The 234,049-nt window shown below is 34.8% G+C and overlaps 10 protein-coding genes and 2 long non-coding RNA genes across 17 annotated transcripts; 3 read left to right on the top strand and 9 right to left on the bottom strand.

Annotated features, from left to right (window-relative positions):
- The first annotated feature begins 6,643 nt into the window (after nucleotides 1-6,643).
- LOC140750312 (uncharacterized) lies at nucleotides 6,644-7,627 on the top strand. The gene has a single exon (XM_073083765.1). The coding sequence runs from the start codon at nucleotides 6,644-6,646 to the stop codon at nucleotides 7,625-7,627; it is 984 nt and encodes a 327-aa protein (XP_072939866.1).
- A 3,537-nt stretch (nucleotides 7,628-11,164) lies between these two features.
- On the bottom strand, nucleotides 11,165-13,255 carry LOC140750464 (centrosomal protein 20). The gene is made up of 2 exons (XM_073083999.1): nucleotides 13,003-13,255; nucleotides 11,165-11,652 (listed from the first exon to the last, which is right to left on the bottom strand). Exons 1-2 carry the CDS (start codon nucleotides 13,096-13,098, stop codon nucleotides 11,317-11,319), a joined length of 432 nt encoding a protein of 143 aa, XP_072940100.1. The 5' UTR covers nucleotides 13,099-13,255; the 3' UTR covers nucleotides 11,165-11,316.
- A 35,880-nt stretch (nucleotides 13,256-49,135) lies between these two features.
- Nucleotides 49,136-50,288, bottom strand: LOC140750332 (uncharacterized). Its single transcript, XR_012103194.1, has 2 exons — nucleotides 50,084-50,288; nucleotides 49,136-49,817 (listed from the first exon to the last, which is right to left on the bottom strand). It is a non-coding gene; the product is annotated as an uncharacterized LOC140750332 (long non-coding RNA).
- Nucleotides 50,289-50,629: 341 nt separating this feature from the next.
- On the bottom strand, nucleotides 50,630-61,473 carry LOC140750131 (uncharacterized). Its single transcript, XM_073083515.1, has 17 exons — nucleotides 61,334-61,473; nucleotides 60,970-61,103; nucleotides 60,387-60,505; nucleotides 59,986-60,143; nucleotides 59,462-59,645; nucleotides 58,960-59,066; nucleotides 58,303-58,518; nucleotides 57,790-57,990; nucleotides 57,274-57,460; nucleotides 55,149-55,291; nucleotides 54,550-54,669; nucleotides 53,992-54,196; nucleotides 53,834-53,914; nucleotides 53,321-53,529; nucleotides 52,729-52,824; nucleotides 51,919-52,062; nucleotides 50,630-51,327 (listed from the first exon to the last, which is right to left on the bottom strand). Exons 1-17 carry the CDS (start codon nucleotides 61,406-61,408, stop codon nucleotides 51,133-51,135), a joined length of 2,574 nt encoding a protein of 857 aa, XP_072939616.1. The 5' UTR covers nucleotides 61,409-61,473; the 3' UTR covers nucleotides 50,630-51,132.
- fh (frataxin) lies at nucleotides 61,435-62,768 on the bottom strand. The gene is made up of 2 exons (XM_073083517.1): nucleotides 62,124-62,768; nucleotides 61,435-61,727 (listed from the first exon to the last, which is right to left on the bottom strand). The coding sequence occupies exons 1-2, from the start codon at nucleotides 62,412-62,414 to the stop codon at nucleotides 61,479-61,481; spliced, it is 540 nt and encodes a 179-aa protein (XP_072939618.1). The 5' UTR covers nucleotides 62,415-62,768; the 3' UTR covers nucleotides 61,435-61,478.
- Nucleotides 62,769-62,802: 34 nt separating this feature from the next.
- On the bottom strand, nucleotides 62,803-65,833 carry LOC140750132 (carbonic anhydrase 1). Its single transcript, XM_073083516.1, has 6 exons — nucleotides 65,711-65,833; nucleotides 65,410-65,625; nucleotides 65,155-65,315; nucleotides 64,953-65,039; nucleotides 64,349-64,576; nucleotides 62,803-63,308 (listed from the first exon to the last, which is right to left on the bottom strand). The coding sequence occupies exons 1-6, from the start codon at nucleotides 65,736-65,738 to the stop codon at nucleotides 63,024-63,026; spliced, it is 1,005 nt and encodes a 334-aa protein (XP_072939617.1). The 5' UTR covers nucleotides 65,739-65,833; the 3' UTR covers nucleotides 62,803-63,023.
- Nucleotides 65,834-66,090: 257 nt separating this feature from the next.
- Nucleotides 66,091-68,081, top strand: LOC140750398 (uncharacterized). Its single transcript, XM_073083891.1, has 2 exons — nucleotides 66,091-66,691; nucleotides 66,773-68,081. The coding sequence occupies exons 1-2, from the start codon at nucleotides 66,189-66,191 to the stop codon at nucleotides 68,031-68,033; spliced, it is 1,764 nt and encodes a 587-aa protein (XP_072939992.1). The 5' UTR covers nucleotides 66,091-66,188; the 3' UTR covers nucleotides 68,034-68,081.
- Nucleotides 68,082-68,264: 183 nt separating this feature from the next.
- CAH3 (Carbonic anhydrase 3) lies at nucleotides 68,265-77,824 on the bottom strand. 2 transcript variants are annotated; one of them, XM_073083623.1, is made up of 7 exons: nucleotides 77,696-77,824; nucleotides 75,176-75,325; nucleotides 73,914-74,052; nucleotides 73,334-73,530; nucleotides 72,136-72,275; nucleotides 68,676-68,799; nucleotides 68,265-68,628 (listed from the first exon to the last, which is right to left on the bottom strand). In XM_073083623.1, coding segments are annotated over exons 1-7 (825 nt in total). In that variant the 5' UTR covers nucleotides 77,769-77,824; the 3' UTR covers nucleotides 68,265-68,626. The 2 variants fall into 2 exon arrangements, with proteins under 2 accessions (XP_072939724.1, XP_072939723.1); XM_073083622.1 differs by having other exon boundaries at nucleotides 68,268-68,799; nucleotides 77,696-77,823.
- Nucleotides 77,825-84,851: 7,027 nt separating this feature from the next.
- LOC140750149 (uncharacterized) lies at nucleotides 84,852-86,893 on the bottom strand. Its single transcript, XR_012103172.1, has 2 exons — nucleotides 86,274-86,893; nucleotides 84,852-85,740 (listed from the first exon to the last, which is right to left on the bottom strand). It is a non-coding gene; the product is annotated as an uncharacterized LOC140750149 (long non-coding RNA).
- A 3,317-nt stretch (nucleotides 86,894-90,210) lies between these two features.
- Nucleotides 90,211-111,402, bottom strand: LOC140750448 (carbonic anhydrase 3). 2 transcript variants are annotated; one of them, XM_073083974.1, is made up of 9 exons: nucleotides 111,188-111,402; nucleotides 108,794-108,903; nucleotides 106,522-106,596; nucleotides 104,310-104,367; nucleotides 103,374-103,403; nucleotides 97,762-97,929; nucleotides 94,693-94,940; nucleotides 91,117-91,326; nucleotides 90,211-90,337 (listed from the first exon to the last, which is right to left on the bottom strand). In XM_073083974.1, the coding sequence occupies exons 1-9, from the start codon at nucleotides 111,255-111,257 to the stop codon at nucleotides 90,227-90,229; spliced, it is 1,080 nt and encodes a 359-aa protein (XP_072940075.1). In that variant the 5' UTR covers nucleotides 111,258-111,402; the 3' UTR covers nucleotides 90,211-90,226. The 2 variants fall into 2 exon arrangements, with proteins under 2 accessions (XP_072940075.1, XP_072940076.1); XM_073083975.1 differs by lacking the exon at nucleotides 103,374-103,403.
- A 4,443-nt stretch (nucleotides 111,403-115,845) lies between these two features.
- Nucleotides 115,846-117,865, top strand: LOC140750228 (uncharacterized). The gene has a single exon (XM_073083651.1). It carries the CDS (start codon nucleotides 115,865-115,867, stop codon nucleotides 117,821-117,823), a length of 1,959 nt encoding a protein of 652 aa, XP_072939752.1. The 5' UTR covers nucleotides 115,846-115,864; the 3' UTR covers nucleotides 117,824-117,865.
- Nucleotides 117,866-117,935: 70 nt separating this feature from the next.
- Nucleotides 117,936-214,193, bottom strand: Cad96Ca (tyrosine kinase receptor Cad96Ca). 4 transcript variants are annotated; one of them, XM_073083652.1, is made up of 11 exons: nucleotides 214,023-214,193; nucleotides 170,996-171,219; nucleotides 151,215-151,441; nucleotides 150,545-151,027; nucleotides 150,235-150,342; nucleotides 140,968-141,106; nucleotides 139,581-139,732; nucleotides 135,092-135,274; nucleotides 128,600-128,739; nucleotides 119,983-120,124; nucleotides 117,936-119,542 (listed from the first exon to the last, which is right to left on the bottom strand). In XM_073083652.1, the coding sequence occupies exons 2-11, from the start codon at nucleotides 171,039-171,041 to the stop codon at nucleotides 119,318-119,320; spliced, it is 1,845 nt and encodes a 614-aa protein (XP_072939753.1). In that variant the 5' UTR covers nucleotides 171,042-171,219; nucleotides 214,023-214,193; the 3' UTR covers nucleotides 117,936-119,317. The 4 variants fall into 4 exon arrangements, with proteins under 4 accessions (XP_072939753.1, XP_072939755.1, XP_072939756.1 ...); XM_073083654.1 differs by lacking the exon at nucleotides 214,023-214,193 and adding an exon at nucleotides 185,694-185,950; XM_073083655.1 differs by lacking the exon at nucleotides 214,023-214,193 and adding an exon at nucleotides 185,698-185,950.
- Between the last annotated feature and the right edge of the window lie 19,856 nt (nucleotides 214,194-234,049).

Genomic DNA, 234,049 nt, shown 5'->3' with positions numbered 1-234,049 from the left:
TTCAGGATTAACACATCAATTTCATAAACAATAACAGATAATAGAAATTATTCCGCATATTTATTATCGGTCCGGCATCCCTTAAAAATCGCTCATCTGAAACAATCCCGTTATTCCTTTACATTTGCGTTTGCACATTCGCTATTAACTACGTCTTTTGTACGTTTTCTAATAAAGTGTTCGCTCGAATTTCGAGTTTCGCCCAATTACAAAGTTCGTGTCGCTCGATAATTTACTTAATTGATCGAGCTTTTGGCACAAAGTTCTTTGCCTGTTTCTTTGGCTTGTGTTGTTGTAATGTTGGCTAATGACTAATGGCTAATACGTATTTACTGTTAATGCGTAGATGCTTGATGAGTGCTGAATAATTGATTATAAAAGTCTTGTGGTATATTTTACTTCGTTAAGTAGAATACATCAGCTAACCAAGTCTGTTACATAATTACTGTAAAAATCAATTGAATTATTCTTGCAAACTGGACATGGACAAGATTTTACAGGCAAGATAGAAAGTAGAGTAACTTTTAAAAGCTAGTAATAAGTATACGATTACATCACACAAAGTCTATTTTAGACAGAAATAGGTGTTATGAATGTTATGATGGTATATATAGCTTTCTTCTTTATCTCTACTTCTCAAATACTGCTGTATTTGAGAAGTAGAGAACAATTCCTATATAAAGCAGGAATAGGTATGTTATGTAAAATAGATGTTCAGAAATAAGTTAAGCAAGACCTACCTAAGTAATATTATAAGTATTAGGTAGACATAGTTAATGAACATTAATGACAGAAATCTTGTGGAAAAGGAATAACTAATACACGTAATAACTTTCTTATTTAGTGACGTCAACGTTCTCTAAACACGGAGAGATTCTACTAGCTCTTAATCCTTGATCCCTGATTTGTCTGTAAATCTACGTCTAGCAGGTTCAATGCAACATTAATCGATGCTACGTTTAACTTACGACGGAGATGTCGATAGCAACAAATGTAAGCAAGATCGGTCATGTCTGTGTGCGATTTGTCCGGCGAAATTTGGAAGTGCCTTTATTGTGTACCGTTCGGTGTCTGCATTAAGCTTTTATTTTTCCTTGGATGATACAATATGTCTATCTTGCGTACCTTTAGAATATGCTAGTGATAAGTAAGTAGTTTTGAAAAATATCATGATAACCACATCGTAAATCAGCAAAAAATGACACAAAAACAGAGAATGACACATAAATACGCCACCGCCAGATAATTTTCTGCCTAATAGCAGCAGTGTTTAGTGTTGCTGTGTTCTGATTTGAACGATGTGGTAAGAGAGATATACTTATCCGAGGCGATTCCTTAGTCCTTAATGGTAGCAACGCATCTGTGGCCGACCTCAGGTAGAATTCTTACCTTACTTCCCATTATGGACTCATTTGCTACCTCAGTATCATTATAAAATAATATCAACTAAAATCATTTTTTTGTGAGAACAATCCTACCTAGTCGTGACGTCGTGACGTCGGTAGTCGTGATGTGTAAATGCACGAGAGCGCTAATGCCCACAACATTAGTTACAGACTGCATCTAATGTCTTGGAGTACACTTGGACATGGAACTTGACCATTTGATAGAACACCTCGTGTTTGGCAAATTTCCATTACACTGCTTTGTTTAGTCAAGTTGTTCATAGAATATAATAGGTAACATTTAAGGATTACAAAAATTAGGAATGTGAAAACCTAGCCACATTTACAATATTTTTATATGTCTCAAGTGACAAACGAACATGCATTCCACCTTATCGTAAATGGTCACCAATGCCCATGAACATCTGTAACCAACTCCATATAGGCAGACGTTTTAACTGTACCCTTAGTATGAGTTTTTATGTTTGCACGAAAACGATCAAATATTTTAGGGACATTTTATCACGAAGACGTGGGAACATTTTTTTACGCAACTATTTCAATTCTCAAAACTGGTTTCATTTTCTTGGTAGGAGTGAGTAATCTTTACTAATCTATGGCTTGAAATAGGTATGTGAGAGTATCTTTCCTGTGGAAATATACTGGTTATATCAAATTTAGTAGCTTAACTGAACTCAAAGACTAAAACTCTAAGATCCAAGGAATTATAATCCAAAAACCATATAAACTTAAACGATATTAATAAACCTTGAATTTCCAAATGAAAGATTAGGGATTGTAAAATAAAATTGCAGGACGTAAAATGTTTACGATAAAATATCTTATTAAGCTTTACTGCTTGAGTTCAGACGATAACCTTTGAAGATAATAGTTAATAGTTCTCTATGTACAACAAAAATAATAAATTTTGAGGTATTTAAACTGAGCGTGGATGATGAATGTATAAGGAACAGTGAAAATCGTCGTGAAGTCACACGCAATAACAATTCATAATAATCTAGAACCTTTTTTAGAACTTTCAGAGCTCATTACATTTTTTTGTCTTTATAGCTCGTAATAATTCATTGAGAAATCAAACCTGCGACTCGAACCCCGAACATCCGAGTTGAGGTCGATATTCATACAACTAGACTATCACACCTTTGCACTTAAGTCTGCACATACTGCACCATATCTTATATATAAAGTTCTCGTGTCACAATGTTAGTTCCCGTACTCCTCCGAAACGGCTTTACCGATTTTCACCTAATTTTATATGCTAACTAGCTGACCCGAAAAATGTTAAGGGTGAACAACCCTTATCATTTAGGGGGATGAAAAATAGATGTTGGCCGATTCTCATAGATACCGGATAAGCACAAAAAATTTCATCAAAATCGGTCAAGCCGTTTCGGAGGAGTATGGCAACGAAAACTGTGACACGAGAATTTTATATATTAGATTCAGTAGGTCTGAGAATCGGCTACTATCTATTTTTAATACCGCTAAGTGATAAGGGTTGTTCACCCTTAACCTTTTTATTTATATGGTAACACAACATTTGCCGTTATTAATAATCAGAAATATATTAAGTGAAGACAGAGAAAGTCTCAATCAATACCAAAGTATATAAGAAAAGCTTAAGATTACTAAGCTCTAGCTTTTATTCTTCGCAAAACATGTGGAGACCGTCTATATTGAAATTACTCAAGTGCAGCGCTGTACTTAAAAGCTTTTGCCAATTTGTCTGATACTTTGAAGTAGAAAGTTATTTTTAATTGTACAAAATTAAAATTTTCTTCTACAAAATATCCATCAAAGTTTATTTTGAAACTAAATGTACCTCTACTTGTTTGAGCGTATTTGTAAATTATAAGTTTTTTTTTATATAATATAGGAGTAAGAGATGAGCATGCAGTCCATGCATGGTCATCTGAAATCAACCCCAGATAAGATTAGATTCCTACTTGAGTTAGGCCACAGATTTGGCGCTACCCCTAAGTTGGAATGCATAAAAAGTATGTCTTCCTTAACTCACCCTTCAAACCAGAACAAAGCAGCGCTTAACGCTGCTATTTTTAGACAAAAATAGGTGTGTTGGTCGTACAGTCGGAATCGAACCACAAAGGGTTCTACCACTTCCAAGGATCCTGAGCTTTTCTTAAACGATCTACTAACAAATTACCTATATTTCATTATTTCAAAAATTACTATGTAACTCAGAACTAAACCGCGGAGTTTACGCCTTACCTTAATTCATACTAGACTATCAGCGTTTTCGTATCAGTAAACGTTGAATAAATTAAACAGGCTTCGAAAGGCTATTCCAAAAAAATGGAAAGCAAATTCATGACATTCGAACCCTCAATTGACATCCCTAGGTTTGGGCATACCCAGTGAATCATCAAAAGGGCAAAAAAGACAAAATTCAAAGCCATTTCAAACGCAATTTATTACAGCACGGGCGTTTGTTATCGAACAATTTGATTGTGAAATATTGTCTGTTATGTTACTTGTATACCTGCAATTTGGTACCTCCGTCACGCCACCGCTTGCAACGCTTATTGCAAATAGGGTTGACAATGACGAAATAAGTTGTGGAATATTTATCACATAATTTCAGAAGTGAATGGGTCATAAAACGGCCATGACAATGTATAAACAATTCAAGTGTTTATGTATTGCATTTTAAGAGATAGAGTTATGTGATAGGCAGACAGATGGTCAGTTTTACAAAGTGGGTAATACTCGTACTATGGCCATTATAACAACAAATTTAAAAAAGATGCCATCGAATTAAAATCTCTTGCTTTTTTTGACATCGGCTAAAAATAAGAATGTAAAAAGTAAATAGTTTCTTTACCTATTGAAACATATTAAGTAGTGACTTCTTATGTAGACGTTTCTTAAAAAAAGGGTATGTGGTGGTACAAAACGAGTGAAACCAACTCTCACTTTGCCAATTTTAGTTACACATTAAAACAAAATTGATTATGAAAAAGTTTATGTTCAAATTCTAACAAAGATAGAATAAAAACATTTATTCTAGCTTTGTCAACCATAGCGCCGTACAAAATTGTCCTTCGATTTAGTCCCCATTACCGGAATTGAATCCGCACCCCGCACCTCCGTTGTTTATATTATTATGATAATTTCATAAGGGTTCGTTTTAAGGCCCTAATTCCGGGTATTTAGTCTGTAATCAACCCTTGAAACTAAGCTTTTGAAGTGTGTTTGTTATTATATGAATGGTCATTTTGTAATTTTTATTTTCATGTATAAGTTATATGTTTTATTTGTAGATGTGTGTTTAGGTTTGTTCATTTCGTTATTTAATGATATATAAAGAGTGACGAGTTGAAATTTTCACAGCTTGGTGCTTATATTGTTGTAAATCTACAGCTGTTACATATTGCAATGTATGTAACAACGAATCTGTCAAACGTGATTTATTAATATTTTATTTGTCTAATGATTTGTAAACTAAAAGTGTACATTTGACAATTTATTCACTTTAGATATGATCAAATATCTAGAGTAATCAGATCAGATTCTATCTTAGATAGGTAAAAATCGGATAGATTGATTACTAATGACGGATGTTACTCAACAGCTAACTATATCTATAACCGATGCTATGAAATAATAAATATACCGCAGAATTTTAGAATGAATAACTGTAGCCCACAGTAAAAGTTTTATGCCTTACTAACTGGGTCCAATCTAACACTCGCGCGTCGCCATAGAATGAAACGAAGTTAAAATAACCATCTGGTCCCCAGCGCAACAGAGTTAAAACTTTTCAGATTTAGTACAATAATTTGCTTGGAGCTCAAGTTAAAATGTTAGGAAATCCCCGTGAGGAAAAGCTTAACTGCGTCTCAAGAAGTTAATTTATTGAATACGAAATAGCTTGCGTTTAAATGGTGTTAGACATATGGATGGATAGGTAAAAATGTATTTAACAACATTTCAAGTGGTTCACCTTTGTGGTTCCGGGGTCACCATTTCTATACCTCTTTCTGTCTAATAACAGCAATGTTAAAAATCAAAATAAAAACTTTCAACTTAGTACTCAACGGTAGCGACGCATCTGTAGCCGACTTTTGGTAGAATCTTGTCTTGTCTTGTCTTCATTACTTGTTTTCATGGTCGACAGTTATCATTGACCATCAAATAGACCGATGGTAAGTAAAATTCTTGGTAAAAAAACAGTACTTAGTAATGAAACTGTACTGAGTAGACGATACTGATAATAATTTCCAAAACAACATGTTCCATAAATACATGAAGAATCGTATTATTTCCCGTAATCCTGATCACCACATATCACAAGATACGAGTAAGACAAGTATTAACGAAACAAAACAACACAGCTCCCAGTATACACCCATTGCTTTCTTAGGAACGTTGTAAAAATAAGAGGATTGCATTTAAAAAGAAAATACGGCGGGACAGCCACAAACAATAACTTGAAACTGTAAACCGTTCTTGTTTTTCCTCGCCTTGTCAGCTAAAACTTCTTAGGTAAGGCAACTTTGCTGTACAAGTTTTTCTCTTAATGAATTATTCCTTTGACACAAAATGTTTTAGTTTCGTGTACGGTTCTTGGGTTTTCGGTTTACATTCGGGAACTTCAATGTTTCTTTACCGTTATTTTTAATGGACAGTTGACTGTATTCGATATTCTGCTCATTCATTTAGATGTGCGATGAAGTTGATTATTAATAGGTCTGCGATTATCACTCGTGTGTTACTTTGCTTATGCTAAACCATACTTATCTTTTTGTGTTAAAGTATGTAAAGAATAATGTAAACTTCCTCCCGGACCTCGGTTACGAGTAGACGTCTTGTGAACTATTGTCAAATTTGTTTAAAAATCTAATTTAAAATTTGCAAAATTTAATTCGAGTCAAAAAAATAGGACCTCATAAATTGTGAGGAGTTACGCTAATACCGTCCAGTGCTCACGTCAACGCAAGTAACAAGCTCCGCCAGCAACCTGTTGCGCGCACTCCAAGAGCGAATCACTGCACCAGATATCTGCGTACGCGCCGCCCTGCACGAGCAGCAACCAACAGGAGCACGGATCTGCACATCACTTCGTGACCAACCGGTTAGTGCGTAGCGTCTCACGTTTATAAGCGCCTGGTACTCTTATAGACTAAACGCCATATTCATAGACAATAGTAGTGCGTAGTGCTAACGTTTGACCAGTGTGGTGTGTGACCAGTATCTATATTATTAATATATAAGACATGCCTCTTCGACGCACGCCTCCCGCTTCACCGCAAGTACGCATAACACAAGAGCCAATGAGCGTGCTATCAGCCCCGAACTTTGCGCTATCGCAAACACTTCACCACTGCGCTTCTGAACCGGACTTGAATAAGCCCGGAACAGCAGCGGAGTTAGATTGTGGAGCCCTTAATGTTACCCAACGTGCCAAACGTAAGCGATCTGTCTGCACTGATACCCAACTTAATGATTTTATGTTGGAAATGAAGTCTATGTTTGAGGAATTTAAAGCTCATCAGCGTTCTCAGGATGCAAAAATGGAAAAAATTTCGGCGTCAATTGATGAGATTAAGACTCAAAATGTAGCTATGCAAAATACTGCCGACTTCCTTGCAAACAAATTTGAGTGCATACAGTCACAAATAGAAAAGTTGGAATCTGATAGATGCAAAGACTTACAACATATTCGGGAACTCGAAGAAAAACTGGAGAGCCTGGAACGCCACAAACGTGCTTCTTGTATCGAAATTAAAAATATCCCTTGCGTTGCCGGTGAAACAAAGGAGGTCCTTCTCAAGCACGTATCATCTATAGCACAAGCCTTAAATACCCAAGTTGACCAAAACAACATAAGAGATGTGTTCCGAATAACCAAAAAAGATTCGGAAGATAAAACCATTATCGTAGACTTCACAAGCGTGCTTATTAAAGAAGTTATCATACGCAAATACAAGGACTACAATAAGATTAATAAAACGAGCAAATTTAGCACTGAAACTCTACGCATCAAAGGCACACGCAAACCAGTTTTTATTTCTGAAAACTTAACACCGAAAATGAAGAGACTTCTCTACCTAAGCAAGGAATATGCAAAAACAAATGCCTATGACCACTGTTGGGTTTCACATGGGAAAATTTTTCTACGAAAAAAGGAAGGCTCTAAAGCTATCCCTATTAGGAGTGATCAGGACCTAGTAAATTTAAAATCTACTTGTAATTTGTGACTATCTATAAATGGTTCCATAATTATGTTAAGCCACATTTTCCTAATTTTATGTAATGCTTATTTTATTTCATTTCACTTCACATTTACTCACCATTCAGTAACACAGTGTAATAACTCACTCACATACTCACCAATACACAATCAGTTCAACTTTCAGACTCTGTATCGTTTACATTTATCATGTTACAATAATTCATTTGTCGTTTTGCATTATCCATCTGTAAAATTGCACTTGACTCTCGTTATCTACTCAATTCAAAATGAATAGTACAGTTGAAATAAACAAGGATATTGAAGGAATATCCGTCTCACAATCATTTGTCTGTACGCCTGAAAATTGTTTGGATTACATTTCAAAACTAAATGACTCGTTCTCAATAATACATCTCAACATAAGAAGCATTGGCTGTAACTTTAGTGAGCTACAAGTATTACTAAAATCAATTAATATAATATTCGATGTTCTTGTTCTAACAGAATGCTGGCTCAGTAAATGTCATTGCTTGCCCACTCTCCCTGGCTACATTTCCTACAAAAGTGATTTTAGTAACCAAAATGATGGTGTTGTGGCTTACGTAAGGGCTGACTTAGCATGTACTGTAGTTAAACCGATTTTCAATGATGCTAACTGCCTTGTCCTGAAGTTCAGGAATGAACTAGCTATACTGGCTACCTATCGCTCGCCCTCTATTAGGAATGTGTCAGATTTTCTAGCATCTTTAGATAACACACTTAAATCCCTCACAAATTTTAAAACTGTTGCGTTAATCGGAGATATAAATATTAATATAATACCGATGAATGGGGACCCGAACGCAGATACTTACCTGAACCTCGCTGCTGTACATGCCATGCTACCTGCTCATACCTTCCCTACTAGAAATAACAACTGTCTTGATCATGTTCTCTTAAAAACGAAGTCCCCTGCTGTAACACTTGTAATTGACTCCTCTATCACAGATCATGCCCCGGTCATTTTAAGCTGCAACGGTATAATCAAAAAGAGTAAAGCTGCCAGCACTAAAACTCTTACTGACGAAGTTGCATGTGTTGATGAGTTGGAAAAAATGAACTTTGCATTTATATTAGCTATGACTGATGCTGAAATAGCAGCCTATGCATTAGTTAACACCATCATGAATATTATGAAAACTCACTCACGTACTGTACATATCCCGAGTAAACAGCGAATAATTAAACCCTGGATGACACCGGGTCTTTTGCGATGCATTAGAAATCGTGATAGATTGCACAAACTTTACAAAAGTGATCCTAATAATGAATTGTCTAAAATAACCTATAAACGATACAGAAACCACTGTCGACATTTATTAAAAACTGTTAAACAAGCCTACGAACGAGTAGAATTTCAAAAGGCTAAGAATAACCCTAAGGCTACGTGGAAGCTGATTAAAAACCTTACCAATATCAACAGCAAGTCAACCTCTGCTCAAGCACTTCTGCAGGTAAATAATGAACCAGAGATAGCTGTAAACAAAGTCAATGATTATTTCAGTAGTATTGGTAGAGAGCTAGCCTCGAAATTCCAGACCTCTCACGAGAGCGATTGTCTCCCAACCCATTCAAGTAATTCGGTAGTTAATTCTATGGGTTTAATTGAAACTGACAATGATGAAGTAGAGCGTTACATCCTAGGACTTAAAAACTGCGCCGTTGGTTGGGACAACATCCCGGCGTCTTTATTAAAAGCAAGCCGCCAACAACTAGTCCCGGTTATAACTCATGTTTTTAACCTTTGTTTTTCCACCGGAATTTTTCCCGCTGTGTTTAAAGAGGCTCTTGTACATCCAATCTACAAGAGTGGAGACAGAGACAGCGTCAATAACTACAGACCAATTTCCGTTTTGACAACACTATCCAAGTTATTAGAGAAAATCCTAAACAGCAGACTGATAAAATACCTTGATACTTTTGCTATACTTTCTAAAAATCAATTCGGCTTTCGTCGTGGAAAATCTACAGAGGATGCTGTCTTAAAATTAATAGACACAATTGTGTCTAATCACAACTGTAAGCTCAAGACTATTGGTATCTTCTTAGACCTCTCTAAGGCATTTGACACTGTCTCTGTCCCTATTCTGGTAAATAAGCTACAGCACATTGGAATACGAGGCCTTGTTCTCAAAATTCTCAAGAGTTACCTGAGCGACCGTAAACAGAGAGTAAAAATTCATCCATATACTAGTCAACAAATATCAATCACCTCCGGTTTGCCTCAAGGCAGTGTGGTCGGACCGACCTTATTTTTAATTTATGTCAACGAGTTGTGCAACCTTGCATTAAATCAATGTACGATTTTCTCATACGCTGACGACACAGCTCTTCTCATACAAGCTTCCGATTGGCAAGAAGCAAGCTATTATGCTGAGACAGCGATGAGAACTGTAATAAAATGGCTAGACAGAAACCTTTTAACTCTCAATCTTGATAAGACGCAGTTCACCACCTTCGCTATCAATGCTTCATTCTTGCCAAACCAATCCTTTTGTGTTCGTGCCCATCGATGCTTATCCAATGACAGCTCCTGTTCCTGTACCACCATAGCCCGAGCTGGCACTGTTAAATATCTTGGAGTGCAAATTGATAGTTTGCTTACTTGGAAGGATCAGATAGAGGCAACTGTTGCTAGAGTAAGAAAGTTGATATTTATTTTTAAAAACCTGAGAGCTATTGTCGATCAGCAAACTCTAAAAACAGTTTATTTTTCTTTAGTACAATCTATTCTGTCATATTGTTTAACGGCCTGGGGTGGATCTGGGAAGGCTAAATTTCTCCGACTAGAGAGAGCTCAAAGGGCTGTGCTCAAGGTAATGTTCGCCAAACCCATTCTATTCCCTACCTCTGAAATATATAAAATTGCCAAAGTCCTAACAGTAAGACAACTGTTTATTCGTCAATTGATACTACGAAAACACCGGAGTTTACCTTTTGTGGGTACCACCTCTACCACTCGTCGTTCACGTCCGCGTCCGATCTGCGAATTTAAAAGATGTCGGACAGCACTCGCAAGACGTCATTATGAATACCTTGCATCTGTTGTTTATAATAAAATAAATAAAATCATTAATATTTATCCGCTCTCACATTGGGAATGCAAAAATTCTATTATAAAATATTTACAAAACCTGTCTTATGATGAGTCTGAGAGACTTATTTCTGGTTGACACACACACACACACACACACACACACACACACACATACACGCACACACACATACACACCCACACAAACACATGTTAATAATGTAACTATCTTAATAATTTTTGTAAAGTATTATTTTACTCTGATATAAATAATATATATATGTAATAGAATATTTACCTAAATTATAATTATCCGTATTGTATAGATTTTGGAACAAACTACCTTCGTGTTCAGAGGGGGCGTAATCGGCTGCGACACAGTTCTTACTATTGCAGTTGTTTACGAATGTACAAATTGTGAAATTTTTTACTGTTTCAATAAAATCTTTAAATCTTTTAAATCTTTAAACCTTAAAAAAAAGACTACAAGATATTGAATATATGTATAATCAAAATGTTTATCATTTCTAACAGGTAAAAACACACAACAATAAGAAATTTAATCACACTATCATGGAAATAAAGCTCTTCAAATAATAGTTACTTAAAACACGATCAAAAATTACTTTTAAGCTATAGGATTACACTTCCTTCTTAATCTTGCTTATCTTGCGCTTAATGCGTTCAGTGTAAGCTGATATGATGTTCGAGAGAAGAGGCAGCGCGGATGACTTCTCATCATCTCTGACGCCTACATCAGCACACAGATCTGCGCGTGATCGTTTAGAACCAGGCATAGCGGCTTCTGAAGACATCACGGACGCAGTGTAAAGATATCCATTCCATTCGAGGTATTCTCGAACCAGCTCGTTGATGAGAAGGACCTCTTCCGACGGTGCGGGGGCGCCTGAGTTCTTGTAACCGGGGTTCAGAGAAACTTGCCTGTCTTGGAGTACTTGGGTGACTTTTGCTCGCATCTTCAACAAAAAGACACTATAAAAGCTTCGGTCGAAGAATAAGGTTATGATAAGATAGATACACTTACGTGAGGGATTTTAATTTATTTTAAAGTATCTACACATTCATCAAGCACCATTCAAGACTATTTACAAAAACTAGTCAATTTGAGTTATTTTAAGGGTAGCAGGCGTCTGAGGCAGATCTAAGGTAGGACTCCAACACTATTTAGATGTACATACTTTAAAAGGGGACAGTAACAATTTCATAAAAAAGATGAAACTCGTTTAAAAATACACAAGAAAATTTAGATTTAGGTTAAAGCAATGTTATTACAGAAATGATAAGCACTTTGCATATAATATGCTTCGCAGCCATTAAGAAAGCCTCATGGCAAGTAGGATAAGATAGCAAAGTGCATACATCCAAAGAACTAAACCCATCGGGGTCTTTTTGCTTTTATCTAGTGCATTTGTTACTGTTCTTTAAATGTAGCAGCTCGAGTTGGTCGATTAAAAGCTGGAAAATTTTAGAAGTTCGTTGAACGTTAGCGGCGTTTCGGCTTAAGTACCGATGTTCTAGTACTTTGCGCAGATTGGACGCGGATTAGAGCGATTAATTAATGCAAACTACGCTGTTCCAACGTGACATAAGAGGATTGGATAAAAAGCTGGTCCCACGCTTTGAATGTTTCAGGTTAGGAGGTAATCCTCGCTTAACGAATTTGTCGTTTACCGGATTATAATTTTGTATGATAAGGATCGACGGGGCTGGATTGCGTTTTTGATGTCGGTGATCTATTTCTTTCTACAGAGTTTGAGAATTTAACATATTGGTCCATAGGAGTATCACAGATGTAATTAACGTACTTATGAGAAAAACCTGTACTTTTTGCAATGAGTTAGCGAAAGACCTAAAAATGCCCCGATGCAATTGCCGTGGGTGATCTTCCCTACATCTTTTCTCAAAAAATACGCGTACTCGTAAATTCGAAGAACACAGTCAATTCCTGGTCACATTGATGTACAAAATAAAAAATAGTAGGATATATGTAAGTATGTGAAAAACGGGGAGCAGGAAAAAGACAGAGATTCTAAAAATAATATACTCGTATTTTAGCATTGTTTTAGGAAGTTAGAGGATCGTGACAATCAAAATCGAGAAAAAAATATTACATTGAACAAAATCCATTACATTTTTATCCTCTTTCATATCACTGAAATTAGACAGACATAATTATCTACATAACAGCTGACCATTTATAGTTATTCTCAACTGTTCGACGGATAAAGTCTAAAGAATACACCACGAAACAGAGCAAAACCAATTTTTTTTTGAATACGACACAAAATTGATTCATCTCGGCCTACCTCAGCTTGAAATTTATTCAAATGACCGTTCTTCTTCAAAAGATTTTTTATGGCGTCTAAAAGCTCCTTTTCCGATATCACTTTGTTTTCGTTCATCTTGCAAGAAATTTAATTATTTCCAAAAGAGATACTGAATATAATAAAAGAGGTAACAGATGAAAGGACCTCTTAAATGGGATGTTCTTTCCCAATTTGCCTTTTTCCCGACGAAACGCGATACGGCTCTCATTCAATCATTTACGTCAAAATTGAGTTACTGTCATGTGATATTTTTAATGAATACTTTTTTGACAAATGTTAATCGACAAGTTCGGTTCAATAGGTCTTAAAGAACTTCAATTATTTTATTACTTCAAGAAACGATATAGATTTATTCATAGATATATTATCCTATCTATTGAAATTATGCTACTTAGATTTTAATGTAATAGAGAGAGGTAATGTAAGCCAACATTAGGTCAGCCTGACAGTTTTACGGTTCAACGACTGACAGTCTGTTGAAGTAGTAATGAAGCTTGCAGCTCATCTTATAGTACGTGGTCGGCAATCACAGATGGGTAGCCACTCCTGAAGACTAAAATTGTCGCCACGTATGTATAAAGTTAGCCGGAATCCACCAACCATACTCCGAATCGCAAAAATTGATTCATGCTAGAAGTAGGTGTAATAGAAGGTGTAGCAGGCGAAATATACCCCTGGTTCAACATCTTTCCAAATGTAGTATGCTAAAATCTTTTTTTATATATCTGTCATCTTCGCTTAATCTCAATTAGATATTTTTTTATAATATAAGAGTTACAGACGAGCATGCAGTCCACCTGAGGTCGCCCACAAATGCGCCTCTACCCCTGAGGAGTAAGCTGGAATGCCTCGGATAAGTATGTCTCCCGTACCACTCCCTTCAAACTAGAACGCATCATCACGATGCTATTATTAGGACGAAATGGGTGTGACGGTGGTTCCGCCGGAGTCGAACCACAGCGGGTTGTAATATAATTCAATAGAATAGTTCGTACAACAAATAAATCATCAATACCACAACTATAACAACATGGTACAAGTACTTAATTTGACATGCTTCACAATGCCATATTTTGTCTGCCATAACACACCACTCAAACCAGAGCCACTAATGTGCACAAAGGCATTATTCAAAATATCATAAGCATTTCATTAAAACCGGACAAGCTTATTTTAATACAATTGAAACAATGTCAATCGTATCTCTTTTTAAGATTGATTTGTAAATATTTAATTAATTTAATATAAATTTTCCGGCCAACGAGAGACCGTATCATCACAATTGTGGTGGAAATATAATTATTTATCCATTATTATCCAATTAATTATTTCGTGATAGGGTTGTGAATCAGAAGTTTGGGGAGGGCGGCATGATTGTGGTTGTTTTATTAATCGTGTTCAACTGAGATTATCCTGTTTGCTGGCGAATGATATTATTTAAGCGTGAATTACTATTAAAATATCATAACTGTTATATTCGTGAGCTTTTCGTTAAACAGCACTACTTGTGCGGTTTAACATACTATATTTAATTTGATTTTTTTACCACCAAAAATACTTTATCCTTGTTAGAAATATCATTTACCCTAGGAGTAATAAGGGATCGTAAAACCAGTATGGTTCGATCGGGAAGATACCTACCACACCTATTACTAGCGTAAATTAATACCTTTTATTAGAAGGTTGCAGATGCTGACTGTTTATATATTAATTAATTTAAAACATGACACATATGAAAGATTACCTCATAGAAGAAGCTATCATACCTCAGAGGATTTTGATGTATTAAGTCTGTTACATTACATTTCAAACCGCTTTATTTTAGATATTATTCCTTTTCATATTCAAAACACTGTAATATTTATATTAAAGATATATTAAATACGCAATCATTATCAAAACAATTTCCTTACAACTTAAAACCTTCACAAAAAGCTCTGTTCCAAGTACACCTTTACAACCCTCAGAACAATGTAACACAACAGGCTGTAATACAATAATTCTCAATGTATGTTCCGTAACAGCCTTAAACAAGCCACGTGTGTTTTCTTAAGACGCAACCACGTATTTCACTCGGCTGACAGATTACAGACGGTTGAATAATTACTGCGAATGTATTTACGAGAATTTCCTCGTATGCGTGTATCAACGTAGGCAGATTAAACTTGCAGTCGGTATGAGATATTTTTAATTTTTATTCTCGTTGGAATGGAATCAAGTGAAACGAAATGAGACGAAATGAAACGTAACGTACGATGTAAAGTAAGAAAAAAGTATCACTTGTCTTATACTTTTTGTATATTTAACAGGAAACTGTTAAATCCTAATATGGGTTTAAACCCTATATCTAAGCCAACACCACAAACATTACAGTCAAGTATATAATGAAAGCAAAACGATGAAACCAATAACAAACCTTTGTCCAACAGTAGTTTTTATAGCTAGTTCCAAACTAGGGGACATCTAATTTATTTAGTGTATTGTGTGTTTCAGCGCCCTATAGAAATGTTCTGACGTCGGTAATATACACAATCACTAAGTGTTCAACCAAGCATAATGACAATAATAAAACCAATAGCAAACCTTCGTCCAACAGTGGTCTGAATAGCTATAATAGAATAACGGAAGTAAATGAGATGCATAGCTTTGTCCGACTTCTCCAAGTGGTTTTCTGGCTACAAACTGGGGAACCTTTAATTTATTTAATGTACCACGTGCCCAGCGCCCTATCCAAATTCGTCCGAATGTACTATACCGATCGTTACACATTCACATACATTACAACTAAGCATAAAACAACTGCAAACCAACAGCAAATCTTTGTCCAACATTGGACTTAATAAGTCCAAACTATCAATTTATTTAATATATGATTTGTCTCAGCGCCCTATCCAAATGTAATATACCGAACGTCACACATTCACAAACATTACAACCAAGCATAGCACTACTACACCTTTCTTTCTACTAAACCTTTGTCCAACATTGGACTTAATAGCTCCAAGTTAGTTAACCTTTAATTTATTTAATCTACCACGTCTCTCAGCACCCTATCCAAATGTTCGGCCAACTGTAATATACCGATCGTTACACATTCACAGGTACAGAACACGGTCGGGAATGGAAGTCGTTTGTCATGCCTCTTGTTCGATACCTAACTGAAAATTAACCGGGTTTCCAAAGGAGTGAAAAGATGAATAACGCTTTATATAAACGCTTTCTACACTTAACTCCTTACACTAAAATAATAATAATGATCTATAGACGCATGCGACATTCGACACACGAGACGAAAGTCTATAATTATAAAAACTTAGACGCAGACTAAATAGAATATCTAAATTCATGATTATAAAAATCTAAATGTATAATGTCTGCCTCGCCGGGAATCGAAATCATAACCCTCTACCATTCAAGTCGTTATAGTGAGCACTTCACCACAATAACGACATGAAACTTTCATTAAAATATTCAAATTTGGCTCTATTTTGTATGAATTAATTTTTGATGTGAAACATCTATAGCCGCACGTAAAACCGATTTCTGGCGTGGCGACGCATGCCGTGGCGATATATATACAGTCTATATGCAGTAGTGTGTACGGTGTGGCGTTTTGTGAAGTCACTGATTAAACGAATTAAGTCGTCACGATTTGAAATAAATTCGTAAATTTTTGTATTTAATAATACAAAAATTTAATACAAAAATTTAATAATTAAAATAAATGTTTATTCAATAAATAGTCATCGTTATCTGGAAAAAAATCGTAATATCTTATTTTATCATTATGACATATTTAGTTCCTATCACAATATGTTCTTTTCTGCATATTACTTTTACAAAATAATGTCGATGTTTCACATCTGCCAGGCGTCCCGTGACGGCTCACATTTTTTTTTAATTGACTGACTTTCTACCTAATTCAGCGTCAGGTGTTAGGACTAAACCAATAATAATTAAAGATTATAACTTATGATTAAGCGTTTCATCATAAAATCCAACAAGATTTATAATCGTTACTATTGTTAAGTTTTATTGAAGTAATGTTATACAAAACTCATTAGTTAATATCACAGCATGGTTTTAACGTGATTACAAGGTATATAATGGCTGTATCTAATAGACGCTTCCCTGCACATTAGCTGTAGATTGGAGCTGAAGATGCACTGAAATTTAATTTATTTCCCATTAGCAGCTCACCTGCGTACTCGTTAGATTATGAGGTTAGCAATAACTTAGAACTAGGATAGCCTAGTGGCTTGATGTTTGATCTCCTATCTAGGTCATTAATTCATAAGGATAAATTCCTTTCCTTCTGAACCGACCAAAATCGTCATTGCAGGGAAAGCTTTTTTCAAGTCACTAAATTGTTGGTTAATTAATTTTTAATTCGTAATAGGATAGCCTTATGGTTTGACATCCGATCTCCTACCCTTGTGGTTCGGGATTTGTCACCTGACAGTTCTATAAAAATATGGAATTTTCAGGTATGTAGTTTTCCTAAGAATGTTTTTTTTCGTCATTAAATGAGCTGATATTTAATTTCAAATAACTTAGAAGAATCAGAAGTGCATATCTTAGATTCGGAGCTGGAACCCCTCCAAGGTTCAGAATTATTGGAGATGGTAGAACCGCCATACCTATTTCTGTCGGACAACAGCAGTGCTAAGCGCTGCTTTGTTCGTGTTTCAATGGTGTGGTAAGGGTGATATACTTTTTCCGAGGTGATCCGCTTAGTCTTCAGGGATAGAGGGCCATCCTTGGTAAGTGTCTGGTAGGAATCTAATCTTATCTAGGATTGATTAGAGATGTTCATTGGCGGCAGTAGCCACTTATCATTAACTGCACTGCATGTTAATCTACTACTTCTATATTACATAAATAATCTAGTCTCTTTGCTTTACACCCCACCATTCATCATCTATTATCTAACAAAAAATAGAAAAAATGATGCCTAAAAATTGCCTATTCGTTCATCTATAGTAATCCCCAAAAATTGCCTATTCTCCTATAGTTAAGCGGAACCCGTAAGTCACGCTAGAGGTAAACATCTGTTCAAACGAGCCGATAGGAGCGGGATGAAGAATAACGATGACTGGAGCACTTTGCGCATGAAAATATTTTTCACTTAAGCTATTTTCGAGCTGAACTGTTTCAGTTTCAGTTTAGAAGTTTCCCGCAAGTGAGTAATAGCTAAATAGCTGGGATATTGCTGACGAATATCGTAAGAGCATGATCGGTAAGGATTAACCATAAATTTTGTTAAAAATACTAAGTATATATGTATATATGTGTGTATATATTCATATTTTAGATAAACTACTTAACGCAGTTCGATATATGAGAGTATATGTCTTTTGACTCGTCTAAATTGTGGGAGTGACACAGGCTATATATTTAAGCAGTCAGGTTATTTGTTTTTATAATAATTCTACAGTTAAATACATTGAAGTAGTGAACCCGATGGTAACTAGCCTGCCACCTATATCTGTACCCAACTCCATATAGAACAGGGGTTTTGTAAACACCGTGGACACAAACTAATGAAATATATATTCTACAATAAAGTTTACGATTTGGTCCCAAATGAACCGTAACCATTATTTTGCGCAGAATCAAATTTAAACGGAATGTCAGATCTATTACTTGAATGTTGCCATCAAAACGACTCTGCAATTCTCCAAAAGCTGATAACTTTCTAACCATAGATTTGAAACAGATGGATACGTCTTTTGAAACTTTCAATTACTTAAGGTTGGATATTAGTTATTTGTATCTGTTCTTATTAACTCTGAAGAGTCAATTTACTATTAATTCAAATTACTGAGCTTAAGCTCAGTCTAGAAACGAATATTTCAAAAATACCTGTTAAGAATATATCTTACGTATATGTGTTGAGAAAACATCGAAGTTGCCAGAACAATACGAGAACTTTCTTTCGATTGAAGTTAGTACCTACCAAGTATACCAAGCATTTGGAATCTGATAAAGACGAGTTTCAGAAAGCTTTTATTAATGTTCTTCAATGTGCGTGAAATGATATCGCGTCATTCCTGAAACACAATGATGTACTAGAATCACTGGACTTATAACATTTTATGTACATCATCCAAAAACGATACCATAACATTATTTTCATCAAAGACAAATCTAGCAATTTATATCCATGTCTTCGTCTATCTCGGGACTTATAATCGTATTGACATTGATGTGTGTGGCAGACAATTCAAGAGGGATTCCGGCTCTCGAAGAAAATTGAATCGGCCAATCGGCCGGGCCGTTCTAAAGTCGCTTGACGAACCCACCTGAGTGTTGATTGACACACTGCTCGCGGAAATGGTCAGTAAGTTACATAAGTGTTTTGTAAAACTATTTTGTGTCCAAATAACATGTATGGATAATTTGATAACTGTGAACAGTCGACGGATGGCAGCAACATATTCCACCAGGCCACTCAAATACGATATGGTTCGGTTAGTGGCTAAGATTCCGTATTTTGCCAAAAAAACACTAATTATTTGTTTTTCTAGTTAACTAATTGATTAAAAAAGATTATATATTGTATCTTAATCCTCTATTAAAACATGGCTGGGTCACACTTGCAAAGTGATTTATAGTTATGATTCTATTACTGACGCAAAAAAAAATAAAAAATAAAAAAATTCAAAATTACTGACCAAACTCAGAACCCGTATGTCCCACAACTTAGCGCAATGAACATCGGTTGTCGCGCGATTTCTTCAATGGAAAGCTCCAAGATTGAACGCGGCGGAGTCGCCAGCGCCATTGTGGCGATGATCGGATGGGCTATTACAAAAATTGGTTCGGTAGAGATTTAGTCTCTTGACTTCACTTATAAAGACGACGATACGAATAGAACGCGATTGAGCGATCAACGTGCGATTGCACGATATCTATCGTGATTTTTTCATGGACTTTTCTGGAAGATTTTCATATAAATCACAAGTAACGGCCTACGTTGTGAATTTATAAGTTGTCTGACACGCAGCGATTTTTGTGTTCGATCCCAGCCCAGGCGAATATCAAATAGATGAATGATCATTTTCAGGATCTAGATAAAAACTCACATACGAAAATATCAGTCCTGCTACAGTCCGCTAGAGGCGCTGATTGAGATTGTATGGGCAAAACCTAAACAAAAACAGTCATTTTTGTAAAAACGTACAAACTCATACCTACTAAGGATACTAAATACATAGTAGACGAGATAGTGTGGGGAGTATGTGTAGTAAGGCTATTAAATGCAAGTTAAAAAGCAATGTAATCAGGTATCATTACCGGATAAGTTGTTAGATTTAAATAAAGAAATACCTTGATTTTATAGCTTCTGATAACCCTAATAAATACGGCTTAAAATGCATTCCATCCCAGAACGAAAGCGTTGGTTTGCTGCTAGTTTCTTCAGTAAAATAACCAATAACTCACCCAGAATTACTTACAAGCAAATCTACGACTCCTCGGTACAAACTGAGAAAGTTCCAAATCGTGGCGCCTAACGGATTTTATGTAGAGAGGATATTGTAACTCGGTCAGCCGGAACTTAGTGCCGATATCGAAATATGCCGGAAAATGGCTCGCTTCACGCCTTCAGAACGTGAATATTGAACCAATAATATTGTTAAACGTTTTTACTTTGTCTAACAGCTTCGTATGTTTTACTAGTTTTATGTCATTTATGTTACTGTATGTTTACGGTACTATTAAAATAATAATCAGATTGGCATATAAAATGAAACGAAGCGAAACGAAACGAAACGAAAAGTTATGGCAGGAAACCAAATCAAACGAAGTTAATAAATTATAAAAACTGAAAAGTAATATAAAAAATGTTTGCTGGAATGTACAAAATATATAAAAATAAAGAAATCTTAAATGTCAATCAACAAAATAATTTCCATAATTTTCTAAAAAAGGCTAAACGTTTTAGGCTTTCTTAATATCCTAATTAACAACATCATTTAAAACGCACTCCGTAAAAATCGGTAAATCAATATATACAGGGTGAATTTTTCAAACTGACCTTCAGGCCCAAATCTGAAACTAAAAGGATTAGCGAAAAATGCTTAAAGGAGTTACGAGGCCGATTTTGATAAAAACTAAAACTGCATATTTAAGGGTCTACTTAGCACTTCCACCATTTTACAGAACCCACAGTAGAATTATCTGTATCATAAATATCATGTGATATTTTTAATTAAGAAATTACAAATATCAACAAACACACATATAGTTTAAAAGCATCGCAGGAATTCAAGACAGTAATAACAGCAGTGTTGAACGCTGCTGTGTTCTGGTTTGAAGGGCGAGCGTGTACTATCAGGTGTACTAAGAATGCTGGTTTAAATTTCTCTTCCATAAAATTAAACACGAAATTAATTTGCTATCCAGGAGGTCTAAGTTATAATTACACTTAGACATTAAATTTCCAAAAATATAGATACTTCATCATTCTTTACTAATTACAATACGCCCTCATTCGAACTGTTCCGACAAAGTTGACTATGAATTGTTACTTTTTAATCGAACCAATTCCGTAAGAGACCGGACTGGATCGTAAAATTGCAATTTGCAACGGTTTCGAAAAAAGGTCTTTAACATAAATCGCTATCGTTCTATTCGCCACACTATCAAGGAATCTTCGGCCATTCCCTTTGGAAAGCTTCCAAGTCGTTCTACCACGTTTTTAAGCTCGACTTTACCCCAATGAAATATAAATCGTAACTAACGTTGGCACCTTATAGCTTCTTTATTAGGAACGGCGATTCGATAGAATTTAGTCGGTGAACAGTAACGTCTTGTCTTTTATCTAAAAACATGAAAACAAAGATATTTCTAGCTTCAGGAGTAATTTTTTGATCTTAATGTTAAATTGAGCGGATTAATAAAATAATTTATTTTATTCCTACAAAATACCTTAATAGAATAATTCTAGTTAAAGCGTACGACGCTATAATTTCAATCAAACTGCCAAATTAACGCCACAGATTCTTTTTATTTATTAAAATTAATTTCTATCATCAATCCATTATTGTCCCTGCTCACTGTCACTGCTGAGCACGGATCTTCCCTCAGTGTGAAGAACTCAATGGCGTGCAGGTTTTCCCACAATGTTTTCCTCCACAGTTATAACAAGTGATAAGCTACTAGGCTATCACAGTTTAGTTCAATGTACTCGACTACAATTTTCATTTACGCAAACTGTTATATAAAACAAAAAGCAAACTGAACAGAAATCTAAATCCACCATTTACACGTCTGTCTGAAGAATTCGAACCTGGGTACCTCTGCACGTTACACCGATATGGTGGCAGATCATCAAAAGTCTAGTCTATGAAAATTTTAAATGATAATGACTACCAACATGGCATTTCTCACACAAAATAAAAATTACTTGTGTTTTATTGGTGCTTTGTGTCGATAGGGTTTCATTTCCGATTCAATCCGATGTTACTGGGTAAACTGCCTAATGCTACATATAAAGTAACAGTTAGGGTAATACCGTGAAACTGTTTTACCGATAATAGAAAATTATAAAAAAAGTTATTTCTTTGATGGACATTTAAAAAAAGTATATTTTCGTTTTAATTTTAAACACCACAATTAAATATTTTTAAAATTCAGTAATATTGCAAAGTTTATCAAAATATTTTATTTATTTACTAACAAATTGACAGACAACCTTGTGATTTTTAAAGCATTGTTTAACTAAGTCTCATTGATACTAGCTAAGTGATATTCAGTGAGACTAATTAATGTATGAAATATTTATTTTTTACGAACGCTATCGATTGCAGTACAAATTTACACGGATGACTCCAATAGAAGTTATAAAGTAGCCATCAGACCAAATTGTCCTAAGTTGATAATCATACGTATGTTATCGGAGGAATTAAATGAGCAAAAACATCCAACAGGACTAGCCCGTTTCTTCCTCCACGTATTTCACTGAAGTGAAATCCTGGAGTATTAGGAAGAGATAGAGAAATGTAAATAAAAAGACTTACGACTACAATACTGTCTTAAAAATCGCAATCAGCACGAAAGCGGTAATTCATGTCACATGTGACCACACCCTTAGGTCCGTGCGTGCCGTCGTCGCGTGCACACACCCTATACTTAATGCAGTTATTTAAAAAGCACGCTTGTCCGCAAAGTTCATTGCATTTCATGTAATTATTGTTGACGTTGTGTCCTTAATACGATGTCCTTATGGATATTTACTTTGCAGTACGCAATGGGGGAAGATAACAATGTGGATAAAAATCAAGACAAGCATATAATTAATACCTATACAAATCAAGGTAGTAAAATTTCGGGATCAGTATCGGGATAGTATTGCTGTATTCCGTTTTGAAGAGAGGTATTTGTGGTAAGTGTAATGTGTGACAGGTTGACCTCAGATAGATACCTCATCCTATTTGGGATTGGCTACAAATGTCTATAGGCTGCAGTAGCCACTTACATATCATCTTGTGGACTGCACGGTCGCTTGCTACTTCTAAACTATCCAAAATATATTTATGAATAGTTCAAAATTCTTTAAAACTACGTGACGAATTTTCTGTATGTCTTGTTTATGTGAAGTATATAATAAAATTATGTCCTTTTTGATTTACATAATATAACTCAAAGGGGATATAAAATTAAATTTAATCTCTTCAAAAAGGATACATAAAGAACAAACGAGCCTACTTTATCGAGTAGACTCATTTATTAAAAAGGCTCTTCCGACAAGAGCCTCTTAAAGGGTCCTGAATATCTGAAAGCTCATTTCAAAGGCCTTTGTGACACACTGCAATATTAATTGAGTATGCCATAGTGCAGGCTATGGAAATTCCTCATACTAACTAGTTTACGAGGTAAGTTCATTCCGCTCAACAATCGAAAATTTTAGCTTCGTGGCAAGTTTTCGTAGCGTAGTGAACGCTTTTAACTGAAGGTGTTTTGATATTTTACTAGATGTCCATATCTATCGTCAGTACAGTCGCACTGGGTACGACGGTGGGTTTTTTCTCAGGGTGATAGAATTTAAAGTCATAATCCACCGCGCTGGCCAAATACGAAGACGTTAGATTTAATTGTTAGCTTAACTATGTAAATTATCTACATATATATATATATATATATACATATATATTTTATTATAATGTAAGAGTAGCAGACTACCTAATGGTAAGTGGTTACTGCCTTCCATGGACATCTGTAATCAACCCCAGATAGGATTAAATATTCCTACCTAAGGTCAGCCACAGATGCGCCGCTACCCCTGAGGACTAAACTGGAACGCCTCCGAAAAGTATAAGTACAAGATTTGCAGCTAAGATATCGGTCTCTCTTACTTGAACAATAAAGACGAATCTAATAACACCTCATAGGATTTAGTCCGTCAAGTCATTTGCGCTACAGACTATACCTTTTTTTTGTCTACAAGGGGGAAATCTTCAAAAGGTACCCGACGACGTACTTCCCGGGGTTACTTGCTGGACGGTTTGAACTCCCACACTTGCCGCCCACAACCCCGGAAGCCCCCTTTTAGTCGCCTCTTGCGACAGGCAAGGGATACCGTAGCCCTATTCTAGCCCCGAGACTACAAGAACATGCAGAGCATACCTAGAATACATATGCTCTGAAAACATTACCTTCCGCAGTCAGTTAAAATACCACAGGCGATGATTTTTTGTTCCGGATTTTTTATATAAAATGTCCGGCTCATTCAACTAAATCGCTATCGATTTAAATGGTTCGTGTCAACCGATATTTACGGATGACGATTTATAAATAAAAACACCCCGCTGACCCATTTAGTTACAGTTTACTAAAAAACTGACTTTCAAATAAAACTGACGGATGTTTAGATTTAACAAACACCTAGTTTTATTTACACAGTATTTTTTAATACATTTTAATATTAATTTAAATGTTTATATAATAACTAGCTGACCCGGCAAACGTTGTGTTGTTAAAAAAATGTTACGGGTGAACAACCCTTATCAATTAAGGGTATGAAAAATAGATAGTAGCCGATTCTCACACCTACTGAATATGCATATAAAATTTGGTGAAAATCGGTAAAGCCATTTCGGAGGAGTACGGTAACTAACATTGTGACACGAGAATTTTATTTATAAGATATAGCCATATTAAATCTTTTAGTCAGTGACATTTCAAATTCTGTGTAGCTTCTACTTTGCATTATCAAAGATTACGTAAATCTAAGGGTTCAATATTCCAAAAAATACAAACAGTATAATATAACATTGGATACATAATAGTAAAATGCAGCAAGTAAAAGTAAACGTAATTTAAAATATACCATTAAATATCCGTAAAGTTTATTGAAATAGAGCTTTTAAGAATATATTTAGAGCGTATCGATCTCGCTTGTGACTTTTTTATGCCATTTTTTTTCACACGACCACCAGAGGCGCCTTAAATAAATACTCTATGCATAGTTACTTAACATATTATAAATACGGGTGAACTCTTTACTAAGTATTAGTAGGTCGATTTCGCCCTAAACTTCTATTCTCACAAAGCACTAAAACAAAAGAGGAATGACCAAAAATCTCAACCAATTGCCACCTTATTAACACAACACTAAATCAATGGCCCAATTAGTGAACCTATTACTTTGTTTGTCATCGAGTAACGTGACCGAAAAGTATCGTATTAGCAAAATGGCGCAATTCGAATCCATCAAAATTCCTGCTACGTACAAACTTGTTTCATTATTAACGAGTGTGCGATAGGATATATATTTTTTATATACCAGACGTGCTACCTGATGGAAAGTAGTTAACGTCGCCTGGACATTTGCAACACCAGAGGAGTCGCCAATGCATCGCCGGCTTTGAAGGAGAGCTCTTTTTGCACCTTTTTTGAAGAGCCCCATGTCATAGCGCTCCGGGAATACCTCGGGAGGAAGCTCATTCCACATCTTACACGTCCGTGGCAAGAACGTCCGTGCAAACCGAACCGTGGTATGAAGGGTACCTACCTATTTCTGCCTAATAACAACATTAAGCGTTGCTGTAATCTGGTTTAATGGGTGGGGTCCTTAGTAGCAACGCATTTGTGGCCGGCCTCATATAGGAACCTAATGTTAACTGGGGTTAATCACAAATGTCCACGACCGGCTTTAATTTTATAAATAAAGTTCTCAATTAATATTGATATGAATCAATCAAAAATAAATAAATAAACCGAAAGTTGTAACGAATATTGGCATCGCTAAAAATAGTTATTCATGCATTTTTAAGGAAAATTAAGGCCGCATAGTTTTATTAGAATTTCTTATTACTAATTTCTGTAATTTAAGTAAAACAAACATCTAATACCAATTACCATACAACCCTTTCCTTTCCTTTTCAAGTTGCACTGGTATTTATTGATTGTCTGTTCATTCTTGATAATTCTGATCATAACTATATAATGACTCATAGCCATAGATAAGTATAGATATCCCACCGCCTTGTAATTGAAGGAAGTCATTAAATTGCTTAAACGGCTGACAATTGTGTCAGAACAAGGCTATCATGGTGTAATTTACGCGGAACAATGCCGACATGCGAAGTTATGTGGTGCAAAAACACGAAATCGAAGAAGAATTACGGAGAAATATCGTGTCATTCGTAAATGATCTAAATTTTTTTTTTTAATATTTTTCAAACACGAAAATAGATGACAGCGACAATTTCAATTGTCAAAACTGGTTACATTTTCTTGTTAGGAATGAGTAATCTTTACTAATCTATGCTTATAGCTATGAATCTGAAGCTCGTCATTCGTCGTCAATAGTACAAGTCTCACACACTCGGTCAAGCAAATGGTTGCCGTCGTCGGCATGTGAGGGTAATTAATTGTATTTCCAGGCCACGTGTGCGGGGTCGCCAATTTTCTTATTTATCGGCTCCAATTCCCGTCCATTAGTCGTAAAGGCTTTTACAGTTGACGATGAGGACAAATGGGGAGATTTAAATAGAATAGCCGTGGAATGGCGCCAGGAACATTCAGGGCAAATAACAGGTAGCACTTTAGACGGTCCGACTTGTTTATTTGTTCTACTAGAACCGAACGAACGAAAGGCGATTAACAATTAGCTAACTGAAGGTAATAAAAGAATTCACGATTCTTTAATTAGACCGTCTAAGTGATTGGTAATGGGTTGGCGATCAACTAATTTAGAAAAAATAAACTGCCTTAGTTAAGTTACTTAATTCAAATTATAAAAACCTATTTTTATTAAGATTTTAAATATGCAAATAAAAGTAAATAGGCATCTTTAATACAAATACACTACACTCTAGACCGCGTTTTACTTAATCACATGAAATTGTAGTCAAAAGAGTATCAATAAAATTTTGAGTTGAAGTGAGATTTTAACAACAGATGCACTGTATACGTCCCTATTTTATACACAGCTAAATAATTATATATTCTCAATAGTTACTCGATATATGCTATTAGTGATACAAGTCCTGTATGTTCACATTAGGTTTAGACCCTGACGAGGATCTCAAAAGCAATATTAATAAACGTCGAAACAGCTATATATAAAAATACAATTTTGTTTATTCTTGTGGTGAAAAAACTCTCACTTCAAAGTAAGTTTATTCCCATGAAACAACGTAGATTAGTGTCGCCAACGGACTTCGACGGAGTTTAGTAATCAAGTATTTTAATAGTTTTTTTATTTATCTAAATTATTTAAGAAATAACCATGTGATACAGTTGGTGGTAAGTAACTACTAGACCATAGACATTTCTAATTCACAAGTCGTTAAAGTCTTATTTCTCTATCTTCAAAATTAACCGGTGGTTAGTCATTCCAAAAAGTATCGTAATTAGACATTTAGACAATTGATATTTAGACTTTTAAGGAACTAAGAAATAATTTCTGAACATCTTTGAAATCTACCACAAGCACCACGACACATACCACCATAAACCAAAGCCTTATATAGTATTTAACCTAAAAACAACACAACATAACCCAACAGCAAAACGCCACCGTTAAATGACGAAATCAAAAGCTCTTTATGCATCCATCAGCCCCCTGATTGATAAATTGGTTCGGATTCAAATTTGTCACAAAACGAGGGTGGCTGTTGCCACGGCCAATTCATGCGAAATAATTTGTTTACGTACCATAGGGGTGACGTTTTGAAAATCAGTACTTAGCGGTATATATTTATACGTGATGGAGCAGGTTACTGAAAATCAGGTCACTTTATTTTATAATATATCGAAGGTGGTAGAACCCCTTGTGCTTCGACTTCGGCGGCCCCACCGCTACACCTATTTCTGCCTTATAACAGCAGTGTTAAGCGCTGCTGTTTTCTGGCTTAAAGGGTGTGGTAAGGGAGATATACTTTTCCGAGGCGTTCCAGCTTAGTCCTCAGGGGTACCACCACATCTCTGGCCACACATAGGTTACAGTAAACTTTTCCCAGCGTTACTTAATTAGGCGAATTGCAATTCACTAATACTCCCACTCATACTAATAGAACTCTAATAAACCCACAGAGCGGTTCCAGCACAAACGTAAGCTCAACTTAATAATTTAAATTAAGTTGGCAAAAAACATTAAAAGATCTTATCAGAAGCAGCAATTTGCGGACGGAACTTTTCAGTTACTATATTTTCGGTTGCTTACAAAATACCGGCTTCAGTGCCAACTTCAAGTGGGGAACCAACAATTTTATCTTTAACTACTTTGTATCGTAATATTTTGTTCAATAATTATGAGAAAATTTTTAACTTACTCTTTTCATTGCTACATACCTTGATCGAATTCACCGAAAAAACTGGATCAGAATAGGACTATATCCCAAGCTGCCTCAAATATCCCACTCTTTGAATAATTTTGAGGAGACGTTGATTCAGCATAGTGACAGACTGCAAAAAAGAAGAAAAAGATATAACATACTAGAAACGCAATGAATCTAAGTCTTACTCGTATGTACCACAGCAGAAGATGAGTACACAAATATAAACTCAGGATAAAATCTAAATTCATGATTCATATCACCCATCGCCGTTCTTCATGTCTGTGCAATATCTTGGTTACCAAACATCGTCAATTTTTGCCTACATAGACATTATCAATTTTTTATCTTTGCTACACAAATAACTGGTAAAACTCACGAGCCGTTTAGACATCTAGATAGATACTATAGAACTCTCTTTAAAGGAACGTGTATTTTTCTAGTTTGCTAATGATTCATTCAATCTGTAGTGAAGTGTTGACTGTTGATGGTGATTAAGTAGGAATTAATTACTGGCAGCACACGCGCGGCTCGACATCACAGATTGCTTAATTTATCGCTGTGGTACTTGTGGTAATACGAATTTGCGGTTGGTTTAAAATCTGGATTAGGCTAGAATTATACAACTATCGGTTATGGCATGACCTCGATACCCACGAAGTTATAAATTAGGCAAGATTACCTGAAGTTCATCTGATCCAAGCATGTCTTTTCAACTATAAAAATCTATGTGAGTTCGTATAGGGAGTTATTTAGTCTCTATGCACTTCACAAGACACACGCGGAAGCACAGCTGGTTCACGTGGAAAACAGGAGCGAGAGGACACGTACAGAACGGCTGTACGTTCTCACCGAGTGCAAGACGACGACTCGCGACATTAAAGAAAATTCTAGTCAATCTTTTACATATACCCACATATAAGTTGACAAATATTGAACACTGAACAGGATTATTTGGTTTTAAATGTCTTTACCAGATATTTCAATCCCATACTAACAGGATATTGCATATCATATTTCTGTAACATTTGTTTTTAATTATTTTTAATATTAGCTATTATTACGTATGAGGTAACAGAGACACGCGTCTTTCAAAGTTGGTTAATTTATTTTCCAATATGTCAGTTAATTAGTATTTAGATACCCGCATAGTATGCGATACCTACGTAAGTAAACAAACATGCATATACGTAGTTGCATTAGTCGTCAATAGCCATCATTAATTAGTACAGACGAGTATTATATTCTTGAAAACCACATTGCATTATAATATAAATTATAATACAAAATAATTATATTTATGAACACGCTTATACGATTTGTTCGTACAATGTTCGATAAGAAATATGATCAATATGGGGATCGTCGAACAACTACCAAGTCTAACAATAAAATCACATTCCATACAACTGCTCCAAGACATTTTATGGGTAAGGATTATGATAGTTGGCAAGCGGGCCCAAAAGTAGCACTTCGGAAAATGACAAAGATGTTCCTATCAGTTACGGTTGAAAGTCGATTATTGCCCGAGGACTTGCCAAGAAACGAATCCAAGCTTGTTTCTCAAATCTTCCAGATATATTATATTAACCCTTACATCCGGTTTGAACTATCTTCGGTATAGACCCAGATACGATAAAACGTGGCACTCTACCAAAGCGCTATTGTTAATACATATTTTCAAGAATTTATTTTATTCAAAAATTATTCTTAAATAAAATACATAAATTCAATTTTAATAGGACTTCCAATAAGCTAAGTAATAGTCAAAACTACGTACATGTGCCGCTCACCCGGCACTCAAACAACCAATTGGATGAAAAATTACATAAACATTAATGGGTACCTTAATAACAGTTCTACACTCATAGTCCTACAACTAAATTCCCTTTGTTTTTTCCGCTATTGACACAACTTTTTTCTGCTACAAATGAATACACGAACTAACCTAATCTAAAACCTATTACATATTTTCTCAACACATCATAAACACAAACCTACTACATATTTCAAACAAAATATTAGCTGTACCTGTACCAAACTTTACTATCCGATTTTAAAGATTTATAAAGTATACAAAAATAACGTAACATGTAAGAAAAATATAGGTAGTGGTTCGCTTCGGTCAAGATAAATATTTTTTCACGTGAAAGTTACGTTAGACAAACATTTGTGTGGGAGACAAACATCGTTCGGGTTTTGTGTTCGCCAACCGTATAGAGAAATTGCATTTTTTCCTGCTTGTTGGTCCGTAAACAAGTATTGAATAACCTAAAAATATTGCAAGCATAGTGATTCTCATTCCACATTTTAAAAATTAAAACAGTACTTTGCAGCTTACCTCAAAATAGTAAGTATTCTGCGACCTATTTATCGAAACAGAATCAGGAGCTACATAGGTAATGAGAACAGGAACAGTATGTTTACACTTTTGTCAGAGACATATTTATCTGCGGCATTACAACTTAGTTCTCAAGGGTAGGAACGGATCTGATCTCGACCTCAGGTAGGCTGCATACCATTTTCATCATCACGCCATCATCGCCATTATCAAGGTCATGTTAATATAAAAGAATATAATATTATAAAAGAATAATAGTAAAAACTATAAAAGAAACTCGAGATCTGCCCTATTGAGTATCTACATGTAAAAACGGTAACACATGTGATATTAACTAAATTACGTTCAGTATGATGAATCAAAGTGCATATACGAGAGGTTTTAATATTAACGCCATATTAGGCATGATTCTGATACACCATACTATTAACCGTTGTCGTTCATATATCGTATCATGCCAATTAATAAATGCAGCCAACCGTTATCAGATGAGCCACGAATCGATCAACGTACGAAAACTAATTACTAAATGCAAAATTAGAACATGTCCCAATTTTGAAACTATTTTTTTCTTCTTTGTTCATGTTTTAATACTTACTAAGATGATAAAAAAGTATACAAAAAATGACCGTCAAAACGAATGAATTTATAATCATTAGCAACTGAAACTAACAACTCAACTTCGATAATAACTTGCGCTTCTGATATAGATATAAAATAACGTACTTCCATATCAATATCATTCTTAAGGAATCAATATATACGAATATCTTATTGATTATTACAGCTTTTGTATCAATTAGTTTTTCTCAAAGAGATTTGAATAACTTGTTAGCTAAATGCAATATTTCAGTTTCCAGTTAACGCGTACTACGTTTTAAGCCACATAAATTATTTTAGTAGTACTTCCATATAAACTAGTTAGCAATTATCTAAAATAGAATGTTCCAATACATGGCTTCATCCATAATTGATAATTAACTTGATAGACTTGTTTCTAAGAAACTTTTACATATTGAAATAAGTACATATTAATCAAAAGTGTATATCATAGATATTATTAGAGGTTTTTGTATATCATAGATATAAATATCAAAGTTATCGGTTACGTAACCGTTATCAAATAACTGAAAACGCCCATGTCTACGTATTAATTATGTCGCAGCGGTAACCAACGCAGTTTCATTAGCAACGTTAACGCTGTTTGGGCCGCGTTTTGCGGTGCGCTCAGATTTATGTTAAATTATTTCTGTCATTATTAGATGATGTTCGAAGCATCCCCTTCATAGGGAAATATATTTAAAGCGTATTAGTGTTCACTTACATGTACGGAAGAAACATAAAGCGTGTCAGACTGTTGTGTGGGACAAAAGAGTATGTTTCTATACAATTTGTGTATCTACCGAAACAGCCAAACATAGGCATACACAGGCCGTGCCTCTCAAAGTATTGTGTAAAAAAGATAATTCTGTCTGCCACGGCCAGTGTCTGGCACGTTTAGTTTCTGCAGGTATAAACCGGCCCACTCAAAAGTAATGTATTGATATTTATTTTTATTTCATTTTCGTCTATAAAATTTAATAAACAAATAATACTACTGAAAAATAATAATATGTGGTCAGAGTAAACATTTCGTGATTATTTTCGGTCTCGGTCATTCGGTATCTACCTCACACAACTCTTTCCACCAATCCATATAAAAAAAGCGTAATGAATTATGTTCCACTCCTGTCCTACTCATCAAGAAGATTTCCGGCCAACCATAGGACTTAAACATCTGCTACCACGCTCCATTTTCACTGTCTACTTTACATAAGTCTTAAATTGGCGTAATTCTATATCAGTATTAATACAAAAATGTTTTTCTTCTTACTTGAGCTCCGGGGAATTTTCTCGAAGTCGCGTCTGTAACTGCATGATTAAATTCAAAACAAGCTTTGAGACAGCAGTTCTCTGGGGAGGGCATGCTATCTATTCTGTTCAAAATACCTCACGGCAAAGATTGTTTTCTTAGTCCAACAAAAAATACAATATCTGACTCATAAATTTAGTTCAGTGTTCAGATAAAAATTGATAGATTTCATTTCGCTGAAATCTTGCCTTACATTGGAATAAAGTTTTTTCGATATTCAATAGCAGTTTTATCAATAAATATAAATTATATTTTAAGTCTTCGTCTGCGATATAAAATTACTACCAAATTCAAAGCTTTGCACTGTACAAAAACAGAAAACCAAAGAGTATTAAAACCTTTATCTGTTTTTACAGGATATTTTTGCAAAGGCTCAACCATTTTTACGCGGCTTTTACGTTACGTTTTACGGTTCTAGGTTTTACAGAAAATCGTGGTTTGATCATAACTACCACTATCATATTGCTACTATATGCAAAATTAAGTAAGTACTACGGTGTGTTCTATAGCCGTTCTTATATGTATAACAAAGTTCGTTCAATAACCAAGTATAGCGGTATATTTGGGCAGATCCACGTAGCAAAATTGTTGAAAGTTACGAAGAAGATCCAAACATGGGCCAAGAATCAAAAGTTCTAATCCAACGACGGGAGAATGAATGAGCATTGGGGAGCCTCCGACACACAATTGGGGGCAAAAGTAAAAATATTTTATTCAACAACAAGCCAGCAATTGGTACTCTGAATGAAATTTTGCGAAAACACGCTTTAATAAGGGACTTGTCTGCCTGACAGTGAGTAACGAGCGGTGTTGGGATACAATGGACGAGCGATCGGTAGCTGTAGCTGTACTATAGCAAGTTATAGTCTATCCGTTTCAGTTCTCTTTCTTATAGATTGGAAACTTACTAACATGTTTACTAACTTGCTCGACCAAAATTATAAATAGATAAAAGTATTTTTTTCTTTGCTGACGGTAACACCATGTTTAAAAGATACTTTACAATTTGTATTAGCCTCATTTAAAAGTTTTTTGTCAAGACAGAAAACAATGTAATCTGGGTTACCCAAACTTTCGCGTCCTGTACTTAGATGGGCGTTCGTAGATCAAAAACGCGTATTTCCATAGTCTGGTCATGTGCTAAAAACTCTGAGTCGTCAGAGATCTTATGGCCATACGAAATAGCCGCTAGTCCGTTTTTTCCTTCAACATATGTTGAAAAAGCATCGTATAGAATTAGCTTCACATATAAAATGTGTCGCAGCCCACAACATTATTATTTTCAATGCTTAACTTCGCAAAAATCGTTTACCTTTCAGCAGTAGAACTCATAAGCTAAACAGGAAGCAGTAAAGATGGGCATCCCAAGAAAAGTCAAAATTAAGCATATAAAATAGACATTACAAAACTAACGGTACTAAAGAGAAAAGTGGGTGTACAAATAAAATCCGTTTGAAACATTAATCTTGCTAAAATTTTAGGCCGAGGTCAGCTTGAATTGTTTTAAAGTGCTTTTTATTGTAGTCTAATTTGGCTGCGGCTTCATTAGGCAGAAAAATCTCTATATTTCTTTTTATTTCGGAGCGGCCAACCACAATTCCATATTCATTCCAGGGACCTTGACCTAAGGCCGAGCTGAATTCACCCGCAAGTAAAATTTGAATGTTAATAGGCACTTTTGTATTTGTGCACCTAATTAATTAAACATGTAAAGTAAACTAGTCCTCTCCTTCGGGCGCAGTCGGATAATTATAACGAAGTATTGAACATCCCGTGGCGCCCATAACTCTGACGTAAGAATATTTTTTCAAGTTTAACAATATCACAAAAAATTGGCTTGTTAATTTACTTGCTTCAAAAAATATCAAATTAGGATGTTTAGTAATTTACAAAATAAATCATTGAGGGGAGTCAATGGTTTATTTTGCAAATTATTTCTTCAGGGATGACCAACATTGAATGATATCTTTTTACAAACGAATTTTTTTACCTTATAATCCATCGCGATGATTACAAATTAATTCAAGATACGAAGAATCACCTTATTATATAAACATGACTCTATCAGTTACACAATGAGAAGCGGACGCACAAATGATTATATTATACATACAAAGCTGGCTAATCATATTACTCGTAGCTGAGGTAAGAAAAACTTAATCTGACTGAGTTTGCCACAAATAATACCGAAGGTTTCTGTTCGCTATATTAGATTTACAGATATAACGTTGCCCACCTGTCTCGGCTTATTTAATTAAGGGATGTTTCCCCAACGGTCGGCGGGGGGCGGCAAAATCTCTCTCGGATATTGCTCTTGAAATATCACATCGCTTATTGTAAGCAGTTTTTGTTTAGTTGGAATTTATATTTAATACTATGCTAGTGTTTGCATTCATTAAAATTCAAAAGGGATTTGGTTAAGTTTTAAACATACGGTGTAAATTATTAGAACGAATGAAATTACAACAGTACGTATTTTATTAATACTGTACTGTGTATTTTATTAATACGCGTAAAATTAAATTAATAAGTACAGTATTAATAATACTTATCCAAGGTTCCACGTTCCAACTTAGTCCTTAGAAAAACATCGGTGGCCGACCTCAGGTAGGCCTCTCATCTTATATGAGGTTGATTAATGACATCAATGAGCGGTAACACTTACCATTATGGACTGCATAATTTGCCACTTCTGTAATATTGTATAATAGTAGTGATAGCCTAGTGGTTTAGAAATTCCACTTCTCGATCAAGGGGCCCGAGGTTCAAATCCCAGGCACCGAATTTTCGTGTGTTTCTGAAGTTATGTGCGTATTAGAAATTAATTATCAATTGCTTTATCGGTAAAGGAAAATATGGTGAGGAAATCTGCACACCTAAGAGATTTATAAAATAAAAAAATCTCAATATATGTGAAGTCTACCATTACGCACTTAGCCATTCTCATTCTCAAAGGAGACCCATGCCCAGCATTGGGACAGAAATGGGTCGATGATGATGATAATATTATCAAAAACGAGTACCTACATACAATACTTAACATAAAATGACAATCTTAGCGGACCATTACGACAATATCAATCTTTTCTCTCACACAAAGAAGTAGCTTTAGGGTTTCGATCAGCAAATTGTTGGAGCTTTGAAATCCATGAGTCCCGTTCAATACGCAGGAGCCGCCGGCAATCAATCACACGCAAGACGGATAAATTTCACATAACCAGACAATGGATTTGGGATAAATTTCACATAATACTAAGCTCTAAGGTACAATACTTTTGAGACATTATGTCTCTTTTAAGCGTAGTATGATGCGTAAATCCTATGCCACTTAATGTTGTTTAACTGAAAGTTGGTTGCAACCTTTATTTATTACTGCTGGGCATGTGCCTTCAACTAGGAAGGCCTGATGCCTTCACCATATTGTTCCAGTGACGGTTTTTCCAGACTGGTCGGTAAAGTGTATGTCCAATGAATGATATAAGTTTCAAGCTTCTTCTTGTTCTTTAAAGAACAGAACTGTTTAGCCACCAGCGGTCACCCATCTAATTAGCGGCCACGCTCTACATTGCTTAACTTTGTAGATTGGTTAAAATCTACACAAACACTACGCGATTGTTAGTACCTAATAATTCAAGCGTTAAGTATCTCTGTGCAAAGTATATAATGTCATCATTTATAATTCAGAATATTTTACTACACATACCCACATCTAATAATAATATATAGGTAATAGAACGATTATCCTTCATAAGTAATTAATCACTGATTAATATGTCGTTCATCCACAGGGGAATTATTGAAGAGCCTCTCAATGTCTAATAAGCTAATCTTGGATCTTAACCGAATTAGCTTTGAGACTCGCAGATTGCTATTCAATTTAGCATCCATAAGCTACCGATTAATCATATACAAACTATTGTTTTGTGTTGTTTGTAAGATGGATTTAGCCGACAGTGCAAGAGGCCAGTGAAGCCTATGGACACTTCGTAATTAATACACACTAAATATTTCAAATCTATCTATTACGGTTGAAGAGATAGAGCCATGTGAGAAACGGGCAGATGAAGAGGTAGTGATAGGGTCCCGTTTTAACCCATTTTTTAGTATCATTTCCGATGTCTATGATACATACAAATATACCCAGACTCAGAACAGATATCTAAATTAATTATTTAGATATCTACCTGGCCGGGGATCGAATCCGGAACTCATTGTGTGTCAGACTGACACGGTAGCCACATGGTCATATGAGTTGTCAAATATACAATTCATAAATTGTTCATGTGCTAAAATAATACTAGTTGTCTTATTAGATTATAACATTATGTGAAGAGGTAAGACAATAAAGCTCAAGTCTAGACCAGTCTCAACATAATACGAGTACTGTTGATATTTCAGTTCTCGTGGCAATGATTTCCCTAAGTCAATACTTGATAATTAATTTCAAATACTTACAGAACTGAAAAATCAAAGGTGCTGCCTGAAGTTTGAACCTGGGACCCTCTATTGAGATGTCGACCACCAGGCTATCACTGCTACGTATATTAGTATGTTGTCTTATAAGATTATAACATTATGTGAAGAGATAAGACAACAAAGCTAGACCATAGCAGTCTCAACATAATACTGATGATATTCCAGTTCTCGCGGCAATGATTTCCCTAAGTCCATAACTGATAAGCGATCTGGCGCGGTGCCAACAGCTGATTGCGTGTATTGACCGAAAATGTGTATATTTTGGAAAATTACTATGTAGCTATGTTAACGTTTGAACTAAGGTGAATAGATAAGGTAATAGAATTGATACGGGAATTTCCTTGTTCAACTAAAGAGGTAATTTGGGGTAAGGTTAGAAGTTTTCCGACCTATCTGAACTTTTTCGGTGCCCGTCGTGTAGAATATGCGACGCTATTTAAATTGTAATAACCGAATACGAACCGAACCGAATAAAGTGCCGAGTGCATCAGCGACCAACTTTGTACACATCTATCTTAATCTTAATCTCTAAAAGGAAACAACGCATATCAAAGCGTTCCTGGAATTTCTAAGCAGAAATTTAATTTCTAATTCCGTAAAATTGTATGAGTAATAGTGTCGCCTTGCAGTCAGACTAACTAACCGAATGTGCATCGGTAACGAACATTGTAGGCATCTATCATATTGTGTTTAATCGAAAAAAAGCGCATATCATAGCGTTTCGGGAATTTCTAAGTAAAAGTTCATTTCGAATTCGGTAAAATTGTAATAGCTCCGCCTGGCAGTCTAACGAACTAACTGAATGTGCATCGGTAACGAACTTTACGCATGACGTATTAATTACCCAATTTCCGTAAATGAACAACGTTTACTGCGAAACGCGGCTTAACCTGACCTAAAAATGGAAAATAATTTTAATTAGCACACTAAGTAGATTGCAACTTTTTGATATGAGTGCATAATAGTGTTTCGTAAATAAGACTTTTTCTACATTCATAGGATAGGATTTTGTATTCCGCAAGTGCACATAAACATATCTACATAAACATCCAGATAAAAAGGCGGTAATAGTCAAGTGATTGAAACTCCATTTATTATTGCATGACACGTATAGAACCTCGGTTCAACCACTCGCGGTTTTCGATGTGACGAGCGCTTATTTTGTTCGTAGCCATCTAGTAATTAATGAAGAGGGATTCCTTCAAAAGGTCCTACTTCTAACTAATACTATCATTATGCAAAGTATAAAGTCCGCAAATCCTCAATGGATAAATAATGGCAAACCAACTTGAATATAACACAACTAACAAGAACAATTACTTAGTAACCAACGCGTGTGCGGAGTTGTTTCGGCTTAGTCATAATGTAAACATAAATCAAAACTTCGTATACCGCTTGTACACTAATACTGCGGTATATTTACTGCAGGTTCCGTTTGAACATCTAAAGGGTCTAGTATAGATGTAATAAAGCGTTTTATATGCTCATAACTTATCATTTAACTAAAAGCTAAAAAGAGATTTACGTTTTTGTTAAAAAGCTTGCTTGTTCCAACCTAACCTAACCCATCCTATAGCTTTTCATATAGTGTAACTTAAAGCGTAAAAGTGATATTAACTGACGCTCTAATGATTAAAATAATTTTGAGTGCAATATACAAGTTTATTAGTGAATATGTACAGCTACAAAATGCAGTCCATCTAATAGGAAGTGGCTACTGCCGCCCATGAACATAGTAATGTAGTTAACTCCACATAAGAAGATTCCTACCAGAGGTCGGCCACAGATGCGCCGCTATCTCCGGGGACTAAGCTGGAACGCCTTGAAAAAGTATGTTGCCCGGACCACATCCTTCAAACCAGAACACAGCAATGCTTAACACTGCTGTTATTAGGCAAACTGCTGTTGTGGCGATGGTGTCAAACCACAGCCTTCATAAGGTACTTTCACTTTTGGCGGTATAATAAATAGAAACACATTTATATAACTGGAGTTATTACTCCTCCTACAAATAATACATTAAATATAATAAAAGCGTATTAATACCCGACTAAGTTCCAGAGAGTTTTAAGCCAACATTGTTCAACTTTTCTTTGTCAAAGCGAGTCGAGAAATAATCTTGGATTGTTTCGTAATGGTCGACAAACTTTCACAATACTAGAACTAATACAATTAGATATTATTTAAGTAAGCAGCTTTGCAATCAATATAAGTGCGGGTCACTCAGAGGAGCTCAGTGAAGTAAGGTCAATTATTAAACGTTTGACCGCTTTTGTTTTTTATATAATTATTTGTCAGGTCATCCAACGTGTATTTTTGCGTTCTGGTCTAAAGTGTGGTAAAGCCGCGACAGCACAAGGCATTCCAGCTTAGTCCTCAGGTGTAGCGATGGTACTGCAGCCATCGTCAGGTAAGATTCCAATCCCATTACGGCTGATTTTAAATTTCGAGAAAAAATATTGTAATAATTTAATAATGTTCTCCTTTATGAAAAATCAACTTCAAACTATAAGAACTTACGTCTAAGCGATTTACTTCGCATCTAGTAGTAAATTATTCTTTTATTAGTTCTCAGTGAAGAACTTTAAATGCAGAACTAATATAAGAATAATTTCTCGCTAGCTAGACAGGTTGCAGCTTAGTTATAACATAAATCAAAACTTGTAAGCATACCGCTCCACTGCACTAGTTTTAATACAGTTTCTGTATAGTTACTAAGCTCCTACTACTTCTGAATGTATTAGACTAGTCAGAATAGATATTTTATTGCTTAATTCTAATGTCAGTTTGGCCAGGAATCAAACCCAGCGCATTGCGTGCGCTTCTGTGTGCTCTACGAATGTACACATAATTATATTATTGTGACAATTATCGAAGGTTTTCATCACTGTGGACGTGAGAAACACACACTCTCATATATTCTGCAATTTACTCTTAAGTTGTTGCCTACGACATCTGCGGAAACATATTTATTTCTTTTTTATAGCTGACCCAGCAAACTTTGTACCGCCTCAAAATCTATTTATCAAATATATTTCATATAAAATATAGCCTATGTTACTCGTGGATAATGTAGCTTTCGAATCGTGAAAGAATTTTTGAAATTGGTCCAGTAGTTTTGAGTCTATTCATTACAACCAAACAAACAAACAAACGAAGTTTTCCTCTTTATAATATTAGTATAGGTAACGAACACTTGATGGTAAGTGTAAAGTCTACATAGAACAGATTGTACAGCATTTTTGACACTCTTGAGGATTATTTTTACCACATAATATCTATTACCGCCGGCATCTACAGTCGCCCTACGAAATTCAATAATTATATCACTCTAGAAAAAAGTGATTCTACCACCTGTAAAACTACTAAATGACACTCGTATACCTATGGTAACACGACTGAGTAAAAGTTAGTCTGTGACCTAAATTACTAGCTTATTTAAACTTAGTCACAGCTTCAATTTTAATTTATATTAAAACTTGTAGTTTGGGACCACCCTCTAGTATTAATGGTGTACCCTAGTTGTTCGCGTTACGAAACCTATTTACCTCAAGTTAGTTTATGGTTTGGAACTCCTACGTGTTTGTAGGGAAACTATAGATGGCAATTGCAGTTTTAGGCCTACACCACGATTTCCTATTATTTCCGTTAACAAGCAAGACGCAAGACTGGGATCGAATCCAAAACAAATGCAATTGATAATTGTAATTGCATGAAATCATTGACCGTGACTCATACTATGCTCATTATTTGAAAAGTTACAAATTTGTAATTTATGCCCGCTAGAACGTGTTAAAATTCAACAAAAAATGTAAAAACTGATTAATAACAGGCGTAATTCAATATATTTTTAATTCATTGGAAATTTACTGACACTTGTATTTTTACACGTTAAATCATAAAAAAAATCATTCTCAAAAATCCGTTTGTACAGTTTAATCTACACGGTAGAACCGATTCAACGGACTTTCCCACAAATATTGAGTATTTACAGCAGTGAGATACGCTTTTTTACGCTGAATATATCAAAGGGTGCGTAAAATGTAACAGGAGTGCTTTTGGCCAAACGCGGTAGCGCAGAATAAAAAAATACCTAAAATATTTCCAACCACATTCCAGTTATGCTCAAACTGCAATAACCTCAAGCAATGTAACATCCAAAAGCTACAGCTATTCGCAAATATTGCGCCGACAAACAAACGCAACAGAGTATAAAAAAGATTGCAGTGTATTGGTTTTAAAGCCGCTGGAGCGTGCACTGATACACCCTGTAACAATATACGTTGTCAGTTTAAATGGATATTTGGTTATTTTATTTAAAATACCTTCATAAAATATACGTCGAATAGGCAGGTACTTTCCTTTGTGGAATTTATTAAACGGAAAATATAACAGTCCTTTGAGAAAGGAAGATCTGCCGACATGCTGCGTGATCATAGAGCGGCCATGCACCGATAGCCTCAGTTTGGAGTTTGTCAGTACATACGGATAATTTCGATGAGCGGTGCAATTTCTTGACGAGTAAATAAATTCCACAAATATCTGTGCTAATATCCAAGATAGGCACTTTCTACACTCAAAGCAAATTTCGTTTTTGTCTCGTTTATGCTATGGATAAAAAGACAAGAAGACAAACCAACCAACCCCACATAACATAACAAAAATAAACCATAAATTTGTTACTTAGACGATTGCCTAGCCAGGGACAAAACCTTAACCGAATACTAAATACAACCAGTATTGACAAATGCAATAGTTACGACGTACAACAATCATCTCTGGACTATTAATTCATGGAACTATTGAAGACAATGCAAAGCAGTAACTGACGAAGTTGTTTCAGTGCAATCAGCGAACTGATGGCAGTTTACATCGCAACAAAAGGGTGGCGATTTGGCTCGCCACCCCGAGACAATGACTGTCCAAAATATTTCCAAGCTTAGTAGGTACTTAGGTTCTAGATAAGCTTAATTAATCTTTGAAAATCATTTTTAACATGTACACAGTTATGTCCACCCCTGAAAATCTACGTGAATGTTTCTAACTTTAGATATGTTTATAAGATTACATAGTACTTGAGCTTGCAGTCCACCTGATGGTGAATGCACCCGCCCATGTACAGCCAACTTCATATAGATGAGGGCACCTGAAGCTGTTCACAAATATTTTGCTATTCCTGAAGACTAAGATAATCACCTCATATGTAATGCCACCCACAATTCTGCACGATAGAAATAGGTTTGGCAGTGGTGGTATAAACGAAAAAACAATCAATACCTACACTGACTACTAATCATATTATTAATTAGTAATGCAAAAGCTCACGTACATTTTCGAACATCTCAATCCCATAAACAATGAGTTCCAATTTCCCCAGACCAGGGTAACAATCTTACTGCGAATTGTTCCCAAGTTACTGCGAACGTAAATTCGTTATCTACCGGTGCCCGCACGCTAGTATTCCGGGTTTCCAAACAGCCCCTTATCTAGGATTAGTTAGGAAATCTTTGCGGAAAAACTGTCCGAGAATGGGATACTTGTTTGTTTGGATGTACTAAATTCTCCTTTGGAGATAGCTCCTTAATAAACACAATATAACTGGATGGACACTGTTTATCTTCACAATGATGAACAGACAATACAAATGTAAAGCCTAACAGCATGAAATTTTGAACAATAGTTTCTTGTATAACGTAAATAAGAACTAAAATATGTATACTTAAAATATATCCCCTAAAAGGGCTTAATAGAAAATGAACGCTCATAAAAGTTTTTCGTCTGTTTGTAACTGTACCTAGCTGTAACTTGGTATTAAATCGTGTATTTAGGTAATAGCCCAATTCAATACAATTTTGCTTAACTGTCATAAATTTATTGAAAACATTTAACTTAAATAAAAAATAATATTCATTTTCCCCAGTCCGGGTAACAATCTTACTGCGAATTCGAACGAGTTTGCTTCGAGTCGAACCACAGAGGGTTCTACCACATTTATTTTCATTCACGGATAAGTAAAAGATCTATTTTTGTAGTTTTTACAGACTACCTAACAGAAGAATTCATTTTAGCGGTACTTTCGTTTACAAATAGACAACTTCGACGGAAGGAGCCAAGCCTTCTTTTAGTTTAAAAATCTTAAGACTTCCACTTGCTATCCACAAAAGTAGATTCCTTACACGCGGACTGACGTCCGTTCATCCATTAAGAAAATCGTGTTCGTCCAGGGCCGAATTTAAGGGAGGGCTTCCGGCCTCCACAAAAGAGGGGCCCCCACAATAGAGACGTAGGTATATCTTTTCCGTTGAGCTTTTTTTTTTCGCTGTATTACCTTTATCTACAGTACTTTGTACAAACATGAATACTAGAAGAATCTACCTGCGTTTCACAATAAAAAATTTATTGAAAAACTCAACTGAATTTTTTTTTCATTTTATTCGGAAAATAATTTGGGGCCAGGGGGCCTCCACTCCTTAGTTGTCCCAAGGCCTTTAGACCTTTAAATCCGGCCCTGTGTTCGTCATTATGTGTATTCGAAAGAATAAATTCCAAAATGCTCTTCAAATAAACAATATTCTGTCGTTAACCAGTATCACTATTTTAAGTACCTAGCAAAACAATGTCTGAACTGAAACCACCAGACCAGATTTACCTTCAAATCGAGATGCAGTCGGTTGTCAAGTACAAACACGTTATGCAAACTGTATCGCTATCTCGTTCTCTCCGCACACAATACTGTATTCGACATGTTAGACGTAAATTGAGAATGCAGTAACACTAGCCAGTACTGCCAATTCTCGATAATATCTCGAAAGTCTCTCGAACTATGGTTGTAATCCATGTTATAACTGAAAATGTCATTAGTATTCGTTTTTAGATACCCTTTTTGTATTATACATATATATTTTGTAATACAGGAGTAGCAGACGAGCATGTAGTCCACCTGATTGTAGGTAGCTACTGCCGCCTTTGGACATCTGTAGTCAACCCTAGATAAGTTTAGATTCCTATCTGAGGTCGGCCACAAATTTGCCGCGAAAAAGTATGTGTTCCTTGCCACACCCATCGAACCATAACAGCAGCGCTTAAGACATTTACAATTGCAATTTATAGCTTGACAAACCGTCTTAGTAATAACGAGTTCTGAGTGAAATTAAGTCAGTTTTGAGCAAAAGGTACCTCCGATAGGCAAAGTTGGTCCAGGATTGTTTATTCACAACGAGGTAGGACGTGATACGATTGTTATGCATTCTGTTACGCTTGTGCAAATAAACATTTGATTTATGTGTTAAATCCTAACCTTATTCAATCTGAACACAAATCTGCATTCCTACCTACGAAATCTATTTGGTTTACAAACTACACATGTTAGAACTATGCTCAAATTAAACTGTTGACATTTTTTTGGCTATTTATATTGTTAGCGAACAGTATCGGGTATCTACTATTTTAATAAATGTAAAAGGGCTTACCTTGATCCTACTTTTCATCAACATCTTGAAATATAAACTGTTAACTGGCGTATTGATATAAAATTGTAAAAAAAGCTTATATTTTGTAAGCATCCACCACAGATTAGAATCTATGGCATCCACAAAAGATTTTATGCATCAGTGTAATTATTTCAACACGGTAAGCTCTTGGGTGGATGACCGAATACTAAGGATTTTTAAGAACTGGGTAGTTACAGGTTTACATTTTTAATATATGTGATATACGCTTACTTCAATTTCTGTTAGAATAAATCATAGTATTTTTGCATAGCTTTTTTATATACGAGCTAATTTTATTTTTTCCGAAACGAGACTATCGTGTTTCGTGACATTTTACAGTATGCAGGTCACATATTGGGTACAAAACAAATAAAGGTCTGTAAGGTAGGTCCTAATAGTGTAGATATTCATTTTTGAGTTCGGAGTGAAACAGTGTGAACAAAGACTAACCATGATCAAGTACGGGTAGGTATAAGATTGTTTATTCACAACGTGGTAGGACGTGGTGCGATTCGATTGTTATGCATACTGTTGCGCTTCAAAACCGAATTTGATTTAAATTTACTCATGTTTGGATTTTAGATTTAGGTTGTCCTGATTTGATCCTCCAATTCAGGAATAGATGCGAAATAGATATGAAATAATCGTTAAAAATAGTCAAAAGTCAAATAATATCACATAATTTTTTCCTATATATGACTTAGGATCGTAGGATCGTATTTTTGTGGAATTTTCTTGTTTTTTATATATTTTTATCGTTATAGGTGAATAAATTGACAGGCAGTCCACCTGGTGGTAAGTGGTAACTTCAGCCTATAAACGTCTGTAACCACTCCATATTGAACAGGGGTTTCACCTGAAGCTGATTATATAATTGAATATTGCCAGTTAGAGGTGATAATCTTTGTGATGGAAATTCGTAATATATAGAACTCCACCAGAAAATTCAACTAAAGTAACAAACTTTGACTGTGCATGTTAAATCAGCCATTGTCACTTTTGAGATACCTACCATCAAAGTAACTAAATCTGAATAACAATTTTCTTTGTCAGAATAATATGTAAAATTAAACGACAGGAAACTAAACTAAGTTCTTAAGTGAAGCAACGACATTGATACTTAAATTAATGATCGATAAACATCATGAACGTAACTTCATTTGCCTACAAACATTTACGTTCAGTGGAAGTTAAGGAGCTCACAATGGCTCCGGAATTCTGCTATACGGATATAGAATTTATGTTCGCAGTTACTTCCAGGGCGGATCGAAGATTGTAGTCTTGGAACTGGTAGGAAATTGGAAATTATGCTTCTATTCTACGTATTCACCAAGTTGCAGCCGATTGCAGTTGTTCACGATATTACGGGATTGAGGGGAAATTGTGATAAAAACTTTTTGCAAGAATTAGTTTCGCATTAGAGCCGCGTGGTGAAATATGCTCCATTGCTCCATGCTTCTACCTCTTAGGTACATAAAGATATCCGTGCTCATCAATGGATGGTGGAGTGTGCGTGTTTGTAGTAACAAAATCAACTTAACTATAGAACCCTCTGCATGGTGAGCCAGCGCACTATGCTATCGATGCGACTAATATATTAATCGTCCTATCGTTACTTATTTAATGTCAGGTCATTGTAAGCTGTTCATTCATTAACTAACACATAGTTACGATTACAGCGAGCTAGGAGCTATTCACACAGGAAACTGCTGTACTCATTGAATATTTATGATCGCTGTAACTTCAGAAGTAAAATGAAGATCGTAGAGACCTAACATTAGCAGGAAATTATATGTCGCTTCTTTATAAAAGTATACAGCTTCTTACAAGGTGGAATTTCTAGATGTAATATTTAGAGATGTTAAAAGTCAAATTTATTCAGACGTGAAACTGTAATGAAACATTTAATGATATTAGGTATGATTATTCTATGATATAGATTTTTCATTTTTATTAAATACGTAATTAAATACATACAATAGATTAATTAACAAGTATATGCGAATACATCCTACAACTCTTTACAAAAGCGGCAATAACAAAATTAAATATTATAAAATTCGTTATTAGTTTGTTATATCTATTTTCCTATAAGTGATAGTAGGTTTATAGCCAATGGTGTTTGACAAAGTAGATACAACAAGAAACACATTACAAGTTACTGTAGAAATAGTGTGCAGTAGTAGATACCTAATTTATGTATTCGCACTAACTTTGGGGAACATTTCGCAGTAATATTCAGTCCCTGGGGGAAATTGGAAAACATTGTTTATGTTGCCTGGTTGCTTAGGTGTATCAGATTGATAATTAATTTGTTACTAATACTGTGTAACTGTTATAGAATAGGCTAGGTAACTGATATTGGTGCCCTGTAGTCTCGGGAATAGAATAGGGCTACGGTATCCCCTGCCTGTCGTAAGAGGCGACTAAAAGAGGGCTTCCGGGGTTGCGGGTGGCAAGAGTAGGAGCTCGAACCGTCCAGCAAGCAACCCCGGGAAGGATGACGGTATGTGTGGTCGCATACCGTCGTAAACACCAGATGGTGTGGGAGGAGCCAAAAGTGCTCGGGGCATTGCGCTTGGAGGACTCCGGTTGTGTTCCCTCGGAGATCCCGGAGTTCTCCAACAAGCGTTGAGGACGACCACCGGGGGGGTTTTAGTGCGGTAAAAATCCCACATAACCCGGCGTCGCTCCCACGTCGTCGTGTACCTTTTGAAGGTTTCCCCCTCGTAAACAAAAAAAAAAGGTAACTGATATTGAATTAATATTAGTTAGTCAGTGTTCAACTTTGCTTTTGATCGGAACTTACGTAATATTTATATAATAAGAACCGAAAACGTTGAAGAATGACCTTATAATTAACAACTTTTATAAATTTCGAAAATTTCAGTGAGGTAGTTTAATAGGAATCTCTATTTAAATAAGTAGGTACTTACTCATTATTACACGACTTATATCGCTTACGTTTCCCTTTTGCTTAAGCAGGAGAATTCGAAAATCAGACAAAAGTGGTAGAATCCTTTGAAGTTTGACTCACACCCATCACGGCCTTATATCCACTATATAATATGCTTATCTATTATAAACAAATTATCTAATGTCAAGGAAAGACATTGGAAGAATAATAATTATTAATAACAAGCATCGTCGAAATATCTGCTACCTACCTTCAGTACGACTTTATATCTATTTACAGTTGTTTACCTACGAATGTCTAATTGCTAGTGATCATTTACCACGATCATATACCATAAACTCAATTATATTATGTAAATAACACCAAAGCAGATAAGTCAGCTTCATGCTTGTTCGGTAATTCCGTAGATAACTAAATTTATTTTAATAATCTAAGGGTAATTTTTCAAGAAAATAATAAAATCAAACAATTCCCCCGATTGGTTTTAAATTTCTTTACATACATTTTATTTCAAACTAAATATAACAATGAAGTAGTGAAGAGTCGACATCAATATTCCAAGAACGGAGAAACTGTTTAGCGAACTTCTGAAATTTTCTTTTACAATCTCGTAGCGATATGAGTGAGTTACGGCGGGAAGTTACGAGTCTCCGTCGGACCGTCAATATCTATGAAGAAACTTATAAATTCTATTGTAAAACTTCTTTGACAATCGAATCTTGAAAAGTTAATGTTTCCTATTTTATCTTTAAACTTGGATTAGAAGTTTCTTACGGGTTTCAATATAAATTGATTTGACATTCCAAATTATGTTTTAGGATCAAAGATATTTTGAAACTCCTTTAATGAACTGCATTTATACACAACTTCTATTGTTAATTTATAATTGTTATTTTTTATTCATTGCTAAAAGACCTATGTATATTTTGTACACTCGTTGCTCTTCTAACCCTTTACACCCGAAGATTTTTTTTCGCAATTTCCGATTCAAAACGTTTATTACGGCTTTTTATATAGCTTAAGGGATCCACAAAAAATACGAAAAAAAATCCAGAGTTTATACGTAATCCAGAAATCGACCCGCACGATCGTGAGTCTCCGGTGGGAACTGTCACACTCACGATCGTGAAAATTGCAAAAAAATTTAGTTTTTTATCAAAAAATATCAGAAAATTAAAACAATTTGGAGATATTTAACATCACTGTCTTTATTTTCATTAGTCTTTATAAAAAATCTGTCTTGGCAATGAAACCTAAACTACGTAATTCTATGAAAATCAACATTCTTCTTTCTTCCGTTATTGCCTCCGTCTTAAATCCAGGTCTCCAAGGCGTAGGTATTTTTGGCTAGGGAATACATCCAATGATAATGCAGATGGAGAAAACTTTAGCCATATCTATTGCAATTAAATTAAGTTTTCGACCGGTTCTTCTTAGATAATATATAATTTGTGCATCTGGTTACATATCAAGAGCCTCATAATTAAAATATTAAGAAAAATATTTCTTTGGAAACTTTACTGGAGATGTTGGTAGGGATGTGTAGACCTTTTCAAGACAGAAAACGTATTCTTTTCCAAGCTATTTTTCGATGTGTTGGACGTGAAGATGCTCGGCGGCGAGAAATTTCTAGGGATGATTTTAAAGTAGATGGTTGAGGTTCAGGCTCAAGTTCCAGATCCAATTCTAGGTCAGTTTCTATTTGAGGGTCTGCATGTGCTTCTGGATCTGTTTCAGGGCACAATTCTTCAAATTGAAACTCTTCTAATCTATTTGGTTGAAGCTCTTCACTTTCATGAAGATCTTCAATGTCCGATACATTTCTCCTCACCCCGCACTGGCAAAATCTGATCGTCATTTAAATGTACCCCTAAAATTGAAACAAACAAAATTGATATTGACGAAACTTACACGTAACTGGTAATAGCAATAAAAGCATTTTCATCAAACGTTATTCTGCACCAACAACCGTAGGCACACGATCGTAACAGTTGAAATTTGCAACCTAATTGTATCTAAATTGCAAGTTAATCGAATAAACTACTAAATTCCACGTATTAAGTGTTCTTTTAGCTTTCAAATTAGCTATAATTAATAATAGATACTAAACATTTAATACCAAAAATAATTATATACCTGTGACAGTGCGCGGGTCGAAAAAATCTGCCATCTTTGGACGAGTCCCTAGCACAACTGACCGCCTGCACCCCGCTCACTTAGCCGGTAGCACGTGCGATACTCTCCTCACGATCGATCGGCATCGGTTGCGTTTCGAAAAATAAGAAGCTATCACGTGGGATTTTTTTTAAAGTGAAACTCACGCTCATATCATCTCGGGTGTAAAGGGTCTAAGGCTGTTTCGAATTCGACGAAATTCACTGTTCAAACAACAATCGTCCGTCAGCAGACAGACTCAAATCGTCTAAATCGATAGCGCCCTAAGATTTATGTGTTATGGATGTCATTAAAACACACAGTACACAAATACTGACACGGAAATCAAATCTAAAGCCATGGTTTGATATCTGTATGCACAATTGCACATGTATCTAACTCGGAAAGTGAGCCATATAAATTGAATTTATTATATTAAATAAAAAATCGTTATAATATTAATCAACACTTTTATTTGTTTTATAGTAGTTAAGTATAAGCATGCACTTGTTTCTTGACAAAAAAAAAATAAAAATCGTTAGCTTTGTTAAAGAAAATTTTGATTAAAAACACTACAATTAAATTAGTTTTTTTTACGTATTTCAAAAAAATACATTAATTTTAATTTTATTACCTGAGCAAGCGTGCAATTTTATCCTTCTAAAATCATATATTGACAAGATTAAATTTCATTTCATATTTTCACAAGTTTTTATTTATTTAAAGCGTGTTAGTTTGCATACATGTAAGGGTCAAATATTGCAACTAAATTTTAACAGTTAGTTAACCCCAATCGATTAATCTGATTTTTTACACTGCGACCTTACACGGATTGGACGACGAGATCATGATCAGATAAGTTATCTCATTCTAAACCCAAAATAGTGGACGCCCGTAACAATATTTTTTATGCACCTCCATGACGTGTGTCAAATTTAAGGCTGAGAAAAATACAACAAGAAACTGTTACCGAAAAGGTTGTTTTTAAAAACTCTTTTACTATAAATTATTTTTCTACTTGTATTAGTATCTCACAAAAGTCCCTCAGAGCCAGTTTTGAACATGTTATACAGATCCATGAGCTGTTTGTTAGTCTTGCCGTGTGTCTTTGCGTTCCGTATGTCTGTTCGTTTGTTTATGTGCACTTTAGCTCCGTCGATGCCGGACCAGGCCTTTGCGGCGGCAACCAGCTTGCTCCACGGCATCGGCCATTCTCCTCGGAAGAACTGTGGACAATTGGAAGGTGGTAGAACCCTTTGTGGTTCGACTCCGGCGGCACCACTGCCACACCTATTTCTGCCTCATAACAACAGTATTAAGGGCTGCTGTGTTCTGGTTTGAAGGGTGTGGTAAGGGAGATACTCTTCCGAGGCGTTCCAGCTTAGTCCTCAGGGGTAGCGGCGCATGTGACCGACCTCAGGTTGGAATATCTGATCCTATCTGTGGTTGATTACAGATGTCCATGGGCGGCAGTAGCCACTTACCATCAGGTAGACTGTATGATCATCTGCTACTCCCATTTTATAAAAAAATAATAATAAAAATAAATAATCCCACAAATTTAGACAAAATGTTATAACTGATATCGTCAACCCATCACTAAAGGCGAGTAGCTTCACGGTACCCATTTCTTTCACCATTAAGCAATGATTAATTTCTAAAACACAAATAATTTTGAAAAATCAGATGTGTCTTCAATTCGTTCAGATGTGTTTGGGATTCGATCAGAATGTTTGAGAGAACAGAACAAAAAAATAAGAAAATATCATTAACGTGATTCGGGATACCCGTGGCTCCATCCCTTGACGACAACTTACTTGATCAAAAGGTCGCCGTCCTATATGAAACATGATGTAGAGTAATGGCGCCTTGTTCAATGGTATATCCACGTCGCTGGTTTCCCGTATACCTAATTCTGTGTATATACGATCGGAATGCAACTGCAAATGATCGTAGATAACCTGTTGACAAATTTATTACATTAGTAAATGGGAATACTTAAAGGGCTTTAAAAAAGGATTAGATCTTAATCCGTTATCTCCGGATTTCTAGATTTGATAGATTATGTTTCTGTCCCGAAACTAACAATTGGGTATCTATTAGAAGAAGTTATAAAATTTTTTATTGTTGCTAATTTTATAGTTTTTTTTTTTTATAATATGGGAGTAGCAGACGAGCATGGAGTCCACCTTATAGTAAGTGGCTACTGCCGCCCAGATAAGGTTAGATTCCTACCTGAGGCCGGCCACAAGTGTGCCACTACTTCTGAGGACTAAGCTGGAACGCCTTGGAAAAGTATATCTCCCTTACCATGGAAAAAGTATGTATCTTCCCTACCCTTCAAACCAGAACACGGCAGCCCTTAACATTGCTATTATTAGGCAGAAACAGGTGTGACGGTGGTGCCTCCGGAATCGAACCACAGAGAGTTCTACCACCTTCAAAAATGCAGTGTCTATCCGGAGTAGTTAAAACATTTTTATTGTAGCTGTCATATTCCTTACTTATATTCCTTAACTCCTTACTTATCATATTCTTTCCTTATTTATATAATTTAAATTGGGTTATTCATACAAGTAACGACAAATGGTAAATGACAAGAATAATATAAAGAAAACAGAATATACCCTAAGGCTGTCTCGTCCAGGCGGCGCCATGAGAATCTGACTCGTGAGAGCCGCGGCATCACTTGCGCGCTCGGCATTAGAAGCTGGAACATCACCCTGAAATAAAAAGCGTATGGCACATGACACAAGATAAAATAAAAATACGCATCTAACTACTAATTGGATAAGATTTCCAATATTCAATTGAGAATCAACTCCTCGAAATAAATACTTTGGAGGAGTTGATCATAAACATTGATGTCCAAAGTCCAAACGTCCACGTTTCTACAGGCACATGCAAATGTTAGCGTGTAGACACACACCACCCACACCGCCACCGAGTACAGCACCTCCTCCATCGCGATGATTTACGCACACATACGCATATACACAAGAACGTCCGTCCGTACACCACGTCCACCCACACAAAGACAGTCGCACACATACGCACACATATACGCACAGAGACAAACACACACACACACACACACACACACAAACAGATATACATATACACGAACGTGCGCACGCAAACATCCTCACGTCTACGCACACACACACGCGTAAGAGAATCCATCCGTAAGAGCATAGTGTCTAAATGGTATCAGCTAACCTCCTCAAAGAATTCAGCGAACTCCGGAAAGTCCTCTAGGCCGAAGCAGCGGGACAAGGAGAAGGTGGCGTTACTCCGCGCTAAGAGTCGAGCGATCTCCGCCGTGTGTTTATCATCCTCCGCCACCGAGCACAGCGCCTCTGCTACCGCTAGGGCGATACAGGATACACTGCTACCGCTACCATCGAATGATACCGAACTCGAGGTGGCTAGAAGAAACGAAATATAAGAATACAAGGCGCGTGTAGTATTTCAGAGACAGAATTGTAATATTAGGACACGTCCGTCCAGACCGACTGTCTAGCACTGACTACCACAGAGTTCGTCGTCATTATAATCACCGTCATCATCATTTTTACTTCATTCTCAGAGCAGCGCATATTATGGCCAACATTAGGTAGAATACCAATTCCATATAGACTTGATATACTAATATGCGGCACTAACTATTTACCATAAGATGTGCCGCTTAGTGCGCAATTTTACAAAAAAACTATCTTGATTTCTACTTACTTGTATGACCTAGAGTCAAAATTCTCACATGCTTAGATTTCGGCTTTCTGACGTTCATATCATGAGCATCTCCATTAGAAACTGAAACAAATAGGTATTTATAAATGATCATATCATATATCTCATACATGAAAATAAATCTTATAAAAATTACCAACCGGTTTTCTCTTTAACGGCTTCCTTCTGAGCGAAGTTTTGCAGTTCTTCGTAAACGACCGTGATCAACATTTGAAGCAGCACGGACCCTCCAACGGGGTTGATATGTGAGGGGAGGGTCTTCTCGAGCACAGAGGCTGCGTTGGTAAAACATCGCGGGATACAGTCCAACGATCTCGTTATACAAGTGAGGCAGAGCGACATTGTCTGTAAATGGAGAAGATACAAGAGTTTTGTGAAAAAACTGTAAGAATATTGACATTACTGAAATTAAAAAAAACGTATAACATGTTCATTATTTTAAATATACAAAAGTTTCCAAAAAATGTTTTATTTTACGATGTCAACTTCTAATATTTTAAGGTAAGTAATATTACATATCTAACTTAAAATAAATATGCTCGGCTGATTTTGATTTAGTAGCATCCTCATTGTTACTAATGCCTGTGTGATAGACAGAAACAGGTATGGTCGGAAGGTATTATCGCAAGCAATCATAAAACATTTCAACCGTCTTAAGACATCGTAGTCATCGTAGTAATGAGAGTTAATATTAGTACCTGATACATAGAGGCTCCTGATTGTATAGCATTAACCAATATTGGAGGAATGAATTGCAGCGTCGTGCCTACCATAGCCAGTAACCCAGCGAGCCACGGTGGTCGGCGATCACACCATACCTGTGAATTTATTCATGTCTGATTAGATAATCCGAACAATATTATAATTTAGTTATTATAGACAACAATAAGATGATTTAAGTAATACCACTGTCAGCTTCGTATATTTCATATAACAGTTTAAGTACTAACCATATAAACTGCTGTGTTTTGGTTTGGAGGGTGTAGCAGAGGAAAGGCACATAAGGTATGCTCTTATAGTAACGAATCAGTAACCCAGCTCAGAGAATCCATGAATCCATTTATATTCAAAACGTTTTAGACATCTATAGACAACAGTGACCATTTACCATCAACTTTAAATTTAATTAAAAAGGTGGTCAACAAATTGGTATGCTTGTCCATAGTTGAACGGCACAACACTACAACGACACCTCTTAGAACAACGATATATTCAGGTTTAAAGATTATGGCAAGCCTAATACTAATATGAACATTTTAACTAACTACTAGTTTTAAATGTTGATCAAAACAGTTACCTGTCGTTTATCCAAGCACGAAGCCCAGTCTCTGCCAGATATTTCCAGTGCGTAGCAGAGTGTAGACTTTAATTCTGCCTTGCTGCCTATGGATGCTATTATATACGTAAGCGCGCCAGCTGCCCTCGCGTATTCTTCGCCAGCTAACAATAATAAAAGAAGTAAATGATAGAATATTAAAAATAATTTATAAACTTATAGCATTTATTAAAATAAAATTATTATGACACCTATGTAAACAAAAAAAATCAAAATATACTAGTAGTACCATTGCGTCGCGCAACACCAAAGTGTTTTACCAATTTTTCACTCCCACTACCCTTTTCACTCTTTCTTTTGCACTCTTTCAATCCCGCTCAGTCTTCCCCTTTACCTCATACACATACATTTCTACTACTTTATTTTTTTATTACCCGACTGCCAAGGAAGGGTTATGTTTTTCGCGCGTATCTTGTATGTTTGTCTTTCTTTATTTGATCCGATCTAACAAACGGCTGGATGAATTTCAACAGTTAAGGTGTCATTATATTTGTCTCTATGACCCGAGTGTCCTTAGATAGGTGTTAGTAAAAAAAAGTCAAAATGGCGGATTTTTGGCGCGAAATAGTAACACATTTAAAAAAAAATGTTAACCGAACCTATCGAGCAGGGTATCAAATGAAAGGAAATTAAACGGAGATTATAAAAACACATTTGTTTATATATAAAACAGCAAGGTGACTGACTGACTGACTAACTAAATGACTTTTTCATTTTTCAGAAATCAACGTAAAGCCTAAACCAAGGACCTTACAGTTCTGAAATTTTGCACATAGGTTCTCTATATAGCGTGAATAAGTACTAAGAAAGGCCTTTTGGAAAATCTACCCTAAAGAGGGTAAAATAGGGGAAAAAAGTTTTTTTGAAATCCTTTAATTTTGAAGCAAATATTATAAAATTTTATATTTGGCTTTCTGGATAGGAACAAGGGCGCACTTATTTATCCCCCTCCGAAAAATCAACCCCGTAAAGGGTAAAATAAGGGTTAAAAGTTCATTTGAACAATCGTCAATTTTGAAGCAAACACTATGAAATTTTGTATCAGGCTTGTTGGATAAAAATAATGAAATTCTACCTCTAACGAGGTAAAATAATGACCAAAAGTTTGATTTACTGAAGTTATATATTTTATAGACTGTAAATGGTGGATTTTTTCGCGAAATAGTTACACGTTTTAAAAAAATGTTAACCAAACCTATCGAGTAGGGTGTCAAAATAAAGGAATTTAAGAGGAGTTTACACATACATTATATAATATATCTTACATATAAAATTCTCGTGTTAGTTACCGCACTCATCCGAAACGGCTTCACCGATTTTCACCAAATTTTATATACATATTCAGTAGATCTGAGAATCGGCCACTATCTATTTTTTTTACCCCTAAGTGATAAGGGTTGTTCACCCTTAACATTTTTTATTTATATGGCAACACAACGTTTGCCGGGTCAGCTAGTACATATACAATCGTATATACACATCGAGATGACTCTCTGACTAAATGAGTGAGTTGCTGTGCCAGAGATCAACGCAAAGGGAAACCGCTGAACTTAAGCGTGCTGGAATTTTACACATTTTACACATACATTTTACGCTAAGAGGATAAAATAGGATAATATTGTTTGAACATCTTTTGTTTTTGAAGCAGACACCTACTATAAAACTTTGCATTTGGCTTTCTGGATAAAAATAATTAAATGCCTATTTCACTGCTTTTGGAAATTCTACTTCAGCCTTTTTGGTGCAGTCGGGTTTTTGATTTTTTAAATTAATTACTTGTTATACAAAGATATTAACAGGAAGCAATTAGTGTAGGTTTGTCTAAAAATATGAATAATTCCTATTCAATAATTTTAATTAGAAGTTTTATTAAGTAATTATGTTTCATCTTTTTCCGTCGCTGTCAAAGAACGTTCGTTATTTTATCAGTTTCTTTTATTTCCATATTCCCTACTTCTCTTTCTTTGCGTTTCTCTCTACCGCACTGTCTCTGCCTAGTTACCTCTTGGGTTTCTTTTCGTACTTTCTAGGATGTATGATTTCCTGCGCTAAAGCTCGACATCCAACTTGATACAAAGCCACTCACCGTTGCTGTCGCCCCTGAAGGTACAAAACCCATCCGCAGTACAGAGAAAGCCGGTACAATGCGCCCGAGGAGCAGCGCCGCGGTACCACAGCCCGCCGGCCGGCCAGCGGCTGTTGTCCGCTGACATGTTACGAATAGCACGCACTAACAATGATCTTGCTAGTTGCCAGTTGCGCATTGTCAGTACCTGGAAGTTGGCTACGTTATTGACTGGACTACTACACACACAGAAATTCGTACGGCATATACGAATAAGCTCAAATCGTCGTTAACCCATTATTGTCTTACTCAGAGTGGGAGTGTTTATACCATAGTCTACCAGGCAATACAAGTACGGACTGATGTGCTTCACATACCTCTGAGAACTTTTTTTAAGGACAAATACAAATAAATATGGAAATAATCTAAGACATCGCGTGGGTTCAATGGTTATCTTTAATTATCATTAAAAATATAATCTTAAGAGGGGATTCATAAAAGGGGATTCCCGTTAAATTTAATATTCATTAATAGCACCTTAACAAGTAGTGGCCAAGACGGTTGTGGCTGCGCCAGTAACACTATCAGCTCCAATCCGATAGCAGTCTTGTTAGGCAGATCATAGGTACTCTTGATCGTGACGTCATCGAATCCATCGAAGAGATTCGGGCTGACGAACGTAAACCACGGGAAGGGACAATCTTTAACTGATGGTGAATCGTCTTTTTCGTTGAAAACCTGTAAGTAAGTAGATTTTTGTGTCATTATCATTCACCCGTTATTAACTCTGATTGCTGAACCTAGAAAGAAGTAAAATGTTGTAGTCATCGCCTAAATAGCTCCCTCTTACTACTTATTATTTTATTATTGTGGAGATCTATGCACTGATACCCCACAACATTTCACGCAATCTCTTCTTAAAATTGTACGCTGAAGAAGCTATTAAGTACTGAAAGGTAATGGTTAATTAAATGAAACATGAAATAAAATCTATTTTATATGAAGAAGGCAATCAGGCTATCTGCAACCTAGTTAAAAATGTATAAATACCTGATGCAAAAAATGCAGCTCCGCCCCCCTATACACCATACATTTGAACAGTTCATTGCATTTCGCATGCACATCCCTTACATCTCTGGTCTGCACGCTCAGCCCCGCGAGGTCAGCGCCACTCGTGCATATCGACGGCAACAGTTGCGCCACACAGAGTAGGATGTTCAGTATGTCATTGATTAGTAAAGGTGTTGTTGCTTCTGTTGTGTTTGTCTGGAATGTTGGTTAGATAAAATATTTTATAGTGATATAAGTTTAATCGCAATAATTGTACTGTAAACTATGATAATATAGGAGTATGTGCATGATTTTTGAATTGTAAACATGTGCGTATTATATGCAACAAACAAATTTTATCTTTAATACTACTGCTCTCATATGCCTAGCATTTTTGTGACAGTATTAAATTAAGCAAAAAAGTCACAAAATAAACTATTATTTTTCTAACTAAACCTACTAACGTTTCCGCTTGCTTGTATTAATGTACAGATACCAAGCTATTATATGTCAATAAGTGTAGAAAACCAATATTTATTTAATAAAAGAAAATTAATACAGTTACATTATTTTCATTACCTAATTACCCGGTAGGCGTAAGTGTAATATCCAGCAATAAGTATGATATTTGACTAAGAGAACGATTTTATTTCTTACCTGACAGTATCTAACAGTGAGGATGGTCAAAGTTTCATTTAGCATACCAGCAAAGATTCTTTGTGCCATTCGTGGTGGTACCGTGTCCCACAAATCTCTTCGACTGCCTGTTAAAAAAAAACAAACAAAATATTATACATGAGCATAAGAAACCGCTACATGCGGTAGTTTAGCGTTTTATAGTTGGTAGTACTGTTTCGAGTTCGGCAGCACCATCGTCTTACCTAATTCTGTCTAATAAAAGCAGTTTTAAGCACTGCTGTGTTCTGGTTTGAAGGGTAGGTAAGGGAAACATACTTTTCTGAGGCATCAGTGGCCGACCTCAAGTAGGAATCTATTTATTATCTGGGGTTGATTACAGATGTCCATGGGCGGTAGTAGCCACTCACCATCAGGTGGACTGCTCGTCTGCCACCTCTATATTAGAAAAAAATATTATAGAGTTTATAAACTATAAAATATTATCAGCATGTTATGTTATAACTATGTAATTTTCACTCACCATTCATATAAAGCCACCACCCTTGAACAGACGGTGTGCCGGTATCCGGCACAGTCCGGCTCTGGTCGTCTATCGGTCGACCGCCCGAATCTTGTAATATGTACAGAGATAGCACTCGGTTATGTAGATCTAGGACTCTCTCGGCAACTGCCTCTGACATAGTGACGTAGCGTTTGTAGCAAGCCTGGGATACAATCAAGATTTTTTATAACAGATTTACAATCTTTAAATAAGATTAGAGGTTAGAGATGGTTACAAAGGACCCCACTTAATACTATAGAATAGTATAGAACATAAAAAAGGTTTTATCTTATTTAACCAACTTCATAATCTTTACTACACAACACCGTCTAGAGATACAAATTATGATGATCAACAAAATGGTAATGGATATAGTGATGAGAATAATGATGGTTCGGTAAAGATGGTGCTGTTGATGACATCATGAACATAATGATGATAAAGACAAAAACAATAATGAAAATGTGAGAATTACCCCATATAAGAAGACAAAAAGGACAAACCTGCAAAAGGGAATGTCTCTCAGTGTTCCCTGTATCCTCTACATGTTGAACATAGCAGTATAAGCTATTCTTTAATAAAGCAGCCGCTCCAAGGGTAGCTGTGAGCACGGGAAGATCAGCGTGGTCTAACGCCTCCTGAGCTAGCATGTGCAGATGTTCTGGAAAATAGATAAGAGGTTTTATTACTCAAACATTGTAATGGTAACAGTTGAACCACAGTAGATGTAAGTTATACATATGAAAGGTTCATACTCCCTATTATTTTAATTCGTGACGTAAATTTAATTTTTTTCTTAACAATCATATCAACATGTAACTAAATATAATCGCTAACACTACTATTATATAATAAAGGAATAGTAGTTTATTATCATTTTACAACAAAAAGATAATATATTTACCCAGTAGAGAGTCACTAGACTTGATGGCCTGTTGAACAAACTTATCTGGATCAGATGTCTTTGCTACACCTCCATCTGTTTCCTCTTCATCAATAGTCACAAACATTCCAGATCCTTGTCTGTAAAATATGATATTGTCATTGAAATGAGAATATTATACAAGTAACTTTTGTACAAAAAATTATCTATGATTTTATTGTCACTACTATTACACACTGGAAAGGTGTCTACGGAGATAGACTCTACTACCAGATGATACATTCATCATGTTAAATTGTATTGAATTATTGGTTGTATTTAAGTATTTACAAAATTAGTAGATAAGTATAAAAACAAAAAAAAAACGAAATTTAACTGATTTCATATTAAAGTGTTTTGTTTTTTGCAGACATACATATTCTGTTTTAGATGTAATAGATATGGTATAAGAATTAATAGGAATAAATAACAAAATTATATTGTAGCAACTTGAATGATTATGATTAAATAAACATTTTATAATTTGAAACTTCATCGAAGCAATTTCCGTAATTTATTTTTATTATGATAAAAAAATCTTATAACCAAAATAAATATAACATACTTGAATGCAATGGAAAATTCATCTTCTAGCCAGCGGACAATTTTCACAGAAGCAAATGATGCATTTCTTGGAAAGTCCAATCTGCCACCGACAACTCCACGGCATATTTTTTCAGACAGAACTGTTTGATTGTTCTAAAAATTACGTAAATATAATTATGTAATGTCCATAATATAAAGGAAATAAATATCAGACATACCTTTTTCTTAGTAATTGTTTTGTACTAATTAAATTTAATAATTATTTTTTTGTTGGCAAAAGCAATTTATTAACCTAATTTAAATTAATTATATAGCAAAGAACAGACTACTTTGTATTAAATTAAGGTAATAGTACAATTTGTATATTATAATGAAGGTACTACCTGATAATATTCCAGATCCCTTTGCAACAGAATAGGGATGCGGTCCATAATATTTCCATCCTCGATAACCTCCATTTTGGATGATAAATAAAACCAAATAACAAAAATAAAATCCTATAATACTTATCCTACGTTCACAAAAAAATTAAATAAAACTATGAGCACAATTTTTGAAATCTACGTCTTTCACAATCTTTGATATTTCGTTTTGTAGTAACTGATGTAAAGTAACTCCGTCGTGCTTATAGACCCAGTAGCCTCCGTCCTTCAGTACTAGATCGTAACGTTTTGGTCCCGATATTGGTGAACTAAGCCAAATCTGTTTATTTGGAGTTTGTCTGTTTATCACGTATGTCCCGTATTGAGAACCTAGGACCACAGTTAATACTCCATCCTGAAAAAAAAATTAAGTAAGATAAGTAAAAAATAAGGATTAACATTATTACAGTTTTTTGTGACAAGTAGTTAGTGCTATATAAGTTAATAAAAACAAAATCCTATTTTATATGACACCTCTTAGAGATATAAAGGCAGCAGTTAGATATAATTTATGTACTCAGACCTAATTTACCTATTCATTTCTTGCATCCCATAGTCAAAATACATTTTCATACAATTATATAAGAAATAAAATACATTATGTTCTATTAGTAGCATTGCTTCATGATCTATATATCTAATACTTACCAAAATAGCTGAATAAAATTTGTAAGAAAAGAAAATGGTACAACATTTAATCTTTTGCACCGTTTTGTGGTTTAATTAAGGCTAAAAATTCCTTTTTACTTACACTATACACTACATCAGCGCCTTTCAAATGGGGTGTTTGGTCGACGATTTCCTCGAAGTAATCACACAGAGATTCTAGAGTTTCGTTGCAGATTTCTTCATACACCGGCAATTCTATGTGTTCTGAAGACTGTGTACTATCAGATGCAGTAGAAAAACGGCAGCTATACGGTCTTATAAGACTACAATTCAATGATTTCACTAAAGCGTATTGCCTGGTTATAACTGGGGCGGTTCTATTGATTTTTCGCAGTGCTAGCCACCGACTCGTACGGAGTATATTTCGCAACATTTTAAAAAATCTGTACACTATTGCGTAGCTAGGTTACGATGGTCTTCGCGGTGTTGTGATGAATTTTGAATCGAATGAATTTAGCCAGCCAGCTGATCTGTTTGACTTTGACGGCTAAGTCATTAACGTCATTGTCTGTTTGACTTTTGATAGTTCCGTTGCACACATAACCAAAAGTATTACATCATGTTTACATTAATATCTTTTCATTTTTCTTATCACTTTTAATGCTATTCCTTGATCAATGATTTTACAGTAAAATAAATTATATTTCGCCTCAACAATTGTCGTCATAAAGCACTTTGAGTTAATGTTCAGTGGTATAGCCAACCGCCGACAGATGTCACTCTTTTCAATTTGCTAACAACTCGAAAAAATCGACAAGTGTATAATTACTTTACTGTGTAGCACAGTGTTAAATGCAGTAATTATTAGTCTATGACTGATAATATTACTTTTAAAAATAAATATGAAAATGGAAACAATTCTTATTTCGACTTAATACAAAAAAAAAACAGTTACTGACTTTGAATAAAGAGGCGATACTATGTTTGATTTTATGTAGGTTTTATTTTCTATTTACTACTCGTCTGGTCATTCATAAATTTGTCAGTCCGCTTTTTGCTCTTCTTCCTTATGTTCTTCGGTATTTTCCTCTGCGGATGGCTGCATATACGCATTTTGAGCTGGCAACATCCAAGGATGCGCCTGATAAGCTGGTGATAGAACAGATAACGATGGTTCTGGAACCCTTGGTATCGGTAGTAAGGAGTTATACTGGTTCCAATGTGGACAGATAAAGAGCACGTGTCTATCTTCACGATCTTTTAGCTGTCGATAGTTGCGAAGATTCGGCTCATCCCACGGATCCCAAAGCTTTCGGAATTCTTTCATCTGCCGAATTAATTTAATAGTTACTTATGAAATCCTTATAACCTTTCGTGATTTATTGGCATTGCTTGGGATGAGGTATATGTGCAGCAGTGATCACTACCATCAGGTCACCTGCTTGAAGGCTCAAATTTATAAAAAAAAAAATTACCTAGCTAAAGTACTATGATTGAAATAAAAAACGCGAGATAGATAGGTAAGTACAGCATATCATGTACCTACCATTGAGACTAAATTTACAAATATTAGGATTTCGACAAAAAATACAAAATGAGATAAAGCCTCAAGAATACTATAAGTAAATAAATAAAACAAATAGCTTTGTCTGCCACATTAAAGCTTAAACAGCCGATAAACTATGAAGACCGTAACAATAACAAATATTATGTGTGTCTCTGTCTTTTCATATTAAATCACTAAGTTTATGTCCGTTACATAATTCATTACGATTTACGTGATCCGAAAACTACACGCAGACGTCAGCGTAAATTATGATAACCCTGAACTATCGCCTTGGGACTAATAAAATGTCACGGCCTTAAGGAAACAAGGAAAGTTCGGGATTTTGTAAGATTTAGTGTTAGTCAGACATTAAACAAAATATACCTAAGGGCACGGTTAACCTACTTATTCTGTGATTTCAAAGTGACGCATTTATTTTCAGAAGTTCGTGTTTGAAATTTTAGTTATTTATTTATCGTTACATCTATCATTACAGGACAAATTACTAAGGATGCAATTACTACAGTAAGGATATTCTGGTTTTGAACACAAAGTGAATTGTTGAATTGACAAGTAGCTATTTACATGCATGTAGGTGCTTACTTACCTAGATAAGTTCATGCCTTTACAGCAAAGGTTTTCGAGTTTTGTAAGTTCGGCCAGAGCGAAATAATCTTACAATATAGGTACTAACTAAAATTAAATTATTGAAGATCCTCTGCTACGATTTTTTATTTTTTTGTATCTACTTCATGTTTTAGTCCTAAATTATGTTAGGTAAAGGTCAAGTTTAGAGGAAAAAAAATAATCAGAAATATTACCTGTTCAAAAGACGCAAACAGTGTTATTCTTGGTACCAGCCATCTGACGACGAAACTCTCGCCAGCTACGTTTGTCAAACTGCCCCAGTACAGAAAGTAGTCTTCATAGAACATGGGCAAGAGGCGCGATAAAGGGTATGGACCGATACGCGTATGAGTTTGTGCTTCGCGAACTCGGGGAAAGCCTTCGATTACCCAACTCAGACGATCGTCTGGATTTACGCCGTACTGGAATTAGCCTTATAAATTAGTACGTTTAATTATACACATGTATGCGAATTACAATAATCCGTTAGATGACGCTAGCATCGATTATTTAATTTTAAGCATGTAACAGCTTAATACCGAACACTGAGTGAGATATGTATAAGGGCCATATGAGTTATGACGTAATCCGTAATTGGTATGTAATTACAAAGTTAATGGACGTTGATTTAGTATACTATTTACTATTTATTATGTCCTTTGCTGTCCTGGTCTCCTGTATAATATGATTTCTACTTTTAACGTTTACCCCATTAAATAAAATTTAATGCTAACATTACCTAATTAACATAAACTAATTTAACCTTACACATCCTAACATAATCTTGACATAAAATACCTTTATTATATAACAAATCATAACGACGCCGTCGGGGTGGCGCAAGGCTTCTTCTTGGGTCATGTATTCTGATCTAAAGAATGTCACCTGAAATATAAAGCGTAAAAATTTAACATTACACTTACTAACATAAAATAACACAAAGTAATTTAGCAAGCTGTATTGTTTGTAGCTGATCAATATAATAAAATAGATCATAAACCTGCATTTCTCCAGGATAGCGTCTTTTATCAACGGTGTGTTCACTTCCTTCCATCATATCAGCTCCCCAGTGAAAGTGAATTTGTGAGAACACGTGCTTTTCAAGAAACGGTCCGCCCTCTAAGTAAGGTCTTTCTGTTCTCCATTTTGCACCAATTAATACTAAAAATTGTTTAAGCATACGTCGCCATTTATACTACACAACTGAGTATGAATTTAAAGGTTTAAGTTCTACAGTAACTCAATGCCTACTTACATGTGTATCCTGTGTTCGTCATTTTAATCTTGTGAGGGTATATATCAAAGTTGTACCATTTAAGTTCAGGACAATAGTACCTTAAAGAATCGGTAATAGATACATCTATAGGCGTTGGGAGCGCGCCTTCAGATTCGCTTAGATATTGTATCCATTCTAAAGTTCCAAAGGGCGGTATATCTTTAGCTTCTTCCTTCGGTGGCGCCTCTTCCTCCTCTGGGTATAAAAGTTAACTTTAAGTACTTTATAGAAATATAATTCTAATAGTAAACTTCAATTTTGGAATTATATTGTTATTTACCCGTTTGAGCTCCAGCTGGTATGTGCATTTTATATCACTAGAATTTTAATTATTTATCATTTAATTTATAACAACAAACAAGAAACTATGCCATGTTATGACAAATTCGTCAAAACAATATTGTGTATGAACAAATAGATTAAATACTGTAGATTATATTTGAATGTCTAATGTAATTTCGTCTTAGATATTTATTATTATTTAAAGTAAAAATGCCTAATTAATTTACTTATTTAATATAATCTTGTCTCTAGCTGCTGTGATATAAACGTAATTTTAAATGAATAAATAATAATATTTTGAAATCATGTTCTCTGAATATAATAAACAATTTCTTAAAAAGCGATATATGACATAATAATGAGTCACTGTCATTTGAATTGCAAATTCAAGTAAGCAATAAAAATACGAAAAATAAAATAATTCATCAATTTACAATTTCTTACAAGGTGAACTTGCAAAAGACACCACTGAAATTATGGAATCTGGAGATACACAAGACTACCTTATGAAAAATATGATATTACCTGATCGTGAATTATTGCTTTGGGAGAAATGGGTTCAGGTAAGAAAAGAAGAAACAACTCATTTAGCCGAAAAAACGAACCGAGCTCCAGCAGATTTGACGATGAATCTTCTAGAAAAAGTAAGAGAAGATAAAGAAAGAAAGATTGTCCTGGAGCATGCTCAGATAAAGAAAAAGCCGACTGTGAGAGGTTTCTTATGGGAACAACCTGAAAGATTAAAACAAAAATGTTACTGCAAACCAGTGTATGAAGTACAGAGAACTCGCGCTGAAAAGGGTCGACCGCGTATAATTGAACACATTGGCGTACCAGAGTATATACAAATTACAGAAAAAGGTTTATCTGGGAATGCGAGCCGAAAGCCATGCCCTCAACTAAACAGAGAATACGAAGATTACAGAACTAAACGTGAAGATGATCTGAAAGACAAAATTAAGAAAATTGACCCACATAGGTAATATTAAAAGTACAAGTATTTTGTATTTTAATGTTTTAATTTTTAATTTACATAAAATATTCAGAATTTCTATTTCAGACCAGAAATTAATCAATTGATGATAAAAGGCAGTAAGCCTAAACCGCCACCGAAAAAGATGCCTCCGTTGCCCGAGATAAAGGAAACAACGATAATTGATACACCTCCTCATTTATCAGAATCCGTTTTTGCTCTTAGAATAAATAACACAGTATTCATCAAAGATATACCTGGGCAAAAGTTGCGATATTTATGGAACATAAAAAACGAACCTTGGCACGAGTCCTGTAACTATTGGTCATATTACTTCAATGCACCCGTAAGCAGAATGGGAAGGAGCAAGCTCTTTCTGCAAAATCTTGGAACAGTCACACTGAGGTACTGTTGGAAGAAAATTAGACGTTCGATTCCGTTTATACCTGAAGATGTTTATGAACAAGTATTTTATTTTAATAAGAATGAAGATGTATTGTCGCCTGGTCAGAGTAAAGAAATATTTTTTACTTTTATCTCAAGCAAGCCTGGTATATATAGTGAAAGCTGGGAACTAAACACATGCAATGTTTGTTTCTTTGATACTTTAGGCGACAAAATAATACTTAATCTTCAAGGTGATTCTGTGGAAAATATTGATAGAAGCAAAAGAAAGGTTGAATTCCTTAAAGAGAGAATTAGTAGAAAAGCAATTAAAAATATAGTAAGAAATGCAATAAATAATGCCATTGAAGAAGCTGTTGCTGTTAAACCTCAAATTTATCCCTACAAAAAGCTTTTTTTGGAAGCTGAAATATTTGTTATGAAAAATCCTGTTTGCTTCTATCATCAGACGGAAGTCATGAAAATGAAAGAATCATATACCGAAATGGTTCCCGGTGAATTATGGGATCTATCTATAGCAAACTGGAGAGACAAAATGATGCATAAACAGTACGAAGAGAGGATGAAATATTACCAAATTTTGAAAAACTCACATTCTCGTTTAATTAAGCCTTGGTTTGAAGGAGAGGATTTATTGAAGCAGAAATACAGAGCTGTGATGATATTTCTCGGTCAAATGGCTGATAAGTTTGACGAGGAATATTTACAAATATCTAAGACAATGGGTGTTGATATTCAGGGGAGTGAAAGTGACGATAAGCCATCGTCCAAGATGACAATACAATCTACAAAGTCAATAGATCCGTTGGTTATGGATACAATTCGCAATATATTTTACGTTCGTGCTTACGAACATGTTGCGGTTACCATAGAAGTTTGTGCTGGAGTACTCAGTAGCTTGGATCTTAATAGATGGATTGAATTCGATTTCTGTCGTTCATAAATGTATTACTTGAAATAGATCCGTAAATAAATAACATTTAATAGTTTTTATTTATAAGTCTTTATAAATACTTGGGTTGAAATAAAACGAAAATAATAACTTAAATATTTATAATAAAGTATTCATGTCTAAATGTCTTACATAAATATTTTAAATAAATAGCTGTTTAGTCAACGTCTTATATATAATAAATTATGCAAGAGGTAAGTAATTAAATATAATAATTAGTCTTCGAGGTAGCTAATGTTTTCATTAAACAATAAAATAATTTAATTTTTAATATTATAAATAAATAGTTTAAGTAATTAGAGCTATCATATTTAGGTACACTAAAAGAAAGATTTTAATTTAAAATGTTGGTTTTAGATATTGACAAACTCAACTGTACGTAAGGTACAATTTAGCGCACGATATGACTTTACTAAATCAAAAAAAACTAAGATATTTCTAGTAATATACCACCAGCAAAGTAATTATCATAAGGTTTTACAATATGGTTTACATAATTTTCCTATTACATTGCTAATTTTGAATATCCTTATGCTTTTGGGCCCAATAGTAGCTACTTCATATTGAATTAACGGGGTTAACGCTTCCATCACTAATAAGAACTTCCTATTAGTGATCGAAGGGTTAACGCTTATAACTTAGACTTGAGTTGTTTAACGTAGATTACTGAGTGACCCGGCGGATGCTTCTGCGTGGGGCGGACGTTTCTGTCGATGAGCGAGTTATCCGGGCCTTCCAATTGTCTTAACAGGCTCAGCTGTGAATGAGATAGTTAGGATGAGTACGGATTACGAATGTGTTTCGGATACGAAATACGTAATAAATAGTAGGTATTAACTTAAATTGCTAAGGGTAGTGACAGACAAGTGAATCTTTACGCGAATGACGAAACTTTGAAGAAGCGGCATTGCATGAATTACACGTACATAAATACCTACTACCTACGTATAAAGTTCAATAAAGGTCGTAACTACAATTATTGCTTATTCTATTTACCTATATTTTGCTTGTTTTATATTATGTGTGAGCTAGAAACATTAATAGAAAGTGTTTGATTTCATTCCTTATCGAACATATAGGTAATACACCTTGGCTAAAACTTTCTGTTTGACGTAGAATTAAACCTAAGAGAATCCCGATAACTGTTTTCCCAAGATTGTATCTTTTTATTTCGTATTCAGTTTTCGAGTTCCAACTATCTTATCGTTCGGATCAAAATACAGAAGTAAAGGATTAGTTTCCCATCGAGTTATATATCAGCACACATCAAATTACATTACGTGTATTTCAATTACTTTATGAACTGAGTGAGGTTCAAATAATTTTAAAAATAAATTAATTAAAAGGGAAAAACCAATGATTACTCGAATGGCGTTTCAAGTACTTTAAAAGTTTTAATAAAAAAGTGTTATAACCTTAGAAAATTATTATGACTTTATATCTTCTACTACGAGCATATTTTATTATCAGTCAGTGAGTACTCGGCCTAATAACAACATTTCAGAGTATATTCGCAAAGCAATCAACTTTCGAGACGCGCGTGCAAACGGCTTCGTCCATCGGATCACAATGGGATTTAACTACTCGTATGATAGTGTTTCTTTATTCCCATTTTATCTAGATCCTTGTATCTATAGGGTTCTTATACGATATATGAGGGGACTAGATAAAATGAACTGTGGTAATGACTTTGATCTGATATGAAAAGATTGATTTGCAGTAAAAAACAGAATCAGCCTTTAGTGTTATATTGTTATGGTAATAGAAGAGTTTATTAAGGCATAACGTGTAGCGTAGACCTGAGTCCACACGGACTTACACTTTGCATTTTTGTACATATGGTGCATGTCTTTTTACGAAATTATGTATTGTGGTCATCGACACTTTTGTTTTTAATGTAAGCGACGGTCTTGGTGCTTTTTGTGCACCAAGAGCAATTTCGGTAAGCCAAAATCGCTGGCTGTGGGTGGCAATAGGCACATAGTGCTTCGGCATGCCGAAGTCTTTTGCCGAAGGTAGTATCGTGTGCTGATGTGAAAATACCCTTACTATTCGTGCGAATTATTACAAGTACAACGCTTCGTATGCCAGTGTGTGCTACAAACCTTATTTTAAGCTTATTATCTCTTTAGATTAATACAAGAATAGCACAATTATCACAAAGACATGTTCTACCATGCAGCGGAAGTATATCATCCTGAGTACAAAAGATTCTGCCACATTTACATTTTTGTTTGTCTTTATGCAAAATTCTTTGTAAAATCCTGCTCGATTGTCACACGATACGCAATCATGACAAAGAGAAATCTTCAATGAAAGCTGATGTCGTTAATAATGTTATCATCGCGTGAAGGCAAGATGGCCATTACGGAAGGATTTCCTTAATTCTCTTCCTCAAAGGACGCCCCTAACTGATATTGTCCTTTCAAAATGAGGGTTTCTTTATCGCATCTTTGAAGGGTAGAATATTCACTAACAACAGGAACCTTGAAGTACTTAAACTTCACCCAAAAGCTGTAATTTAACAGATCGCAATTGTTTACATTATCAAAGAACTTGTTCCAGGTACCGGAATGGAAAGAAAATACAAACCCATTATATTGCTGTTCCGATCAGGAGTAAGATATGGAAAAAATATTATGATTGTACATAAAAAAGTTGGAAAGGATAGAAAATTAAGCGCAAATAGCCGGAAAAATAAATTAAACCCGATTAAACTTTGGGCGTGTAATTTTGGGAGGTAACTTTTAGAGGTGGACATGGGTTTTTGCGATTTTTAGTGAAACGAGACTTCCTATCGCAAAAAGTTAATCATAAAAGTTGTAGGCAATTAAAAGTCATATATAACTTCATCTGAACCATTTTTTATTCGCTGACGCATCTACTTTTATATGATGTCTAAAATTAATATATGTAACTGTGGAAAAAATCTGCGGAATGGAAAAATTATGCAGAATGGAAATCACAACTACTTAATATAATAAACAAAGACAAACATATAAGATACGCGCGAAAAACATAACGCTTCCTTGGCAGTCGGGTAAAAATAAATACTTAATATATTTCGTTCATTTCATCGTATCTAATAATTGTGTTATACCAAATACCATATTATACGAGTATTATTTATCTATTGTACCCATAGATTAGTAAAGATTACTCACTCCTAACAAGAAAATGTACCCAGTTTTGTGAATTGAAATAGTTACGTAACAAAGTTTTGCCACGTCTCCGTGCTAAAATGTCTCTAAAATATTTGAAATAATTATTTATTGATTACGTAAATTACGCAGTATTAGTTATTATTTAGTATTAGTTCGTAAATTTTCTCTAAAAATGTTTTTATTTGTCAAGAATTCAAAAAAGAACTTACTAAAATAAGCCGTTTGTGGCTTCATTCAATTTCAAGGCGGCGAAGTATCTTTACTAATCTATGATTGTACCTAATATTGATAAAGATTTATCTCACTGCTCTTATTCAAGTTAATAATGCGAAATAGATATATTCAGACGTGAGTGACTGATCGGGCTGGGTTGATAATAATAGGATTAACAATGATTCACAGTACGTGAAATATGCCGCCACGATGTTATATGACGGGGATAAAAGCTTATATTTTGATCAATTTACATTTCAATAATTTCTAACACTGAATTAAACTACTTATTTGTGAACGCCTCTATCTATACTCGGCTAATGTAAGTTGGTATGATTTCAGTATAATTATATAGGCTAAATATAGATTCGATTCTATAGATTTTACAATTTCTACATATATTGTTCAAGTGTGATATAAGTACCGGACAAAGTAAAGACAAAGCACTAAGTAGATAATATCTTAAAAGTTTTAAGTAACTGTTACAAAAAATTAAGGACCTGCAGATGAATAGATTATATCATTTACATCATTCACTTATTTTTTATTCTCCGATAGTGGAGGGTGATGTATTCCGAATGTATGTATGTAAGTATTTTATATTCTTTGGCATACCGTGGATCCCAAACGGCTTAACGGATTTTAACGTGTAAGTTATCGTTGGATTCGTGTAAATTGTGGAAGCAACATATAATATTTCACTAGTGTTTAATTACCTGTTCATTGCCAATCTGCACTGGCTTCTCGTATAGAATCCAAGTGACGCACTCAGTGAAGGGAGGTGTCGTCAGGGAGCCCTTGTAGGTGACGTAGTTGCCGACGTTCAGATCGTCTCTGTTCATGAAAGCTAGGGACTCTGCAACAGAATACGTAATAGTCTTATTAGAAATAAAGGTTAATAGTACTTTAATGAATTATATTGTTAAATTGTTCGACCAGTCATAATTGTAGGGGTCAAATTCTTCCTTATTCTTCAAAAGTAATAGCCTAATGATAGAAAAGCGATGTGGTTCTCTGATTTTTCAAAGTTTTTACGTATTACAAATCAAATATGATTTGCTATAACGATGGAGTATAACATCGTGAAGAAACATGCATACCTGCACGCTCTTAAAATGGCAAGTTTTTAATAGTCTACCAATTCGTACTTGGCCACCACGATGTACTGAGGTCCGATTCTTCTCATAAGTACTTCTAACTCCGAAAGATTATTTTTTGCCTTAATTTACGCAATACATGTTTTTGATAAACTACATAGTATTGTGACATAATGTAAAACATAAATCACATCAGTAAAGTGCAGAGTTAGTGATCGTAGTATTTGTAGAATCCTCCAATACTAGAGAGTAAAGAGCAAAAATGTTGACTCTATGCAATAACTCATCAGAGTTATTGCATAGAGTCAACATTTTTGCTAGATAGAGTCAATTCCATCAGGAATTGCAAACAATAGGTTTATTCTCAGAGGAGTAGATACTTGTCTTTGAGACCAAATAAATTGTAAACGATACATTTCGATGTAAGAGTGGAACGATTGTAGAAAGTTACTCAAATAATCCAACACCTTTACATATTCATGTATGGATATATAGATTAATGTTGACATGGTGAATATTTCAAGTGGGCCTTAATGGCTAAATGCGAAACTAAAAGGAGTAACAGAAATTGCTGAGAGGAGTTACCAATCGCTTAGAGGAGTTAGACATCTGTAACCAGCCTGAGATAAGATGAGATTCCTACTGGAGGTTGGCCACAGATTACTACCCCTGATGACCAAGTTGAAACGCCTCGGATAAGTATGTCTTCTTTACCTCATCTAACAGTGCTGTTATTCGTTAGAAATAGGTGTAGCGGTGGTCGCTCCGGAATTGAACCATAAAGGGTTCTACCATCTACACCACAAAATACAATCACCTGGTGACAGTTCAACAGCCTGATCCCGCTTCCTGATCTTCTCGAATCCTGAGACAAGTTTGTCAAAGCCGGGATTGGGAGCGTCCACGGCTTCCATGAGGAATCCCACCACGGCTAGACCATCCGGGTGCGCAAGTGCTGCTTCGAGTGATGGGTATTTGCTGTTGTAGTGGACCAGGTGGCATTCAGCAGCATAACTGTGGAGCAAAATTTTAGTAAATTTTGTATACTACTACTGTACTGGAGTTTGTTACTTCTATGCATTGGTCTCATCGTAGGGAGTATAAAAGACCACTAAATTAGCGTGGACGAGAAGACTTTTCACGCTTCAATAGTATGAAAATATATTTAACACGTAGACTACTTTACGATATTTTGTTTATTCGACTGCGTTTTGACGTCGAACATTTTTACTATGGAAGTATTATAAAACCTGGTGTTAATTATCTGTCACATAATCTCTGAGAATCTTCGCTCGCTCCTGAAGAAACAGACTTATGTTGATATGTAGGTACAAAACACCATAGTCCAATAACTGTTCCACCTCTAAATCTAGGTAATTGTTAAAATTACCACATACCCGTGACCATCAACAATGTGCTCGCAGCCAGTATAGTCATCAAATGACCAGTGGAAGTGCATCTGTTCGAAAATGTACTCTCCGATTAGGGGGCCACCGCTGAGACGTGGCCGCGTTGACGTGTCGAAGGTGTAGTATGCTGGAAGAGAACAATTACGAGTATTTGAAGCTGGTACAACTTTTTTTGGTTGATAGCATATGGCCATGGGTGTGTATTAAAACAGGCGCGGGTGCCCGCTCGGGTGTTTGTATTGGAAAATAGTATGAGCAGCGACGTGGGGCGCGATCTTGTGACGTGTTCTACACGCGCGGAAGGTGGCAGCTACACGGCGCGTTCGCATGCACCGGTCGCCCGCTCGTATGATGTTTCTCAAGATCAGTTGAGAGCCGGTACAATCCGACGCGTGTAACACGCTGTATGTATAGCCCGCGCCAAACTGCTAGTCCGCTCGGAATATAGAAACGAATCGCGCCGAATAGCAAATTGTAATATAAGCAAGACGAAGACAGCGAGAGACCACTCCCGGCACCTGTCCGCTGCCCGCTCTCGCCCTCGGGTACATAGCTGCGTTAGTGTACCCTTACGTTACGGAGTATATTATTATGCTACCTAAACCTACGCGTAACAACTTCAGAGCGGACTATACCGATGTCCGCTCCGTACATATGGTTTTAGCGGACGCCTTAAGAACCGACGAGAAAATTTTGCTAAGCGTTTGAAATAATATTTTTTGTAGGTACTTAAATTTTCGTATTTGTATCGATAACTTAAAAGATTTCATAGATGTCTGAGTCTAAGGCACGCAAACTAAATGTCCTTGAAAGATAAGTAAGCACGTGCGTTATCCGATACACTTGACATTTTTATCAATATCTAAAATATTACATAATGTTAAGTACAGTCTGGAAGCATTTACATGTACAGGTAATGTTACAGTTTTGAATACATTTTCCAGCGATATTCGAAAAACACGTTCACTTTTCTTTTTATCTTCAAGCATCCTGTCGACTGATAGTACTAAAGCCTAAATTGTTATTAGTATTACTTGTTGTAAAAAATAAAACTTGAAGTAAAATCCATAAGATCGACTTGAGAGTAGTCCATAGGTACCACCACCACTACTCCTATATATTTCCGTTTAATATCAACTACTGTTATGTACTTGCCAATCGTAGAGCTGATTTTCTGATTTGAAAAACGGTTTAGTCTGGTTTACATAAGGGCACATATTGCATTCCTAGCGCCCCAAGGGTTTACTCACCTGTTGATCCGGTATTGGAAAGCACCGCATGGCCCGGATTGTTCCAGTATCCTCTGAACCTTAATGGCTCCAGTGAGGACCATGTCGGGCACTTCTGGATCGAGATGGAGATAGGGGACTGTGACGAACGGAGCTTGGAGATGTGTTCAGCTGAAAAAAATATATAGGTAAAGTTATAATTAAGGTTATTTTTTACGTCATCGTGTTAAATTTTTGATGTGATAATTTTAATGGGAAAATGAGATGCGAAAGGTCAATTGGCACATAGACGTTTAATATCGCATGCATCCACTCTGAAACACAGTAAAAGTATATTTTAATTTAAATTTGATTTTAAATAATTTAATGTAGATATTTAAAATAAAACGAGTTCATATTAGTATCCTTTTTCTATCCTAAAGCTGGGTATGGGGTTTTTAGTGCCTAGTAAAGGGATTGTGCCTTCATTTTAAGGTGAACAAGCGTCAACATTTAAAAAATCTTCAAAATTAAGTATTTAATAAACTAGTAACAAAAAGCGTAAAAATAGCTCTTAATATTTAAAAATCGTATTAAATATGTCGTATATATCTATATAACAATAGGAATCGAAGTATAACTATATGAGTTGAAGCGAAATGTTATATTCTCGATCAAATCAAAATTCAATTATTACACGCTTATTATTATTACATTTATCAGAGGATAAAAACATAATTTTCCAATAAAAATACGATAATGAACTGCATACCGCAAATCAGTTCAAGAAATCTATCCATCGATATTGCATATATAAAGATATCGCAATCTACAAACCCATTATAACCCAACTTTTTATCTTTTTGTAAGCTGTTGACTTGCTTTGTTTGATAGTATGAGGGGTCAAATCTTGTAACTAAATATTGTACCTACCAGTTAACTGCAACCGATTGAAGTACCCGACTGCGGAGGGTAATGTTTTTTGAGCGTATGTAATCATGTATTTATTATGTACTAGTTTTTGCCCGTAGCTTCGCCCGCGTTTAAAAGAAAATAATATGACATACTAACATACATAAAACTGAAAATTCGTACCTTCATTGGAATTACAGTGGCGCCATCTAGCGAAAATTGGTCGTACCAACTCTGAAACCTTCGTGGGCTCATGGACAACAACTTTGCTACAGATCATCACTTGATCAAATGCATAGATTACGATTCAATCCTTACTAATATCGATTAAAATAATCGATTTTTTGGTCCAAAAGATCGATTCTCCGATTAATCGATCTTAGATCGCCATCCCTAGTTCCCGTGGGGTTTCCGGGATAAAAACTATCCTATGTCCTTTCTCGGGTCTCAGACTATCTTTGTACAAAATTTCATTAAAATCGGTTCAGTAGTTTAGGCGTGAAGAAGAGACAAACAGACAGACAGAGTTACTTTCGGATTTATAATATTAGTTAGTAAGGATGTCATATTCTTTGGCAAGCACTAGAGCCTAAACGGCTTGATGGACTTTAACATATGAGGTGCCGTTGGATGGAAGTTACGGGAGTAACCATGGGCTATATTTTTTATTAATCGGGTTTTTGTTTTTTAATCATTACTAGTTTTGCCTACACATTTTGTTTTGGTGACAATGTACAATTCGATTAGAGACGTCATTCCAAATCAAATAATTGTTATGCATGATAAAATATGATTATCAAATCATATAGATTTCCGAGAAGAAAACGAAAAACAAAATAACATTACCAAAGTTTATAAACTCAACTATGTTTAAAAACTTTTTTATATAATATAAGTGTGTTTTGTGGTGAATATTGAAATTTTTGGGGGTCGGCTAGCGTATCACTGCTGGAAACGTATCAAAAAATTTCGTAGCTTAGTTTAGCTCTTAAATATCTGGTAAAAAAACACCCTTACATTGTATAAATCTTACAAATACACAAACGACTCTTCATATGAAATGAATAAATAATACTTAATCGACTTTTGGGGACACATGCGAAAATGTTTATTTTGAAGGACATTTTATTGAGGACGGCACTAGCCCACCTAACCTTTGATAAATAGAAGTAATTTCCACTTCAAAGCTCTTCAAAGCTTTATATTTCAACAACAAATAATTAGGTCATTCGAGGAATCTCACAAAGGTTCACAGTAAACATTTTTCTCAATAATACATTTTGTTCAGTGTCAAATAAAACGTAATTTGGCAACTGAAATATGAATTTCCTAATTTTAATGTCATATTAAAAAGGAAAGAATAAATTAATTTCGAGCCGTCTTTTAATGTTTTCAGAATTATAAGTCTAAGTGTCTAAGTCTTATAATTACTATTTGGATGATACCAATACAGACTTGGATTATATATACCATTTACCACCTCAATGCCCAGGAATGACAACACATCATTGATCGCCTTCAGGTAGAACCTCCGTTTCATAAAAAAAATGTTTCAGACATCCATGAGCGACAGGACCAGTTATTACTAAATGGACTGCAAACCCGTTGCTAGTTCAATCGTATTAAAAAAATATAAAAACACCACATTACCATCAGAGGCCGCTGTCTTCGACGGTGAAACTTTGTGCGTCTTAAAATCAAGCGACATAATTCTTCTTTCCATTTTTATTTTATTTAGACGACACCCAGATTATGCGATTTTTGGCTGTGAATTGAATGTTTACCACAAAGTCAAGACTATGGAGATAAGATATAAAAATCGTTTTATCAAAATTCATCGATAGGCTGACATGAGGAATTCCGTAGATACTCGTATACCTACATGTTGTGAGCACTAGATGTGAAGTATCTATTGTATTTTTTTTAGATGAGATTAGTTTCCTACATGAGATCGGCCACAGAAAACCTTATTTCAATATCATACCTAAATAGAGTGAAAGAAATAAATTATGTTTATTTTGGAGTCAAGTGGGAGTATAAAACATTACTGAAAATATTATTTTCCACTACTTATTTATGTTATTTTCGTAGAGAAAAATATTTTTAAAAGAAATTTATATAATAAGAAAATATTAATTTGACCTTGTTAGTTTCGTTGTAGTATATTAATAGATTATTATATAATAAGTCATAGATAAGTACCTATAGATATCTCACCGCCTTGTAATTGAAGGAAGCCATTAAATGACTTAAACGGCTGACAAATATGTCAGCCATTTAATGGCTGTTATGGTGTAATTTACGCGGAACAATGCCGACATGTGCAAATAAGTGGTGCAAAAAAACCAAATCGAAGTAAAAGTACAGAGAAATATCGTTTCATTCGAAAATTACCTAAAAACTACATTTTTTAAATATTTTTCAAAAACGCAAATAGACGACAGTGGGAATTTGAATTGTCAAAACATTTTCTTGTTAGGAGTGAGTAATCTTTACTAATCTTCGTAATAAGTACTAAGGCCTAGTTTAGCTGACACAAAAAACAAACAAACAATATACATATACACATTACACATGTACTTATATAACAATATCTATAAAAAATACTAATTATGCTTATCATGTCAGATTAATCTTGATAGATTACGCGGTTATAATATGAATCGAAATCAGGAAACAACAAACTGTAACAATACTTTTATTGTTAGTATTAGGACCTATTAAAATTAAATGCTCTGTGCAAATTCGATATGGCAAGTTAAACAATACTTAATGCGTCAATAAATACATTGTTATTTTACATATACAAAAGTAGTGAGTAGACCTAACGTTGCCTGCATCAAAAATTAACATTTCGACAATATAGTGAAACAATAAGACAATAAAGTATTATCTACGGTACGTTTTTTTAAATATAGGAGTAGCAGACGAGCATACAGTCCACCTGATGGGTGGAAATAGGTGTGGCCGCCGGAGTCGAACCACAAAGGGTTCTACCACCTTCAAAGATATAATTATACTTTTTATCTGTCTGTCTGTTTGTTCTGACTGATCTCTAAAACGGTTGAATCGATTGCAACGAGACTTTCATTGGCAGGTAATTATTGTTATTGGTAGTAACTTAGGCTACTTTTATTTTTGAATAAACATTAGCGTCCCGGGTAAAACATATTTTACAGGCGAGTGAAACCATGGGATACTATTCGTTTATAATAAACTAGCTGTGCCCCGCGGTTTCACCCGCGTTAAAAAGAAATAACACGGGTGAAACCGCGGGGCACAGCTAGTTCTAAAATATAAGTCGCCTAAGTTACACCTTATTACACCAGCTACCTGCCAATAAAAGTACCTTCAAAGTCGGTTCAGCCATTTCAGAAATTAGCCAGAACAAACAGACAGACAGGCAATAATTTCAAAAAAAAATTATTTTGATGTATGTACCGTATGTATATTCACATGCATGTAGTAAAAAGCGGTTATTTCAATATTAAAAACAGACACTCTAGTTTTATTTATATGTATAGATATATCAAATATAATGTTAGGCGAGAAATACGATCGGTCATCGGTTATTACTGAATATCCGTATGATCAAGGGTCTTAGGAGAAGCGTGGAGGATTAACAGCTTCTTGTATCTACGGAGAAAATCTTTACTTTATGTTAGATTATTAGAGGATGGTAGAATATTTAGTAAAACTAGCTGACCCTGCAAATGTTGTGTTGCCATATAAATAAAAAAATGTTAAGGGTGAACAATCCTTATCACTTAGGGGTATGAAAAATAGGTAGTAGCCGATTCTCAGACCTACTGAATATGCATATTTATTTTGGTGAAAATCGGTAAAACCGTTTCGGAGGAGTACGGAAACTAACATTGTGACACGAGAATTTTATATAAAAGATAGAATAACGGTTAACCTTCTCAAATATTAACATCTTAGTGTTATCACATAAGTTACAAAATGATTATCACATACTGTGCCGCAGATTTAAAAAAAAATATTAGAAAATATTTTAACGGCAAATAAAAGTGAAACACGGGCGAATAACTGATAAGTAAATCGAACTATAATGCACTTTTAAATTTCCTACGATAATGAGACTGGTGGAATATAGTCTACCATCCTTAATTTGATATGTAGGGACTTTCGTCCATGCGACTGAAAAGAACTTCTTTTGGGATTGAAGCATCGAACGAGCATGCAGACCTCCTGATGATAAGTGGTAGCTGCCGTGAATATAGTTGCAGGTACTATCAACTGGAAAAAGGATTGCAATATTATTTCGCATAGAAATAAAAATGTAGGTAAATGACAATTGTAGTTTTATTGGCTTAATTTATTTGTGTATGTATTTATTGTACTACCATCTTGCACCAACAATGTAAGACAACGTAGACTGACAATCTTTTTCATTATAAGGAAAGCTCTATACCAAATAGTGAACCCGTAATGGTATAAAATGAAACTAATGGAAAAACTTTAGGTGGTATACTCTTAGTACCGTTACATTTCCGCCCGCCCACATAATTTAATTTTTAACGGTCGATAGTATTTTAAAATGTCATATTTTACATTATAGTTCGCTTTGAGTACACTCTTTGAGCTCTCAAGACTTAATGGACGGATATTAACTTATATGTAGTTCGTAACAATGTTACTCGTATTTTTAAAGGCAAATAGGTTACGCAAGGCACTTACTACATTCTTGTTAAATCTTTCTAACTAAAGAAGTTATGATCTTTATAAAATTGTTAAATATACATAAACCTTGTAAAGGTTAAGTGACTGTCCTATAAATATACTCAAGTGATACAGTTAATACAAATAAGCTTAACCTTTAACAGAGGCTTTAATGGAGAGGAGAAACCTTCTTGCGAATTTTAAAAACTATTCAGTGGTTTTTTAGACAAGTGCTTAATAAAAAAGAAACAATTTTGGAGTTGGTTATTTTACATAGGCATTAAACTGATACGGAAAATATTATAAAGATATTCATAGAATATTGGCATCCATGAAATATTTTATTAAATCAAATAACTTACTCAAAAATCTTGTTTTCTAATTAAATTCAATTAAGAGTATTATGTCGCAAGTCGTTCTTGCAAAACTCACTTTTATTCTACGAAGAACATGATAAAAAGAGCTATACTGAAACCAGACATGTAAGCAAATATAAGAATTATTTCAAAACAATAAAGAATAAAATCGTATGCTAATTTCTTGACATCTTTGATCTTGTCTCGCGGATATGCAACTTCGATATACATTTTTAATAAAATCGATTAACATTGACCTGGCTTATAAGTTCTTTGTGAGGTCAGGTGTCTTATAATTAAAGTTAATACTTTTTTATCACTTAATGTTAGATGCAAAAGATCATGCAGTCGACCTGATAGTAAGTAGCTACTGCCGTCCATGAATATCTATAATCAACTCCAGATAAAATTCGATTCTAATGAGATCGACCTCAGATGCGTTGCTATCCCCAAGGACTAAGTTGGAATAACTCTGATAAGTAGGTATGTTTTACCACGTGGACAGCGTCGCGCCAAAAACGTTTGTCTATGATATGAAAATGACTGTAACTCGTAATAATTACAATAAAAGTTTACTCTTTTGATCACTTACTTGACTTCGACCTTTTTGTTCAAAAGGACTTCAAAGTTAATTGATTTCCTCGTTAATCAAGGCAATGCCGCCCTTTACAAGATGAACCTTGATGTTGTAGCAGGTACTGAAGTACGCACTGAATTAATTGTTTTGAAACGATCCGTCACGTACCGGTTTCCGGGAGAGATCCGGGTTCGATCCACACACAGGAAACCTCTTAAAAGGTGAATTTTATTTCATGGTGATCTGAAATATAATTGAGAATTACAATGTAGTATCCTTCTTCCCACTCGTCGGCATCGCGATTGTTTAGCCTTTTAAAAACAAAAAAGTTTTAAGACCTCTGACACTGCGTATGACAGTGACACTATATTGACAGCTACCTCACTTCTTTTTCGCGCTTCCAAGGCATCGTGATATTATTTTTTCAAAGTTTTGTTAAACGTGTATAGTGAAGCAAAACTAGTGAAAAAATGGAAACTAGGAATGAAGAATCACGTCCGCGTAGTTGTGGTCGCAGTAGCAAGAATTTACGAAGCAATTCTTCGGATTGGATCACCGGTTCATAGGTTATGTACAAATCACTTACCAGGTATGTAAGAAAACAATGTATTCATTTTTTACAGTTATGTGTGCACAACTATAAAAATGCCTAAATAACTAACATATGCTTAGAAAGAAACTATATTGTTTGAAAAACTTTCTCGTATCTACAACTTCAAAACTATTGACGCACGCCAATCTCGCTCTTGCACGTTACAGACACCAAACGGTGCTCATATTCGCCATTAACCGTAAGATGCTTTCATTTTTATGCATATAATTTAGCAATTAATGGTCCAAATATAAAATGCACCCGAGCCACGAGTACCACCCACCCGAGTACGAGATACTCGTGGCGTCGCTTTGTCGACACTAAATGGTTCCCATGTTCACCATTAAGCACGAGATGCTGGCCCTAACATTTATATGTGACAAATGTTCGAATATTCAAAGAGTCACAACCGTCGAGTACGAGATACTCCTAGTTTTACTTTGTTGACACTAAACGGTTCACTCATTCGCCATTGAGTACGAGATACTCGCGGTAACATTTCTATGTGGCAAGTGGTCGAATATACAAAGCATCAGAACCGTCGAGTACGAGATACTCCAAGTGTTACTTTGTTGACACTAAACGTTTTACTCATTCGCCATTGAGTACGAGATACTCGCGCTAACATTTCTATGTGGCAAGTGGTCGAATATACAAAGCATCAGAACCGTCGAGTACGAGATACTCCAAGTGTTACTTTGTTGACACTAAACGTTTCACTCATTCGCCATTGAGTACGAGATACCTGCGCTAACATTTATATGTGGCAAATGGCTTGAATGCTTCCATCACTAGCTATTGCACTAACAATACACAGTATAAAGCATGAATGATTTATAAGCACCAAGCTAGAGCTGCTACAACACAAGGTTATGCCAACCCTGTTATACAAACTCTGACAAAATAATTTTCAGAACTAGCTATAATTTCAGGAATCATTCATGGAGTTATTGCAAATAGCAAAACATATTTGTAACTATATGACAAAACAGTGTCCTAACAGAAATGGAAAATATTATGTCAACATACCGGGACAACGAGTGAATACAATAATATCATCAGAGTTCTCTAAAATTGGGAGGTATGTGTGAAGCAACTGGATGAATGACATATTCCAATGAGAACTGAGGAAATCAACCTGGTACATTTTGATGCTCTTCTCAGAATAACACTTTAACTAGTGCTTCCTATAAAGGTCATAATAGGTCATTTATGCTCCACCACAATACACACGATAAAAATATATGTAATACATGGTGGAGAACAGAAAATAGGAATCATCACATTGCTGGTGCGCTAACCCAAAACAAATATAACCCCGTGCATATAAGAATCTTATCAGGATTCACTGCACAGCATGATGCTCATGAGCTCATGTAACGGAATCATACTGAAGACATTGAAACTCACTTAGCTGCATTACAAATGATAGAAGACTAGCTATCTTATCAGAAAACAATGTCTAAAATAGACATTTGTGACATAAATGTTTTATGCAGCACCCCGTTGCCAATTCTAAATTGGTTGAGATTGGTAGTTCCACACAAATCAATTGTGTTATATGATATTAAAATTTAATACATGGCGTCAAGATAAAAATCTTACAACATTGATGACAAAATTATTTTTGTATACTAGTTAATCCAATGCTCGATCTCAAATGGTAATAGATGTGCTCTTCACATTATCACATACACACTGGTGTATATACATGACAACTGTTTCATGTTAACCTGATATAGAACAGAAGGCATGTTCTCTCAAAAGAACCACCTCAGGAGGACAATGATTAAGCAAACAAGACTCCGGCTTATTGATACTGACACATATCTGTCCAATATATTTTTAGTCACATGAAGAAAGAATACTATAAGTATCCCATATATTGGATCCAGCGTCTGAAGTCCTAGCTTTGATAGTAGCATTCTGTGTTAATACCTCAACACAATCGAGCAGAGTTCATTGATTTGTTATGGATACTCTATAGTTCCTACTCAATTTCAGCTGTTTTATAAGCAAATAACAGGTACCTATACATGGCTCAAAGTAAACAATATTACATGGGTTATATTGTAGTACCTCTTACTCACATATATACAAATTATGTATAATAAAAGTTAATCAGTTACCAGCTATATAAAGCTGTTTGATTTGATATATTTTGGGCTAGGTATATATGAATATCCTAACATCCAGATTAGGTGTATTTCAAGATATTGCGGATTTCAGGAAATACTCGTATTATTAAGGTATAACTTTAAGGAGATTTGTATCAAGGAGTACAATCAGAACTATAATGCACCACTTAACTACTGGTACAGAGTACCTACTTAAAGTCATTGAGCTTACATAATATATATAACTCTATTATATATAGATGTAACTTGAATTGAAGTTTTTAAATTATCTATTTAATACACTGGTTTACAGTGATAAAATCAATCCAGAAGTCTGGAGTTGTCTTTGGACACAAATACCTTTATGATTTATTCTAAGGCCAGGTACTATAACAATACCTGCAATACTATAACAATACAAATGTGCTAAATAATAAATGTCCATACTTGTAAATAATTCAAAAACCTTGTTTAGTATTACTTATTTATGTGGCATATGTGACATAAATGCAAATATGTGAATGTCAAGAGTGAACTTTATGTACAAATGTGAGAATTTATACAAAATTAACATTTTGGATTTCATTACACTTATCTTTCAGTGACTCAATAGGAATAAATACAGTAATAATTAAAGGTTTGGAAGTTCAGTCCACAAACATATGGTTAATTATTAAATATCTGCACATATTTTTCACTTTTACTGTACATAACTGCTTAAAATATGAGGTTGATCATCATGAAAAAATTGACTAAAGATTGGTAGTACCTATGTAATGTTTTACAACAGAAGCCTGGTACTCCCAACATTACAAAATGCAATCAAATAATAATATATTATTTATATAGTTGCTTAAACATTTCCTTTAGCAACACCGGGTTTACTATATAGAAACATGCATCATACATTTATACACCAGTCATCAGGTCAACAAATAACATAGCAGCCCATTAACCCTGGAATAAAGACAAGCATAATATGAGAATTGCTATTGCACTTAAGTCTTTATAATGTCTATGTTAGTTACACTAAAACTGAAATTGTTATCATTTCATAATGAAATTTAATAATGTCCACCATGGTAATATGTGACACATTAATGATATAAAAGTAATAACAATATTATTATATCATGTGAATGGCCAGCCATTAATATGATATCTTCTTTGGGTCTTTTATTCCTAGTGTGTATACCTAGATGCTCTTATAAAACATAAAACAAAGAAAGTAAGCTGCATGTCCAATCAATTCTCAAATGTAAATCTAGCATCCCTAGAATTAATAGGAATTCCTTAGGGGTATGTGTGATGAACGTTAGTATATAGGACTCTAACATTACTATATAGGACACACATGGCAGACATCTTACCTGGAACAAAGAAAACTATATTATATATATAAATAATTATTATATATAGAAGATTTATCTAATTTCCTTTTCTTAAAGAATTAGGATGGAGAAAAATGTGGGTAATAACTTTATAATTTATCACTGACAGAGCTGTAACTAGAACCTGTTGTGTTAGTAATCATTACAGGCTAAGTAAGCCAGAACCCCATGGAAATTATAAAATATTTGACTTATTAAAACTGAATTAATCCTGGAAATGCTCAGCACAAATACTTTTGAGTAAAGATAAGCTTTTCTGGTCTAGTCATGAATGGGGTTTGAAATAATCATATACATAAATACTGTTATGAAAACTGATATCAACTTATACATACACATAACTGATAGTTACACACATTTTTAGGAAAAGATGTTAGATCGAAAGTCAGATTGGATTTCAAAACGCATCATAAGCTTTCCAACCAACCATATAGATATGTAACTTTACAGGGGGCATGCATAAGCATGGTACAGCAAAAAGTATAAGTTACTTTTGCAAATCCGATACATACCTACAAAAACAGGAAGTCATATAAAACTAAAATGTTTCATTGATCTAAGAATGATCATGTCCCTCTTGAACATGCACACTAATATAAAGAAACAAAGTAGGTATAACACCCAATATTATACCGGATATACCTACAACATAAAATATAAATTTATCTCACATGGGGCATACATCATCCCAAGATCAAATCAAATACCCAATAATAATTTGTCAATAAATAATGGTATTAATTCCTAAATATTCAACATGGGATGGCTTCCTATTTTAATAATATTGGAATACATACATTGTACCTACTGGTTCATATAAGTATAGTATTATATAAAAGTACATTATTATGTAATGCACATCACATATGAAACATATTTATACATATATTGCTACATAGCAAAGGAAATAGTATTATTTGTGTCAATAAAATTGACCAAGTAATTAATTCTACACATAATTATGACATACTATAGAGGGTAGAAAACATATTTTCGACCTTGTATGTATTTATTTTTTGCAAGGTGCAAAAGCTTGAATTGAATAATCATTAATACTGACTAAATTGCAATATTACTATTATTATTATTGTTGGCCAATTTTAGTAATAATATATTTAGAGAAAAATATTGCATTATTATTGAACTGAATATTATTTCATCTAATTCAGAGGGAATCTCACTTAGTACTATGTGTTTCAGAACATTTCATCCATATTATACAGTAAGAGTAAATATTCAGTTAGCAATCCTAATAATTATGTATATTTTATAATTATACCTAATTAAGAGAAAAAAATCTTATTAATATGATATTTTCATGTTGTATTTTTATATATATTTTATATATATATTTTATTATTGAGAATAAATCTCACTAAGCACTATGGATTTCACAACATCTCATCCATATGATGCAGAACGAATAAATATTCAGCAATGTAATTAAATCCATATAATAATATATATGTATGGTAATAAATCTTTAATTTAATTACATGTTCCATTGTTGCAGTTGTCTCTAAACATCTACATTGTAATTCTCAATTATATTTCAGATCACCATGAAATAAAATTGAAAATTAGACGAGCTTACCTGTAAGCGAAGTCTGATTATAATTTTATGAATGGTGATCTGAAATATAATTACCCACCCTCCCAAAATCAAAACCCATACTGCAACAATAAGAACAAAAGAGTCTCCTAGATATAGACAGCATGCATATTATCAAGGAGACTAAGTTGGAAATGATAGACTCTAAATTAAGTGAGGTAGCTGTCAATATAGTGTCACTGTCATACGCAGTGTCAGAGGTCTTAAAACTTTTTTGTTTTTAAAAGGCTAAACAATCGCGATGCCGACGAGTGGGAAGAAGGATACTACATTGTAATTCTCAATTATATTTCAGATCACCATTCATAAAATTATAATCAGACTTCGCTTACAGGTAAGCTCGTCTAATTTTCAATTTTTAATCCTGTACTAGGTATGGGCTTTTATGTACTTTTTCTTGTGTGTTTATGTGTCAACATACTCGTAGGTAATAAATAAATTATTTTTTTGTTTTGTGTGTGGGTTTTGTGTCTGTGTGTGTGTCGTCATAGGAAATACTTGTGTGGGACTAGGGTTGTTGCGAATATCAGCATCAGAATCAGCATCCGCTGATTATCAGCTTTCTTTTACATATCAGCATCAGCATCCGCATCCGCAACAAAAGATGCTGATATTTAATGCTGATATTGAAATTGTAACGTGTTCGTTGAAGGCGGGACCGAGTTTAAATCACGTGGAGTTTTAGCCAATCACAGAAGTTTATAAACACAAGTTGTCATCAAACAATCATTCGATTGTATTGACAACGTAATTTGGTCGGACATCAATAACTTTCGATCATAGTTCAATCAATCAATACCAGAATTATGTATTCAATTCATAATGCCACATCCAGTGAAAAGTGCAATATGACCAAATATTTCATTATTGAACAAAGATACGACACAGTGTAGTTTTTGTAAAAAAAATAACAAATAAATGCCGACTTCTGTGTCACTGCAGAGTAGAGGGTAGCTGAAGTGGATGTTGGTTTGGTTCTGAAGTCGGTGCTAAATATATTTCGTTGGATAACGGCGTAAACAGCGTGTTCAATATGAGCGCCGGCTTCGGAGATATGTGCTGAGCCAAAATTTGTTTCAGTTGATTTTTGCTTTGTAGTGACATGGAAGTCGATTGTATATTTTAATTATTTTTTTTCACCTTTTTTAGTGATGACATACTAAAAATCTTACAAATGCGATAGTCGCCCTTACGATTTTTGAAAGTTCCCCTCGATTTCTCTGGTCTGCCATCATCAGACCCTTATTTTCTTATAATGGAACTACTTTGGAAATATCTTTTTTTCCAACAAAATCAAAATCATCCAGTTCGGTTCATAGACGACGAAGTTATCCGCGAACAAACATAAAAAAGGCATATATACGGTAGAATTGAGAAACCGCCTCATTTTGTGAAGTTGGTTAAAAAAGACTATTCTCGTAAAGGACGTACAAATACCTCAGTATACAATATATTTATATTTAGTATTTTTAAATATCAGCATCAGCATCAGCATCCGCTGATCTAGTAAAAACCTGCATCAGCAACAACCCTGTGTGGGACTATGAGTGTGGAAAGCGTAAATAAACCGATCATAATGTATAAGAGAGCGGGAAATTATATAAAATAATTAAAATACTACCATTCATAATCAATAAGAAGCAGTTCGGTTTAATCAAGAATGTTTGATTAGTTACGTGTCCTAAGGCTCTATTGTAATTTCAATAGTAATTTCGAATACGGATAGAAAGTTAATTGTTTGAGAGTCCACAGAATTTTGGCTAAAATTTCCTCGGCTATTATAATAGAAACTGTTTGAACATATTAAATATTTTCCGAGCAAAATAAAATACGAATTTATATAAGAGCTGCTTTATATTCATGTTTCCTTTACCCTTCAAGAGATGAAGGTGGTAGAACCCTTTGTGGTTCGACTCCGGCGGCACCACCGCCACTCCTATTTCTGCCTCATAACAGCAGTATTAGGCGCTGCTGTGTTCTGCTTTGAAGGGTGTGGGAAGGGAGACATAATTTTCCGAGGTGTTCCAGCTTAGTCCTCTGGGGTAGCGACGCATCTGTGGCCGACCTCATTTAGGAATATCTAATCCTACTTACAGATTGATTACAGATGAACGGCAGTAGCCACTTTCCATCAGATGGACTGCATGCTCGTCTGCTACTGCTATATTATTAAAAAACATACAAATTTATGTACCTAATAGGTGATATTCATGAATTTCCTATACTGCAGTTTCGTTTTTAATTAATGGAAGCAATTACCGCGCGCAGCCTGACTGATGGTTGGTCATTACTACAGGTCAGGGGATATAGGTCATCAACTCAAAATGTCAGAGAAATCAGTGCACTATTAAAACCAGAATATATGTAGATGCTTACAGACCTATTATAAAATATAAATGGGTTGAGCGGTTTTCTTTATAAAATCTCGGTGATACGTAAATTGCTAATCATATTTCCTTGTGATCTTGAGAAAATTGTAAGAGTAAAAGATTAAAATTACTTGTGAACTTTTTTTTATAATATAGGAGTAGCAGATCAACATGCATTTCTCCTGATCGTTAGTGGCTACTACCGCACATGGACATCTGTAATCAACCCCAGATAAGATTAGATTTCTACTTGAAGTCGGCCACAGTTCCGCCACTACTCCTGACTAAGCTGGAAAGCCTCAGAATAGTATGTCTCCCTTACCACATCCTTTAAACCAGTATAACTAGGAGAAATAAGTATGGCGGTGGTGCCGCTGGGGTCGAAACACAGAGTTCTATCACCTGTAAATGAATGAACCACCTGCAATGAAGAACACAAGCCTATGTAACAAGTAAATTAATTATTACCTCGATTATTTAGAGTTCAATTGAAGAAGAAAATTTTCCTGTCATTGCGGGCATGCGGCTGTCGCAGTAATGTCCACCGTTGCTCCCCGCCGGGCGCCAACAACGAACGGGTTAATGCACCAGTAATCTGGAAAAAAAACAATTTGATGTTAAGTGGAAGGTGGTAGAACCCTTTGTGGTTCGACTCCGGTGGCATCACCACCACACCTATTTCTGCCTAATAACAGCAGTGTTACGCGGTGCTGTGTTCCGTTTTGAAGGGTGTGGTAAGGGAGACAGACTTTTCCGAAGCGTTCCAGCTTAGTCCTCAGGGGTAGCGGCGCATCTGTGGCCGACCACAGGTAGAAATATCTATCCTATCTGGGGTTGATTACAGATGTCCATGGGCGGCAGGAGCCACTTACCATCAGGTGGACTGCATGCTCGTCTGCTACTCCTATATTATAAAAAAAAGTCATCTCTGCCGCCTAAACTCAAATATGATTGGAATTCTACTTGAAGTTTTTTTTTCTGTCACCTTTAATCAACCCCAGACCTATCTGGGGTTAGATATTCCTACTTGAGTTCGGCCACAGACGCGCCGCTACGTCTGAGCACTAAGGTGGAACGTCTCGGAAAAGTATGTCTTCCTAAAGTTGTCTACAGATACGTCGATTCACCTGAGGATTAAGTTGAAGAAACTTTTAAAGTCTATCTCCCTTACTATGTAATCCGTTACCCTTAAACTGAGAACTAATCTTTATGTTAGTGACTACTGAATAGGTACTCACTTAGCACGCTACCAATCCGAACACATTAGAGCCTAACACTTGTCGTAAGACAGAAATAGGTGTAACACTCTTGGTTCCAATACAGTACCTACTTGAGACCTCCTTCTAAGTGACCCTAAAAATAGTCGAAACTTACCCTAGTCATAGTCAAGCTCCTGGCTCGCACCATCCACAATACGGACTCCGTGCAAGGTGGCACGGTCAACGACCCTTGGTATGTGACGTACTGTTTGAACGGAGGGCTGAAGGCACTTAAGGGTCGCAGTGGTATGGACCTGTCTCCAACGCCCGTATCGGTACTGGCTTTGAGCACCTCGCTGATGCAAGACTGTGTGTGGTTTCCGAACTGGAATAGTAGAATAAATTAACGGATTCTGCATAATAAAATACATTCATTTAAATAGGAGTATGATAGGAGTTACATATTAACCAGGAAATAAAAAAGTATAATCTATACGAGGCTCGTAGTAAGTATATATTTACATTATATTGTATTTATTTGTATTTGATCTGAATATTCAACGACAAATGAGAGAAATATATTTGTGTAATAAATTTATAGAAATATCTTTAATTAAAGGAAAAGTACAAAGTAAGCCCATCATTAGATATTCCTTGAATATAAAGTTAGATATGGTTTATATTCCAAATGTGTGGTATTCTAATGATTAAATAACAACGATGTTCATTTAAGACAGTTTATTTCGCAAACTTGGTACCTACTTTTCTTTAAATCAAAAGGAAAGTAGTACAATGATGTTTTTCTCAGAAAATATAAGTAAATCAACTGGCAAAATACTTCCGGTTACAATAATAATTGGCATCGAATTCTGCTTAAGAACAGTAACTAAGGAAATAAGAGGAAGTTTTACAATTAAGGAGTCAACATTATTAAGTATTTATAACGAAATTACGTGGATAGAGCAATTTGCATTTAAATAAAGATTGAAGGATTGCGGTAACACTACTCAGATCTCTATATAACTCTGCCAGACTCAAATAGTATAAATTGGATTAAAACAATGTTTCTAGGGCCCTATTTTAAAAGGATAAAAATGGACCCTTTTACTAAACTTTCCCTATCTGTCCGTCACGCACAGGACTCTATCTCTTGAACCGAAATTTATATTATAATTTTTAGTATGTGTACTCGTATTACTATCGTCCCTGTAACTGACGTTGAATAGATGTACGGCACAACCCGACAGTAGCCACTTAATATAACGTAAATAGTTTGTGAGGTCTGTATTATATAACAATTATATAACAATTAACAAATTGAACAAATGAACAGAGTTGAAAGAGAAAATATACATCCACACTTCCTCGCTCGCAATATGACCAGTACCTAACTGAAATTTCAGATAAAGTCAAAGGGAAAGAGAACCGTAATTGTAAAGTTATTTGTTGCAAATAAATAATTAAACCCTTACAGTGAAGCAGTAAGTCACAGGAAGTTGTTTTCCCTAAACCATTGGATTTTGAAGCCATTTGGATAAATCATTACAATCTTAGACCAAACACAAAGGACACCACTTCACGGTGACAAAAAACTTAAAATGATAACATGTAATACTTATTTATAAATTTGTAATATTTCATATTAAGAGTTGGAATACCATTTATCATCAAAACCGCGAGCAAATCTTAGGTATTTATAAAAAGAAACATTGAGAGATAGAATTTATTTAAAGGTATTTAAAAGACAAAGCATTTCCGAAGAAAAATGGAGCTGTCATTTCTAAATCAGTTTTAATGAAATGTCCAGAGATAAGGGAAATACAAAGTTGTTATCATTCAAGTGACAGCTGTTAAAAGTTTAACGAACACGCGATCTTCTTTAATAAGGGAAAATAAATAATTCGTGGAAAAATGTTAATAAACTGTAATTTTTAATGGGGTGTTGAAGAAAATTAATTGAAATGATAAGAACTGATTGATAAATATACATCACTAAATTATTTTAGTTTTTGTAAATCTATGAAGTACCTTCAAGTTGAGCAATTGATAATATTATATGAGTGTGGTTATATACTCCTACTCAAATTTCTTTTAGATAACGGTAAAAAATTACAGAATAATTATTTAACAGGTTGTTTGTACATGATTTATGTTTTAGGATTGCTTATTGCTTGCTATCCTTTGATCTATTACGTGAAATCAAATATATTCGACTGTAAAAAGAGTAAATAAAATATAACATAGGAAAAATATGGCATTTCATGATCAGATAAATCATGAACCTTTTCATCTGCCTCTCCAGTTTAATTTCATAAGGAAATTGGCTCAAAGGAAAGCGTGGCACAAATGTTTACTCGTATATTCACGCAAATGACATGTAAATATCTACCTTAATAACATAAAATACATTTTAATACGGGTGATTTACACGTTGCGAGCTTGCGTGCGAGTGGCGAATGACTTTTATCGAAAAGATATTTTTTATAGTTATACCTAACTATGAGGCAGACAAGCTACCTGATGGAAAGCCACCGTCGCCTATGTACATTTGCAACACCAAAGGAGTCGCCAATGCATCGCCGGCTTTGATGGAGAGCTCTTTTTGCACAGTCTTACGTCATGTTATAATTATATCTTACAAGCCACTCATATGTGCGAGTAAGATAAATACTAGCATCCAAGTTACTTCAAAATTTTCTTTAAATTGTCTCCTCGCCTGACTGCAGCTTGCACATAGATTGCACATTACTCGCACCGTTCAGACAGTGAGTTGCGAGTTATGACATTTTTTTTTATCAAAGTACGTTGAGTACTCGTCATCGCATTAGGCGACAACTCGCATTAGATTTGGTATTCATGCAGACAAGACAGACGAGCAGAGTTATACATGAATACCGTCTAATACGAGCAGGCAGCACAATGCGCGCAGCGGTCTGCTGATAATTGAGCAACTTGCAACACATAAACCAGCCTTACAATATTTTGCTCATGCAAGCTGTCTAAGCGTCGAAGAGGTAACTAAGAGAGTTTTCGCAGGAAAAACTCAAGGGACAACGCGCGTGACTCATCATTTTGTGGGTTTCTTTGGTATCATATCCGAGTAAATCCATATGTGATTATCTGTGATCGTCGGGGTCGGTCTTGGAAAAATACTCCTAACACATAACCTGATAACGGAGGATATCCGTTTAATAACATAAAAGTACTTGCTTAGAACTGCGATCTTCAAAACATTTATAATATTTTGGCTTCGGGTGCACATTTTATAATAATATGTATTTTTATATACTTAATAGAAATTTCATGATCATAATTAGATGGTTACAAATAATGATGATTTCAATTAACAGAAAGTATGTTATATATTGGCATTAACCACCATAGTTGGGCATTCGCCTTAAACAAAATTATGAAGAAGTCATCCGATCCTGCACAACCGCTGTGCCGTGAGAACGCTGACTCCGCACTACCGCTCCGTTTCCATCACATAGTCCCGAACGTGGGAATTCACTCTGGATGCTAACATCGCCCCAGGCAATCACTTAGGATAGTTATGTAGTTATAATTTAAGTTAGATTTAATCAATAACTCGTAATATTCGGTTTTGATTAAATACATATATAGGTATTTCTGTATCCTGGCTGCTGCATCCCGACGCAAAACATAACTAGTATGTAACTTTGTCTAGTGCCGAAAACTTGAGCTGGTGGAATTAAAAAAATATTAAGAAATTTTAGACATTTAGTTGTACCTTATACAAATTGGCGATACCAAGTATAGCCAATGGGTCTCTAGCAGATGCCTCAATAGCTTCAGATAGACTGCTATACTCCGCTGAGATATGGATGACCTGGCTCTCCATTGGGTACTGGAAGCCACCAACAAAGTGTTCTGACGGCCAGTGGAGGATCAAGGAATGGAAGAGGTATCGCCGACTGTGTGCTGCCCCGCCGTACACCAGAGGGCGCTCGTTTCGCTTCCAGGTTCCGAAGAGGATTACTGGAAGCAGAATGCGAGCATTATTTTTTGAATAAATTAATATCAGTTTAAATAAAATATAGAATGCCAAATAAAATATAGATACTGAATCGCCGATTTAATAACGTAGACAAATTACGTCCAAATCATGACGACGATGAATTTGTAACAAGCCGTCAGGTTGTTGTACCGTCATGAGCATGACACTTGGAAAATGGAACATTCGATGTCACTAACACAACGCAACGTACGAGTATGCTTCAATATTTAAAATAACACAAGGTGAAGGTGGTAGGACCCTTTGTGGTTCGACTCCGGCGGCAGCACCGCCACATCTATTTCTGCCTCATAACAGCAGTGTTTAGCGTTGTTGTGTTCCAGTTTGAAGGTGTGGTAAGGGAGACTTTATCGATACTTTTCCGAGGCGTTACAGTTTAGTACTCAGGGGTAGCGGCGCATCTGTGCCTGACCTCAAGTAGGAATACTTAATCCTATTTGAGGTTGATTACAGATGTCCATGGGCGGCAGTAGCCACTTACAATCAGGTGGACTTCATGCTCGTCTGCTACTCCTATATTGTATAAAAAAAAAACAATTACGAAGAACTTTCAGATAGGATTTAATATTTTATTTCAGTTTTAAATCAATAAGTAAGTAAATAATCATTAATCAAAAGTATACCGTATGAACAGTCGATGTTTACTCAGAATTTTCATAATTTCCTACACCATCAAAGTAAGCGATCAATTATCTGTATTTCGAATGTTTTGATCTAAAATCAGAAAAGGAAACCGAATAGAAGCCAAAGTTAATACCGACAATTTTCCACTGACTTTTATACTATAATATAATGAACTATGTAGATTCTCATAAATCCGTTCACAGTTGCAAATGCAGTTAAAACTACTTATACCTTTATATCTTTTCAATAATAAGATAGATTAGCATTCTATCTTTGCTATACCTCACCCGTATTAAACTCGATTCGAAACAGGATCCCCGTTGGATACAAATTAAACCAAATTCGGTGACAAACTTTGTCGCAACCTGAAGCTACGAATAGTTGGTCTCAGCGTATCCGCTTGAGTGTAATTAGATTGCACATTTAGCACGTGTTCCAACTTTTGCCTGAGTAAGATCAAATTGTCAAACGAAGACGCTTTCATTAGGAATTGTCTATGTGATGCCGCTCCTAGGTATTTTTAACTAGTTCTATATATCGTTGTATATAGAACTGGGATTCTATGTGAAGCCTATTACACATGTGCTTGTATTCCTAGGATTAAGATGGTCGCCACATAATAGTAAGTAAGTCAGCTGACATACATATACCTACCTACACACTCTTTCGCCGAGGCACAAGAACTGCTCACGTCAATAATAAGCGTAGCGATGCTACCTCCCTCGTCGGACCATTCTGATACTACCACCCATTTGTTTCCTTTTTTTACACAAAATATCAAAATAATATTCCTCCTAGGTAATATGTCTACGATCAAACTCGAAGTAACATTATCGACTACCTATCAATATATTTTTCTATTTACGCAATATTAAATTATTTATGCATATTTTACTTCCTTCCGGTTATATTTTACAGCTTTTATCGTAGCCTGAATACACCACTTAAATATCTCAGCATTTCTCAGAAGCGCGAAGATACAATCCTAAGGAACTTGCTTCAACGAAGGTGGTAGCGAGCAGATTTTCATAAGCAAACATCTTTATAAATTCGTGAAACTAAAATATAACTTACGATATCAGCAATCAACCGCAGATAAGATTAAAGTCTACCTAAGTTCTATGGATCTTTCCGTTTTATGAGGGGTAAATAGATGTGGCAGTGCTGCCACCCGAGTCGAATCACACAGGGTTCTACCACCTTAGACACAAAACAAATAAATAAAAGATGTACATTGAGAGCACCAGTTACATAAAAACCTGACAACGCATTACCACCCCATTACCGCTGTTAATTCTGAATGCGAAATCGGTAAGCTTCGTTCAATGCATCATCACGTCTGAATAATTTATTAAATTAATTTGCCACCGTAGCGAGATAATCCTATCTTCTATTAAACCTCCACTCAATGAAACCCGGTGAAGTGTTGTTACTTCAAACGTAAAGATAAGTAAGTTCAGATACAGCAACGTGACATGAATTTTAACGAAACAATGTAAGTGATGGTTATTGACGCCGGTGCAGAGCTCGACGTTGACGGAATGCTTTGTTAGGGACAAATGATTTATTAGATTAGAAATCGGCGATTTGTTTTCGGTGTCCCAAACGGTTGGTTCCCTTGCGTTGAGTCTTGTCGATCTTTGAAAACTATTATTTAGCTAAGCGAAGATATTGTAGCGAATACAATATCAAATATCGTATACCAGTAATTTCTTTACATCGAGGTTTCTTTAATACTACGATAAATTTGAATTTTAAGTATAAAAATAGTATTGCTTGTCTTATTTATATCATCGTTCAATTAGCAGATAAGCATGAAGTCCACATGATGGTAAGCTATTACTGCCCAAGGACATCCGGGCAAAGACATCCTTAGAAGGTACAACGCACCTTCTAAGGACTAATTTGCAATATCTCAGATGTGTCTCCCTAACACGCTTTCAATTGAAATTTTGATGTTAAATTATCACTACCGCTCACGGATATCTGCAATCAACCACAGATAGAATATCTTTAAATGTCACTGCAACACCACGCCCCTCTTACACAGTAGCTACTGTTATAAGTAGCGGTGCCACCACTGACAAAACTCCAAAGGGTCTACCATATATTTTTATACATTTCTACCAATTAATATTTTGCAAAACAGTTTAAGCTTACATCTCTTTCCATCATCGCGCAGAGTGAGGCTTTTAGGCATGGAATCATAGTTGCTGAAGACCAAAGGACGACCGGCTCTGGCCTTGATGAGGCCTCGAGTTGGAAGGTCGATTGGCGACTGCGACCCGCCTCCGCAGTCAGGATATGAAGCAGGCCACTTGCTTTGATCTGATGATAAGTCATGTATGTTAATATGTTAATGTGCGTCTGAATAGAAGACGTAATTAAAGTGGTAATCAAAAGTAGTTTCTAGTTTTTGCATTTCTATTTATATCGGCTAACTTACATATGAAACGATCAATTTCTTTCTTTCTTTCTTTAACACGTTAGCTGCGGAACGCGGCTTAAAACACCTCGTCCATGTCTGGTCGTTATAGCGGTAAGAAAAAACTTTAACTTCTCTGTGGTGCGAGAGGCATAACTTCTGTCTGGTTCAGTGTAGGAGAGTGATAACTATATGTTTGTGATGTGCTACTGATTCCTAGTTCTATGGTACACCAACCTAATGTCGGGTTTGTTAGACCTCGTGCCGCACTGAACAAATAATAATGCTAACACAGTGCGGAACGAGGTTGCGAACGCCTCGTTTCCCCACGCACCTCGTACCGCACCCCACGCTACCTTCACGTGGTTAGTGTTGTGCAACGCAGTCGAGGCTATCTTTGTGTTGAAAATTATCATGTCGAAACGTTACCGAAAAAAGTTGATCATGGAGGAAGATGAAGAAAAACCGGTTGAAAAATCTGAGCCAAAATCAGAATACAGGAAGATATTTCAAAAACAGGTAAGTCACAAATATACTCTGTCTAGGTGAAAGTCCAGTAGTGAGACTTGGCAGGCTAGGCGTATATCCGTATAGTAAGAAATTATATTATAGATAATTACGTTTCCTCTTATGGTTCAAACAGAAGTTAAGTACCTACATTATTGATATAGGAAACGTAGGCAAAATCGTTACCGAGTATTCCGATTACTCTTTACCCTAATCTACTCGCTCCTACTTTTCAGAATCCACTGCAAAGAAAGCACATCATCTCGATAAGGGTCCAAAGAAGAAGAGATGTGTCGGATGCTACGAAAAACTCCGCACATTCTTGACATGTCGTGAGGCAGACAAAAAAACCAAAAAAAAAATCTCACGGAATGCACTGTTTGCAAAAAACCTTATTGTCTGAAATGTTTCAATGAAAAACATCCATAACTTTTCCCCTTTTTGTATTCATTCTGTCCATAACGTTGATAAATAAAAACAATAAAATAAAATCGATATTTATTTTCCCATCACTAAATTATATCGAAACCTGCCATTTTTCAGTGCGGGCCGAGGTGCATTAGACCCCACATTTTATTTTACCCATAGAATCTAAACTAACTAATTTGACCAAGGGCGGTGGCAGATCTAGGTTAATCAACTCATTGTTAATAATAATCAATACAAAAGTCGTCCATTTTATCTTATTTGGCGCCAAAAAAAGGATTTTAGTCTCCTTCGGGCGGTGGGATTTAATACGCCTCGTGCCGCCACAATGTCGGGTATAGGACGAGGTTTAAAACAACTCGTAACGCAGTAATGGAAAGTACAGAAAAATCTATGCCGCAGGGAACGTGTTAAGCAGCCATCCTAGTTCTCAGGAGTGACAACACATATGTGAGTTGTTTTAGATGGTATGTTTTATATGGAGTTAATTACAGATGTCCGTAAGCGGCAATGATCACTTATCATCAGGTGGTCTGCATGTTTGTGTACACCTTTCAATAAAAACATACATGAGCTCAGGACTCCAGTCTCACTTGGAAATAATCACAGCCGGCAAACGGACAGAACGGAAAACATCGGATGACCTTGCTTGCGATATTTCAACTTGATAAACAACAAGTGTAGCTCCAAAATATAATATTAAATTTCGAGTGGAGCGCGAATATCCGGAAAGTTATGATCCGAAATATTCGTATGCATATCGCATTCGAAAGTGCATACCCTCCATGCAAGATTAAATTCTGCCGAAAATTTCGCAGTCAAAACTATTCCGAATTTCCGAATAAACTACGTCGGCTGGAAACGCTCGCGTTTTGTAGGTACGAGTACTCTAAATTCTTTTAGAGCCTTTTTACCATATGAAAGGGTTAGATTTACATGCAGTTTTAAGAGTAGAGGAAACTCATTGTTTGAAGTTCGGGGAGTTCTAAAGCAATATTTCTGAAGAATGAAAAATGTAAAAATTAAAGCCTAGTGGTTTGATTTAGTGAAGTTACTGGATACGGATATCTTGTTTAGTAACTATATTTTATAAGTATTATAATTTGTAATTAACACTCGCTATAATGGTGAAGGTAAACATCGTGGAGACAATATGCCTGACATTGATGTAAATTAAAGTTCCGTATACAATATACAACTGCTCCTACTCTACCATCTACTACCCGCACTGGCCAGCGACTTAAGACTGCAAATGCTTACTCTCCAAACAAAAACTGAATTTTGTTGGATCACATTTCACCAGGAATCAAACCCTGAACTCATTGCACAACAAATTGATATAGGTCATATAAAAAGGCATGTACCTAAAATAGTACATTACAATACGAGGACGAAAAAATTTTTTCTGACAAGTGTGAGTTTGCAGGCCGAGCCGCAGGCGAGGACTGCAATCACACGAGTCAGAAAAACATTTTTCGTCCGCGTGTTGTATAAAATTTTATATTACGGGGTCGGAAATGGGGGTTTTGCGCACGCGAAGCGTGCGTAAAACGTCCATTTACGCACGCCGTGATATAAATATTTTTATTTCATCCATTCATCCGTGAAAAGTTAAAAAAACCTAAAGACAGTGAAGATAGTTAAAATTATAATGTTAATTAACTTATGAAGTGATTGCGAGGGAGTAAAAGATCCAGGCGACATTTACTGAATATATTTAATTTTTAAAAATCAGGATTATCTTCCATTCATCTTAAACTTTGCTAATTAGTGCTAGTAAGTTTCATTTTTGTCCATACTTTTTAACTTCGCGAGATTAAAGTCACCTTTCATGACTTTCGCCAAAAAGCTTTGACCGACTTTAAAGTTTATGTCGCAAAAGAAATACTCGTACTAATATTTTCCATATTAATATTTCTTTACTTGTAAAAAGTTTTATCGTAAATCTATAGATAACAATGTCTCTGTTTCCATAACCAACATTTTATTTCAATTATTTACTAATTATGAGTTATACAGAAACATACATGGCCTCTATGACCAATTAAAGTGATAGAATGATATGGTTATCGTGAACCATAATGATTTTAGGCTGCCGAGATTTTGATTCAACCTTTAAAGGACTAGTTTTTCTGGTAGTATTTCTTTCTAGTATTAGGTTTTTTATCATGTAAAAAACCAATGCATTCCTAGAGAGTATGTGAACTTATTTCTTTTGCTTAAACTAACACTTAAATTTTTCTAACTTGAATTTCCAATTTAGTTTTCCCTGCATGCCCGCAATGTTTACAATGCCTATGTTTTAAAACGTGCAAGCGCCGACAACTCTCCCTTCAAATACCTACAAAGGTATTTTTAAGGATTTTTATTTTCTTTGATGTAATAATTTTAAAATGATATTTTATAATATTACCAAATAACAGAGACCAAATAACAGTCGTTATTTGAAATTAAGAGTTTAGTTCAAGATAAAGTAATTGGTAAACAAGAATTTTAATTAAGCCCTAATCATAATAAGAAGCCAGACAGTTGTAGCTAGACCTTGAAGTAGTTTTTGAAGGTAGAATAACCCTCTGTGATTCGACTCCGGTAACACCACCACCACACTTATTTCTGCCTATGAGAGTGATGTTCCCCGCTGCCGTGTTTTGGGTGTTGAAGGGTGTGGTAAGGGGAATTCCAGTCTTCAGGACTAGCCACGCAACTGTGGCGAATCCTAGTATCCTTAGCGAATCCTACTTAGTCATAGTTCATGTTACAAGTATATAACTAACTTTTAATATTTATCATTACGGCATTACCTCAATTAGAAAGTTATATTTTTTACATTTCTCATTAGACTAATAATTAGGTTTTCATTCAATTTGTCTAGGCTCATTTTGGCACTCCCTTGAAACGACTTCAAATTTTACGATGATTAAAGAGATAAGCTTCACACATTCATCTCAATTCTATTGCCAACAGGAGAGCCCTCAACAAGTTTTTGTGAGGAACTGTCGTAAAATTAATATAACGAAAAAAGACTGACCCTTATTTTTACGAGTGCGTGAAGTAGTTATGCTGCCATGGCTCGAACGCTAAGGATTTCAGAACTGTAAAATCGACGATAGATTAGCGTAATTCCAGTATGTTAGAAGGTATCGAGAATTAGATTGTTATCGATTTCTAAGAGCAATTACTACATAAAAAGTTAAAACCTCGATTTTCTGGTATCGATCGATCGCTAGATTGCTCCTTATCGATTAGAAGAATCGCTTTTTTTGGACAAAAAACACGATTATTCTATTCTATAATTAGTTGGTCTAATGCAGATTGATGGATGAATGTATGGGTTAGGGTCTAACCTATATCAAATGTTTCAACGGCCCATATAACCTTTAATAATATTTAAAGACACAATAGAATATTATATTCTAATAAAGCCAGTGAATAATTTAATTTAGTTATCAACGTCAATTCCAATTATGCATAGATAATGATATTCTCTGTAAAACATAATTCATACCGTATATTCTAATTACTGTTGAAATAACATTGGTTCGCCGAATGTATTATTACCATAAATCAACATTTTAAACAATGATAGCCGATTGTTTAAAACTCGACTTCTCGAGCGCCGACGGGTCCGTGATTTAAAACCCAGGCACACACCTCTGATTTTTCAAAGTTATGTGCTTTGACAGCCAAAAAACATCGTGAGAAATCCTTTTTTTTTTTTTGTTAACGAGGGGGAAACCTTAAAAATGTACCCAGTGCCGTGGGAGCGACACAGGGTTATGTGGGACTCTTACGGCACTAAAACCCCCCTGGTGGCCTTCCTTGGCGCTGCGTAAAGGACTCCGGGATCTCCAACGGAACGCAACCGGAGTCCTCTTAGCGCGGTGCCCCGTTGGGCTCCGCCCAGGTGAGCTTGACGCTCGCCACACCGTCTAGTGATCGTGAGGAACCTTAAACAGCTGACAAGTTCAAAAATCTCATAGGTGTCTCTAGGCACGTAGTATATTTTACACCTTGTGTGCTACGTTTTTAAAATTGTTAGTGAATTAACCTGCTACGCTGCTACTACGTCGCTTCTACGCTTTACTTCTTATGCCTACGCTTTAGCTGCTATCTGCTTTTATAAAAATTACTCCAATAGCTATATTTCCATACTTATTATAAATCACTACACAATAATACATATATCTACTAAATTACCAATAAGCAAATGCACATTAGCACTAAACCTAAATCTTGAACTACAGATACCAAAACACCTTGTCATCAAAATAAGTCATAAGAACATGACACCATAAATAATAAAAGTCAGCTTTTATATACTCCATGACAAAGCTCTACAATCGACAATACAATTCATGCATTGATTCATAGTCGTGCAGTAGGTACTCAATACACCAAATAATAGTAAACTCACTCGCATAATCCCACTCCTTAATCCCAGCGGCTGTAATGAAAACATTCCATATTGATTTACTTCCGTATAAACCAAATGGGGACGGAAACAATAATAAACCGTAACACAATGCTGTAGATGGGATATTGGTATGAGACCTCGGAGTATACGGGAAACGAATAAAATAAATGAAGGGCTTACAAGCTATCGCTCATACAAATCCATATTGATCAAATGTGTTCAGGTAGAAAATATTAATAAGCACACAATTTATATGATGGTAAATGATTATTACCGCCCATGGGCATCTGTGGTCGTCAACCCATTACTGTATCACTTTGGGGAATCAGGTCTCTTGTCAGAATGAGACAGATTTAGGTAATTTAATCGTGTTGACCATGAGCAACTTGGCATTAGTAGACTTCACACACCTTTTTTAAGAACTCTAAAGCATATTTCTAGCGTAACACAGTTCTCTCGTTTTGGTGAAAGGGTCTGGATGCTGGGTGCTTTACACATAAAACAATCATCTTAGTGGTCAGTAGTGACAATGCGTCTATGATTAATTTCAGGTAGTAAGTGTAATCGATTACAGACATTCATGGGCGGTGGTAACCTCTTATCATTAGGAGGACAGTGCGCATATCTGGCACTTAAATCATACAAAATAACCTGTAAATGGGAAAAACGACTGATCTTAATTAATCCATTCCTGTCCTGTATTGGAAACGTGTCCCAGAATAAAAATTAAAAGATCTTAAGACTTAAAGTACTCTAGGGGTTCAATACCAAGATTTTTATACCTTTGGAAACATAACGTTAAGCTGATTTTGAAAGGACAAGGAAAAATAATAAAAGATAATTAAAATTAGAATTAGCAAAAGTAAAGTCATTTGTTAGGAAATAATTTCAAAATGATTCATATTTTTTACCTACGTATAAAACATTAAACCTTACCTGATATTAATTTTGATTTATGTCTTGGTTTCAATATTGCACATCTAGGTTTCGCGCCCTGAAAGTAGACATAGTTATTAAGATTGTAGTTTCGGTATTGAACTGAAAATAAAATAAGGAAATATCTGCATAACTACAGTGCATTATTTATTTCTTTATTTAATTTACATTTTACCCGCTTCTTATTTTATTTATGGATGGACTATTACTGCTGCATAATACGCAGACGATAACGAAAAACGATATATTTTTCGAATACCTACATAATTTCTACCTAATAACAGCAGTGTTAGGCGCTGCTGTGTTCCGGTTTGAAGGGTGTGGTAAGAATAGAGAGACAGACTTTTCCGAGGCGTTCCAGCTTAGTCCTCAGGGGTAGCGGCGTATCTGTGGCCGACCTCAGGTAGTCATATCTAATCCTATCTGGGGTTGATTACAGATGTCCATGGGCGGCAGTAGCCACTTACCATCAGGTGGACTGTATGCTCGTCTGCTACTCCTCTATTATAGAAAAAAATATATCCCCTAATTTTTCCACAACCTTAATTCCAGTCATGGTTACATACACATTGATGCACGGTTTTTAACGTTATTCGACAAGAGTTCTTTCGTGAAATAGTTATATTTCAAATTATTGGCCAAGTGAGAGACGGGTTCTTTTTTATCCTCTGGGTACGGAACCCCAAAAATATACAGGCCATTTCCGTGAGTGGAGTCGTTAGGCCAAAATAAGGAAACTGGCAAAGATTTCCCAAACGTTATGCTAATGTCCGTTCCAAATCTTATACGAAACGTTAATAGAATTAGGTTCATGAATTCAAATCTCTCGGGTATTTTTCGTTTCATGTAATTTATATTCCTTCCGAGTATAGCTAATCTCATAAAAATATCGATATCAGATTTGTAGAATTTCGTTCAAAATCAGATTTATTCTGAGTTTTACGTGGAACTATTCGATCCCAATAAAAAATAAAGATTAGATTAGATTAGATTAGAGATTTATTTCTTAATAGATTAAGGAGCTTCGCGCGGCATCAAGTTACTCAAATTCACGACTTTTTTATGTTCGGATAAAAGACTTTTTGTTTTTATAAAATTTCAAATACAACAGGTTCATCTAACTTACAAAAATTGGCTCCTACATTCGTTCAAAGAAACGCGTGTGTGTTTAAACTATCTTTAGTATATTACAATATTTTCATAAATAATAAATATAGCATAATGCTCAGCATTTTTTATATATACTATTGATATTTATGATTTACACATTGGTAAAATAGTACACACGAGTTTTGTCTTGTGTAAAGACTTAGGACCAAGATTTGTTTCAAGTAAAATAGTTAAAATTCGGAAGTAAAGTCGCCTTTGCTGCCACGAGCGCATTCTTTTTGAGTCCATGTCAAACACGGACGGCCTTTGAGGATTACGCTACTAAGCAGTCGTAACAAAGAGAGCATGAAATGAGAAATAGTAATCCTTGAAAAGAGGAAAAATTGCTATGGTATCGTTGCATTTCGCATTGTTAGCGAAATCTCGTTCAATGCTTCTGTCAAAATTCCCTCTACAGAATTCTGAGAGGATTTTATTTATGAGTGCGTTTACGGTACCTAGATATTCATGACTTTTGCGTTGAAAATTTTCGTGAAACTGATGGCACGTGTATTTTAAATGAGACCTCACACGTTACATTGTAACAAAGAAACCGCCATGGGACAAAACTTGACCGAATTATGACTTGTCTCTATAAAGAAGGATAAGGTTACTTACACAATATAAAGAATGAGTGAAAGGTAAGGCGAAATGAGACCATTTTGGATAACAATTTCTATCGAGAAAAAAAGTTTCGTCAAACCTGATATTGCAAATATCCAGGTTTGACGAGGTTGAGGTTACGGTCACTGCTGTCCATGGGGTAGCCTGTTTGCCTTATCTGGATGCTTAAAACTTATTCCAAAGCATATTACGATATAGGTACTATGTGTTACGATGTAAATTGTAGATACAATACAATGTATAGAATGCACGTCAACGTTCTTTACATTTCTCAAATAGTACTTAACCACAGGAAGAACAAAAGACATATTTCAGAATACCGTTCAAACAAAAGAAACTTATTAAACTTTTTCGTTTTAATTAAACCGAGAGAGGTCCCATCGTTAAACAAACGGTTGTAGAGACGGGACGTTCCTCGAAAATCCCGAAAATTACTTACAGGATTCCTTGACAGAGCACCAGTACTGAACTCGGGGAATTGAGTCGGCAAATGAAACACCCAAATTGTTTTCGTCTGAAAAAGAAAAAATCGCGAATTTAACGTTGGATTTTTTACTCGAAACTGTAAGTTGAGCACGTAGTATCTGTGAGAGTGCTTACCTGTCTACCTAGTCTACGTACACCTTACCTACATTTTAGGGTTCCGCACCCTAAAGGTGAAGACCAAACCCTATTACTAAGCCACCGCTGTCTGCCCGTCTATCACAGGGCTTTGTCTACTGAACCGTAATAGATATACAATTAATTATTTTAATATGTATAAGGGTTTGTTGTTAAAACAACAAATACGAAAAATAAGAAGCTTTAAAATAAATGTGGGCCGCCACACAGGAAACCGCTATTTCGGAATTTTTCACATTAGCCGTAAAAGATACACAGATCAAATATTCATAATCCGTTTACTACTAATGCTGCTATGATAACAAATACTAAAATTAAAAAAATGGAAATTTGGTGGTACGGATCCCTCAGTGTGCGAGTTCAACTCGCACTTGACCAATTATTTAAACAAAAGACAGCTATTACGCGTCCGCGCGCGGGCAAACCGTGAGTTTTTAGCTTGAATAAATCCCCAAAGTGAGCAGTTAACAGTATTTCCAAAATCGTTACCCCGCCGCTATACATTTTTCGAGTTTACCACTCTATACTTATTAACCACTTGTTCAAAGTAAGATTCGAAAGTGAGATATATTCATGATTAAAGCTCAGTATTTCCGCCACCGGTTGTAATTTAACCGTCTAAACAAGTTTTGTATACAAAGATTTTGACGTTAAACATCAAACATAAGAATATCTTCAAATAAATATGAAAGAATTGAAATAACAATAAATAAAAAGGAAAAACCCGAAGATAAAACATAGTACAATAATATCAAAAAACAGGAAAAAGCGTAAATATTTAACAATAGGTTTATTTTACTAAATGCTTGCTCAAAATCTTTCTTAAATTACGTGGAAAAACGTCGCGTCGATTGTCATAGCAAATCAAAGGAAATACATTATGCTGGGCTTGGACTGAGTGAGTTCGACGGCGTCGTATTATTACGCGTGTCTAAGCAGCCTTTAAAAAGTGTATATTTTCGGTGATATTATATTGTAAGGTTACATTTTAATTAAGTTTAAATAAAATAAAACACTGATTTAAAAAATGGATTAAAAACCTTGCATTCGGGTTTCATTGTTGGCTGTATCTATGACATTCTGGTATGGAATTTAAAAAAATAAAATGGAAGCTTGCGCGCCAAAAAGCGGAGGGAAAGGGGGCTAATATAGAAGTACTAGCTGTAAGTGCTGTAACTGATGTAAGATGGTAAATATATGGAACAACAACAATCTGAGTTTGCTTTGCTGACCCGAACTCCCCAACAATATATTTTTCTTAATAGTTAACAAATGTATTACGTAGGTATAATATTACTCCTACACCCTTATTTTTAGCTTATTAAGTACATAATTTTATAAATTTACGTGATTTAACAAAAAGTTTAGATCAAACATATTTTTTGGTTCTGGCAATAAGCTGACTGTGAGCCCATAGAACGTGAAATGTTAATGCTAACAATAATACGTATGGCGTACCAGACTACGTATCACGCAGTGGCATATTGCCGGTTCCACTTCCATCTGAATAAAGGTTGAATTAAACAAAAAGCAGACAACCATGCTGCGTAACGCTTGCTGACTTGCCTAGGCAGCGGCCTAGTATCTCCTACATTTTTTATTTAATTTTACTTAAAATAGGCATGTTGCGGATTATTTTACCTTCTAGACTTATGTACTTATCTGGTAACATGTACCCTGAGTGTATAATACGGGAGGTAGAAATTTAAATCAGATACTTATGTAAAGTTCTTGGATAAATAGATAAGCTGAAATTTTTTCGTTTTGAACGTGGTAGAACTTTTGAGGTTCGACTCCGGTTGTACCACCGCCACCCCTATTTCTGCCTAATAACAGCAGTGTTAAGCGCTGCTGTGTTCTGGTTTGAAGGTGTGGTAAGGGAGACATACTGTTCCGAGGCGTTCCAGCTTAGTACTCAGGGGTAGCGGCGCATCTGTGACCGACCTCAGGTAGAAATATCTAATCCGATCTGATGTTGATTACAGATGTCCATGGGCTGCAAAAGCCACTTACCATCTGGTGGACTGCATGCTCGTCAGCTGCTCCTATATTATAAAAAAAACCTTTTTATCTTTTGGAAAATGCAGTACCTTTCCAAATTTAATCCTGTCGCGAGCCTCATTGTCAAGTTGCTTCTGGATGTCATCAGCGTCATCGAATAATGTGTTCGGACGTGAACTTGTTTGATCTTGGGTCACACCTTCAACAAAATCGAATCTTGTATAACAGAACAGAAGTTAGTACTAAGCATGGGTGCGCTGCTCTCAATGTTATACCTATGGCTATTTTCGCTCAAATAGCGATGGCTTAAGGAGAGAACTACTAGCCAGATCCAAATATAGTGTGTACTATACCGGCACGCATAAAAATTGTTAACAATATAAATACATATTATGTCAACTGTCGCACTTGGATGCACTTGCTACAGAAATATCGAAAAGTATAATGAATATATTTCAAATGGTTACGTTTTTACTACTGATACGCCCTCCGGGATTAGCCAAGATGGGATAAACCTTTGCTTAGAGAAAATAATAATCATTTACGATACCAATAAAATCTGAAAATTGAAACATCTTTTTTTTTGTTTACGAGGGGGAAACCTTCAAAAGGTACCCGACGATGTGAGAGCGACGCCGGCTTATGTGGTATTTTTACCGCACTAAAACCCCCCGGTGGCCGTCGTCAGCCCTTGGTGGAGAACTCCGATATCTCCGATGGAACACAACCGGCGTCCTCCGAGCGCGATGCCCCAATCGGGCTCTTCCCTGGGGGAGCAGTTTACGCTCCTCCCACACACCTGGTGTTTACAACGGTATGCGGCCACACACAACGTCGTCCTTCCCGGGGTTATTTGCTGGACGGTTCGAGCTCCCACTCTTGCCACCCGCAACCCCAGAAGCCCCCTTTTAGTCGCCTCTTACGACAGTAGGGGATACCGTAGCCCTATTCTAGTCCCGAGACTACAGGGACAACCTTGAAACACCTAAGACAAAATATGGATATAATGTTAACTAAGTAGTAAGTTCACAAAAGTTCACAAGATATCTCAGGAAATAGTTAAGTATCATTGGCAAATTAATGTATAAGTTTATCAAAAACCCGCATTAAGTTAATATTGCGCGTAATATTCTTTCATACTCATAAAGTTAGGTCAAAAATTGAGCAAGATTAAAGTAACATAAAACTAAGCAACTCAATGTTTTACAGGTTAGGATAAAACCTCATCTTTTATTTTTATTTAGATCCTGATTGCTGGCAGTAAAACCGCTATCTCTGAAGGTCGTCCCAAGAATATAAATAACGAATTTATGGCCATAAATATTTCAGGAAATTACGGGATGAAAACGTTATATTCATTTTAAGGATAAGATTTATACGTTGTGGAGTAATATAATGATTGTAGCATAATATATTTAGGATGGTAGGACCCTGTGTGGTTCGTAATAAAAGCGTGTTAAGCGTTCCTGTGTTCTGGTTTGAAGGGAGTGCTAAGGGCGACATTCATGAAAGGATTTATAATTAAACAAAAATTATCCAAAAATATGAAGTAAAATACATAAAACTACTACGTTTATTAAGTTCCACATTAATTGTAGAAAGTACAACATAACAATAACTCAATAACATGTTAATACGTTTACATACGTACGTGAGTTTGATACGAAAATATGGACTAAAAGTTAAGAGGATTAGTATTTCTGTATTAGGTTATAATAATATGGACCTACCTAAACAACAGACCGCTCGAAAACTAAAACTAAATATATTCTTCATTTACAAAGTTTGAATATGGGCTCACGCGAAAATTCGTAACATTTTTGTGAATATCAAAATAAAATAATAAAGTGAGCACATACGAGTACATATTTTAGTCAAAAGTGTAATGACCGTAAGGGTTCATGTATTCAGAACAGAAATGTCTGAATAAATTGGTTTTTAATTTGAACTAAATGTGGTGTGAAATATGTGTATGTAAATTCTTTATGAAATCTGCACGTATTGTCTAATTCATACAAATTTTGCAGCTGTTACTCATTTTGGCGTTTTAAGTTGTCCCAATACACAACTAATGTAGATATCGATTTAAACCTATGAAATTTACTTTTATATCAATATTATGAACACGTCGTTTAAAACGGTTTCCTGTTTAAAATCAGTCACAATTTTTATGATATATGATATAGGAGTAGCAGACGAACATGCAGTCCACCTGATGGTAAGTGGCTAATGCCGCCCATGTACATCTGCGATTAACCGGATAAAATTAGTTTCCTACCTGAGGTCGGCCAAATACGCAACCCGTGGAAACTAATGTGGAATGCCTCGGATAAGTATGTCTCCTTTACCATACCCTTCCAACCAGAACACAGCATCGCTTAACACTGATGTAATAAGGTAGAAATAGGTGTGGTGGTGGTATCGCCATAATCATACCTCAGAGGGTTCAACCATGTTTAAAACGAATACGTATTCCAACATACCTGAATTATTAGAAGTAAATAATGTTGTAAGTATCAATAGTAAAAGCCATCTCTTCACTATACGAACCATAAGAAAACAAATATAACTTTTATCAACATCACATAATCTACTAAAACGCCAATTTTACTTACAATATGAAAATATCACTTTGACAAATAGTTTATCGAGAATTGAGAAAATAACGTGAAATATTGACAGACTTCACTGCCTTCATAATAACTGTCATGGACAAAAAATACAGATACCTCCTTTCTTTGAAATCTTTGGCTATAATCAGTGACTCAAAATAATATGCTCATTATTGTTCCAAGATCAACGACTTTTATTTCATAATCCTAATTTTTTATTAAACAATGAATATAATTAATTTCACAATGCGGTATTTAACAAATATATATCGTTTTCAAAAGAAAATAAAAACTGAAACTTTTCATACCAATTACATACCTATAGGTAGATATATTATCCTACTGACGTAGCGTAATATATCTATGGTTTATAATTTAATACAATTTTATTGTCCCAATTAAAAACAACGTTTGTCTTACTATCCCAAACCCGCGTTTTAAAGTGTAAATAGGTACTCTGATCATGGGCTTTAATTTTCTTGCTTGAAGCCTAATCCGTTTTCTAAAATAAAAGTAGGCGTAGTTACTCGTACATCTGCTAACAGCCAGTAAAACCTTCGCCAAAGTCTGTCCAGCCATTACAAAGGTTAGCTTGATCAAGCAGACGGACAGACAGACAGGCACACAATAGAAAAAAATGAATACTTGCTGTTATAAGCTTTCATATACATTTAGTAAAAATGAGTTATTTTGATATAACTAATATACACTACAATTTTACTTAATTATAAAGATGTGTATAGTCCGCGCCAAACTGCTATTCCGCTGTGAAGTTGTTGTGAGCAGGTGTAGTCATATAATTTTCTATGGCGACGCGATTTATTTCTTTATTAAGAGCGGACTAGCAGTTTTACGCGGACTATACCTTTGTAAATAACCTTTTTATATTGATAGGGTTTCCTTTTATACCACGTTTAGATTACATCAAAGCAATACACGTTCCTTTCAAATTGTACCCATATAAATGTTTCTATAGGTACTCTAATTGAAACTACACCTAGACCATGTTTATTTTATAAATTGAGTTTGGGTAAATAATATTATATAGAAATTACGTTACTCTTGCTATAACTAATGGTATACTTATATATTTTTATATAAATGTGAAATAGCAATTAAACATGTAGGTCATGCAATTGTAATTGGTGACCGTCGACTATTCATTGACGTTTGTAATCACTTATTTGTGCCTAATAACAGCAGTGTTAAGCTTTGCTGCTTGTGGTTTAAAGGGTGTAGTAAGGTAGACGTACTTTATGGAGGCGGTCCAGCTTAGTACTCAGGGGTAGTGATGCACTAATATCAGACGTCAGGTAGGAATCTTACCTTATCTGGGTTTGATTAGAGTCGTCCATGGAAGGCAGTAGCCACTTATATCTATAAAAACAACTACAAATAGGATTGGAAACTTATTAAAGGACTAAGTCGGAACGTCTGGAATGCCTTGAATAGCAAGACAACAGAAATACTACTTTAGATCATTGCGTCGTCATTGAACGGAGTTATACAAACTTCTCAAAAACTTTGTCAGGATCTAATAGAATTAAGTTATTTATGTATAATAGTTAAATTATCTTAAAATAATATATATAGTTTAGATGGTTGTTTATGTATATAAGTTTTACAAAATGTAAATAAATGTAAGTACCAAATACGGCATTTCACCCAAATTTGTGATGCAATAAACAAATTTTATTGTGTTTAATAAATTATAAATTGAGGTATCTATTAACTTTTAAGCAACAAGGGAACATAATAGTATAATTATAAATGAGTAAACGATTAATAACGGGTTATATGACAACAAGTTTGATGTACAGTGACTAATCTGTGTACAGTGAATGCAAATCCGTCTTTGTATGTCCAAGCCTTAAAGCATTGAAGGTCTTGCTTGAAATTCTGCCTTTCATTCAGGGGTTTCAGGTTCGAATCCCAGGCACAAACTTTTTGAAATCTAATTTACGTTTGGCAAATACATTATCACTTAACCAATTAGTCTTAATATGTTTACGTAATTAAATGTATAAGAAAAGTTACGTTTTCGTTGGCGAAGAAAATTTTTTACAATATGAATTTCAGCCAGCAGTGTTAAGCGCTCCTTTTTCTGGTTTGAAGTACGCGAAACCTATTTGTCTGACAATTAAATATTATTATTCTCAGAACAACAGAATTGCCTACAAAACATAATTCGTGGATTCGCTCACAGTTTGAAATTGACAAATCCCAAAGTGTGCTTATTTAAGCAAATATTTGTATTTCACTCGCGGCATGCCAGTATAAAAGCCTCAGGGAATACATTTCAAGTCTTGGCATAATGCCCAAATTGACATTACATTAATTTTATATTTTCAGTACTAATATACAACACTCTGGTTTAATTCTACCCACGACTACCCTCTACTGTCTTCTTGACCTCTTGACTTTTAAGTTTCTACCCTCGATATTTTGTAAATAAAAACTTATACCTACCCACTTCATATTCTGTCATCTACCAATAGGCACATAGGCTCCTCTCACATGAAGTCGGCCTGACAGTTTTACCGTTCACCGTCAGACCAACAGGTTGAAGTCGTTATAATATGAACAGCAGGACGCAGCAGTTAGTGAACGGTAAAAGCACAGGGTAAAACTGTCCGCCCGATCTACTCGTAATATGATCTGGCGCTATATTTATATCTTTGATTATGATAAATCTTATCAAGATGCGCATTGATTGCGTTTTTAAAAAACCCTTTTCCATCAAAATCATTTTTCCATTAATTACTCTAACTTCAGACTACATATCCGGAACATTAATCCTTACAGAGTATGCCTGACCAGGGATTAAACCTAGAACCTCCTGCAAGATGTTATTATCACGCCATGATTAAATAAATTCAAGTTTTTGTTTAGAACCTGTAAATTTAAATTCAAAGGAATCTCGAAAAGGCTTTTTGTTAAAAGGCGAAGCGCCTGAGGTTTTCTTTGATTGATTGTTAAAGGAAGCCATCGGTAATAGGTCTCGAACCATTCGATAGGCCATAGATTATGTAATGTCCATAGGCATAACTTTTGAAGCTGACTACACACGCAGATAAGATCTTTTAATTAATTAAAATTGGTATTTTTGATATTTAAACATTTCCCCTTCACAAATTTCTGAATTTGTGAGCAAGATTTATCTTCGGGTAAGATTTCTTGCAAATACAATTTATTTCTAAAGTGATGAAATTAATTTAAGCAGGCAGTCATCGCTCAGTCATTGAAGAACAAATAACAACGCAACGTATATTATATTAAACACGCACCAAAGCCTTCTAATTATAATATAGAAATACAGACAAAAGCAAATTGAATAGCATTGCATAGCTTTGAACGTGATCGCATTATGATTATTGAACCGTAATTATTCCGATAATTAGATGATGACATGTTAATGCCATGATGCTATTAGTCACATTAGAGGCAATTAGAAGTCTTTAATTATAATTATAAGCACGAATGTTGCATATGGAATGATTATCAATAATAAAAAAATACTATTTTAGTATAAAGATAATAAATTGCACCCATATAGGTAGTTGCATGGTTTTAATTGGTAGTACATTTCGTGGTATGGAGCCGCACCAGCACTGCAGCCATTTCTATTTTTTTTTTAAATATTGAAGTAGAAAACGAGCATGTCTCCTTTCAGTCCATCTGATCAATCATAAATGCCAGATAAGAGTCCTACCTGAGATCGACCAAAGATGCGTTGCTACCCTCGCGTTACAACTTAGGGTTACAACAATGATGTAGGTACTCGTATAATGTGTTTTACGGGCGTGGTTTGAAAAATAATATAAACAATAAAATGCACTGCATTGGGCCAACTGAGGCACCTGTGATTGAATACAGTTTGGATTTTACTGCAGATGTCAATCCGTAGCAGTGACAAAGCATTAATGTTTCATGCATGATTGATCTCTCAATGTTCCATGCGCGCAAATCATAGATCCGTGTGTCTCTTTCATTTTACGTAGATATTTTGGGAAAAAATCTTTTTGTAGTTATAAAGTTCTTGCAAAATAATAAAAGCAGTTTTTTCTTGAAAATTAATATAAAAAATTATGGTGGTCGAATTTCACGGAACTCAAATATTTTTAATGTTGCAATTTTTTTTATCATTTATTGTTTTAATATTGTGAGCTATAAGCAAAGATCTAGTAATATTGTAAGTAAAACTAGCTTTTTAATGCAACCTTCGACGTTGTTTTACGGTTTAAATATCAATAAAATATTTGTACCAAATGACATTTACCTACAAGGTTCTAGCCAATAGAACTGTGTAAACAAATTAGTACACAAATTTATGAAATGCAAACCAATAAGTATGAAAACTCAATTTCTAATCGTTTTAATCAACCATAAAACTGTTTTACAAACGGTAGATAATGAACCATCATTTTGTTGTGAGGTTAGTTATGGCAAACGTTATTTACTGTACAGTCGCACGAACGCTTAAAACATCTACCAAACTAAATTGTGTAATACTTCAGAAAAAAAATCGCCCAGAAAAAAATCATAAATATGATCTTCTTTATATTCATAATATTCGCAGTTAATGCTGCTATCAACCCTTATGGACCTGGGGTAGTAAACGATTTTACAGGTTGTATAAATAATTTGATAGAAACGAACTTCAACGAACCTGGTCTGTTAATATTTGGTCACACGCAGAATACAACTCCACTTGTAGTTAATATAAGAGCCCAAATCTTGAATAAAATACACAAAAGTTTAAATTACTCAGTTGAAATAAAAACACCAGCAGATAAAGTGGAAATTTGTTATTCAAATCCAGAAGATGACAATAGAGTCCTACACAGAGATCTCTACGAAGCTATCAAGGTTGCAGATTACTTCGTGATTATTGTGGACACGTATGAAGAGTTCAATCACTTAGCAAGCAAAATCATCCGGAGTCGAATATGGAATCCCGAAGCAAAATTTATTATAGCTCTCCTTAACCTATCTTACAATGGAAATGAAAATGTTGAATATGTCGAGCGTATTCTGAGCTGTCTATTCAGATATAATGTGGTCAATGTAGTTGTAGTGATTCCACAAGCGGGTAGAATACGAAATGCACTTATATATAGCTGGAGTCCTTACGATCCGCCAAAATTTTGCGGTTATAGCAACGAAACTGCAAACAATAGATTGATTCTGGAAAACACTTGCAGGGGTGGAATAGTCAAAAATTGTAAACTTCTTTTTTACGACAAAGTACCAATAGATATGATGAAATGTGTAATAAATGTTCTAGCTTTAGAAAAACAGCCATTTGCGAGCAAAAAAGAAGATCATCCAAACATTGAAATGTATTTTATAAATACGATGCTCAGTAGATTTAATTTTACGATATATTACAAATTATTATATGAATTTCGAGGCGAGAGAAGGAATAACAGAGAGTGGGATGGAGCACTAAAGAAGTTAGTGGCTAAAGAAGGAAATGTATTATTAGGAGGTATTTACCCCGATTATGATGTTCACGAAGATTTTGAATATAGTTACTCATATTTTAGAGATGCTTATACATGGGTTGTTCCTCTTGCTAATCCGTATCCACCTTGGAAAGCATTGACGATAATATTTAGGACATTTCTCTGGTACTCCATAGCTGCTGGATTTGTCGTGTGTGTTATTTCATGGAAAGTCTTGGGTTTTATGAGCGATGATTCGTTGTATAATAAATCAATAGTCCACTGTTTTTTAAACACATGTATTGTTAGTTTGGGATTTTGCGCTTACATTCGACCAGTAAAACAAAGTTTGCGTGTATTTTTTGTATTTTTAAACCTGTATTGTACGATTTTAATAACTGGATACCAGACTAAGTTGATACAAGTTCTACAGAATCCTGCAAGGGGGAATCAAATTGATACGATCGAAGAGCTAGTATCTAGTGGTCTTAAATTTGGCGGATCTGAAGAATTGCACGATTTGTTCTCTAATTCAAATGATTCTTTGGACAAAATTATTAACGATAATTGGATTGATGTGGATAAAACATCGGACGCTTTAATAGATGTGGCAGTACATAGAAACTTTTCTATAATCTGCAGTCGTCTGGAACTGGCATATTTGTCGGCTACGATGCCAGAACTTACTGACCATCACGGTATCCTTCTATATTACACGTTTGACATTGACACCTTCACGGTCCCAATTGAAATGTTAGCGCTGAGGGGATTTCCATTTATGAAAAAGTTTTCACGGATCTTGAAGTATTACAGACAGATTGGCATGAACGAAGTCTTAACTCGGTATTACGAAGCGTTTAATATGAGGCAACGGACTAAGACGCTGCTCGCTCTAAACGTCCATACATACAAATTTAGTCCATTGATGATGTTACACTTGCAAGGAGGTTTCCTTGTCTTGTTTCTTGGTATGGTAAGTGGCTTTGTAGTGTTCATTATTGAAATCGTCATTAATTGTAAATACGTTAAAGGTTACCTCGCGAAGTATAAAATTAATTGAAGTATTTAGTTATATAAGAAAAATATTTATTACAAATTATATTAGCTCTTAATTATAGTTATAAGTATTTCTTTTGTAAAAAGTTATTGTTTTTAAATAATACGAATTGAACAGTTAAACAAAACATTTATTACAAAGTGCGTGATGTACGTATATTTATAATTAGATTGTTGATTCATCTTTACCTTATACTACGAACATTTAGAAATTTTAAGAAAATTGTTCTAAAATATTGTGTACTTTTGAATTAAGAATTAACTTACAGATGCTGTACATAAGCTTAAATATTTTTTAAATTAAAATAACACACTTATTACATAAACCTCATATATTTCTAAGGACTAGTAACTAAGTGACCGCATAACATTATTGTATTCCTTGGCATATATTATTTAATCTCATATTTTGTTAGATACAAATTTTGTGACCGCTTTTACATTAATCTTTTCTTGTTGCTTTAATAATTTGAATTTTAATAAATAATAGACATTTCAGTATCATATCCTTTTTATATTTATAATATTTCATAGCACTCTATTAATGTTATCAAATATTATTTTTGAGGGTGTACGCGGCTCTCTTGATTTTATAACTAATCTGCAATTTTTATAACTAGACTTCACGATAATGAAATCGCCTGATGGAAAGTAGTCAGTATGGATATATTGAAATAACAGAGGAATCGTCAATGCGTACGCCGGATAATAATTTCACATATGGTCATATTGACTATAATATTTCAATAAAGCCAGAAAAATAATTGATTTGAATCCGGTCCACAAGTCGTCAATCGCCGATTCATGACTTAATTCACAAGAATGCTCTAGCACCATATCGACAACACTATATCATATTTTTATATTAAAACAAAAAATGTTCCTCTACCTTTTATATACAAAAGTTGTTATTTTAATTTTCGTTATAAACAGTCACAAATATTTTTATTTTATTTTTAACAACATTTGAAAAAGTTATTCATTTTTTACAAAAAATACATAATTATAAATGGACGGATTTACAATTAATGTTGTCTTAAGACTAACTCATACTCCAGAATACTCCAAACCACATCTTACTCACAGGATGCTACTGTAACCTGGACATATTACGCCGTTATAGAAATTTCCATATGAATCTGCAAATACTTCCTACTTCCCACTTAGTTATTTGTGATATAGATACACAAATGTTACACAAACACCGAGACGAAAGTCGACAAAATAATTCACACTTTTCGATCAAGAATTGAATTTAGAACCGAAATAGGCTGATATGCAACTCCCAAAACCCATGCATTAATTCATAAGAACCGTTAAAACTTCGCCTCGTAAGTACGTGTCGTGGGTGCCATGGACTTACAAATACTCAGATCTAGAACGAAAATCGCCGGCAATCCTGGCCTAACCGCAAATCAAACCCAGAACTCTGCGTGTCGGATCGTATCGTCATTACGTCACAAGATTGTCACAATCAAACTTAAGTTACAGCCTTTCGTTATACTTTCTCCCCTTCCAGCTGCTGTAAATTATAATACGAATGGTCTGGAAACCGTTCCAGCTCTATATAGTCCATCTCCGTGCACAATAACCGTTCTAGCATAGCGACGACCTCCTTGAAATCAGGTCGTGAGGTCGGTTCAGCCTCCCAGCAGTAGTACATGATGTTGTACAGCTCCCGCCGACAATGTTCTGGCTTTTCCAGGCGATGGCCTTCGCGGACCTGGAAAATAATTTATTAATCCATTAATATCGTTAGGTTTGGAGGTAAAACCCTTGGATCAATTCCATATGCACTGCCATCATTTCTATTTCTGCCTCTTAAGCACTGTTAACCTCTAGTGTATTATGGTTTGAAAAAAATTGGTAAAACTTAACTTAACTCTTATTCAGACGCTTTGTAACTTCATTTTTAGGGGTAAATATGAGTAGTCAAATCAAGTAGGATCAACATCCTATTTGAGATGATTATATAGGCGGCAGGTACCAAACGCCGTCAGGTAAACTGCGCTTTCATTGTCTATTTCAATTTCAAAATGTATTTATTCTGGATTGAACAATTTAATATTCTTACGACAACCAGGGAAGAAGAGTGCTACTAAATACTACAGCATCAACTTAAAATAACTTATTAAAAGAAGAATAGAAACCGATATAACATACCTTTCTCATGACGTCACCAGCGGACAGTCCAGGATATGGAGTAGAGCCAAGGGTCACGATCTCCCACAGGAGAACCCCAAAACTCCAAATATCTGACTTCACGCTGAATATATCGTCGTAAAGTGACTCTGGAGCCATCCATCTGAAAATTAATATAACATTTCTACATAAAGAGAATACATACAAAGGTGCCCTTGTAATTCACAATTCTTAATGCATGATTGGCTTGAGCCGATCAAAAAAACATTTGAAATTGTATATGAAAAGAGTTACACAGGTACGTGATCTTGTAGTTACCATTACCCGTGAAGTTAGGTTTCGCGAACAGATTCTTAATGTTTGTAAGAAGACGTACAGAAACCTAAGATTTGTTCTGTGGCAGTCGCGAGACATGACTAACGTTACTGCAATCAAGGTGTTATATAATACACTGATCAGGAGTCATCTGGAACATAGTGCAGTCATATGGGCCCCTTATGAAGTAAAATATGTAACAATGTTGGAGCGCGTTCAAAATAAATTTACGAGGCATCTGTACTTTAAATTATACGGTGTTTATCCATATTACCCGTTAATGTACCCAACATTGTTCGTATTAGGAATGGTGGGTTACAATGAACTCAGAGTACGCTGAGAGTTCGCACTAAACGCGTATTTAGTAAAATTGTTACGCGGTGTAAATAATAATCCGGAGGTACTGTGTCGCCTGGAGCTCTGTGCCCCAGAGGACTATGTATGTAGACGCCGGCGCCCGCCGCTGCTGGCCGTGCCGACAGCCAGGATCGAGCTATTGACTAAGAAACCTCCCACTCGAGCATTCTGTACACTCAACCAGGCGCATGAACAACTTGACGTATTTTCATGTAACTTGAGTAAATTCGCAATAGTTGTGCTTCATATAATACCTATGTACAATGAATTAGGAATGTAGGTAGGAATTTAGTTTAAGTGTTTAAAATAAGGCCTCTCTATCGTATTGGGTGTTTAGCCTGCAAGGATAGATGTAATGATGTTTAAGATAAATAAATAAATAAATAAATGAAAAGTTAAAAAAATGTCAAAAGTGTTAAAAGTGATAAAAATCACAATTTTCAAAAAAAACTCCTTCATTTAACTCCTACGTCATTGGCGAGCATAAAATTAATACGCCATCTTGTGGCGTCCACCATTTTGGAATTATAATGACATCACTAAACTTATAATACATTGTCCAATCCAAAAATGTTTGCAAAGTTTCAGCACAATCGGTTTACGTTATCTGATTTAAAATTCAGTTGCAAGATTTGACAGTATTCATATATTTTTTGTATTTCTTTATTGTCAATTACGGATAAGAAATTTATAACTAAATAACAAGAAATTATTAAAGCTAAAATATATACAAATTATTTCTAATTAACAATATATACAATCAAGAGTAAAAAAGATAAAATCATAAATAAAATAAACCATCTAAAATTGCCGTGCGAGGCATGGTTCCCAAAACGCTGGCGGCGTTTCCTTGTTGAACGGCCAGGCTTAGCCTTTGAGCAAAGTAGCCGCCAGCTTTTTGGTCACCGGAAGCAGTTACAAGCTTGGCCGACATATCTGACATGAATTTTTTCATGTCAGATGACCATGGACCCATTGTCTCTATTGCAAGCGCCGCAAACAAATAATTGTCTAATAAATTATTATATTTACGGCGCTTGAGAGTTTGGGCATGGTCGGCTGCGGCCCCCGCACACACAGATGTATTGCTTACGTGCGATGGGGCCAAGGTGTCTACGCACGTCGCGTCCCATACCAAAAAAAAAAAAAAAAAAAAAAGATTTGACATAAATATATATGAACTTACGAACTGACAAGGCAAATTGCATGCAAGCCCCTAATTTTAATCTTAGACGAAGTATTCTTAAAGTAAGTCACTCTTTCAGAGTTCAAAAGATTGTCCTTTGTTTAAACATTCCAGAAATAGTAAGAATTCAGCCCTAATTGATTCAGTCCAGATTTTTTTAGTTATCCTTTAAGAATATATTATGTTGCAGTGAGTTTTATACAAATTGGATCTTATGTTTCAAAGACTATTATTCCCTATTGACATGCTGAAAACCGATTTATATTTGAGCTCCTACTGTGCAAATAACATATGGGCTTAGAAAATGGTATTTGAAAACTACAGACATTTGCTTCTTAAATATTAATACTATTTATTCGCGTTCCCTTGAAGTATGAACCTCATTTTCTATCCAATTACGAATTGAAATAGAAATAAAACACAAAATGCAAAATTTAATTCCAAATATTTTACAAATGAATTGAACTAAATATTGGAGTGAAGACAAGCGCTTTCAAAGTTACATGTTAAATACAAGATTCGGAGCGGTCCAACTTCTACGGAGTTCTGAAGTCTGACTATTTATTTCATTTTTAATCTGACTAACTGTTCTCTGAGGACGCTCGTCAAGGATGACTTAATATTTGAAAAGCTTACTGAAATTGTTTTATAACTTTGTAAATTGTTAGCAGACATTTATGTAGGTATATGAGGCGTTCCAACTTTATCCTCAGGGGTAGCATCGCATCTGTGATACTCGTAGAACCCGTACGACTCCAATATTATCTGAAGTTGATTTCAGATGAAGGCAAGCTCAGTTAGGTACTTCGATATAATATAAAAAAATGCTTCTAACCCTATACAGTGAGTTCCAATGCCGTCGATAAAGCACACAAAATACCCAAAACTAGAATTGAAATAAAAAAATATTGTAAAGATCCTTTAACATAGTAAACGTTTAAACAACAATAATTGACAGCTTTCATATAATTTATAGTATACTAGATGACCCGGTGAACTTCGTACCACCTAATTATGAGTGACTATCTGTACCTCGTGGTTTCACTCGTGTAATTTATGTATTATGTCCATAAACTACTGGTAAATATTAGGAAATGGCCACAGGAGAACAGGAAAATAAATTATTGTTAACGTGAAAATCCCAGAGGAGTTGTTGAATGACATCCGAATTGCCAATGCTAACTGCTTTTTTTCATAATTTATACCATATCCCAGGTCCTCTATCTTGGATAAAAGTAATCACGGAAAAAGGATGATAGAGCATCTTTTAAAAACAGGCGCTGATGGCAATACTCAAGAGAAAAACGGTCAACTGCTTTACATCTAGCCATTTCAAAAGGACGTCGTCCAATCATCGATTTAATATTACAGCATGATGATGTTAATATCAAAAATAATTCTAGAATTTCTTCTCTTTGTGTTGCTGCTGCCTGCAGAGATTTTAAAACTGTTAGTAGTTTAATTAATTTTACAGCTCGAGTTAATAATACATATAAGTTGTGACTATGACGATGAGCTGAAATCATATATGCCTTTACATTTGGCAGCAAGAAATGGGAACAATGAAATAGTGGAAATCTTGTTAAAGGAAGGTGCAGATGTTGAAGTGCTGAATGAATAAGGATGATGAGACACCGCTTCATGATGCTATTAACAACGGACGCGTCGAAGTTGAGGTCAGGTCAGGTCAGGTCAGGTCAGGTCAGGTCAGGTCAGGTCAGGTCAGGTCAGGTCAGGTCAGGTTAGGCTAGGTTAGGTGATCGGCGCGCCTGGTAGATTCCTTTATTGGTCTTAACGCAGACCTTCCGGGTCTCAGGAAAACAAAAATCGCTGATCCTGATTATCCTAGTAAGGATAACGGGTCAGAATGTTTAAAATATTGAATTGTCATCGGTCCTTAATAAGTATGCCAAATTTCGAGTTAATCCGACGTTTTGAAGGGGGTTAAAATCATGTTCAAAATTCCGTTACATACTAACATACCAACATACATACGTCTGAAGCTAATAAAAGCGTATTAAAAATACAATTTAATAAAATTCACTCTACCTCTCTGCACTCTGTTATTTTTTTACCGACTTCAAAAAGGAGGTGGTTATCAATTCGGCCGGTATCTTTTTTTTATGTATGTACACGAATTACTCCGCCGTTAGTGAACCGATTTTAATAATTATTTTTTTATTGTGTTATTTTTTATTGTAGGTTCTAATGAAATTACAAAGTCAGTTCATCATTGACTATTTAAGGGTCTGATAATGTGGCTCGGAGACAAAATATGTAACTCCTCAACCGATGGGAATAATTGAGTCGTGTTTGAAGATATTTGGTGTAGGAGGTTCTAATGAAATTGCAAATCATTGACTATTTAGTTAGGTTAGGTTGGAACACATAAGACAATATAAAACTAAGCGGGCAGGGCGCGGCAGCGCCCTGCGTGCGGGCGGTTCCAATCAATGTAAATTCAGACCGTACCTTAATTCATGATCACGTTTATACAATTTTATATTGTATTAATATAAATGTTATTATGTCATCACTAAAAAGGGTAAAAAAATTTTTAACAAAAAATACAACCGACTTCTATGTCACTACATAGTAAAAAATAATTCAAATAAATATTGGTTTAGTACATATTTCTGAAGTCGGCGCTCAATATATTTCGTTCGAATTATTTTTTACTTTGTAGTGACATAGAAGTCGGTTGTATTTTTTTGTTATTTTTTTTACAAACACGCGAAAAGAAGTACCTATAACTTCAATAACGGTTTTTTTTAAAGAAAGTTTATTTACTTATAGTACTCTAATCGGGTTGTTGAATAGCTAAAAATGCTGAAACAGGTGTGTAAATAGAAAGGCGATTTATAACAGTCTTAAGGATTGATCTAAAAAAACAAACAGTGACTCAGATGCTTCATTATGTCTTATGATAATTTTCTTAGTGCTCCAAATTAACGGATATTAAATTAAAGTTCCATACCCGATTAAATGTCCCTAAAGGTTGATTTTCCAAAAACGGTGAAAAATGTGTTCTATTATTTTGAATCAAAAAGCTAAATTCCAATTTTCATAGACTTTGCTTCAAAATCTGCCGATTTCTAAAGGAAGTGTCTTCTAAAGCCAAATGCAAATTTTTACAGTTTTTGCTTCCAAATTAACGGATTTTAATATAAAATTCCAACCCCTACTTAACCAACTTAAGGGTTGATTTTGCAAATATCGTAAAATAGATATTTAATTACTTTCTATCGAAATCCTATCAAATACCAATTTTCATATAGATTTGCATCAAAACTGGGGGACTTTAATACAAACTTTCAACTCTTATTTATTCACGGAAACGCGGTCGAACAGGATAAAAAGTATCCTATGTCCGTCTCCTGGTTCCAAGCTACCTCTCCACCAATTTTCAATCAAATTGGTTCAGCCGTTGTTGAGTTATAAAATGCTTCACGAAAACGCGGTCGAACGGGATAAAAAGTATCCTATGTCCTTTTCCTGCTTCTAAGCTACCTCTCGATTAATTTTCAGTCAAATTGGTTCAGCCGTTCTTGAGTTATAAAATGACTTCACGGAAACGCGGTCGAACGGGATAAAAAGTATCCTATGTCCGTTTCCTGGTTCTAATCTACCTCTTTACCAATTTTCAGCTAAATCGGTTCAACCGTTCTTGAGTTATAAAATGACTTCAAGGAAACGCGGTCGAATGGGATAAAAAGTATCCTATGTCCGTCTCCTGGTTCTAAGCTACCTCTCCACCAATTTTCAGCCAAATCGGTTCAGCCGTTCTTGAGTTATAAGTGGAGTAACTAACACGACTTTCTTTTATATATATAGACTAGATGACCCGGTGAACTTCGTACCACCTAATTATGAGTGACTATCTGTACCTCGTGGTTTCACTCGTGTAATTTATGTATTATGTCCATAAACTACTGGTAAATATTAGGAAATGGCCACAGGAGAACAGGAAAATAAATTATTGTTAACGTGAAAATCCCAGAGGAGTTGTTGAATGACATCCGAATTGCCAATGCTAACTGCTTTTTTTCATAATTTATACCATATCCCAGGTCCTCTATCTTGGATAAAAGTAATCACGGAAAAAGGATGATAGAGCATCTTTTAAAAACAGGCGCTGATGGCAATACTCAAGAGAAAAACGGTCAACTGCTTTACATCTAGCCATTTCAAAAGGACGTCGTCCAATCATCGATTTAATATTACAGCATGATGATGTTAATATCAAAAATAATTCTAGAATTTCTTCTCTTTGTGTTGCTGCTGCCTGCAGAGATTTTAAAACTGTTAGTAGTTTAATTAATTTTACAGCTCGAGTTAATAATACATATAAGTTGTGACTATGACGATGAGCTGAAATCATATATGCCTTTACATTTGGCAGCAAGAAATGGGAACAATGAAATAGTGGAAATCTTGTTAAAGGAAGGTGCAGATGTTGAAGTGCTGAATGAATAAGGATGATGAGACACCGCTTCATGATGCTATTAACAACGGACGCGTCGAAGTTGAGGTCAGGTCAGGTCAGGTCAGGTCAGGTCAGGTCAGGTCAGGTCAGGTCAGGTCAGGTCAGGTCAGGTTAGGCTAGGTTAGGTGATCGGCGCGCCTGGTAGATTCCTTTATTGGTCTTAACGCAGACCTTCCGGGTCTCAGGAAAACAAAAATCGCTGATCCTGATTATCCTAGTAAGGATAACGGGTCAGAATGTTTAAAATATTGAATTGTCATCGGTCCTTAATAAGTATGCCAAATTTCGAGTTAATCCGACGTTTTGAAGGGGGTTAAAATCATGTTCAAAATTCCGTTACATACTAACATACCAACATACATACGTCTGAAGCTAATAAAAGCGTATTAAAAATACAATTTAATAAAATTCACTCTACCTCTCTGCACTCTGTTATTTTTTTACCGACTTCAAAAAGGAGGTGGTTATCAATTCGGCCGGTATCTTTTTTTTATGTATGTACACGAATTACTCCGCCGTTAGTGAACCGATTTTAATAATTATTTTTTTATTGTGTTATTTTTTATTGTAGGTTCTAATGAAATTACAAAGTCAGTTCATCATTGACTATTTAAGGGTCTGATAATGTGGCTCGGAGACAAAATATGTAACTCCTCAACCGATGGGAATAATTGAGTCGTGTTTGAAGATATTTGGTGTAGGAGGTTCTAATGAAATTGCAAATCATTGACTATTTAGTTAGGTTAGGTTGGAACACATAAGACAATATAAAACTAAGCGGGCAGGGCGCGGCAGCGCCCTGCGTGCGGGCGGTTCCAATCAATGTAAATTCAGACCGTACCTTAATTCATGATCACGTTTATACAATTTTATATTGTATTAATATAAATGTTATTATGTCATCACTAAAAAGGGTAAAAAAATTTTTAACAAAAAATACAACCGACTTCTATGTCACTACATAGTAAAAAATAATTCAAATAAATATTGGTTTAGTACATATTTCTGAAGTCGGCGCTCAATATATTTCGTTCGAATTATTTTTTACTTTGTAGTGACATAGAAGTCGGTTGTATTTTTTTGTTATTTTTTTTACAAACACGCGAAAAGAAGTACCTATAACTTCAATAACGGTTTTTTTTAAAGAAAGTTTATTTACTTATAGTACTCTAATCGGGTTGTTGAATAGCTAAAAATGCTGAAACAGGTGTGTAAATAGAAAGGCGATTTATAACAGTCTTAAGGATTGATCTAAAAAAACAAACAGTGACTCAGATGCTTCATTATGTCTTATGATAATTTTCTTAGTGCTCCAAATTAACGGATATTAAATTAAAGTTCCATACCCGATTAAATGTCCCTAAAGGTTGATTTTCCAAAAACGGTGAAAAATGTGTTCTATTATTTTGAATCAAAAAGCTAAATTCCAATTTTCATAGACTTTGCTTCAAAATCTGCCGATTTCTAAAGGAAGTGTCTTCTAAAGCCAAATGCAAATTTTTACAGTTTTTGCTTCCAAATTAACGGATTTTAATATAAAATTCCAACCCCTACTTAACCAACTTAAGGGTTGATTTTGCAAATATCGTAAAATAGATATTTAATTACTTTCTATCGAAATCCTATCAAATACCAATTTTCATATAGATTTGCATCAAAACTGGGGGACTTTAATACAAACTTTCAACTCTTATTTATTCACGGAAACGCGGTCGAACAGGATAAAAAGTATCCTATGTCCGTCTCCTGGTTCCAAGCTACCTCTCCACCAATTTTCAATCAAATTGGTTCAGCCGTTGTTGAGTTATAAAATGCTTCACGAAAACGCGGTCGAACGGGATAAAAAGTATCCTATGTCCTTTTCCTGCTTCTAAGCTACCTCTCGATTAATTTTCAGTCAAATTGGTTCAGCCGTTCTTGAGTTATAAAATGACTTCACGGAAACGCGGTCGAACGGGATAAAAAGTATCCTATGTCCGTTTCCTGGTTCTAATCTACCTCTTTACCAATTTTCAGCTAAATCGGTTCAACCGTTCTTGAGTTATAAAATGACTTCAAGGAAACGCGGTCGAATGGGATAAAAAGTATCCTATGTCCGTCTCCTGGTTCTAAGCTACCTCTCCACCAATTTTCAGCCAAATCGGTTCAGCCGTTCTTGAGTTATAAGTGGAGTAACTAACACGACTTTCTTTTATATATATAGATATAATGGTATGTTCAATGTACATACCACTGAAAAGTATGACCTATGACAATGATGATCATAAGGGTAATGACTAATAACGGTAACTTACCTGATCGGCAGTCGACCATCACTCTTCCTCTCGTACACGTGGGTGCCGCCGACGTCACGCGCGAACCCGAAGTCCGCAACCTTGCATGTTCTTTCCTCAGTGATCAGCACATTCCTGGCTGCTAAGTCTCGGTGTATTATCTATAAGGAAATTACTATTTTAATAAAATATGTAGTAGCATAGCTCTCATTACGTTATTTATACTTCAATATTAAAACACGTAAATCTTGGGTAAATTACTTTGACTGTAGGAGGTAATTTTTGTAGGGATAATCTGAAGTGTTGGAAAATCCTCCATAGTAACAATAACAACGTAAATTATTCTTAAGTTATGTTGCGTAAATAAAAATAAAAAATATTTTTCATACATCTTGTTATCTGACATTGAAGTCAAAAACAGAACCTCTCGCTCCATAATAAATTGCACAGTTACCTCCTAAGAAAAAATGTGCCCTTTTTACCCGACTGCCAAGGAAGGGTTATGTTTTTCGCGCGTATCTTGTATGTTTGTCTTTCTTTATTTGATCCGATCTTCCAAACGGCTGGATAAATGTCGACAGTTAAGGTGTCATTATATTTGTCTCAATGACCCGAGTGTCCTTAGATAGGTGTTAGAAAAAAAAAATTAAAAGGGCGAATTTTTGGCGCGAAATAGTGACACATTTAAAAAAAAAATAATTAAAAAGTGTGTGTGTGTCAGCTACGACGCACGATTGGAGTTTACTCCTTACGAACGATAATTATGATATATATCGAATAGAAAATACCAATTAACCGCATCCATGTGTTTTTTGGATTCTTCTTCATTATCATCTAAATCAATTTCTTGCATATTTTCAAATATTTTTCCAACTTTAATCACTTGATGATTTGTTTAATAGTACATAAAAATACACGTATCAATGCATAGAAATACAAGAAAACTTTAAAATCAAAACATTAAAACTTGATGGTTAGGTTGCTGTTTATGTACGTTGTATATAGATGTATATATGGGCGCATGGGTATAAACTATAGTAGCGCCATCTAGTGGCAAGTTTTATAAATTGTAAGTTTGCAAGTTTATCAATCTATGTATTTTGGTTCCAAATATTATAATGGTAACTTAATATAATTGTTTATATTAAAGTAAATTTTAATATAATATAATTATTTATATTTAAAACAATGTTAAACGTTTTATAACTTAAAACTTAATAATTATAATTTCTTTGCCATCTATAAAATATCCTTGTTGCAATTTACGGATGCAATTTATATGAGACTCAATTAACATGTTATTATATGTAATTTGGATTGTTTCTGAATGTTTTATAATTCTAGAATTCATTTAAAACGTATTGCTAATTTTATATAACTTATTTTGAACATAATTCATTAGCAATAATTCTGTAATAAATATTAAATAATACTTTTTTTTTTTTTTTATATTATAAGAGTAGCAGACGAGCATGCAGTCCACCTGATGGTAAGTGGCTACTGCCGCCCATGGACATCTGTAATCAATCCCAGATAGGATTAGATATTCCTACCTGAGGTCGGCCACAGATGCGCCGCTACCCCTGAGGACTAAGCTGGAACGCCTCGGAAAAGTCTGTCTCCCTTACCACACCCTTCAAACCGGAACACAGCAGCGCTTAACACTGCAGTTATTAGGTAGAAATAGGTGTGGCGGTGGTGCCGCCGGAGTCGAACCGCAAAGGGTTCTACCACCTTTAAATCGTTGATAGATGGTGCTGATCAATAATGCATCCATTTTTATAAGTTAAATTAATATATCAGTAACTTACAATAGCCTCTTTATGTTAAAAACTTATTTTGCTAATATTATATCTTATTCAATTGCTTACTGATTTTATATGTTACTCTTCTTTAAAAACGTTCTTAAAAAATTGTTAATCATATTATGGCGCCAATGTTCATATTTTTCACAGTGTTTATAAATGATCAAACCTATAACTTAATTTATGCAAAAATGTAAACAAATTAGTTAATGACGTTTTAATGTTTTATATATTGCTAATTATTTTTATTGTAATAATTACTTTCATATGGGATTTGAACTTACTGTATTTTAAATTAATAAAAGCACTCTTGATTCATATTTTGGTTAAAAACGCTACTTCCTTTTTGAGAGGATATGATGATTGTAATAAAAAGGAGGGATTGTAATGGATCATTAATATATTCGTATTTGGCTTATTTTAAATTATCTATGTTTTATTTGAAGCTAAAAATACTTTTAATATGTAGTCTGTGAACCTATTTTACCGATACAACGCATTCCTTCATGTCACTAGTACAAAAAAATAAAATTATGACATTTCTATTCAGTGACTTCTATGGTGTTGCGCGTAAAGTGTGTGTTCAATATTCAAATTTGTGTTCAATATTCAAATAATTTGTATATGATAGTTCCGTAATATTAAACTAGATGGCGCTGCTAAAACAGCCGTTGAATCACGCTGTTGAGAACCTTTCGTAGATACTATAAGAGGCCCCTTGTAAATTTATTAATATATATTCAGTGGAACATATAAGTGTGCTTTTTATTCAAGTGTGGTTAGTAACAACCCCTCAGCCCCCTCACCTCTCTCCGAATTCGAACAGTGTGGATATATATGTTTGTCTCTTTCTACGTTACGCCTCAACTTTTCGTGTTACACTTGATTTTACTCCTCATAAAATTTCCGTACCGGGCCTTATAACTCAAATCGTTTCTTAAGGAGTAAACTCCAAAAAGTTAACTGAACCTATCGAGTGGGGTATCAAATGAAAGTAAATTAAACGTAGATTATAAAAACATATTTGTATGTAAATAAAACAGCAAGATGACTGACTGACTGACTAATTAAATGACTTTTTCATTTTTTAGAAATCAAAGTACAGCCAAAACCGCTCAGCTTAGAGTTCTGAAATTTTGCACAAAGGTTCGCTATATAGCGTAAATAAGTATTAAGAAAGGCCTTTTGGAAATTCTACCCCTAAGAGGGTAAAATAGGGGAAAACAGTTTTTTTGAAATCCTTTAATTTTGAAGCAACTGTTACAAAAATTTGTATTTGGCTTCCTGGATAGGAACAAGGACACACCTATTTATCCCCATCCGAAAAATTAACCCCATAGAGGGTAAAATAAGGGTTAAAAGTTCATTTAAACAATTGTCAATTTTGAAGCAATCACTATGAAATTTTGTATTTAGCTTGTTGGATAAAAATAATGAAATTCTACCCAATACGAGGTTAAACAATGACCGGAACTTTGAATTACTGAAGTTATATATTTTATGGAGCGTAAATGGTGGATTGTTTTTGCGAAATAGTAGCACATTTAAAAAAATAGTTAACCAAACCTATCGAGTAGGATATCGAAATAAAGGAACTTACTCGTAGAAGAGATTACACATACATTATATAATATATACATATAACTCATCGAGATGACTGTCTGACTAAATGAGTAGTGTTGCTGTGATAAAGATCAACGCAAAGGGAAACCGCTGAACTTTAGAGTACTGGAATTTTACTCATAGGTTCTTTATATAGCGTAAATGAGCAATACGAGGATAAAATAGGATTATATTGTTAGAAAGTCTTGATTTTGAAGCAGATACCTACTATGAAACTTTGTATTCGGCTCTCTGGATAAAAATAACAAAAAGCCTATTTCTCCGTTTTTGGAAATTCTACTTCAGCTTTACTAGTGCAGTCGGGTTTTTTGATTTTTTAATTAATTACTTGTTTCATTTTATTTTATTTCCTATTTATTATCATTTTTATTATTATTATTATTTTTAGTATAGTTGTACCGTACCGCCTTCAATTTTTCTGCACATCCCTAAGGTTGACTGGGATAATGCTATTTAGCATTAAGTCCGCCTTTTGCACCACACTGTTTTTAACACGGTCAATAAAGAGTAAATAAAAAGATACGAAAAACTTTTAAATAATTTTGTTTCGTTTGTTTTTCATGTAATTTTCATTAAGAGTGACGATAGTTATAGAATTACGGTATTATATGAAATTGTGCACGCATGTGGAGCCGCACAGAGAAGCTAGAAAATATATTAAACAGGGCTGTAATCGGCTTGAGCCCGTCTCCCACAAAGATATGCACAAGCTACGCGACTGACACACGAACATATCATACGAATACGTACATAGTTACGAATGGATAGAATAGCATCAGTAGGCGACCTTTATTTATAATATAGGAGTAGCAGACGAGCATGCAGTTCTTCTGATGGTAAGTGACTACTGCCGCCCATGGACATATGTAATCAATCCCAGATAGGATTAGATATTACTACCTGTGCTCGGCCACAGATGCGCCGCTACCCCTGAGGACTAATATGGAATGCCTCGGAAAAGTATGCCTCCCTCACCACACCCTTCAAACCAGAACACAGCAGCGCTCAACACTGCTGTTATGAGGCAGAAATTGGTGTGGCGGTGGTGCCGCCGGAGTCGAACCGCAAAGGGTTCTGCCACCTTCAAAATATCGACCTATAATATAATTAACTATAATTCAATTATTTGTCAGTTTTCAATATTCCATATTATTAGCAAGAAACTTATTTCTAGTGTTAGCAGGAATAATTATTACATAAGTTATAACAAATTATTATTAATTAAATTCAATAATGCATGTTGCTATTAATTCATAATAACGCAATTAATATTATTATCATTTATTATTAAATCAATTCATAATAATGCAATAAACTTCCAAAAAATGTGGCCCGGCCCTACTTTGAAATAAATATTTTGAATTTGAATTTATCTCTGTGGGAGAAGGGCCTTATGTCAAAGTCGTTCACAAATCACGTCGTACAAGTTTTTCGACCCCTCCTCGGCCTTGTCGCATACGCGAGACCTCGTCTTTTTTGCGATCTCACTCATTTGCGTGTATAATAAATTCGACATATGTTTTTGCGATGGAAGCAATAAACGAGCATGCAAACTAGTTTAGGGATCATTGCTGCAATCTGTGACCGCAATGGACAATATGGACATCAATAAATCAACCCCAAATAATATATCTTAAATAAAATTAAATTTTATGACATCTGACATTACAAGTGTATGAAATTCTTCATTAAGAAAATAATTCTTTTTTTCAGTGAAATTTATAAGGTAGAACCAACTGTGGTTCGTCTTCGTAGGCACGACCACTACACCTTTTTCTCCCTAATAACAGCAATATTCAGCGCTGCCGTGCTACGGTTTGAAGGTATAGAATAATTCGAGACGTTTCAACTTAGTTCAGTACTAACGCATCTGTGGCCGACCTCAGGTGGGACTCTAGTCATGTCTATCTTATCTGGGGTGGATCACAGTTGTCCTTGGGCGGCAGTAGCCACTTGCCATCAAATGGAAGGTGGTAGAACACTTTGGGGTTGGACTCCGGCGGCACCACCGCCACCCCTATTTCTACCTCATAACAGCAGTGTTAGGCGCTGTTGTATACCGTTTTGAAAGGTGTGGTAAGGGAGACATACTTTTCCGAGGCGTTCCAGCATAGTCCTCAGGGGTAGCGGCGCATCTGTGGCCGCCCTCAGGTAGGAATATCTAATCCTATCTGGGGTTGATTACAGATGTCCATGGGCAGCAGTTGCCAGTTACCATCAGGTGGACTACATGCTCGTCTGCTACTCCTATATTATAAAAAATAAATGGGATGCATGTTTGCTCACATACTTTAATATTATAAACAAAACTCTAATAAAATATCCCTCGTTAAAATATGACGTTTTTTTAATAATATTCTATATAAAATACGATACTAGAAAGTCGTTGATATAGGAAATAACAAGTTACTTATAAGTAAAGGATTAAAGTTCAAAGTTTGGCGCAAACGTGTTTTATTCATAGAACGAGCGATCGTGTGCTAATTCGAAGATGCGACATGTATAATGCATAGTCAATTCTAGGCAACGGTTACTGCCTCCAAGTTAAATTAGGGTATGAAAGGTTAGTTACCTAACGGGACATACATTTGATTCTATACAATACATAAGCAATTTAGTATGAGTGTTTGTTGGTTTTAATTTGTATTTTTGGTATATTTAACAAAACAGAAAAATATTTTTACCATCTTATATCTTACGCCCAAAATATGAAAACAATGCAGATTGTATTTTTACTTTTAAATAAAATGAACTATAATTTGTATGCAACATTTAAGAATTTAAATGAAAATGTTATTGAAAACATTATTAATTTATATTGCTCGAGGGACTAACTGTTGGGAAAAAAGTTCTGGATAATTGACCATGTTTAGGTAAAAGGAGTACAGACTCCCTTGACGAGATAGAGCAATGTTCTGAAGAAGACAATGATATACCATTGAATTCAGAAGGCACAGGACCGATTGCATTTAAACCAAATAAAGCAGGTCCCAGCAAGTGACCTCAAAAACCCTTTTTGACCTTATAGATTACTTTTGGATTGAAATAATCTGTAGCAGTGACTAGTCAAGATCCATGTTCTTACCCCTTTGGCGCTCAAGAAGTCCATACCCCTCGCCACTTGGAAGGCAAAGTGCGTCAGGTCTCGCGAAGTCAGGAACTGGCTGCCTCCGTGCGTGTTCCCGTAGTGCCTCTCCGCCCTGGAGTCCCGTAGGAACTGCTGCAGCTTGCCCAGGCTCACGAATTCCATTATTACTAGTGTTGGTTCCTGTAACACATTGAAAATGTAAAGTAAACCTAAAGAGTCTACTTGTGTGGTAAGGAAGACTTAGTCCTCAGGGTAGTGGCGCATTTGTGGCCGACTTCAGGTAGGAATATCTAATCCTATCTGGGGTTGATTACGGATGTCCATGGGCAGCTGTAGCCACTTACCATCACGTGGACTGTAAGCTCGTCTGCTACTCCTATATTATATAAAAATGTTTTCTATCAAGCCCTAACTAAGATTCTCTGTGTAGTGAAGACATGTAAAGATAGTAATTATTTTAAGATTAAAAAATCTGAATGTTTTAAAAATAATTAACTAAAAAGTAATGTACCCTATGTCCCTCTCACAATTTAGACACCTCATAAGCAAAAGATCAAGTTTGGGTTCTAAGGGCGGGTACAGACTGCTGCAACACAACATGCAATGCAACACGAAACGAGCATTGCATCAGTGTAGACGCGGGGCGCGCACAACGTGCGCACGAACCGCGCATGTACCTACTCACATCTGTTTCCGAGATGCGCGCGAACGGATCGCTCAGTCTGCTAAAGAACACGCAAAGGAATGGATCGTGACGACCAATTGCGGGCTCTGATGATAGTCAGTGCTTCATTATTAATAGTGAATCATGTGATAAAACGCAGAAGACATCGACGTTGGTGGCGTACAGAGTTGTATAGTCAGAGAGCTGGTGCAAAACTAATGGCCGATATGAGATTAACTGGACAATTTCAAAATTTCTTAAGGATGAGTCCAACGACATTTGAAGATCTACTCAGATTAGTCGGACCAAGAATTTTTCGGAATCGCACACAGTTAAGGGCTCCAATTTCAATCCAAGACAGACTGGCAATAACACTTCGTTTTTTAGCTAGTGGTGACTCTTACACAAGTTTACAGTATACCTTCAGAGTATCAAAACAAGCCATAAGTGGCATTATTACAGAAGTATGCTCCGCCATAATTGAGGAATTAAAAGATTATATCAAGGTAAGTTTTATTCTTAATAAAACAGTAAAAAGTTAAAGAACAGTATTATCACATCAAATCATTAAAGTCGTCATAGGATTGGTTAGATTCTAGTGACGTTACAGACGATGGCTGTTGGTTCATATATTCTTCGTTCCTTGCCGTGGTATAGCCATAGCGTCCGGCTTGATTTGTATCTGGAGTTTGCGCGGAAGGCGAGGGACGATTAAATCCGGAAGTTCCAGGACGATTAACATATCCGGTCAGATCCACATAATCTTGTCCTTTCTTCTGTGATGCATAATAGGATTCTTGGTATGAACTGGGGTAGTTATCCTGCTGTCGATATGATGATTCATAATAACCTCTGTCAGCCTTCATCAAAATTTCAAAAATTCCATGTTCGACCGAATTCCTGGTTTGAAGGGAATAAGTATTCATTTTAGCTGATATATAGGAAGCGAAAGTTGTAGTTAAATCTGGAGCGCCTGAATTTCCCAACTTATTGGCAGTAGTTTGTAATATGCCCACTACATCGGCCAGTACACTGCTGCTTTCATCTTTTTTTGCTTGTTTAGCTCGCGTAGGTTCATACCGTGTACGTGGAGTAGCAAATTCGTTCTGCAGATTTTCTTCATTAATCGGTTGTTGAACCGCCTCCTGAAAAACATAAAAATAATTTATAACTGTAGGTCCCATCTCTTGATATAAACTACTAGATAGTAGATATAACTCTCCAGGAAGGTAGGTATCGTGGCACCGATGGACAAATGTCGAAACGACTAAATATTTAGTTCGTTTTTTAGTCTAGTTCAATATAGCTAGCAATAAAATCAAGAGATGCTCACTATAATGGCACCTCAAAAATTGTCACCAGCGAGTGTTGGGCTACTAAGTACAATGACTGTCTCGTAGCCATAAATTAAATAAAAGTTTTTTGTTTTAGCTTCCAACGACAGAAGAAACTTGGTTGAACATAAGCAAACAGTTTGAAGAGAAGTGGAATTTTCCACACTGTTTAGGGGCACTGGACGGAAAACATGTTGTGCTTGAGGCACCTATCAAAAGTGGAACTGAATTCTACAACTATAAAAACTTCTTTAGCATCGTTCTTTTTGCTTTGGTTGACGCCGATTATAATTTTCTATTTGTAGATGTGGGATGCCAAGGAAGGATTTCAGATGGTGGCATCTTTAAAGATACAAAACTCTGTGAAATGATAGAAGATCGTACAATAAACCTTCCATCACCTGATTCACTCCCACGGAGACATATTCCAATACCATATTTCTTTGTGGGTGATAGTGCCTTTGCTTTAAGTGAAAATCTGATGAAACCATATGCTGGGGCACATCCAAAAGGCACTTCAAAGAGAGTATTCAACTACAGGCTAAGCAGAGCCAGAAGAACTGTTGAAAATGCATTTGGTATCATATCGTCTGTCTTTAGAGTTCTCAGAAAACCAATGCTTTTACAGCCTGATAAAGCTGAGCTAGTGGTTATGGCAATTGTCCTTTTACATAATTATTTGAGACGTCACTCTAGAAATACATATATGAATGACACTGAAGATGAAGTTACGAATGAAGACACACGTAGGCAAAATAATGAAGATATGAGATCACTACTACCTATGAGAAATATTCCTCGACGATCGCCTGCACATTTGAATGCGTTAAGAGATGAGCTCTCCGATTATTTTATGAAAGAAGGGAAGGTTCATTGGCAAGACAGATGTTCGTAAAAGAATCAATCCAGTTTTACTTACCGTGTTCGTTCTCTTTCTCGGTTTGTTACGGTTGTCCAAGAACTTCAAAGAATCAAAGGCAAACCATCGACTTTTGTATGTCTCCGAGGCATCTGAAAAAATAAAATAATAATCATGAAAAAAATTAAATAAAAAACATAATTCAGTCAGTTTTAAACATAGTTGTTTTTAAGTAAACTTGACTAATAATAATTAATAATATTTAATAATTAATTTGTGATTTCAATCCATTAAAATATTGTAGTTGTTGTCAAAGTTGTCATTTTGTAGAGAAAAAAGCCAATTTCAATATTAGTCGGCTATGCCAATTTACATTTCAATACACAAACATTTTTGCGGTTTCTAACCTACGATTGTACTAAGAATAAAGTATATGAATAAATAATAAATAGTAAATTATTATTATTTATTTACCTTTTCCTGTTCCTTTCGATTTCTTTTCCTTCGCTTTTTCACGACGGTAGGATGATAAAATACTAATCATTTTACTGTAACATTTTTCTTGTGTTGTTTCCATCAAATTAGCAATTTCCATCCATGCATCCTCTTTAAAATGTTTTTTATAAAAATTCTCATGTTGTGGATTCCACAAAATTTCCTTTGATCTGTACACTTCAATTAATTGAAGCACTTTTTCTTCACTCCACGTAAATGTAACCGCCTCCTCCGCCGCAGTAGCGTCGTCTTGTTCCATGTTCGCGCGCGTCTAGCCGTACACACCACACAACCTGTCCACACTGACGCTCCGCGCATACTGCGCGCCTCTTTGTGTTCGGGGAAAAAACCGACAAATTTCGGGTCGCTACGCGCAAGAGTTGCAACAATCTGTTCGTGCGCGTAGTAGACGCGGTTCGTGCGCGCAAGGCGTCTACACTATGGGAATTCTGTTACTACATGATACATTGCAGCAATGTGGACGTCAAATTCTTGCATTGCATGTTGCATTACATGTTACATTGCACCAATGTGTACCCGGCTTAAGACTGTGCCAAATAATGAGACATACATATGTAACATACGCTCAAAAAAATTTACCTTCCGCAGTCGGATTAAATTACATGCGCAACAAAATCAATCTATTATTGTTTGTGTTGGCCAGCCAGATTTCGTCTCAAAATGAAAATTTGCATATTCCAAATGTGGAATGGTAGACCTCACGTAACTTTGAGAACTTCTTAGAAATAAAATGAAGACTGAAAATTCGGTTCTCTCGGAAACATATTGATTAAATTAACCGTAGCAAAGTCCTACAATTCTTTGTCATATATACTATTGGTATACACACACAAACAAGAAGATCCCACAGAACGGTAATTAGAAAATTCATGAGACGTATGCCTGGCTGGTCGGGAATCAAACCCGGCCGCCTCTGTAGTTAGTATACTACGAAACAAACGTTAACGTGATCTATCCAATAGTCATAACTGACAACAATATAAAAGCACGAATGAAATATTCCAGCGGTCACCCACCCAACCTCTGGATCGAGTTCGGCATTGCTTAATTTTGTTGATGAGTTTTGATTCAAGCGGGGCTGTTCTCGCTTCAGAAAGATATTACATATTTTACCTTATCTGTACAGCATCCTATGAGTCTCACTACATTTGGATGTGTCCCCAGATTTTTCATCACAGTCAATTCTTGCACCAGGTCCGTTTTTTCCTTTTCCGATGCATTTTCTTTCAGAGTTTTCACAGCTACCGTTTGTTCTCCTTTTTTGCCTGTAAAAAGATAATTTATAAATAAAAGTACAAAAATATTAGGATATTCAAATAAATGGTCAAAAATGTCAATGGACATCTTAAATTAATCGCAAATACATTTGTCATGATTGCAATCCTATCTGAGGTCAGTTACAAATAAGTTGCTATCGTTGAAGGCCAAGTTGGAATGCCTCACGAAAACGTCCTTATCACACTCATCAAACCAGAATACAACAATACTTAACAGTAATTGCCATGGTAAAGCTATATAACCATATTGCTGTAGAGGATGTAGCCGAATCCTCTGCAGTTAAATCAGACAGAACCACCCTACATTTTTTAATTACATAAATTACTTTAATTTTATTTTATGTGTCTATTTTTTTATGTTTTTCTTATGTATATTTTTATTGCCACAGATCTTGGCAATACAAAAAATTAATACTACTAAACTGTAATTTAATTGCTAATTCCTAACCGTATTATATCCGCATAATTAAATTTCAGTTTACGCTCAAAATATAATGCTCGTAATTAACGGAAAAATACTAACGAAGGAATTAAAACACTTTTACTGCCTCTAATGTTGTTTACGAGGAAAATAAACTATTTTTTTTTAACTAATTTTAAATATAATATGTGTAAGTAGGTAATTTTTTCGTGTAATTAGGTAAATACTTCACAAAACATGTAATTAGGTAAATTTTGACTAGTTTTTCTACTAAACTAATTTCAAACTACTAGAATAGTTTCAAAGTATCAATAAACGAAAAGCTCGTTTGCAAAGCTATTATCTAATCGCTAGAATCAATTACTTTCATTCCCCAACTATTCGTAAATATTTACAAGAATAATTTGCTTTAATCGTAACAAATTCGATCAATTAAACAAATGTTAGTAGAGATAATTCTCCACTAATTCTCGGGGTCAGGCCTAACCCCTAATTCTCGATTAACATTTGAAGTTTTCTGTAAATTAAAGAGATATGCAAAAGAGCATGTAGTCCACCTGATGGTAAGTCATATGCTGCCCGGTGGACATGTATACCTAATGAATGCCATATAGAAAAGAGGTTCTACTTGAAGTCAATATTACGGATCCCTTGCCACTCTTGCAGATTATTATGGTCGCCTCATTTACGAAACAGCCAACATCCACACCCTTCCAAGGCAAGACATCATTTTCAACTATTTCTATTTCTACTAAAATAAGCACGGTAACTCCCCAGGATATATCCATGAAATCCAACATACCATCAATGTCAATAGCCTGCGCCCGCCACACCTGCCCGAAGGCTCCCTCGCCGACGATGTTGAAGATCCTCAAGCGATGCCGCGGGAACTCCCATTCGTCCTGTGGTTCCTCTTTGCTGATTGTGGTTTCTTCTGAGAGCTGTGGAAAATGTTATGTAGTTAGTAAAAAAGAATGACAGAAAATATTTTACTCAGTACTCATTAAATAGAAGAAAATTACCAACTTTGTCACCATAATACTCCTGAAGTAAATCAAGTTTTTAATTAGGAGAAACGAATATAAAAGCTTTAAATTATTTGTTTTGTAAATGTTTATCTTTTGAAAAAATACTTATTTTTTTTAGTTATCTTTTATTTTTACTATCTATATTTTTATTTAAATTTAAATTAAGTTACTCATAAAGGTTCTATATCCGAATCCATTCTATTTCACGCATTTTATATCCAAAAGAACTAAATGAGAACACATTATGTACGTGTTCTACCAAATATTCTCGTTCATACGATAACTTTCTTCTTGTATATATAATTAGCAAATCAAATCAAATCATTTATTTTGCTTAATATAGGTATACAGTTGTTATATCATAAAAATTGTCCTCTATATTACACCTCTTAGAGGTATGCAAAATTTTAGTTAATACATAATTGTTTTCTTAATCTAATATTTTAATATTACAATTCAATTTCATTATAATTAAATACAGTTAATTCAACAAAGATTTAACATTACATTATATATTATTACTATATTAAACGTTAACTAATTTATATTAAATGTCATAAATTCACGAATGTCATAAAAGTTATGTTCTAATAAGAATTTTTTAAGTTTTAACTTAAACAATTTTTCCGGTACATTTTTAAAAGTATCAGGCAGTCTATTATACATTTTTATACACATGCTGTATGCATTATTTAGGAGCAGGGATGTACGTGGTGGGTCAGGAAAAACCAGTCTGTCAGGATTTCTTGTATTTTTAAGATAAATTTCCTTGGCTGTTCTAAAAATATTTTTATGCCTTTTTACGAAACTACATGTTTCCAGGATGTATATATCTGTTAAAGTTAGTATATTTAATTTTTTAAATAGCGGTCTACATGAATCACTTGGGGAAGCGCCACATATTGCTCTGACGCATTTTTTCTGTATTATAAAAGCTCTTTTTACCGAAGAGGAGTTGCCCCATAATAGGATGCCATATCTAAGGTTTGAGGCTACATAACCATGATATGCTGCTAAAGCCGTATCTAATGTGGCAGTTTGTCTAAGCCTTCTCAGTACGAATACGAATCTATTTATTTTGTCACATATTGTTTCTATATGAGGAGCCCAATTTAAATAAGAATCTAATGTTATTCCCAGAAATTTTGTGTTTTCGACTTTTTGTATATTATGTCCATTGTAACTTACATTAATTTTATTAATAATTTTATTTTTTGTTTTAAATTGTATATAGTTTGTCTTTGATAAATTGATTGTCAAATTATTATTAGTCAAATATGTAATAATAGATTGAATTGTATTATTTATATTACATTCAAATTCATTAATGTCATTGTATTTTTCACAAGTTACAATTACAGAGATATCATCAGCAAATAGTACACTTTGATATTTTGTTACCTCAGGAAGATCATTGATGTACATTAGAAATAATAAGGGACCTAGGACACTTCCCTGTGGAACACCATTTTTATTACGTTTGTATTCAGACGAGTACTGTAACATAATATTACTTTTGCTAATTTTGTTTATATCTACTCTTTGCATTCTGTTTTCCAAATATGATTCTAACCATTGCAATCCTAGTCCTCTTATACCGTATGATTCCATTTTTTCTAAAAGTTTCTTATGCCAGACAAAATCAAAAGCCTTTGTCATATCGAAAAATAAGACTGCAACATTATTTTTTTTATCTAGATTATTGATAATACTATTTGTTAAGTGAAATCCAGCAAGAACAGTTGATTTTCCTTTTTGAAATCCATGTTGTTCACCTTTTATTATATTGAATTTATTCCAGTACTTTAGAAGTCTATTCGCCATTGCTTTTTCAAAAATCTTGGCGATGACTGGAATAAGTGTTATTGGACGATAATTTTGCACGTTTTTCTTATCTCCTTTTTTATGAATAGGTTTTATTACCGATTTCTTGAGATTTTCTGGAAAAATTCCATTTTCAAATGATAAATTTACCAAGTAGGTTAATATTGGCGTGAATTGATCAGTACATTTTTTAATTATTTTTGTAGGTATTTCATCATATCCAACCGCATTTGAATTATTTAGGAACTGAATAATATTTCTAATTTCAGTCTCTGTGCAGGGATAAAGATACATAGAGCTGCTAATTTTATTTGTCATTTTATAAGATTGATTTGATTTATTTGAAGGATTATTAGTTGTAATGTCAATGAAATAATTATTTAGTGTCATAGATATTAATTTAGGGTCAGTGATGTTCTGATTATTGTAAAATAATTCATCAATTTGTTTAGATTTCTGGGTCACAGCAATCTCATCTTTAATGATTTTCCATGAAGCTTGACATTTGTTTTTACTATTTATCACAAACGTTTTATTAATATTTCTTTTTGCTTTGTTAATACATTGCTTTAATAGCTTTGAGTATATTAAGTATTGTTTTTTTATTTTCATTACATTTACGTTTATAGTATTTTAACCTTAAATTTCTTTTAGTATTACAACTTAACCTAATGCCCTTTGTTACCCATTTTTGTTTTTTATATACATTACTGACTTTTATTTTAATTAATGGAAAACATAGTTTGAACAATAAACAAGTTAGGTCATGGAAATTTTTGAATGCTACATTTAAATCCTTCTCATTGTAAACTTCGAAAAATGACAGGCTACTAATATGTTTTTGGAAGATATTTAGATTTTCGTTACTTAAATCTCTTTTGAAAATATAAAAGTGTTTAAAAAGTTGCAATTTTTTTTTGTGTGAAAAGTATAACATTTGTGCAGTCTCATGATCTGAAAGTCCTAAATTCAATACAGTTGATTTAGCATTTTTTATATTGCTAATTATATGATCTAAGCATGATGTTCTCCGAGTTGCTTCCGTAATATGCATAGTGAAGTTATAGCTTTTTATTAGATCTAAATATTCTTGGGTAGTGTTGTTATAATTCAAAATGTTAATATTAGTATCACCGGTTATTATTATTTTTTTATTAACTTTTTTGGAGATTAGATATAGAAGTTTCTCTAATTTTCTAAAGAATATTTTAGGATCTGAATTTGGAGTCCTATACAAGCAAATAATTATTAAGTTACATTCTACAACTTCAAGGCCACAGCATTCAAAGTTCATTGGCATTGATAGTTGATCAATATATGGTAAAGTGACAAATGAAATTCCTTTTTTAAGTAATATACACACTCCACCTCTTTGTTTATCTCTGGAATAATTTGAAGCCAGTATGTAGTCTATCATATTTAAATTATTTTCGTGGCCTTTTTTTAAAAATGTTTCCGAGAGACAAATAACATCCGGTTGCATGTCCTCATCATGCAACTGCAATAAAGTTGTTTCTAATAAATCCTTTTTTGTTAAGATACTAGCTATATTTTGATGTAGTAGACGGAAATAGTTATTTGATGATTTAGGAACGAAAAAAATCTTTATTCAATAGTGTTTCGCTTTTTATTTCGGAAGTTTTAGTTACGTTATTTCTAGATACTTTGAGAGATTTAAAATAATAGGGTATGGTTCCTTTTTTCTGTTTATTAGGTTCTGTACAGATCTGATTTTTATTAGCCAATTTGTGGAAGAGGTAATCGATAGTACCTTTTTTATTTTTAAACTCAGTACTACTGGTGTTAACCCGTGTCCGTGCTCCGTGTTGTTTAATTTTTTCCTGCCTATTTACAATATAAGTCTCTTCATAGTCAATACAATCTATATTAAAATTTAGTCTATAGCAGATATCGTTTTGTATGTCGCTTAATGAATACATAAATTTGTTAAATTCAATATATTTACAATTTTTGAAATGTTGGCATGCTAATCTAAGTTCATAGTTAAGTTTATTCACATTTAAATAAGGATTTAACAGGTAGTTTGTAACAAGAATACCCTATAGTCTGACAATTTCATTAGTGTGGTGTATAATAGAGATATTATTTCTAGAGGATTACTATCATTTTCTCCAATAGAAAGAACAATTTTATCCTGCTTTCCAAAGTTATTATTAAAACATTCTTTTAGTATTTCCTGACTTGGTGCATATGGTTTCGTAGTCGATCTTACATCATATTTATTGTATTTTGAATCCATCCTTATGTATAATAGTTTAGACGCCAAATCCACACATTGTTGACCCCCAAATATACAAATTTTTCTCTCGATGGTTTTATTTAAATCTGATGATATTTGTGACACTTTGTGAGTTTGTTGTGAGAAATTGTTGGTTGACTCTTTTTCTCCGCATTTATCGTCGCCTACGTTGTTACTAGTGTTTCTCTTGGCCAAATCTTTTCTTGTTATTAAACTACGAGTGGTTTTTGAGCTTGGAGTACCTAATACGTGGATTAAATCTTTAATTTTCTTTTGTAGTTCTAAAATTTTTATTTGTAGTGTCCTGTTTTCAATAATAAGATTTTCAATCTCTTTATTTGCGCTCTCCAACTTAATTTCTAATAATTTCATTTCTTCTTTATAGTGATTTTCATTTCCGTCCCACGTAGATAAATCGGGCATGCTTTTATTAATATCAGAATCGATGGATACGAATGAATGTTCTCCGAAGTTAGTATTTAAAGATTCATATGACAGATGTTTTTTCCGTTTTCTATAGGTGATATTTTGTTCCTCCTCCATGTTAAATCAATTTATTGCCAATTTTATTTTTGACAAGTTAGACTCCTTGTTGTTTTTAAATTTTGTCTTAATAAATTTTATTACATAAATTTTAGAAGAAATATTTATAGAAGGAAGAATTATGTTCAGAAAATTTTTTTTTTTTTTTTTTTTCCGATTGTGGGATTTGAACTCAGGGTCTGCCGTGCAATGTGCTGTATATTCGTGCTCGTCCAATTACACCAAGAGTTGTGCTACGTAGATTGTCGAAACTTTGTAATAGTTTATAGTTTATAATATGCAACTGTACATCGAGTTCGTTATTTTGTGGTTTGAATGATGTGTTAATTTCAAACTACACTCATTAATTCATTTTTATTGACGCACTAATTTTACTTTACTATGAAGCACAAATGAGTTTATTACACTATTTAATTAGAAATTATGCACTTTTATCAATAGCTTTTGTTATTATTTGTCATTAATTGTAATTTTGCACTAATTATTGTCTATTTAAGTCAAGCACTGTTTCTTTTTATAATCACTTTTAGCTGATGGAGTTTTAATTTTTATTTTTTATTCACTTATCGGCCTTCAGTTCATTTGATAACACTTGTTGTCACGAGTTGTGTCCTTTTTGATGTTTTCACAACCTACAAGCAACTTTACGAGGACGAATACTTATTTTTCGCGATTTTTAATTGCACGCTAACGTAATTAAGTGTTTACTTAAGCAGCGCCACCTGGCGGATTACACTTGGCTTAGCACTACTTGGGTAACATTCACAAAGGAATGGACGAATTTGAAATTGCTCAATTTCTCGCAGAACTTGTACATAATTAGCGTAACCATAGATTTATATTAGTTGAAGCGCCTTGCAATCGAATATTTAAGACAAAATTTACATATATCAGATAATGTCAGACCAGGAGAAAAATAGTATTATTTTATTTCTCTACTTGCCATTTTGTTAAGTTATTTGCTAATGAAGTATGTACGAAATAATTTACTTATTTAAGACTATTGAATCACTTCAACAACCATGTTTTATATTTGATGTGTATGCTTTTCCATTTATTGAATAACTTCTGATTTGAGTTCAGTGATTCCACTGAATCGTAGTGCAGATTATGATGGTGCCGCATTTAGGCCGGCGTATCTACGATTTAAATCTACGAAGATATTAATAGCATGTTTCCACACAACTTTATAAGTTAACAGAGTTGTTCTGTCATAGAACAGGAATATAACGGAATACAACAGTAAGATTATGATATAACGACATTTCGTTAATTAAAACTTCTATTTTAATTATGAGGAAGATAGGTTGTAATGATATATTCGACGACAATAATTAAGATTTTTCCGCCTTAATTTATCTATTAGGGATCATTAAACTTCTAATCGTAATATCCTATGTTTTATTATAAATACGAACGTGAATTTGTCGTAAGTGAAGATTGTCATGAAGTTTGTACACGCGGTGCCAGGAGTTCAGACAAGGACGTAGGGTACCTTTTATCCCGAAAAATAGTACCGTTCCTGAGGGATAGATGTAAACCTCTGACCACAAGCGAAGTTGCAGGTAAAAGCTAGTATATTATATTATAAATATTAAACCAGTTGAAAGAAGACTACTTCGTATTCCCGTCATATATATTGGCATGAAATCGATTTTTCACAATTTAGCATTATTTTAAAGGAATAAGAATTTATCTAATAATATGGTATACATATTTATTCGTGATAAGATCACCTTTTGCAGAACAAAACTTATGACCGCGTTTTTACACGAAAGAATCTCATCCTTTATCCTGTTTACCATAACATTTACATAAGTGTTATGGTGTTTGAAGCCTGTGAACGATGGGATATTTTTCCATTTTGGACGTTCTCCATTTATCACTTTATATATTTTTGTATACAATTTATGCTATCGCATATGAATATATGACGTTACTATGTTATTCAAATTATTTTTTATAGAAATCGATTTTGAAAGTGCAAGACCTCTCGTGCTATATTTGTATTATAACAGCATACTTCGCGTTACGCCTGTTTGTTTGAAATGTCATAAGGTAAAACAAGAGGCGTTTCAACTTAGTCAACAAGAGTAAGAAGCCCAATCGTATTTGGCGTTGAATACAGATGTTCATTGGCGGTTATACACTTACTCGTTGCATCCTCATATACTAGCTTAATGATGTAAATAAACCTAAATATTATAAAAAAAGAAAAAGAGACTGCTTAAAAATATAGCCAAATCACTTATAACACTTAGATGAATCCAAGGACACTAGCCGTTTGGGCTATACATACATATTTACGCTCGAAAAACAGTATCCTTCGTAGTCATATAAAATATATACGCAGTAAATAGAAATACAAATGTATAGAATATAATATAAAACTAATAAATATACAATTTACTTATAAACAGCTTTAGATATAAACGACCTAGACCTAATCCTACCCACTTATTAAAGAGGATATGTAAGAAAAACTGTTTCCGAAAACAGTAAACCTACACTAAAACCACTGGACGTATTAAACGTATACTTTCCTAGGAAAAACATGTACTAGGCTTCACAGATAAAATGTGTTCATCTAGGCGTGAAATGATATTAGAAGTTAGGTCGGAATAAACGAAAGGTGATACATCTGTAGTTTTTTGCAAAACTAACGGGCATATTACATTCTTGCTCATAACACAATTTTATCCGAAGAATAGGCTGGTTTCTTATGATATTTTCGTAAAGTTTCGGGCCAATATTCCAATATAACTTTTGGGGATCTGGCCTTATCTGTTAAGAAAACCGAAAAGTAATCAAAATTTCGTTTGCCACTGAAACAAATTATTTATTTGTTATGTGTGTTAATGGCACCCTCGACACTTAAAAATCCTAGTACGGGAATATTTATTCTTCTGCGCCAGCAACCTTGAATTTAAAGTATGTAGAAAGGTATATACATTTTGTTATCTACGAACCTTGCTGTAGGTGCAAGTTTTGCCCAGAGAGATGAGGCTTATGTCTAGGTGTGGAATAGTACCAAGAAAACACTGCTCTATCTATACTTACAACCTTAAAATTGTTAGTTCAAGTGAAATACTACGCCTTTTTGCTAAAAAGGAATTGAAATTGATTATTTTAAAAAATTCTATGTGTATTTTTTGTAATATCCCCGATATTTATAAACCGTTTAACATATTTCCTGCTTTTTATCTGAAACAGTATAAAAGATAACGTAAAAATATTGTGATTTTGTTTACAAAGGATCCTAAAATAAATTGACTCTACAAATAACTGTTTGATAAGAGGAAGTAACGGTAAAATCGTGATACGAGTATTTTTTTCAAATTTAATTTGGTGGATATAACTTAGAAATCATGAATCAATGGATTAAACATTGATAAAAAATAACAAATCTCGTGATGGAGAGGTCACTGTACCAGTGTAACACGCTGATGGTACCGGGTTCAATTATCTGAGTGTGAAAGTATAATTTTATAAGTTAAACAAATATATGATTATATTATTTTATAAGATACTAAACACAATTTGATAGAACGCAAAAAATCCCTGTAGATGTAGGACGACCTTAGTTTCGTTGGTAATTCCAAGAAAAACGAATAAGAAACTACTAAAGATTTATTCCAATAAACGGTCATGGGATAATGTTCTTGAACTTTGAATGTTCATTATGGTATCTAAAATTTAATTTATAATTTTAAAATGAATTCACTTTGAACAGCTTTAACGTGATTTAAAAGTAAAGGAAAACATCGTAAAAAAATTACAATACTGAGAAATCTCTAAAAAAAATTAGACCTGAAGCGAGTTTGAGGACTGCCAATTTGCATTTCGCTAGTGTGCCGCATTATGTCTTGAACTTCACAACACTGAAAAACCACAACGATTTTTAAGATTTCTACCTCATTATACGAGTAATACAATTTGTAAATCATGGATACCCTTAAAACGAAAACATAAATATGACAATCAGAATAGTCGTCCGTATTAAACGTAGTAACTATTTATTAATCTGTGGTATTAACGTTAATGGACTTGTCAGTGATTTCTGGCTTGTTATGGATAAACAACCGACCGTATTTGTCCAACAGAATTCTTGAATATTATATAACTAGACAAAAACGAAACAGATCACGAATTTTTGATATTCAAAATTCAATATTGAATTTTCTTTTAATTGTTTACCGAATTTCTTATTTTTTCTTTTGTTTCATAGTTATTGAGGAGAAGATGCTTCTAAAACGATTACGGTCAAAATAACCATAAGGTGAAAACCAGTAAGTATTTAAACGTCACACTCAAAACTAAGCGATGTTTACGCCCCAAAGTCCTCAGCCTTCAGTTTAAATATTGATACGCAGTGTAGTACTTTAAGAAGCTTTTAAGAAGGTCAACAACTGACCTGTAAATGGCCATTGTCCCAGGACTCGTATCGGTTCGAGTAAGCGCGTGGGCGTTCCCACAAGTTGATTCTCGCATCTTGTAGCACGATGCCACTTGATTCTTTGTTCTGCGGACAACGATTGGATTTATAATGAATGGCTCAGATATGATATGCAATGATTTATGGCTCGTAATTGCTATGGTTTGAGATTTTTTTTAATCATGACGTGCTTGCCCTGGTATGCTTTCATGTACCCCGAAATTTAATGTAAGTAATGGATTTTAATGCATTTTATTTGTAAAAACTGCGTGATGTTATTCGGACTTACCATATCATCTTTTTTGCTGCCTGGTTTCTCTGTATTCTTCTTCCAAAGATAAATAAAAACTCCAGCTACGATCACAACTAATCCACCAATAGCTATCAATGGAATAACTGTCAACGGGACTTCATTGCTTATAGGCGTTTCTTCGATAGTTTTTGAACTATTGCCTTTCTGTTCTTCGGTGTCTACTAAATTGTTATGTTCAGGAATATCATCAGGCCTATTCGGAGGACTCAGTGTGATTGGTGTTGTCTCAGGTACGGTAGTTTCTTCGATAAATTTTTCGGTAGCTTTGGTGGTTTGCGGATTTCGCGTAAACTTTGGTTGAAGTGGTAAATTTGGGTAGGTTGGAAGGGCAAAGGGCGGTGGATGTGGCAACTTTGGCTTCTGGCCCAAGTTGTCTGTAATCGTTGCCAAAACTTCTGTTCGTTGAGGTATCGTGGAGCCACTGGACACAGTTACCCAAAGAGAGTACGAACGATTTTCCTGAAAAAAAAATGCGTAGAGAAGTTACTTACATTACAATATAATACAACTATAACTAACTTACTATTTACGGTCTGGCGCGCGTTTAATTTACACGTTCATAAAAATTCTTCATAACGAATATTATGAATATTAATCTTATATAGAGTTCTCAGGACAAAATTCTAAATAAAGTTTTCTTTCTAACCTTATCAGTAAGCGTATCATTAACCGTGACGACTCCGGTCCTTGGGTTGATGGTGAAAGGCGCGGGTGGTCCACTGCTCTCCAACCCGAAGGTCACGTTCTGATTGCCCCGATCCGTGTGGACCCTGGTGACCACGGACCCAATAGGATCCGATGACATCGCGAACCAATTTCTATCCACACGCATGATCGCTGGCAAACTGAACCCTGCCGGGAGTTGTGATGACGCTGAAACAATTGAAGGGTTATGTTAGCCTTCTGTAGCATATTAGAAGAGCATATCATCATTATGGTGATTTTTTACGTAATAGTTAATATTAACAATGTGTAACATTTATTGGTTTGATTCGGTCAACGAAGGTTTTGATTTATGAGAGACTTATCTAAACTTTGGCACATATGATATAAAAAAGAAGCAAATGCGACTCTACTAAATTACATATAAAATTTACATATAAAGCTGAACGGATCCTAATTTCCTGTTCTCGTAAAATGTGACACAATAAGTGTCTTCAATGTTGGGTCCGTCCCTTCGGATACTTTATTCAGTAACGAGTGTCGAATTTTGTTAAGATAGCTTTTCCTGGATCCAATGTGCGTGAAATGAGGTTAATAGGAATAGCAGGTGGAATTCGTTCGTTCGCTCTCCATCATAGCTGATTACTTGGCAGATGTTAATTTTCCGTAATGTCTCAAGAGCTCATAACAAATTTGGAGCGAATATTTTAGGTCTAGTCAGTATTAGGCCATGTCGGTAAATATATTACAAGTAATCTCTCTGAATAAAAATGCTAAATAAGACATAACAATAAACAAAAAATAAAAAAGATGGAGACAAAAATACAAGTTTTATCTCGTCTAAAAATTAAGTCTGATATGAAACTTTACAATTTTAAAGTTGTTGTGAAAAACTTCGTAAGAAGGCACTATTGCACATCCCTTAAGTTCTATTCTTTGGTTAGTCCTGTGCGACATTCAAGGGAAGAGACAAAGTATCTACTACATATTTTACGCTGACACTAAACGGTGTATTATTAAAGATTGCAAAGCAATATTAAGAGTACTCTATAGTTCAAAAAACTATGTACAGGTAAATAAATAAACTATCTTGGTGCAGAACATAGGGCCGGACCTCTCCCCGGAGACTGTAGTTGCAGCGATGGTCCGTTCTGGCGAAGGGTGGGATAGCGTGGTCGCGTTCTGCGACCGCGTTATGCTCGCTAAAGAGGACGCCGAACGGGCCAGGGAGCGCGTCGATCCCGCGCGGAGAAGAAGGCGCCAAAGGTGCAGAGAGCGCCCCCCGGCGCGGTGTCCCTATAGTTCCGGGACTAGAATAGGGCTACGGTATCCCCTGCCTGTCGTAAGAGGCGACTAAAAGGGGGTTTCCGGGGTTACCGGCGGCAAGAGCGGGGGCTCGAACCGTCCGGAGAGCAACCCCGGGAAGAACAGCGGTATGTGTGGTCGCATGCCGCCGTCCGCAGGGCAGAGCCCGACCGGGGCATCGCGCCCGGAGGACTCCGGTTGTGTTCCGTCGGAGATCCCGGAGTTCTCCACCAAGCGCTGAGGACGGCCACCGGGGGGGTTTTAGTGCGGTAAAAATCCCACATAACCCGGCGTCGCTACCACGTCGTCGGGTACCTTTTGAAGGTTTCCCCCTCGAAACCAAAAAAAAGAAAGGTATAAATAGCCTTTAAGATCCTTAATATCTTGTAACTTGTAAACGTTCAAGTTTCGATCCTATTTATAAATAGCATGGACGCTAAGCTTATATGGAGACTTTAAATTAAAATTGATTATGTTTATACGCGCAATCTCAGTTCTAAAACTTCCCGTTTTATACTCCTATATCGGGACTTCAAACACTAAACAAAGTTTGTAGGCCGATATAACCTATGTAGTTAATTAAAGTAATTGAAAATGAAATTTGTTTCTGTGTTGTTCATTTGTTTATTATGTTATGTTGTTTCTTTTGTTTATCCAACACACTAAATATCCAAATATAATTAAACAGCTAATTTTTAGCCGAAAATTGTAATAACTGTATTTGATGGAATAATATCCCATTAAAATAGAAAATGTAAGAAAATGCAAGTCTCGTAACGTAAAAATTGTTCGTCTTCTGCCGTAAAAAGTAGTGGGATCCATTATTCAATGGAATTAATTTCGGCTTACCAACCGAACGTATGCCCTTTGATTTTTTAAACCATGCAGACGTAGTAGACATTCACATTTAACAAACGGAAATTGTTGCTAACGCGCGTCACTATGACCTTTGCTCTTCTAACTGTTAGAGCCCGCAAAAACTGATAAATTTTTTATCGGGCGATAGTTAGATCGGCTCTTTAATCAGTATGAGGAAAATCCAAGTGCGCACATTACGAAAAATCGGTGTAGGCCGATAACAAATTTTGTTGAGCTATACGACTTCTAACCTTTATACCGGTAAACTATTAGCGAATAAAAACTGTATAGTTTGCGGGGGCTCTTAGAAGTTACATGGGGTAAATTTGTGCGAATAATATTATTTTGAACATTGTACAAATAAATGCATGATGTTACATACTTGAAGTGCCTAACCATTGCATACTTAAAACTATTGTTTAGTCTTTATTAGACTTTGGACGATAAAACTACGATGACATAGCCAACGGACTTAAATTCTCCAATCCACCCTTTTTTGGAACAGGAAATACATTCGTGGACTCCATAAATCTTGAGCCGAAGAATGTTCAGTTCCTTAGATGGAGTAGAAATCTCTTCGCAGGGATAATAGCTTCCGTATTCGGTGACATAAATTTTATTAATGCTTGAGATTCTTTCACAAGTTTTGTAATATCGTAGACAGCTGTCGACTGACCCTTTGGCCAAAATTTCATTTTCTCTACTTGTAAAAAAAGCGATGTCGATATTACAGTAATTTGCATGTTTTCCGATTGAATCTTCATTTGAAATTGACGCATGTTATTCGGTTTTTCATTGTAGGTGCAGACTTTACAATGATGACAAAATAAATCACGTTAATCGCGTACTTCAAAGATAGCCAAGACAGTCAATGCATTAAAACTATGAAATCAACAATAGAAAACTAGTATAAATCAGAAATAAGTATGGCAGAGTTAAATATGAAATTAAAAGTAAATTTCTAATTTTGGAAGATTAATTCATGTTTTTTTTCAAAATCAAATCATTTTATTGATTATGGCACAATTAGAATAAAAATGAACGATCCTTCTAGTGTTATAAATAAGAGAAAGGTATATAATATTGATTGCTTTCGAAACTTAATGAATACGCATTCAGTCGTTTTTGCCCTTGTCCGGTCAAATGTATATGAAACGCTGAGAGGATTAGTGAACACTATCAATTGTTAATTTGTTAGCTGGAGTTACAGTCTGGCGAATCTATTTGGAAGGTAAATAAGGTTAGCCGAACTGATTGAAATATTGTCAGACCGGTAATCGAAGTGGATTTTAATGAAGAATTTAATTAACAGTATATTTAGTGAAGTGTGAGATTTAAGGACTTGTATGGATGAGTTCTTTGTTTAATTTCTGCCTTAGGAGCATTGTGACCTTACATTTGTTAAATGGTTTTCGAGATTTAAATCTTAGTCTTTCAGTGTCACTTATAATTAAATTTTTATGATTCGTGCAATTACCTCTTTTTCTAAGTTTAAGAAAACCATAATGAAAGTAGCGTAGGGCCCACAGAAACAATTAATCTTCAAGGGCCATTGAAAACTTAATGTACCGTACGAACATGGTCGTAACAGATGTACCACTTGGCTCCTAGTAATTATTCAATTTATACAACTGCTTACCAACCACATACAGAATATTTCGATGCTTCAATAATTAAGCTTTTGAATATGTAAATACTATTCCTGAATTAATTGTATCTAGGAATATAATTGAACAATCCGTTTAGGGAGAGAATAACCACTTAATAAATTCCGGGAGTTAACTCTACTGAACTCTATAACGTTATAAATAATTAAAAAAAAGCTACTAACAACACTATAATGACGTTCTAACCAGTTTAAGTTTGGAACCGAACCGCGCTGTTGGCAAGAGAATAACGCGTTAAATTCGCGTTAACAAAATTTGAATCCACAACAACGTTCTAAATTAAGAAAAAAATAAAAATACTAGTGGCACTCGGAGACTGCCGCGGTAAAGCTATTGCATAGCATTTTTTATGCTATGAAAACGCTCAGAAGGAATTCCAGAAATACAATATATTCTTTCATAATCATCAACATTTACATTAATACATCTTTATCCACTATTTTATCATATCTCCGTTATATAAGACATTGCAAATATCAGCTGACATTTCATAACTCCAAGCAAGACTGAACATTCTAAAATATAAAATAGAAAAGTATTTAATAAGTGACATAAAGTATTAACAACCAGCAATATAAATGGATCAATGCGATGTGCCTGTGACATTTGGCCGAATGTTACAGGTACATCGCATTTTTCATTAATAAATGCACTTTTTTTATTCATATTTAAAACACTTTGTACACAAATTATTTGTACCATAAATCATAATGGCGTTTTGATTTTGTGCTGTCAAGTCTGCCAGTTGTAATTGTACGTTTAAAAATAACAAACACTCTTTTACGTTATTTTATCAATCCAGAATTCAACATAGCTTATGTTGATAAAACATATTATTTGGATAATATGGTAATATAATTTTGAATTTTATAATGGGAATATAAAATATACTTCACGCAATTTTAAGATTTCCGCACGGATTATAAAAAAATGTGTATTACTGCCATCTGTGTTCAAGTTGACGAATTAAGGTTAATTAAGTCAAATAAAATAATAAGGAATTTAAAATAATACTTTATTCAATTATATCCATATTTTTCTATTGACAGTCAACAACTCGGTTGCCTGGAGACTTGATATCCAACAGTCCTCCACCGCTATTTTCACTTACACCACCAGGGGCGCCGGCAGCATTTGGTCAAGGTGACGGCGCACCAGTATGCCATTTTCAGTTCTGACTTCATAATGGAGTCTACCTAATCTTCGGATGACGACTCCGAACTCCCATTTAACTCTTGGGTTGGTGTAACTGCGGACTTGTACCTTATCACCTTGTCCGAACTCCTGCGTTGGCGGTGCATTGTAATGTAATCTGGATAGTGGGGCGGATTTCTTAAATAAGGCATGCATATAGGTTCTTACCTCTCTGCCGAACATTAACTGATAAGGTGATAACTCTTTTGTATTAGGTGTACGTCTCAAGCGTGCCTTGACAGTTAACAGTTTATCAAATAAACTTCCGCTCTTGCTGATATAAAAGAACATTCAGGTATTAGCCGATTATTTTCTTTTTGTACATTCAAAAATTTAAATTTTAGCTTTGTATATATTTCTTCAAATTCGTACCTGTATTTTATTTCCTCTTCTAAATTTTCTTCTTCTGTAAGCCATTCAATTTTTTCTTGAATCGCGTAGAATTTGTTCAAATTTTCTTGTAAAGAATTCAGTCGTATATTTATTTCTTCAATGTCAATTTTTTCTATTCCCGAAATGTAATTTTCGGTTCGTTTCATTAACCCACGTAATGTGGCTCGTATTTCCTTATTGTTTTTTAGTTCATTCGACATCTCGTCGCCAATATCAAATAAAATAATAAGGAATGTAAAATAATACTTTATTCAATTATATCCATATTTTTCTATTGACAGTCAATAACTCGGTTGCCTGGAGACTTGATAGTTGGATATCAAGTCTCCAGGCAACCGAGTTGTTGAAAGGTGTTACTTATTTTCGTTACGGAATTTCTCGATTCGGTCGCCGCGCTCAAAGCCCGCGATAAAAGCTATGCAATAGCTTAAAAATGATAGAACGTAGTGACGTCCTAAAACCAATTCATAAATGGAATTATTCCGACCAGTTAGCGAAAGGATAACGCGTTAATCTCAAAATCGTAAACAACAACTTAATAAATAAAGACAAAATAAAAATGATACAGCATAATGATGTTCTAAAACCAACTCATAAATGGAACGGCGCTAACACGAAAAGTCTAACAAAATTTAAATTAACAGCAACTTAATAAATAAAAACAAAAAAGATGCAGCATGGTCATGTTCTAAAACCAATTCAGAATTGAACTGAGCCGTCCGGTTAGCGAGAGGATAACGCGTTAACTTCTAAAATCTAACAAAAGTTAAAAAAGTCAACATAAAAATGATACAACATAGTGATGTTCTAAAACCAATTCATGAATGGAACTGAGCCGTCCAGTTAGCGAGAGGATAACGCGTTAATAAACTCCGGCGAAGTGAAAGTGCCGACCCTACTTTCACTCAGCCTTGGATTACGAATACCACGTAACAGTATCACTTATGCTGCTCGCGTGTTGTAATAACAACTGTTTTGGATAACAGAGCTCTGGCTAACAGAAAGTTTGATGAATATGGATGAAGGTTTGAAAAACTATTAACTTTCATTTGTTCTGCGGAGACTACATTTTATGGTGCTTTTCTTTGTTCACTCTTGTCTGGGTGTATTGTTTTCTGTCTGATAAACTTTTCTATTGTAGTCATCGTCTCGTATTTAGCTACCCTAGAGGATAATTCTAAGTTATATAAGAAATTCCCGTGTAAAATATCTCGCTTCTAAAGCCCCGTTTAAGCCTTGTATTGTCATTCGGTATTAGTTTATGAAGTAAATTCTAACGCTTGAACAAATTCTGAGAACACCTTTATCCGTTGACCTAAAATTTAGTGTCTACTCCTTTTTGTTTGTTGAACTCTGTTAACAAAGAATTATACAAAATTCGACCTGGATATAGAACTCGTTAAAGGGGACCCGTACCGGCGTCGGAAAGAAATACTAAAGGTGTCATTATTTATGAATTATGGATTTTCTTAGGCCAAGATAAGCCACTCCATACCCTTGATCGTCTGGAAGTTTTAATATTTACGTGTAGGTATACAATTACCTGTGTGTTGAGTCAACCCATATATGCACTGGCTACCACGGTATACCCTTGTCTACCATCCAAGTTCTTGTCAGACCTATACTAGTAATGGGACAAGAATGGGTGATAGATGTTTTTAAAGTACCCATTACCTCACCAACGAACTGATGAACGAAACTTTCATCACTATAATTGAGTACAAGCGTTCAACCATTCAAAACCCAACAGCATTGCTTAACTTAATAAATCGATTAAAATCTATATAATCACGAGTCTATGCACGCTTGCAACTTATAACATACTTGTGTCTAAGTTAGTTCGTGTTCTAGACCACATTTCTAGACACACGAACTTTCTAAGTATATTTGACATTGTGCCAATAGTTTGACAATAGACATTGTTTTTGGGTGTGTTCTCCTCTGTTCTACAATAAAACGTAGAGCCGTAGAATCCGCGGTGAAATAGAATTTAATTTTTGATGAATCAAAGATATTTTTACATCAATTTAGATAAAATTGGAAAATAACATCTTACGTACTACAGCCACTTAATAGATAAATAAAAAAACACATTTTACTATTAAGAACCGTTACCAAAAAATCAAACACCCATATAATTGGTATAGCAGTTCGTATTGTAGTTTAAAGTTATTAGAGAGATAGAAATATGATAATATTGTGAATTGAATTTGTAGCTGATAAAACCAAAAATAAATACAGGAATACAACAGCAGATTTTTCATCCTATTTCATGATTTAAATTGAGACTAAACAGTTTTTATACTCCATGTTAGATGTGCAGTTAAGACAAAATAAAAAAAACAATTATTATCGACGATGTTTACAAGATAAAACAATCTTAAAAGACAAGGAACTGAGGTTACGATTTTATAAACTTAACCTTAGCTTTATACTAACTCTAAAATTTTTTTAAATGTTAAGGGAATATTTAAAAAAAAAAATTGTGTCTTTTAAAATGTATTGTAAAATTGTATGATAAAATTCTGACTTTGGCAATCCCAAATGGAAATTTTCAATGTACTACTTCAGTGTCAGAAATGAAAGCGGCTGAAAGTCGTGCTTTAATACAAACTTAAACTTTTATACGGGCGCCAGGCATACAAATGTCGCTGATTCGGTGGCCCTACCTCACACACAATTGAATATTTGATAGATAGGCAATAATCGCTAAGAGATGCGAAATGTTTGGTAATATTGCCTACTGTTTCTAGTACAATAGACTTACGCAGTATGCTTCAAACAATAAAGCCGTGAATTCGGTTATTTCAGATGGGTGTTCTACTGAAGTGTATATTGATAGCGTCTGGCGGAACATTTAATAACGTCCTTCCATTTATAGATAACGTTTTAGCGCCATAAATTATAGAATTTTGAAAAAAATTGAAGTTTTCAGGCTAATAAGAAATGTCATGTCATTTAACTTTTATGAAGAAAAGTGTTATTTAAGAGAAAAAATGTAGTAAATCGATCTTAAATATATGAAATTCAACTGTCTGTATAAATTCGAAATGATGTTAAAGAGAATGGGCATGAAAGTCTTGAGAATCTCCACCTTACAGTCCTTTAAATTTAATCTCTTTGAAAAGAGACAAAGGGGTTACTATTTATTCTGACGAAAAAGGCGTTACAACTAAACTTTGCGGACTGGACACATTTGAGAGCACTTATTAACGAAACGACCTCACAAACGCGCCAAAAATGACGCCGGGGAAAACGTAACGCGATAACATTTTACAGCTAAAACAATTAAGTTGTCCAAAACGGGCGTTATAAGATTTTGGGCCGTCAAATTGGCGTAACGTTCATTGTTTATGATCGCCCATTACGGACGCTTTTTATTTCTCTTTTATCGACATGATATTGGCAGTTCTGATCTTCTGATATTACTCCAAAATACGGGTAAGTTATTTTTTATAATCCTATTTTTAACCGACTTCAAAAAAAAGGAGGAGGTTTCTCAATTCGACCGTATATATATATTTTTATTTTTTATTTTTTTATGTTTGTTCGGCGATTTTTTCACGATGCCGCGACCGATCGACATGATTCATACACCATTGTATGTGGCTAGTTTCACAGGGGGTCCCATTTCGAGGAAATTTGAATATTTCCGCCAGTTTTCCCGGAAAATTGGAATACCCGATTTCATATAAACTTGAATAAGTCGAGTATTTCTTAACCAATTTTAATTTTCTTTTTTTCATATGAAAGGGAGTTTTGTTGCGGTACTTTCCTACCTTAACATTAGTATGCTCTGATGATTAGAATTTAAGTTATGGGGTGGAACTCATCATCACTACCCCTGCTTTTTACATATTTATGACAACTTACCTTCTGCCCACTCAATTCTCATGAAACTTAAAATGAACATTGAGTATCTAGGTTAACATGATATGATGGAAAATTTGACCTTCAACTCTTCAACCCTGGTAATGCAGAAGTGCCTCCTGCCTCAACCATACAAGTTAGGCATTTGGAACTTATGGATATTTAATCAAATCGATAAGTTGAGATATATGATGGAAAATTTGACCTTCTACTCTTCAACTCTGATAATGCAGAGGTGCCTCCTGCCTCAACCATACAAGTTAGCCATTTGATGCTTATGAATATTCAATAAGGTTGATAGGTAGAGATATATGATGGAAAATTTGACCTTCTACTCTTCAACTCTGATAATGCAGAAGTGCCTCCTGCCTCAATCATACAAGTTAGGCATTTGGAGCTTACGAATATATGATGAGGTCATGAGTAGAGACATGATGGAAGATATGACCTTCAATTCTTCAATCCTGATGATGCAGATGTGCCTCCCATGTTAAGTAAATAGAATATACATTTGTTGTAATGAAGTTGCTAGACACAGACATATGATGAAAAATTTGACCTTCAACTCCTTTTTCTTTTCTTAACTATTGAATTAAGGTAAATTTAGTTTTTACCACCTAGTTACGCAGAGTTTTACCACCTAGTTTGATTTATTTACTTATCTGTTCCTACCTAACCTAGCCAATAATTAGTATCTCATAAAGCCTCGCCTATAGTGTTTCGTATTGAATTGGTTAGGTTAGGTTGGAACATGTAAGACAATATAAAACTAAGCGAGAAGGGCGCGGCAGCGCCCTGCGAGCGGGTGGGTCCAATCCGTATGAATTCAGACCTTACCTTTATTCATGATCACTAAAAAGGGTGAAAAAAAAAATTTTAACAAAAAAATAAAACCGACTTCTATGTCACTACAAAGTAAAAAATAATTGAAATAAATGTTGGTTTAGTACATATTTCTTATAGTGTATTTCTTATTTTACTTTGTAGTGACATAGAAGTCGGTTTTATTTTTTTGTTAAATTTTTTTTTACCAAAATCAATGCACGTGATTGAAATGTTAATATTTTCATTTCTTGTCTTTTGTGGTTACCCAATGATATTTAAAACTATGGTAACCGCTAAACAAACCGCTGGCTTGTATGATCTACCATGATGGAAAATTAAATCTAAGTATATCAGAATATTTTCCACGCGATCATAGCAAGTTTTACTTACATTTTCAGATACTTATATTGTTATTCATTAGATAAAAAGGATTCAAAGTTAAGGTTAAGTAGGTAATTGAATAGACACAACCGTGTTTTACTTGTCACTACTTCTTAGTAGTGTCCGCGAAAGTTCACATAGCGTCTAGACGTTGCGGCACAAGCACAGGCGGCCTTGTCTCACATTCGACACAAGTCCATGATAGAAAGAGACAGAAGACGCAGCTGCATGTGAGTAAGTGACCTTGATATATGGAATGAGACGAGCCGGTGCGATGTGTGTGCGTCCGAGAGTACCAGGCGCGTAGAAATTGTAAGCGCTCTATGGTAATACACTACAGCGGGAAAGCCACCCTACTATCGTAACGTAGAGGCGTATATCGCGTGTTTTGAAATAGAAAATTAAATAGAATGTCTAAGGGACGTATTCAAGCGAATTTTCTTTGTCACGCTATTATTATGGAGTTCAATCTACAATGCTAGTGTCAGATTTTTACCTGTGGGGGCAATGGATACACACAAACAAAATACGGCCTGATTAAGCTCGGAGACATATGAATTTTATCTGCGTCTTTCTTTGATTGATCCTAGTAGTGCATTGGTTCGTTGGTTTAGAAATATGATGAGGTCGCCAGGATTTACGATAGAAGACATATAATAAGGTATTGTTTGATAATAAAAATAGATTCCACTCGGGACGCACTAACACCATATTTTATTCTGTCTGGAACTAGCATCGTTACTCGATGCAGTGTTCTGATTTATGGGTTCAGCTATGCTACTACCAACATCGGCGCTTTAATATACATGCTTTCGGCGACTTGTTGCATTCGATCAAGTAATGTAGATTGCGTTTTTGCGTTCATTTGCATCAAGCCTCTAATTTTGGGCAGAATATAGCGTTTGATCGGTGCACCAAGCTTCTGAAAAGCAGGTATAGACCACGTAAAACTGCTAGTCCGCTCTGAATATAGAAATGAATCGCGTCTCCATAGCAAATTGTATGACTACACCTGTTCGCAACCACTTCAGAGCGGACTAGCAGTTTGGCACGGACTATAAATCGTTAATTGCTGATGCTCTTAGTAGCAGGTTGGCTAGGTTATAATACAATTGTCCCTGTAGTTCCGGGACTAGAATAGGGCTACGGTAACTCCTCCCTGTCGTAAGAGGCGACTAAAAGGGGGCTTCCGGGGTTGCGGGCGGCAAGAGTGGGAGCTCTAGCCGTCCAGTAAGCGATCCCGGGAAGGACGGCGGTATGTGTGGTCGCATAGCGTCGTGTACACCAAATGGTGCGGGAGGAGCGAAAACTGCTCCCCCAGGGCAGAGCCCGATCGGGGCATCGCGCTTGGAGGGCTCCGGTTGCGTTCCGTCGGAGATCCCGGAGTTCTCCAACAAGCGTTGAGGACGGCCACCGGGGGGGTTTTAGTGCGGTAAGAATCCCACATAACCCGGCGTCGCTCCCACGTCGTAGGGTACCTTTTGAAGGTTTCCCCCTCGTTAAGAAAAAAAAAACAAAGGTTATAATACAATAGACAAAGAAGGTTCACCAACTTAGTCCTGTGTACCTATACCTTATCAGGGCCACGTGGCGATCACATGACTTCTGTCCTTTTTGGAATTATAATACAAAACTATGCTATTTCTATTTCATAAAACAATCCCAGTAGGTACTTTATAGAGGCCGAGATTTTGTTCGGATAAGAAATTGGTTCGTTTTATTTTACAAAACGACTTTAGTGAAATTTTATTAAGATAGAATGATAACCAAGCACATAATATTTTGAGATAGTTTAAAAATTTAAAGGATATTTTTAATACCTCAAGTACGCTTCGGCTACGGTGACGTAATTTTGAAGACAGCTATTACGGAATAAAATATTTGAATGATCGTTAAATTTTAGATGCTTTAAGCGTTTATTAATATAGTTATCGCAATTTCCTAAGAGTTAGTTTTCAGGCTTTTAAGTGCGTTAGAAAGTTATGGCTCTTTAAATTTTTGAAGATAAAATCCAAATCCAAAATTTACGAATATATTATTCGTAAAAATTAAGGAAAATAAGCAAACCAGTAGGTAAAATCAGAGGTAATTAAAATTTTAATCAAGATCTAGCATTAGATTAAGCAGTATTTTTACTCACCTCCTACTTTTTCTCTATAACGTGAGAGCAATATACGTATCAAAATCGCAATTTTGTATAACACTCTGTATTGAACCAAGTGTTACTGACCTGAAAACATCAAAGTACGTTATTCTCAAAGAAGCCTCAATAACATTCTGTACCCGTGCCATTCTTTGCTGCCCTAGTACAAAATTCTTGAAACCGCCGAGGAAATAACTTTGCCACTTTTTCCTAAGCTGAATACCAACTAACCGCAACAAATTAAATGTGGTATTTGAAGGTTGTGGTGTATTTTATGTTACCCTGAACGAAATGGCAAGTTGTTGATTTAACCACGGACAAATTTACATAATACTTTACACTTTGCTTAAAACATTATAGCAGACTTTATAAAGGTATCTGTTCTATTTATATTTCGGAGACTTTTAATGTGTATTATGATAATCTAATGTTTCTTTTCAACGCGCTAATTTATTAAATTCACTTCGGCTTGGTCGCGCCTTATGACATTAACAAAACATTATCAAAAGCATAACCAGCTGTCAAATATACGATTAAACAATTCTAATTTAGCATCATTTTACTTAGGGTTAACATGAAGTCATAAATAACACTTAACGTTAAGTCCATTTCGATCGGTTAAAGACTTTACTTTATCAATTTCCGTGTCTGTCATGGTCGATTAAAAATCGTAGTGACAAATGACGTCAATGACAAATATCTTGGTGCAACATAGAATTGTTAAATCCATCACTATTGTCAAGGTTATTGCTATAGTACTTTAACGCAACCTTCGAACGGGCCTATGGTACAATCCACCAAAAACAACAACATATTAGAGCGCTATGTATTTTGGCACAATTATATATAAATCTAGTTATTTGTTTATAGAGTGAACGCTTACCAACATACGTTATACAATTACAAGATAATGTTAAATATCAAAAGGTCACCTTAAATACTTAATATTATGAGATTACGATGCTACGCACGATCCTCAGTTCGAATTCATTGGACGCGTGTGGGTGTTGAACCCGGATTGAAACAATGAAGTTTCGGCTATAAATGTTCAAGTAACAGTGCTTGTAAATACCAAAGTTGTAAAATGGGTATATTTACTCTCCATATGGTTGTCACAAAACATGTATAAACTGACGATTGGCAAGGAAACGATATGTAGGAAAATGTTTTGTAAAAGCCGACGGAAGCCTAAAAACTGAGCAAATCAAAATAATAGATTGATAAGTAATAAAGAGCGCTAAAGGATGTCTAGTAAGAAATTTAGATGATTAGCCTTTTTTACTACTTTCAATATAATTCCGTAATATCTCATTTCCGGATATCAGTCTATTATAAAATGGTCAAAATATTTTCAAGGGCATATCTAGAGTAAGGAACATAATATCTTCACACTGTAATTTTAATGTCGTATATCGGGCCATGTCGTATTTCGACTATAGTAGGACTATCTCTGTACTTCTGCCATATTGTGTGGAAGAGTAGGGATACACGAGGTATCCCAACTTAATCCTCAGACGTAGATATACACGTGTAGCCAACGTCTAATAGACCTGTAATCTTATTTAGAATTGATTACAGGTTCCCATTATCGGCAATCTCTACTTATCACCAGTTGGGCGTCTGTTTCTTCAATTTCATTAAAAAAAGTGGCCGCTGCCTAGTGGTTAAACGCGATCTTTTAATCGAGTGGATCGAGGTTTGAATTCCAGGGGAATACCATTGATTTAACGTTATTTTTTTATGTACGCGTAAGAAGAATCAAGAATGAATTATCACTTGTTTTGAAGTCTAAAGAAATCATCGCGAGCAAACAGCATATCTGCGAGATCTCAAACAAAAATTCTCAAGAATTTGTGAAGTCTTCCAATTCGCCCTAGGTTAGCGCGGTAAATCATTCTCAGCTGCTTAATCCTGACTCTGAGAGGCAACCCGTACTCAACAGTAGAGCAGTAATGGATTGATGATAAAGAGGGGGTTTAAGAATCCAACTTGTATTGTTTTAAAATTATTTAAGTTTAACTTAAAACCGAAAATTGTGCAACTTAAAATTTTGAGCACCACGCACATATCAATACAATTACTAATGTGCCGTCGCATCATTTTTACCGATTTAAGTACCTATTTATAACCCAGTTCACCTTCAAATGCAGATCAGATCCTTTCAAAAGGTCGTAACTACAATTTGGTTCCTTCTATAATAATAACAAAACGAGTTTAAGTGAAACACCTGGTGGACTAAAGTACATCGCTTGTGTCAGGGCTGAAGTACTAATAGAAGGTACTAAATTGCGCTCTTGAAAATAATATAAGTTTCTTGCAATATTTTTGGTATGACCAAAATATTGTACTTAAAGCCAAAGCCATTTAAATTGCCAGCTTAAAATGTAGTATTAATTTATTTATTTGGTTACGATAATCAAAATATAATTTCCGGCAAGATTTTTAAAAAGGGAAAGGACATGAACTACTTATTCTCGAAATATATGTATAATTATGAGTTTTACTTCATGGACAAAGGGTATATTTTGTGAAATCTCGACCTTTCAATTGGGGGGTTCGAGACCCTGAAAGTTAAAAAAAAATTCTCAAAGGCATCATCAATCTCACTTGACCAGCGAAAGATGACTATATTTCTCTCTGAAATGAGATCCGTGTCTACCAATGGGTCAGCATGGAATTGGTCGACAACGACGACACGCAAATTTTGACACAAACTTAGCTCATCTCATACAAGAAAAACCCAGAGATTCCTCCATAATGCACCAAACTACTGAACTCCTTAACATTTCTGAAATAGTAACAAGTAAGCATGTAATCAATATCTAATCATCATCCCACACAAGAAAATAGCGAATCGTGAATTGATCCAACGACTATACGTTCATTAAAGGATAGTGGGTAGCCCTAATAATGGCTATCCACAATAAGAAGGCATCCCGTCGGCCTTGGTCCGCTTTAGTTAAGCAAAAAGGATGTTTAGATAATCTTTAAGGTATTGCAAAATAGTTTGAAAAGAGAATATCCATCGGGATAAGACGGGACAGCATATCTACTTTAATGTTGTGACTTTGCCTAGATTCAACAAATTTCATTGCTGATTTATTTATGGAAATACACAACGGCTTCAAGAGGTATTTTATTTCTACCTAATAACAGTGATAAGGGAGACATTCTTTTCCCAGGCATTGCTGCTTAGTCCTCAGAAGTAGCGGCGCATCTGTGGCCGACTTCACATAGGAATATCTAATCCTATCTTGTTGATTACAGATGTCACAGCCACTTACCATCAGGTGGACGGCATGTTCGTCTGCTTTTCGTATATATCATAAAAAATGGCGAGTAGCAAAAATAATTATTTATATAAATATAACCTTTAGATCTCGAATTATAGACGAATAGGCAGATTCAGAGATGTTATATGATATTAAAGGATAAGGATGCTGTAAATAATATTTCCTAGAACGGAAAATTAAACAGGCTTCTGTACAATAACTAATTACTAACTTTGCCTTTTCATTTTATATTTTCCTGTTTTCATTATCGAGTTTTCCGCGTTTTGTTTATATTGCCTGTCATTTATGATGCTGGAATTAATTTATTTTTTATACTTACTTTTATAATATTACTTTTTTACTCCACTGCGGAGGGAAATGTTTTTCCAACGTATGTAAGTATATGTCTTAGCAAGTCCTATTCCGGCTATAACATATATAGACGTTGTTGGGTTCATCTAAATTGCGGGAGTAGACTAGACATACATAACATAGACTATATTTTAAGCAGTCGGTTTGTAATAATTTATTTCAAAAATATAATTAAGTACATTCATGAAGATTAAGAAACTTGTTGTTGTAAACAAATAAAAAAAGAACTCGCAGTAGTAGTACGAATATTATCAATAAACAAACAACAAATTGATTTCACTTTGTTTACTCGTTTTCCTACTTAAGTTTTGTTACACGGAATATCCTTAATTGGCTCGTAAAAATCAAATTTGTTTTCATTACACCCAATTAGTGTGAAAACCCGTTACAAAAAGCCTTCAGTGTCCTTTACATAGTAACAATTTGCGGCAACATTCAGCCTTCAACCCACGGATTAGACGATTTCGTATTCAGATCAACTTCCATTCACTTATGCTTCCCTAATACTACGAATCTCCCCACACATGAGTTGGCTACATTTACGCTTTCATGTGACCTTAGTACGTATACCATCGTGACAATATCGCGTCACACCACGCTATGTATCCATCCCATTCGCGCAAACTTCCAAACATAGGTGCAACAGAGAACGGGAAACTTCACACGCAAACGTTCTAATATCGAAATACGTCGATTCTAGCTCTTCGATGTGTACGCTTCTTCTGTCTCATTCTAACATATAAACGAGCGCACGTGAGAATGGGCGAGGTATTGGGATCATAGAAAAACGGTCTATCAGCGTGTGCATACGTGTTTACAGCGACTGGACTCTGGATACGAGTGCCACATACGGGAACGCTAGCCTAGACCTGCTCGTGATTTCTTATATCCTAGTACTTTCTAAGAACGTCTAATGCTCCGCGGAATTCTAACACACTTGGAGGCTGATCGTAAACCGCTTCTAAGTACGGGAGAGATTAGAAAAATGTGGAATGATTTCCTGTTTTATAGACGTGTTTCCTTAATTCGTTTAAATATTACTGAGTTTATTATTTCTGTTAATCATCAACTTGTACATTAAACCAAATGTTTAGAACCATGCTTAGAATATTGAAACGGAATAATACCTTTTATTTATAAGATAAGATGTAGGATAAATATACACATTAGGTATGTTTATTCTCGTTTACACATAAAATTTTAGACACGTGTAACAACTTAGGTATATACAAGAAATAAGCCCAGTTCTTGAAAATGTAATTATTAAAAAATCTAATTCTAATAACATAGACTCACGGATTCCAATCACTTTAATTATGTATTTTATGCATGGACCCACATGAAGTATTTATTTACAATATGAACGTTCCCAGTATTGTATAGGAGATTTATTATAAAATTAAAAGTTAGATTTTTAGGCTGACTGCCTATTGGCTACCATTTTGTCACATAAGGTACAAAGTAGTCGGGTAAACAACTGCCGCATGGGCGACCAATTTATTGTTTGAGCGGCACACTTTTGATTTTAGGTATTTGAAAAATCTTTCATAAGTCACATTAACCACTACTTAATGGCTCAATCCACATCTATAGCGATAGTAATCGATTAGCGGTAAGCCTAAAGCTCCGCAAATTTAACGAACCGCCCTAAAACACCTGTGTTACAAAGCTAAGCGCTTTACAGCTATGGTACATAAATTAATATTTAAAGTAGAACAAGTTTAGTACAAAATATGACTAACGATAGACTTTAGAATAATTGAGGTCGATAGTATCGACGTATTATCGATAACTTACCGTTATGGCAGTATTGTATCTTTGTTATAGTTATAAAGGATAAAACTACTTCACAACAGTCTACTAGCGACATATATGATGTTACACCCTGTGAAACTTGTAGTATATAACACCCTGCTTTTCACATAAATTAAGAGAGAATGCAAAAAAAATGGTGGTGATTTTTATGGTGGTACAGACCATAACCACTCTAAAAGCTACCACAAATTTTATGGCAATGTATCCTTCCATAAAAGAAAAAAAATGATCTCAAATGTAGCGCCACCCATCATGTTCCAAAGTAATGTTTTAAACTAATATGATACCTACACTTAATAACTATTATGTCGATATCTTCTGAAAAGCAGTTATTACAACGTATTGGAACACGAAGCGTACGTTGGTAGACTTGATTTTCTGTTTCTAGTAGTTGCTACTAGAAACAGAAAATCAAGTAATCCTTTATTTGTACGTAAAATATAGTAAAAATTCAGGCTTCCAGCTTCATATACAACTAAGTTACAGGGGGTCAAAAATGGGCCGAATTGCTTCGAGAAAAGAATGGTACGGCCGTGCCGCTTTTTTTGGCTCGACTTGGCGGAGGCACTGCCATGCCTCCAGATAGAGCCTGTACTAATTTCGCGCAACAAAACACCTTTAATCTTAAAGATTATTGTAAAATTATATTTTACACGAATCCCACAACAAAACAACGTAATCGGAAAATAAATCCCGTAGATAAACAAGGGCTGATATACTCGTATATCTACACAATCAATAGCATATCCCTTAGCCCTTACATTTTGTCACGTCCTTCGCGCCCATTAACTAGAACCCTTTACGGATAAAAAATAACCTTGCCTTCCAGAGTAACAGATACGGTGATTTATTGACTTGATCCTATTACATTTCAGAGACATCTATTTCAGTCAATTAGTGTGGAAGGCTTTTTACTCAATATAATATTCGTCGTTACGTGATACTGAACGGCTGCTATGCACGGGTCTCCCTTAAAGTGATGGGGTTTCTGCCATAATTCACTACTCGCTAAGTGCTGATTGGTAGACTTCACAAATCTTTGTTCACGTTGACTGCTTTCACTGTTATATCAAGTAATCAAGTATTGCTAACGGGTACATAATTTTGTACAAGACGCGCGGACCTGTGATTCAACTTCGAGTTCCCTCGGGTTCCCTGCGGCCAAATTTTAATCACTAGGATGTTACTGTTAATAAATGGTAGTTGGTATGGCTTGTTTTCGAATGAAACGACAGTTTTGATTGATCGAATAGAAAACCATTAACGTAGACCACCAATCCAATATTCGTTACGATAAACCACGACTCATTTCGTTCGATCATACGTCATTCTATTCTACTATAGATGTTCTACTATTTTACTATAGATGTTCAATTTAAAACGTTAAGCTTCAGAAAACTTGTCTAAAGAATGTAACTTTCTTCAAGTTTTGCTTCATCTTTAAAGCAAGTCAATTGTAATACGCATGTAACTTAAAAAAAATGTAGATGTACTCGTATGTCTGGGTTCGAACCTTGGACGCCCAGTCTCTACCTACCTTAAGGCTGCAAATGCTCTATCTACATTAACGTTTTTGTACATACAAAGAGACACATAGACACGTGTATTGATACATCGATGCACCTAGAAGTACCAGGCTGTCATGAGTACTAGATACTAGACGTCTTACCGAGCGTGACATATCCGGTGACGAGCCAAACAATTGTGACGAACATGTTGATTCACTGCGCGGCCGCGTCTCTCGGTCGCGGTCGTCGCTTCATTTGTGATCGCTTCCACTTGCGCATCACTTCACTTGCACATTTATGCCACTTAGTAACACTTCACTTCGTCACGTTTTATGTGGTAATAATGTAAAATTACTGAACTGCACTGAACACTACATCCACAGATCTGAAACAAAAATAATAATTTAAGTAACACGTTTTCTATGAACATACATAAATAAACATGAATACAAGAAAAGTATTTTAATTAACATTAACACGAGAATGTTAATGTTAATGTTAATGTAATTGATACTTAATCTCTTTTGGTAATTTTCTATTTGATAGATTATCGATTATTAGAATGAATTGAATGGATTTAGTAAGTTATTCGTATCAACGGTACAATAATTGGATACCAAATAAACAAAGTCGGTGATTGATTAGCCTGATATTTATTAAGCTCATTTGGCATAAATACAATTTATTGTTATATGTTGTTACATAAGTAGGTATAATGCATTATATTTGTTATATAAAGTTAAGTCAGCCTTTGTCATGATAATTTCATCATCTTTAATTAGATTTAGATCGAGAAGCAAATAACAAGCATATACCAACTTAGTAAAAAGATTTTAAATTTTGATGACAAACAAAGAAACCCTGTGATGTAAACAAACGTTCGTAAACAATAACATTACGAGAAATCTTAACAAACAAGAGTAGATAACAAGTACAAAACAAACAACACGAACCGAACAGTAACAGGAAAGTTATGTTAAATATTTTGAATAAATACTTAGCAATATAAATAAGTTACTTTATATAGTTTTATTACAATTTAAGGATCCATTCGTTGATCGTCTTCGAAAGTTACACAGCTATCCAAAATTAAAAAGAATATTAAGTAACTCAAAGAAAAATATCAATAATTAGGGAAAAACATTACTTTATTTCTTATTTAACACAGAATGTATAATTAAGGGCCTTTGAGATACATCATTTATAATTTTCTTGGATTAACTTTAGCTATTTTCAATTTATAATAAACAAAACCACGTCAGGTACGTTATCTGCGTTATTTTTTCTACTATTCAAACATAATGTTTTTGCAGAATTACAATGTAACCATTTGTATTCTGTGAGAATTAACAAATGCGTAATGCATGCGTTGCGTTGCGTGTCCCATATTCGCAATAGTCGCTTGGACATCCGCTCATAACTTTATTTCACAATTTGTCAATTACGCAATAGGTGCGTTTATAGACAAGCTGAATAATTAATCAATGTTTCGATTGTTTATTTACGCTATATTAAGTTCAAAATATGCAAATATTGATAGACAGCGTAATTATCACATGATATTTTATAATGTAATGTCCTTAAAGCGTATAATTTATTAATAATACCCATAATATCCTAAAAGAGTATAGTCTAATTGTAAATCTCTACGAGTTATAAAGGCCAAAAAATCCGACAGCTTATAACAATTAAATGAGAATGATGTAGTTTATGTCATTTCTACAATACAGACAAATAAAACGACATCTCTGATAACATTGCTAATCCGCTTAAACTGTAGAATGTGCCAAAGAATGAAACATACACACAAACATACACTCTAAAAACATTACCGCAATCTGGTAAAAATCATTACGAAGTATAAGTTCCGAAAACAAGCACGAATTGAACCAAAAAAGAATATGGAGTTAATAGAATCAGGCATTACGGTCCTGAAATCCATTCTATCCAGGTAGATTTACCCTAACTTTATCTGACTATCCTGACTAGAACTAGGGTAATCTTATTAACAGGATTTTATAGGAAACCCTTCCGCAGACCATCCTAATTGGTTTTATTTGGATTAGTTTGACGTTATTTAAAATTCCAAATGAAAAACCGATACCACAATACTTGTTTTAAACATTTACATAATTTTATTAATTGAGCAATAATATGTAAGGATTTCATTTTAGATTAATATTAAATCTATAAAGTATATTTTAAACATGCCCTTGTTTATTACAGTTCAAGGTACGAATTTTCAGTTTTATGTATGTTAGTATGTCATATCATTTTCTTTTAAACGCGGGCGAAGCCGCGGGCAATAGCTAGTAATTAATAATATTTGGAAGAGAATCGCTACTAACGATTCTTCGAATTTGAACGTTTATTTTGTAAACATTTTCAGAGTAGGTAAGTGTAACATAGTTCGATCCATTGTTACGATTTGTATTTGCTTATGAGAGTCAAAATCAGTTCATACTTTTCTACGATCAATATGATTTGTTCAATGGCTTGATTGAAAATTTGAAACATAATTGTCACAGATAGATTCGTAATTAGTATTTCTTTGTAAAGATATGTCGTTATAGCACTGTTCCAGCGATCTTTATGACGGCATTCAAAGTGAAATGACTGTCAAGCGAGAAAGTCTGCGGCTACCCGCAATACCACTGTCTCCCAATGATATCCTATACAGTACATTCTTGAACTTAATGTGTTTATACTAAACATTAATACAACATTCTGATAGCTTATAGTTATAAGTAAATACCGCTATTAGAATTTCTAACTCCTAGCTATAAGGTTCAGTCTGTAGTGAAAAATCTTGTGAGCCTTGGGAAAGAAATTTCCAATCAAAATACGGTGCAGGGCTGGAAAAGGGAAACCCATTTAGGCATAGAGATGAGAAATGTACAGCTAAATTGCACGGCACGGCTGAAAAATTGGAATGCATCCTATTGCTAAAAAAGTAAAAATTGAACGGTCCAAAGTTTTTAATCTAAAATAAACGTACTCCTGTAGCACTACCATGAGTTGGCATAGAAACGCCACTATAGAAATTGTAAATAGAAAACTATTGTCATTTTGCTAGTGAATAACATAACTACTATCGTTACGGTATTTCTTGACAACGTCTGTCAAATTAATGACTCATGGGACCGAATTTGTATGGCAATAGATCATAATGACATTAGCTAGCGATTTGATTTCGATAGGTTTTTTACGTATCGAGTTACGCCACTACGGATTTTAGTTCTACGAGTAACCACCAGAGGCGCTGTACAATTTTTCATACATTTATTTTACGCAGTCGCTAGCGAGTAATACTTTTGTAAACTCATGGTAGTGCTACTGGTAAATCAATCTACCAACTCTTTTATGTAAATAAAAATAGTTGAAGGTTTAAATAATAGTGCCAAATATAACAGTACCACGTTTCGGGTCCAAAGGTATCATCTTAAATATAAAATTCTCGTGTCACAGTGTTAGTTACCGAACTCCTCCGAAACGGCTTTTCCGATTTTCACTAAATTTTATATGCATATTCAGTAGGTCTGAGAATCGGCTACTATCTATTTTTCTTACCCCTATGTGATAAGGGTTGTTCACCCTTAACATGTTATTATTTATATGGCAATACAACATTTGCCGGGCCATCTAGTAGTATATCTAATAAAGTTAAGATATATAGTGTCCGATGTGTGACGGACAGACAGCGGGGGCTTAGTAATAAGTTCCCTAGGGCCTGGGGGTACGGAACCCCAAAAAGAAAAGCGTAGCTATACAAACACCCAGTCTTGCACTACTAATCGCTCTCAAAAAATTACAGTGCAACGAAATGAACAGTTTGATGGTGATCCACTTGACTATCGGCGGTGGAGCGTGCTACGCTTTCTCGACGGACGGACCGACTAGTAATGGTTTTAAGTAGATAAGCACGCCTCGTGAATTCAGATGCTATTGGCTGCCTGGTTGGGTATTTTGGGGCTAGGTCCTGCTTGCTGCTGTTTACCTAGATTTCGTAATGTATGACTTTGTTTGTTGATAGTTTATTATGAGAAATAAAACATTTGACAGATATAGTAAGTTATATTATCGTTTAGCAGTTTTTTTAATATAATAGGTGAAAACTGAAAACAAAAGAAACTTTTAATTCTTCCTTGGGACACATGTGTATTCATTTTTTTTTTAATTCACATTTAACTACATAAACAAATAGGCATTTTTTCTAAGTCTAACTTTTAAAAATAAAAATAAAATCAAATACCTATTACGTATTAAATATAATAGTATTTACCTTTACCTATTATACATACATTATTATATTAATATAATTCATGGACCACCTACAGCAATTTTAAGTTTGAGGATCAATGGATTCTACAGAATTTTATTGTTATTTTATTGGTTTTAGAATGTTATTATTTACTTTTATCTCCATAAACAATAAAATTAATTTAATATACATACGCTTTCTTATTTTATGACGCATAATAATGCAATTATTAATTGCTTCCTACAGATTTTACAATCTATAATTGAAAAACACGAGCGTCGTTTTCTTTATAATTGACACTCATTCTTGCGTATAATTCATACGACGTCACAATTATTGAGTCATAATTGTAATTGTAAGTCAATTGTAAGTCATTACACATCTTGTAAATAATGGGTTTAAATTGATGCAAATAGAGTTGTGATTCATAATGACGACATTTATATATACCTGTCGCTCAACCTCCGTAAAATGTAAACGAAAAAAATATACAGAAGTCGTTATATTTCATTATATTATTTATTGGAACAAATTGTACATATTTCGCAACACAAGTGATTTAACACCTGACATTCAGATTTTCACGACGTGCTTGACTAATTACTTTAATGTAATTTTGCTCATAACTGTTTAAGAATAATTTTGTATAGACTCTGGTTTTTCATAGAATTAGCAAACGGGCATGCGTTATAGTAAATGGGCGCTGCCGCCCATGGATATCTTTAATCAATACCAAATATGATAAGAGTCCGTCCTGATGTTAGCTTCAGTAGCATTGCTACTAAATTTGAAGTTTTGCAAGATTCTTGTGAAACTTATCGAGAATAAGAATTTGATAGAGATATCGTATTCATTCATGACCCTACCTATAATCAACCTATCGATCTTGAACACAACCGTCTCAAATATGTGTAAATAAGCTCAAGTGAAACTAAAAACTTGTAATACAAATCGTATAAATAAAAAAAAAACATAGGGGTTTTTCTTTATTGAGACGAGTATATTAGTTTTAGGACCCAGTTTTGGTATTGAATGACATACAAGGATACTTGTTGCAAGTGATAAATTAAACATACATAAATGTTAACTACGTTTGTCATGATTTATTTATGATAAATGTATTGCATGCGGTGTTTAACCCACTTTACATTTATAATCAACTGCGTAGGGACTGTACTTAGTGCAGGTATATCGATAAATTAATGTAAGTGACCTGATTTTATACAAGTTTTAAGCTTATCGTCATTATAATTATAGTTTGGCTGCTTGACGAAAAGCAGTCAGGTTTCCTCCAAAGTCAATGACGCTTTAATGACGTCTTTGCTGATACAAATATTATGGACACTTAATACATTCGTCCAATTTTTCCCACTACGAAGACTACTTTTTTAACGTATGTTTAAAGAATTAGTCTTTGTCTTATTTTATAGCCAAAATGTCTTAACGGACTTTAACATTATATGATGTGTCATTCGTCAATGATTCGTCAAAATTATAAGAGAACCAATGGCAAGATTTTTGAACAATTTTTTTTTTGGAGTTTACTCCTTAAGAAACGATTTGAGTTATAAGGCCCGGTACGGAAATTTTATGAGGAGTAAAATCAAGTGTAACACGAAAAGTTGAGGCGTAACGGTAACCAAAATATGAATCAAGAGTGCTTTTATTAATTTAAAATACAGTAAGTTCAAATCCCATATGAAAGTAATTATTACAATAAAAATAATTAGCAATATATAAAACATTAAAACGTCATTAACTAATTTGTTTACATTTTTGCATAAATTAAGTTATAGGTTTGATCATTTATAAACACTGTGAAAAATATTAACATTGGCGCCATAATATGATTAACAATCTTTTATGAACGTTTTTAAAGAAGAGTAACATATAAAATCAGTAAGCAATTGAATAAGATATAATATTAGCAAAATAAGTTTTTAACATAAAAAGGCTTTTGTAAGTTACTGATATATTAATTTAACTTATAAAAATGGATGCATTATTGATCAGCACCATCTATCAACGATAAACGGGCAAAATCAAAACAGTATTATTTAATATTTATTACAGAATTATTGCTAATGAATTATGTTCAAAATAAGTTATATAAAATTAGCAATACGTTTTAAATGAATTCTAGAATTATAAAACATTCAGAAACAATCCAAATTACATATAATAACATGTTTATTGAGTCTCATATAAATTTCATCCGTAAATTGCAACAAGGATATTTTATAGATGGCAAAGAAATTATAATTATTAAGTTTTAAGTTATAAAACGTTTAACATTGTTTTAAATATAAATAATTATATTATATTAAAATTTACTTTAATATAAACAATGCTCATAGGAATTTTAATTTTTTGTATATAATTTACAAGTTATTAAACAATTACAAAATATACTTAAACTAAATTTAAAACAAATAGAAATAAAAATATTTACAGTAATCAAAAAAAATAACTAAAACTATAATAAATAAAATAAATGAGCCAGATCGCTGCTCCGCGGTAGTGTACCCAAGACACTAGCAGCATTACCTCGTTGTATGGCCAAACTTATTTGTTGACCGAGGTAAGCTCCAGCTCTTGGGTCACCAGAGGTCTCAATCAAGCGCGAAGACAATTCTTTATAAAATTGCTTCGCTTCTGGTCCCCACGGTCCCATCGTCTCAACTGCGAAGGGCACAAATATATAATTCTGTGAAATAGCAGCATATTTGCGCCGCTTCACAGCCTCCGCAGATTCGGCCGCCGCACCAGCACGCATCGAGGTTGCCCGAATATGAGACGGTGCCATGGTGTCAACACATGTACCATCCCATACCAAGGACCTCCCCTGTTTCCAGGGAACGAGTGTCAAACCATCTGGCCGCTTGCCATCATCACGCACTATACCGTTCGGCTCCAAGGTAGCCGGTACGTTGATGGTGACAAGAGCCCGACGGATGACATCGTTGATGCATGCGTGGCGCGACATACGGCCGGCACTGCGTTGACACGACAGACCGTGATGACCAGATTGATCGACACCTTCTCCGCAGACACAACGATGTGGCTCATTGATTTTTAAGCCAAGACGAAGGCACAAACATAGGGACAAAGTGGAATTATCCAAAAAATTATAAACAAAAAATTATAAACAATTATATTAAGTTACCATTATAATATTTGGAACCAAAATACATAGATTGATAAACTTGCAAACTTACAATTTATAAAACTTGCCACTAGATGGCGCTATTTTATATTATTTTGTAACATACTTTATGTAATACGCATTATTGAAGTAATATAAATAATCTGAATAATTACAGATATATGTTCGTTTCTCTTATCATTTTAGCAGATGCGTTCATTTACCTACCCTTTTTTCTATTCGATATATATCATAATTATCATTCGTAAGGAGTAAACTCCAATCGTGCGTCGTAGCTGACACACACACACTTTTTTATTATTTTCTTCGTAATGATTTATAGCTAAATGTATCAGTAGCTAATGTCATGGCAAAGTATAAATAAAGCAAAAAAGAATTCTAAAATAAACATAATAAATAAATAAACCTCCTAATTAACAAGATTTTTGAAACATTTCCAAGTCAATGTACCTACTCAAAGTGCAATTCAACCTGAACTAATATAATTTCTCTACCGACGTAGAATATTTATAAAGAGTTATTTACACCTAAGGATATTACTCAACCCGCAAAGCATTATTATGTGTTACAAAGCGGTTACAATATTATGGTGTACTGCCTTAGGGCAAACGTCTATTACCTACGGCTACACACATTAATGACCATGTAACATCGGGAGCGTATGTATAAAAACATAATTAAATGTATATGTATCAATATATATGTATAAAAACAGAAGATAGCTGGTTCTTAACAGAGAAATACATTTCGTAGAGGTTTAGTTGATGTTCAAAAAGAGTGATGATATATCATATTTCGGAAGTCGGCGCTCATATTGGACACGCTGTTTACGTCATTATCCAACGAAATATTTTGAGCGCCGTCTTCATAACTATGTACTAAACCAATATTTATTTGAATTATTTTTTACTTTGTAGTGACATAGTAGTCGGTTTTATTTTTTTGTTACTTTTTTTAAACATGGTAATTGTGATCTTGCTGTAATTTTTTTTTCACAATAATCCACCTGAAGTGGCAATTGCTACCCATGGAGGCAGTATATCACTGGTGCGTTGGTACTTCTGAAGACTAAGATAGTTACCTCATAATTACGTAAGTCAGTCGTATAAATAAAATCGTAAAATGAAAAATTCATTAAATACATTCATTAAATGCAAACTTATCGTTAACTTTTACATTATAAATTGAACAGTTATTTGTAAATAAAATATATTGTTATTATTGAAACCTATATGTTGTTCTTACAGTTCACAAAAAATCTTAGGACGCATTCACAAAGTCTATAAAAATTTTAGTCATTATTTTTGTTTACGCTCATTTTTTTGTTACATTTTTTTTCGTTTTTACGTAGCTATTTTATACACCGGTCAAAAGTCATACGATATCTATAATATTTGTGAAATCATCAGTTATTAACATAAACTGTCAATAAAAACTGAAGTCTCTTGTTTTGTTAATTTAAATTCCATCTAAGACACATAACAGAAACGTTTTACATACTTAAAATAAGCTTAATTAAAAGGTTTAATAAAACATGTGTTTATTGGTAATTTTGAGTTTCAATTTCTTATTTAAATATTATTCGTGTTCAATTTATTAGTTAATAATTCACACTATACATAGGTACTCTTTTTCATAAAACCTTTTGGAAAACAAATTGGTTCTGATCTGCAAATTGACATATAACTTACCGGTAAATTAGAAATGTACCAAAATTTACGTACCGATAACTGTAAAGTATTTATTATAATGTGGTTGAAATAAATAAAGGATTTTACAGTTTAAGGTAATGAAAAAGTCTTTGGATCTCCCTCCCTGTTTCTATTCGTTACTCCCAATCCTTATACTCATTCAAAAATCTTGTCAAATCTATCAGACCTTCAACTCTAACTGTTTTTCCTTCCTAAATTTGTGCTCTTGCTTTTAATAATTTTAAACTGTATTATCTTTGTTTTTAATTTTAATCTATAGTTTCTTCCCCTTTTGTTTATAATTATTATAAGTATGTATATTAAGTATTTTTATTATTTTATTTGGTTATAATTATATTTTAAAATTACACTTGATTTTATGTATTAAGTAGTCTTTAAACTATCATTTATTTGCACCCTACCTATTCTTTTAAACCTGCCTGGAAGAAATCGTTTTGTTAGCGATAAGGCCGCATTTGTATCGTCCTAAATTGTATGTTTTTATTTTTGTGTACTATATTGGGTACAATACACAATATTATTATTATCATTAAAAATATAGTAATGAAATAAATAATCATCTACTCTACTACTACTTAGGAATAGGTAGATTGTTAAGTTACATTTATTAGTAGTGCAGATAAATGTAACTTAATAATAAACAAAATACACCAATCAGAACTCGAGCTTAGTCCATCAACGACAAATGAACTTCAGCAACATTTTTTACCAATTCTTATTACAGTAATGATTACATCGACTGCATGTAATTACGCTCATCGTTCATACGTTCATAAAGCAACGCTCTCCATGATTAAATTGCTTCTACTTTGCATTGATGTCTCACTATAAAGGGTGCTACAGACGATGGTACTATCCTACGCAAAAGCGAATATATGAATAACTCACAATATTTTCTCTAAATCAAACGACATAATTTTACACATTTTAAACAGAAACGTATTTGGGACGTGGTTTTAGATAGTGTCATGTCAATTATTTGAAAACAAAATTCTATAAAGTTTTTCCATTGACCTGATAACTATCTCATACACACAAACATGCAATTTATTCAAATTGCATGTTGCATCAGTACGACACACTTAATAGTGTGTCGTACTGATTGTGGGCAGTAGACCCAGTACACAGATTTAGGTTTGGTTCCCATGGGTGCCCTGGGGGGTGGAAGGGACGGCCCGCCCCGGGCCTCCGATCCTAGGGATGCCTCCAAACACAGTTGCTAGTTCTTCCTAACTTAAAAGCACTTGGTTGAAATATAGATGATTGGTTGGAAATAGTTTCATATTCATGCAATCTCTGCATATCATCATCTAAAAAACCAAAAGTATCGCTACCAGATACTACGGATTTTTCACACAAACAAGACCTCTGTCCGTGAGTAATCCCGAGTAGGAAATATCCAAAATTTCCACCCATTCAAAAATAATCGGAACTGGATAATCTCCGAAATTTCGCACTAAAATACCAATTTCTGGCGTACAACAAATAGCTCCACAATATTCAGTACTGGATTCAACAACAAGTTATACAAAATCATTAATAACCCTTTAATGTCCTTCTGTCATCTTTCGAGTCACTTCTAAGAATGAGGAGGGTCAGGTCTTTGTCTTTTACACTGGTCAAGTGCGGTTTGGTAGACTTCTCAACTTGAGAAACACTCAATTCAATGGCTATTCATATTCACACCAATATGAATAATAGTGACAGATTAATAGTTAAGAAAAGCGGCCTCTTATTCGCGTATCGATTTTATCTACGTATACCCACGTAGATAAAATCGATACGCAGCTCTGCAATTAATGAAAAATTGTACAAAATAATATTGCTCTTTGAATTTTGAATAAATGTTCTATGAAGACTGGCTGTTGAAAAATAATTCTATTTATTCATGCTCTGAGTAGAATGGTTATTAATAGTTATTGCAACTTATATAAAAAGTTGCTCCCGAAGACATTTGATCTCCTAGCCAATAGTCTGTTCCATCACGGTCAGTGGCAGAATATACTAGCGCAAGAATAGTGAAGTCTGTGGTAGGCTTTAACAGAAAAATAAAAGCAACCTTTGCACCATTTACGTGACGTTGGTGTTGTGCACATATTTTATCGATAAATAATTAATTCATACATTGGGACCCACATATTTTAGAAATGCTTATGTTATTTTCGAGATTAAAATTAATAATTCTTTCTACGTACGTTTCACGCAGAGTTAATTTAGGGTAATGAACTCTTAGAAATTTCATGCAATATTTTTAAATAATTTATTCTGCTCACAGTAGAAATATTTAAAGCCCAATAAAATTTTGCTTTGAGGATTAAGAAGAAGTCTTAATATAAGTCAATAAAATTAAGCATTAAAGCAAGATGAGGACTGCGTAAGTCTAGTGATGTCCCTAATATCGATTCCACCCTTATATTCTATTACCTTAAAAACGGTGTTTGTCCTTTCTTGTCTGCTTTTTTTCATTTAATTCATTTGAAACATGTGTAGGCCAAAAAATGTACATACAGAAAAAAACACAAAAACAACACTTTGCGCATGCCATACTTTTTATGAACATAATATAATATTTTAAAGTAGCCTTCATATACGAAATTATTTCTTAATTTGAAAAGGGCACTATCATACAAGTAGGTATTCTATTTGGCAGATTTGCGTTTGTCAATACATGAATTATTGACCGTACAAATTCTTTATGAAGCCTTCATTTACATATCAAGTAGAACTAGTTTACATGGAGACATATTTGAGGAATCTGGTTATAACCAGTTTAGTCTAGAATAAAACTAGTTATATTTGTTTTAGCAAATCTCTCGCACATTTGGAAAAACTGGAAGTATAAGTGAACGAAAGGATGATTTGTAATGATAAATGGTACTATTTACTTTATACGCGCATATAGGGTTGTTGCTTTATAATTAAAACCTTTTTTTGGCAATCACAACTATTTGTCATTCTATCGATAACAAACTACGTACCATCAAGTGGAGTGTATGTTTATTTGCTATTTTAATAAAAAAGGAACACTTCACTGAAAGCCTCAACAGAACCCTTCTAAGTCTAATAGATAGAAATATCGATACAAATAGCGTTATCGATACTTTAACAACACTATAGTTAGCTATTTGCGTAACACACACATAATAATCTTTTTACTTAAAAACACAAATGTCTTTGATACTCGCGCTACATAATTATGGCCAATGTTTCCTAAAGATAACAACATGGATCTAAGAAACATTGGTACAATACATACATATGTATGTAAGTGTAGCTGTAATTTTATGGCACAGCCTGAAGGAACAAAGAAAATGTAAAGTAAATTGAGTGTAAGAGACACAATTATATTTGTTATTTTTAATCTAAGTGTCTTTACTAGGAGATTACGAGGTTTTTAGTGAGTACAACAGACGTAACATGTTGTTATTCATTTAAATAGTTAAAAAACTAAAACAGCCTTCCACTTTAAAATATCAAATAAAGTAGAACTAGTGTCCTTTGCAAAGTCAATCACAGGTACATTGCTACCCTAGAGGATTAAGTTAGATCACCTCGTGTAAGAAGATACATAGTTACATAATATAGCAGTAAGACAGCCTACGACTAGTGTACAATTATAGCGTCCGATTGATTCTCTAATCTACAAAGCGGCTTTGGTGCCGATCAATCAAATCGATAGTTACGACCGTTATTAATATTCAATCTGTCCAATGTTTTGCCTACAATGACCGACATTTGACACAACTTCTTACGAAACACTGAATTTCGATAATTTGTAGGAAAAATTCGCACTCAATATTTATAGCAGTATTTAGTTTTGAATTGAGCAAAATCTATAAATAATACATACGTAGTAGTATTTATTAAGAATACGACATTGGCTTGACATTCGTGTCACAACACCTACATGCTCTTCCGTACATTGTATTGTGGGTCGATAAATTTCTACTTACCCTCCCTAAAGATGACTTCCTTTCTGTAGACAATACGCGCAGAACTAAATGACACATTTACTTACACTAGGAATAATTAGTAAGTTAAATGAAGCTGTCATAAATTTACATATTTATCTTGATGATTAATAAAATAAACAATTTATTGTACTGCATTCGGTATAAAACCTAGAAGGGAAGATATTATGCATTGATTTATTAATGAGGATAAAGATGTAAGTATAAAGTTGTGTCATTTTAACAAAATAAATGTAACTAAGCTGAAGGTATTTTATAAGAATTATAAATAATTCTTTACTTTAATATCGAATACATAGTTTATTGATAATATTGTAATTCAAGCTTCGTAGACTTAACATAAATTAATGTTGTTACTGTGTCATCTATATTAAAGCGTTATCATATACAATTACAATATATACAATATACAAACTAGCTGACCCGGCAAACGTTGTGTTGTCATGTAAATAAAAAAATGTTAAGGGTGAACAACTCTTATCACTTAGGGGTATGAAAAATAGATAGTAGCCGATTCACAGACTTACTGAATATACATATAAAATTTGGTGAAAATCGAAAAAGGCGTTTCGAAGGAGTACGATAACTAACATTGTGACACGAGAAATTTATATATAAGGTAAACAATAAGTAACATGTTTTAAACTAGAACAACAGTGTGATAAAATCAGTGTGGTACAGGTATCACGTACGAAAACAATGGCATGTCAAAATATACAAGACTGGAATGTTGGACATTTATAAAATTGGCCAAAGTCGTCAACAACTAGTGGAACAGACATGATAGAGTTCATTCCATATGCTGTATGTGAACAAAAGTAGAGTACGCGTAAAACTGCTAATCCGCTCTAAATAGGAATGAATTGCGTCACCATAGCAAATTGTTTGACTATACCTGTTCGCAACAACTTCAGAGCGGACTAGCAGTTTGGCGGGGACTATAATTAAAATCATTTGGAATTAAGACGTGGAATTGGAATTACTTCGGGTTAAACAAACAATTTCCCGATGACTTTATAACTAAGTTAACAGTACCCCTAGCGGACTATATCAGAATTTGAAATCTACGGGAAATACGTTAACAAATAACAATCAGCACCCTTAGCGGACTATATCAGAATTGAAAATCTACGGGAATTACGTAAAAAAATACTAAACCTAGTAATTTATGTTAAAACGTAAAGACAGGTAAAGAGGTAGAGTTCACAAAACTGAACAGGTGTAATGGAAGCAAGCGTCATCAAAATAGGCATCATGAAAGTAATAATGACGTGACGTAACTGAATTAGAGAAAGTACAAACGAAACGAAGATAGGAAAGAGCTGAATTAATCGTGTCTATTCATTAATCAGGGTAGAAAGTCAATTGGAATCGATACTGATTGATGGAGCAATCTCAAATCAAGTTTAGTAATGAAGAAAACATGATGTTAATAAAATCAATTACAACAGTATTTTTTCTGCTCATTGATATCGATAGAAATTAATTTCATTCTGTAATATCTTGGAAAGCTACTATGCAAATGATATTGTTTTTGATTATAATAAACAATATAATTAAATTTGATTTAGTTACAACAATTTATTTACAAGTTTACAAAATATTAAAAGCATCAGATAACATTAATTTGAATGTACTGTAAGTTATTATTCAAGTGGAGAATTATTATCCAAATCCCATTCCATAAATGTATTAAATTGTACAGAAAACTGTTTAAGGCCTGTCAACAATAATGTTAATGAAGCTTACTTACGAAATATCACAGTCATCAGAGAAGACGCGACGTTAAAAGAAAATCCCAGTCAAATATCACTTAACGAGCTCAATCCAACAGCAATCCATACGAAATTTCACTCACATTTTAAACGTCACGCTGTAATAGAAATTTCACCAGTTTCCGAATCGTGTTGTGCAATAGAAACGAAATATGAATAAGAAAGTTTGAAACAAAATGGCGTCGCTACTGTCGCACTCCGGACCTCGCGGCTGACTGCGCGCACGCACCAAACTTGCGAATGATTTCAAGCCCCACCACTGAGAAACACTTACGGCAAATCTACTCTATTCCTTGATTATTAGAGTACACATTCAATTCTTCGGTTCCGTTCAAGAAATTAGCAGGTTGTTGTCGTATTGGGGAAAACACAAGCTTTGTTTGGCGACATCCGACAAGTGTTTAAACTGTTCACGGCAGCGAATAAAGAATGCGTTTAACAACTTGATTTGTTAGTAGATGTGGCAAACGGAAGATGGCCACTGGCAACGGTGTCATGAAGTTTTTGCGCAGTTTCTTCATAGCAAAAACATCGCGAATCGTTAATGATAAAACTGGTAATAATTAAGCTCCTTTAAATATGTTGAATATATTATAAATTTTAAGTTTTAATTAGATTGCAACGTAAATGAACCTGCTTGAATTAAATTTGGCAGTAAGTATACCCAAACAATGAAAAATATATAAATAACTGATAATTATTTGACTTTTTAGAACTACTAATGTTTCAAAATGTATGTTGTTTTATTGATTACCAGAAGCAAAACAAAAAGGCTCTGTCGGTCTGTGTTAATATTGAAACTTGCGATATTCATGAAATTTACGCAAACATTGATGACGTAGACTACATTTTACATCGAAAAATTCCATGGTTGTTCCATAAAATTTTAGCGTTTAATCATATTGGCTGTCGCTGAGCCAATGGGCCTTTCCCACGAGACAGATTTCATCAGGTATTAATTAACGTTGACGAATTTTCCAGTCAACTGTGGAATTACGTAACCACGAGTAAAAACCAGGATTAAAATAAATATTGTAACTTCAATTTCAACTTGACACATTATTAAAGTATTATCAGAGTATATTATACCTGTATAAGCCTATTTAATTTTTTATTTTTCAGTAGGTACGAAACAGCTGAATAATCCATCCATAGAATCTTCTATCTTAAATTTTTATCTTAAGCTGTTGTTTAGAAATAGACTGTTATCTAAAGTTAAAGGTCATCACAGGGAGTTAATTCTTTATTGTTCGCTTTTGGACCTTAATCCCTCCATCAGTCCTAATAAATCCACTGCTGGATAAAGGTCCCTAGAATATTTTTGGCCGCTTCGAGCTCTGCGTTTTCATTACGCTAGATGAATGTCTTGACAAAATATTACAAGGTGCAAATTGGGTTAGGTTAAGTTATACTAATTATGCAAAATGAAGAAGACTCATTCATAGCTTTCTAGAACTGGCGATACACGAATTAAATTGAATTGAATTGAATTTCATTACTTTGACAAACAGTGTTACAGGCATAGCTCGACGAATCAACTAGTATCTCGCGCGCATTAGGACAAGTCATTGAATAACTTTATACCGTTGACACCTCAGTTTTTGATAAATTATTTCTATTTGAAGCAAGATTTATCAAAGTATCAAATGCCATTTACTCGTAGTCTGAATTTTGCACGAGAGATTAAAACTTATTAATTAAAGTTGTGTTCAATGCTTAGTCGTTGTTTTAATATAAGCCAAATTAAATAAACATGCCGAAAATACAATTCAAGATATTATGAAAGGCTGAATGTGAAATTGTTTTGGGAAAAGTTTGCATAATATTATTTAATTTCATATTATGAGTGAAAGGTAGGCTTTATGAAGTATTCGTATTATTAATGAAAGAAACTAACGAGTGAACTGTCACACTAGCCGTAGCCAAATGTGGAATAGAATATCGCATGGAAATTATAAACAAGGTCTGTTATAGTTGCATTACTGCTCCTGAGGATTAATTTAAACTTTTAATTTTAGAACCTCAGTACCATAAATATCGAACCAAAAAAACATATCTTTGAATAGACGGAACTACGAGGTGCTGCCACGATTTTTGAATCCAAAAGGAATCTACTGAACGGCAAAATGCGTTATTACTACCGAAAATAATACAAAAAAATATTGTAAGCGTTTTATATGATAATTTTTGGATATACTGAGTCCACCATATCGCATTACTCTCAAAATATATAACCAACTACTTTTGAAAACGAATTCTGCGAAACGCGAACAAACTGGTGAATTATATCGCTTCGCTATTTCCCAGAGGGTGTCATATAATCCTACGCAATACGTTTAGAAGGCTCCAAGATTTTACATATTTTATGACTAAAATTGGACTTCGCAATAGTAACATAAAAACTTAGTCGTTCACGTTCAGGATACTTGGAAAGTTTATAGAGTTTAAGACCGAAATTCGATGTAGAAATTATGCATAATAATCTGTAAAGTCTAACGTGACCTGAAACGCGAAAGGGTAAAACAGGACACAGAAAATATTTCTATTATGAGATGTTTAAGACAAGTTTAAATGTTACTTTTAGAGACATTCACATAAATAAAAAGCAAAGCAAAGTACCTACGATGTAAGTAAGAAAACCTGTAATTGCCCTATATATTTTCACTAAATATTAAGAAATACAAACATTAAACCGTCTATTTTCTTATGTATAAATAATGCCAGACTATACGACAACGAGAAATCAATATGTATTTGCAACTTTTATAGCACAAAATTACGAAATCAAGACTCAAACGAATCTATTCAGAATGAATAACAAATCAGCGATTTGTTAGCTTTCAATCAATAGTCAGAGCGAATAACAAGCATTTAGAATAACCAAATTAATTATCAATTACCCGAGACGGACCTCAGGCTACCGTTATAAAGTCAATGAACACACGTGCCGCGAAAGTCAATAAGACTAACCACACTTCGATCGAAGAATTCGAAGATTGCCCGTGGGTACTACACGACTTAGGTAGAAATTATTTTTATCAGAACAGAGTGTAATGTTTTTCGAGAATAATGTATGTAATTAAATATGTTTTGACACTCTCTGCACCCCAAATGACATATCGGATTTTAACATATGAGGTGATTTTCGATTTGTCTAAATTTTGGGAGTGACACAATTATTTTACATTATTTTCCATTGTTAGATATTTTTAAGCAGTAGGATTTTTTTTTATAATAATTACTGCTCACTTAAAATACTATTGTATGTTAAGTTGAAATTCGTTTTGTAGAGTTCCGATATTTTTGAAAATCCTTGATATAATTTGGTGTAGGTATATTAGTAGAACTCTTGAATTCTTGAAAAAAAATCTTTTAAATCACTTAAATCTTTTAACTTAAATAAATTACGTTAGAGAGTTATTTCTGACTCATATCTTTAAAATATACCTGAACCGTATAACAACTTATATATGTACCTATGCCTTTGTTAAATCTTCTTTTGATTTTAAAAACAATCATAATGATATGATTTCATACTGTTTAAATTCGCATATAAGATTACTTGAAGGCAGAAGTTAGTTTGCAGTTGCCGAAAGGAACATTAATTTATTTGAATCAAAAGCTGTCAATAGTTCTGAAAATAAATGATCATAGTACCTTCTTATATTTTTCTTCTATCAGATAAAATCAATAGGTACTTTATTTTTAAAGTGAAAGCAGGATGTAGATCGAACAGGTATGCGCAGTCGTGATTCTTGGTTCAGTGTCGTAAATAATGAACATTTATCTGTTGCTTCTTCTTCCATCCAAACGTTTGCTTTTAGGACTTGTATCATCACTGACGAGTTAAGAGAAGCGAGATTGTAGAAGTCAGGACGTTAGTAAAATGTATTAAGTAAGTTTTACTGGATTTCTCAGTGGTTTGACTACCATGGTATCATCGTAACACCTATGTGCTTTGTGTGACTCAGACTTCACAATAATAGTAGTCTTAACGACAGTAGCAACTGAGAAATTGTTCTTTAGAAAACGTAATTAAGTTCAGTAGAAGTAACTTCTAACTTTTTTGGATTGTTGATCGGAATCGATTGAAGGGATTGGGATTGGAGGGATTTAGTGAACACTTAAATCATATGACATACTTGTATATTCCATATCAATCTGTTTAAATATTAATCACAACTAGTAATTGCTTTACAGTCTGCTATGATCCGTCGTAAAAAAATGTTTGTTACCAATCTGTCGTTTCTTTAAGCCGGTAAACCCAAACCTATACCTGCCCCGATTCGACTTCTATCAATGGCGTCTAAAGCTTTATCATGATTAGATTGACATCGAATGGAGGATACGTTGGCAGCTAGTAATGAATGCGGAGGATCAAAACATGTAACCAACTGATAACTCGATCATGATATAGTTGTTCCGTCTCATGAAGGTGCGACCTTCGAACAATTTTCAATCTTACAGAGAAGTATCTAAAGATTGCGGAATGAGACGTCGTGGATTGAAAGGAGTGTCACAATTCTGAAGTTAAAACTCGATGAGAAATTTAATTCCATTTAGTTAAGTTATTTCAAAACATTGTATCATAGTTTAGAAGAGAGGGCATTGGCTGGCAACTGAGCATTTATTTCAGAAGAAATGTTTTATGACTGTTTTGTAAAGTATTGACGATTGTAGTGATTGAAGCCTTTATTTTTAGAACCACGAAAAATGAAAAAGTCTGTTTTCAAATATCCGTTTATAAATGATGTTTTTAAATTACATCTAAATTATTCCTTAAACGACCTTATTCAATGGAAATTTAAATTAAAGACGAGTAAATGCTACTTCAGAAGAAATGAATACAACATTTTACTCAATGACAGACACGTTAAATTTAGGGTACTGTTTTGAAAATATCTCTTATTTGGTTAATACGTTGTCCAGTGCATACGCGGTAACGACTACAGAATACAATAATAAACTGAAACATCACATCCGCTTCATTGCGAATATGTCGATTTATATCTGTATTTTATATTCAGCATTACAATTGGTCGTAGTAGACAAAGTTTTAATTAAAACCCACTGTTGTTTTGCAGGATACATTACAAATATTCGTCAAGTTCCTAAAATTTTCAACTTACTACTTACTAAAATGGCGATGCTGAGATGTTTTGAGCATAATAAATGCCTACCGTCGTTGGCGCTTCATCTGAATGCTAATTCAGAGTTTCCTTGCTTCAAAAACACAGTAGGTACAGTAAAGAGAAATGCTTTAAATTTTCACAACAGAAATATCGTAAGTCACAGAGGTCGGAAGATGCGACAAACCAAATTATAAGAAATAACGTTATTAACTAATCTTACTTTACTTAGGTCATGTTGTGGATGTTCATTTAGCTGTTACCTTTTTATGTCCGCTTGCTGGACATTGGCCTATCTCCGAAAGTGAGGGAGGTTGTGAACAAACTTGGAGAAGGAAGGTACAAACAAACTGCTGCGTGCTTCAAAGTATACCATGAATGAACCACATTTTGTTCTTTCTACGGGTTAGTTACTCTATCTTTAATCCAGAGGATTTCATAATCAGGACGCGCTCTGTAGTCTAAAGTAATAAGAAAACTAAGACTAATGAAAAACTTCTATGCTTTGTTGGATAACTTTTTAATACAGTTTACCAGCGATTATCCACTATATTGAGTGTAAGCTTACGCTATGCGATAAACGCATTTAAAAGCTAAAAATAATCCAAAGATATAAAATTTATAATATTAAAATAACATACTCGTAACTTGGACATAGTGACTGTAACTTGTGACTTGTGTGTGTTAGAAATTGTGTGTATTATTTTCATTAAGCTACATTTACATCTATAACTCAATATGTTTACTTAACTTGTATAAGTAAATATAAAACTATAATCCAGTCCACCTGTTTGTAAAGCACTATCATCCATGCCTTAGTCCAACTTTATATGAGCCGGTATTCTATCTAAAGCAGATGACAGATGTGTTGTCACGCCTGTGGAGTAAGATAAAGTAGATCTACTTCACATGACTTTACCTGACTTCAACTATCAGCTGATATTCACAATTGATATACACATCCTTTCGCCGAGGAGCAAGAACTCATTCAACGCTAGAATTGGAAAAGAAAAGAAAGAGAAGAAAGGTGTCACGGTGATTTCCCCAATCAAAGGCTTCTACCAGGTTTCAACTTGATTGTACTTTGAACATAACATCTTTCAGACTGAACACAGCAGCTCAAACCGTTTCTGCGTTAATAGAAGCGACAAACGACATAAAGCATACAGTCGTGCACAAAATGCTTTGTGTTCAAGATCGTCTAAGGTTCCATTTTCTCAAATTACTCGTTTACATTGTTGTTATAACTGTATCTTCATTTAGGCTCCGTTCAAACTTTGACTCTCCCAGTCAGGACAAGTGTGAGATTCTAGATAATTATAACTTCTTAAGAAGCAAATAACGTACAATGTTGCTTATAACAGTCCTTTCCAAGTCGTTGCCAAAGTGTGGGTTGGTAGGGAATGGAAAATTCTCAGAAAAATACATTTCTTTGTCTAACTTTCAATTTTAAATTTAAAACTACACCAGAGGGAGAGAATTAGAATTATAAATTAGGAAGAATAAGGATTTCATTTAAATTTCTTTTATGTATTGAAAGCAGTAAACGAGAATCTTATGTTCAGGCATTACTTCCGTTTATGTACATGTACATGGAATTTTATCTGAGATCGATCCTATGTGCTTTGCTCCCTATGAACTAATTTGGAATAAATGAGTATAATATGCCTTGTCTAGAGAATCAGATCAGTAATCAGGTCACAGTAGACACAGTCAGTTAGGAAGGCAGAAATATGTGCCACTACGGAATTATAAAAAAAAATCTGCCTACATGATGCTGCATTAACAGCCCTGCAGAGAAAAAAATTGACAGTCCAGGTCTGAGCACCCGTAGTCTCGCGGCGCAGTCACGGATGACCAAAGTTAAGTCCTGATGTTATATTAAAAACTACATCTGCTCAAACGGTAATCATAACAATAGTCTACAAAACGCGTCACATACGAATTCGCCCTAACGTGAAACGAAGTTAACACGAATAACCGCGTTGAAATCTTTCGGTTTCTTTATCTACGGTCACGATTTCGTGACTCGTGTTTCAAAGAAAGAGAAACTGGCCACAAAGAAACATTGTTTTTTATTGGTTTTTCAACGGCGATCTAAGATTTCGCCTTTATGTTTATTGAAAGTCAAATTCAATAATATATTTGGGTTGGTAATTCAATGTTGTAAATGTCGTTTATCTATTGACTTATTTCCTGTGTACCTATTATAATTATAACTAGCTACTTAAAGATTAGCTGCTTATAAAACGACTTAACACATTGACTTACAGAAAATATGTATGATCTTGCGAGTTATAAAAGTTGAAGGTGGTAGAACCCTTTGTGGTTCGACTCCGGCGGCACCACCGCTACACCTATTTCTACCTAATAACTGCAGTGTTAGGTGCTGCTGTGTTCCGGTTTGAAGGGTGTGGTAAGGGAGAAAGACTTTTCCGAGGCATTCCAGCTTAGTCCTCAGGGGTAGCGGCGCATCTGTGGCCGACCTCAGGTAGGAATATCTAATCCTATCTGGAGTTTATTACAGATGTCCATGGGCGGCAGTAGCCACTTACCATCAGGTGGACTGCATGCTCGTCTGCTACTCTTATATTATAAAAAAAAAAGTTCTAATCAACTAACAATAACAATAAATAGGTAAATAAACAATTGTGACTTATCGTGATTTTATTAATGCTACTAAGACCTGGAAAAGTTATTAATAATTGATTAACGAGTATTAGAAAATACAACGTATTAGAAAAATTTAATCCTAGCCGGTCTTAATAAGAAAAGCCCATTTACATAATAACTATACGATTTAATAATTTCATGAAATAGTGATTAAAATACATGATAACTTCCATCCCAAAATTAGTTTCCTAAACATGACTCTGTATGGAAATAACTAATTACTAAAATAATCGGATTTAAAACCAATTTACGGGTACCACAAAGTTACATACTACAACTAATTACGCGCTGCGCTTGCGATCCAGGGCTACCACAAAAAATAAATTGTTAGCAGTGACATTATCTCAAAGATTTTTTTTATGTAATAAGAGTAGTCGGCGACCATGCAATCCACCTGATGGGTAATGGCTACTGCCACCCAGTGACATCTGTTTAATCAACCCCAGATAAAATTATATTGTTTCCCTCTCGTAAACAAAAAAAGGTCGCTAACTTTAACAACTAAATCAAGACGCCTCGGATAAGTATGTGGCATTTGCCACACTCTTCAAAGCGAATCGCAGTTCAGATCAGTGCTCAACATTCCTGTAATTTGGCCGTAATTATTTGTTTATTGAATATTAGATTATAGATATCATTCTTTTTTTAAAATAAATCCCCGTACTCGGTTATCAAACCCTACCGTTTTAGCAACCCTATGTGTTTTAGTGTTAAAAGTAGTAATAAAGGGGGTAAGGTCATTCGCTGTAAAGTTTTCTATCTCTATGTAAATTTTGATTAGATCAGTATTTTACAAAATTAGCTCACAGACAGACCGACAATTTTTACTTAATTACATTTTTTTGTGTTGGTATCGTAAAAATAATCCTTCGTTTAGGGAATTCCAGTTATTTTGAAAAAAAAAATCACAGACTCATGTATTACATTATTTTAAATACTTAGTTGCAGCAGTGATAGATTAGTGCCTCGCCTCAATCAAAGGGCCCAGGGTTCTATTCCCAGGCAGAAATTAACTATCTTTGCATTCAACGCTGAGAAAAAACATCGAGAGGAAACTTGCATACAGAGAGTTCCTAAAAAAGTTCTCAAAAGTATATGCAGTCCACTAATTCGCATATGACCAACGCGGTCGACTATGACCTGTTCTCACTTTAAAACCCGTGCCCAGTAATGGTACAATGGATTAACGAAGATGTACTTAGTCACAGCTACAATGCATATGCGAATAACCCCAATAGTACCGATCGGTACAATATCCACAAGATGGATAGCTTACCATACGTGTGACAACGTAATATGCTCGTTTGCTGTACCGTATTATAAATTGAGGGAAATCACCACAAGTTATCGAAGCGTCTTGAAGTAGGGTACTGTATAACTCGGTTCAATAAAGATTTCAATCCAAAATGTCGACTTTTGTCATGTTAAAAAAGATTTCGATACAAATTGACAGTTTTTTGTATATTAAAGGAACCCTTTATAGTTCGACTTTGGATGCATCACGAGTTTGAAATAAGCAATGGAGACATACTTACTCTTTTTTTTTATTGGTTAACCTAACAATTAAGCAGACGTGCTACCTGATGGAAAGTAGTCAACGCCGCCTATGAACATTTGCAACACCAGAAGAGTCCCCAATGCATCGCTGGCTTTGTAGGAAAGCTCTTTTTGCACCTTTTTTGAAGGGCCCCACGTCATAGCGTCCTTAAACTAGGCGTTCAATATTAGGATTTGCAATAAATCCGTGGTCTATTTCAGGTAAGACTTGAATCCAATTAGGAATAGTTTATACATGTCCATGGACAGCAGTATCCCACATGTCATTAACTCATGATATTTTCTATATTAATGTCATAAAAAACAAGGGTTTATTTAGTGTCGTGGAACTTTGAAGTATATGTTTTACTTTTTATTAATAAAATCAAACATTACAAATTTATAAAATTATTGTTCACGCTAAATTATAAGCCAAGCTTAGGAATTTATTATCTTCCAAGAAGTAACGAATAAATCTGTCTACTTAGCGACGAGTTTTCAAATCATAATGTTCTACCAAGAAAATAAAGGAGAGTTGACATGAAATTAATAGCGTCATTTCCAAAAACTCAAATAACATTTTTGCTTTACTTTGAAGAAATATAATCTCGGTTAAAGCTCCATATTGCTAAGGGTCCTTAATCACAATAATGAAATTAAATGTAATATAATGTCTGCGCCTCGCGGTTTCACCCGCGTTTTAATGTGAAAATACTCTGGATATTTAATGAGTTAATTTTTTTGCGCACAACACTCATTATTTTTCTTAAATAAAAGTAGCCAAGTTACTCCTTATGATACCGGCTAATTGACAGAGAAAGTTCCGTTTAAATCGTCCCAACCATTACGGAGATAAGGCGGAGAATACAAACAGACAGACAAAACTAATTTTTATTTTAATTAGCGTACATATTTTCGGATAAATTTAGTAAAAAACTGTTACTTGGAAAATACAAATAGACACTTTAAATTTATTTATTTGTATAAATATAATCCTACAGAAGCAATTATTGTAATTTACAAAATAAAATATACTACTACCGGATAGGAAAAATTTTAAGCTAAGGTTTGTGAATCAATTTTAACTGACTACAAAGATTTTGAAATTATATTAAGGGATTGTCCACAGATTGTACTGTATGTATTAAAACTATATTGGATTATAATGCATAAAATTTTAATATTGGATAATGTATAATATGTAACCATATAACTATTAATTTCGTACGGTACACATAACTGCACGGGTCTTGACGCTAAATTAGTCATTAATTTTAAAATTACGAGCACCACCCACAGCCTTAAGAGATATAATTTCAAACTTACTAAGTAGTAACTGTAAATCACAACCTACAAACTAGGTTATGTAAAGAAAAACTTAATCTGCGCCATGATATCAAAGTATGAAGTATGATTGATGAAACTTGCACTATTGAGGAAGTGTCAGAACCGATGCTTTGCCACCGATATTATTTGTATAACTAATTCCACCTGACAGGTATGAGATAAATAATAATTTATAGCTCTCTATAAACATTTATGAAGTTAACGTTTTTTAAAGGCAAGTGTAACGATAATATCGGGAGTAGATATTTAATCGCCATTTGATCGCAAATTCAAATTCAAATTCAAATCTCATTTATTCAAAATTGATTCATATAGAATACTTTTTGAAAGTCAACAAACTAGCACCGCTACCAAATGATGAAAACCGAAGCTAAGAATGTTCGCGTCTTTTTTCCTGAAAAATCAGATAATTTTATTTTGCTCTTGTATGTCCGTGATAAGCAAGATATCAAGCATCATTGCATAGACTTATTAGAAAGGTGGTAGAACCCTTTGTGGTTTGACTCCGGCGGCACCATCGTCACACCTATTTCTACCTAATAACAGCAGTGTTAAAAGTTGCTGTGTTCCGGTTTGAAGGGTGTGGTAAGGGAGACAGATTTTTCCAAGGCGTTCTAGCTTAGTCCTCAGGGGTAGCGGCGCATCTGTGGCCGACCTCAGGTAGGAATATCTTATCTTATCTGGGGTTGATTACAGATGTCCATGGGCGGCAGTAGCCACTTACCATCAGGTGGACTGTATGCTCGTCTGCTACTCTTACATTATAAAAAAAGGAAGATCGTAATGACCGAATACATTTACAGTACTACGATGCATTAATTAACCTGGTAGTAAAAAAAGCTTTTGGAAACAATTCATCTGCGACGACCATCACCTTCAGTCGTACTTTGAGTTCAGATACCCCTTTGTGTCACTACTTATAATAAATACCTATTCCCTGCTTGTTTTCTACTTCAGTTAATACAAATGTTCAGTTAATTACAAAGCTACTCAAATCTTAATATCCAGTAAGAAACGTTTAATAAAATACACAGCATAATATATTTAACTTAATTAACGACACTGTAATATCCGCTTGAGTTGTGTAACAAATAACACGAGAGTAATATACTACGGATTTTAAATAAATATAAGTGAGTCTCAAGTTAAGAGTAAATGGAGATTGTTGTAAAATTCAAGCATCTCAGTGAATTTTAAAGTGTTAGTATAACCATGGGCGGCAGCGATCATTTTTCATCTGGATGAAAAGCTCATTTGCTTTTGAATTTGAAAAATTGATGTCATAGTCATAATTGTTACAATAATCTATTACTTAGTTCTTTTACGGGACAACAAGAAAATTTATTAGATTTTCTTTTTCTTTCTTGCAAAGTACTACGTATGCGTTAATACATACTTCGCAGGAATCCACTCCCAAATATATGACGGTTTGGATGATACAAAATCATACACCATCGGACTATATTTTTGTTCTTTCATAGAAAAAAGATATTTTAATTTCACGTAGTACTCGCTTATTAAACATCAAAGATATAAAGTATCTTATGTCCTAGTACCTTAAAACCCTTTATGTCCTACAAGGATTTACAAACCAAAACGACCTACTCCATAAGCCTATAACTTGTACCACATGCTAAGCCTACAAGATCCGCAATGTTATGAAATCCAGCGGTTCACGGATTCTGAGAACACGCAAATAGAGATTTGTCGTCATAAAATTGCGAAATCTTTTGCGAATTTAATGGGAAAACATTATGAGTTGGTATAATATGGTTAGATAATATGGCTGATAATAATAATTATTACGAAATTATGTTTCTCAATGTATATTAATTTTTATATATGGAATAAAATTATGATATTATTATAATTTATATTAACTGTTTTTGTGTGAAATCTGAAGAATTAACGTAGTTTCATTTGTGCACATTACTTGTCCCAATGTTTTTGGAAAATAACTTCTAAGGGGGTAAGTTAAGTATGAACACATATAATTTCAACAGTCAGGTTCATCGTTTTGGATGTCTTATCTGGCTACAAATCAAATTTCGAAGTCATAGTACATAACTAACAATTCAGATTGTCAAAAAAACTACAACCTACAACACAAGATGCAAATATATATATTTTTTATAATATAGGAGTAGCAGACGAGCATGCAGTCCACCTGATGGTTAGTGGCTACTGCCCCCATGGACATCTGTAATCAGCCCCAGATAGAATTAGATATTACTACCTGAGGTCGTCCACAGATGTGCCGCTACCCCTGAGGACTAAGCTGGAAAGCCTCGGAAAAGTATGTCTCCCTTACCACACCCTTCAAAACGGAACACAGCAGCGCCTAACACTGCTGTTATTAGGCAGAAATATGTGTGGCGGTGGGGCCGCCGGAGTCGAACCACAAAGGGTTCTACCAAAAATAGATTGAGAAGAAGATAAACATAAAAGTTTTCGTCGTTTTGCAAAAATACTGAATTATATGCAAAATGTGGGGTCTTTTTTAACTTTGCCACGGGACAAAAGTGTACTCGCAAATTTGAAGGGGGTAAAACCCAATCAAGGTTGTATTGTCATATCAGTATCTATAAAAATAGTTGAAAAAGAATAAACGAAACATAAGGAGTGTCAACTCTCCTTTCAAGATGGTAGAGCCATTTTTCGTTCTTCAGAGGTACACCGCCACACCTATCTTTGCATTATAAAAGAATCATAATCTTTATAGCCATTGATTCATCTATAACAGATCTTAAGTTCAATTATTTTTACGGTTGTCCACTGGTGGTCCATACCTTGAACGGTAACAATTTACCACCAAGACGACTCGTTGCTTCTCGTGCCTCTTAAAATACGTCATCTACAAGTATAATTAATATCATTTGTCACATTAAATGCAAATTCCAAATTGCCTTAAGAATTCTTACGGCTTAATCTCAATACGCGTTCCCTCGCAATGAAACCGCACGAGAAAGCCATTCATTTACATTGCACATCAGAACAAACAAGATAGACGCGAATAAATATTCAAACAACCAAAACATACCGATTTGCGGTGGACACAATTCCGACCTGTCTGGCGCCGAAATTTTTATTTATTTAATTGGGTATTTTGATATGAAGTTTTATATTATTAATACTTCCACAAAAAAAAAACTGAAATGAAATGAAATATATTTTATTTTTTTGTATAGGCCAACGACGGCACTTACAAATTGTCAGGTACAATATTTTTCTTAAAATACTACCGGATCGGAACGCGACCTCTAACTATTAGTAGTTTAAACTATTAGTAGTTATTTAAATAGTAAAACACTGAGAAAACAATATAAGAAAAAAACAAACGTACTAAGCACAGATAATCTCTATTCTCTCTATTATGTGTATAAAATGTTGCATCTCTAAATAAGACTAATATTTAAACTATAGTAAAACGAATTATAGCTTCTAAGTACTATGGCTTTCAGTTACTCAACAAGTGCAAGGAGTCTCAATGCAATTTTCCGCAAGGCGTATCTTCTTTTTTGGTCTTAGCCTCGAACGCTACGTTTATGTGAAAGCATTATATTAAACACCGTTGCTAATTTCACTACTACGTCCATCTCTTTCGTTTACACAACACCAGACAAGGACGGATAGTAAATCAGTCATTGGAACGAATAAAGTGTGGGCCGCATAGAACAGTAATGCTGGGTTCAGTCACCTTTGTTATGGTAATGATTTCTATTATGAAGACTAAATTATGCATCTTTGGCGCTTGAACAAAATAGTGATTCATTTTGAAAATATTTGAAATTCGTTTTTTATTACAATCAACATTCTTTACCTATATTTTATCATTAATGTAAAGTATCAAGCCAATATCTCCTAGTAAAGTGGTAGAGGTGGTAGAACCCCCGTGGTTCGATTCCGGCGGCATCACCGCCAAAACATATTTATGCCTAATAGCAGCAATTTTAAGAGTTGTTTCTTTCTGATTTAAAGGGTGTGGTAAGGTAGACATACTTACCGAGGAGGTCTTAGTCTTTAGGTGTAGCGACGCATATCTGTAGTCGATCTATGGTAGTAATTTAAACTTATCTGGGGTTAATTAAAAATATATGTTATCTCAAAGTCGAATCTATTTTCTGCTTTTAGGGTTTTTATACTTCGTTGTAACCTTACCAATGACATAGGGATAGGTATTAGCGCAGACACGCAATATTTCAAAGAAAACAACGAAGTAATAGTCTATCAGAAGACTATTTAGCAAGTACGCAAATTACCGATATAAACCACGATTATAGTATAAATTCATCAAAGCTTCAAACCGTCCAGCGCTTCGGAGTATTAGGTAACAGCTATATCCCTTTGAACTGATGTCCAATGCAAACACAACACAAACGCATATGCCAACCATGCATAGGTCCGCATGTGTAAATAGGCGCATGGATAAACAACCTATATGTACATAACATTTGGTCCAGTTTGTATGAGTTAAGCTTCCTGACTTGGAAATCCATTTCCAGATTAAACACCGGCTGGACCATTCAACTGAGATGGGTATTTAGACTATAATGGTACCTATACTATGTAGACATGTTGATTTGTGCGGTAGTGCATTTGGCTTTCAATAAAACGACTCCAAATGTTGTGTATATTAGTATAGCTATATGCTTTTTGGGTTCCGTGGCCAGAGGGTAAAAACGGAACCCTATTACTAAGCCTCCGCTGTCTGTCCGTCTGTCACATGGCTCTATCTCTTGAATCGTAATAGATAGACACATGATTTTTTATAGAGTATGTACATTGGTAGCCATTATAACAACAATGACTAATAAAAATAGAAAAAAATGCAAAATGAATGAGTGTCCCCAAGAAGCCACAACTTCAGCGTTTTTTGCTTTATCTATGGAAACGTAATGACAGACAGTTTAACAAAGCATTTACTTTTATCGCCGCTACTATGTATGTATGGTAATACATACTAAAAAAAAAAAAAAAAACAAATTAAAAAGTGGTGATACAGAACCCCTTCATGTGCGAGTTCGGCTCGCAGTGGTCCAATTATTCACTAACATATCGTTCACGACATGTCATGTTAATATGACGTCAATAGGTATATGAACTACTTGTTAGCGTTGAAGTATAACGTCAGGCGCTAGAACTAATACGATTATGTATGTACTAATAGCTGTATTTTATAAATATAAACATTGATTAACAGTAGTAAAAAAAATCGTGGGAACATTAATTGTTGATTTTCTAATAAATTATATACGATTGCCAAACAAACAAATCAGCTTTATAATTTATGTTTTCTAATTAATTGTCGTTTTAATAAAAGGGCTCGACCTTGATGGGACTCCAATTATATTTGGGGTTGATTACAGATGTCAATGCCGGCAGTGACCAGATGAACTGAATGATTGCTTATCTGCTACCTCTAATTTATAAAACAATGAGAATAGGTGTAACCTTTTCAGATTATGAAGATGTTAAATGTTGTGGGATACATTTAAGTGGCTCATATTTCCCACTGCCCACTTGAGACCTAAATTTAAGACATCGAAAAGAAATAGAAAATATTGAAGTTTAAAACGAACCGTGCCCCTCGCTTACATCCGCGTTTAAAAATGTAACATTAATATAACCCAAATATACTTGTGGCAGGTGGTAGAACCCTTTGTGGTTCGACTCCGGCGGCACCACCGCCACACCTATTTCTGCCTCATAACAACAGTGCTAGGCGCTGCTGTGTTCCGGTTTGAAGGGTGTGGAAAGGGAGACAGACTTTTCCGAGGCGTTCCAGCTTAGTCCTCAGGGGTAGAGGCGCATCTGTGTCCAACCTCAGGTAAGAATATCTAATCTTATCTGGGGCTAATTATAGATGTCTATGAGCGGCAGTAGCCACTTACCATCAGGTGGCGTGCGAACTCTTCTGCTACTCCTATATTATAAAAAAGTGTATGAAAAATTATTAAAATTTGAAATATTAATTTCCCTCGTTACTAAACAGAACACCTGGGCTCCTTCAATAAGTCTTGATTTAAAAATATTAATACTAATGATCTTTACTTTCCGATAAGTTCAAAAGCTCTTAGATGGAGTTTGGTTTGAAAGTTGAACGTGGCAAATAGTGCGATCGAGATTCACGGAGAGGTAGGTCTCTATTACCACAGCCTTCAAACGCAAAAGCGCTTAACACTGCTGTTGTTAGGCAGAAATAGGAAAATAAGTCAATTAGTAAACTGTTTGATTCGCATACTCTAGATATATGAATTGCAATTTTCTATTACTTATCTATACAATGTTTTTCATTATAATCTTACAATACAATCGCTGTAGATAATTTGCGTCTCCTCTATAGGTAATATAAACTCATTATTCTATGTCGGCAAACGTCAGAAAATCTCGTGGGAAGATTAATACACGGTTAAACTGTTCCGTTAAATTTCATTGATCGTGAAGATTATAACGCTTTTGTTTAAACTGTCGCCTCAAACGGTTTTGTATAGAACTGTGATTTTAATACTGTTATGTTAGTTAACTGAACCATATTTGGGTGACTATTTTAACTGGTAAAACAGCAGCAATAATAACAGCAATGTTAAGCGCTGATGTGCACTGGTTTGAAGGGTATAAGGGACAGGCCTTTAACGAAACATAAGTTTAAAATATATACCCTCATATGTATGAATGTAACAATCAAATACATATTTGTAGCAGATTGTTGCGAAGTAGTTTTTTAGTAAAAAGTAGTTAGTTAGTAACTTGATACAATTCGTACGATCGTAACGCCTGATACAATTAACTTTAACGAAACATTTTAACTTAGTCCCCAGGGGTACCAACGCATAAGCGGCCGACCTCAGGAAGGACTGCAAATCTATCTTGAGTTAATTAGGGATGTCCATAGGCGGCAGTGGCCACTGTCACGCCAATTACGCGCGATTACTTAATTTAAATAATTCAGAACCAAAAACGAAATCACAAACTTTGGAGGATGATCATGCAAACCGATGCATGGTATTTGCAAAAAAAATTGGAGTAAACATACAAGGTAAACATATAACCTCCTCCTTTTAGAGGATGGTCAAAAAGTCAAGAATCAAGTGCTGTGACTTTGAAATATCAAATTCAAATATTTATCGTTCATGCACATTAAAACTAGGGATTACAGCCTGTCACGACAACCAGTCATTTGTACTCGCATCAACTCTACTAAGGCATTGTAATACAATATGTAACTATAGGAATTCCATTTACATTCTAAATTGATTGACATTTTAATTTGAAGATAAATAATTTCATGACAGTTTAAAAATATCGTTTTATAAAATCGGCATTACTGGATTGGATAAAAGGTAAATCAATTTACGAGTATATAAAAAAACAAGCTTTTAGGTAAGTCATTTTGTTTTTCGTATTCTTGTCAGAAAACCATTTATTTGATATTCATAAAAAGGTGGTATGATATTCATAGAAAAATAATTGGTCCGCCATCTTGGTGCGTCCGCCATATTGGATTTAGAATGACATCATTAAGCTAACCAGGCATTGTCATCTAATATTTAAAAGACTAAAGATAATTAGACGTATATTTAAAAGGCTTACAATTTGTCCGAATCACTATCACATTTTTAATACATAAAGGAAAAAAGACAGACATATAGATTTATGTACCAAAAGATGTCTCTTAATATCCGTCAGCTGTCCAGTCCGTAAGATCGCAACGAGCTCTCGTCAAATTTTCGGAATGTGGCTGTAACGCGGTTAATGTGTAACAAAAACTTCGTTAAAGTTAAACGGGCAATTTCGCATCGGTTCTGTGAAAGTTGATTTATTTGTATGGGAGTGGTCGTGTCAAGTGCGGTGGTATGTGCAATACCTAAATGTATAATGCATGGCGTCCGTAATTTCGTCCGAAGTTTCGGGTTTTTCCTACTCTGACATCTATGGATGTCCGTTTCGGGCGTATAATTATATCAATTTCCGACTGACATTCTAAATTTTTTAAATAACTTTAAAGTATTATGTTACTTTCTTATTCTTATTTAAATACATAAGCATATTATGCAAAAGCGCACATTTAAATGCCATATGGCTTCATAAGCCAATAAAAGGAAAATATATCCAGTGAAGCACAAGTTACACTTGTGTGTGTAACTTTAAAAGAATATTCTTTTATTCTTTGATACTAAATCTATCCAATTTTTGCGTACCAAAGATTTAAATTTAAAAGTTGCTGTCTACTAGAATTGTCTAAAATCGATTTGTGGCATACAAAAGATTGTATATACTTAATATTAAAGACGAGTGTGTATTTTATTTATCCGAAATAACACCTTTAGGCCTTACAAATCCGAGACTTCCGAATACGGACTTAAATTTGATTGACACAAATTGTATTCCGTGTCTAGTTAGCGACCTACAATTAAGATATTGAACCTGATAAAGATATCAAATTGACATTCGAGCACTTCGATTGATTGGATGACTTTACACATTCTTGTATGCACTTTCACCTGCGATAAAGTTGTCAAATGAATGACATCGTAGTGTTTTGATATTCGGCCTCTCACACTTGTGGTCTTGAGTTCAAATTTCAGATATGCACATGTGGTTATTCTAAGTTATTTGGGTATTATTTAACAATTTTTAAATCTTTAATTGTTTTAATGGTGAACAAAAATTTAAAAAACTTAGATATGTCTCAAAGTTGTTATACCTATAAACATATTTATGTCACATAGTTATCTATGAAGTGTGAAGATTACATACTCGTACTAGGACATCATGGTAGACTAAATACAAAAATCCTTTCATACACTTTGAGATAAGTATCGTGTCCCACCGTGGGAAATGACTTGATGATAAAAGTTAAATAAATTGAAGCAAAAATCTCGACCACACGACAATAAAAGCAACGCAAAACAGACCTAAATTCGACTACCATGAGATATAAAACAGCTTGTAGATTAAAACAAATCAAATAAAAATCATCCACGTAACAGCTTGAGTTTATAACTGAAGGAACGTGATTTATCCTAATGACGAAAAACGAATGAAACAAGGGACTGGTAGTACGATTTTATTGTGTTTGAGTAATGACTGATAGGATCTTACTTTTTATTAAAATCTTCTACGTACTTCTTTAGTCGCACCGTGAGGCGGAAAATACTGAAAGATCATTATAATAAAAATCTTTACGCTGGAGCGTCACGTTACGACAACAATATTTAATTAAGATGATGATGATACCACCCTCAAATTGATCATAACTAACGATACCAACCCCCTACATTTCACTATATGAATAATATGTAAATAACATTAGGTATGATATGCATATTAGTAGAATTAAGTAATATCGTATGATATATTTGAGGTTACTGTGAAGAAACTATTATCGTTTTATTCGTTTTTGTGAAAATATCAACGATATAAGTACGTATAGCCATACGTATAGATTCATAATATTTAACCCTAAATTGACAATAAACGGACATAGACTTAATAATAGTGATCCTTTCTACGAAGCCCTTGAATAGATACTTCGATACGTCTTTGGAAATTACATTTTCTTAGACTCAAAGTAATTAATATAGATATGGAAAATTTCCAGTATTAAATTAAATAATATAAATTGTAAAAAGCGGCAAATTAGAAGTCTGTCATTTGATTTTCATGTAAATCAACTATAACATTAATTCTATTCTATTTTAAACAATCTTTAAGAGATTAACTTCTCTTTTAGGAATTAAATAGCAAAAAAATACATGTATGAAGAACACTATCTATGGATATCAATAATCAATACAACATAGGATTGATGTCTTATCTAAGGTTGATTATAAATGCTAGCTTTGAGGATTATAGAGTGAATCATGACTCGTATACGTAAGTGTCGTCGGTACTTAGTGAGTCAACGACAAATTAATACCACATTATTATATAACCCTTTGCATTAAGAAAACAATAAAAAAGAGGTATAAAAGAAACTAATTAATAATTATCACTTGCGTGAACGGTGAAGGGCCACATCGTTTGAAAGTCTGCATACCTAAGAGATCTTTAAAAAAACAGTTCTCGAAGTTACATGAATAACTGAATACCACTACGCACTTAGCCAGCGCGGTGGATTATAGCCTAATCCTTCTCATTCTGAAAGGCGACCCATGCCCATCATAGGAAGAGCTTGGCGATGACGTAATGACAGATGTGGAATATAGGATATAGGTGATGCCATTAACGAAACGCAGTATCCCATACTTGTGTACTTTCTAAAGCCTGTTCTTTTTGTGAAACGAATTTCTGGGGAATCATTATCGTGTCCAAAATAAACTGGCATGTTAACGAATTATCGCTTGCCAATTTTAGTAATAAGCGGTAACCTTTATTTTGTTTGATGCGGTTAACTGTCAGTTACAGTTCAGTAACTTGACGGTTAATGTAAATAAATAAATTGCTTTTTTAAGCGTTCATTTCTTCATGATTTTTTATAATATTGGAGTAGCAGGTGAGCATGCAATCTACCTGAAGGGAAGTGACTACTGCTGCCTATGGACATCTGTAATCAACCTCAGATAGGATTAAATATTCCTACCTGAGGTCGACCACAGATACGCTGTTACCCCTGAGGACTAAGCTGGAACGCCTCGGAAAAGTATGTCTCCCTTACCCCTTGTCCCTTCAAAGCAGAACACTGCACCGCTCAACTCTGCTGTTGTTAGGCAGAAATACGTGTGGCGGTGGTGCCACCAGTCACAAGACTTCGACCACCTTTAAATATATAAAGTATAAACATATCACTCCACATGACGATAGGAACTATTTTGGCTTATCAGAATATTACGTTCTATTATTAGAAACCATAATATTTTATGTTGTTCATATGTAAAAGGTTCGACATTATGTAGTGCTCTACAAACAAGGATAATAAAGTAACAATTTATTACAGAATCTACGCAATTATGATGATGATCGACGTTATCAATTCCGTGTAGTCTGTATGAACTTAGACCAAAAATAAAGACAACGCCGCGCGAAACTTTACTGAAGCAATTTTTTGTCTATCTGAAAATTTATGTCATGTCGAATTATATTTAAGTGGCTACATTACATACACATACAAACATACATACAAACATTCGATCGGGTGTAAAATTTTCTTTAGGCTTTTAGTAATGTATTACAGCGCATCCGAGATTCTATCTTGTACTGAAGGCAATGTAACTGAAGGGATATTATATGTAGACGTACTATGTACGAGTATATTTTGTAAAATTTAGTATGGGCATTTATTATTTTTTTGGTCTGAGTGTTCGGAGGTAATTGTAAATTATATACACGTAATAAAACCTCATATTAATATAGTGTTTATTTCTTGTATGTTTAATATAAAATAATGTTAACAACACTTTAAATTACTCTTATAAAGCTTCCTATATTGTGTCATCTGCGAGTACATCGTTTATACTTTAAGCTTAGAAAACTTTGATACCGCGATTTAGAACCGTATGGCGCCATCTCTTATCCACTTGTGGAATAGAAAAGTGTGTGTGTTAGAAGTTAAATAAAAAACGGACGGAGTTTTCACTTGATCTTTATAGCAATCGTAATAGCATGCAAAATGGCTGGCTTTGGCTTTTATTAACGCCTACACCCGATTTTGACAATGGCTAGGTGAGAATGACTAGTCAATATAGCTGCCTGGCTTGGCCACAAGTTGGCATGGCCAAGGCAGGATTATATTTTGTAGGTAGTTTGTGTACTTAATATAATTTTGTCTACATAATAATAAAATACTCTTTTTTTTTCTTTTCCATATATTTTAACAGTTCTTGTTATTATAGCGTCCCAATGACAATTTCATATTTTTACTATTCGTATTAGTTAGTGAATGGAAATTATAAAAACATCATGAATGCGAATGATCCAAAAATAACCCTAAACAATTTTTTATCACAAGTAATAAACTTTTATTATATACTAGTATACTTATACGATGTAGGTAAACTGTCTCAGCAGTTGATGAAAGATGGACGATAGCCAGATCAAACATTTGGCTAGGCATTTGGCGACGAAAAACCGGTGGTAATCTCGTAGAAAATTTGCAGAAAAATATAGGACAAACCAACAATAATACTTTAAGCCATAAAACGGCAAGAAAGATATAAAATCAGACATGTGAAATAGGATATTTGTATCCAATCATATTGGTTTCTTTTTTTTCCATTGATGTCACAGGAACAAATATAGAGTCATTTGAATCTATTGTCTGCATATTTAACATCGAAAAAGTCCTTTAGATACTTTTAATTTACCACACTCACACACATACCTTTTATTATATCCGAATTCACACTTTTGTGGATGCTTACGACCATTGGCTGTAGGTCATTTTATGTTCTTAGCTTCATAATTCATGATGCAAATAGTTTGTGTGGTAGTTAGATTTCTCTTTAATATAAATACGTTTTACTATCTCCAAATAAACCCTTTTTTCAAGAAAATATCAAATACTTGCTTCAGATACAGTTCGAATAAGGATTAATTAAAGACAAGATTTATACCATCACTTGTCCGGCCATTTTAGTCGTAAGGGATCGTAGATGTTCCGGCGTCTTGGCACAGCTATAAGGGATAGGATATCGATTCTCGAATAAGAAATAGCGCCCAAGAGGAGCCAAATGCCATTCAATGAAACTCTATGATAGACTAGATAGGTACTTGGGAAAAGGAAATATCGTTCGAAGAAAATTGTATTGTAAATAAATTTTGGTTTTAGGATATGATTGGATTTAGGACTTGAAGGTCATCTATAACGGCCTAACGTATTTTTTGGTTTTTATAACATAAAAGTAAAAAACGAAAGTGCAGTCTACTGATGGTAAATGGCTACTGTCGACCTGAATACATATCTGAAACATTTAAAGAAAATTATGTCAAAGGTATGTGATCTCTACCAATACCCACATAGCCAGAGCGGTGAACTATTGCATAATCCTCATTCTGAGAGGAGACACGTGCCCGGTAGACAGTAAAGGATTGACGACGACTTTTATTACCTTGCAAAATACGACCTGCGAAACTATCACGGTTAACATTTAATTACAGTTCACGGTTCTGAGCATCTTGTTTCGTTTCCTACATCTCGCGTCTGATTAAAAGATGCCATAAGACGAACTAATTGCACAAGTAAATGATGCGTGGCTAACATTTAATTACGGTCCACATATGTATGTGCCTTAATGGTCACGATCAACAACTTGTTAACGATGTAACCCAGTAATCTAGCGATCTTGATTAATATTAAGTACCTTCGTGTTTATTAGCAAGAAGCCGTTAGTTAGTTTTGTTAGTGCTTTAGACGTCTCAATTGCAAAAGACAATAGTTTATTATTATAGATGCTGTTATTTATATAAATGTTTCTTTTTTATTGTTTTTATATGTTTTGATTGATTTTAGGCTAAGTAGGGTTTGAAGCTAAAGTTGCCAACATGACGACAAAAGAAGTTATGAATAAAGTCTGGAGCGTTGTTCGTGGAAATCTGACAAGATAATTAATAGAAACTTAGTCAGCAGTAGAAAAAAAACTGAAAACGAGGAGCTTTTTGAAACATATATTTGTAGGAACATCTAGGAATTCCCCGAAGTAAATGTACATAGAACAATGTTTGCTTTGGGAAGCAATGAATAAGGAACAGTTCTGGGGTTGAAGACGAAGTGATATTATTTCCATTTATATTGGATTCCAAAGTTGATTAATCGGAAATGACAGGTAATTTCCAGTTTAATGCAGTTACATCTCTCCACACTGATCAGAAGATCTTTATATAATATTACCTAATGAAAAACTGTTAATATGAGACAAAAATAGTTGGGAGATGGATGTACTGAAGCAGTTAAACTAAAAAGGTTTTAGCACATTAGTTTTAATTGTTTATTAAATAAAATCCAAAGTTTAGGCTTAAAAAATTGAAAACTATTTTACTAATAATTATTTTACAAAGTATTCTCAGACTTCTACATTTCAAAAATTGGAATAAACACTTAAGACACTTTTGGATATCAGTTTTCAAAGTATTTGAAAGTATTCATCACTATAATAAACAGTCAGAAATTTATAAAAGCACTAGCTGACCCGGCAAATGTTGTGTTGCCATATAAATAAAAAAATGTTAAGGGTGAACAACCCTTATCACTTAGGGGTATTAAAAATAGATAGTAGCCGATTCTCAGACCTACTGTATATGCATATAAATTTGGTGAAAATCGATAAAGCCGTTTACGGTAACTAACATTGTGACACGGGAATTTTATATATAACATTATATAATTAAAAAAATATAAATGAAAAATAAAAAGTATGAGATTCAAATCTGGGATTCCTAGATTAAGAGACTATAAAATTTAAAATCCCTAGACTATCAATGTTTGTCATATAAATCTTACTGGACTAATCACGACCAAAGACACAGTACAAAGCTAGTATATTTCTTCGAACCACCAAGGCACCAACATAAACCTGCTTGAGAATAATGCCGTCGGAATCCAAAGAGCGAATATGGAATGCCGCCTATTAAATCGGAATCTTGCTTGCTTCATGGTAGACGCAAATATTTTTATGTTGAGCAAGTGTTCTGTTATAATAAGCCGTGTTAACATGTGAAATCACGTGGTCTGCGACGAAGGTGTAGATAACGTACTCAGATGAAAAAATATCTATCGAACAAAATATATGACCAGAGAAAAGTCTGCCGATTTGGCCTCATGTACGTATATACAATGTTGATTTCGTTCTGTACATGAGATTCTTGTATAAATCTTTAGTTTAATATAGTATCAAACGTTATAAAAAATAACTTGTATTTGTAATGTTTATTTTGTTTTTTAATACGTACAAAAGGAGAATAAAACATGTTACTTCCTCGAGATAGTTTCATATGAGATCAAAAATCTGACTATTCTAACCAGATACGAGTAACATAGAGTAATACCATAATAACTGTTAGTTTACAAACCCTTAGTACTACCTAACCAAAAAATCATTTACAATAATTATTCACAGTAATGTGATGTTTTATAAAGATCATTTAGCTTAGGAATTTAGGTTTCGACTCAATCATTTTCTTACCATACATTATTATACATATGTATGCAGGGCAGGGCTAAGATTGAATGTCATTAAAATCTCATTAAGATGCCTCATAGAAAGCGTTTTGAAGAAAAATAATGAGGTAGATAATAACCTAATGACGGGAACCAATATGCTTTTTGTTGACAGTGTTAATTTTGGGATTATTTTACGAGTGTATAAGAAAACCGACTAAGTGTAAGTCGAACTCATACGCGGAGGGTTCCGTACCACCAAGAAATATTTAACAATGTTATTTTTTTTTTCAAATAATATTTATTACCATAGCAGCTATATTCTCATAAGTATCATGCATTGTGAAACTGTAAAGTGTTAACATTTACAGTTACAATTAATAAGATAATTCCAAAATAAAAAAACGGTTCTTGTACGGGGATTCCCTCTTATTAATACACTCTGTAAAAATTCTAACGTGTATTTATATAATATTTTATGATTGAAGTGATAGAGTCCTGCGACGGTTTTTACACATGGGGTATGGAGCCCTAAAAACTGACCATTAAGATTATCCGATTTCAAATAAAAAACGCTACGTAGTGTGCTAAACTAATAAAATTTTAATTTTCTTTGATAAGTCTACAAAAACTATAAAACTTACGTACTTGAAGGTGGTAGAACCCTTTGTGGTTCGACTCCGGCGGCACCTCCGCCACACCTATTTCTACCTAATAACAGCAGTGTTAGGCGCTGCTGTGTTCCGGTTTGAAGGGTGTGGTAAGGGAGACAGACTTTTCCGAGGCGTTCCAGCTTAATACTCAGGGGTAGCGGCGCATCTGTGGCCGGCCTCAGGTAGGAATATCTAATCCTATCTGGGGTTGATTACAGATGTCCATGGGCGGCAGTAGCCACTTACCATCAGGTGGACTGCATGCTCGTCTGCTACCCTTATATTATAAAAAAAATATATATATTATAAAACAACCTCCTTATCAACCCCATGTATTTACCATATATATAAAATTCTGCAGTTTCTTGCATCAGTATACATATTTCAACACAAAGAACGCTACAGCCGTGTTATTAACGACTTATTTCATTACAAGCTTCCGAAGTACCTTCAACTTTGTAGTACAATTAATACAAGTATAATGAATGTTATGAAGGTCGTCGGTATGTTTTGAGACAAAAGTTGACTAATCCCTTCTATCCGGATTCGACCTCCGCCTATACGGAAGTGTTAATGTGAATTTTGTAATTAAATTTCCGTATTACCAACTATTACTTTTTTAAAAGTGAAATGCCATTCTGAGTTTAAAAGAATTCGGACTCAGAAATGCATCAAAAATTTACGCTACATACATAGATTGTTAAAGATTACTCGCTCTTTACAAGAAAATGTAACCTTTTGACAATTGTTAGTGTCGGCTATTTTTGTGTTTGAAAAATATTAAAAAAATGTAGTTTTTAGATTATTTACGAATGAAACGATATTTCTTCGCACTCTTCCTTCGATTTCGAGTCTTATCTGCGCATGTCGGCATTATTCCGCGCAATTTACACCATGACAGCCATTAAACGGCTGACAGAATTGTCCGCCGTTTAAGACATTTAATGGCTTCCTTCAATTACAAGGTGGTGAGATATCTATACTTATCTATGGCTACATAGTAGCACAAATTAAAATATTTTGTGATAGTAGCGTCTATGTAACGTGAATTTTTGTACTAGTACCTAAGTTACTTTGTATAACATCTTGAACTTCGTATAATTGACATATTACCCAGAAAAAAACGTAGATATAATATTCGGTGGTAAATAATCGTAACAGAAGCAAATAATACATTCAACCTCCTACGCAAACACTACAAGAAAATAATGAAGTAGGTAGCTATATTTATACATAGAACTGCACTAAACTATTTACTGTAGTAGTCAAATAAAACGAATTATGATTTTATGGAATCAAATTAGAAAAAAAAATCAAATGTATGACGTCAGAGCGACCTCGAAAATGGATCGTGTTAAGATTACTTAATATTAATAATTTACAATATTTCAAAATATATGAAACGGAAGTGTGGGACACTGCCTGCCATGCAATTCACACTTGACCAATTACGTAAATACGTTCAAAGTATCAACTTAGTGCAGTTTCAATAGCACCCATATCTACACAAATAAACAATTTTAACTCCAAATATTACAGGAATCCTTTCTAAAACAGATTGGACACACTTGTAAAAGTGTGTGTCTTACCACATCCTTCAAAACAAAACATTAGCGAAAGCACTTTTACCACTTTTTCTGCCGACATACATAAATCGAGAGGTAACAACTTAAATCAATAAACAATTCAATAACCATCAAATTCGGCGCTTAACTAAGGACAAAAGAGAACATAACCTCATCTCATTAGTCATCTCAATCGGATATCGGCTTGATAAATCATCCGACTCAGTCCTAAACGACGCAATAACAGCCTTAGACCTCCCAATTAGAGGCTAAAATAAATTGTACTGGTATTAGAAACGTATGACCTACCGTTCGATCACAATCCTGCTTATGCACTCTGTTCACTGTCGATCAATTTAACACAAACATTCATGTTTTCAATTTGGCACTTTCACTCCGTAGTTCTGTTTCGGTTTTGTATATAAACCGTTAAAACTACGCACGTATTATGTCGTCTTCCGTTCGCGTCACACTGGCTGCGTGCGCGCCAGAGCCTTCATTCCCCCACTTTTGATACACCAACACTCAACCAACAACCTACGTTATGCTTCAAGCCACAAAGCTAAAATTAAATCGGCAAATTGTATATAGAACCACGCGGTTGATATTATTCCTTGTTTATTAGCTGTAGAGTTGTTTTTCAAATGGTACAAAAGTTGACATCTTCGTAACGCCTGAGCAACGAAATACTTGCATTTTGATTCACTTGGTCTTGAAGTTTGTTGTGCTATAATACTGAGTTAAGTTTATGGAGCTTTTAAAACGAAATTTCTGTTTGAAGACTCAAAGTAAAGGATTTCATGAAATATTTTTCGTTTCCAACAAATGTTTAATGAAAATTGCTTATATTCAATTTTATTTATCATCCAGATTTGTGAGTTCCTGACAATAAAAGGTGGCAGAGCCCTACGTTGTTCGATTCCGCCGGTAGCACCGCCACACTTAAACATACTTTTACAAGGAATCCCTGGGGGCAGCAACGCACGTGTGGTCGATTCAGATAGGAATCAGTTAGGAATTATTAGAGGTTGATTACTCACGATATCCATGGGATCCAGATCGCTCAAGACCGGTCGGAGTGGCGTAGATTAGGTGAGGCCTATGTCCAGCAGTGGACTATTAAAGGCTGATGGATGGATGGATGGATGGATCCATGGGCGACAGTAGCCACTTGATCAAGAGGGTACTAAAGTAGCAAATGACTTCTATATTGTAAACAAAATGGCATCAGGGATTAATTTAACAGTGATACTGACCAATAGTACAGGAGACAAACACTCAACGTGCCCTTCAAAACACGGAAATACATGAATAGCCACCAGCAGTGACCCGTTCAATTTCCGACTGACGTTGTTTAACTTTGAAGGTCAATTTGGATTTGCGAATGAATGGTCCCGGGGGTTGTTTTGCTGTCAAGCTTTAATTGCCTTTCAAGTTTCAATCAACAGGAAACTTATTGGTGTGCAATAAGCGTTTCATAATGTATCTATGTATCTATCTATATATGGTTGTGTGACCGTTTTTAACCACTTCAAAAGTTCTGTATTTGACCGCTTTGTAACTATGTACATATGTATAGCAGAAGCAGTGCTAGTCTAATGGTTAAGGAACTCGGCTTCTCAAACGAAGGGTCCGAGGTTCAAATCCCAGGCACGCATCCTGATTTTTCAAAGTTATGTGCGTATTATACATTAATTATTACTTGCTTAAAACGGTGAAGGTCGTGAGGAAACCTACATACCTGAGAGATGTATATAAAAAGTCTCAAAGGTATGTGAAGTCTACCAATACGCACTTGGCCAGCGCGGTGGACTATAGCCTAATCCTTCTCATTCTGAGAGGAGACCCGTGCCCAGCAGTGGGACAGTAATGGGTTGATGATGATGATGATGACATTTGTATATATCTATAGACGTAAGCTTGTATGTCCGCGACTTTACTGAAAAGTAATGATCCGATTTGGATGTTATTTTTAATATTGAAAGCTTATCTTACAAGGAAGGTTTTAGTAGTATTTTCAAATAATGAAAAGTAATGTTAATCGTATCAAATTGCCGTAATATGCAGATTTTTAAAATTACAGATAAAGACCGCTAATGTCTGTCTTTTGTTCATTCATTCGACTGAATGAACGACTTTATACTCATAGTTCCTTATTATATTGCGGGCGAAAAACCCGTTGCAATTAAACTAAAATATCTGTTATCGACTGTACATAATGCATAATTGACTAGTATTAGTCGATTCACCTCTTATTTTAGTTGTACATGAAATTGATTTTGAAATGTCTGTATAATTGTTATCGGCTCAGTAATTTTCGTTTCGTTCTGGTCGTGGCCTACGGTTTTAGATACAAAAAAGATAGACAGAGCCTCTTGAAATAATTTTAAAGTCCGCCAATTTAGCAAACTACATACCGATGCATAATATGTACAACTCTCCTCAAGGGTAGCAACCCATCTTTATTTCAGATACAACTCCAAAGACAGACCCATTTCGTTTTCACTACATATTCAATGCACGGTCATTACCACTTACCATCAGACGGACCAATTGTTTCCTACTTAAGTTCAATAAGAAGAATTTGATATTGCTTAAAAGAGAGATACATAAATAAAATACTGGATCCGAATCAATTTGGGCTCCAGTTCCTTCTATAAAAGGATCACAGGTGGTATTAGTTAATCTTATATATAAAATACCGTACTCCTCCGAAATGGCTTTGCCGATTTTCACCAAATTTTATAAGCATATTCAGTAGGTCTGAGAATCTGTTACTATATATTTTTATACCCCTTAGTGATAAGGGTTGTTCAGCCTTAACATTTTTTATTTATATGGCAACACAACGTTTGCCGGGTCAGCTAGTTAGCCTATATAACTTTACTTCCATTAACTTTCACGCTGACGACTAAACATTTATTACTTTATTAGTCTCATCCTGTCTTAGTAAAGCAGTGTTCCTTTACATACTCATTCCTAAAAAGTTATTACTAATTAGGGTCCAAATGTTTACTTAGGTAAGTGCTTTGTATGTAGAAATCAGAAAGTACACCGTTCTTACTTACCGGCACATTAGTCACACAACAAATAGACATTGTTTGCCAAAACCGGCTCCAGTCCCTTCTAAATATATATTAAATTTGAGTGTCTGTCTCTAATTTGAAGAAGCAGCCTTTTTGTAAAACAATTTCTCGGTTTCCTTGAAATTAAACGAATGTACGCGATTTTGTCTTAAGTCTATACAGCAAACATGTCAAGTCATACAAAATCTTTTATTCCACTTCACACTGATAGAAGTTCGGATTGGTTGAGATTTGAAATATGTTCCAAAACGACTTATTACCAATTGGTAACAATTTGTGGATGGCAAATCCAACTATCTCTGACACAAAATAACTGATTTCATAAGTTACAAAAGCAGTGATAGCCAGTAGGTTTAAAATTCGACCCCTTACGATACGGGATTGTTTTTGTGAAGGAAAATATCGCGATCAAACTTAAACGTAAATGTAAAAAAAAGTAAAGATGTAGATGAAGTAGATGTGAAGTCTAATTTGCACTGGTCTAAACCATTTCTGAAAAGAGCCCAGTATTCAGTAATGCGAGAAAATAAGCGATGATGATCGCTCTGCTGCTGCTCGCTGCAAGCTGCTCTTTACCTTACACATTTTGGGGTAAGCATATTCTTTTTAAAATACGGGAAAGCTTGGGGCGAACCGCGGGAATAAATTAGCTCCTAAATAAACGGGCGTATGCACCGTAAATTGCACAATGGGTTATGAGTTTTAAATAATGCATTTCTATATTATCATGCATTTATGTTTTATGTGCGTTTTTTTGTAATATAGGCTATAAGATGAGCATGCAATCCACCTGCAATCCAAACCAGTAAGTGGCTAATCTTTTGTAATCGATCCCAGATAAGATTAGTTTCCTACCTGAAGTTGGCCACAAATGCGCCGCTACCCCTGAGGAATAAGCTGAAAAGTCTCGGAAAAGTACGTCTCTCTTACCACATCCTTCAAACCAGAACACAGCAGCGCTTAACACTGCTTTTATTGAGCAGAAATAGGTGAGACGGTTGTGCCTCAGGTATGGAACTATAAAGGGTTCTAGCACCTTCAAATGGGATGATCAACCGTTATCTTCCATAATCACAAGCCATACCTTAATAACATGTATGCTAAACAAAGGTCACCCGGTCACGTGGGAAAATAACACCGTGGGTAATTATCTGAGAGTATGTTATTCTTAGTAAGAACTTACGTACTTATTACTATCATAGCTATAATTTATGTTAATGTATGTCTTGCAAATGGTCTCTATATTATTTTAGGCGTTATTGCGATTTATGCAAAAGGAGAAAAGTTTAACATCGTAATAATAGGCAGCAAAACCTTCGGTCTCCACGCCTTCGTAGTCTCACGCGTGTGACCAATAAAACTACAAATAAAATATCCGGCAAGTAAATAGATTAAGTACAGCCCTAGAAATGTACCCCAAGCGTATATTACGTTTAAACGACAGTTAGGTTAGACTTATATCTTGAATATAAATCTATACACAATACGTGCCCTTCAATAGATTTCGGTAACTTTTCACCCGCTAAGCTCATTGCTACAAGTTACATACAAGAAAGATTTTTTGAAGGTGTGAAATCTCTTCGTGTTTCTTAGGCACCATCGACTCTCCATGACGCTACATGGGAGTTTTTAAACCACTTGTAAAACCTCTGACAAGGTTGAAGGCCTGCTATTCAATGATAACAACAGGGTGCGGAAACTTAATATTTCCCGAAGCGAAGAATATTATTCAGAACAGCGCCCAAAATTACTCAACTAGAAAGTTCATAGGGCTTTTTATTTAAACAAGCCTTAGGATTATGTACTTAGTATGTATGTTCTTAGTACTTAAAGCTATATATTTACCCCGAATGAGAAGTGGGCTGCAAATAATGAATTCCAGGAATTTCCAGTAAGTACCTACATTTATATGCAAAAACACCAAGTTATAGGGATACGCCTGGAGATGTAGTGTTACTAGTTGTTCTCAATTTAATGTTTAGTTAGTTCAGGCGCTGACGTAATTATGTAAATGTAATTTCCATTTTATAATGCTGTTTTATTTTTATTCTAAATATATAGTGGCAAATGTAAATCAGTAAAACACAGCAAATCAGTAGTCAGTATTTATTGCATAATACAGGTGTTTACAAGGTTTTTGGATGGTTTTACATTTCTCTGTAGTTATCCAGTGAGCATGCAATTTTTAATTAAACTAAAACTAAGTATATATAAGTATATAAACAAACATATAATAATTATGATTAAAACGCTTTATTTAATATTGACACTAATCAATAAGTCTAATAATACCGACCATAATAATTACATTCAGGAAATTTTGTTAAACTTGGAAATTCACGAAATTTCGCTGTATTTCCATTGAATAGTATCATCACTAATTAGGTTCAGTGCACAAATGGACCAGATAATTGTCTCCTGATATTTCCGTACGACAGGCATGCGCACAGTGTAATTTAATTGTTCAGGCGCTGATAGACTTTTGGCTGATTGACTGCTGGTCAACTTTTTTTTTATAATATATTAGTTGCAGACGAGCATGCAGTCTATCCGGTAAGTAGTTACTTCCTCCTATGGACATCTGTAATAAAGCCCAGATAAGATTAGATGCGCCGCTACCTCTGAGGACTAAGCTGGAATGCCTCGATGAAATCAAAATGTAACTTGTTTTCCTCTACAATGTCGTGAAGGTCATTCAAAAAAAATTAGGATCTACAACGTAATTTTCGTTTCATTTCTAAAGGCTTAGAGAATAAAATGAAAAACTAGTGTTTTCATTTTCAATTTGCGTTTTCCTACCGCTACGTATATTCATGGTTAAGGTGCGATTGTGTTCCACCTAGTCCATTATACCCTGTACTAAATAATATATTGATTACCCCAATCCCATTTAAATTCACACATATACACGGGGTTTACGTAGTAACTATGTATTAATCTGTGACGGGGTGGTATTCTGTAATAACAGGAAACCAAACACAATTTAAATTCAGTTCCTAGATCCAGCTTACACTGAAAGGTTAGTTCCCGGATTTCCCTTTGAACTACTGGACTAATTGGCACCTAAACCTATTACAATGGCCGAACGCAGGCAATGAACATTTGCTAATTAACTTGTACAGGCTGTAGCGCTTTCCATGAAAGTTGCTTTACTCACATAGGCGTGCATTTTCCAATGACATAATTAACTATCGCCCAGTACTGATAATCAATCTATACCAGTTTTATCTACCAAAAAACCTAAATTTGGCAATGTCAGATATAAAGTACCTACATACTTAATTTTCAAATCAGCAGCGCTTAACACTGCTGTTATGAGGTATATTATATTTATTAATTTCTAAGTGCTGTAACCACCACAAAACTAATGTTTACTATTATATACAAAATCCGGCTATGATAATACCGGATTTATAATAATGTTAGATTTCGAAAAGTGATGAAAGAAATTTTGAATTTTATCGTTTTTTCCCGTTTAGTATTGCAGCCAGTCTCGAAGTACTAAAATTGATTAAATCAGATTTATCTATAGTATAGGTTTGTTTGTATTTTGACCGTTAGTGAATCGTATTCGTACAGTTATTAATGTAGAGAGAATAAAGTAATAATAACTAAACTTTTTTAAACAAAGTATAATAAGAGCTCTACACAAAATTGTAAATTACTCCAATTTTGTGATATTTAAACTATGACAGACATCATTAAATGAGAAACCATTATGAAACTCTTTTCTTGGTGGTATGCTAAACAATGTATTTTTGACGTTTCTTACCTTCCTGTTTCCCAAAAGAACAGCGAAAAAATTCAATTCGCCGGAAACCTGACATCTTTTCTAAAATTTATGGAACAAATACGGTCTCGGAATAGGGTTGCCAGCTTAAACGAATATTAACAGCGAATCCTGTTAATATTAATGCTTTGCTTGTTTAGGATCTAGAGTACGAAAAGAACAATTATATGTTAATTAAATACAAAATAATTAATTCACAACGATACCCTGGCTATTCGGTGTAATTAAAAACGGAAAAATATAAACGCTAATGTTCCTACATTAAAAGTAATTATTATTGTCTCAACTTTTTTTTTACTATGACTAAGTATAAGGCCGCGCTTAGACTGCGTATATCCCCGCAACCATGGGTTTTGGGGCGACCACCAACACACCTATTTCTGCCTATTATTAACAACACTAATGTTAAGCGCTGTTGTGTTCTGGTTTGAAGGGTGTGGTAAGGAAGACATACTTTTCCGAGGCGTTCCAGCTTAGACCTCAGGGGTAGCGGCGCATCTGTGGTCGACCTCACGTAAGAATATGTAATCCTATCTGGGATTGCAGTAGCCACTTAGCATCAGGTAGACTGCATGCTCGTCTGCTTCTCCTATATTATGAAAAAAAGCTTTGCTACGAGGTTTCCGACAGCAATGACGTATCGTCGAGATTGGCGAAAAATAAATCGGTTAGTATCACATTTTTTTTTTCACCCTATGCTAAAGGCTGAGGAGTCCAGAATAGTCTCTTAAATTTGTTGCCGAAAAATAAAGATCCTCCTGTTTGAAGAATTTTCCCTTTATCGTATATACGTATGGGAAGGGAGTCTAGACCACACTTCCATATTGACAACAAAACATAACTGAAGGGCACGAAGAAAAAAGGAGCAATACCTATCTACAGAGCTGCGTTTGCGCTTCACCATATTCATTTTTAAATTGGATATCTTAATTTTTAACCGACGCAATAAGTGTTAAAGGTTAAAAGGCAATATTACCTTGGGGAGTCATATTGCCGTTAAATAAATTCGACGGTTTGACAGGCTGGATACCTCAGGTTTCTGTGAAGCGATAAATTGGGCCCAAATTATGCGTGAACACGCCGTCATCTCGATGGAAATATTTCCAGATTTAATGGTGGAATAATAAATTATTTTGCACGTCTCTAAAGGTAAAACCCTTTGTAAGTTGATTCAAGAGGCACCACCGTCACATCTACTTTCATTCTGCCTTATAACAGCAATGTTAGGCGCCCGTGTGTACTAGTTTACGGAGGGTGGTAAAAGCAAAAAATATATACAATAAATTTCAGTGATCATGGCTACTTAGGAAGATGACTGTGATTGACCGCAGATGGAACTCGAAACTTATATGGGGTTCATAATTTACATCTATGGGCATCAGGCACTTACCATTAGCTGTTTACTCCTATTAAAAGCTCTTTAGCTCCTATTAAAAGTATATAATTTTATTGAATTAAACATTCTGTAACCAAGTTAAGCTATGAAGTCCGTTCTAAAATGGTTGATCGTCATTGAGGTCTCAAACGCTAATTGCTGGAAAGGCCTTCCATAAAAAGGAGGTTATACCTTAGAGGCCTGTCACCATTCAATCAGAAAAGAGAGAGTTAAGAATCACCTTCACATTTTAAAAATATTGATAAATGCAGATGAACAAATAGTCATTGTTATTTGTACTTACACTTAAAGGCCTAAGTGGAAGATAATAAAGTGTGTAAATGCACAACGCTCCACAGGCTAGACACAAGGTCAGAGGCAACAAATAGCGTTCATGTATCACCCATTTTATTGCGTATGTGTAATCGGGAAATATGGTTGTGTAGCTAGGACGTGAGAAGAGAATATGTAGGTCAGATAAGTATCTCGAGGATTTTTCTCAATTCATAAGCATTAGAAATAATAGACAGGCGAAGAGAGATCAATATTAAATAGCTTTTAAAACTTACTCTGCTTTACTCAACTACAAATGTGTGGATTTGTCATGTATACAAAATCTTAACTTGAATAAGAGGAGAAATTAAAAAGAACTGCTGTCAGTACTAAAAATTTAATGCGTAAGATCTCTCTCGGTGTTTATGTACCTGTCCGTCTTAGTGCGGTGTCCGTTAACCGGCTACTTACGCGGTGAATTTAAAATACGCGTACTTATAGTACACACAGGCAAGAAAGGACGTCGAGCCCCAAGTACGCGTACTCGTCCGTATATCATCCTATTTTAGTTTTATCCTTCGCCGACTGTAGGGCAGCACCCTACAGTCGGCGAAGGATAAAACTAAGCGACAAAAGTGGGTTTTGTTTACATTTGGTTGGACCGATGGATTTATCATTTCATTACTATAGTGTGAACAACCAGATACTTTAGTCGGTCAAAAGTAAAATTGTCGGACTAAGCTAACGTGAATTAACGCTTTGTGTACATCTTACCACAGAAAATTAGTGTGTGGTCACGAGACTAGAAAGGACTATTTGAATATTTACTCACGTGGCAAGGTTTAATTTAATATATGCACTAATGTGTGTGTAAATTTACCAAGAACATCACTAAAATGTAATTACAGGGTGGATTAAATATACAACGAGCAAATTAAGCTTAAGTACCCAAAGGTCTAACAGATTTATAGTTATGATTATGCCTTTTAATGTTTACAGAGGTTTTCTTTGTCCCTTGTTATATAGAGGTAATATATCGTTTTTCCACCGAACAATCAAGGGAATACAGTAGTATCGTTTTTATCGTTCATTATTAAATAGCAACACGTGATTTAATGTCATATATTGATTTAAGCTAAAAAAGGAAGATAACGACTTGGAGAAGATTTGATTTTTGATCACGAAACTATCAACGTCTTTGGGATCGGCTTTAAGTAAAATTTCCATGGATTTTTTTTATCATATACGTTATATCAGCAGCAGCGGAGTAGACGAGCATGCACCACCTGATGGTAAGTGGCTTCTGCCGCCCATGGACATCTCTAATCAACCCCACATAGGATTAGATATTCCTACCTGAGGTCGGCCACAGATGCGCCGCTACCCCTGGGGACTAAGCTGGAACGCCTCGGAAAAATCTGTCTTCTTTACCACACCCTTCAAAACGAAACACAGCAGCGCCTAACACTGCTGTTATTAGGTAGAAATAGGTGTGGTGGTGGTGCCGCCGGAGTCGAACCACAAAGGGTTCTGCCACCTTCGACAGGACAGGACTAGAAAATCTACCAATCCGCATATGAGCAGAGCCAATATATTTTTTCTTATTGTTCGTAGAGCCCTATGATTAGTAGACAGTAAGAGCATTTCTCCTGTCACGCGGGCCTACGCCCGCATGCATGTCCTAACTGCACTAACGAATTAACTCGCTGAAAACTTGTCGCATGCGTACGGGTTTGCATACCAGGAAAAGTACCTTTGAAACGATAAAATGCAAGTAATCAGCGTGCGAACTAGATCCGTAGTGCGTTGTACTAAAATGTCCTAATAGATATATAACGTATACAGTTTATCTATAGACCAATATGTTACGTCGTCAATAACATAAAATCCTTGTTTGCAATTGATCCATAAGTAAAAGTTATGAAAATGACAGATACGCAAAGTTTTGGGCGACTTTTACTCGTATTCTATTAAAATGTCTGCGAAGTTTTATGGGAGACAGATAACTTTAGATTTGTCTTGCTCATTTCTGTGCGATTTTTATGACGCCGTTGGGGCGATTTTTTATTTCAATTCGTGTATCAAACTGACAAGCCAACAGTTAAGCCAGAAAAAATAAATAAGCCAACCCTATTGTACTATATATTTGTACTAAACTTAAAATTATCCATTAAACAGATGAGTGCAATGTTTAAAAAAGCTTTTACAAAAGTTATCTTTAAATTTTATGTTATATATTAAAATGTCTAGCCGGTATTTTTACTCAACCCACATTTATTAAATGGATGGGTGAAGGTGTCTTCAAAATAGAAAATGATATATTAAATAAAAATTACTGAAAATTTTGAACGGTAGAGGTGTGACATTAAAGGGGAGGGGAAACAAAGCCAATGTGGGGTTAAAAAACTAATAATGAATTTGCAAGTGACCCGTAATGAGAGTCGTATGCTCTATTAATGCTATCATGCTATTTGGTCGTTTAAATTCTGCATTGACCTCCAACGGAGAGCAAAGTAGAGGACACATTTGTATAATTTCGTTAACGATCTTAAAATTAGTTTAGAGTAAGTAGATTACATATACAAATCAATAAAATTCTATGATTTTAACAGTAATTAGAAATGCTTACTTTTCCCAATAATATGTTTTTGTATTTCTATCCAAGAACTAATATTCGAAATAAATGAACTATCATGGATAGAGTTTAACTAAAATAGAGGTTTTCATCAAGAATAATACCTATGGTATACGTTTTATTATCCTACAATACATTTTGAGTAAAAGAGTACTTACTAAAAATACAATCGCTTAAAGCTCATACATTCCATGTTTGTCTATTGTCAAGTTGATATGAACACAAATAAAACTTCTTTTCCGTTCCCGTCCTTTCTTTTATCTGAAATATATTATTTACTCCAGCTTAATTTCCAATATTTTTATCATGTGCGTGAGATTAGAAATTGTTTGGTACATAAAAATAATTTATTGTCAAAGCTTTTCTTTGTATATTGTAACGAATTTGAAGACGCTATTTATTCTCAGAAACTTACAAAGCATAAAAATTACTACCTACTTATTTTTATTACAATACAATATTTATATCGACAGACAATATTTAACTGTTTGTCAATTTTATTTTAGGTATTACTGAACTGACAAATAATAAATTAAAACTATATTTACAGTGTTTACTTGTTTTCAGATTACGTTAAAGATTATGTTGTAAGAGTTCATGACATTCATATACGAGTAAACTAGCAAAGCAAGATAAATGTCACTTTTTTAAATTTTAGTATACGACGAATGTATTTCTCAAAAATAGTTGTACGAACCTCAGTTTCAATTTCAGCGTTCGTTCAATTGCGCAAGTTTAGTTCATTTTCTCAATGTGTACCGGAGACAATCTGTAAGAGAAACTGGAATCTCCAAACTAAGTGAGACGTTCCCTTATACGATATTACGAAATGTGTTCACTTTAAAATTTTCACGTGTAGACGAAGCTTTGACGATTTGCCGAGTATCGCCGTTTTATTAAGTTTGGGATGCGGATTTAAAATGTTATGAGACACGTTAAAGATGTTTATTTTTATTTATCATGAAAATCTATTTTTAGAAACAAGTATTTATAATTTAAGAACCTCTCCTTATTGAAAATAAGTTAATTAGTCTTTATGTAAGCATATTTGTACGTGACCGTTAGTGCGTGTTAGACCCACGCTCCCACTATCCTGTGAGGCTAATGAGCCTTTTTAATAGATTGAAATAGTAAACGAGTATGTAGTCCACCTGATAGTAAGTGTTCACTGCCTCCCATGGACATCTTCTACTAACTCTATATAGTATAGTCGTTTCTGTCTTAAGCTGATCACAGCGCTTCTACTAATATAGATATACTATAATCTAATATGGATATACATGTTGTACCAATCTTGAAATCTTGTCAAAGCCCTTCCCGCGGTTTCTAAACACCCGATGTTTGGGTTTACACTAATGCCTGCGGGCGTGGGTCGCTTGTCTCTTTGAGAGCAGAGAAAGATTACATTCAAGATAATACAAATATACGCCAACCCTATTTTCAAAAGCTCCTTTAAATCTAATACTGGTACTAAAATAAAGGAAGTTGCTACTACTATACCGACAAATGCTAGTATTCAGCTGTAAGTGATTCAAAAGCGTAGATGATTCAAACATTTGTTTTAAAAACATTTTTTTTGTTTTAAGAACATCAATAACATACGGTCGAATTAAGAAACCTCCTCTTTTTTTGAAGTCAGTTAAAAACGGAAATCAAGCAAGAAGGTTTGAAGGTGGTAGAACCCTTTGTGGTTCGACTCCGGCGGCACCACCGTCACACCTATTTCTACCGAATATCAGCAGTGTTAGGCGCTGCTGTGTTCCGGTTTGAAGGGTGTGATAAAGGGAGACAGACTTTTCCGAGGCGTTCCAGCTTAGTCCTCAGGGGTAGCGGTGCATCTGTGGCCGACCTCAGGTAGGAATATCTAATCCTATTTGAGGTTGATTACAGATGTCCATGGGCCGCAGTAGCCACTTACCATTAAGTGGACCGCATGCTCGTCTGCTACTCCTATATTATAAAAAAAAAGAAATTTAAAATAACTACATTATATTTCACAAATTTCTTGAAGGCCATCTATTAATACCGAGCGATCCTTTATCCACGATAAAATTTGATTAGGATCTTCACGGGTTTTTGATTAAAGATTTACAAAAAAATATTATTTACGAAATCTGCGATTGCAAGTCGTTGTCGGGCACTTTGAACTGAATTGAGCCAATTATAAATAACGAACTCATCGGATGAAGAGGATTTTATTTTCAAAATTAGTTTATTTATGCTCAGATTAATTCTAGATTCTCTAGATTCAATTCAAAGGCGTCGTAAAAGTAAAATTACTTTCGTATTAATCGTAAATGTTCAAAATTGAGTTCAAATGAAGTAATGTTCGTGATGAAAGTTCGCCAAGTTTGGTTCCATAATGCTGCTGATATAAACTGTAAGTGTATAATTGCTGATATAGTTGCTCACCAATGCGTTGCTAATATGCAATCCCTAGAATTTGTCTCAGGTTGTCAACCATGTACCCTTTTAACCAGGACAAAGAAGAAATAGGAAGTAAAAACTATTCAGTATACTTTAAATGAAAGGTTTGAAGCATTTCAACTATTTAAACCTCCATAATCTAGTTAGGCGGATTTGGTGATTCAAAAATATTTACAAAAAAAATATATTCGTAAGGAGTACACTACCTTGTGGAGTCAATAATTCCTGATGCTCAGGTCAGTATAATCTGGATCTTTTCAAATCAACAGTGGAACGAATGAATGATAAAACGATGTACGAATGGGCTTTTCAGGACAAATATTCTTTTTAAGATCTTTTACAGAAAAGATATCTTTAAAAATATAAAAGATAAACCTATACATTCATATACGTCACGCAGAAATGGGACAGCCCCTTTATGGACAGATGGCCCTTCTAAGCACTTCAGTGAAGAGAAAATCACTTGACGTTCGTTTAGGTCACGTTTCCCAAAACTTATCCACTCAGAGACAATGGGATTACTTCTAGACAATGAAATGACGTATTCAGTTTGCGGATTGAACATTTCCTATTTATGAAATTATCCCATTCACAAAATTGGTTAAAGAAAACAAGGAATTTAAGAATTATTTGCGAACCAATGAAGGAGCAGACAATAAAAACCAATTGATACATGAATGATGAAACGAAACAATAAACTAGATCAGTTCAACAACTTTCAAAATAAATGAATGAAAAAGAAACAATTAACTAATTAATTATAATTAGTAATTAATCAGTTATTCCAATTATGGAATAACTGATCATTTATAAACGATAGAACCAATTACCTATTTAATCGTGTGATGCTTTACTGAATGAATTTAATTAATAAACAGGAACGGGTAATTAAATGAATTGACAATGAAGCAAGAACAGGTTGATTAAAAATGAATAAAAAGAAAGGAAATAACTAATTATGAATGGAAAATCTTAAATGATTAAATAATTACGGAATGAATTGATTGATTATGAATTAAAAGTAGACGAGCAATTTACAGTAAATTATGTATAGATCAAATATAGCCGGTATTGCCTTGTAACAAGTCTATTTATCGTGGAGTAACAGTCGATTTATCAACCCCAATTACGGTCAAACATTTCAGAATTGACCATATTTTTTTTTCCTGTCACGCAGATTTAGGCCCCCATGCGTGTCTTACCCACACGCGTGCGCACTTGCGTCTATCATATCGTATCTTACTCGCATGACTAGAGAAAGATCTACAAAGTGATAGAATTCAAATGACATACGTGCGTCTGGAACACGAGTGCGGGCATTTACCCGCAAGACAGGAAAAGGCGTTTCTGTTCTTAGCGTACCATCAACGATGAATCGAATCTTATGGAACTCAATTAAATTGTTTGTTGGAAAATTTTAGAAGAGTGGTTCTGTATAAAGCTTGAGGGCCTTATAGGCCTCCGACAAGGTTTAATGTTTCAGAAAGGCGAAAAACCATGTGCTATGTTTAAACACTAGCAGCCATATCGATTTCTAGCATTACTGGCTGACTGACATATGAGGCCGGCTGACTTACATATGAGGTTATCATCTTAGTCCTGTAATCAGCTTCAGGTGAACTGTAATCAACTTCAGGTCAACCCTTGTTTAATATGATGCCTGTTACGAATGTCCATGAATGACACTGACTACATATCAGATGGATTGCACGCTCGTTTCTTCTTAATTTAATTAAAAAAATAAAGCGTAACTGAGCGTAAAGGGACTTAAATAGATGTTACAATTTACATAAGCTGCAGGACTATTCTCAGTTGGATTTTGTTCCTCTACTTATTGTTTACGATACGCTTGAGAGGTTCACTGCCCAATTTATTTCTTAGAAACCATTTATCGATTTATTCGTGTCACGTTTGCCAAATCGTGTTGGCGGAACTACCTAGAGTTGTCGCACTTAGGATCGTTTCTGAGTGAGTTTCCTGTTTTTCGGCCTTTAGGTTATTGTTCGACGAAAAACGGAGCTTAGAATATGTTTATATATTATATCTATTAGTCATATTCAATTCACTGTGACAAACTCTCATAAGCTTATCTATTACCGTGATTTGATCTTCTAAAACTGAAATACATAGCAAATCAAATATTGTGACGTCACACAGACGAATCTTTACAAAAATACTGTTTTTGTGTATTTTGATGTCATTAATTAGGTCTATTATAAACAAAATCCGCTGTGACGTAAAACGATATCCTAATCTGTTTAAAGAGGGTTGAATTTTTACAGAGACAATATTTCTTTCCTTAATCCTATTTATCTTCGTCTTAAGTAATGTTATCGGCTATGATTATTTTAATATATTTAAAATTATTTTAATGCTTTAAATTGCAAAGAGATATGGTACAGTGTAAAATTGTGGGACTGATTTCATGTCACGCGGCTATGTCAAATCGAATCTTGGAAGCCTTCACCACCTTGATGAATACTGGTAGACTAGTATATAACATAAGTAACGTAGTTAGTAAGTAAAGTAACCTATCACCGGCTTTTTACTACTTCTTGTAACAGACAATAGAGCCAAATTTGAAGTAGATAAATAAAAGTTACGAGCATGCCAATGATTAATGCCCTAACAGACTTTCCTGGTACATAAACATGCCTGTTTACTTCCCTTCTTTGTTACACTTTGTTGTTAAACCCTACATAAAATCTCTAATCTAAACTCTTCTGGCTTCCGCCCAATGCTGTCGTTAACATGATGACAGACACTAAACCAAACCCATCCAATTGTCTTCGTACCATAAAACACGCTATTTCCTACGAAGCGGTTTATATCGCCGAGTTAGCTAGTCTTTACCATATAACACAGAGAGTTTCCATGCGGTCGGTAAGTGATGAAAAATAATTTTATGACAATACGAGATGTATCTGATACATTTTAATAAATAATATGATGGCTACATGGATTTCAAAAGAGTCTTTGTATTGACGCCAATATACCAAGTAGATGCACTTATAAATCTGTTATCGTCGGTAATACGAAGCTTGGATATTAACGATATCGCATTTTTATAATAGAACTTTAAAATAATAAGTCACTCATTTGATTACTATACTTCAAACACAGATCCAGTGGGGATGATATCAAATCGGCGCTCGAGTTAACAGAGAGTGAGCATTCTGGTCGGAGACTTCAGCAAGAACAGTTTAATAACGGGGATATAGTTATACCTCTAATCACTAGTGTTTACTTACTTACGTGTAATTGTAATATTGTTACTCCATACGAGTATACGATACTACGATATAAGATACCACTTTGCTACTTGGTTCCTAGCTGTCCACGAGTTGACATCAAACGAGTGTGGGGTGGGTAACACCCTTTTTTTTTTCGAGGCGGAAACCTTCAAAAGGTACCCGACGACGTGGGAGCGAGCGACGCCGGGTTATGTGGGATTTTTACCGCACTAAAACCCACCCGGTGGCCGTCCTCAGCGCTTGGTGGAGAACTCCGGGATCTCCGATGGAACACAACCGGAGACCTCCGAGCGCGATGCCCCGGTCGGGCTCTGCCCTGGGGGGAGCGCTTTACGCTCCTCCCGCACACCTGGTGTTTTCGACGGCATGCGACCACACATGCCGCCGTTCTTCCCGAGGTTGCTCTCCGGACGGTTAGAGCTCCCACTCTTGCCGCCGGCAACCCCGGAAGCCCCCTTTTAGTCGCCTCTTACGACAGGCAGGGGATACCGTAGCCCTATTCTAGTCCCGGAACTACAGGGACAAGGGGTGGGTAACACCCTATACGCCATTAAGCCTAAGAAGTAACCTCTTAGGAATAAGCGTAAACACATTTATTATGTGTTATGTGAATCCTTTTAATTATGTTTTTATCTAAGTTACGATGAGGCGGCGCTAGTGTGCCTAGCTATTTTACAAACTAGGAATATAAAAAAGCTTTCTACCTAAAGTTGTGCTAAATAGTAAAAAAATAGTGCAAGTCACCAGGATAAGTGCTATTGAGGCGGAAATCGTAGCGATACCAGCGAAAAATTTAAGAAATAAAAAAATGAGGAGAAACATAGGAAATAGCATAACCAGCACAGAAATTGCAGCAGTGTGTAAATTCATGCATGTGAGAAGAGAGAAGAGGTAAGAAACGCACATGGACATAAACACGTGTTACAAGAAAAAAAAATTAAAAATTACTAATTTAATGTACTAAATTAATATTATCGTTTTTCCTTTACCATTTTTGACGTAAGGAACAGAGAGACTATATCTGTAATAGATAGCCGTAAGTAATTCGAAGTAAGCAATGCGCGAAACTACGGACGAATCTACGGATTACGTGCGTAAAGACATACGAGTAATATAGATTATTCGACAACTATAAAATGAAATGCCTTTATCTACACTACGATATTTACTACTATACTACAAGGATATATATGTATTTACTACTTTCATCATCATTAACATCATCGACAACCCATTACTGTCTCACTGCTGGGCACGGGTCTCCTCTCCTCCTTGGTCGCGCTGGCTAAGTGCGTGTTGGTAGACTTCACATAACTTTGAGATTTTTTTTTTATAAATCTATCAGGTATGCAGGTTTCCTAAAAAATTAAACTTACACCCATTGACATATTTTTTCTATGCTGACACCGGATGACATCTTAACTTTTGCAGTTTGCTTTTTGGACTTACGAATTCTCGATCAGGCTACGTGTCCTGACGCCATATTAAAATTTTTTACCCATCACAAAAAGTGCACAATGCCGCTAAAGAAGTTTTCACATTCATCATCATCAACAATCCATTATCGTCCCACTATTGGGCATGGGTCTCCTCTCATAATGAGAAGGATTAGGCCATAGTCCACCGCGCTGGCCAAGTGCGTATTGGTAGGCTTCGCATACCTTTGAGATTTTTTTCTTTTTTTTTTATAAATCTCAAGAATGCAGGTTTCCTTGCGATGTTTTCCTTCACCGTTTAGCAAGTGATAATTAATTTCTAATACGCACTGTTATGTATTAGTGCGGGCTGCGTCCCGCAAGTCGGAGGCAGAAGTGAATAAATCAGTGTGCAACCAACCGGCGAGTTTGTTTGACGTGCATTCCCTTATATCTTCTCTGAACATACAGCACACGTGGCGACGATCGGACTCACTTTTTCTGGTGTATCATGGCTACTTATGGCGTTCTTTCCACTTTTGATCACCAAACTCAAGAATGGTCTACATTCAAGTCGCGATTAAATCAATGGTTTATCGCTAACGACATTGCGTCGGTAACGGACAAAGCAGCGGTCAAACGGAGGGCAATATTAATAACGTCGTTAAGTGAATCTACTTTCAAACTCGCAAGTGACCTGGCGTTACCTAACAAGGTGGTCGAATTGGATTACGAGGCAATATTGAAACTTCTCGACGACCACTTTACACCGAAAAGATTCGGGTTCGCAGAGAAATCAATTTTCTATTCGGCAACACAACGACCAGGAGAAACCCACACTCAATGGGCGGCTAGGATTAGAGGATTGGCGACTCACTGTGAATTTAAAAATCTGGAGGAGGCCTTGCTGGATAAGTTCATCATGGGCATGGCGGCAGGACACGAGCGGGACAAACTATTCGTGCAGGACCAGCGGGAGCTGACCCTCGCGAAGGCCATCGACTTGGCAGAGAGCGTGCGCTGCGCGCGCCAGGCCTCGTCGCTGGCGGCGCCGGGCGCGCGCGGCCCCGGCGCAGCGGGCCCGGACGGCGTGTACAGTATCTCCCAGAAGGACAAGTGCAGTGTGTGCGGGTTCAGTAATCATAAGTCTAATCAGTGTCGCTATAAAAACTATAAGTGTAAAAAGTGCAGTACTAAAGGGCATTTGCGTAAAATGTGTCCTAACTCCGGCAAAGTAAAATACGTGGATGAGTGTACTGTGGACGTTGGTGATGACGACGGTGAGTATTTTTATAATATTAGGTGCGTGACAGGGAAACCTATGACAGAACGTGTTACAATCAGTGGTCTAGTTTTAGAGTTCGAAATAGATAGTGGATCGGCAGTAAGCATAATCTCAAAAAAAACTTATGACGCGTATTTTAAAAGATTGCCATTGTTAACCACGAATAAAAAGTTATATAGTTATACGGGGGAACATATCGAAACGATCGGTGTTGTGGTAACGCCTATAACATATCTTGGTCGTATGCATACTTTAAATGTGTATGTAGTGTGCGCGGACGGACCGCCGCTGCTGGGCCGCGATTTTATTAGAGTATTCGACCTGGAGCTGGCGCCGGCGCCGGCGCGTGTTCACGCCGTGCTCGACAGGACACAAGCCGTATGCGAGTCTAACGCCAACTTTGATAATGAAATTGCTAACATGTTCCCTAAGGTGTTCTCAGGCAATTTAGGAGCATTTAATAAATATAAAATCAATTTACATTTAAAATCCGATAGTAGGCCGATTTTTTTTAAAGCGAGACCGGTACCTTACGCTCTCAGAGAAAAGATAGACAAGGAACTCGACCGATTATTGTCATTAGGTATTTTAAAGCCTGTCGAACATTCGGATTATGCGTCACCTATTGTGCCCGTTTTGAAAAAGGATGGCAGCATCAGATTATGTGCGGATTATTCTGTTACAATCAACAAGCAATTGTTAATAGATCAGTATCCATTACCGACGGTAAATGATTTATTAGCCAGATTACACGGGGGTGTACAATTTAGTAAAATTGATTTATCGATGGCGTATA

The sequence above is a fragment of the Epargyreus clarus genome, unplaced genomic scaffold, assembly GCF_041222505.1.
Source record: "Epargyreus clarus isolate Ecla_fem2 unplaced genomic scaffold, WU_Ecla_fem_2.2 ptg000019l, whole genome shotgun sequence".
NCBI classification, from domain to species: Eukaryota; Metazoa; Arthropoda; class Insecta; order Lepidoptera; family Hesperiidae; genus Epargyreus; species Epargyreus clarus.
The sequence above is the reverse complement of the archived record's forward strand: the minus strand, read 5'-3'. Positions and strand labels throughout refer to the sequence as shown.

Bases quoted from the DNA above. Each gene is read 5' to 3' on its own strand.
- LOC140750312 (XM_073083765.1), top strand. From the start codon at position 6,644: ATGCCTCTTCGACGCACGCCTCCCGCTTCACCGCAAGTACGCATAACA.
- LOC140750464 (XM_073083999.1), bottom strand. From the start codon at position 13,098: ATGAACGAAAACAAAGTGATATCGGAAAAGGAGCTTTTAGACGCCATA. The intron at 11,653-13,002 runs GTAGGCCGAGAT...TTTTTGTTGAAG, and splicing joins TGAATAAATTTCAAGCTGAG to ATGCGAGCAAAAGTCACCCA.
- LOC140750131 (XM_073083515.1), bottom strand. From the start codon at position 61,408: ATGGAGGTTATCGAGGATGGAAATATTATGGACCGCATCCCTATTCTG. The intron at 57,991-58,302 runs GTATTTATACAT...ACTTACTTACAG, and splicing joins AGCTGCATTTTTTGCATCAG to GTTTTCAACGAAAAAGACGA. The intron at 52,825-53,320 runs GTTAGCTGATAC...TTTTTATTTCAG, and splicing joins TCGCTGAATTCTTTGAGGAG to GGTGATGTTCCAGCTTCTAA.
- fh (XM_073083517.1), bottom strand. From the start codon at position 62,414: ATGTTGCGAAATATACTCCGTACGAGTCGGTGGCTAGCACTGCGAAAA. The intron at 61,728-62,123 runs GTAAGTAAAAAG...TTTTTTTTTCAG, and splicing joins GCGCTGATGTAGTGTATAGT to GATGGAGTATTAACTGTGGT.
- LOC140750132 (XM_073083516.1), bottom strand. From the start codon at position 65,738: ATGCACATACCAGCTGGAGCTCAAACGG. The intron at 64,577-64,952 runs GTATTTTATGTC...GGCTAATTCCAG, and splicing joins TGATTTGTTATATAATAAAG to TACGGCGTAAATCCAGACGA. The intron at 63,309-64,348 runs GTAATATTTCTG...TTAATTCGGCAG, and splicing joins TGTTTGCGTCTTTTGAACAG to ATGAAAGAATTCCGAAAGCT.
- LOC140750398 (XM_073083891.1), top strand. From the start codon at position 66,189: ATGGAATCTGGAGATACACAAGACTACCTTATGAAAAATATGATATTA. The intron at 66,692-66,772 runs GTAATATTAAAA...TTTCTATTTCAG, and splicing joins AAGAAAATTGACCCACATAG to ACCAGAAATTAATCAATTGA.
- CAH3 (XM_073083623.1), bottom strand. From the start codon at position 77,768: ATGGAAAGAAGAATTATGTCGCTTGATTTTAAGACGCACAAAGTTTCA. The intron at 73,531-73,913 runs GTATGTGGTAAT...TTTGCTCCACAG, and splicing joins CACATTGTTGATGGTCACGG to TTATGCTGCTGAATGCCACC. The intron at 72,276-73,333 runs GTGATTGTATTT...ATTCTGTTGCAG, and splicing joins GGCTGTTGAACTGTCACCAG to AGTCCCTAGCTTTCATGAAC.
- LOC140750448 (XM_073083974.1), bottom strand. From the start codon at position 111,257: ATGGTTCGTATAGTGAAGAGATGGCTTTTACTATTGATACTTACAACA. The intron at 104,368-106,521 runs GTAAGTAATTTT...GTCTACTTTCAG, and splicing joins GTGCTCTGTCAAGGAATCCT to GGCGCGAAACCTAGATGTGC. The intron at 91,327-94,692 runs GTACAACTAAAT...CTACTATTCCAG, and splicing joins GTATCGCCAATTTGTATAAG to TTCGGAAACCACACACAGTC.
- LOC140750228 (XM_073083651.1), top strand. From the start codon at position 115,865: ATGATCTTCTTTATATTCATAATATTCGCAGTTAATGCTGCTATCAAC.
- Cad96Ca (XM_073083652.1), bottom strand. From the start codon at position 171,041: ATGTTCGTCACAATTGTTTGGCTCGTCACCGGATATGTCACGCTCG. The intron at 151,028-151,214 runs GTTAGAAAGAAA...TTTTTTTTTCAG, and splicing joins ATGATACGCTTACTGATAAG to GAAAATCGTTCGTACTCTCT. The intron at 119,543-119,982 runs GTATGTTATATC...ATTATTTTCCAG, and splicing joins CTGGTGACGTCATGAGAAAG to GTCCGCGAAGGCCATCGCCT.